Source organism: Nyctereutes procyonoides, unplaced genomic scaffold, assembly GCF_905146905.1.
Source record: "Nyctereutes procyonoides isolate TBG_1078 unplaced genomic scaffold, NYPRO_anot_genome, whole genome shotgun sequence".
Lineage (NCBI taxonomy): Eukaryota > Metazoa > Chordata > Mammalia > Carnivora > Canidae > Nyctereutes > Nyctereutes procyonoides.
In genome coordinates, this window is record NW_026575049.1 from 65139716 (window position 1) to 65428073 (window position 288358).

A 288358-nucleotide genomic window follows, 5' to 3' on the forward strand; every position below is an offset into this window, starting at 1 on the left:
AGCACCCAGCTGGGGAGCACCCGGCCCGGCGCGCAGCTCCCGCGGCAGGCGGGCTGCGGAAAGACGTCTGTCCCCGCAACGCCTCGCGAGGAAGTAGAGGAGAAGGGCAGCTTGCCCACACCCAAAATGGCGGCCGGCACGCCACGCGACCGCGCCTGCGCAGGGGTAAGCGTTCTGTGACACTAATTCCCCCTGGAGTGTCCTCCCCCGCCCCCCCCCAGCAGCCCCCGCCCCCCTGCACCCACCAGCGCCCGGCCCCGACCTAGCCACCTGCGCCCGGAAGTGACGTGTCGGCGGCAGCGGTTCCCCCGCTGCATGATGGGAGAGTGTGTGGAGTGGGCGGGGGGTCTCGGCGGAGGAGGAGGTGGAGGCGGCGGCGGCGGCGGCGGAAGAGGGCGGAGGGTAATGGGATGGGGGTCCCGCGGCAGCGCTGAAACTCCGGGTGGGCGTCCATGGCGCTGCTTCGCTGACAGGGCTGGGAGCAGCCTGCCTTCCGCTCTCTCCAGCTCCGCGTCGGACTAGCCGGTCCTTCCCCCGGGGAGCCAGTTACTCCCCGGGCCCCTGAGCCATGCCCATCGCGGCCGCCCCGAGCGAGCCAGGTAAGCGCCGCCGCTCCGCGTCCCCGGCCGCGCGGGGGCCCCAGGGGGCGGGCGCCGGGCCCGGCCCACCGGCGGGACCGTCGCCCGGGCCGGGAGGACCTGCCTGCCGCGGAGCCTGGGACTGCGGGGCCGGGGACGGTGCCGGCTCTGCGGGCCTGCGGGCTCCGGACCGGGGCTCTGCCCTCTTCCGCGGCGGGTGCGGGGACGCCCGCGGCGGCCGCGAAGCGCTCAGGCTCCGTCCCCGCCATCCCGGGCACCGGCCGGGGCAGCGTGAGCCCTTCCCACATCCGCGGCCGCCGCCGGCTCGCCCTGCCCCTCCGCTTCCACCTGCCCGCAGCTCCGGCCGGCCGCTCCCTGCCTCCCTCCCCGGCGCTGGAGAGAAGTTTGGGGCTTTGCTCCAGCTTCCTCTTTTTTTTTTTTTTTTCCCTCCCCCTTCCTCGTGACAGGTGTAAACACTGCCTGCTTCTCCCAGGCCCGAGGCCGGCTGCGACCAGAGTGTGGCTGCTTCCGAGGGTCTCTGAAGCAAGCGGGTTTTGAGACCTCCCAGCAGGCAGAGCTCATGCATCCCTTCCCGAAAGGGACCTTTTCTGCCCCTTTCTTGCACTTCTCAAGAAATATTCCGTGTCTGCTCCCCAGATTGCGTTCGCAAAGTTGGACCATTAATTCTTCACGCGCCCAGTCTGGCAGGTGCAGTGTCTTGCTCGGGCAGAGGACAGGAGTATAGGGTGAACGGTCCGAGGGTCTTTTCTCCCGTTAAGAAAGTACCGAGTGGCTAGTTTTTTTGTTGTTGTTTTGTTTTGTTTTCTCCTAGAGGTTAATGCAAGTTTTAGCTCGGTTTCCCACCGAGCCTTCTCTTTGGGGGCCGAGGAAGGGACTAACTCACACTTGTAAGTGTTTCATTGGGGGCGTCAGAAGGGGGACAAGTGAGACAAAAGCAGTGGTTCCGGTTCCAAAGTTCTCACTTTAGGGGAAGAAAAGTAAAACTTTGGTTTTGAGCTTTGATCTTCCCTCTTCACTGGCTTTCACGGAGGGCTTTCTTCTCCTCCCAGCTGGGGTTTTGTTTTTGTTTTTGTTTTTGTTTTTCTTTTGAGGGTGGGAGAGGGACACAGTTTGACCCCTGGTGTTACATTTAATTGTTATTCTCAGGTAGCCTTTGAGACATTGAAATGTATGCCAGACTCCAGGGGAAACAAATGTTTCAACACTATTCCGTTGATCTAATTTGCAGTTTATCTGCATTTGATATACTTTGCCGGCTTAAATGTTGACTTTCGTAGTAGTCATTCTTAACTCTTTGCGGAAGTATCTGTGTCTGTACAGAGTACCTATGGCAGCCTTGTACATTTTGTCCGTGAAGATATTGCAGATGGATTTAAAGATCTCGTATAAAAATATTCAGCCCAGTAAATGACACCTAGTAAATTCTCATTAGATCGAATTCCTTTATATATCAGTTAGATATATTAATTGACCTTCAAAGCATAGGTATATTTTAAAGCCTTTAAAAAGCTCTTGTAAGAAATTCACTAGAATTCCCATAATATGTAGGGCATCTGTTTTTCTGTTTTCTGATTTTTGACCTAGAGACTATTATGAAAATAATTCTGTATCGGATGTCTCCCTTATTGGATGCTGAGTCCATAATTGCATTGATAAATTTTGCAGAATCCAGTTGTCTTTATCAAAGTTTTGTGATCTAGATGAATCCTCTTATGAAACATCATTTAAAATTGTAGTTTGTTTTACTTGCAGTTAGTTAAAAGTTACTCCAGAAAACAAGTGAAATTTGAGTACCAAATTTTCATTTTTGTGTGAGATCCAAAGTGCTTCCCTTAACAGTCTAAAAAAAGTCTTTGAATAGCTTCTCTTTGAGGAATTACCCCTTCTCTCCTAACCCTACTTCCCAAAACTCATAAAAGGAGGCCATTAAGTATTTAGGTATTTTTAAACTGTCATAAATTATTTAAATCGAATGTTTATATTGTTTTTTTTATTATTATTATTATTTTTTTTATTTTTTTTATAAATTAATTTTTATTGGTGTTCAATTTACCAACATACAGAATAACACCCAGTGCTCATCCCATCAAGTGTCCCCCTCCGTGCCCGTCACCCATTCACCCCCACCCCCCGCCCTCCTCCCCTTCCACCACCCCTAGTTCATTTCCCAGAGTTAGAAGTCTTTATGTTCTGTGTCCCTTTCTGATATCTCCCACACATTTCTTCTCCCTTCCCTTATATTCCCCTTCACTATTATTCATATTCCCCAAATGAGTGAGAACATACATTGTTTGTCCTTCTCCGATTGACTTACTTCACTCAGCATAATACCGAATGTTTATATTGTAATTAACCTACAATTCCCAAGTTAAAAAATAAGTACTTTATTCTCTCTTAGCACTTTCAGTTCCTCTTTAACTAGGCTAGTGAACCTTTCCAGCCTGACTTAATAAGTATTTATAATTTTTACACAATTTGTAAAATGTCTGGCATTATATGGGATGTGTGTATATATCTATATATGTATCTCAATTCAATAATTAGTCTTTTCTCAGAGTGTGTGTTTGTAATACAGTCACAGGTCCTTTTGCAACTTTATGATAATTGCTAGCACTAATATACACTACTTACTATGAGTGTGAGATACTTATCTAAGCGATTTATATAGAGTATATTAACTCATTTAATCCTCATAGCAACCCTATAAACTCGTAGGTGGTATTATCCCCATTTTTCAGTGAAAAAACTGAGGTACAGATGTTAAGCAACTTGCCCAGGGTGAAACAGCTGGTAACAGAACCAGAATATAGTATAGTTTTGCTTATCGTATTTATGCAGTTTTAATACAGTTTTTAAAACATGCAAAACTATACAATATATTTTCTGGGAATCTTGGAATAGGTAGCAAAAGTATAAAAACATTCATGGGAATGATAAATACCAAATGAGAATAAAAGTTACCGTTGAAGAACTGAAGAAGAATAAAGGATCTAGGAAGGGCCTTTGTTTTTGAACCATAGCTTTGCTGTTTTAAAAATAAATCTAGCAGATTTAGTAAAAGGGTACTTGATCATTCATTAATTTTTTTTTCTGAACTTGTGTGCTTGAAATCATAATAAAATAAAAGATCGGGTTTATCATTTTAAAAATAAAGTATCACTTGTCTTTCAGCATTGTATATTTTAAAACAGGACAGGGAAGTAGCTAAGTGTTATTTTGTATTGACTTCCTTTTAAAATATATGAAGTTCCTCTGCAGTAACCTCCCTTGCCTGCCTGGGCTCTCCTCTTACTCCTGCCAACCATCTCCAAAGCCCTGTATCACACTCTTAGTTTCTATTTCTGGCCTTAACCTGGGGATAAGGCTTATAGGTCTGGATTAGACCTATTCCCTAGGAAAAGGAAGAAGTCAGAAACTGTACACTGGGGAGGAAGCAGAGAGGTGGGGAGTCCGTGTTCATTAGTTTGGGGGAAATGAAAGAAGAAGGCAAGTAGATTTAATACTCCCTCCTTTCTTCCTCAATCACCACCATCCCTGTTTCAAATACTAACTTAAGTAAACCTTGCAGAGATAAATTGCTAGTAAATTAAAGGTTGTCTGTATGCTCAAAGCTTAATTTATAAGCACTGTTTTGGTGAATAGTTCTCAGAGGAAAATATAGTAGTGAATTAGAATAAATTCACTGTAGGTTCTATTTATGTAAATACTTACAATATGCTGTAAGCCATTTCAACTAAATCTCTAACACCGTGGTAGTCTCTTCCTTTGCTTCTTACTGCAATACGCGAGGCTTTATTCTAGATGCTGGGGATACTGAAATGAACAAAAAAGGAAAAAAAATAGCCCTCATTGAGCTTTTCTTGCATTTGTATGTGTGTATGGGGAAAAGAAAAAATAAAATATAGAGATGGCATATGATGTGAAGTGTCACAGAGAACAGTCCATTTGGAGGGATACAGGAGTACAGACTTTTTGTCTGAGACAGGAGTGGGAGGTGGTTGTTGTTGGGGTTTGCTGTTGTATGTTGGATGGAGTCAGAGAAAGCTTAAGACCTGAAGTTGGTGAGGAGAATATGGGCGAGAGCGGTAGGAGCAGAAGTATGCCTGGAATATGCAAAGCATTGCAAGGGGAAGAGTAGTATATGTGATCACAGAGTTAGAGGGTGAGAGGGCAGTGTGCAGGGCTTTGTAGAAATTCTAATGACTTTGGCTTTTTACTGTGTGAAATGGGAGGCCATTGCAGGACTTTTGAGTAGAGATGTGACATAATCTATGTTTTAAAAGGATCCGGCTGGGGAAGAAAAAAAGGATCTGGCTGGCTGCTGTACGAAAAATAGACTATAGGAGTGCAGGAGTGGAAGCAGGAAGATTCCATTAGGAGGTGGTTACAGCGATATGGACAGTTTCTTGAATTGGAACCTCTAGTAATTTCCCCATCGCTAAATTCAAAAAATTTCCCTTCTGAAAATTCAAGGCCCTCATAGCCTACTTTTTGAGCATACTGCCTACTTCCTTCATATATCCCGCATTCTAACCAAACTCTATTAATGTGACTTACTGTTCTTTGACACTTGCCCCATACTTTATTTTTAGTGTCTGCTGTTACTTGTATCAGTTAAAAGCCTTTTCATTTCAAATTCTATCTCCATGAAGCTTTTTCTCATTTTTGCCATTCTTCCTCTTTCTAATCAAGTAAGGTCTTTTTCTTAGAATCCTTATAACTGCATTTTACTTCATTTGATGTTTATATTCTGGTTTGTGTTAATTACTTTTATTTTTCTTTTATGTGTTGTTCCCCTTAAATAATCATAGTTTACTTTAAGATTGTGACTCCTTTTACTCATTTCTGCCTCTTATAGAACCTAGCACAGTTTTGTATGTAGTAGATGCTCAGAAATAGTGGGTATATATACTTTAATTTTTAAAAGTAGTCTTTTATTACAGGAGCATTGTAGAAAATTGGCAAGCAAAAAAAATTTAAAAAAACAAGAGGAAAAGAAAATCACATTCCTGCTGCTCAGAAATCCCCCCGTTAACAGTTTTGTAGATTGTTTTGTGTTAGTCAACTAATCTCCTCTTACCATTTTAGAAAATTTTCACCTAAACTAATATTCAGGGCTATATTCAAATTCTTCCCCAGGTAACCCAGAAATATCCCTTTATAGCTGATATGCCCAAATCAGCATCCCCTGCACGTTGTATTTTATTTTTCTGGTTATTAAAATTATGAAAGGATAATGTGTTTTTTAGAGAATATTTGGAAAATGTGGAAAAGTGTAAAGAAAACTGGTATGTCCCTTGATGGCAGGGACCCATCTGTTTTAATGCCTAGCAGAGAGTAGCACTTAATAAATACATGTTAAAAGGAATAATATGTGTTAAAAGGAATATTAGTCATCACACTACAAAGAGATAACTAAACATTTTGGATTGCATTCCATTTTTTCCCCCTGTGGGTATATGAGTGTCATATACACATGTATGTATGAATCGTGTTGTATCTTGGTCAACAAGTTTGTGATCTTTGACTTTGTTTTTGGTTCTTTCTGTAGGACTGAGTCTTAGATGCGGCGTTACTAAAAGAAAGGGAAAACCGGTTGCTTTCCAAGCGGTTGTAATAAAATCACTTACCTACAAGGAGTGTTTGAGAGTACCTGTCTTCCTTTAATCTCCTCAGGTGATGAGTAAAAATGCAGTTTTTAAACTGTTTACCTGAATTTTTATTTCGGATTTAGGCTTTTCAGCAGTATGGAATATTTGCATAATTTAAACATTTTTTGAAAAGTTTAAATACAAGATGTGTTCTTATTTGTTATGCAGTTAAAATTGCTTAATGCAGTCTTGTTTTAAAAATAACTGATTATGTTAGTAAGCTATTTAAGTACAGGAAATACAGTATTATTTTCTGGAACTATATTGTGCAGTACAATAACTTCTAGCACATGTGGCACTTTTAACAAAGCTAGTCCAAAGTAGATGTGTTCTACATGTAAAAAACACACCGACACTAATGTTAAGATACATGTTTTAGGTTGGTTACATGTTAAAATAATATTTTAGATGCTTTGGGTTAAGCAAAATATAATTTAATCTGCTTTTTAAATTGATTGTTAGAGAAGTTAAAATTGTATATGTGGCTCATAGCGTATTTCAGTTGGACTGTCGTGCTCTAGAGCCTGACACTGACTTGTTTTTACGTATGGAAAAGAAATGTAAGATTAACTTCACTATTCTGAAAAGCAGTAAGTTTTTAAAAACCAACTTCTTACATTTCGATATGTCAGTATATTTTTCATAGGATATACAGTTTGCAGTCATCTTTCAAATTATAAATGTTTGATTATAGACTATAACTTACTGCAGGTCTTATGCTGTCAAAGAAATATATACAGGAAGACTTGGGGAAGGGTGTTAGGAATTTACCTGAGAAATTGATCCCTCATCTAAGAATTGAAGAACATGTAGGAATGTTTTAGGCATTGTGACTGCAGGTACAAAGGCCCTGTGGCACAAAAGAATGCATGCTTTCAGTAAATGAAAGAGGGCCTAGTTTAGAGTATTGGAAACAATAGAGGAAGGGAAGAGGAGGTGCCTGAAGAGGTGGTAATAGCTTATATAGACTTTATTAAAGATTTAAAAAAAAAATCTTTAGGGCAGCCCCGGTGGCGCAGCGGTTTAGTGCCGCCTGCAGCCTGGGGTGTGATCCTGGAGACCCGGGATCAAGTCCCGTGTCGGGCTCCCTGCATGGAGCCTGCTTCTCCCTCTGCCTGTGTCTCTGCCTCTCTCTCTCTCTGTCTCTCTCTCTCTCTCTCTCTCTCTCTGAATAAATAAATAAGTAAATCTTAAAAAAAAAATTATCACAAGCAGGGAATCAGTGTGATCAGATTGACTTTTTAAAAGATTACTTAGGTTGTGCATGATTGCATACCAGTCAGGAAGAGGCTGTTTAAGTGATAATGGCAGCTTAGACTGGAACAAGTCACAGAAGGTGAAAGGAAGTACAGATATTCTAGAATTGAGGGATTTATGAGATACAAATCATTCTTTAGAAGATAGGGGAAGGTGAGGAGCTTTGTCAAGGGTGGTTCTTATGTTTCTGATTTAGTAACTAGGTGGGTGGAGGGGCCATTCCCTGAGTTAGAGCACCCTGGAAAAGGACTAGATTTGAGGAAGAAAAGCTTTGAGTTTTCATCCTGTTAAGCTCGGTTTGAGTTGAAGAATTCAAGTGCAGAGAACTAGTAGAGAGTTGGCCTGGCAGGTCTGGAGCTCTGGTTTGAGAGCAGGGTTGTAGGAATAAATCTGGGAGGCCTAGAACGTGGTTAATTAAAGCCTTAGGTGGATGAGGTTGTTTAGGGGGGACGTTGAATAAGAAGAGAGCCTGCATGAAACCTGGAAGAACCTACACTAATAATTTGGATATGTTTCATACTTAACAAGAAAATGTAAATTTGTTTTGAGACCTACTTGTAAAGTGAAAGTAAAGAGTAAATTAGATCAAGTAAGTTAAATATTTCTGTTTGAAGTATGTAATCGAGCAAATAATCTAACACAATGCTTATTTGATTATTTGGAAACATACCTTTTTCCTTCATCAGAAAACAAACTGGGCTTCCCTTCTGAACACGCTGAAAACAATTATGAATAACTATTGGTTCTTTTTGTTAACATTAGCAGAACTAAGGAAAAATTATGTAATTGTCTCCATAAATTTTGAAACTCACTTTTAATTTTTATTAACAAAACAACTTAAAAAATTATTGGATAATTCTGCAATATGATAAAATGTATATACCTCAAACCAAAAATCATTATTTTAATTTAGGGGGAATAGTAATGCCCGCTGTCACCATTACTAGTAGCTTTGATATTGGAGGCATTAGCCAGCACAGTCAATAAGGAAAAAGACATAAGAATTGGAAAGGAAATGGTGAGACTACTCCAGTTTGCTTATGATGTGATGGTATACTTTACAAGTAATAGGAGCTTTCAATTTTATAAGTAGCACTTAGCAGTTAGAAAATAGAAGAGGAGACCCCATTTTACATGAGCAGCAAAAAAAAAAAAAAAAAAAAAAAAAACACCTAACAAGTTTAACAACAAATGTAAAAATCCTACATTGCTAACATTGAATTTTTCTGTTGCATAAAATAACAATTTTGTGTTTAGATAATAGAGGATATCAGTCCTAGTTCACATCTTCTTATTCTTTAAATGTTAATTTTAAATGATATTTTCCAAAGCAAGACTTCTAGGAGTAGGATCTTTAATATTTGCATATTTCTTAATGAGACCAAAGAAATACAATGAATACTGTTTCTGCCTCACGTACCCTCCCAGGTGGGTATTTTTTTTGTTTGTTTGTTTTCTTCTTAGTCATTGCTTATGTTTTGTAGTATTTTCTATTTTGCTATAGTTAATCATCTCTCATCTCAATTGTTCATTATTTGGATGCAGAAATGTTGACCTGGAGTATTTTCAGGTAAAACACTTCTGCTATAGTGACACTCAGAATCTGAAGCATTGATTTATTTTCTTAAGACTTTTTTTTTAGTAGCTATTTATAAAATTAATGAACCTACATTAAGAAATAAATTAACTCTTTTTGCACCAAATATTTTTTTTTAAGATTTTATTTATTTATTCATGAGAGACACAGAGAGAGAGAGGGACAGAGACACAGACCAAGGAGAAGCAGGCTCCATCCAGGAAGCCTAACGTGTGGGACTCAATCCCGGGACTCCAGGATCACGCCCTGGGCTGAAGGCAGGTGCCAAACCGCTGCTGAGCCACCCAGGGATCCCCTGAATATTTTTAATAGTATCTTTGCTTCTTAAAAAAAAAAAAAAAAATCATACCAAGAGTTTCAGGTATAACATTCATATTTTCTCTTCCCAAAACCCAAACTGGAATGTTGGAATATTCATTACTTCTTAAAAAAAATATTCATTACTTTTTACCTATAGTTAAGTCCTCATTACTTCATCCTCCTTTCGTATTTCAGACTTATCCCTCTATATCATAACGAGCTAGCACATGATAGCTTTCTGTCTCATTAGGTTTCAGAAGTTTACTTGCAACACAGTGCAAGCGTCACACCTAAATAGTACAGATTTTAATCAGATTATCAGTGACCTTGGTTTCTGGAGGTAGAGAAGAGTTTCTCTTGTTGCTGTTCACATTCATTTCTTAATATTCAATAGCAAGTGGAACCGATTAAATTTTTAAACATGGTTTTATTTTTACCAAGAATTCTATTAACATTTAAATTATGTACATAATTGTGTCTGTTTCCAGGATTATTACAGTAATTCAAATTTGATCCTTTAAGAAAATTTTCCAAGTTTTATTTTTAAGAAAAGTATCAAAAATTTTGTTGTGAACTCTTTTAAAAAATTTTTTTAAGATTTTATTTATTTATTTGACAGAGAGCAAGCACAAGCAGGGGGAGTGGCAGGGAGAGGGAGAAGCAGGCTTCCCACTGAGCAGGGAATTCAACGTGGGCCCCATCCCAGGACTCTGGGATCATGACCTGAGCCAAAGGCAGGTGCTTAACCAACTGAGCCAACCGGGCACCCCTTTCTTTTATAAATCTTGAGTGTGAAATTTCTTTGTGATATTCTCAGGTAAATTTTAGAAATGTTTGTACAATCAAATCATTGTAAGTTAAAGGAAAATGTTTTATAAGAAAAATGACAATTTCATTGATTTATCTCCATCAGTGTGTTCAGCAGTGAAGTTTGCAGGCATTTATGTCAACCCCAAAGTTATAAAGTCCAGTAACATTCTTATCTTCTGGAAACTTAACTCAGTGTTTCTCCAGCTTTACTGACAATCAGCATCATCTTTGAAACTTTAAAAAAAAAAATACAGATCTTTAGGTCCACCTGTTCTATTAAAAAGGAAAAACTTAATACAAAGCTAAGATTGAGTAACATTGGTTTATAGGCTACTAGAGGAGAAAAACATGGAAACAAATTTGATTTACTATGTCAAATGTAATAAAAGAGGTAGATATAAAGAAGGATTAATTGATTTAGAAAGGCAAACTAACATAATGAAAAGAACAGTGGTTGTAATGTTAAGGCCCTCCTTTCTGTACTTACTCTTTGTGAGACCTTGAACAGATTATTTGACCTCTCTGAGCATGTTTTTTTCCTCTACAAAAATAGATGGTTGAGATTAAGTTGGATCTTGTATGAATAGTACCTAGCATAGTACCTATGACTTGATAAGTATCGGTGGATCTCACTTCACAGAAAACTTCATGCCTGAATAGGTTTGAAAGTGTAGTAAGTGGGCTCTCTGAATAGGTAACAATAGGAAGTTAGAAAAAATGATGTATGACAACCTAGAGGTAACAGAGCCAGTGGAGGAACCAGGGGTTAGTTTTGTCTGATTGGTGCAAAGAGAGAGTATCTTAGCCATGTTGGATAAGATAGGTGTTTCAAATAGACTGTAGTAATCCCAGCCAGAAATAATGAGGCCCTGACATAAGCTATTGGCTGTGGGATGTTAAAATAAATACAGTAAGAAATATAAAAGACCTCATTGATGGTTGATTTAATTTGTGGGATGGGGGCAGAGGGAAAACAGGGCTAACCCTCAGATTTCTGGGCTTTGAATTTAGAATGTTATATAGGGGGGCACCTGGGTGGCTCAGTGTTTGAGTGTCCATCTTTTGTTCGCGTCTTGGTCCTGGAGTCTGCCTCTCTGTGTCTCTCTCATGAATAAATAAAACAGGAAGGGAGGGAGGGAGGGAGGGAGGGAGGGAGGGAGGAGAGGAGAGGAAAGAAGAAAAAGAAAGAAAGAAGAGAGAAAGAAAAGAAAGAGAGAAGAGAAAAAAAGAAAAAGAAAGAAAGAAAGAAAGAAAGAAAGAAAGAAAAGGAAGAGTGTTGTATAAGAACAAGTGGTTTCTGTTCTTTTTTGGGGGGGAGGTCCAGTTTCTGTTGTTTTGAGTAGAGGTTGATTGACTTCAGTTTTGGAATTGGAACATATGAAATATCTTTAGGACATCCAAGTGGTGATATTCAGAAAGGCATTTAGGTAGACAGATCTGGAGGTTGGGGAGCCTGTAAGTAGATAGTGGTTTTAGCATTCTGAACATATAAAAAGAAAAGGTGGTTGAGAACCCTCCGGGATAAGAATATGGGAAGACCAAGGCCTGAGGAACACTGAAATTTAAGAGGCAAGCAAAAGAAGCAGACTCATTGAAGGAGGAGAAAGGCTATGATAAGAGGAGAATCAAGAGAGACTGCCTTTCAGAAAATGCTTTTTTTTTTTAATGCTTTTTTTTTTTTAACTTAAAAATGTGTTTTAGGGGCACCTGTGTGGCTCAGTCGGTTAAGCATCTGCCTTCACCTCAGGTCATGATCTTGGGGTCCTGGTATCCAGCACCTTGTCGAGCTCCCTGCTCAGCAGTGAGTCTGTTTCTCCCTCTCCCTATGCTGCTCCCCCTGTTCATGTTCTCTCTTGCTCGATCTCAAGTAAAAAAATCTTTATTAAAAGTGTTTTAGACACATTTCCCAATTAATATTGTAGTTTTATCTTTTTTTTTAGTGGCCATAGTTTTTATTTACCCTATTCCTTATTTTCTTTTAATAATTTATTTATTTATTTATTTACTTACTTGACAGAGAGAGAGCACACAAAGATAGGGAGTGGCAGGCAGAGGGAGGAGAAGCAGACTCCCTGCCTAGCAGGGAGCCCTATGCCAGGCTGGATCCTGGGACCTTAGGATCATGACCTGAGCCAAAGACAGTCATTTAATTGACTGAGCGCCCCTACCCTATTTCTTATTGATAAATATTTCAGTTATTTTCAGTTAACTTTTTAAACAAACAATGCAGGAATTAACATTTATGTGGAATGATCTTTGGATGCTTGTATGATTGTTTCTATAGGATACATTCTTGTGGATGAAATTGTTTAGTCCAAAAACTGTGCATTAAAATTTTTTGTATATTGCAGAATTACCTGGAGTATGAACCAACATGTAGTCCCACCAATAGTATCTTTATTTTTATCCTTAAAGTGGCTTGCTTTGTAGATTGAGGGTAGTATGAATTTGAAAAAATAATAGTATTTGTTATTACTTTATGTAAAATTCTGTGAAGAGAAAAGGAACACTTTCACTTTATCAAATTACTTGGCTCATTCAAATAATGTAATTTAAGAATGCATTTTGTCCTTGTAAGCACCAGATCAAGGAGGAGTTCTTTGTTTTGAAAGAAGCTCTGTTCCCTCCTCTTATATGCTGGAAGCAGTAATTGGATTTAGAGGAAGTGGATCAGAAGGAAAGGGAGTATTATTGTGAGGGAGATTAAACCTTGAACAAAATTGATGCATGCAAACAATTCTTGTTGTGGTAGACATACATTACTAATACAAATTCTGTGTTAAGATTTTGTACAGAGATATTTTGAGATTTTTTTTCTTGTCGTAGCAAACTTTAAGCAATGACTACAAGACTAAAATGATTCCTATAAAAGTGATCATAGGAGAATTGATGTCTTAGAAAATACCCAGAATAGGAACACTGCAGGAGTTTTAAGTCGCCTTAAATTGTGCCACTTACGTACTTTAAAGGTGAAAAACTATGGACAAATTTCAAATTTTTTTATTGACATTATTCATAACATCTATATAGAAGGACCTGTGTTTCCCTAACCTCAGTGATACTAATAATATTTAGGGGAAATTGACTCTTAGTTAGTTTTGTTCATTTTCTTTAAATTCTTCAGTGTCCTTTTTGTCTTTTTTTTATTATTATTATTATTTACTTTGGGTTATGACCTATTTCTGGTTTATAAAATTTAGGTTTATAAAATCAATTTAGGGGATCCTGACCAACTTTTAAGAAAAAGTGAAATAGAACTAAAAATATCAAGAGTACCCAGAGAGTAAGGGTAAGTACTAGTTGGTGAAATTCTGTTTGCCCTTTACCCTTTCTACCTCTCAGGGGAAAGTAAAACTTTAAACCAAGGAACAACACAATTAAAAGGTCAACCACCTAGAATTTGTTTGCTATGGGAATTCCTTCCATAATTTCCATGAAGGTTATCAGTACTGTGGGACCTACTTGTGGCATTACCTGGGTATATCACAACATACCCTCTTGAGCACTGTTTTGGAATGTGTTTACGTTTGATTTTTCACATATACAAAGCTTTTGTTTTATAATCACCCCAAGAATGTCCTTATATGTTATTATTTGTGGATGATGTATGATTATCTTTAAGCCTGGTTCATTATATGGTTTCCTTCTCCCATGTTTCTAGGTTATCTTTTTCTCAATTGATTGGTGGTCAGAGAAGAAATTAACAGATATCACTTAGCAAAGATAATTTGTGAGGTAAATCTGCTGTTGCCTAGGACATATTTAAAGGCCAAATTTGTGAGTTGTAGATTATGTAGAACACTGCCTGCATCCCTTTTTCATTAGCTCAGGTGATTGAATTCTAACTGCATTTGGTTGCAGTTTTAGAACCTTTACTAGATGTTTTTTTCTCTAAAAGGTGAGTTCTCCTGGTGGGATTTATAATATATAGAGTAGCAGTGTCAGGAAGGGTAGCTGCCAAAGGCCTGAACAATTTTAGTTACAGACTAGAGTGGGGTCTTTCGTTTTGAAAGTCCATAAAGTAGGTCTTGTAGTTTTGGTTTTTATTTTTTTCAGAATACCATGGGATCTTGAGGTTTAACTCATCAGTCTTGACCAGAATTTAAATCTAAAGCTTTACAGCTAGAAATTTCTTTCAAAACATGTCAGCTATTCATGCTGGCTGATTGCAAATCTGTGGGAAATTTTACATGGAGTATTAAAGTTTCTGGGAACAGAGAACAAGAGCAGGGGAAATTAGTTGGGCCATCCAGAGTCATATCACGCTCTGGTGACACCAGCTGACACCTCCACTTATGGTGAGAAACTGCCTCAAATCAAAGCAGAAAGTCATACTGGCTGGTCTGTTAAAACATATACATGAACAAAAATTTGTCCTTTAGCTGTTTGGTTTTTTCCCCCTAGTTTGCATATAAGCACTACCCTGCTCAACATATTCTCTTTTTCAGACAGGTGCAGCACAAATGATTGGATTTGCTTTCTTTTGCACATGTTACATCTCAGACCAGCCTCCCAGATCATATTTACTTACCTTGACTGAACTTCGATGTTTTCTAACTTACTTGGTGGAGCACCAGAGCGAGGGTTATAGAAATCTAGTGGGAGGTGGAGAAGGAGACAGTTCACGAGTGGTCAGTGGGGTAATGCCCCAGCAAGAACAGTAATAGGGTATTCAGTTCCTACCGTGCACCAGGCCCTGAGCTGCAGTGGTCAGCAGCAGAGGCCTGTTCCTGCACAGCATTTCCAGTCTTTTGAGCTCAAGTAAAGTATCTCTTGCAAGTGTAGTTTCAGTGGAGTGGTAGGATGGAAGCCAGATTGTACTGGGTTGAGGAGTGAGTGGGAGGCTAGGAAGTAGAGATAGCCAATAGACAGAGCCCTTTGAAGAAGCTTGGTGGTGAGGAGGAGGAGAGCTAGAAGGGCACATAAGGGAGGAGTTTGTTTTGTTTTGCTCTGATTTGTTTAAGGTTGGAAGACTCTGGAACATTTACAGACTGGTGAGAAAGCATCAGTAGTAATGGAGAAATTCAAAGGGTCCCCTGAGCAAGCAATTGAGAAAGAAAACAGAAAGTCCAGAGGTTATCTGTAGACAATATGGTAGATATAAGCAAGATTTTAGTGAAAGGACTTGAAACTGAAGTAGTTCTGCTTTTAGATTCTGTTTTTGTCGTAAAGTTTCAGGGATGTTAAGGAGGAAATTAGAGTGGCTAATTTATTCTGTAACTGTGTAATAAGAGCAGAGAGTACTAGGGAAAAAAACTGTTTCCCAGGGCTAATGCATCCATTCTCACCACTGCTTCTGTTTTGTTGTCTTTGTTAGCAACAGTTATCCAATATCATTTATCCAATTTCAAGTTGAAGTACCTTTTGGGGAATAAAAGCTAGTAATCTCTCAAATATGGTCAGTTGATATGATGAATTAAAGATAAAACAATTTCAAAAGTTTTTATTTATCTTGTTTAATTTTTACTGTGCAGCTAGAAAAACACAAAATGCCTTATGGATTTACATAAAAGAAAAGCTCTTTCTTAGGAATTTTTGAAAACTACCTTCTGTAAAATGATAACTTTTATTGCTACTTAGCAACATTCATTGAAGAGTGTGAGTTGCTGCTCACATTGTCATTTAGGTTATAGGTATGATATTTGTACTTTTGTGAATCATTGTTATTGACATCAAAATCAGGAAGATAGAAAATTTGGTTGTCACTTTTTGTCAATCTGGCCTTTTGAGGGTGATCAACTGAGTTATAAAGATATTTTGCTGCTTATTTCTTTACATTTTTACCATTGTATACATTAATACTAAAAAGAAGACATTCACCTCTTGGCATTTTTGTTGGTTATTAGCTTGTAAGCATCTTTTTTCCTCTTTCAAACTATCGTGAAAGTTTCAGAAACCTTTTTCTTAACTCAGAAACCTTTAAGGGATGATTCTTGTAATTATAGTATTTGCTCTCAATTATTTCTGCAGTAAGACATTTTTCAAGTATTTTATTAGCTTGTGACTGATTCACCGCTTAGTAGTTACACTACCATGAGGGATTATTTAACCTGTGTAAGCGTTTATCTGTAAAATGAAGATAATCCCTACCGCATAGCATAGTATGAGAAGTAAATGAGATAATTCACAAATGCTTTTCATACAGTATCAGCACATAGTAAGTGTTGAATAAATGTTAACTTGATATTGGTGTAAGCAGAAGAAAGTGCTTGGACTCTACTGTTTGTTCAACAAATATTTTAAATAATACTGCATGTTATGCAGTTGATGACATGTTGACATATTGATATAGCTGATATCTATAATGTCTTGCGTTTTTGTTCTTAAGTCAGCAAGTTCAAATCATATCTCTTAAAAATATTCATCTTTAGAATTATGGAAGTTTGATTAAAGAGCCTTGAAGTTTGCAGCCTATGTTGAAGGGAATCTTAGAAACAAATCACAATAACATAACGCTTCTCAATTTTTTACTAAAAAGCATCTATTTCTAGGGGCTTTCCTTGTTTTGTTAGCCACCATAGAGCTAATACAATATGCTGAGGAGAAATCACTCAAAAAGAGAAAATTAAAATTATCATTTTTGTAGACTTTCAATTTTAGAAGCATGAAAACTTTCGTGACATCATGCATGGTCCAGTTGTCTGTAGATGGTTTGGAAAACCAGAAAGTTAACTAAAATCCCTATCTTCATATCACTCAGAATAAGGGCTCTTTCTGAGACAAGATGACCTAAACTGAATGTAGGCTGGGCAGATTCATTGGCAGTATATTTTTATAGTATCTTAAAACTCCTGTGAAGATATTACAGTAAAGATTTGAATAATTTGAACTACTGCAATAGCAGGCAACATTTGTAATGCAAATCGATGTTGTTAATTGCTTGTGTAACATTTTCATTCATTTTTCTAAAGAAAATACACATTTTTTCCCATCACTCACCCAAATGATTTGACAAGTCACTCATTAAAAACCTCAGACATCATGATAAAAAGGTAGCAGGGTTCTTTTGCGTGTGATCCATTAACTAAACCTTGCTAGTCTGGTTTGTGCTATTTAGAGCTTGTAGCACAGTTTACATGGTTGTTTGTCTTTTTTCTTTTTTCTTTTCTTACCACCATCCTTCTGCTTGTTTGTGTTCTCCTTTACTTACCCCCACCTCCATTCCAGTCCTATAAAAATAAGTTTGGAGTGAAAGGTTCTCAGTAAAGCTGGGGATTATATAATCTAGATATGCTTATCTGGCCTTCAGAGTTGATGTACACATAGATGCAGCTTGATCAGTGCCCTGTAAAACGTGAGAGTTTCTCTCTCTGGTGAGTTTTTAGCTTATCTGGAAGGTTCTCTCAGTGTTTGGGAAATTTCTAAAGGGCTGCTTAGAGACCCCACCACTACCACCAAATGTGAGCCCAGAGACCCTTAGGACAGTTAATACTTTGTATGGATGATGGAGGATAGAGGGGTGATCACGAATTAACTCTATCCTAGAGGAGTATGTAAAATCCTTTGCATCCCAACTAGGTACTTTTTTAGAAGCCTTTATTCTTGTGGTCTTTTCTCTAAATGGATAATATCTATAGCTGCTTTACTTCAAGTTGCTTGTGAGAACTCTGGGTTGTATTGTCCTCATCAAAACCTCCATCTTTTAATAAGCTACTACTAGTCCCTTGAGTTGGTTCAGAGGCTGTGGTCTCAGTCCTTCAACCTTGGGCATTGTTTCATATTTTCCAGAGGTGGGTTAGAGAAATTGGCAATAAAATCAATGTCTTGTATCTTTAGTGCAGCTAGGAATATTTTTCTTAAGTGACTTATTCTTTCAGTGACCTTTTAAAGTATATGCAGAGTCATGTGAGTGTTTTTGGCAACTAAGCAAACATTGGCTTAGATTTTTGTTAAGGGTAGATTATGGTTTGAACCACAAACTTGGTGAAAGTTAAAATGTAATGATAGTTGATAACTTGCTGAGGTACAGAATGTGCCAGGTACTGAAGGTCTGTTATCTGTAATCCTCACAACAGCATTAAAAGGGAGGAACTGCTAGCCCCTTTTTATAGATAGGACACCGAAGCTCAAGGAGGGCAAACTCGCATAATTAGTAAATGAGGAAACTGGAATCTGAACCTAGGATCTCTTTGACTTCAAGTCCAAGATCTTTCTCCTGTACCATGCTGCCTTTTGAGACAAACGCATATTACCTTAAATCCCAGAATTAGGAAAAGTATAAATAAGCAAAACTTTTTTTTTGATAAATGGTATGCTTATTATTATGATCCCATATGCATTCACTTTAATGTAGTTGTTAAATGTGTTGATTTTCTGAGAAACACGTTTTGTTTTTTATTGTTACATATACAGAACAAATGTATGAGTCTTAGTACATTGTTCATATATGTAAAATATATATGTATCTGTGTAACTAGTATTCTCATCAAGAGATAATAACATTATTAGCACCCTGGGGCTCTTTTATGCCCCCTTCCAGTCAGTACTGTACCTGCTATAGGTACCCCTGTTCTGAATTATCGCCGTAGATTCGTTTTGCCTATTTTGAACTTCCCAGAAATGGAATCGCAATATGTATTTTGTGTGTATATCTGGCTTCTTTCACACATCATGTCTGTGATAGTCATCCATGTTGTTGCATGTAATAATAATTCATAATGTACTCCATTGTATGTGTATACCATGGTTCGTTTTAACCAGTCTGCTGATGGACACTTGGGTTATTTTTAATGAAGAATAAAGTTATCCTGGGGGCGCCTGGGTGGCTCAGTCGGTTGGGCATCTGCCTTCACCTCAGGTCCTGATCTCAGGGTCCCGGGATTGAGCCCCGCACTGGACTCTATGCTCTGCCTCTGCCTGCTGCTTCCCCTGCCTGTGCACGCATGCCTACTCACTCTTTCTCTCTCTGTCAAATAGTCTTTAAAAAAAAAAAAGTTATTATGAACAGTCTTGTACATGCCTTTCAATGCACATATGTACTCACTTCTGTGGAGTATAGACCTGGTACAGTTTTAGTAAGTACTGCCAAACAGTTTTCCAAATAGGTATACCAGTTTCCAGTTTACACTCCAACCATTAAAATAAGAGAATACCAGTTGTTCCATATTGTTGCCATTGGTAGCTGTGGTTAATATTGTTTTGTTCTAATTTTATCTGTTCTGGTGGGTGTATAATAGTGTCTTCTTGGGGCTTTAATGTGCATTTTTCCCTGACGACTTTTCAGATAGTTATTGCCTATTTGTGTAATCTCTTTTGTGATTTACCTGTTCAAAATATTTTGGTCATTTTTCTGTTGAGTTGTCTCACCTTGATTTGTAGGAATTCTTTATATATACTGGATCTGAGTTCTTTTACAGTTACATGTAGCACAGATTTCTTCTCCCAGTCAGTGGCTTGCCTTTTCACTCTCGTAATGTTGTTCTTTAGGTAACAGGAATTTTAAATCTTAATGAAGTCCAATTTACCATTTTCTCTTTTATGATTACTGCCTTCTGTGTCTTATTTAAAACACCTTGCCTTCCCTAAGATCTCGAAAATAATCTCTTAAGTTATCTTCTAGAAGGTTGATTATTTTTACCTTTCACATTTAGGCCTACAATCTGTCTGGAGCTGATTTTTGTATAAGGTACTAGGTAGAATCAAAGATTGAGTCCACCTGTATAAACATTCACTTAATCTAGCACCATTTGTTGAAAAAAAAGGCTTGTCCTTTCCCCCTCCACACCGCAGTGGCATCTTTGTTATCACATGTAGCTTTAAACAAGTCTTGATATCTGGTAATTTAAGTGCTTCAGCTTTGTTCCTTTAGGGAAACTATTTTTAAATTGCCAGATAGTCTTAGATGATAGTGAGCCCCATTCCTCCTTTCATTCCTCTGCGTTCCCAACCATTCCTTTCCACTTGACCCCAGAGCTTTCAAACTATAGACCTACCAACTCTTCTTTTCCATGACCATTTCAGACTTGAGGCTAGAACTCCTTAAGCAGGTACAACTTCTTTTCTTATGAGAGATTAGTATTGAATCACTTTCATCCATTGTGTGCCTTGTTACCCTGGCTGCTAATCTGGCACAGGACTCAGGGTTCCACAGCTGATTGCTACTAGGCTTCTGGATTCTTCCCCCGGTTTCTCTCTAGTGGACTCCTATAAAAGAATTACCAAACCCAAGATCCTTTGATTTTCATAGTCTGTAGCCCTGAAGGTCTTCTTTGGCTTGCATTTTTATTTTACTATTTTTCACTTATATTGCCCCCTAGTCTCTGTTCTAAGGGTGTGATTTCCCATGGACAGACTCTGAAGTGCAGGTAGTCTGCCAAATTCTCTATCTGCATGCTCTAACTTTAGGATACCCCATTTATTACCCATGAAAGCCCCTGTCTACTTTTTGTGTATAATATGTTTTGAATCTTTTCTAGATACCCTCATTACTTGTTTACTCCACTTTAAGAGGTCTTGGAATAAGCAGGCATAAAACTGGGAAGTTGAACACACCCTTTTACACACGCACATGTGTGCATGTACTTGTTTTGATTATAAAGAAATTAGACAACTGATTAGAACTCCTTGTGGTATGGAGTAAGAGTCCATTAAGACAGCTGAAGAGACATTAAAGTTGCTGTGTGCCAGGCACAATATTAAAGTAGCTCATCTATCTCTTATTCCGGTCAAGTAGGAATAGCTATTTAAAGTCCATATTTTCTGTGTTAAAAAAAAAAAAGAAGTATATTTGTCTTAAGTCAAACTTAGTATGCTAATTCATCAAATACTTCAATTAACAAATAATACTTCAACTAACAAATTTTACTGAGTGCTGGACACTGAAGAATTTTCTGAAAAGTTCCAAGCCTCCTCCACACTGGCTGGTTGGCATTCTTGACTGAAACTTGAGAGTGGCATTCTCTTAAATCGTTGAAGGATGAATTGGACCAAAGCCAAGACCTGCGGGAAGGGAATCTGTAGCCCAAGTTCTTCCCATCACTATGTGACACAGTTTAGAGAAATAAGGAAATGTTCATAGTCAGGGAGGCTGACAGAGCCTATTGTATCTAGAAGGAGAAAGAGAATACTTTGTCAAGATGTGGCAGGAGGGACTATTTTTTGTATTGTTGGTGTGATTACAAAGTTGCTGATTCAGAAATACAAAAACCTGTACATAAACGTTGTTAGCATCTTTAATATGTATACTATTTAAATATACTATTGGTACATATATTAAGGTTATGTTTATGTAAAGTTTAGGTACTACTTAAAATAATAAAGTATAGGAAATAACCCATATGTCATTCAGTTGATGAGTGAGAGAACAAACTGGTATATCTGTACTATAGAATACTAGTTAGCCATAAAAATAATTGACCTATTGATACATGCAATAACCAGGATGGACCTTAAGGGCATTATATTTAGTGAAAAAAGTTAACTTCAAGAAGTTGCATACTGTATAATTTCATTTACATAACACTTTTGAAATGACAGAACTATGCAGACAGAAAATAGATCAGTGGTTGGCCAGGGATAGGGTGGGGGAGAAGGAGCAATTCTGTATCTTGATAATTGTAGTTACAAAGATTTGTACATGGGATCAAATTAAACAGAACTACACACAAAAGCTTTTTTTTTTTTTTTTTTAAAGGTGAAGACTGAATAAGGTCTGCAGTCTAGGTAATAGTAATGTTTCAACATGGTCAGTTTCCAAGTTTGCTATTGTCCTAGAGCTATATAAGATTCACCATTAGGGGGAGCTAGATGAAGGCTATACATATGGTGTCTGTCTGTTATTTTTGCAACTTTATGCTAATCTATTGTTTCAAAACAAAGAGTCAAAAAGAATAAGGTATATTGTACACCTGTGTTCAACAACGTTATTCACAACGGCCAAAAGGTAGAAGTAACCCAACTGTCTACCAACAGATGATAGTATATACATACAATGGAATAATATTCGACCTTGAAAAGGATGAAATTCTGACACATGCTACACAAAATATATGAACCTTGAGGACATTATGCTAAGTGAAATAAGCCAGTCACAAAAGGATATCTATTGTGTAATTCCACTTATATGAGGTACCTAGAGCGGTCCAATTCGTGGAGAAAAAACAATGCTGGTTGCAGGATCTGGGAGGTGGGAGAATGGGGAGTTATGGGGAGTTATTGTTTAATGAGTACAGAAAACAGGTACCTGGGCGGCTTAGTTGGTTTAGTGTCTGATCTTGGTTTTGACTCAGGTCATGATCTCATGGTTGTGGGATCAAGCCACGTGTCGGGCTCCATGCTCAATGCAAAGTATGCTTCAGGTTCTTTCTCCCTTTTGTTCTCTCTCTCTCTCTCTCTCTCTCTCTCTCTGTCTGTCTCATCAATCAATCAGTCTTTTAAAAACATGAGTACAGAAAATATTTTAATATTTTGGAAGACAAAGATTTCTAAAGATGGATGGTGGTGATGGTTGTACAACAATGTGAATGTACTCAATGCCACTGAACTGTACACTAAAAAATGGTTAGAATAGTACATTTTTAAATTTTTTAAATAGGAATTTTTATGTATACTTTGCCAAAAAATTTAAAAAGAAGATACGTTATAAGTAACATGTATTTATTATACAACGTGCATATTTAAATGCAAACATAAATCTCCTGAATACTTTTAATTTTTTAATTTTCATTTTGAGATGATCATAAACATAGAAAAGTTGCAAGTTCAGTACAAATAAGTGTTTTTCCAGAATAATTTGAGACTGTTACCAACCTGATGTCTCATCTTTCCCAAGTATTTTAGTGTGCATTTCTGACAACCAAAGACATTCTCTTACGTGACCACAATACTACCCTCAAAATCAAGAAATTAGCATCAACACGTTGCTCCTTGGACTCTATTCAGATTTCACAGTCGTCCCAATAATGACCTGTACAGAAAGGGAAGCCAGTTGAAAATCATGTGTTGAACTTACTTGTCATGTCTCTAGTCATCTTCAATTTGGGAGAGTTTTTAAGTCTTTCCTTAATTTTCATGACATTGATACTTTTGAAGATTACAGGCCAGTTGTTTTGTAGACTGTGTTTCAATTTGAATTTGTCTGAAGTTTCCTCATGAATAAATTCAGGTTGTGTATTTTGGGCAGGAATATTCCAGGAGTGATCCTGTGTTCTTGTTACATCTTGTCAGGTGATACATGATTTCAGTATTCCCATTACTAATCATGTTCACTTTGATCATTTGATGAAGTGTCAGCCTTCACCACTGTAAAGTTACACTTTGTTCCTTTGTAATTGAGTATGTTGTGGGGAGGTATTTTGAAACTGCAGTATCTTACATGTTTGTATCTGAGGACTGATAGTTGATTCTTTTATTCGATGGATTATAATTCAATATTATCTTTATTTTGATGCTCAAATTGTCACCGATTTTACCACTAGGAATCCCTTCAAGCTGGCTTTTGTGTCCTTTTGACATGTTGGTATCATTATGAATGCTTTTAAATTTAAAAAAGAGTAATCATGATATTAATGGCTACATGGCATCCTATTGGGAGGACAAAGCGTAATTTGATTAAATAATCCCTTTGGAACATTTTTGTTTTACTTTTAAGAAAAAAACCAAAAAACAGGGACGCCTGGGTGGCAGTGGTTGAGCATCTGCCTTCGGCTCAGGGTGTGATTCCAGGGTCCTGGGATCGAGTCCTGCATTGGGTTCCCTGCTCAACAGGGAGTCTGCTTCTCCCTCTGCGTGTGTCTCTGCCTCTCTCTCTGTCTCTCATGAATAAATAAATAAAATCTTAAAAAACAAAAAACAAAAAACACAGTTTGTATAATATAGCCAGATTGCCTTCTGGAAGCCTTCTAACAATTTACACATCCACAGCAGTATGTGTGTGCAAATGTCCTTTTCTCCACACTCTCATTAACAATCAGTATCTTTAAATAATAGGAACTTCATAATCACAGGGAAACTTTTAGAGGCCAAATTACCTTGTATAAGCATTGTAAGGGGTTATCAGGACTCTGGACAAAGGAGGAAAGTAGGGTTTATATGTATCTTTTACTATTTTTTTCCTTTTCTCTTTAAATCAGAAAAGGTATCTCAGAAGTAAAGCCATTATTTTCTTATTTATGATGCTGGTTTTGTAAGGAAGACAGTTTAAAATAGATATATTACAATGGAGTCTTTTTCTTTTCTTGTGATTTATTCAATTTCTTTCAAATAACTCTCAGTGACTGACCAGTCATTGACCTCAAAGATCCTTTTCAAAATTCTGAAGTCATTTTCTACTAACCAGCTGTATGACCTTTGGGAAAGTTGCTTATCAGTAGGCTTCGTTTTCCTCATATCTAATTAAGTTAAGTGGTTTCTAAGGTATCTTCTCCCTAAAGCTGGAAGATCTTATGAAATTTTGTTCTGAGAGTTAGAAAGTGGTTGTTTTGTTTTGTTGAGCTTACAAAACTGGTTGAATTTTGTAGTAAAATATTTTCCTCGTGTATCTAATTTTATAAATGTGAATTGCAGGAAATATTCATTGGGCTTCAGTTCATTGGAACTATCAATTTATGGGCTGGTTTTGTCCTAAGATTTCTGTTGTTTGTTCTCCTTTGCTTCTAATGTAAATCTGTCTTGTGGCCCTTTTGACTATTTAGTACAAAGAAACAGGATAGCCCAGACACAGATTCCAGTTAAGAGTTAAGTGTATATAGAAAGCAGATATCATAGACTAATGGGTATGGAAAGGATTACTCAGTAAATGGGATTATGACAATTGCTTGGCCATTTAAAAGAAAAAATTGCTTAGACCTTTGCATCATATATCAAAATAAATTATTAAAAAAAACTAAATGCAAACAAACCACCTGAGGTAGAAAAAAATAAAATTGTATATTTATTAAATCTCAAGTTTATATGAAAGCAAAATAATGAAAATTACTAATGGAAAGTTGATTTGACCTCTTACAAATTAACTTTAGAAAATAGTTTGAAAAAAAAAAGAATAAAAAAAAAAGAAAATAGTTTGGCAGTTTCTTATAAAGTTAAACTTACACTTAGGTGTAACTGAGCATTTGCACCCCGGGGAATTTATCTTAGAGAAATAAAACCTCATGGTCAGATAACAATCTGTATACAAATATTGATAGCAGCTATATTTGTAATTATTTGTAATTAGAAACAATCCAAATGCCCTACATTTAGTGAACAGAGAAACTGTGAGCCCTTTTATAACAGAGTACTCCTTGGCAACAAAAAAGAAAACTCTTGACATGTAACAACATGGACGGATCTCAAGGGCATTAAGTCGAGTGAAGAAAAACCAACTTCAAAGAATTACGTATTACATAATTCCATTTACATAATACTTGTGAAGTAGCAAAATTATAATAATGGATAATAGATCAGTGGCTGGCAGGAGTTAGGGCTTAGAGGAGGGTGTGAATATTGAGAGGTAACAACAGAGTTTCTTTATATTGATGAATATTACTGAACTATTTTTGCAGGCAGTGCTTATTTCAATTATAGTCTTGGTTATTTGAATCTAATCTGCACATGTGATAAAATTTCATAGAATTACACACAAAACTGGTGAAATCTAAATAAGGTCTGTAGCGGAGTTAATAGTGTTGTACTGATGTCAGTTTTCTGGGTTGGTTATGTACTATCGTTATTTACCATATTATCGTTGTGGGAAACTGGATGGAATATACATGAGAACTCTCTACTGTTTTTGCAACTTCAAGTCAGAAATGGTTTCAATATTGAAAATTATTTTAAAAAATTAAATAAACTGGGGTACATCCAGACAACGGAATATTATTCAGTGCTAGAAAGAAATGAGCTATCAACCATGAAAAGACATGGAGGAAGCTTGGATACATGTTACTAAGTGAAAGAACCAATCATATAGTATGTACAGGCTACATACTATGTGACAGACTATATGATTCCAATTATATGATATCCCCAAAAAAGGCAAAACTATGGAGACAGTAAAAAGATCAGTGGTTGCCGGGGGCAGGGGAGAGAGAAGAATATAATGGGTGGAACAGAAGGTTTTTAGGGCATTGAAATTACTCTGTGTGATAATGTAATTAATGGTGGATACATAGGATGCGTTTGCCCTTACCCATAGAATGTACAACGCCAAGAGCAAACCCTAACATAAACTATGGACTTTGGGTGATAATGATGTGTGTCAGTGTAGGTTCATCACTTGTAACAAAAACACCACTCTGGTGTAGGATGTCCATAATAGAGGAGGCTGTGCATGAATAGGGGTAGGGAAGATATAAGAATTCACTGTACCTTCTGCTCAATTTTTAGTGAACCTAAAACTGCTCTAAAAAGTCTATTTAAAAAAATGGGTCAGAAACACTGAACAGCAAGGTGAGGAATATATTTGTAGCAATTATTAGAGATAAAATTTATTTTCATGTCTTATTTATAAAGAACTCATACAAATCCATAAGATAGACCCTGAATCCTCTGTGGACTGGAAAGAGAACTCAAGAGAACAAGCAAGTGCCCCAAGAGAGAATTTTGTAGATACACTTTTGTGTTTACTCAAAAATTTTTGGAAACCTCAAATTCAGTAATGTAATACCACTGTTCTTGGAAACATGCACTGGAAGAGAGATTTTTTTTTTTTTTGCCATTATAACTGTGTAATCTCACCTAAGAGGAAAAATAATTTAAAGGATACAAACAGAGCACTGTAATTTGCATTTTTTTGCATTGTTTTGAAATAGCTTTGAGACAATTTTGAAAGACCTTACTGTGTGTAATCTGTTCCCTCCAAAAAAAAAAAAAAAATCTGTTTTTTTTTCCAGGTGTAAATTAATCATTTGAAAGCAATTGAACAATGGAGCCAGACATCATTCGAATGTACTCTTCATCCCCACCACCACTAGACAATGGAGCCGAGGATGACGATGATGATGAATTTGGGGAATTTGGTGGGTTTTCAGAAGTGAGCCCTTCTGGTGTAGGGTTTGTTGATTTTGATACACCAGATTATACTCGTCCCAAGGAAGAGTTTGTACCTTCGAACCATTTTATGCCAATTCATGATTTCTCAGAAAATGTAGATAGCCTTACTAGCTTTAAGTCCATTAAAAATGGTAATGATAAAGACATCAGAGCTGAACTTTCTCCTCCTGTGAAAGGACAGTCTGATGTTTTACTTTCTACCACCAGCAAAGAAATAATTTCATCTAAAACTTTAGATACTTCCATTGATGGCATAGAAAGTCCAGAAGATTTAAATACTATAGTGAAGCAGAGACAGAATGTTGGAACGCCTGAAAGTTTCTCTCCAGGAGATTTTAGAACTGATATGGACATTGTTCATCAAAACAAGCAGTTAGAGAGCTGCAATGGTGAAAAGCCTCCTTGTCTGGAGATTCTGACAAATGGATTTGCAGTACTGGAAACTGTAAATCCTCAGGGAACAGATGATCTGGACATTGTAGCTGATTCAAAAGGAAGAAAACCTCTTAGCACTCATAGTACTGAGTATAATTTAGACTGTGTACCTAGTCCTGCTGAGGAATTTGCAGATTTTGCCACATTTTCCAAAAAGGAAAGGATACAACTAGAAGAAATAGGATGTGAAATTTTGAATGATAAAGAAGCATTAACCATTCAGGAAAACAATAAAATTAATAGAGTCAGTGAACTTAATTCTGTAAAAGCAGTGTCTTTGGGTAGAAGTTTTGATGAAAAAGGAGACATTGATGGAGAGGATCAGGTTTGTGTCTCAGAAATAAACAGAATGAGTACCAGAGGTTTCAGTACTGAAAAACAACTCCTTCCAACATTGCAACAGGATGAATTTTTAAAATCAAGTGTTCAGTCAAAGCCTTGGAGTTTGGCAGACTCAGCTGGTAATTTAGAAGCCAGCATAAGAGAAGACGAGTATAAAACTGAGGAAAAACTTGATTTATTTACTTCAAAGTGTGCTGACCTGTGTATGGATTCTATTAAAACTTCTGATGCCGATGATGAAGTTGGTTCTTCCAAAGAAGAAAGTAAAAAGTTTACTTATTCCCAAAGCCCCAGCATTGATCCCACAGAAGAAAGTGTTCTGGATGATTCTATAAGTGTAAAAAATGGTGACAGTAGTAATGATTTTGTGACTTGCAATGATACTAACGAGGATGAGTTTGGGGACTTTGGCACAGCCAGTGGCGCAACTCCACCTTTCATTACTGGTACTCAAGATTCAATGAGCGATATCACTTTTGAAGAGTCCTCAGAGCACTTTCCACATTTTAGTGAACCAGGTGATGACTTTGGAGAATTTGGGGATACAAATGCTGTTTCTTGCCAAGATGAAATTATATTTACTGAATCCGACCTAAAACAGACTTCTGATAGTTTATCAGAGGAATGTAAATTGAGAGGAAAGTCTACTGGAACAGGCACTGATCCTATTTCAAAACTGGAAATTGGGCAAGAAGGTGAATTTGGAGATTTTGATTCTGTGCCAAATATTCAAGATGACTGCAGTGCTTTTCAAGACTCTGATGATTTTGCAGACTTCAGTTCAGCTGGGCCTAGCCAGGTTGTAGATTGGAATGCTTTTGAGGATGGACAAAAAGATAGTTGTTCTTGGGCTGCTTTTGGAGACCAGGCTACTGAATCACACCATCGAAAGGAAGCTTGGCAGTCACATAGGACAGATGAAAAGATTGATACTCCAGGAACCCCCAAAATGCACAGTGTCCCTTCAGCAGCTTCCAAAGGAGCAGTTGCTGGTGGCCATTTACAGGAAACAGCCACTTCAGTTCAGGTATTTACTGATTTACTCTATTTTGTATGACATATTAATTGCTGTAGAGGCTTTTCAGAAAGTATTTTTAGATTGGGTGGGTACCTATTGAAGGAGTCTCATAATGCTTGATTTGTAGATTATATTTTTCATAACCCTTTGGTAAACTTTCGATAGACAATCCTATAGTAAGTAATGCTTGGTAAGGTTTTTCTTTATCTCAGTGAATTTAGTACTTACAGAAATCCATCAGCTTGCTTTTTGATTAACATAAATACCACTTATGTAAAAAATTCATTCATTAGCTAATTATTCCAATGAATCCTTCAGTTTTTACCTTTACAGTCATTTAAGAAGAAGATTAAAGTGAGATGTAGATTTTTTTTTAAGTTTCAGAAATAATGTCTCTTAATTTTGCCCACCAAGAGACCTAGGAAATTAGAATCAAGTTTGCATTTTTTGAAGATTGATTGATTTATTTGAGAGAATGAGAGAGAGAGAGAGAGAGAGAGCCGACATGCACCAGCTGGGGAGGAGTAGGGGAAGAGGGAGAGAGGGAAAGAATCCTCAACAGACTCCCTTCCCTGCAGAGCCTGACCAAAGAGGGGCTCTGCTGACTCAGCTACCCAGGTGCCCCTAAAGTACAGTTTTGAGTGCAGGACAGAACAAGCAGAATTTTAAACCTCAGCCTGTGCTGAAGGCTGTAGGGAATTGAAGGACAGAAAGAGAATTTGAGCAAAGCAGATTTGGATTTCATAATTTGACAATGACTAAAGACCTGGGATGAGAGTTTGAGAAGGATCAAGGGTTAGACCTAGAACAAGAAACAGTCATGGGGGATCCCTGGGTGGCGCAGCGGTTTGGCACCTGCCTTTGGCCCAGGGCGCGATCCTGGAGACCCTGGATCAAATCCCACATCAGGCTCCCGGTGCATGGAGCCTGCTTCTCCCTCTGCCTATGTCTCTGCCTCCCTCTCTCTCTCTTTCTGTGACTATCATAAATAAATAAAAAATTAAAAAAAAAAACAATCATAGGTTGACTTACTGTGACTGTATTTATTTGCTTATAGTTTCTTACAAACGTACATTTTTGTTCACACTTTTTGGGGAGTAGGTATGTCAGGGAGAATATTTTTATCCTCCAGCACCTGTACTTTATCCTTTTCTGTTCCAGACTCTTTCAGAGACGATTCACCAAGATTTATTCTGACCTAAAGTAGCCCCTAGAGATACATTTTGATATCCAGGCTGTTCCACAGTCATGAATTGTACCCTGTGCTAAACCTAACGTTTCCTCAACCCCAGAGGTGTTAAAAAGAGCACTCCCTAGAACATCACTGCTTTGCATTGACAATTGATAGAAGGAACACTTGTCTCACCAGCTTTTTTTAAAGATCCTGAGAACAAAATCAGAGTCTGCAAATTCTTCCAGTTATCTTTTGCTAAGCAAACCATTTTCAGTCGGAAGTATTTCCAAAGTCTGGATGTTAATTGAAATGGTTATACATCGTTGATTTGATACATGAAGATATTATTATGATATTATCAGGTGGTGTATACAGCTAATCACTTTTCATTTGACTTTGAGTGTCTGAACAGCTTAATTTGCTAATTCACTTATTATATGGTTTGGCTAATGTGTATTATTCCTGTTGATTAATTAATTATTGAAGGAGAAGCTTTCAGTTTTAAACAAGGAGTAAACTAATTATATAATGCAAAGGCAAGACTGTTGATAGTTGATTTTGACCTAATCCTTTCCCTATTTAGTTTCATCTTACTGTAGGGTGACACTGGTATTGAATGATCTTTAATTTATAGCCCTAGAACTTGTAACATCATGAGATAATAAATTTTTAAAAGTATGACCACTTCAAAAAGGACTTTTTTGCATTACACAAGATGATTAAAGTTATTTATAATTTGATAACTGGGTATAAGAGGTAATGAAGTATATAAGCTTTGTATAACCTTACAAATCTGAGTTCAAATCTTGACTCAGCCTCTTATAAGCTTTATGATTTTGTAAGTTACTTCTGAGCTCAGGTGTTTGTAAAAAAATTAAAAAAAAACAGAGAGAGAGAGAGATAATATCCACTTCAAGGGACTTTTGTGAAGACAAAATGACAGGGAATTTTAAAGTGAATGAAAAAATCCACTGAAAAATAAGAATTTTGTAGTATGATTCTATTTTGTAAAGATAGAGCAAAAATTGTGTGGATGTGGCAAGATACATTAAAACTTCCCAAGATTTGTTTGGCTCAGTCCTCAGACTTATTTTTGCTGAATAGATTTGGAAAATGAGCAGAACTTAGAGATGGATTTTGGAAAGGAGAAATTGTTAGAAGGGTCTGGAATATAAGTTTAGAAGGAAGTTGAGGTAGGGAAATGGGTAAGCCCCTACTCGGTAAATGACGAGTTGGAAGTGATATTCGTTCTTATTCTGCTGTTGTGAAGGAGGCTTGTTGCCTGCAGTTTCTTCCTTTTCCCAAACATGCTGGAAAAATACATTAATCTAAGTCCCCTAGGAGAGGATTAGATTTACTAGTATTTTTCCTGAAATGTTTCATCTGCTTGCTACAGTGTTGGGGACAGAACAGAAATCCTCTTTTTTTTTTCTTTTTTTTTTTAAGATTTATTTATTGTAGAGAGCATGCACAAGCATGGTGAGGGGCAGAGGCAGGGTGGCAGAGAGGGAGAGAGAGAGAAGCAGACCCCCCACTGAGTACAGAGCCCGACACAGAGCTCGATCTGAGGACCCTGAGATCAAGACCTGAGCTGAAATCAAGAGTTGGACACTTAACCAACTGAGCCACCGAGGCGCCCCTAATGACAGTGAACATTAAGTTTTTAATGGTAGAATTTAAAATGATTTTTTCCTTTTAAATTTTACCTGAATGTAACAATTCTGTCCTGAACAGAGTATCTTCAAGTCCTTTTGTCCAAATTCGGCTTTGGCAGAATGTTGTGAGTCTTTCAGAATTCATAGCTTAATTAATTCATTTAACAAACATGGGAAACAATTCTGTTTCAAGAAATGAGTGCAGTTGTCATTTCAGATTTCTATTTCTCACTATAACGTTGTCTGGGTCTCTGTTTTTTAGTACTTTCTTTTTTTCTGGCTACCAAAAGGATATCTTAATATTTTAATAAAATATGTCTTCCTTGGATCAAGAGACAGTTTTATTGCAGCTTTATTGTAATAACTTATTACTTAGTGAGAAGTCAACCAAAAAGAAATCTTCCAAACTTGTAAAATGTTCTTAGTCAAACTATTTCTTAAATGTGGGTCTAGCAAAGCCTCAGAGAGTTCAAGCCTTGATATAAAACCATACATGACCATGTACTGAGAAATCTTCTTCCCTTTCAGTGAATATTTTTTTCTGAGAACACAGAGATCAATCTATTTCATTTTCTTGTTAACGTTCTCATAAATTGTAGAGGAAAACAGGTAGTGGTATCTCTGTTGAACAAATTGGAAAAGAGGTCCAAGCTGTTCTTCGGTTTTTAGGCTAAGATTCAAAACAAAAAGATGATTAAAAAAAAAAATCCTCCTTAATTTCGAAGCAGTCCTCTTTTCCAAAAGACCATTATGTGTGTAGTTTTAACGATTTCTTCCTTCCTTCCTTTCCTTTCTTCCTTTCTTTTCTTCCTTCCTTTCTTTCTTTTCTTTCCTTCTTTCCTCCCTCCTGCTCTCCCTCCCTTCCTTCTACCTGTTAATATTCCAGAAAGGAAATCTGATTGAAATAACTAAGATTACTTGTTCATACATGTATGGTAAAGGAAGTTAATATTGCACGTACTACATTTAACTCTGAGCTTTTGTAAAATTTTTAAAATATTGCTGTGGATGTTATTTGAGAATGTAGGTAATTGGTAAGTAATCTCTTTATATTACTCGACTATAGAAAAGGAACCAAGCCAAGAGTAGTTTTTTTCTTATTAGCTATCTACTTGATAATGCTACTGAGAGGTGCTACTAGATGAAGATTTTTTTGAGAGCCTTAAAAATTAAGAGTATCACAAAAAGAAAAAGGAAGAGAATTATTAATACTTATTTTACTTTTAAATTAAATTTTTGGTTCACCAGAAAGTCAGTCAGCATTCTCAAACTGACTCTTAACTCCACATTTTTACCTTTGTTTATTTTATCATCTGCCTAAGATACGTGCAAGGTTTCCCTTCTGTGGATGAACACCTGAACTTATTACTGAAAAAAGAAGTAAGCAACCAAATAAAGAAATTAAGTGGTCAAAAGATACAAACTTCCAGTTATAAAATAAACGAGGGGATGTAATGTATAGCATGGTGCTATAGTTAATAACACTATATTGTTTAACTGAAAATCTCTAAGAAAATAGATCTTAAAAGTTCTTTGACAAGAAAAGAAAAATTTGTAACTATGTGTGATGATGGCTGTTAAGTAGGTGTATTGTGATCATTTTGCAGTATATACATATCAAATCGTTACGTTGTACACCTAAAACTAATATATGTCAATTATATCTCAATTTTTAAAAAGAAAGAAATTGAGATTTTGGCCTTAGAGCTCTTTGCTTACTTGAAGTATCTGGATGGCAATTTCTTTTGTTATTTTTCCCCTCAGGAAATTAGAAATTCTGGTCTCTAGTTCCAAAATAGGTAAAAATACTTCACTAGACTTACCCACAACTTGCACAGAAGGGGCAAACCATCTTTTTAGAACATGGTGAATATTACAGTTGGTCACTCTTGATAAAGTATACAATTGTAGATTGTATTTGATATCTTACTAAATATTTAATGGTGGCAAGGCATAAGGTAACCTATTAAATGGAAGGTTAAATTACGCAGTGGATTTTGTGTTTCTTCTTAACTTCCACTTAAGAGCAAAATCTAATGCTATCAGTGTTAAAATTATTAACATTAATCAACTTTTGTTCTGAAGGAAAAAAACTAACGAGATACATGTTGAAGGAACTTTAGGAATTGCCGTAAATACAAGCTACTTTAAAGGAGATCTGAATTGAGTGGCATAAGAACCAGAGTCTTGAATCCTAGGTGCTAGTCTTACACACCCCTTTGGAAAACTTAATGAGATTTTCAATATACTTTTTATACTCCAGTATAATTATTTATAAAGTAGAGGTATATTAGGGTTCTCCAGAGAAACAGAACCAGAGAGACTTATTAAAAGGGATGGCTCAAGTCTTTTGGAGGTAAAGAAGTCCCAAATACAGTCCTAAAGCTGTCTTCAGTTGATCAGATGAGGACCACCCATATTAGAGAAGACAATCAGCTTTACCCAGTCTGCCAGTTCAAATGATAATCTCATCCAGAAACACTTCCACACACATACATCTAGAATAATGTTTGACCAGTCATCTGGGCAGGGGCACTTCATGTCCTAGTCAAGTTGACACAGAAAATTAACCACCAGAAGAGGGAGTGCTATCTGTCTCTGTACAGCTTTCAGGGTTTCGGGAGATTTGCAACCTGTTTGTGGCTGGGACCTACCAACTGGGAAGCTCTGCACTCGATAATATGACTTGTTTACATCAGTGGGTAAAATGAAATGATTGCTTATATACCTCCTACTCTAAACATCGAGATATGAGAGAACTGAGAATGAGTGTAAGTGAATGCATACTTGATGCTTTGCCCCCGTTGATGAATTTAACCATTGGGTAGTAGATCATTTGTGCTTTCCCAGAAATCACATCTGGTTTGAAAAAGTAGTAACTGTTATTATAGAGACATTCAAGGTAACAAAGGACCCTGATAGGAGAACAAATTTATGACAAATGAGAAAATTGGGAAAGATAAAAAAGCCAGTGTACCCTTGAGAGTAACATAGCTAGGGCCACATGTGACTTTAATGTGACTTACCTCTAAAAGATATTTAAAATTCTATTTTGTGACTTGGTATAAAGATGAGGATGTTAATACTTATTTTTAAAACATTTTCATAGGGACGGCTGGGTGACTCAACGGTTGAGCATCTGCCTTCAGCTCAGGGCATGATCCCAGGTCTGGGGATCGAGTCTTGCATCGGGCTCCCTGTGGGGAGCCTGCTTCTCCCTCTATCTCTCTCTCTCTGTCTCTCATGAATAAATAAATAACATCATTAAAAACCATTTTCATAAATCCCTAAAGTTATGTGGGCCTTGGACCCTGGCAATAGTATAGTGCTTAAAAGCAACACTCTAGAGTCATACTGCTAAGACTGAGGTCCAGGTTTCAGCAATAAATTGTATTAGTCACTTCCCTGAACCTTAGATTTAGAGAATAATAGTACTTATTAAAATCTCTTATTCTGAAGGTAAAATGAAAGTGTGCATGTAAAGGTGCTTACCACATTGTCTCGCACCATAATAAGTGCTCAACAAATGTTAGTTACTGGATCCTCTCAGAAATGAACTTCTTGGAAAATGGTCTTTAAAGGTGCAAAGAAATAGTGTTGCCAACTGAAGTTTATGGTGAATGGCAGAAAGTAATAGTGGGCAAATAAGAATTTGAGTGAGAATGCCTCTATTTCTGGCTATATACTCATCTGTCAAACTATTTTGAGAATAAAGCTACTGCTTTGGGCTAGTTTCCATTCTCAGAATAGTTTTGGCAGATTAGGAACTCTTCTGAATACTAGTGCCCTCCTTCTTTGTCCTAGCACTGGATGTGAATAGGGAAAATAAAATGGACTCTGGCATCTGCCTTGAATGGTATTTGACTTTCAACTCTACATGTATCAGCTCCCAGTTCTTACAATGTGTACTGGCCAGATGTGCTGCTGTTTGCCGTAGGCTGAGAATTTGATGCACGTGTGAACTGAAGAACAAGACTGAGTTTACATAACTGATATTCAGCTAAACCAGTCACTAGTTGTCTAAGTCCAAATTCAAGGGAGAACTAATGACTGCTTTTCCTCTATGACTTTGGAGTTAAAAGCATTTAAAAGTCAAGTAATTAATGTGAATATTATTTCATTTAGTTTGCTATTCAGTTACGGTTGTAACCGTAAATAGCTAACTATTTAGTATGCTAAGTGTGTGGGCACTTGGCAACTTCTCATTAATTTACAGTGCAGCACTCTTTAGTAAAATGTACATTTTGCTTTGTTGAAAACTATGAATTGTAGTGTTAGATAAAATCATTGCTTTCTTAGGTATAGTCATCACCTCAGCAGTTAACAGTTGAATCTCTTATCTCATGGCTACAAATGTTTGAAAGACCACCAAAAGTGGGTAAAAGAATGATTTGGTGAAAATAGTAGGCTTTGGAGTTCAGACTTGGGATCAAATCCTTGCTGTGCACCGGACCAGCATGAGACTGTGGTTAATTAGTCTCCCTGAGCTTTAGTTTGATTTGTTATACTAGAAACAATAGTATTTATCTTTGAGGTTTTTTATTTTAAAAAGATTCATAAAGTAGTATATATATAATATCAAGCATAGTACCTAGTACATAAGGGATTCAAATATTTATATTTGTTACAATTATATAAATATATCCAACAATGGTTAGATGGCTTATAATAAGATATACTTTCATAAGTGGAACAAATATGCCCCCTGCAGTCTTAAATAAAAGTGAAGTGCTTTTTTCTTTCTTTCTTTCTTTTTCTTAATCTAGTGCACACTGATTTAGCTAACATTTCTGTATCAACTATGTACAGGAACCTAAGTACTAGAGATTCAAAATGAGACATAGTCCCTGCCCTCAAAACTCCTATAATTTTTAGAAATTGAACCTAGAACTGCTTTGATGACAGCATAATACAGTGTTTAAGAACACAGACTCTGGAACTATACTTCCTAGGTTAGGATTCAGCATATAATATTCATCTGACTGGGAGCAAGTTAACCTCTTAGTGCTCCATTTTTCTCATCTAAAAAAGGGATGATAATATAGACTGTTACTTCCCTCCTGTGGTTTGTCTGTGTTCTTCTATGAGCTAATATTTGTAAAGCATTTAGAATAATGCCTGGCATGTGGTGAGCATTGTGTAAGCATTAAATAAAAAATATAATGCGCCATATCAGGCTTTTGCAGTTTCTAACTATGTTTCAGAGAACATCTTTTGATCTTTTACTGAATTTAGGCTCTCACTTTCCTGAACTGATTCGGGTTATACTTACATGGTTTGCTTTACATGTTCTGCCTTATCTGCCTAGGGAAACTCATGTAGCCACTCTAACTTTACCATTAATTCCAAATATTAAATACAGTCTTTTAGAACTTTGCATCTAATGCAAGTCCACATGTACTGTAACATGTTAATAAACATTATTATTTAATTCACATCTTTTTCTGAATCAGCTATAAGGAGTTTAAAAATGTGTAGTGTTCCTATTTAATCAAAACCAGGAGTGGGAAAAAAAAAAAACAGGAGTAGATTGCCTCTTATGGCTAGATATACCCTATATATAAATAAGAATTCTTATAAGCAGGGTAATATTAAGTTCCGTTTCATTCATACACAGAATAAGTCCAAGTTTAAATAATATTTCACTTTGTTAAACCTAGTATTTTTTTTTAATTTTTTTTTTATTTATTTATGATAGTCACAGAGAGAGGCAGAGACACAGGCAGAGGGAGAAGCAGGCTCCATGCACCGGAAGCCCGATGTGGGATTCGATCCCGGGTCTCCAGGATTGCGCCCTGGGCCAAAGGCAGGCGCCAAACCACTGCGCCACCCAGGGATCCCTGTTAAACCTAGTATTGATGTAATATTAATTTTATTACTGATTTGGTTTTAAATTGTTGTATGTATTAAACTGTGGCTGATAGTGTTGAGGGAAAAATTATATATATTATACAACAGTTAAAATTATTTAATAATTAAAACAAGAGCTTTTACCAGTAGCATGGTTTTGATATATAACTTATATCTCATGCTTAAATTTTTTGCTCAGAATAACAGTAATTTTTTTTTTTTAATTTAGCGTGTGATTACTATCTGTTTTAGAAAATCTGTTTCTTGGGATCCCTGGGTGGCGCAGCGTTTTGGCGCCTGCCTTTGGCCCGGGGCGCGATCCTGGAGACCCGGGATCGAGTCCCACGTTGGGCTCCCGGTGCATGGAGCCTGCTTCTCCCTCTGCCTGTGTCTCTGCCTCTCTCTCTGTGTGTGTGACTATCATAAATAAATAAAAATTAAAAAAAAAAAAGAAAGAAAATCTGTTTCTTGAAAGAAACCTGTCTGCTTGGTCACAAGAAAAACTGTTCTTATAGTGGGTTAATTTTTCTTCTGAGCATTATGTTATGTTCTTATACCTGTTCTATTTACCAAGTTATTTGGACTGTATTCCATCATATTTTTTGAACTTGCAATTTTATTGCACTTCTTGGGAAGTAAAGCACTCTTAAACCCAATGCTGTTTACACACTTTGTATTTTATTTTATTTATTTATTTTACACTTTGTATTTTATATGTGATCACAATTTAAGTCATGAATGCCAAAGCGTCAACCAGAATGTTTACCAATCTACAAAGAGGGGCGCCTGGGTGGCCAGTTAAGCGTCCAACTCTTGATTTCGGCTCAGGTTATGATCTCAGGGTCGTGAGGGTGAGCCCCATTTCAGGCTCCAGACTGGGCCTGAAGCCAGCTTATGATTCTCCCTCTCCCTCTGCCCCACCCCCCCTTTTTCTCAAAAAACAAATTTTTTTAATAAAAAATAAAATCCACAAGGAGTAGCAGGAAGAGGTTCTGTTTATACAAGTGGCCCTTAATGATAGACATTTTTAAATTGGTTATTTTCCAATTCAAGAGGATCTTCAGGTGGGTGCAAAAATTTGGATTATTTCATTTCTTCTTATACTGTGGTAGAAATCGATAGATTGAAACAAGTATTTTCATGATGATTTAGAATGTTAAATAGTGAGGATCCCTGGGTGGCTCAGCGGTTTAGCACCTGCCTTCAGCCCAGGACGTGATCCTGGAGTCCCGGGATCGAGTCCCACATCGGGCTCCCTGCATGGAGCCTGCTTCTCCCTCTGCCTATGTCTCTACCTCTCTGTGTATGTCTCATGAATGAATAAATAAATAAATAATCTTAAAAAAAAAGAATGTTAAATAGTGGTAGATAAACATCTCTAGTGAGATTTGAACCTAGATTTGACATTTATTTTATTCCTTGGTAGGCCACTGTGTTTCTATGTACCACCTGTATAATAACAATAGTAGTGAAAAAAGTTACCACTTCCTCGGCACACACTGGGTACCAAGTATTTAATCCTGTGGTTGGTCACCCACCCTATGAGATTGCCCCTGATATTTTCAGTTTATAAATCCAGAAACTGTCTCACCCTGGGTCCACAGTCCTCTATTGAAGTATTATATTACATCATACGTTTACTTCCTGGAATTAACTAGTAGCAAATGAAATTTGGCATGTATAACCATGAACAACATATTAGTAAGAAATTCTTTGTAGAAGATTCCCTTTTACCATCAGACTAGTTGTATGGGTAGCTGGAAATTATACTTTTAAAGCAAAATGTCAGGAAATTTATTTTTCATCACAATCTTTGTTAATTCTGTTGGCTGCTTTCTTGTTGAATTGTTAAGAGTTCCTCCTTATGGTGGGTGGTCCTGTTCAGTTAGTAGGTTCTGATTATTTAAATCTTTGTTATTTATTGCTCTACCTCAGGGGTCAGCAAACTGGCCTATGAAACAAATCTATCCTGCTGGCTGTTTTAGTAAATAAAATTTCATTGGAACACACGACGCATATGTTTATAGATGGTGCAAAGCCGAAAATATTTACTGTCTAGCCCTGTATAGAAAAAATTTGCTGACCCCTGGTTTACTTCATTAAAGAAAATATATGAAGCAATTGAGTGTAATATCTAACCACAAAGATAAATGGAACTTTCTTTTAAATTTTCCATGTAACTTACATTCTCCATGAGAAAAAGTTAGGTAATAAGTAAAGACTTGAGGTGAATGTGATATTCTGTTTGTTCATGTACATTCCACTGATTTGAGAATTTGCTTACTGGTATACCTAAGACCTGGTAGTTAGGTATAATATTGCCCAAATAACTGGATGTGTTTTGGGGTCATTTCTTTCTTCCTTTGATAAATATTTTTTCTTTCCCATTAGAAGGATAACAAAGAGGATACAAGAGAGATTCAGTTTTAATTTACAGAGAAGTAAAATTTGGTCATATGTGAGTTTTTGTTTACCTTCCCTGCCCAGAAGGAGCCAGCGCTCATCATGTTTCCAATTAGATGGTTATCTGATCCCTTTAAAAGTAATGTCTGTCCATTCCCTCTGTTGAAGCAAGTAAGTATGGGTCCCCTTGACGCACTCAAGTTTCACAAGCCTTGGGATCTTGAGTCTACTCTTTACTGTAGGTTTCATAATTGATACTGAGAACCTTTTCCCATATCACACACATGAATATAATGAAGGTGTTAGAGTAACTTTTGTAGAGATAACAGAAGAGCACCATGAGACTAATTATTCAGTGTTAAGTTTTTGCTCTGATACTGCTTCCAAAAGAGGGGTTTTAGTTTGGAAAACATGTTTGTGAAGATTTTTCCTTTTGTTTTGCATTTTCCTGTTTGCTGATTATACTAAACAACAGAAATCAAGCGTTAACTTGTTTTGGTTACTTGGCAGGAAATACTACCATGATGTGGCATTTCCTTGTACACTTGGTATCATTTCAGTAGTACACTTCCAACAGTCTTTAACTTCACAGTGTATATTCCTATTTGGTATTTAAGTAATAAATTGGAAAAAATAGTAAATTGAGCTAAATTGAAAATATTTCACATGTATCTGACATACAGTAAGGAAAGTAGGAATAAATGTTATTGTAGGCTGTACATGTAGAATAACCTAGTAGTACCCCCAAAAAATGTCAGTCTAAATTCAACAAGTTTTAATTAATGAAAATACTCCAAAATGCCAGCGTTCTCAGTGAAAGTACTCCAGGGAATATCCAGTCTTTGCGTGGAGGAAAGGCAGTGTTCTATTAAAAAATACATATATACACACCATATATAGAAGAGAAGAAAAAATGGAATTTTTAAAAGATAACACAGATCAAAATGATAAGCGAGCTATTGAATTTCTTAGTAAAAATTGAGACATTCTTTCATACTTTGGTTCTTTTAGCGGCAGAGATATTTTGAAAAGGCTTTTAAAGTTCAAATGTTTATATTCAAGAAAAAGGTTTTGTCAACTATGACTGTATAATATTTTTCATAAACATCCAGTTTAAGTATTCTTAAATCTGGAGTACATGGGTGATCATAGGGAGCATCTCAGTGATGTAAATAATATGAATGCTGCCTGTTTGTTTTTCTGAATGTTTCTCTTTGGTTTTTTGTTTTTTTTTGTTTTGTTTTTTTTTTGTTTTGTTTTGTTTTTTTTGCTTTGGGTAGATTATTCACACTTTGAGAATGATTTCTCACTGTACAATTGAATACTAATTTTTTCTTTGTGAATTCTGTAATAGATTAAATAAGGTAATGTTTGTGAAGTACCAGATATGTTGCTTGGCATACAACTACATTTGTCACCACTGTATCACCATGATTACTTAATGTGATCATTTAGAACAATTGTTTTATGAGTAGTTATGCCCCTGTGTTTTCCTGTACCCTGACTGGTAGTTAACCTCCCTCTCTCTTATAGTGGTAAACAGGGTGCAGAGTTAGAGGCGCGTGCTCGCATGTGTGTATTGATGATAAAACTGACATCATTAAAATTAGAGAAATGAAAATAAACTTTTGGGGGGTGTTTTGATGCAGACAGCTTTATTAAACCGCCTGGAGCGAATTTTCGAAGCATGTTTTCCTTCAATACTTATCCCCGATACTGAAGAGGAAGTTACTTCCCTGAAGCACTTGCTGGAAACAAGCACCTTCCCATTAAAAACAAGAGAGGCCTTAGCTGAAAGTGGGTAAGTAGTAGATAGTTTTTAGATAGCATGCATATTTGTTAGTTTCAAATATTCCAACTTACAAAGTTCTCTTAAAGCATCAAGGTTCTAAAATGTTCTTGTAACATTGTGTTGAAGTTTAAAAAATCATATTGTCCTACAAAAAACTCCCTGCTCCATTTTTGAACACTTTTAAAAATATTTCTAAATGGATATTCTCATCATTTTATATATTATCTTTTGACTTCTAGTATGATAGATGAGAATTTAGACTTTACATCTGCTATCCTCCATCATCTCTATATACTTATACTTTTTGTTGAGTTGATATTTGGTATTTGCATTATTGTATCATGTAAATAATGCTCACTGTCCATTATTAGAGCTTCTCTCCGGATGTATAATTGCCTCTCTTTTTCATTTACTAAGTCTTTTCCTACCCTTCAACAGCCTATTAGTACAGTTTTACTTAGGATCAAACCATTCCATTTTTTGGAGTCCTATTCTAATCTGGAATGGATTCAATCTAGGCTTGTCTACATGTTGTCTTGGTAGTTCCCTTCACGAAGAGCCCATTTTGGTGAAGCATATCCTCTAATGCCTCCTGAGAAATAAATGGGTACATGGGTGGTAAAATTTTATTTTATTCTATTCTCCCATTAAATTTATAATTTAGGATTGTTTGTTGTTGGTATTCTGAAGATTCACAATTGAAGTGTCTTGATAGAAATCTTTTCGGTCATTGGACTAAGTACTAGGTGTACGATGTTTCAGTATCGGGCAGTTCTCTTGTACTGACAGTTACCTGCCCTCCATTGTCTTTCTGGATCTCCCATTAATTATTAGATGTTACATGGTCTAGGTTGTTTTTCTCATTTCAAAGTTACTCTTATTCCTGTACTCTCTTGCATTTCATTACTATCCATGTCTGGACACATTCTCTCCCTCTTTACAAGTCTCTCCATCCCTCTTTGTTGACTTCAGTGCTTGCAGTGCAGGGTTTTAAGTACCCCTTAATTTCTTTAAAGATAGAGATTATGATTTGCTTCTTGGTTTTTGGGGGATGATTTCTGAGAAGAAAAGGAGACAAAGGTTTATGCTTTACCATCTTAAAACCTTTTAGATGTGTTATTTTAAAATATGCTAGTTGTCCAAATAGACCCAGGAATCTCCCCAAGAGATTCATTTTGGGGATATAGCAACTCCACAACAAAACATACCATAAAATACAGGAAAATATTTTTTGCCTTACTAACAATAAGATCTAAACAGTAAAAACAACTTATTTAAACTGTAGAATTGTGGTCAATTAAATAATGATGCATTCTGTCTAATTGAACGTTACACAGCCATTGAAAAGGTATACATGTAGATGAAGAAATGGTTAAAATCTGAAAAAAAAATTTTCTATATGCTATAATTGCAGCTGCGTTATTGGGCCAAGACTTAAAGAGAAAGCACAAATATTAAATGACTAGTAATATGGTAGAAGGATGAGTGATTTCTTTTCTCCTTTTAAATATTTTTGTTTTACAACTTAAAAAAACAGACTAAATTTTGGTTGGTTATTGGCAAATTGTTTCAAATAAGTTCAAATAAGCTATTTGAAACAAGCAAATTGTTTCAAATAAGTTCAAATAAGCTATTTTAATAACTAAGTGGTAGTTGATTTTATTCAGATTTGTAATAATTGTATACTCATGTTAAATGCAAGATTTATTGGAATATATAACATTTCACCATCACATTAAAACTAGAATTTGTGGTGAAAGCTATTGCATAACCTGTTGTTGGTGGCTTCATCATCAGGGAACTGCTGGATGTGTGGACCGAGCTACAGGACATCCATGATGCACATGGCTTGAGATATCAGTGGGGCGGCTCCCATAGCAACAAGAAGCTTTTGTGCTCCTTGGGAATAGACACCCGAAACATTGTGAGTTTTGTTAGTACCTTGGAAAATCCTTTAGTGGATCTATAAGTGTTTTTAAATTCTGTTACACTTCTAATCAAGCTATGATAAGCTAGTTCCTCAGAAAAATAATTATTAGTTGTCTTAAAAGCTAATTTATTTTGAATATGACAACTTTTTTTCTTAATGTTTATTGTTTTTTTTTTTTCTTTTTAAGATTTTATTTATTTCATGAGAGAGAGAAAGGCAGAGACACAGGCAGAGGGAGAAGCAGGCTCCCAGAAGGGAGCCTGATGTGGGATTTGATCCCAGGATTCCAGGATCACGCCCTGAGGTGAAGGCAGATGCTCAACCACTGAGCCACCCAGGAGTCCCTGAATATGCCAACTTTTAAACATAAATCTGTCTAAATTTTTCTCTAGTCAATATATCTTATTTTAAGAAAAAGTGGTTTTAGTGTTTTTTGTTAACTATAAAAAGAAAGGATTGGACTAAGATATCAAAAACAGAAGCCCATATGAGCAGTTTAATAATTTGTTCTATTTATGTTTCACAGTGTATATAATAAAACATTGCAAGCATATTTTGTTAACTGTTTCATTGTATAACATGTCATTTTCTAAATAAATGTTCTTTTTCTATAACACATGTATGTAGCTCTTCACGGGTAATAAGAAGCAGCCTGTTATAGTGCCCATGTATGCAGCAGGATTGGTAAGTACAAAAATGTCTGTGTGCAAACTTATTATTGCTGCATTCTGTAAAATTTATCTTATGTGGCATGACACGGAAAGTGTTTTTTAGGGGGCATTTAGTGTGGAAACATTAAATGAATAACTATTAATTTCCTTTTAGATCTCATAAGTCTTTTCAAGTCTTGATTTAAGGACATTTTTCTATATTGTATTTATTAAAAACACTCTTTTGTTTTGAATTGAAGATTCAGTAACATAGTGCTCCTAATTCTCTCTAAAATGTACCTTTGGAGGTCTTGTTCTTTCTGCCTTTTTTTTCTCTTTTCTAAATTTGCTTTTAAAAAGTGGAAGCTAAAGTATCTGAAGGCTGAGATATCATGTATTTTAATCCACTTCTGATCAATTTTAAATGATATAGTAGTGAAGCTGTGGATGTATATAAAAGCTTGGGAATACCAAATGCTAGTAATTGAAAATGAGCCACAATCCATAATTGGTCCTCAGTTTTTCTATTAATTTTTTAAAATATGTTCAATTTTGTTTTTTCAGATATGCCAGGTAGCCCAGGATAACTGAGGAATTTTCTTTCTGTACCTTATCAAGACTCAGTCACACTTTAAAGTTTGATGTGTTTGTGTTTTTTGGTGTGTCTTTAAGTTATTGGTGGACAAAAATGTTCTTTTAAACTAAAAATATTTTTAAATTCTTACACCAATAACTACAAAATAAGGTAAAATACAATATTTAAGAAAAAATAACTTGATACGGAATTTTAATTATACAACCCTTTATGTGCATGGGAAAGTGAATTTGCGGTGAAACTTGACCTTCTTTAATCTTACAGACATTTTCATGAATAAACTTTAATTACTGGTAATGAATTGGAATGTTTTACTTTGTTTCATTTTTGTAGTTTTGTTTGTTTTATGGAATTAGGCAAAAAGTTTTCTGTGCTTCACCTTTTAATCCGTTTCTTCTCCTTTATAAGTCTAAATAGAATTTATCTTGTATTTTCAAAACACCTTGATTATCCCTATACTTTTTTCTGTTGTGATAAAAATAATGGAGAACATTCTTTAACTTTTGGTTATTTGTATTTCTTTTTTCCTCGAGGAGTAGCATTTTAAAGATTGTTGGTGTTAACTGTCACATTCTGAGTAGAAAGTATGAATTTAATTTGTAGGAGTTTTGATTCGGCACATTCGGAGCAGTAACCTACTTAATCCTTATGTGTAAGCCCAGCATATTAGCCAGTTCTTTAAATTTTGTGAGAAGTTAGAGACCAATGTTTTTGCTTTATTTTCCTACCTTAATTACTATCTTTCTTGGTAATAATTTTACCCTTTTTATAAGCTTTTAATACCAAAGTTGATTTAGTGAATATATATTTCTCCTTTTCCATCTTTATGATGCTTTTACATTTAGAGATTTATTTTTTTTCATATCTGGTTTCCAATTTTAATTATACCTGAATTCTTCCCATGGTGCTTCAACCAATGAGATGTTTAGTATCTTTTGGTCTCATTTGGAGGAATAGGAGCTGAAATGATCATTTAAGTCACTGGTTCTCAGACCTTAATATGCATCAGAAATGTTTGGAAGACATGTTAAAACACAGAATGCTGGGCACCACCTCCAGAGATTCTTACTCAGTAAGGGTGAGGCTGCACATCTGACAAGTTACCAGGTGGTGCAAAAACTACTTGGGAACCACTTTGAGAACCACTGATTTGTGGGATAGTTCACTTTGGAAAAGTTGGCTAAAACTGGGAATTGTTGGCTGCGTGCACTGTCGCTTTAGATAAGGGTGCACTAGAAAGCCTGTATAATGTATAAGCTATTGAGTTAGACCATGAATTTATTTTCAGTCAAGTTGCTGGCATAAAGCCTTTCACAAATAGCATTGTTAAGAATTGAATCTATAAATTGCTTTAGTTAGCCTATGCCCTCTTTTATAAGAAGGGGGATTGTCCTGAAAACTTGTTTTTAGAAATGTATAGTTACCTTACTGTCTTAGCTGCTTTGATATTTTTCCCCCAGTAAAGGAAGATTTTGTGTGGTCTGTTGAATAAATACATGAGTTTATCAAGTATTATTTTAAAATGTGTTAAAGCTTGGTTTTTTTTTTTTTAGGCCATTAACTGATGATTACCCATTATTATTAGTGTTTGGTAGAGTATTGATACACATTGCTGTTTTTTTTTCCTTCTTTATTTCTACCTCCACCCTGAATGCATTCCTTTCTTACTCAAAAAGTGCATTACATTTGTAACACATCTAGTGGAACATGTAAGATGTTTTCCCCTCTGAAATAGCTGTGTCTCTGCTTTGTTAGCCCAAAGATCTAAGTATTAAGGTTCCCACCCTTTAGTGGAGATAGGATCAAATACTAAATTTACATTGAAGCAGGTAGACATCATCATCATGGATGGCATGTTTTAGAATGCTCACTTCTCCAATCACCACCGTGGTGTAATGGGTACAAAGGGTGCCCTTTCCTGCAGTTTCAGTCTCTGAAATATCATAATATTGTTGGATTCTTAGGGCCTATTCTGTGTACTTGCCTCTTCCCTGCCCCTGCCATCCCAAATTGCTTATGCCTTTGTGTAGCAGTGATAACTAGGCACTTTAAAACCAATTGAATCTAAAATACAAGGTCTTGCTTCAAAAAGTTTGGATTCCAAAGGTACTATTGTAAAACATTTTCCATTATAGTGCTAGAAGATTGTCTCCAAACAAAATATAAGCATAGTTCCTTTTTGTCTTTAGTGCTTTCCAAATGACTCTTTTTTTTTTTTTACTTTCTGCTAGATTGACATTCTCATAAAGTTGAAGTTGATTTCTCCCCCCTCTTCCACTAATAGCTAATATGCCTTTTTCAGGGTATGTTAGAACCCACCAAGGAACCATTGAAACCACTATCTGCTGCAGAAAAAATTGCTTCCATTGGTCAGACAAACACCATGTCACCAGAAATGAACACATGTACATCTGACCAATTCCAGGTAAAAATATCTGTATGTGTATTGATATACTTATGCATGTATACACACATATGTCCAGACACAGTGTTTCCCATAATATGTAACTTTTAGTTTAAAATATTTTAAAAATTGGTTTAATGATGGACATGATTTTGATTACATATTAATATCCCTTGGAATACAATAAGCAAACGATCTTTAATTTTCAAAAAAAGGCACAATTTGAGAACTGGCTGGTTATGGGTAAGTCCTTTAAACCTATCTAGGCCCCTATTTCTTTACCTATAAAATGAAGACTTTGAAGCAGGCATGTCTAAAAATCCTTTACAGCTTGAACATTGTATGATCATAATTACTGACACACCAATCTGGTAAGTACTGATTTTCAGAATAATTGGGAAACACTGCATTTACACAAACCCTTCAAATTTGCTAATGTGTGTTTTTACTGAAGCCTACACATTTTATAAAGTAATAAAATTAGGTGTGTTTATTACATCAAAAACTGTTGTTTTGAGAGTTTGAATAAAAGTGTTACTTAAGTTGAAAATGATGTGGCCTTTACCAAACATTATTTGGATTAAGAAAAAAGAAAACTGTCTTACCTTTCTTATCCTTCACCTCCTTGGCTCTGTTAAGCACAAATTTTTTTCAGTCTAATATGTTTATTTTCAAAGCTGCTCCCCTCGCTTTTTTATCTGGAAAAAAATTTGCTTACTCTTCCCACATCAAATTAGAAACTGACTCAGTGCTGGTTAAGCATTCTTTTTCAAAGATTAATATTTTTAAGTGAACATTACCATTTGTAAAACATCTGCTTTGTCATTTCTTACCTTCAATATCATCTTTAGTTATATCTAACACACAAATATGGACAGCCTTTCCCAAAATGTGTGTTCCATTGAATGCTAATCCCCAGAGATGTTCCATTAAAGAAGGGTTCCGAGGGAAGTAAGTTTGGAAATGTTTTCATATCATACCCTGTAACCACCCTCGGAGATTCTCAACACACATTAAGCACTCTAGAGAATCCTGCAGTTAATAACCCTATTTAATTTTATTTCTTAAATTTAGTTGGCCACAGGATCCTTCTCTCCAGAGACCAGGGAAAAGGGCCATAACACCTGTAGAAGTAGTATTTTGAAGAATATACTTTAGAAAATAATGATATAAAGCAAAGTCCTACCCTTTCACGTGTGTTTCAAGGAACATCTAACATTACTGCTGTGTACCACTGTGGTTCATACTTGAGCATAACTTAAACATCCCTTTGAAGCCAATTCATTACTAGCACTGAAATAGTGGGCAAGGAAGCCTGAAGCATAAAATGCCTGGCCTTGTTGATGGTTGGGCAACAGGCAGGGTGGTTTGGCAAATTTGTCTCCATAGGTAGAATCTGTCCTTAGTTATTCTCCGTTAATTGCCCTTGTATTATTGTTCTCTGGCTCTCTGCTTCCCTCCCAGGCCTGCCCTACATAAGCAGATTCCAAAATTACTTCTCCCGCAGCACATTCCCACTTCTGCCTTATGCAGCATTTTTATTCCAACAGTGCTAGATGTTAGGAAAGTAATTTGAACTACCTGGTTCAAACTACCTGGTATGTTTACTGAAAATGAAGCCATTCTTTATTTGAGGCCACTTGTTGCTAGTCTTGCTTGCTGCCACCACCTCCTCCTCCTCCTCTCCTCCATCCAAGCACTTCTCTGTGTTACAGCCCCATAAGCTATTGCTTATTTTGTCAGTTAGCTGTCACCTGTCATTTTTGCCCCTAGTTGGTTTAATTGACTTCTTATATTTCATTCTAGTCACACTTCATATCTATCGTCTTCCTTACAGAATTTAATTGTAAATATCTAAAAGTCTAGATGATCTAATAAAAAAAAGTGTGTCAATTTAATGGAACTTTTAATGGAAATTAATGTGTATTAATTAAATGGAGGTTAGTCATAGCTCCATGATACGTGTTTAGCTGCTGCTGTCTCTATATTTATGGTCAAAGGACTACTGTCCCTGTATTGATAGACAAGTATAGATATTTTCAGCAGCATTGAAGCATATCTAACTTTTTTGAAGATGGAACTTGGTCTCTTGCTAATTATATTTTAAAAACTTTGTAATCACATCTGTTTAGTACACACACCTCTCTTTTTAAAAAATACACAAAGTACTGAATTAACAAGTTTCATTCTGTACTTTTTTGGTGGTAGTTTGTGATCCTCATTAGCTTTCCCTTTTAGACTTTTTTTGGGAACCAAAATAATATTTCCCAGTGGGAGTTGTTGTTCAGACTTCTTTCTGAATCAGCTTGAGCCCCTCTAGGTCTTCATTCTAACATACACACAATTACACTGGATATTTCATTATACATGTCGGGATTTTGTGCTGAGGTACCTCATCTTCTTCACCAGACTGTATGATCTTTGCTTGGCTCTATACCCCTGAATCAAGTTAAAATATTTTAAAAACATCTAAAATGCATTGTAAGATTCTCTTTCTATAAAGCGATGTTTCTTACCACTATTCTTCGGCAGGCTTGTATATATTATTGTTACTTTCTATTTTAGCCATGCAGTAATACACTACATCTTCCCATTAGTCATAATACCCCAAGGAAACAGCCATAGCCTTCAGTGCTGGCAGTTCAGCAAAATATGTCAGGAAGGATCTGTTTAATACCTAATTATTTAGTTATTTATTTATTTTTGGTCAATCATACACTAAATCTTGCTTTTATGTTTTTATAGCGCCATCACTAACAGTGACTTTCAAACTTCACATTATTGTTTAATTCTCATTATGATATCTGCTTTCTCTTCTGTCTGTCCTGTTTCAATTTTGGTATCCATTGAATTTTTACTGTGGGTTGTTTTTTTTTTTTTTCCAATTAGTTTGTACTTATTACTCTTGTAACCATTGCATCTCTTGTTTAGGAGCTGGATGACTTACTAACAACGGTTCCTGGTGTTTTTTCCAGGATACTTTTACCTGAAAAGATAGCTTTATGGGCAAAAAGCAGTAGTGATACTTTTGTTGTTTTGTTTTTAAATCTTCATTCACTGAATTTCATGGTCACATCATTCACGGTGCTGCTACTGATTCCCCTCTTAGTAAGATCAGTACGTCAACCACATCTTATCCACTGCTGAGTAGAGTCAGCTCTCTGACCAGCAGTTATTTATCTAGCTAGTCACTACTTAGCAAATATCCTCTTAGGCCATTTGATGTGGCTGTTCCATTTGTGAATCAGAATTTTAAAGTTAGAAGAAAGGAAAAATGATTATATGGCATTGTTCTCTCTTTTTACATTAAGAGAACATATTTGGAAAGGCTAAATGATGTATGCCTCTGATCTGTAGCCTCCATTGGTTTGGGGGAGTGGGGTGGGTTCTGCTCATTTCTTTTTTTAATAGGCATTCTTTGTCTTTCACACAAGTCATTCACAAATGACATGATCATCTACATAGAAAATCCCAGTGAATTTACCAGAAAACCATGGTAATGCCAATAGGTGAATTTGGCAAGATTTTGGGATATCAGATCACTATATAAAAATAAGCTATATTTTTATATATCCTAAAAACAAGTGATTGGAAATTGAAATAAAAAGCATGTTACTTGCCAAAGCAACAAAACCATGAAATATTTAGGGATAAATGTAAATGTACTTAATTTTCTTCTTTCATTTTTTATTTCAAGTTTTTATTTAGATGCCAGTTAGTTAACTGATAGTGTTTTTGCTCTCTTTATTATGACCTTTTCTTCCTTTGTGCTTTTAGTTGCTGCAGTAATCACTTTTACCACATTGCTTGAGGTTGTTTTAGTGCTTCATTCAGTGCTTTCTCTTTAAGTAGCCCTCCTCACCAGTGCCATTAGTTAGCTTATAATTGCTAACGTCTCCTGTTTTACTTCTGTCTTATTTCCACTAAATATTGACTCGTGTTTTAGTACCTCGTTATTATAATATTGGCTATGTTTTCAAAATGCCACATACCTGTATGAGAATCTAAAATTCCAGCAAATCATTGAAATATTTCTAAGCAACCAGCTAATTGACATCGTTTAGATGAAACATGTTAATGAAAGAGCTTTGCTTTCTTTAACCAGAAATTTTGTTAGTGCATCAACCTGGTTGTTGTCCATCCTGGGTGTTGTCTAACCAGTAAAGGTTTCTTTCACTGGTCTCTGAGTAGAATAATAGAAGTTGAATCTGTTGGGATACTTAGAGCTTTTCATTTGTTTGTTTTTGAGATCAGCTAACAAAGATCTTTTCTAAATGTTTATTAATCGTGCAGATAAGTTATAAATCACATTTTCGCCAACATTATTTTTTATTTTATTTGGAATAATTATAGGTTCACAGGAAGTTGCAGAGATAGTACAGAGGAGATGCTTTGTACCTTTCACCAGTTTCTCCCCCTAATTACATCTTTCTTAATTATAGCCCAATATCAAAACCAGAGATATGACTTGATTACAGTATGTGTGTATAGCTCTATGTCATTTTGTCATGTGGGTAGATTCGTAAAACCACCACCACAATGAAGATACATGAACTCTTCCATCACCATAAAGAACTCTCTTAATAGACCTCCCCACCCCCAGCTATCCCCAACCCTCTGGCAACCACTAATGTGAGGATTTTGCTTTGTTTATACCTCCCTCCTCAACCTCCAGTCCTAACCTGATATAGGGAAGACTAAATGCGTATAGTAACATGCCTGTCATTTGTATCCCAATTATCAAGACAATTGTATTATAATATCATGGGATTAGACTTTCAAAAATAACCAATTCATGCTCCTTTCCTATAGGGAACAAGCAATTATCTATACACTAATATAATATAATGTTTTAATAGTACCTACCTTACAATAAAGCATAGTGGTAAGCAATAACCAAAAAAAAAAAAAGCAACGTTTTGGTATTAAGAGTCTATCAGAACACAGGTTGTTTCAGTAAATGTTGTCAACACCATCCCCAAAATAAAAAAAGAAAATCAGGATTTTCTTGTTAAGATTTTTTTCTTGTTAAGATTTTTTCTTGTTAAGATTGTTCTTAAAATAAGTCAGTGATCATTTTTTAAATGTTTTGTATTACCTTCCATCTTGTATCATTTGCTCAATTTATCTTTATGTGTTTGGCAGTCAACAAAATTTAAAAACCCAAAATAGTCAAATGGAACTCTGATTATGCTTTTAAGTATGTTAAAAATTAAATTCTGATGCTGACTATAAGTAATTTCTAAACTGGAGAAGTTGATTTTAAAAATTCTTTTAATTTTAAATGTAGTTTCTATCCTGTAATTTTCTTTATAATTTGGGGAATTGTAAAGAACCGGAGACCTTAGACTAAACCTTCTTATTTTATATGCAAAGAGACTAAGTTAAGCCAGATATGGTCATATAACTAGTTATTTAGTAGTTACTTAGTCTTGAAAAATGCCGATCTCCTTATTTTCATATAGTACCTTCTCTATTGCATTAGACCGTCCTCAGAAATTTTAAGTGGCTAGTCATTTAATATAAAGTAGATCACTCGTTAGTGAAAAAAGTTAGTGATTTTTTTAAATATCTGTATTATAATCTAGCCAATAGTTTAGATCATAACTTGAGAATAGATTGAAATCTTGACATAGAATCAGTCCATAAAAATCTGTTTGAATCAGTCCATAAAAATCTGTTTGAAAATGTAAAGTGAATTCCTTTTCTCAGAGTTTTTTTTAAATTACCAATAAGCTGTACTTTGTCAATTTTTCAGTTTCAGTTTGTGTTCATATTTTTAAGTAACCTTCTGAAATTGTAAATTATCCCAATTTTGTCTTTAGGTACTTTATTGCCTAATGATCTTGCTATAATAGTTTTTGTTTTTTGGGGTTTTTTTGTTTTTTGTTTTTGGTTTTTTAAGGATTCTTTATGTTGCTATAGCCTGTACTGATTAATTTTGATTTTTTGGTTTTCAACTCTAGGAGTCTCTACCACCCGTCCAGTTTGACTGGAGTAGCAGTGGCCTTACTAACCCTTTAGATGGTACGTCTCTCCGTAGAGCCTCTAGCACCAGAGCTAGAGTTAAGAAAGCTACAAAGTTCAGACAAACTTCTCTCTGCTGATTTCCTTTTTTGTTTGAACATAACTTCTTATCTTTGGAAATTCAGGCTTTCTTTCTGAATAGTAATTGCTCAAAAAAAAAAAAAACAGCTGTTACTATTATTAAACAGTATTAAGTACATAAGTAGGTAGCAGTAGCTAGGTAAAATTTTAATTTCTTTATCTTAAGTCAAAAACAAGCTTCTTTATTTTTTACAAGTATCTAAGTAGTTGAAATGATATTTTAGGTAGAACCAGTTTACTTGAAATTTATTCCTGTAGTTTTAATTTATGGAATTTTCTTGGATGCAAAGTCTTGTGGCTAGAGGCTGCTTAAAAAAAGCACAAAGCACAATTATATAACCAAAAACAGTGTGCAAATAGATCATATTTATTGACTCAAAGTAGTTTTCAGATTTAATAATATTTTATAGAGCACTTATGCAAATGGAAAATGAATGATTTTCATGATCCTTTTCTAAAACTTATCTCAAAATACTAGTAGGTAGTTCTAGAAATAATTGGTTTCTCTCATGTCTTCAAGAGAAAATCCTGGAAAAGGAATAACTTATCCTAGTAATGTGGGTCTTTAAAATAAATGACACAAAATGCTCGTTTTCCAGTGTGCTGACACCACAAATTTTGATTGGACCCTAAGATACAATTATCCTTATTCCTTATGCTTCATAAGTTATTTGAGCCATTGTCTAAAACACCCGTCATTCCATCAGCTTTGCCTTAGACTGGGGGTCCTAGATCTGGAAAGCATCCAATTGAATAACAGTGCTGAAGGAAAGCCTGGATGCACCTTTTGCTGTTGTCTGGTGTCTTGAATATTCAGTCAAATCATCATGCTTTTTATTAACAACTTCTTTAAAAATGTATACTATTTCTGATTACTGTTTCAGAGTTAAAGGGGAACAGTACAGCTTGAGGTTGCACATCAGGGTAGGGCAGTAATGATAGTCCTTATTAATGTTATTTAATTTAAACCAAGTTAATGTATTGGTGCGTGTCCTGAAACTGACAACTTTGTCACTTTTTAAAAATCATTAATTTGAAACCAACATTACTAACATGGAAGGTTGATTTGGGCATGTACAGTGATTTACTGTTGGGTTGAGATTAAAGTATTGTTTCCCTTTAACGGGTACACTTTCCCCTTGGTCTTTCTGGTATGGCTTTGAGTTTTGATTGAAAGAACTGAACTCCTTACTAAAACCTTACTAAGTGTTAAATTTTTTACTTTGTACATGAGAAAATGTACATTGAATTATTAAATTGTTACTTTAGAAATGTCCTTAGTAATGAAAAACTAATACTGTACACATTGTTTTAATGTTGATTTTAAAATATGTAATGACTACTAATTATAACCTGCATGTTCAAGTGTGTGTCTTACCCCTTTTTACACATAACCCCTCCTCCCTTGGCTTACCTTCTGTGTGGCTGCCTACCAACACGGTCACTGAATTTCAAGCTAGTGGAGGTTCCACTCTTCTGAACCTTGATTTCTTTGGGCCCGTGGATGACAGTAGCTCTAGCAGCAGCACCACAATCCCAGGTCAGCAGAGTGTTAAAACCACAATTCTAGTTTAATTACTAAAAGCATGACCACATCACTTGACTTTCCTATAAACAAGGAAACAAGTAGTTGTATTCTCTATAATATCTTTCTAATACTTTTCTTTTATCTATTGTTATTTTCTAGTATCTGACTATAACAAATGACTTCTGTAAAACATGTTTTAAAGAAAGCTTTCTCAGTGTACTATTCAGAGCTGAAAGTAGTTTCTAGGAATAAAGTAGCCCTAATATCTTTAGCCAGTTAAAGGCAAGGTTTGTTTGTGGGTTTTTTTTTCTTTTTCCTGTAAGTGGAAAATGTGATATTTTATATGCTTATTTTTAAAAGCATATTCTGTAAAGTCATTTAAAAAAAATACGGGTTTAGAAATATAAGGATATTTTAGTATACAAAGATGACTTTACATTGTAGTGCCTGTAATAATAGAACCTCTACAAATTCTAGCAGTTAGTTGTTTATTAATGCTAAATGTATAATTAGGTTCCAAAATGTTAGAGTCTAGCACTAAGTTATATATAGGTCCCACATAGAACTTATGTAGCCCTTAAATAGAAAGTATTCTGTTAGTTTTTCATGGAGAAAAAAAAAAAAACTGTTACAGAAGTCATAGTAGAAAATAATTGCTATGAGAAATTAAAAACTAGAAATTAAAACTTAATGGAGTGCCTGTTAAATTAATGTTCAGCCCTGCGAAGTTCAGTTTATTGACCAAAGGACTAATGTACTTTGTCATTTTTAACTGAATAAAAGATTAAAATATAATGGCATTTTTATGTTTACATTTTATTCAATATGATTTTAATGAGTCCCTGTCATCCCACCTTGTGATCTGGTAATCATGCCCATTGATCACCGGATAGCTGTTGGGGTGCTATATAGATGCTGATGCCCAGAATGCGTAGCAAGGATCCCTGTCTGTGCCCTCTAGCAGCCAGTTACACAGCCAGCCTGGTTCCTGAGAATTTGCTGGTTTTGTTCTATTCCACTTGATATCCTGTCACCCACTTCAGGAGCCATGGTGGGAAATGGGGAAAACCATAAAAGTCAGATAAGGGTGGGCCTGGAACCCTGAACATCTTTCTCCAGAATATGGTTATTGAAATCTGATCCTGCTATGAGGAAGTTCCAAGGCCATTTGATAGAATGACTGGATTTCTCAAATCTAAGCCCCTGGTTATCATTTTCATTATTTCCAAGATTTTGCAAGCAGATAAAAAACCAATCTGTCTGGTTTTGACTTCAAAATGATATTTTACTATTTACTCAAATTACTTCTAAAATACATTTGAGCTATGGAATGACCGGAGTGAGCCTAATTAGCTGTTTTTAATACTTAATTGGGGGAAAAAAAGACAACAAAAACTTGTGTATCAGTTTCCTTATTACCATATTCCCAAGAATGAATTACCAAACTCCCATTTTTAATTTGCTCTCAGATTTGTTTTGTCATGAACTGTACTATAATTTACATGAGGTCACTATTTTTGGACACCTAAAACCTGGTTTAAATTCAATTTTTGGTTACATTTCAAACTCCGTTAAGAACACAAATAAGTATACAGAATTTACGTGATAACCAGGCTCAAAATACACACAGAAGAGCAAGTGGTTTCAGAGGCTTAGAGCTGTAATGGAAGTGAAATTAGCATGCTCAAATGCAGTCCTCATTATTTTGGAACCTTTTAAATATTTTTGTTCCATATTTTCATTAGTATGCTCTAGCCGCTATATAAACTTGATTACTATAAATTTGCTTTGGCTTCTTTTTATTGCTATTGGGTTTTGTTAAAACTTACCATCAGGCTACAGGTATCAGCACTTTTCTCAGTATTCCATTTCACCACTTGCTTGCACTTTTTCTGACTTGTTTCTGGGAAAGTCATTTTGTCTTAGCTTGCGGTTATTTAATTATTTTGTGTGTGAGACTTAGGAGGTTGGCATAGAACTTGGTTGGCTAGCTTTAGTTATGTAACTAAACTATGCCTCATTAAGGTTCTGAGAAAAAAAAAACAAGCAAACTCTTCCATTAAAAAAATTACTCTCCAATAATTAGTGTAGAGTAAGTTATCTTGTTTTTGAAAAATATAAAATAGTCACGGTATCATGTACCTTCCTTTATTTTTTTTTTAATTTTATTTTTTATTTCTTTGGTGATGGTGGTTGTTTTGTTTTGGGCTAGGGAGTTTGGGTTTTTTGTTGTCTTTTTTTTTTTTATCTCCCACTTTATTCTTTGACAGCCAAGTGGCCAGTATTTTTCAAACTCAACCAAATTTTTACTACCACTTTTCTGTTGCCAGTCAGAATACAGTTGTTTATTCTGCATTTTATATTAGACATCAGCTTAAATTTTGTGGTTACTTGAAATCTAACCTTTCATAAAGTGGAGGAAGGAGGTACTTTTGGTTCATTTCGTTCCTTATAGGCATCTACAATTTTTTAGATTTTAATTGAAACCTATATACTTACAGAGATACAAATAAAGGACCTCATTAAGTATATTTTGAAATTGTACCTTAATGAAATATTAAGAACTTGGGAGAGTCAACAAACATTTTCTATAGCCTTCCTCCCTTGTTGGACATGATAACTGTGGAAGCTGCTTTTGCTTGTTTGATTTCTGTAAACATCTGAGATCTGTGTTTACATCTGCTAGTTATCTGCAAAGTTGGTTAATAGAAGGCAGTTCCTGACTTTCTTAGCCTTAAAATATCTTAAAAAGAAGCTTGTAAATAACATTAATATTTACATTTATATATGATTTTCTCCTATCTTCAGAGAAATAATAAGTAAGGATTGATGAAAGTATAAGACATTGTTCCTTATAGTCTGCTTTTCTGCTATATTCTGAAACTACTAAACTTTTTATCTCAAGTAATTTGCTGGTACCACAGAGAGTAGAGGATTGATTGATTTTTTTAATCGGAGTCTCTATTAACTAAAGTTGAGCTTGAGTCAAAAATGTTTAATTGTTCGTTTCAGTGTTTTTGTAGTCATTATTATTTAATATAAATCTATATCCAAGGGAAATATAAAAATATATATATGTATATTTAGTGAAGTCCAATCAAAGCTAACAAATCAGCTTCATTTTGATTTCCTTAAAACCAGACTGGATATGAGACCATAGAAATATAAGTAATCCTTGAGACAATTTTCATTTTGTCTAACATTAGTGCTCTTATTAGTTTTTCTGGGAATATTTTACCCTCCCTACTTCGGACCTGAAGAAAGAACATGTGGTATATAATTTATCTTTAGCACTAATTTGATGCTTTGAGTAATAGTTCGTGTCCTCAGGGCATCAGAATATATTTAACCAAGTCATTTACCATATTTGAGACTTTAGATTAGCTTCTGAATCTTTTGGTGTGGAAGAAAGTGTAATGGAGGTAAAATGGTTACAAACGTGTAGAGGGAGAGAAAACTTCAAAAATGAGGTTTATCAGTCCATTTAAACATTGAAGTATCATATAACAAACAAATCATGTGTGCTCTCTATGCAACAATGATAACTTTCATATTGCTAACTAACCCAAAATTGAGTTTTCTATAGCAGATAGAAATTTTAGAAGTATTTGCATATCTACTACATAAATGTTAGATGAATTAAGGCTGCATTTATACCAAAGTGAGATCCTAAAAGTATTTTCCTACTTTATAAAAATTCTGAAATGTGAAATCTATAATTTTAAAAACAAATGCAATACTACAGCAGTCTAAAGACCTATTGTGCTCATAAAAGACTCAGATGTTTACAGAATGAGTGCCTTTTGCATCTTGGATCATGGCTGATTGAGTAACGCACTGCAACTTGCCCTCACTGACTGTCGTTTTATACTATAAGGTGTGGATCCAGAGTTGTATGAGTTAACAACTTCTAAGCTGGAAATCTCCACCTCAAGCCTAAAAGTGACGGATGCATTTGCAAGACTCATGTCCACAGTAGAGAAGACAAGCACATCTACCAGGTAAACAGCTAGTGTTCATTACACCTTGCTTTGAATTCTGTGTTAAACAAAACAGCTCTAATGGGAAAGCAAGTAAGTTGACAGTATTTCAATATATTGTATTAAAATTCACTTCGTATTTATAAAAATCAATAAATGATGCCTCATTCCAGAAAACAGTTATCAAATTATGTTTAATTGTGAACTCTATTAGAATAGAGCTATTTCATGAGAGGCTGGGAAGGGCTGACAGATGTGGTTTTCTTTTTACCCCACCCCCGTAAACTTTGTGGAGAAGAATTCTGATTAAGTATTGAGATCATAAGCCATTGTAGAAACAGTCCCTCTCCCTTCATAACCACTGAGGATCATCTGTGGGAACCCACTTTCATACTCCCAGAGTCACTTAAGCTAATCTTGCTACTCCTGACCTAAGATGGAGTAGGCGATGGCTACTATTTTATTTTCTGCATTATTGCTAATGTGCAGCACCTCTGACTTGGGATGTGAAGCCTTGCTTTGCCAAGCTTTCTGGGAGGCCTTTTAGGAGCATGACTTTTATAGAAAAGCAGTGTTGGAACCAGACAGAAAGAATGTCACTTGGGCCCCTGTGCTCAGGATTCAGGAAACCTTTAGTTTTACATAATTTAGCACTGGAACAGTAAGCCATGCTTACTGCTTTGACACGTTAGCCATAAGAATAGGCCAGTTCCTAATAAGAGGTAGTCATTGTGAACCAGGAAATCACTACTGCAATAGCAAATACTGGTTGATAGGGGTACCATCTTTGTTGTTTCAAATCCATTATTCATCAGCATTTTCAAGTGGAAATATATACCTGCTAGTTGCTCGCTTTGGCAAAAGTATTATAGGCCTTACTCCTAAATAAATCCATTCTGCCTCCAGGTCAGATTCAGATTTATCTTTTGAATCACTTCTTCTGTAGAAAAACATCCATTTAAAAAGCCCTTTTTTCTGGGGATCCCTGGTGGCGCAGCAGTTTGGCGCCTGCCTTTGGCCCAGGGCGCAATCCTGGAGACCCGGGATCAAATCCCATGTCGGGCTCCTGGTGCATGGAGCCTGCTTCTCCCTCTGCCTGTGTCTCTGCCTCTCTCTCTCTCTCTGTGTGACTATCATAAAAAAAAAAAAAAATTAAAAAGCCCTTTTTTCTTATGAATAATAAATGCTTACTGGCCTTAAAACTTTGATTTGAATTATCACATTGCCTTTCAAACTGTATTCTTAAATATCCATTCATTAAACAGATATGTATTATTATTTATAATTATGAAAAGGCATTTTTACTTATTTCATAATTATGAGTCTCCTTAACTTTTCCCTAGAATAATTTATGGCATGCACACACCACAGATTGTCATTCTCCTTGCTCCTGTTTCTTTGTGGTAACGCCTCCTGGCACTAGGAAAGCTTCCTATTCAGTGAACCTATTTGCAAATGAATCCTCTGTGGATTATTTTTGCTTGTTTCCTAATTTTTTTCTGTCTCCAAATCATATTTTCAAATCGAAAATCTTCTCATACAAATTTCTCATCCATTTTTTCTATAAATGCATCAATAGCCAAAGCTACTGCACATTTGACTTTTTAAAAAAGTACTGATGCTTTTATTGTTTGAGCTTTCCCCTGCCATTTTTAGGACAACCTTTTCTAAAGACGGTTGTACCATTTTGTTACTTTTTTACCTCTGCTATCTGACTGAATGAATTGTGGTAGTTTCCAGTCCCATGATGAAAATTAGTCTTTGTGCCATTAGGAGGAGCTGTACACCACATTGTCAGCTTGCTTGCTCTCCTAATTGTTGTTTTACTCATTCTTGAAACATCCCCTGTACACCAGGCAACCTGAACAACTCCTATCACTTTAAGAAATTATCTTCATCATTTCCCTTACTCTGTACTGTTACAGAGTGTACTAGAATCATTGTGTGTATCCTAAGGTTAGTGTTGTAACGGCATTGAATTGCTCTCTAGTATCTGTCTAGCTTTGCGTTTAAAACACAACCAATTAGGGGCACCTAGGTGGCTCAGTGGTTGAGCATCTACCTTTGGCTCAGGATATGATCCTGGGGTCCTGGGATTGAGTCCCACATCGGGCTCCCCACAGGGAGCCTGCTTCTCCCTCTGCCTGTGTCTCTGCCTCTCTGTGTCTCTCATGAATAAATAAAATTTAAAAAAAAAAGCCATTTTAAAAAAATAAAACACAACAAATTGAAAAGAAAATGAGTTGCCAACTCTGTATTTTGTTTTGAGGAATTGTTTGAAAATGGTAAGAAATGCAGATATTCACAAGTCTTAAAGTTAGAAGGTAATACTGTAAAATGTCTCCATGAATGATTCTCAGTTGTACAGGGAAGAAAAAGGTGGATGGCATGCATCACTTCAGGAGATTTTGGTGTCTTTGTTACTTTTACATTTTGTTCTGTTTTTCTTTTTGTTTTTGAATAAAACTACAGAAAGCAAAGCTCAGCAAACTTGACTGTTGACAACACACAGAAGGTAGGGTGACTGTAGGGCGCACCACAAGGTTAAGAAGCTGCGCTGTAGGCAGAGGAAGGTGGCGTGTAACAAAAGGACATACTCTTTTCTAAGTGCCTTTGATGCATATGCAAGAAGTACATGTGCTCATCTCCTTCCAGACACAAGCTGTTACAAGTGACTTCTTAAAAGAGATGCAAGTTCTTAGTTTTAAAATAACTTAGTTTTAAAATAACCTGGGTGGCTCACTCAGTTGGGTGTCTGCCTTCGACTGCAGTCATGATCCTGGAGTCCCGGGATCAAGTCTCGGCGGGCTCCCTGCTCCGAATTGAGTCTGCTTCTCCCTCTGCCCCTCCCCCTGCTCCTTCCCTTTCTCATGCACTCCCTCTCTCAAATAAATAAATAAGATCTTTTAAAAAATAAAATAGTTCCTTCTTCTTGCTTTACCTTTTCTAATATAGAGAAAAATTACCTCCTGATCCTAATCAGTGGGGCCACCCAGTTAGTAGTGGCAAACCTCCAAGTCAGGTTTATTCAAGCTGAACGACTCATTGCCAAAAGTGATACGTACATCTTTCTTTTTTTGAGCTTTTAGTTGAGATATATTCCACATACCATGAAATCTACCCTTCTCAAGTATACAGTTCATTGGCTTTTAGTATGTTGACAACATTGCACAACCATGACCACTATGTAATTCTAGAACACTTTTATCACCCCAGAGAGAAACTCCATACTCATTAGCAGTTACTCCCTCTCTGTCACTTTTCCCAGCCTCTGACATCCACTAATCTGCCTTCTGTCTCCAGTAATTTGCCTATTCTTGTTATTTCGTATAAGTGGAATCATACAGTATTTGACCTTTTGTTCCTGGCTTCTTTCTCTTAGTGTGTTTTCAGTTTCAAGTTTGGCCATGCTATTCAGTGTATCAGTATTTTCCATTCCTTTTTATGACTACATTATATTCCTTTGTGTGATTACACCACATTTTGCTTACCCATTAATTGGTTGATGGATATTTGGGCTGTTTTTACTTTATGATTGTTCTGACTAATGCTGTGAACATTCATATACAGGTTCTTGTGTAGACAAATGTTTTTCATTTTCTTGGGAGTGAAACACTGGGTCATACAATATCGATATGTTTAACTTTTTGAGGAGCTGAACTGTTTTCCAAAGTAGTGCCACCATTTTACATTCTTCCAATAATATGTAAGGATACAAGTTTTTCCACATTCTCTCCAAGGCTTGTTATTGTCTGACTTTTGGTTACAGCCATCCCAGAAACCATTGTCTACATCAAGGTCAGGAAGATTTACACCTAGGTTTTTTCCTGAGAGTTTTATAGCTTCAGCTCTTACATTTAGGTCTTTGGTCCATTTTGATTTAATATTTGAATGTGGTGTGAGATAGGGGTCCAACTTCATTCTTCTACATGTGGATATCCCACATTGTTTGATGAAAAGACTCTTTTTCTTCCCCATCGATGGTCTTGGCACCCTTGTTGAAAATCAGTTTTCCATAAATAATGGGTTTGTTTCTGGATTCTGAGTTGTATTCCACCGACAAAAAGGATAAATCTTAGCTAATGAGAATGTAAATCAAAATTAGGTCACTGCTTTTGGATTTGAGAAAAGTTCATGATACAACTTTTTATTTTTAAATTCTCCTCAATTTTCTTCTTATAGTCCAAGAAAACTAGATCACATCAGTGCACAGTGACTACAGATAAATACACAAACTATCAACTCTGTAAACTTTTTTTTCAATTTCCTGTTGCCTCTAAATAGCGCTTCTAAAGTAAGGCCATTAGTAGAACATCTAGAGTAATCTTTACTAACCATTTCTTGGGTATAAGCTTCTACCTTGCTCTCCTTTCCCACACCCCAACTGCATTCCACAAATGAGAAAGTCCATTTAGGTCCAATTTTATTTGTTGCTGTGTTTTGTTTTGTTCTGTTAAGATTTTGTTTATTTGAGAGAGAGCAAGCACATACAACTGGGCTGGAGAGGGACAAGCAGACTCTCCTCTGAGCAGGGGCCCAACACAGGGCTCCATCCCAGGACCCCAGGATCATAACCTGAGTGGAAGTCAGACACTTAACCAACTGCACCACCCAGGCACCCCTGTTTGTTACTGTTTTTTAATAACTTTTATCATTATAGGAGCGATAAGATATAGAAACTTAGAAAATACAAAAAATTAAAACTCAGTTTCACATTCTTACCACTCAGATCTGTATAACTCCTTTCAGATCATTTGCTATGCAAATATATCCATATGTGTGGTTTTTAGCCAAAAATGAGGTTTTATAGTCCATACCGAAATGAACTTACCTTTGCAGTCTGTAATCTCCATCTGTCAACTTCAGTGCATTTTTATTCCATCTAATACCAAAGCTATATTCAGATGTCCCCTCAATACCAGTTCTCAAAGCAGGGAACTGTTGTACCTGGCTGTTTCAGCCTCTAAGCCTCCTTTAACCTGGCTTATCTACCTCCCACCCTTTTGTTTGTGTTCAGTTTTAACAGTAGCTTATTAAAGATGTCCAGGTGTCCTGCAGAACGTCCCAATCTCTGGATTTATCTGTTGGCTTTCTTCAAGTAGTATTTAATATGTTTCTCTATTCCCCCCATTTCCTGTAAGCTAGAAACTATATCCACAAATTAGATGAATTCGAAAGAAAGGTTTTGGCTGGAATACAGCACAGGTGTTGTACCGCATCAGAAGTTGCATAGTGACCTGGTGACTCCTCAGTAGTGATGCGAAGATTGACCGTTGGTGAGAGTCTTGATCTCTTTCCATTATACAGACACTCCCAGTCTTTCACTTTGAGACTAAAAATGAACTCTCTGGTTTTTCTTCATCAAACATCCACCTAATAATTTTGCCACCATTTAAATGCAATTAAAATTGTAGATTTTAAGCAGAAAATACTGGATTGCTCTCCCATTCTTCTGAGAAACCTTAGAACTGAGTATTGGTTGATCTGATGGTTTCAGTGTGCCTAAAGCCCACCCCTCATTGAAGAACTTCGGTCTTAAAATTGTGATGTTTGATTTTTCCATCATTCTATTAAATCTTTTTATTTCAGCCTGAATTTAAAAGTGATAACAGAAAAGCCTAGATATGAAATAAAAGCCTGTTATCTATCCTTCCCTTCTCGCTTCATCTCCTGACTTCCTGTTCCCCATTCCAACGACAAAGAATTCAGGTGGAAGAAGTAACTTGTGTCACACCTAATATAGGACCAACTATTTTACCATAAAAGAGAATTGGGCTTTTTAGAATCAACAATTTTAAACAGAATTTGGTCTAAAATTAATATCTCAATGACTACAACTATTCTTTCAATATATTTAACATCCTGGCAAAAAGGTTGGCTTACAGTCATGTGCTCAACTTGAGCCACATTTGAGGCTCACTTGACATTTCCGCAGCTCACCATCTGGGAAGCCCTGGGTAAAAGGGGTTCTTCCTGAAGTGCTCACCTCTAATATCAGGGGCCAGCAAGTAAAATCTACTTCGTCTACAGAAGCCCAAGGATTTTGAGCTTTCCCCTCTCCCTGAGCACTTCCTGCCTAAGTCCATTCTCAGCACCTGTGACCAGCTCCTGTGCTGCTCCTTTCGGACCTGCTGTCAGTGTCCCAGCAGGGCTGAGACTGGGCGTTTCTGAGCCAAGGGCTTCCTCTCCTGGAATTCCCCAGGAGGGGATGAAGAACGCCTGAGGTTAAAATGATTTACAAGACCTTGTGCCAGACATACTTATGTTGAAGTAATTTTGGTAGTTTAGTGGGGTTCAGGGGGAAATCCAGTTGGGTGAAGTTTTATTAGGGCTCCAGCATGATATTTCTGTTTAGCAACATTTTAAAAGTGTGCCCGGGTAAATGCTTCTAGCCTTAAGCAGATCTGTGAGCTGTACCTAGGTGCATGCGAGTGTATGTGTGCACACGCCCAGCTGTAATGCACATACACAAATGGGGATGCATCTTCGGAAGAGTGGTACCTGGCGCAAGAAGCACACACAGTTCCTTACGGGGTCAGGAACTGGCAGAGAAGTCCCCACAGGCCGCTGTCTACCTTGAGAGTGGATTTTCTCCCTGCTGTCTTACAGCAGAGTCCCGTCAACACACTTCTCTTTTTCATTTGTCCTTAGGAAACCGAAAAGAGAAGAGCACCTGAGTGAAGAAGCCATCAAGGTGATCGCTAGCCTTCCGGACTTAACGTTCATGCATGCTAAGGTGTTGATGTTCCCAGCCACGTTAACACCTTCCACAAGGTCCCAGGAGAAAGCGGATGGATAACTGATGTGGATTGGACAATTTCAGTTGCTTTTCCTTCCCTCCAGCCCTTCCTTACCTACCATCAAAAGCATACCTGCTCTAATTAAAAAAAAAAAAAAAAAAAAGTTCAGCTGATTTGTTGGTAAGCCGCACTAGAAAGGTATACATAGTAATGTATATTTATTTACATACTGAAGTCCTAAATTTATATTAGAAAAAAAATGTAAATAATCGGGGGTGAACATTTTTGAAGATTTATTCTTTTTGTGTTGCTGGGGTGTATACATTTATGTCTTTGTGAAATACACTGGTGGTGTCCTTCTTACAAAACTTTTGAAATAAAAAAAAGAAAATTAAAAACTCAAATCTCCACTGTCTGTGAAATCCCCTTCAGTCTTTTCAGATTGCATTGAATGTTCTATTAATTTTTCATATCATATGTTGAATTACTTTTGCTATCATAAATAAGCTCCAAAGTCCCTGTTTAGCTTTTTTTTTTTTTCTTCCCAATTTTATGTGTGGTGGGTTTGTTTCAGATCTGGCTTTTTGTTAACATTTTTGCACTCTTTTTTAATCTTTTCAATCTGGCATATTGCTGTTTGACCTTTTGCAAGGTACTTTATCGATTGCTCTTTTGTTATAGGGTGTGTGGATCATTGTCAGAACTTGATTGGAGGGGTTTAAAGAGATTGTGTCTGTTTTAAATCAGTTTGGTTTGGAGAAGGACCAAATTATATGAATGTCTTACAATGAAATTTACTTGTTAATGATTTTTTGTTTTAGCGTACCACTATTTTTTGAGGATTTTGCACAGTGTAAAATGACATAATCATAGATTGCTATGGTTTAGGCTGTATATACAGAAAAAAACTATGGGTTTTAAATGTTTGGGGAAATTCCTATGGAAAAAAGAAAGACACGTAGAAGAACCTCTGACAAGGTTAATGTGCATGCCCAAGGTCTTTTGAGATTTCAGTGTGTAAATTTCCTTTTAGCTTACACAAAAATAAAATAATTTAAAAGAAATTGAGCCTGGTGTCTTTATACTTTGGTATCTGAGGGAAAATATGAGTTTGGATGCAAAGATTTATTCCATTTTAATGTATTTCAATCCAGAGGAAATCATTTAGCAGGGCTTCCACTTTTTTGAAAGCAGAAGGAATTAGGATCTGGCCCATTGGAACTGGGTCAGTACTAAAGGGGAACCGTTTTTATGTAAAACATGAGATTATAAAAGAAATTTCCATGATTCACTATAAATGTATCTTCATCAGAATTGGCGAGATTAAATAAGGGTTTACAGGGAATTTCTGTCTTTTCCAGAAAATACTACATGCATGATATCAAGGTGAGCAGGAAATTTCTACAAGGTAATCTTTAAATATTGTTATTAGCCGGGTGCCCAGGTGGCTCAGTGGTTGAGCGTCTGCCTTCGGCTCAGGCCGTGATCCCAGGATCCTGGGGTCGAGTCCCACATCAGCTCCCTGCTCGGCGGGGAGCCTGCTTCTCCCTCTCCTCGCTGCTTGTGTCTCTCTCACTTTATCTCTCGCTCACTCTCAAGATCTTTAAAAATATATAAATATTGTTACTAGCTGTTGTGTCAGCCGAGTCACATGACCTATTTCATCAGAGAGTGGCAGCCCGCCCTAGGCCCTCAGCCTGTGGGGAGGCTCTGGTGGAAGCCTCAGCCCCTCCCTCGCCGACCGTCCTGTGCTGCCGGGTTCACCCGGGCTGCGGGACCGCCGGTGCAAGCACTGCCTGGATGACGGCACCTCTCCATCCTCCACCCGCCATCTCCCCAACTTTTTTGGGGGGTTCTCTCCGAATAGTCCCAAGTCCTCAGTGTCCGGTGACCCTTCCGAGTGGAAGGATAGAAGCACTCCTCAGCAGAACTTCCCCAGTTGCAGTAACTAGAGCCCAAAGGGCTGCTTCTGCCCTGAGACCAAACCATAATGGCAGCCTCTCCCAGCGGCACCTCCCAGCCGTGGATTAGCTGCGTTCCTGTGAGAAAGGTCATCAACCCCTCTGAGCCTTAAAAGTGGGCACGGTACTACCCTTCTGTGGGGCTGCTGTGTTCTAATAAATGTAGAACGCTTGTCACGTGAGGAAAGAGCCAACGTAGCCAGAACCTAGAGGCAGCGAAACCTGTGATGCTCCCCACAATCCCCCCATCCCAGTAGATTCAAGAAGCCGTCGGAGGAGAAGGAAGGATCATGGCAAGTAACAAGGGATGGCGTCGTTATTCAGAAGTGGTCCAGGGAGTCTTCGTCCTCGAAGCGGCCCTGCCTCAGTGACACCCACAATGGATATGTCTTCTTAGAACCACATTCTAAAAAAATAAATACAAATAAATGAACAAATAAAAATTACAAAATAAATCTGACAAGCCAGATTCCCTGCTTGTCTGTCCTATGGGCCTTCCATGTTTTCGTCACAACAGGCACGTCAGCCTCGCATTCTCACAGGTCAAGGCCGGACTCGCCTTGACCGGAAGTGCCCCCACCAAGCCAGGGCTCGGGCCGCGCCAGAAGGCCGCGGCAGTGCGGGAAGAGCCTCCAGCGTCTCTCGGGGTCTCTCGGCCCAGGGAGAGCCCGTGGCTGCAAACAGCAGCTGACCACTTGTCTTTCTCGTCAACCGAGCGGGCCCTGCAGAGCCGGGGAGAAGAAACCAAAGAGCAGAGACCCTGAAAGCCGGCCACGCACAGTGGACACCGGTGTAGCCGTCAGCTTTGTGTCCTCGACGCCTTCAAGCCAGCTCCCCTCATCCCCCAGACTCGCATCTCCCCTTGCTGGTCAAACCCCAGCAGCCATACTTAGGTCCCCATTTAATCCAGACTGGGAAATATGGGAGAAATGTCCCTAAATTGAGTCATGTGTCACTACTATTTTTGTGAGTCATGCTTTTATATAGAAGCTTGTTCTTCCCTCTACATGATTATCATGTTCTCTATTTAGAACCTGCCACTTCGTTCCCTCGCGTTTCTTGAATCCGTTAGGATTAGGTTTGGCTGTGAGTAACAAAAACCCAAAATACTGCATTCCGTGTAATAAGATTCATACTTCTGTCATACTTCGGAGCTGCTCCGAGATTGGAATGTGCCCTACAGTTGGAGGGGCACCCATTTCACCAGCAGGGGTCTTTCGGTTAGTGACACACCAGCTCATGCTGTCTACGGTCAAGGGCCAGGGTTGATGAGACCTGGTAATGGTGGCTTAAACCATTGAGGTTCGTTTGTCTTGCAGGCTGGGGCTGGCGACGGGGCTCCGTGAGATCACCAGTGACTGACGCTCTTGACTATCTCGTTCCGCCACCAGCCCACACATGGTGTCTACCTCATGGTCCAAGGCGGCTGCAGATGGTTCGGCCACTAGCCCTATGTTCCAGCCATCAGTGAGGGAAGAGCGAAGAAGAGAGCATTCTCCCTCTCAAGAGCACTTGCCATAAGGTCTACAAAATAACTCTAATTACTACCTTGTGGCCAGAACGTGGTGGCAGCGCCGTATCTGGCTACAAAAGAGACTGGGGAGGACCTGTGTTCTGGGCAGCCTCTAAATGGGAGTCTGGTAGGAAGAAGGAGAGAACAGACCCTAGGACAACTGCAGAGCTGGGCCTCATTTTTCACTGCCTGCAGTGTTTCACTGAGTTACATTAATACCTAGGGAAGTGGATCCAGGGTCACTGTCTCAGGACGGGATCTGTTGACTTCCTGGTGTTCTAAGAGGGGAAGGAATCGGGGTACCTGGGTGGCTCAGTGGTTGAGCATCTGCCTTCGGCTCAGGACGTGATCCCGGGGTCCTGGGATCGAGTCCCACATCGGGCTACCTGCTTCTCCCTCTGCCTGTGTCTCTGCCCTTCTCTGTGTGTCTTATATGAGTTAAAAAAAAAAATATTTAAGAGGGGGACGGAATCTATAGTGAGCAGCAACACAAGTTTACTGGGACCTGGGAGGAACAGATGCTAGGACACAATCCTGGATGGTAGAGGGGAGCACCTGGGGAGGTAGAAGGGACACGGGATGGGGCTGGGGGTCGTGTGTTCTAAAGAGAGTTCTCCACTAACCAGCTGTAGCATGTGGAACAAATCCCTTTTCCAAGTCTCAGGTAGTTCAGAGTCTATGGAATTGAAAACTAAGGTAGGAAGAAACCTCAGAAAAACCACAGAATTCTCGGGCTGGGAGATGAACGAGACCGATGCCCAGAAACCAGCCCCAGGGGCCCTGCAGTGGGGGAGGGGAGGGCTGGCCCCTGCAGTGACTCACAGGGCCTCTATGTCGGGGGACGGGGGTGTTGCAGATTGCAAATTTCAAAAAGCCAAGGATGATTCAATTCTCCAAGCTGAGGAAATGGGAAGTCTACACAGGAAATCGACTTGCCCAACATTACGCATCTATAACCAGAGGCAGGACCTGAAAACAATTTTCCCGACTCCTGGTCTTTTCATCTGCAGCCTCCCGCATCTCCCCGCCTTGGAGGGGTGGCTAGGCCAGCCTGTGCCTGAGCCTCATTCGTAGGGACCTCAAGGGAGCTCCGAGTCCCAGAAGGGGGGGGGGCACCACCAAGCTTGCTCTGATGGCTGGCAGGACTGGTAAGACTTCTCAGTGGAGACCCAGGGTCCCCACAGCCTCCGGGAGTGCTGTTCCTGACAGTAAGTCAGCCTGACCTCCGGAGTCTTATATGTCAGTTATCCGTTGTTTCAGCTTATCCTTCCGGCCCGGGCTCTAGCTCAGAGGAGCATTTCATTTTTTTTTTTAAGATTGTATTTATTTATTCATGAGAGACACAGAGAGAGAGAGAGAGAGAGAGGCAGAGACACAGGCAGAGGGAGAAGCAGGCTCCATGCAGGGAGCCCGACGTGGGACCGGATCCCAGGATCTGGGATCACGACCTGAGCCAAAGGCAGATGCTCCACCTCGAGCCCCTACCCCCACCCCCGGCGCCCCTGAGAAGAGCATTTCTCAGATGACTTCACATATGACCTGTGACCGTGTGACCGTGTGACCGCGGCGCGGCACCTGCGATTTCACCCTGTGCCCCGGGGCCCCGCTGCGGGATGCGCTCACCTGCCGGCCCCTCCCGGGAGCCCTTCCGGCGCCCCCACCGGGCCCCCTCACCCCCGCGGCAGCTCCCCAGCCCCCAGGGCTCAGCAAGCCTCACCAGCCCACCTGAGGGCCAGACGCAGGCGGCGCTCCCGTTCCGTCCCCCGCCTCCCCAGCCCTGAGAGGCACCCAGCTATCCTCGCCCCAGTTTCCTGGTGAGGCAACCGAGGCCTAGAACGTGGACTGGCCCAAGGTCACTCAGCCAGAGGAGGAGCGTCTAGAACCCCAGCCGTCTGGTCCGAAGGCTGAACGCTTCCCCAGGGCGCCAGCGGCCCACCGCGGAGGGCGGACGGCACCTCTGGGCGCTTCGGGGCGGCCCTTGGCTCTCCTCAGGCTGCGAGGCCCGAGGGCACTTAGGGACAGTGTCTGCCCCTGTCGGCCCCGGGCCCCCGCTCGGCGCCGCCACCTGGGCAAACCCTCACCTCGTCCGCTTCCTAAACCAGTCCATGCATCAGCCCCTCGGTCAGATGCACGGGGATCCTTCCAGAATCTGTGCTTTGCCTTCGCCTGCAAATACCGCAAGCCCCCCGCAAGCCCCATGTGGTTTTCCCCACAGCATATCGGTCCTGTGGCTCGGGGCCTCGGCCTCCAAGCTCTGGAGCAGCCGAGGGACCGTGCCCGCCCCAGGGGCTTCCATTTGGCCGAAACCATCTGTCTGGGTCTGGTTTTGCCTCAGCCCCTGCCCTGCAAGCAGCAAGTAGGAGCCGGCCGAGTGGGGATCGGGGCCACTCCGGGCCGACCCTGTGGTCTACACCGCCAGTGGCCCCTGGCTGAAAGTGCATGGCTCGCCAGGAGACCCCCAAACCTAGAATCACCCCCTTCCCGGGGATGCCCCCCAGGTGGTTGTCTGGGAATCGGGGGGGGGGGGGGGATCAGCAAGGACAACCCTCCGAGCAAGGCCCCACGTGACCCCCGGGTTGGTCCTCAGACAAGCTGGGTACCCCCAAGGGAAGGCATGGTGACAGTCACTCCCCCGGTGACCACGAGGACCCTGAAGGCACCGCTGGGCCATGATGACGGCGGCCACCCGCTTTACCCCCACCCCCACCCCCACCCCCCCGTCCCATCAGCGCCCCAGGCCCCGACGGTAGGATCCACACCCCGCTCGCCTTCCGCTAGATTCAACCCCCCCAAACCCCTCTGCTGCGGTGCCTGGGGCGGGTGGGGGGAGCAGGGCGCCCCGGACCGTCCCAGCCCTCGGGCTCCGCTCCTCCGAAGCCGCAGTTTGACGGGCTTAGGGTTTGTTTCACTTTATATCTGCGGAGTTGTCCTGGGAGCCGGACCTGTGACCCGGTGGGAGCCGCTAATTCATGGGCTCAAGACGGCGGCACAGACCAGCCCTCCGCCTCCTGCCTCCGTGGGAAGACGCCGCGCCCCGCCAGGCCGAGGAGAGGCCAGAACTCGGCGGGCAGCCCCTCGGGCTCGTGGCCTCCATTCGGGCCCGATCCCGGCCAAACGCCTGCTCGGATCCCAGTCCCGATCCTGCCCGGATCCCGGCCCTGATCCCAGCCCTGATTCCGGCCTCAATCCCGACTCGTTCCCTGCCCCGATCCCACCAGATCCCAGCCCCGATCCTGCCCCCGATCTCGGCCTGGATCCCAGTCACGATCCCAGCCCGATTCCGGCTCGATCCCGCCCAGATCTCGGCCCCCTATCCCACCGGGATCCCGGCCCGATCCCAGCCCCTGGAATCCCCCCAATCCCCCCCCCCCCGCCCGGCCCGCGAAGGGGAGGTGGCGTTTCCCTTCGGCTACTACCTTGTAGCTCCCTCCTAATTTACAATCTGTTTGCTGTTTCAGATGTTTGGAAAGAAAACGCCTGAGTCAGCAGCTCTGGAAAGCTTCATTTGCAGTGAAATCTGGACTCTTCTTTCCCATCCCAGATTTTGTTTTGTTTTGTTTTGTGGCTGGAACCTCACATCTGTGAGGCAGGCGGGACCTCACGGGCCGGGTCACCAAACACCTATTGAAAGGATGCATTCAAGGGTGGCAAATCTGGGCAGGGCCCACGGGTGACAACTGGTATTTACCTAATGTCGGCCTCAGCCGAGCGGACGGAGAGGAGCAGGATGACAGCCAGTGGTGGGTCCCGGCTCCCGGGGTGGGGGACCCCCTCAGGAACAGCGGCCCCAAGGGCAGACCAGAGAGCAGAGAACAGAGGCAGTTTTCCCAAGCGAGGGGGCATCACCCAGGGGTAGTGTCCCCACCGCCCACCTCTGCGGAGACCGTCCTCCCGGCCACTTGCACAGCAGGTGACACTGGTCCATCTGGCTGTCTAGGGTGGCGGCGAAGGGGCGCGCGCTTGGGAGGGGCAACAAACGGACCTGGAGCCGCAGCTTTCCCGGCTAGCTGTCCCCAGCTGTCACCAGCCCCCGCCACGGGGCTCCTGAGGTGGCCTGAACATCCCTCCCGGGACAGCAGCAGCAAGGAGGCAGCAGGCTTCGAGGCCTGGCACTGCCGCTCCCTGACGGCGACACCAGACCCAGCCTGTAAGGTGCAGGTGGGAATCAGGGGGCAGAAGACCAAAGCAGGCTTCTTAGGAGAATTCAGGACACACGTCCTGTTAAACACTGAGCAGGACATGCGGCGACGCTAACTGCTCAATAAATGCTGGGCGCTCGGATTATTAGGATGCCGCGTTCCCCTGGGCGCCTGCAGCATGCCCTGCCCGCCCTGGGAGCCTCTGGACCTCAGGCCTAAGTTAGGGTGCAGTCCCCCAGTCCAAGAAGTAATTGGGGAGCAGCAGGCCGGCCGTTCACCGCCTTTCCACCTGAACGGTGAGGCCCAGACCTGCTGAGGCCCGCGAGCAGGCCCCGGGTCGCTGTGGGGGCCCCGGGCCACAAAGGGGTGCCCAGACCCTCCAGAGGGAACGCACAGGGCGTCTCCATAAAACGTGACCTGTGCAAGTCCTGTCTGGTGGTGGGCTTTTTTTTTTTTTTTTTTTTTGAGAGAGAGGAGAGAGAAAGAGCATAAGCAATGAGGAAGAGGGAGAGGGAGAAGCAGACTCCCTGCTGAGGAGGGCGCCTGACTCCGGGCTCGAACCCAGGGCCCTGCGATCATGACCAGAGCAGAAGGCAGATGCCTGACGCACCGAGCCCCCCAGGCGCCCCTCAGGGTGGCCTTGCGACGACGGTAGCTGGGAGGTAGACGTTAGGGGAGGAGAGCTCAGTCCCAGAGAGGCTGCCGCTCACTCCTCATCTTCCATGAAGCAAGTGAACACCCTGCGCTGGCGCGCGGCCCTCCTGGACACGCAGGGGGTGCAGGGGCTCGGGCGTGTGGAGCACAGGGGCCCAGAGGGCGCGAGCCCTGGCCCTCGGGGCACCTCGTTCTCCCTCCTTGAGCCGTCCTAGACCTTAGGTAGCTTAGATTTTATTTACTTATTTACTTTGCTGAACAATTTCTGAATAAAGGGTGGTTATCCTCCCATGTCCCCCCCAACACACCAGCGTCACATCAAAACACAGGGGTCTTCTCACTAACCCCAGTGCTAGTGGCACCCCCGCGAAAATGAACGATAATATCTGATCGCCGTTTGAAAACCAGTCTCCTTGGACTCCCCAAGGCGTCCCTAAAAAGTCAGAGCTTGCCTGTTCAAACCGGGCTCCACTCAAGGAGGGAGCGTCCCACTTGACCACATGTCCCTTTCAGTCTAGAACAGTTCTCTCGACCTTTTATTTTTTATGACGTTGCTGTTGTTGTTGTTTGTAAGAGACCAGGCCAATTGTGTGGCAGAATGTCCCGGATTCTGGATGTGCCTGTTTCCTCCCGGTGCCGCGTGGCTTGTTTGTTTTCCATCCCCTGTATTTCCTCCAACGGTGTCTGAGTCCCTTCAGGCTGCTTAAAAGAAAGTACCATAGACAAGGGCGGTTTGTAACATCAGGAATTTATTTCTCACGATTCTGAAGGCTGGGAAGTCAAAGGTCAAGACAGCAGCTTGGCCAGGTTCCGGCGAGAACCCGAGTCCTGGTCCTTTCACCACATCCTCACATGGCAGAAGGGGTGAGGGAGCCCTCTGGGGCATCTTCGAGGGCCACGAGTACCATCCCAAAGGCCTTGATCACCTCCTAAAGGCCCCACCTCCAAATACCCTCACACTGGGGCTTAGGATTTCAAATAGCAATTTTTTTAAAAAGATTTTATTTATTTATTTATGAGAGACACACAGAGGCAAAGACAGAGGCAGAGGCCCCATGGAAGGTCCCCGCAGAAGGCCGGGGACATCAGACAGCTGGCCACCCGGGATCCCCCAGCTGTGGGAAGTGGCCGCGTGGGTCCTCAGTCATGTTGGGCTACCGCAACCCAAGCAGCACTGGCCACCTGGTGGGCGGCCTTCCCTCCTCCCGGGACCTCCCCAGGCCTCTGCATGGCTCAGAGCTCCAAGAAGCCTTTCCTGAGCGCTAGCTACGAGCGGACGCGCCACACTCGGGGCTGGGCTTTTCTTCTCAGTGCACATTCCCCTCCCACATATATTTACTGTTTATGTGGTTTATCTGTCTCTCCCGCCAACACTCTAAACGGCATTAGGACAGGGAGCTTTGGGGCAGCCCGGGTGGCTCAGCGGTTTAGCGCCGCCTTCAGCCCGGGCCGTGACCCTGGAGCCCCGGGATCGAGTCCCACGTCAGGCTCCCTGCATGGAGCCTGCTTCTCTCTCTGCCTGTGTCTCTGCCTCTCTCTCTCTCTCTCTGTGTGTGTGTCTCATGAATAAACAAATAAATCTTTAAAGTAATAATAATAATAAAGGACAGGGAGCTTTGCTGCTTTGTGCGCTGCTCTATCTCCAGTGCCTAGAACGGCTTGTCATGGGTAAGGAAGGCACCTAATAAATCTTGAATGAATGAATGAATGAATGAATGAATGAATGGGCCCCACAGCAGACAGCCTCATTCCAAGCCTACAATTGACCTTAACAGATACTGTTTGAGGTTATCATCTTCCCAGAAACAGGTACGAAAATTCCGAAAGGACACTTGACATGAAGTAGATTTAAAAAAAAAAAAAAATCACACCAATGGTGAGCAATAAACTCTCCCCTGCATGTTGTCTGACCTCCCCAGCCCCGGGGCCCCCCTCCCTGCTGCCAGAGTTTGGGCAACTCCCGAATGGCTCAACTCGGGCTGAGTCCAGGGCCTGTTGGTCATAAATACCATTTCGTCCCACTCAGCGAATAAAAAGGCCGCTCACTGCTCACTTACGGCGTTTGGCGCGGAGGCTGATTCCCTCTCTGATTTTTTTAATCTGAGGTTGAGTCTTCTCTCTCGCCCTCTTGTTTGCCCTCGCCCGCTGAAGGGTGCCCCTGTTCACTCCCAGCGCGGGTTGAGGCCTGGCGCAGGCCCCAGTGAGCCCGGGGCCTGGGAGAGGGAGTGGGGGGCGGGGAGCCCCGAGCCGAGGGCCTCCCACCCATGAGCCAAGCAAGGGGGCAGCCTTTGTTCTGCTGCAGTAACACCAACAACCAGCCCCGGGGGGGGGGGGTTGGGGGGGGGCTCTGGAGCCCGCCATCCCCGACCCCCCGCAAGGCACCGTGCACTGGGGAGAGGCCGGTGCGCCTGTTCCCAGCAGCTTGGTGACAGCGCCCCACCCCCTCCCACAAGCCTCCCCTGGGGAAGAAAAACACAAGACGGCATCTGGCAGCTTTCTGGAAGGCTCCAGGGCAGGCCCCCTCCCTCCAGGAGCGCGAGGCACTGGGGAGACGCGGCCCAAGGGAGGGGCGGGGCGGGGCATGCGGGGTCACTTCCCGCGGGTCTCCGGCAGGTGCCGGCGCCCCCCCCCCCCCGGAGTCCCCCACGGTAGCTCCTCCCAGCAGCCCTGGGCACAGGCGCCCCGCTTGTCGCCTCACCCTGCGCCCACGAAGCTCCCGCAACGTGCAACCTGCGCAGACTGGCCTGCGGGTTGCGGTCCGAGCGCCCCGCTCCCCCTCGGGTTCCCCCCCCAGGAGCTGCGAGGGCGATCTCGGGGGCTCCCGGCGCCCTTGCAGCCCCCCTTACAGACCGCCTGCCGTGCGGACTGGGAGCCAAAAGAAAGAGGAATTTCAAGGGGCAAGAGGTCCCCCTGGAGCAGGGCGGCCGGGGGGAGGGGGGGCTGCGCACGGGGCCTGGGGCAGTGGGAGGGGCGGCTGCCTAACCCTAACCCTAACCCTAACCCTAACGACAGCTCCCGGGGCCTGGGCCGGCCGCCCGGGGGAGCCCCCCACCCCACCCCGTCGAGGTTAACACCCCTCGCTCCCTCTCCTGCAGGGTCTGGGAGATGCGCCTTCCGTGGGGAGACCCAGGGATGAGCAAGGCCGCGGCCCCACCTCAACCCGCCCCGCCTGCTGCGCCACCCGGGTCTACTCACAGTTCGCAGGGAGGCCTGGGTGAGGCCGTCGGGCCTCTGCAGCCCCTTCCCGAATGTTCTGTGTGGTCTGCTACCCATTCCCTTGCTCTAGACGTTTGGAGAAGAGCCCCGGACACCGGGAGTCGGCGAGCTGGGGGCTGCCTGCAGGGTCCCGCTGCTTTCAAGACCGGATCACTTCCCTGCCCCTCCTGCTAGTGTTTGACCTTTATCTGGATTCTCTGAGGCAAAAATACCTACAATATAGCCCACCTATGGGCAGCCCGGGGCGGGGGGGGGGGGGGCGCAGCGGTTTAGCGCCGCCTTCAGCCGAGGGTGTGATGCTGGAGGCCTGGATCGAGGCCCGCGTCGGGCTCCCTGCGTGGAGCCTGCTTCTCCCTCTGCCTGCGTCTCTGCCTCTCTCTCTCTCTCTGTGTCTCATGAATAAATAAATAAAATCTTTAAAAAAATAGTACACATATTTATATATTCTATACAGATGAATATCTTTCAGCCACTCGCGAGGGCATTTTTGCCACTTGCCACCAGACTGTGTTCTATACTTCCCTGAGCCATCTGGACATTTTGTAGGAGCTTCCCTTCTTGCAGAAGGGGGGCGGGGTGGGCTGGGGAGGACACAAAGCCCTCTGGGTTAATGTGCTGGAAGCCGCTGCCAAGCTTATAAATTAAGAACTATTGTCTATTTTTTTTTAAAGATTTCGTTTATTTATTCATGAGACACGGCGGGGGCGGGGGGTGCAGAGACACAGGGAGAGGGAGAAGCAGGCTCCATGCAGGGAGCCCGACGTGGGACTCAATCCCGGGTCTCCAGGATGACGCCCTGGGCTGAAGGCAGGCCCTAAACCGCTGAGCCACCCCGGCTGCCCCAAGAACTACTGTCTTTAAACTCGTTCGGCAAACCTACAGAAAAATGGATTTAAGTTGAAAGTAATGTCATTTCCACACAACCTGGGGAGCACGTGCAAAGCCCCAAAGCTAAAAGCTACTACTGCACACTGCTCAGGAGCTCCCCGCCCCCTGGGCGGATATCCCAAGAGCTTTAGTGAAAACCAACATAACACCAACTTGTTTGACCAAGCTTTTAGAATAAATGAGCTATTAGATTCTTAAAGCAGGACTAGAACATGAATGAGCTCTAGACCCCAGTGCAGTTATAAACCAACAAATTAGGCATGGTTTTGCTTAACAGTTTTAGCTTAATGTAAATATATATTATTACTTAGAACATTAGCATCTGAACTACCTAATGACTTTATCATTTTATTTTAATTAAAATCAGATTTTTTTTTTTAAACCAGAATTAAACCCCATGGGGCTCCCCGGCCACGCGGGGGCCAGTGCACGGGGGCGGGGCTTGTTGCTCGGGGGCGGGGCCAGAGGCGGGGGCGGGGCCAGCGGCGCGGGGGCGGGCTTCAGCCTCGGGGAGGTACAGCTGGGAGCTGTCTCCTGTCCAGCTGGATTTTCCAGTCAAGTCTGCACGTTCCTTCCTGTTCCTTCCCTCATCCTCCGGCAAACACGTGACTTGAGCCGGGCGCCCAGAGAGTGAGGGGATTCCCACAGAGAAGGGTGCCTTGGAGGCCCGGGCGCCTGCCTCCCGCCTCACCCTCCTTACCCACCCACCCCGCCCTGCGCAGCTCCCTGTAGGCCCCGGCCCCGCCCCCGCCCGGGACAGCCACAGCCCGAGAGCGGGACGGGCCTCGCAGACCGTAACCCCTGTGCCCAGCCGCCCTCCGCACCAGGCACGGGATGGGGGGGCGCCCGGGGGCGGGGGGCCCGGTGCCCCTGAGCCTCGGGCTCGTCCTGGGCGCCAGGAGGCGGCCCCGCGCGCCGGCCACACGGTCAGCGGCGAAGCCTCGGTCCCGCCACGTCGGGCTCCGGTCCCTGTCCCGGCCCCAGGCCGCTGCGCCACCCCCGCCGCCTCGCCCCTGCACATACCCCCCTTCCCTGCCAGGCCGCCCTGAGCCGCCCCTCCCGGGATGGGAGACGCGCAGGCTCTCAGGCCTCCCGGAGGACCCCCTCCACCGCCCAGACCTCCCCACCACCGCCCTGACCCCCCTCCACAGCCCGGACCCCCCCCCCACCGCCCGGACCCCCCTCCCCCTCCACCGCCCAGATCCCCCTCCATGGCCCGGACCCTCCTCACAACCGCCCGGACCCCCCTCCACAGCCCGGACCCCCCTCCTCCCCCACCGCCCGGACCCCCCTCCATGGCCCGGACCCTCCTCACAACCGCCCGGACCCCCCTCCACCGCCCGGACCCCCCCCACCGCCCAGATCTCCCCCCACCGCCCGGACCCCCGCTCCACCGCCCGGACCTCGCCCTCCACCGCCCGGACCCCCCTCCACCGCCCGGACCTCCCCCCCACCGCCCGGACCCCCCTCCACCGCCCGGACCTCCCCCCCGCCCCCCCCCGCACTGGAGTGCCCCCCCCCCCGGCCCCCTGCGCTCCGCAGGCCCCAGGGCACAGTCACGTTGGCGGGAGTTAGAGCAGCGAGTCCACGGGGCGCGGCCTCGGGAGGACCCGATCCTGCCTTCGTTCCCTGTTAGCCTGTTAGCCGTGGGCCGGCCCTTCACCTCGGCCTCCGGGGACCGCGGACAGGCGAGCCCGGCTTCCCCCATAGACATGGTCTTTCCTGGGTGACGGCCACGAGGGACTCGGAAATGGACCCCGGTTTCCTCAAAGACTTGATGCACTTAGCGCCTCCGCAGCCTAACCCGGGGCTGGGGCCGGTGGGGCTGGAACAGGTTAGCCGGGCCTCGGGGTGAGTCCTGGGTCCTCCGCGCCTCCTGCGGGGACCGCGGGCCCTGCTTCCTGGAGGTCCTTTATAGGCTCAGTGACAATCCACCCAGAAGGTTCTGGGTCGCTTCGGAGACACCGATGTGAAAGCTCGCTTCACTAACCTAGAGCAAGAGATGCTCATAGTTCATCCTTTTCCCCAGAGTCATCTTCAATACCTTTATATAAGGTTTTCTTTTTTTTTTAATATAATGTTTTCAATAACATTGTAAACACGCCTAAGTCTGTAATGTGTCCCAATCCCCCAGGCCCAGGTCTTACCCTAGTGACAGAGAAGGGGAGCCTGGTAGCCACGACTTGGTGGGAATGCCCCCCACCCCCGACGTTTTACAGCCAGCACCCTTCGGGCCACACTGCCCTTAACCCAAGCAATAACTCTGAGGATGGGATCTGGATCAGAGAGGGGGAGATTTGGGCATGGGGTGGCCACGTTCCTCCAGTCGCCTCTCCCAGGTGACCCTCCCAACCTGCCTCTGAGCATTTGAATGTTCACAGGGGTTAAGGAGTGAGAGGAGCGCCTGGAGAATTGGGCCCCTGGCTGGTCGGCGGGTGCCCCCGGGTAGGTGAGACCAGAGAAGGCCGGAGAGAGCAGGGCTTTGTTCAGAGCCAACTGTGATATGTCAAGAGCCTGCAAATATCCTCTTTGTCCCAACAAGTCCACTGCAGGTATTTCTCTTATGGGAATAATCAGAGAAACCGTAAATGAGCCACAACGATAGGGGAGCGGTTGAAACAGGAGGGGCGCTGTCACATGAAACCACGGTCTTCAGCCATCAAAAATCCCTTTTCCAAATAATTTCTAATGATCTGGGAGTTTCTCATGATATAAGGTTGAAAAGCAGCATAAAAATAGTATTGTAGGGGCGCCTGGCTGGCTCCGCAGGTGAAGTGCATGACTCTTAATCTCAGGGTTGTGGGTTCGAGCCCCACGTTGGATGTAGAGATTACTTGGAAAGACAATCTTTTTTTAAAAAATGGTGTTGCATGTTGTTGAACTTATCCAGAAATACATCTTACTTATCTAAAAATACATATTATTGTAATATAGATAATAGATATAAATAAAACAAAGGACTAGAAGGAAATTCACCGATTCACAAAGGTTTTCTGTGGGTGGTGGGATCACGGGGGATAGGTGTTTTCTGCTTCGCTGTTTCCCATCTGTGTTTCTAGAATGAGCACTTTTTTACTTTAGCATTCGAGAAAAATAGTTTAAGAACCTACAATGTTCTCAGCATTGTACCAGACTCAAAGATGAATAAGATAACAAAAGCCTATTTTCTGTCCCGGAGGAACTGAGGTCCAAGGAGACAAGAGGTACCCCCAAAAATACCAACCCAAGGCAGGGTAGGAGACATCCTGAAGAGGCGAGCAGCATGCAGTGGGAGCACCGGAATGTAAGCTCCTTGGGGCCAGGCCTGGGGTAACGTGGCGACAGGCTGGGGCACAGGGCAGGGTGGCCTGAGAGTTCAGCTGTGCTCCCAGTGCCCTGCGACTGTGGGCAACCTGGGCAGAAGGAGCCTAACTTTCCTCATCTGTGAAATGGGGTAACAAGAATGTTCCCATGAACAGTTAAGGTGATGGAGATGAAGCATGGTGCCTGGCACCCGGGAAGCTCAATACAAATGAGATTTATGGTAAAAATTTGAGTCAAGTCTGGGTGAGAAAACCCAAGGGCTGTAGGGAAAGGTGGGGGAGTGGGGGATTGGGGGGAGGGGATGAGGCAGGGGGCTAAGCGCAGGCAGCAGGGTGCAGCTTCTGGGGTAGGAGAGGCTCAGTGCAGGAAGGGGGGGTTCGGGGTGCCTCCTCCAACCCAGAGCAAAGGAGTAAGTGGGGGACACAGGGATGAAAGAGAGGGTGCGGACCCAGCTGGACTGGGAGCCTTCAGCTCCGGGGAGGGCAGGGAAAGGGCGTGGAGGGGCGCACAGGGTGGGGGTGCTCACAAGCCACAGGGTGCCAGCGGCCTGGGCCTGGGCGTACTGCCCCCGGGTGACAGGTGACGAAGCGGAGGCTCGGGGGCTTTCCGGGGAACCTCCTGCGTGCTCCCCGAGACCCCTCACCCTGCCTGTCCCCCAGGTGGGGCCTGCACGGGCTGGAGCAGGGGGGCTGCGGGGCAGATCCCGGGGTTCGCAGAATTCGAGTACGGTTGCTTGGACAACGTCCTAAACCCCTTGAGAGGCCCAGACGTGGGGGAGGTGATCTCCCCCCCGCGGGACCCCTCCGGGCGGGCTGGCGCCAGGGCCCGGACCCCTGGACCACCTGGCTCGCTGGGCCTGCGCTCCTCTGTCGCGCTGACAACTGGAAAGAGATGCAGTGCCTCAGAGGAGGCTTCCCTTCCGAACCTTAGGGACCCGGAGGGGCAAGATTGCTGTGCATCTGAGGGGGGACAATGGAGAAGCAAACGTGTCCCATAGAAAGCCAACTTTTACACCCCCCACCCCCCACCCGCACCCCCACTCCCGCAGCCCCACTCAGGCTGTCTTCAGGGAAAGCCTTATTGCCTGAGCGAGCATTTTTAATTTTTTCCAATCCACCTGGCAGAGAGCCTGACCACAGCATCTGCCTCACCCTTTCTCCTGAAACCCTGGCCTCCTTGATGGGATTTATAGAATTTAGGGGAGGAGGGGGGCGGGGGCTGTGTTGTTTCCCAGTTCTGCCGCCCATTTTTCACAAGAGAAAACTGGGTGTCAAAGAGAGGAGAATAGATTCTGCAATAAAAGCATTTGGAGCCAGGAGGGGGAAATCTAATTTATAACAAGGGTTCTCGACCGTAGCTGCAAATTAGAAGCACGAGGACACTTTAAAACATACCGATAACCGGGCTCCGTCAAATATTTGCTCTGGGATGAGGCCTCTCCCTGTCTCTCTCCCTCCCTTTCTTCCTTCCACCCTCCCTCTCTTCCTTTCTTTAAAAAGTCAGCCAGGTGAGTCTCATCTGCCAGGGGCGAGAACTGCCCACAGTAGGTGAAACAACTGTGTTAGAAAGAAGAGGATTCGACAGAAAAATGGACCCAGGAGGTGAAGGGCTAACTCGGAGAAGAAATAAAAATGGCTAATGGGCACATGAAAAACAGTTGACCCCAATTAATAATTAAAGAAATGCTAAATAAAACAATAATGAGATAGCATTTCATGTATCAAATTGTCAACCTTTCTTTTTTCTTAAATGAAAGAATATTCCTAGGAATGGCAACAGTAGTGCCATGTGAGTGTGAGTGTGAGTGTGAGTGGTGGGGGGGCTCCGGCATCGTTTATGAGGATAGAGGGCTACAGTCTTCCCTGGGGGCACCTGGGGCCAGGCCTGCGCTTTTAACCCGTCAGTGTCACCTCAAGATTCTAGATCAGGATGTCCTGAGATTGTAACTAGAGTTGTTAATCATTGCAAGAAGAAAAAAAAAAAAAAAGGAAATTCCTAAATATTTCACATTAGAAAATTAGCTCGATGAATTACAGTGTAACCATAGAACAGAATGCCACCCAGCCACGGAATATGATATAGTAGATGAATAAATATGTCCCTGCTTGGGGAAAATGTTCAGATAAATTATTGAGTGCAAAAAAGTTTCCAAATAATAATGGTAACCGTTTTTGTTTTGTTAGAAAAATAAAGAGTATGGAAAAGTGTGTGTGTGTGTAGGCGTCTGCACTTAGGAACTTACAAAAACGTATGTAAGGTTTTAATAGTCATCACCTCTAAGACAAAAGTGAGGATTTTACATTTTTATTTTTGCTTCTCTGTATTTTCCAGCTTTGCCCTACAAAAGGACATACTTGTTTTGGTCAAAACAAAAAAAAATCTTTTTAATTGTAAAACTTACATTGCAGAGCAAAATTGCTAATCTGTTTTCTTCTGGGAGGGGCAGTCAATATCTTGGAGCAATGAAATCTCCAGATAATCCCCTCCACTCTTCCTCTAGCATCTCATCTTTGACCAAGAAGCCAAAATAGAGCCTCAATTTGGATCTCTCCTCTCCTTCCAGGCCTTTCCCACACTGCCGAGCTGTGGGAACTGGCTAGGAGTTGGCGCTGGGGGAAGAAGAGGATCCAGAGGTCTGAGAAATCCCATCAGCGTGGAGAAGAACCCAGGCTTTGAAGTCCTGGATCTGCCCCTATTTAGCTCTATGTGACCTTGGGTCAAGCCCTTACCTTCTCCAAGCCTCAGTTGTGCACAGCTATAAGGTGGGAATAATAATAGTGCTGAGCTCATTGGTGATTGCTCACAAGGCTTTCCTGAGATAAGGCGACGTAAAGCATTTAGCACGTCGCATGGCACAAAGCACTCGACAAATGGCACTTCTGATCATTTCTGATTTGGGATGCCAGACTCTTCTTCCCTGCCCGGGAGGTGGGGGAGCCACACCAGGAGCCTCTGACCTTCCTGACATTCACCGAGGCCCTTCTGACCATCTTGGGAAGGAAACGAGAGAGAAGCCAAACCGCTGACCCACAGACTCCAGAAGGGCCTTCTAGACTCTCTGCTAGACTTATCACCTAGGTGGGGGCTCTTACCTGCAGCCCCTTCCCCACATGCCCTGTTCCTCCTTCCTGTAAATGTCTGTGGACTCTGGTTCTGCATCTTGACCTTTCCTCCATGGTACCTCTGTTCATTGCAGTCTACTTGGGGATGCCTCAGAGCCACCCGAGGCCTGTGAGCTCCTGTTGCCACTGTTCACCACCCCCGCCCTTGCAACCTGGGACTAGGGGATGAAAATAAACTCACCCACCCATCCTCTCAGCCCCATGACCATCTCCATGCTGGTCATGCTGAGTCCCTTACTACCAACCCAAAGGCAGTTCCCACTGGGGTGACCCAGCTCCTCATTGCAGAGTGAGGTTCAGAGGTCCCAGCCGGTGCAGCAGCTGGGACTTGTCACCCAGGCTCAGGGAGCTTCCTTGACAGCAGTGCAGGTGCCTTCTGACAAAATTGGGAACAGAGTGGCTCTGTGGTCTCCTAGAAGGCTCCATCTGGGAGATAGAGAAGCTGTGCCCACTCCTTGACCCAGAGGAGGCCAGAGTCCCTGGAGGCAGCAACTGGCCCACCTGTTCTCCACCCCTCTCCAGAGCAGGGCTGCCCGGGACCAGGGCCTTGGAAACAGTGTTGCGAGGACTGAGCCTTTACAGCAGCACCCTGAGCACCTGTGACATCCTCTTCCCTGAAGACCAGGAACAATTGGGGTTGCCAGTACAAAGGACCTGGAGGGCCAGTCTGACCTCACCTCTCCTGAATGAATGAGGGGATGGATAAATGAATGATTTGGCTCCGTTTTTTTTTTTATTTCTTGAGTTAATTAACATAGGATAAAATGTTCATGGAAAGAAGATGTAGTACACACACGCACACACACACACACACACACGGAGGAATATGACTCAGCCACCAAAAAGCATGAGGCATTGCCATTTACAACATGCATGGACCTGGAGGGGATTATGTTCAGGGAAGTAAGTCGGACAGAGAAAGACAAATACCATATGTGGAATCTAAACCCTATAAATACAGAGAACAAACTGATGGTTGCCAGAGGGAAGCGGGTTGGGGGACGGGCAAGCTGGGGGAAGGGGCGTGGGAGACACAGGCTTCCAGTAATGAAACAAGTCATGGGAACAAAAGGGACAGCATAAGGAATATAGTCAGTGATACTGTACCGCACTGTGCGGTGACAGATGTGAGCAGGGCGCGACACAGAGAGAGGTTGAGGCACTTCGTCGTACACCTGAAACTGATACACCCTTGTGTGCCAACTGTAGTCAAGTAAAAGCTGTTCTTAAAAACTCTGTAAGGGTGCCAACCTGGAGACGATAGCTAAAGATGGGTGCCCAAGGGGCCCACCCTTGACTGCAGCTCGGGTCGCGATCTCAGGGCGGTGGGGTCGAGCCCCCAATCGGGCTCCTCGCTCAGCAGGGAGTCTGCTTGAGATTTTCTCTCTCCCTCTCCCTCTGCCCCTCCCCCTGCTCATGCTTCTCTCTCTCAAATAAGTAAAATCTTAAAAAAAAAAAAAAGAGGTAAATAAACTCAGAAGCTTAACTGAGCACACAAGTGTCGGTAGGGAGTCACATTTTGCATCTGCTGCTTTGGCTTAGCAGCTAAACCCGAACTGGGCCTGCAGGGCACTAATAGTTCCACCAAGTCCTGACTGGGTGAATGAATGATTTGACCAGACATCTCAGATAAGGCAGGACCAGGGGAGGAAGCTCCGGGCGTGCCTCCACACCACATAGAGTTAAAGCCACTTACACTTCTCCGGGTGACCTGAGAAGGGGTGAGCATTTGGAGTCAGGCACCCCCAGATGGGAGGCTCAATTAAAAATGCAAAATTCGCAGAGCAGGAGGGCCAAGGGCAGACTGGGGGGCTTCCATTCACACTGTTCACACCGCAGGCTGCGCTCCCCGCTGGCGTAACTAGACCAGAGCATCTGCCTAGTAGGACAATCCAGGGACACCTGCCCGGGCTCTAGGTCTTCCCCCACAGAGTCGCAGACGCTCTAAGAGCCACCTCTTCTCCACATGCACTCTGACCCTGTCCTGGGCTATCCTGGGTGTTGGATGCCTGAGCCACAGTTAGGGTTTGTGTGGACCGGATTCCCTGGAGGATGAGCTCCTGGCTGGGACCAGGTGCCCAAGAACTTCTGGGGAGAAACCAACTCAGTCTCCGGGGCCTCCGGCCTTACTGCTCTGTTGTTGACTCAGGTGGGGGGTGGGGTGGGCGTTGAGGCTCTCCCCATCTGGACTTGCCCCAGGGGCTCTGGCCTTCTGCCCGGGCCCTGGGTCCCATCTCCCACCCTTGGACTCCCCTAAACAATGGGCTGCTCCAGCCTGAAAGGGGCAGTACCAGGGGGCAGTGCCCAGGCCCGGTCCAGCTGAACCCCGGCGCCAGGCAGCATCTGGAGTGCAAGGCAGGCCCACGAAGCTGGTGTTTTTCTCTTGGGGAGTGGCCCCTTTCTGTGACTCAGACCCTGGGAATCTGGGAGCCTCGCTAGCCTAGGCTCTTGCTGGCTCCCAGGAGCCCCCACCAGGCTGAGAGTGAATGCAGTTGGGTTTCTTAGCTCCCCTGGCCCCCTCCCACTCCCCTCAGTGGGTTCCTTTTGTTGTCACTAAATCCCCTCCAATCTCCCTTTCCAAAAGCCGGCAGATCCAAGTGGAATTCAACACCCAAACACTCACACAAAAGCTAGGATTAATAGCTGGCTTTGTCTGGGCACAGATGTGCAGCAGCTTGGAAGGGGGGTGGCTTTCCTGCCACTTGAGTCAACCCGGCTCCACACTGGGGGAGGGAGGGGGAAGGAAGGAGGCACCGGGAGGGTGGGGGGACCCATGCCCCACCCCTCTGAGCTGGTGTGTTCTTGGGGTCTGGCCCCACCAAGGAGGAGACAAAGGTCCCCCCTCGCTGGGAGGTGCTGGGAGGCCCCTCGGTCTCTCCTCCTTCCCCTCCTAGCAAGTCACACTCCCGGTGGCAGCGGGCAGGCGCTCAGTCTCTGGACTCAGTCCCTGCTCTTCTGGAGCCTGAGCCCTGAAACAGGCCCCGGCAATCCTCAAAGAAACCCTGTGAGCCCAGAGATAACAGGTCGCTGCCGGGAAGGCAGGCAGGGAGGGCTCCAGGGGGCAGCAGGGCTGACACTGAGCTCCAGAGGCCCGGGGCAGGGTCTGGGGGGGCTCCAGGGGAGGAAGGACTTCAGAAGGGTCTGGCAATGAGGAACCTCCGAAAGTTATAGGCCAGGAGGTACACGGTGGGGTGTGAGGAGGACAGGCTGGTAGGCAGGTGGTAGCCGCTGGGGCAGAGCCGGTTCTCACCCAGTGCCCTCTGCCTCCAGTAGGAAACCTTTTTAGAACAATCCATGCTACTGTTCAACCACAAGATCCGGGAGATTCTGAATTTGGTCCTCAACACTTATGGGAAAGATATCATATTTCCCTATTGTTCTATGTCAGGTAAACCAGCTCCATTCCCAGCAGGATCGCTGGTTGGAAATATGACATCAGTCAAGTTTTGGAGTAGCTGGAGGCTCCCCCCACCACCCAGAATGGTGGAAATATCTAGGGTCCCCGGCCTGGCCTCTGAAGAATTTATCAGCCAAGATAAGGTCCCTTACTGTCAGGAGGTTTATATGCTACAGGAAATAAATGAGTAACAAACAAGGAAACAAATAAATGAATGAGATGATGTCACATGGCAATAAATGTTATGAAGAAAATAAAACAGAGCGGTGTCCCTGCCTGAGGATGGTGTAGGATGGATGCTCAGGGATGGCCACTGTCTGAAGAGGTGGCATTTGAGCTGAATTTTGGAGGATGAGAAACATGGGATATATTAGGTAGAAGTTCATGTCATCATGGATATTTAACTTTTTTGGGGGGCGGGTCTACAAAAATACTAATTTCATAGGGTTCAATGAAATATAAAGACAGAGAGGAAAGGAACAGCAAATGCAAAGGTCCTGAGGCAAAACCAAGCTGGAAGTGGTGGTCCAACCTCAGAATGGTTAGTGGAGTTGCATGGTGCCAAGCAAGGAAAAAACACTTAGGAAAAATGAGGTTGGAGGGGAAGACTGGTCAGGGAAGGAGTTGGGAATTTAAGTTCAGCGGTAAGTTGTTGGAGGGCCAGGATGTAGCCTGATTCTTATTTGGAATGTTGAGATATCAAGCGTTTTTAGAATTCGAAATTAAAAACTTAACACCGGTTATATTAACACTTTTTATACTTAGGTATAAATCTCACAAAATCTATGGGCAAAATAGATATAGATAGGGAAGGAATATGAAATGCTGACGAAGGGAATCAAAGATCTAAATAAATGTTCATCGCAGTCTACTTGGGGATGCCTCAGAGCCACCCGAGGCCTGTGAGCTCCTGCTGCCACTGTTCACCACCCCCGCCCTTGCAACCTGGGACTAGGGGATGAAAATAAACTCCATGTTCATGGAGAGAGGAGACTCAGTATTGTTCAGATGCCTAGTCTTCCAAACTCGACCTACAGATTCAATACAATCCCAATCAGAATTCCAACTGATTCTAAAGTTTGCATGGGAAGGGCAAACCCCAGAACAGCCAACACAATATCGAAGGAGAAAACAAAGTTTAAGGTCTGACCACCTGACCTCATGACTTACAATAAAGTCACGGATCAAGACTGCACGGTATGGAAAGAAGAAACACGGATGAGTGGAAGAGAACAGAGGAACCCGGAAACAGACCCACACAAATATAGCGTCTAATCTTTGATAGAAGAGCAAAGGCAATTAAATGTAGAAATGATAGTCATTTCAACAAAACGTGCTGAAAAACTGAGTATTCACAACACACCAAATGAATCTAAACACAGACCTTGTACTCTTCATGAAAATCAACCCAGAACACGTCATAGACTTAAATGTAAAATGCTGAGCTACTTGAAACTTCTACAAGATAACATTCGAGAAAATCTAGGTGACCTTGGGTTTGGCATTTATTTTTTATTTATTTATTTTTCCTTAAAGATTTATTTATTTAGCCATGGGAGACACACAGAGAGAGAGAGAGGCAGAGACATAGGCAGAGGGAGAAGTGGGCTCTCCACAGGATCCCAGATCCCAGGATCACGACCTGAGCCGAAGGCAGACGCCCAACCGCTGAGCCATTCAGGCGTCCCTGGCATTTATTTTTTAGATAAAATGCCAGATGTGTGATCCACGAAAGAACAAATTGAAAAGTTGGACTTCGTTAAGATTTAGCATTTCTGCTCTGCAAAAGACACTCCTAAGACAATGAAAGGAAGTCATGGAGTGGGAGAAAGTCTTAGCAAAACACATATCTGATCGTGAACTGGGATCCCAAATATACAATGAATTTTTCAACAATAAGGAAAGAAACAACCCAATTAAAAATGGGCAAAAGACCTGAATAGACACTGTATCAGCTGACAGATAAGCATGTGAAAAGATCATCAACATCGTATATCATTACCACAAATTAAAACAATTAGCATCGCTACACCTATTAGAAAGGCTAAGGTCAAAAAAAAATAAAATATAAAATAAAATAAATTAAAATAAAAAGGAAAGGCTAAGGTCCAAAACACTGACAACACCAAATGCTGACGAGGATGTGGAGCAACAGGGACTCTCACTCATTGCTGGTGGAGTGGCCACTTGGGAAGATGGATTTGGCAGTGTCTTACGAAGAATACCCCTGGGGCGCCTGGGTGGCTCAGTCGGTGAGGTGTCTGACTTTGGCTCCGATCATGACCTCAGGGTCCCGGAATCAAGCCCTGCGCTGGGCTCCCCACTCAGCGGGGAGTCTGCTTCTCCCCCTCCCTCTGCCCTCCCTCCCCACCCCACACTGTACTCCCTCCCTCTTTCTCTCAAATAAATAAATATTTGTAAAAAGTACTCTTACCATATGATCCAGCAATCGTGCATACAGCTATTTATCCAAGGGAATCAAAATCTTACGTCCACACAAACACCTGCACACGAATGTTTAGAGCGGCTTTATGCATAACTGCCAAAACTTGCAAGCAGCCTTCAATAGGTAAATGGATAACCGAATAGTGGTGCGTCCAGACTGTGGAATATTATCCAACAGTAAAAAGAAGCGAGCGATCCAGCCATGAAAGGACACGGAGAACCTGAAATGTGTATTGCCAAGCAAAAGAATCCAGTCTGAGAAGACGGCATAGGATAGCATCCTAATTACACGGCGTTCTGGAACAGGCCACATGACGGAGACAGGAAAAGGATTAGGAGGGGACAGCGGGTCCGGGGGAGAGAGGAGGGAATGAACAGGTGGAGCACGGGAGATTTTAGGGTGGAGGAACCATTCCATGTGACACTGGAATTGAGGACATGACATCATGCATTTGTCAAAATCCGTCGAACCGTCCAGCCCAGGAAGTGAACCGTCCAGCCCTACTCTAAAAGATAATATTAATGCGTTGAGATTGGCTCATCAGTTGTAACAAAGGTTAACATTCGAATACAAAATGATATAATGGGGGAAGCGAAAGGGGGGTAGGGAGGGGGATAGATGGGAACTCTGTACTTTTTTCCTGAGGGGGCAGGGGGCCGAGGGAGAGAGAGAAGCTCAAGCAGGCGTCCCTACAGGGCGAGCAGAAGGCTGCCCTGAAACCCGAGGGAGGTGGCAGTGACGGTGCCAACCTTACTGGGCTGTCGTGGTGTAATGAGCTACCTCTCGGACGACACGTCGCCGAGGGCAGGCCCGAGAAGAGACTGACCACACTGGTTGGTCGCTGCCCCCCGTGCCTGTCCTCCTGCCAGGGTCAGGGTGTGCCTCGCAGCAGGGCAGGTGCCACCCGCGTCGCTCGGGCCTGGAGCCAGGGCGCCTGGCGGGAGCTAGTCCGTCCTTCCACCAGCAAGTCGTTCCTGAGAGTCGGTCCCCACGGCCAGGGCCACACAGATGCCAGCCCCCGTGGGCTCCGCGATGCAGTGGGGGATGCTGGCATCAGGAAGGGAAGGTGCCCCCGCCGGGCGCTGGGCCCAGGTGCGTGTGAGGCAGGTGCACGGCCCCCTCGCGTACCCGCTGGGTTAGAAGCCACCCTTGCGCGGGATCCCGGGGGGTTCATGCGCACATTGTGGGGGGCACAGTAATGACTTCTATTTCCAAAGGAGCATTCTCTGCTCTGTGGAAGACAGACGACCCCCACGGGGTGGGAGCGGGGACACCAGCCGGCGGCTGCAGGACCCCCCCCGGAGAAGGGTGACAGCGCCAGAGCCTGCATCCATCGGCTGGGAGGCAGAGCACAAGGTGAGCGGGCTGCGGGGGCAGGACCGACTCCAAGGACTCACCTCATCCGCCAGGTGAGCGGTGCCACCGTCTACTGCACCTGCACCGGGGACTCGACAAAGGCTACTTGAACAAATGGGCCAGGAGGGCCCCCAGACCTGAGGTGCCCCTGACAAGCCCCGGGGGTCAGCCTTGCTGGGTGGGAGCCCTCCTGGCCTCCGAAGTTTCTCTCCTGCCCGTCCTGTTCTTCCTTGCAGCCCAGCTGACGAGGTTGGCAGGCCGGGGATGCAAACTGCTAGGGTTTGGGGACCGGAACCTACGCCTGGCCCCTATTTTCCTGGGCCCGCCCCGAGGCTACAGACAGGGTCCAAGCATCGCAGGGAAGCTTCTCCACAATGGCCCAAGTGCGGCCCGGGTCCCCTGGACGGAGGGGGCTGTGCACCCCGCCGGGTGCGGAACAGAGTCCCACAGGCACACACAGCACCCCTGCCCCGAGACCCCAGGTACCAGCTATACTGCCTTGGACAACTCGCCTGACTTTTCTGGGCCTCAGTTTCCCTTATGGATTAGTGACAGGGTGGCCAGAGAGGCCCAGCCCAGTGTCCACAGAACGAAGCGCCTTGAAGGAGGTCGTCTGCCCGCGCTCATCCCCCTGAGGACCCAGGCCCTCAGCCCGACCCCTTGGACCTCCCTCGCCCCTGCCCACACCGTGCGCTCTCGGCCACTGAGAACAATGACCCACACTCGTCCGATGTCCATTCCCTGCGAGTGCCACCGGGCCCTGTCCTCTGCCGGGCAGAGAGCTGCCCACAGAGCCCCCTCAGCCAGGCTGATGCCCCCAGCGGCTGGGCCCCCCTCACCCAGGGGTGCTCAGGCCCACGGGCTGGCGACACTCAGTCCCGTCAGAGCTGCTCAGGCCACCCTGGGACGCAGAGCGAGTCCTGCGTCCTGCCACGGACCCCGCAGCCGGTGGCCTCACGTGGGGGGCTGAGGACTCAGGGGCAGCACCCAGGCCCCGAGGGCAGGGATCCCCCACCCATTGCCACCGGGTCACTCGGGCTGTGCCCAGTCCCCGGATCCCAGGGCAGAGACTCCGGGCAGCGCAGCCCACGTTCAGGCCCTGATGTAGGAGCCGGAGCGGCTAAGAGTCAGAGACCTGGAGAGACGGAGAGACAGAGAGACAGAGAGACCCGGAGAGGCGCAGGGCAGCCCCGGGCCGGTGGCCACAGAAGCTCAGGGCCGCCCAGGCCGAGGGGGCGCTTTGGTTTGGGGGCGTCCTGGGGTGTGCTCAGCACTAGGCCGACTCCGCGAGCGCCTGACTTTCAGCTGAGCGTCTGGGGGGCCCGCCTGGCTGGGGAAGGCCGAGGGCTCAGCTGAGCTGCGTCTGCCCCCCGCAGCCCTGGGGGGGAGCACCCTGGATGCGAGCTCCCAAGGCCTTCAGCCCCTGCTCAGAGCCCCGGTGCTCCTGGGGCTCCTGGAACCACGGTCCTGACTTCTGTGGGTGCTGAAGGCAGGACCCCAGGGCTGCAGGCAGCCTCCTCCGTGCTCACCCCACACACACCCCGCGCCCGCTGCCTGGGCACCTCGGTCTCCCCAGGGGTGCCCCGCCGCCCCCACCGCCGCCCCCTTCAGAAGAGGCGTGAGAAATCCAGCGACTGAGCCACAGCCCCGAGCTGCACCTGTGCGCAGGTGTCTGGCCGACCCCCCCCCCCGCCCTCGGGCCCCTCCCGAGCGCTGGGCACCGGGCGCTTGCTGGGGCACCTGGCGGGCAGGTGAGTGACCCCCACCGCCTTCCTAGCGCCTTCGGTCCCCAGGACAGTGGCGCAGGCTGGAAGCCGGTCGCAGCGGGAAGACGGTGAAGCCGGCGGCCGGGGAGGGGCGTCTGTGCTGGGCACCCGGGGAGGTGCGGTGGGGAGACGGGTCCCCAGCTCCTCCTCCTCCCAGCCTCGGGCCTGTGCTCCCTCAGCGCCCCGGCTCGTGCCTGTTTCACGGAGGCCCTGTGGCAGCGGCGGCTGCTCGCGGGCCAGGCTGCCGGCCTGGGGGGCTCCCCAGCTCCGGGGACCCCCGGCCCACGCACCCCCAGCCATCCCAGAAGACCCAAAGGCTGGCCCTGGTGCTCCCGGGCAGTGGGAGCCTCCCCGCCAGCGTTTGTGGCAAATCCCGGAGGCCCCGAGGTGCTGGTGGAGCCCCCGGGATTCTAAGTGTCCGGGCTTCCGCGTCTGTCCCCCTCCATTGCCACCGAGCCCTGGAGTCTCCGAGGGGGCGGGTGCTGGCCCGGGGTCACGGAGGGCCAGGGCGACAGAGCCTGGTGGGTGTCTGGCCCTGCGGGGGGCCCTAACTTGGGGGTCACCACGGGCCTCCCTGGGCGGGGGGATGCATAGCCCAGGGAAGGAGCAGCGGGTGAGGGGACAGGTGATGGAGCTAAAGCACAGAGTGGGGCGAGGTCTCCTGGCCCCCACCTGCCTGGCCTCTGACCTTGGCCTTTCCCCACCTCCTGACGCCAGCAGGAGGGCCACAGGAGGGGCTGCCGAAGGGGTCAGGACAAGGGGCACAGTCCTGGCGGTGCCACCTGCCCGCTGCGTGAGCCTGGAGAAGCTCGGCACCCCCTGAGCCCGGGCTCCCCCTGGGGCGGTGAGGCCGCAGCAGGCCTCCCCGCGGCCTCCCGCCGAGCGCTGCCCGGTCCCTTTCCCGGAGGATGGGGGCGGGGGAAGCACAGAGGAAAGAGGCAGCAGGCCCCGGGCGCCGGCAAGCAACAGCTGACGCCACGACAGGTACGACCAGGACGGCGTCGGGAATCGGCCGGGTCCCTGCAGAAGGTGCCTTCTGTGGCCACCGCAGTGGGCGGCTGCCCTCAGCGTCCTCGACCAAGTGCTGTTAATCCCCAGCGTTGCGGGGAACAAGCCCAGGCGTGACCTTGTGACCCTCGTCCTAGCGATGAGAGCTGAGGGCACCGAGACGCGGGAACCTGCCCAAGGGGACGGGCCGCGAGCGGTGGCGCAGGGCCTCCGGCAGGCCGCCCCCTCGCAGAGCCCTCCCCGACCCCCTGCGGGACACTGCGGCTCGCACTGGACGCTAATCGCGCGCCGGCTTTTATGTCTGTAAAATGGGCCCTTTTCACCGCAAGGATGTGTCCAAGCCCCCTCCCACGCCCTCGGCTCTCAGACGTCCACCCTGGTGTGACTCTGCCGCCGGCTCTGCCCTGGGCCGCACTCGGCACCCGGAGCCTCCTGCCCCCTGCGCTCAGGCTGCTTTCGGCCCGCCCCAAGCACAGGCCCTGCCTGCCCCGCTCTGGGGCCCCCCCTGCCCTCAGACACCGTCCTAAGCCTTACGTGGTTTGCACAGACCGGGGTTGGGGCAAATTCTGGTAAGGGCCAAATATCTCAGATACAGGGAGACTTCTGGTCTCCGCGCCACGTGGAGTACCACAGGCAGCCACAGGCAGTACCCCAAAGAACCAGGGCGGCGGTGGGTTGGTTCTGACTCGGGGGATGCCCAGAAAGCCTGACGTGCAGCCACTTGAACGTGGCCTTGGAGCGATGGGTAGAATTTCTACAAGCAGGAGTAGGGACACGAGCAAGAACATGGAGCGCGTCGGGAATGGGGCACCCCGGCGGTTGGGCTAGGAGCGGGCCTGGGACCCAGGCAAGAAGGACCCAGCTGCTTCTGGGCTTCTCCCACATGGTAGAGAAGAGAGAACTATGGGTTTTTTTTTCTTTTCTTCTTCTAATTCAACAGATACGCCGAGTGCCTACTATGTGCTAGGCATGGCTGTGGGCAGGAGGACGGACACTACCCGTACCTTGCGTTTTCATTGCACTGTGAACATTTTCAAAAAGATTTAGGACCTGTGACTTTATCTCGCCCTCACAAGCACAGAGAGCGTGAACGATCTGCCAAAGTTAGACCTCTAATTAATAGCAGATGCTCATACTGCAGGGACCAGCCACTCCACCGAGCAGCACGCTCTTATTTCCAGCTGCCTAAGGAGAATCTTCCACCGGAATGTCTGGAGAGAGCTCATCCTGCCCGTTCTCCCCTGTGTGGGTTTGCTAGGGCTGCCATCGCAAAGTACCACAGACCAAGTGGCTTCAACAACAGAAAAGTATTGTTCTGGGGGCTGGAAGTCAGAGGTCCAGGTGTCGGTGGAGTTGGTTCCTCCTGAGGGCTGGGAGGGTCTGCTCCACACCTGTCCCCTAGCTTCTCGTGGTTTGCTTGCAGTCTCTGGTGTTCGCTGGCCTGCAGACGTATGGGCCGCTCTCTGCCTTCATCTTCACACGGTGCTGTCCCTGTGTGCTCCTCTGTGTCAAGACCTCCCCGTCTTATAAGGACATTAGTCATATTGGATTAGTCATTTTAATCCGGTGATCTCTGTGAAGACCCTACTTCCAGATGTAAGGTCACATTCTGAGGTCCTGGGGGTGAGGACGTCAGCACATTTTTTTGGAGCACACAATTCAGCCTGTAACACCTCCCCGGCACCAACCCCCCACATATTCCACTGCTGGCTGAATGGAATCTTCATTACACAGGCCCCTCAGGTCCAGCTCCATTCCCTACCAGCTGCTATGGTGGGCCAGGAAGGCCTGGACCAGGCAAGGCTGGACCCCGTGACTCCCATCAAAGGTTGCCCAGCATCTCCTCCGCGAACCTCTGGAAGATGATGGTGAGTAAGGCAGGCAGGAAGGGGACCTGCTGGAAGATGAGGAACACGGCAAACCACTGGTACTTGGTAACATCAAGTCCAGCCTCAAGGATGTTAGAGAAACCCCGGGGGCACTCACAGCAGATAGGAAGCAGCTGCGGCAATGGGAGGCAAGGAGCGGCAGGCCCGGGGTAGGGAAGCTGTGGTCGGGATGGAAAGGAGGCAGCCCGGGAGCGCGGATGTGGTGGCGCGGGGTGGCCGGGACTGCAGGGAGGCCCGGAGGGGCAACAGGGTGAGTGTGAGATGGCAAGGCTGGCAGACGCTTCACACCAGGGCCTGAGAGAGAGGGGCAGGAGCTGGACACCAGTTTTCATAGTCCCAAGTGGGTCAGATCCCGCTGGGAAAGAGAAGTGAGAACGAGGAGGTCGAGAAGGGTCAAGGGTGGGGGAGGGGGGGAGCCAGGAGGCCAAGAGTTTGAGAAGTTCAACAGCACCAACCCCAGCACAGGCCGTTCCTTCGCACAAGCAAACTGTGACACCCCAGCTGGTAGTGCTCCAGTCAGAAGCAAACTGCAAACACGCCTCTCTTCATCTTTTAACTGTTTATTGTATAATATAAAACTACAAAAGTAAGACTGCTCATTTCCATGTACATTTAATCTGTCCAATTGTTTAGATTACAGCCCGAACCTACGTGTGAATACAGCTATCTGGGTTCCGATGTAACGTCTGTAATATTGCATAGAAAAGGCACAGCTCTCAGGTCTGTGGGGGAAAGGTTACACCTCCTTTCTGACAAAAGCCTTCCTCAAAAACCATGCACCAAACATGTCACTATGTACATCTCTTCCAAAATCTTGTTTGCTTGTCTGGACTGCACTTCTCTTCCAAACTTGTTACCCCCAAAACACGTCCGAAATTTTTATTGGCTTTGTCTGCAATAGCATTTGATCCTGGCTAATTTTCAAGAACCATTTAGACTCATTCTTAGAAGCACTGAGAACAACTGTACACAAGCAGGACGCACACACCTGGCTGCCTTCGGCAGTTACAGGAAGTTAACCATTCACAGCCAGAACAGGTTAGGTATGCTCTTTTCGGTATTTTCGGAAAATGTATAAAGGTCCAATTTGTAACAGCAAGGTTTTGAAATTAAGACAATTCACACAGAGGGTAACAATCGCTGCACAAAGTAGAGTCTTTGTGTGTGTGTGTGTGTGTGTTTTTTTTACATCTGTCATTTAAGAAGGCTGCCCTGTGGTATTCATAATTCATTGTTTACCACAAAGGTGGTTAATAAATTTAAGCTTTAAAAACGATCTGTAAGATGATACTTTGGCTCTTTGGAGCTTATTTATTTAAGAAATTTTCCTTGATTGACCTCAGGGCAGTTGGGATACTCCACGGGGATATGGCAATAAAAAGCTCAATTGATAAAGACACTCGAGGTGTAGTGGAGGCTCTGGCTAGTTCTCACCCTTGGGGGTGAACGAGGGTCTCAGTGTGGTTGCCCCTTCTGTCATCAAGAGAAAGTGTTACTAAAAAAAGTTTAAAAATATCAACCCTTTGATGCTTGATTTTCTTAAAAATTTGGAGGTATTAAAACATTCCTCATCCATACCTTTTGCATATTTCAAATAGACCTATACAGAGAAGAGGATAAAACTGAACGTGGACGGTGCATACAATGAGAAGATCCAGGGGTCTGGCTCGGACCCCCTTTGAACACAGACTGACATTCCTACAAGAGAATGAATACATTCCTACCATACATTCTGCACATGGTACGATCCAGATGTTGTTAGAGCTCCACAGTAAAATAAATATATTTACACAGAAAAAAAAAGGAATAAATAACTTATGAAAAAAATCACTTCAAATTCAAAGCTCTTATTATTCTGCTCTCATCTTGTCATTTCATTGCACATCACTGTCAATAATTTTCCTCTCCCAGCCCCACCCAGCACGTCTTTCTCATAAAGGCACCTCAAACCGCCTGCCTGACTCTAAATGCCACACCATGTCCTTTAGAAAGGGGGAAGGCACTACAGCCAGGTGGCGTCTGGAAGCGCATCCCAACACTCAAACTGGGGCTTGGAGATCACACCCAGGCCCGCATTCTTCCCCATTGGGACATCGCTTTGAAAAAAATAAGACAAAGATAACTTGGACGCTTGATGTTTTTGTTCTTCGTAAGATGGGCCACTAATTTCCCATGTCTTCCTCAACAGACCTGGAATATCGAGCATCTATGACAAGGGTGTCCAGCACTTGCCTGCTGTTGTTGGGGGGTTTTGTTTTGATTTTGAAGCCCAGCCTTACAAATATGAGAGAGTCAGAGAACCATGTTTGGGCAACACTTTGCTGTGCTTATTTGAACTGTTGCCCAACATATGGGATTTGTTTAAACACACGATTTGCTAATCCAACCAAAGTACAGTTGTTCTAAGTTACTGTAAATCAGTTTTTAACAATGGCAAATCAACCGCCTTGCCCTGTTATTGTTCAGAATAATCAACACTATTGTGTCTGTGTACGTACGTATGTGTGTGCGGCATGTGGGGACTTTGCCGGGTTATCAGAAGGATGGTGTCTGGGCGGACTTGTTCTCCACAGGAAAAGGAAGCTCTTAAAATGGACAGGCACAGTGACACGGAAGCATCTCAACCACCCTCACCCTAACTGTATGGTCCCTGGTCCTGTCAAAGGAAATGACACATCTGCAGCAGTGAGAGGTGCCCAGGTGGAGGCTGCTTGTAGGAGAACAAGTGCAATTTGATCTGTTTCTCACTGCTCTGAGTTGACAGCCTTTAAAAACACATTCAAATGGGGGGGGGGGAGTAAATTTGATTATAGAAAAATTTAATCCTATCACACGCAAATCTTTTGCTTAAGTGAACAGTTCCTTCATCACAAATGTATTTGCTTTGCCATGTGCATTATAAAAATAAAACTATCTATGGCTTGTTTAAAGTGCCATTTTATAAAGCTGTCTTATTTTAATTGGCCAGAAAGACTCGATTTTATCCATGGCAAGAAGTGAGCAGAATTGGTGACTGAATATTGACAAATGACCAACAACAAAGACAACAACAACACAAATCCCATAATTTAAAAATTCTTAAATAAATATAAAAGTTATTCCTAAAGAAGCCATCTGCATTTCAACAATATAAGGTTGTAACCAGCTAAAGTACCATTGGAAGAAAGAAAAAAAAAAAACTGAAACGAAAAGGCCATCAACAATTTCGGCAACAAGCATGATACATTGCAAATGTTTTAAAATTAAATGTACACCGCTAGGAATAAAAAGCTACTTCTCAAGTGTCCTGGGGGTGGGGGTGGGGGTGGAGGGTGGGGTGGAGGGGAGGAGGGGAGGCAGGGGGAAGGAGGAGGAACATGCATAGAAAGTCCTGTCTGTGTATTTGGGTAAAACAGCCTTGTAAAGTGTAGTTGAAGCGGTTGATTCAAGGAAGCAACCAGACTGGAAGCTGTGACATAATGGTACCAACTCCAGGTTCAAGAGCCAACGGATGTTACAAGACAGCATCCCTGGCCGGGCTGAGGTGAGCTGAGCTCACTGTGGTGATCATCAGGATGCCATTTTCAGCACTTAGCAACAGAGGGAACAAAAAGCTCTAGGGAAGGGAAGCTGGAAAAGACAATTGAGCAACACAGTGGATGGATGCCTTCTGGGGTAGTTTCTTCCTTGCGAGCCCTAAGCATTGCAAACAGGGTTTAGTTCCACAAAGAGGTCGGTTTCTTTTCAGAAAATTTTGTTCTCATGTAAAATTTCAGGTCATTGTAAAAATTATGCCAAAAGGGAAAGATCTGGGTTTCTGTCTAAAAAAATAAGAACAATTAAAAGCACAAACTTGGCATAAATACGGTGAGTATTCGGTAGCCTTCCCCTGGAGAGAGGGAGCTAAAGAGAACCATCACTTCAACCCCCCTCTCTCCTGAGCTCCAAGGCCATCTCCCGCCAACTGCTTAATGCAAGTTTGATGAGCGGATATGGCTCTGGCTTTGGAAGTCACAGTGCTGGCGGGTGTTCATGCCAGGGGGTCGGTCCGCCTGTGGGATTTGGGTGTGATGCATCGCCTGGCCCTTTCTTAAAGCAGTGTGTGTGTGTGTGTGTGTGTGTGTGTGTGTGTGTGTGTGTGTTTGCATTTGGGGACATTGACTGCGGATTAATTTGATCCAATTTTCTTTGCACCAAACACATATAAAACATTACAACTCTATAAAAGTACAAGTGCAACTTGTACATCTGAAGTTTTGCAGGAACTATGTGAGCAAATCCTATCAAAATAGCTATCTCATATGTATAAACAGCATTTGTTTTTAGAAAAACAATATCATAAACTGCAGAATCTGTACAAAAATATAAAATAAATTTGGGCAGCAGTTTCTAAACAGCCATGTAAATGCAACACTTAGGAGGAGTAGTTAATGCCTCTAAAAAGGCTGAATTGCCAAGTCAACCTATACAGGGCGAAAAATGCCAGAAAAGGTACTGAGATTATCTAAATAATATATATATATATTTTTTCTCTTTTTACCTCTTGCAATAAAACTTATAGAAAAAATAGACAAATATGCACATGCAATTTACAGCTTTTCCAACTTCTTCCTTGTGCTTCACTTGAACTGTTTATTTTTTGTCATTCGGCATAGCCACGTGGTCTTCAAAGGTGTTCCTTCCTATTCCAGGGCAGGTAGGTCTCTGGGAACCACTCGAAACGGCGTATTGAAAGTGGTCCTACGTGGATGAAGGCACTCCAACTCTGCTCAAAGCAAAAAAAAAAAAAAAAAGAAAGAAAGAAAAAGAAAAAGAAAGAAAGAAAGAAAAGAAAAAGAAACAAACAAACAAAAAAATACCCCAAAAACAAACTAGTGTGATCCTCGTGTAAAACGATCTTCTCTGGAAAAGGCAAGCAAGGGCGCATGCGCAGTGCGGAGAGCTGAGGGTGCACGCCGCCGCCGCCGCCGCCGCCGGGCGGGCGGGCGGGGCGCGGGGACGCCGGTCCGCGGGGCCCTCAGGAGCCGACCAGCACCTCCATGATGTGGTCCAGCTCCGTGAGGTCCATCTTGAAAGGCTGACTCGGGGCGACCGGCTGGCTGCTGTACGGGGCCAGCGTCTTGAGGAGGTCGTCCGCCGACACCGACACCGGCGCCATCTTGGAGGCCGTCCCCGCCGCCGACGTGCAGGGGTCGAAGTCGTACATGGACGTGTCGATGTCGGCGAACAGGATGTCGTCCAGGGTCAGGTCCGTCAGGAAGCCCGTGGACGTCGTGATCTCAAAGTTCCCGGGCAGAGGGTCCATGAGCTTCGGGTCGTCGGGCTTGGCGGCCGCGCCGCCCCTGGAGCCGTCGGGCCCCGCCGCCGCCGCGGCCCCGGGGGAGGTAGGTGTGGGGCACAGCTCCTCGATCTCGTCCAGCGCGGAGGCGAAGCTGTCCTTCTCGGGCGGCGGCGGCGGGGGCGGGGGCGGGGGCGGCGGCGGCGCGGGGGCCGGCAGTCTGAGGGGAGCCGCGGGCGGCGCGGCCGGGGAAGTGCAAAACGTGCCGTCGTCGTCGTCCTCGAGCAGCGAGGCGGGCGTGAGGCAGGCGTCCAGGGGCGTAGTGCTTCCGGGGTCGCCGCCGGCCGGCGGGGGCGGGGCCGCGGCCGGGGCCGGGGGCGGGGCCGGGGCGCTGAGCGCGGGCGGCGCCTCCCGGTAGCTGTCGCTCAGCGGGCCGGGCGGGGGCGGGGGCGGGGGCGCGGGCGCGGCGGCGGCGGCGGCGGCGGCGAGCGCGGGCCGCAGGCTGCCCTCCTGCTTGAGCTCCTCCTGGATGCGCCGCAGCATGTTGTTGATGAGAACGGTCTTTTGCAGGCTGGGCTCCGTGAGGGGCCTGTGGTTGTAGAGCTTCATAAGGGAAATGTTGAAGATAGTCTGGCGCTGTAAGGTGTAGGACACCTTGGACGGACCGTCGGAGGGAGCCAGGATTTTGCCTTCCAGCCCATCTTCATGCTCGTCAAACTTCCGTTTTTCCCCTTTCCCCAACATATATCTGCAGAGGAGAAAGGAAAGGGAGCGGCATCAACCACACGGAAACTCATTTTCTGCCCTAAAAGGGACGCCGATTTCGGGGTTCAGGGCTTGGACTTCAGGTGCTTGCCCCAGGTTGGTGAGAAGACACGAACTGGCGGGTCAGGGCCGGGGTGTGTGTGTTGGAATGCCAGAGCATTGGGAAATCTACCTTTGTATGCTGGTGGAGCAATTTTTATCACTAGGTAGTCTGGTGAATGTATTTCTTGAGAAATGTGTACGACACGGACAAGTTAAACGTTACCATGGAAACCATGATTTCGACTTTCTCCACTCGTGCGCGTGCGTTCGCCTGCCTAACATTACCATGCAGGTTCAGCTTCCCTCCCCCAAACAGATTTATTTTTAACGCCCAAGAAAACACCTACAATGCTATGACCTAACAGATAAAGGTGTCCCAGATTACAGCTTGAACACATCTCGAAGGATTAAAAGGACCAAGGTGGAGAAGGGGGTGGGGGGAGAGGAGGGCGCACACAATTTTGCTAGAACCCTGTGTGCTTTGCAAAACGTCTTTTCCTTCCTCAGGGTGCACAGAGCTTTTCTGCCTGTTGGGTGACATGTGGCGTAGCACCCGGCCTGTGTTAAGTGACCACAGTGATGGAGCGGCCACCGCTTCTCAGCCCAGAATAAAGTGGAGGAATGTGGCTGTCCCAGCCCAAGCGCCAGTGGCTCAATTTGATTGCGTACAGTTAACGTCTGACTGCCACCGCACGAATTTAAAAGTAATTTGTTCTGATTATAAGACCTGCTGTTTGAGTACGTGAGACATTTCATAACGAAATACCTACTGTGATTCCACAGATACACACGTGCTTCGGAAAAGAGCCAACCACCTCGTATCTCAGACCTTGACATTTGGGAATGGCGTGAGTTTTAACACCTGCCCTGCCTCACCTGCCGCGCCGCCTCCTTGCCTGCTCTGGCCTTACTGAGGACTCCCTCGGCCGGCTGCACCTTCTGGAGGGTGTTCCTTCCTTTCAGAACTTCTACCGTCTAAACAGAACAACTACTGTTCTGTTTAGTTCTGTTTCAGTACAACTGCAAGCTCACTGGCCTTTGCCTCACAGACCTCACTTTCTGACCATTTAATCAGGAAAGTTGTTCTCCTGCTGTCCAGACCAGAAGACGTGGTTCTCATTAAGCCGGGCCTGTGCTTGCTCCCCCAGCCCGTCTGCAGCACTTACCCACAGGCGAGTGTTAATCCTCTCCTGGGTGCCACTCACTGATATCTTCATATACAAGTAGTTTGTACTTATCCAATTTTTCTTCTAAAAGCGACTTGCCTTTTACTGAATTGCTTCAGCTGATTTTGATGGAGCCTCATTCAGTCTTTATATTTGTTTACTCATTCTGCATCTACGCTGTCGTGGGCACTCTGCCAGAAAGTGGGTAGTCCTGCCAATGAATAAAGCCTGGTCTTCAAGGGGCTGAATATCATCTCCTACACCTCATTAGCATTTTGAGTTGAGTCTCATCCTAAAGGAATAAAGCTAACCATAATAAAACCTCACAGATCTTCCTTGCAACACTTTGTTAAGGAAGACCATGCCACACCCCCCCATCCCTCCAAGGCGGACAAACATGCAAGTGGGTCACAGGACACACGAGTTCCACTTGCAGTAGTCACTGCCTTCACGTGCCTCAGTCCCCGGGAGAGAGAGACAGCCGCAACCCATCAACGTCAGAATCAGCTTGCGAATTTGTTAACGTTCATAAAGAATGACAGTTACTTGTATGAAACACTCTGCCTTATGTAAACATTAAGAAAATGGATGTCAATCACAAGGACCAAAGACCTGTCCCATACTGTTCTCTGAGGCAAGGAGGATACGCTAGTAATAATCTGCTCCACATGACAAAAACATTTCCTACTGTTTAGTGCTAAAAAGTCTCATTTGTATATATACTTTGCATAGAACATTTCCTATCTAAAGTATCTCTGCTCATTTAAACTTGATTGTGAATCAGAGAGGAGGTGATTCCATTTCACGTTACAAAACACTTTTTCCTTTATGCCTTAGAAGTGTTACTGGACGACTGTGTTTTGAAAGTTATACTATTTGTATCTGCTTAAAATTTAACCTTTAAAATACTCACTTCTAGGAAAATTCCGTTTTTGCCAAAGAGCTCACTGAGCATGTGTAATTCTCATTATAAGGCTATTAAATGGTCTATGTTACTGGTTATAGGTAATCGCACCTGATACATGTAAACCTGTGCAACAGTACACATATGCATACAAATACACTCTAAAACAGTGTTTCTCAAAGTGTGGTCTGTGGAAGGTGCCAGTCTGGGAACTGTTGCCCCTGACGAGTTAAACAGAGATACTGTGTTATTTAGAAACTTTTACAGCAAATTTACAGAATAATTGTATATCTGTATATCTAATTTCTAAAATGGGGCTTCTGTTTTTGTCTTTGTACTTTGATTTCACTTCTCTAATAAGTATTTTTATGTTTTACTAAAGTATTCATCTATATGAAGGAGGAAAAAACAAGATGATCCTTTATCACAGAAAGTTTGAGAAGCACTGTCCCCAAATGTAAACCAAAAACAAATAACAAACAACTAACAACAAATTACAGCAAAGACTTTCCTTTTAGTCATCGATACAGGATTGTCTTTTTTGAAGAATTGGTGCCAGGATAAACAATACTTTCTTAATAACTTTCTCAGCAAGGATTACTTACTTCTCTAGAAATAATTACTGAATCAATAAAACTCGAATATTTACCAAGCATACAGTACTATGGGCATTTAGCAGAACTCCCACAGCTGAAGGAGACGGGTGGCAATATTTTGGACGAGATTTCAAAGTGAGAAGCACTTAATTTCCAAGTAGAATGATCCAGCTGGTCATAGCTGTGATAATCCTAATGATTTAGGAACAGCCTGGTAAGATGTTGTAATGCTGGAAGGGGAAGGTGGAGGACCCTCGTAAGCAGGATAGACAAATCGAACCTTGGATGCTTTTCAAGTGTGTAAATAAGAACCCATGATACAGTGTGTCTCAAAGCAGGTTTGCCTTCATTTCTCTATAGCATTTTATGAGGCAAAACTGGCTCCACACACCCAGTGAGATTGCAAAACACACACGATCCTGATTCCTATTCCTGATTCTATCTACATTGTTATCAAAAGGAAGAAAATGCAACAATGTAATAAAATCAGCCCCACGTTTTCCCTTAAAGACTTTAAATTAAAAAGAAATTTTGTTAAAGGTCAAAGTTTTTTCAGAGTTTGCTTTAGCACATCGTCTGAGTCCCGTCTTCCCACTGACCACGTTCAGAGGAGGCCTCCAGCTCCTGGAGTGGGAGGTTTTGAGAACTCTCACTCGCAGCGCAGTAAGGGTGTTAATGGCCACCTTCTGGAGCAGGGCACGCTTCAAAGAAGACGAGACAAGCCACTCAAGAACCTGAGGGCAAAGCCAAATGGTGTCTCTGGGCCTGGAACTGGGCTGGCCAAAGCCAGGGTCAGCAGCTCCTCAGAAGCCTCTTTCCCCAGGCACGCTAAGAAAATAACAATAGCTCTTGAAAGCACGCCTAGTGGAGACGCACGTGACCTTTTAAAAGGCCTCACTAGGCTGCAGCTTGAAGATGAAGCAGTAGCTGGGGCTCATTTAAGGGAACCCTGGGGCAGGGGGTGTTCTGCTGTTCCTGCCTCAGAGGCTCCGGCTGGGGACAAGGGGCCTGCCAAGGGGCCTGCCGTCCACTGAAAGGAGGGGCTTGTGACAAGTGTGGCTTCTAGGCCATCCAGAGCCCTGACCCCCCTCTTTGTCTCCTCTCTTGGCTTGTGAGGACTTAAGCCCAAAGCGCATGTCTTCTACCCAAGTTTTCAAAGATCCAAGACCAACCCTAGAACTTGAGGGCTTGTTAGATAGAGGCCTCCTCACATGGAGGAAGGAGGTGGCTGCTTCCTCCCTTTTCTGCCCCTCCAAAGGAGCCGAAAGCCAACCACAGGCACTCTTCTCTTGGATATCCGGTGGTTCTTAATATAAGCTTCTTGAGATAAAACACCCTTCTTTCCAATAAACCTGTTAGAAACAAACTTCTAGCGTACTGATTCTCTTAACGTAAATTTTAGCAAGTATTCACTACAGCAAACTAAGTTTTGAAAATAAAGAGTGAAATTCTTGAGTACCAACATAAATGAAAATGTCTCTTTGGGGTTTTCTAGGAAGTTTAATACTGAATACAATTCTGTACACCAAACCTGGCTTTCAGTTGCACAGCTTTCACCAGAAAGGACCCTGCCCTCAAAAGCTACAATCTGCCTGGGCAGAAGATCAAAAGTAACAAAGGGTCACTAGGGCAGTCTTCGGAAGAAGGAGGACCAGAAACACAGGGGCTGATTTTACCTCACTCTGGTTTGCACTTCCAGATTTTATTTATTTACTTATTTGAGAGAGAGAGAGAGAGAGAGAGAGAGAGGATAACGTTATTATTCAGCCCTTAACTCTGTAACTCAACAGTATCAAACTACTTTCACCTTTTTAAAAGTTAAAGTTTTTTTTTTAAATTTTTTTTTAATTTATTTATGATAGTCACAGAGAGAGAGAGAGAGAGAGCGACACAGGCAGAGGGAGAAGCAGGCTCCATGCACCGGAAGCCCGACATGGGATTCGATCCCGGGTCTCCAGGATCGCGCCCTGGGCCAAAGGCAGGCGCCAAACCGCTTGCGCCACCCAGGGATCCCAAAAGTTAAAGTTCTTAAAAAAAATTCAAAGTTCTATATTTACTATGGTATATATTTATTAAGAATTTAAACTCTTTTGAACTATGAGAAAGAGAGAGAGAGAAGCGGGAGGGAGAGAATCTTCAGACTCCCACTGACCCTGGAGTGAGGTGGGGCTGATCCCAGGACCCTGAGATCACAACTGGAGGAGCCCTGGAATCAGCAATCAAAAGTAGCCTCCTTACCTGAGACTGAGCTACCCAGGTACCCCTGCACTTCCAGATTCTGAGTGACATCCATAGCAAGGTTATTATGGGCTGGGGTGATAGGAAAGACTTTTGGAGATAGGATTTGAGATTTAAATTTAAGGCGGGACTGCCTCATAATGCCTGTTTCCTACTCCAGATGGTAAGCTCTATGAGGGCAGACTCCGTTGCATTCATCTCTGGATTCTCAGGACAGGGCAGTCCCCAACACACACAGAAGACGCCCCATAAATAAATCCTGACCAGGGACACCTGGGTGGCTCAGTGGTTGAGCATCTGCCTTCAGCTCAGGGCATGACCCCGGGGTCCCGGGATCGAGGCCCACGTCGGGCTCCCTCATGGAGCCTGCTTCTCCCTCTGCCTGTGTCTCTGCCTCTCTGTGTGTCTCTCATGAATAAATAAAATCTTAAAAAAAAACAATCCCTGGCTAAATGAATGGTAAATGGAAAGAATGAGGAAAGCCTCTGAAGGACAGCCAGAGAACTGTAAGGCAGAGACAGAGATGTGTGTGTCTTTCCCTGAGTGTGAACTGTGCATGGGAGGGAGGGTCTGAGGAGGAGGAGAACTGAACAGACCTCCCAGGTGACAGCTGTACGGGGTGGGACCTCGTAAGGCAACTTGGCTGGACTGAGGCACGTCGGGTGGGCAGGGAAACCTTAGCTCTCAGAAGGCTGTCTCGTGAATGAATGCCTGTCACACTTCTCGGACATGGGGAGCATCTGACCCACCCGAAGGGCTTGTAACACAGAATGCTGGCCCCCTTGCCGCTAAGATTCTCATCTAGCACATCTAGTGTGGGACCCAAGAATCTGTATTTCCAGGTTTACAAGTAATGCTGGTCTGGGGACCCTATTTTGAGAACCACAACCACCTCTTTTCCCCATCTGGCCATTTCATGTTTAAGCCTGTGGATATTTTTACCCAATTAATCTTGAGTCCAAAGGTCTTCCCTATTTGTGTCTAAGCAAGTAAGGAAAAAAAAAGAAATGAACAGTGCCTTTGCAATGGCAACTGACATTAAAAAAAAAAAAGCCTATGCAGAATTAAAGGGTCTTCAGCTTAACTTTAATGGTAAAGCCCAGCTTCTCAGCCTAATGCATCAGATCCCACTGGCTCAGTGGGACCCAGATTCTTCTTGCTGTGATCTCAGAGTATAAGCCAGTGAGGCCTTAACCCCAGTGTCCAAAACGGAACTGAAACAGTACCTCTGTGTTACCCATGTGTTAAAAGGCTGACGTTTCATAGCTTTTGAATTGTTAAGGCATTAAGGAAAAAATGCAAACTCGAAAGAAAGAAAGAAAGAAAGAAAGAAAGAAAGAAAGAAAGAAAGAAAGAAAGAAAAGAAAGAAAGTTCTCTTTAACTCCATGTTTTTCAACTTTTTAAAAGCTGTGCCTTAAAATTAAAAAAAAAAAAAAACCCTCTCCTTTAATGCTATTTGAACTGTCAAACATAAGTATTATATTTAAATCAAGACTATTAAATCTAGGGACGCCTGGGTGGCTCAGCAGTTTAGTGCCTGCCTTGGGTCCAGGGCGTGATCCTGGAGTCCCAGGATCAAGTTCCACATCAGGTTCCATGCATGGAGCCTGCTTCTCCCTCTGCCTGTGTCTCTGCCTCTCTCTGTGGATCTCACATGAATAAATAAAATCTTAAAAAAAAAAATTAAATCTACTTTTGCAAACTATCGCCTCTGTCACCCACCCACATCCCCACCCTCCCAACAACCCGTTGCTTTAACCTGCAGGCTTTCCACAGCACTCCTAGGGACAGGCCCCAGCCCCCAGCCCCCCCCCCCCCCCCCCGCAGCATCCCTGGTCCTGTCCTGTGTGGCCCTGAATGGGAAGTCTCCTCAGCCCACCAGGAGGGCTGACTTTCTGACTATGTGCTGGTCCAAAAGGGATGTAGATCATTTCTTCAAAACACCTCAAGGCCGAACTGGTTCATACCTTGTGTGCGTTTTCAAGAGCCTGTTCCAATTTCTTTTTGACTAGTAAATAAAAACTAGAAATCCAGTGTTTTCCCTTCTCAGGAGTGTTAGCAGGCTTCACGATTGACATGTTGTTTTAAAAGTCAGTTAAGGAGGCAGAGCTAAGCCATGATGTCTGCAGTCAGGGAAGGGTAGGTGGGGCGGGGGGGCATTGCTCCTGGGGGGCCGGTCACCAGCCTGCACACTTGGGGTCTGTGCGTGTGTTCGTGTGCATGCTATACTTTCAAAAAACATGTTTTAGGGATCCCTGTGTGGCGCAGCGGTTTGGCACCTGCCTTTGGCCCAGGGCACGATCCTGGAGACCCGGGATCAAATCCCACATCGGGCTCCCGGTGCATGGAGCCTGCTTCTCCCTCTGCCTCTCTCTCTTTCTCTGTGAGTGACTACCATAAATAAAAAAACAAAAAAACATGTTTTAAAAATACGAGTTAATAGCTCTCGAGAAAAAGGCTCCCAGTTCAAAGGGGAGCTTTGGAAGCCATATCCCTAATCTCTTCAACTGTACCCTGCAATGTGACCGCTGGTTGCTGAAGGGTACAGAGGTACCAAAGCTGACGCTAAAAATCATAAAAACGAGACATTTACAGTGATGCCAACAATTCAGAACCATGGTTTGATCTCATAGATCAACTTCATCTGAAGAAAACAAGAACCTAAAACAAAATGTGTGACAAGTGTCTTCGGAAAGGCTAGCAGGGGCTATTTCCTCATCTGACATCCTGTGCTGCCAAAACCCACAGACAGCCCTTTAAGTGGAAACACACACATTCTTTCAGTTTCTTTTGGGGGTAGTAGTAGAAGGAAGGAGTGCCCTTGGCAAAAATCATTGTGCGTGCGTGTGACAGTCGACCAAGACCCAAAGAGAGGCTCGCCAGAGAAATGGCTCAGAGACAACTTCTGAGCACGGAATATTCTCATTTCTCTTCTCCTCCCCCCATATACTTGCCTTAAGATGCATTCTGGGTCCTGTGTTTGAGGTGGTCCAAACAGAGAACTTCTGTGCCTAAGAAAGGACACCTCCCACCGGCCACAGGGCACAACTCTGAGAAATGGTTCTCCTGTCAGACTGTCACACAGCAACTCCCAGGATGGAAAAGCCGGATCCAACGGGGGGGGGGGGGGGTGCCCACACTTGCTTAGACAACTTTTTACACTGGCAAAATAGTACACCTTAAAAAACACACAGGACTCAGAAACCTGATAATGTCTACACTTTTTAACACCCTCCCTCCCCCAAGTAACAACAGAACACACCCAGAAACAAAAAGCAAAAAGGCCACCCTATAAAGGACGCGATAGGTTGAGGGGTGGCGGGGGCAGGCGGACAGGATCACGGAAACCAGGAACAGGCCCAGTCCTCCAAGGGCTGCCACCCACGGCTGTGCCGAGCGCCTCGCTGCTCCTGGAGGTGGTAACAGAACCCCCAGCTCGGGGTGGGTGGTGGCGTGGGTGGGGGAGACTGGGCGGAACCAGCCCTCCCAAAGGCGGCCTTCAGACCCCAAAGTGACTGCCTCTGGCCTCGGGGAGTGGCGGAAACAGGGGCAAAATTCCAAAGGGGAGCAAGCCTCTCTGATTATTACAGGCAGGGCCAGAACTCCCAGAGGACAGGGGACAGTGTCAGTAACAGAACCCCTAAAGCTGCCCGCACTGGGAAGGGGTTTTGCTTTGTCTGTGTGTGTGTCTGTGTGTGTGTGTGTGTGTGTGTGTGTGTGTTTTAAACAGAGCAAAAAAAAAAAAAAATCCAACCGAAGCTCATCCAGGATGAGGTCCCTGCAGTAACATCCATGCTAATTGGTAAGTAAGACAAAGCCTTCCCTAACAAATCAGCAATGTAATTATGAAGCCAGTCACTAGATGAAGCCAGTTAGGCGCGCTCGGGCGCTATTCTGAAGCTGTAACCCGACACCACTGTTTGCCGCGGCGCCTCCTCCGGCTCTGCCCGCTGCGCTGGGGTCTGGGGGGGGGGGGGGTCTGGGGGGACACCGCCCCCCCCACTGCACTGCCTTGGGGACCCAGGCAACAGATCTCTCTGCTTTCTCGACAGCACCTTAAAGCCTAGAGATAAAACCCAGACCCGGCCAGGGAGTCCGCCTGTAACTAAATTGAAAAACATAAAAACAAAAAACTTTTACTGTCTGCGAATGAATGTCTTCTGAAGTCCACATTTTAAGAAACTCCAGCTTTCCCTCTCAGGAGTTTTACTTCCAAACTTCCGTGAAACGGGGGACAGTTTCAGACACAGTTGGTTTGTCAAATATAATCTTTTCTCTTGGGAAAAAAAAAAAAAAAGGCAGAAATTTAAACCTGGACAACTAACTGCGTTTAGCAGGCAAAACAGACTCAAATTCTGGGAGAGAATGTTTCAAGTAAATATTTCTTTGGAATATATTATGGCCTTGCTAATAAACATCTGGAAAGAAAAATGGTCTTTTCAGAATGTAACTGTTCAGTAGTATAAAGGGTTTCTAATAGCCTCCTTATTGGTTCCTCTACCAGCTGGGCATTTTAGGTTCTAAGCTAGCCCTGAAGAAGCTGGGGACACCGGTCACCTTCTTCCAAAGACAGGGGAAATGCTAACTATTTAGTTTATTTTACCTGGGGATTCTGGCTAAAAGCACCGCACCCTTAAAATAAAAGACTAAGCAGAAATATACAGATTCCTAAGTTGAACAAAAACATAACCAATACATGATGCCTGGACTTGCTTTAAAATGCTCTAGAAACAAACAAACAAACAAACAAAAAACCGGCCATGGAGATGAAATAAAATCGACAAAAACGTCGACAACTACTGAAACCGGGTAATAAGTACAAGGGGATGCGTTACACTCGACTTTTCGAGTGTTTGGAATTTTCCATAATAAAAAGTTAAAAACACCCTCCCAACGCCACGCGTCCATACAGACGTTTAAAATCCCACGAGTGTGAAAAATCAAGTAAGCGCAAATACATCATTTGACAACTCTTCCACGACTCGATGGGTGAGCTTCCCCAGAAGAAGGCGGTGTCAGGCCGGGTAAGCAAGCAAGCCCGGGGCACGTCCACTCCTCTCCAGCTCCGAGAAGAGGCGCAGGCACAGCCGCGAGGGGGCGCGCCCGGCAGCGACCTGGGGATCTCCCCGGGCCCGCACAGGCCAGGAGGGGTCCCAGGGTCCAGGCCACGCGGGGCCCTGCGAAGCAAGCCAACAGCCCTGCCAAGACCCGACTAAGTCATGTTAGGCTACGGGTCAGGCTCTGAAAATGCTGTCCTGAGAGAAAGGCCGTTGCCTGTACCCAAGTGACACTTGCCGTTTCAAAAACCACAGGTCGAAACCCCTGGAGGACTCCTGAAGTGAGAACGCACAACAGCAGCAACAAACATACAAACATACAAACCCAAGTCAGGACTTGGGAGAAGCCAACAGTTCAGAATTTCCAGGGGAGGGGGTGGATCCTAAAGTGGGCTCCCAACCACACCAGGAGTCAGTCTTGGTGTCAACAGTAAGAAGTGTACTAGTATTGAAAAGCCTTCGATAATCCTGTTGCTTCTTCAGAACAGGATATTGCTTCCACGCTAAACAGACAGCTGCTTCAGGCAGTTATTTGGGAAAACTTCATAAAGGATACGGGGAGGAGCCATTTAATTGTAAAATGTAACAAAGTTAACCTTAGATAATGAAACCAGTTACTGTGTAACTAGCTTGCTGAAGTTTTTTTTCTACTCAAATTACAAGTTGTGGTTCTATGATGTTGGGTGCTCCACAATAATGTCCATAAGCCATGAACTATTATCACCAATCTCTACATTTGAAACTTCATAAACATATTATTTTTATGATGATTTATTACAATTGTTAAAATTACGATGCTAATTCATACTAATTGGGTGTCAGGAACATCTTTTAACATGCTGAATCTAAAGACTCATAATCAATTAAGGGAAAAAATTCTTAGACTTCAATTTCTTTCTTTCCCTTGAGATAATGTGTCCGTATAGGCGAGGCGGCCTTGCCCCACCCCCATTCCCGCGCATAATGAAAATATTTTTTTCTCCTGTATTTATAATTGCTTGGATGGGATTCTGGTTTCAACTCTCCTGTAGCGTCTTTTCCCCAAAGATACCTTGTTTTTCCCCTCACATTAGAGACCCTTAATAAACAACGTTAAGGGGAATAAAAAGGCTTAGGGTAGAAACCAGATGCTTTGCCAAAAGTTAAGGGACAGTTTTTTTGTATGTTTTCTTTTAAAGAGAGCCATCGGATATATTAAACAGTCACCCTAAAACAGGCCAATGTAATTTGTTAGAATGAATCTGTATATTTAAAAAAAATTGCATCTTTAGTTAAAACAAAAGGTTGTCTTCCAGGCTTTGTTAGCCAACTACTTGCCACTGAAACTAACAAAAACTAAGTATGTTACTTACATCAGGAAGCATTTCTATGCAAGTGTTTCTTATAGACTATGAAGGGTTTTTGGTTTTTTATTTTATTTATTTATTTATTTTAAAAAGATTTTTTTTTTTATTTATTCATGAGAGACTCAGATAGAGAGAGGGAGAGACACAAGCAGAGGGAGAAGCAGGCTCCATGCAGGGAGCCCGATGCGGGACTCGATCCCTGGTCTCCAGAATCACGCCCTGGGCTGAAGGCAGGTGCCAAACCGCTGAGCCACCCGGGAATCCCTATGAGGGTTTTTTTTAACTCAAATTCAGAATGCTTTATTACTGTAAAAAAAATCATTTTAAAGAAGACAGGTTATGAATATGCCTCACAAATATCGAACAAATTTTGTCTTTTAACTTCCACATGCAGTCTAGTTATTTTTTTAAATTCACTTAATGAGTAAAACTGAACCCTGTACCATAATGGTCCAAATCTGGTTTCCTTAAAAGAAATTTCTACAACATGACATACATGAGAGGATAAAAACTAACTGAAGGTATAGGATAACAGAAATATACTTAAGAGACACATGAAAGGGAGTAAACTATGGAGGGTGCAGTCCCATATGAGTGACATCCATACTTGGCATGTTTATTTTAGTTACTCCTAAGAATTAGGCAGGCTAGTGCTAAGGTTTTACAAAGACAATTTAAACGTTATATCATATACTTGAATAATTTCACAAAGTAGAAAAAAACAAACAAACTAAACCAGAGAGCAGTAGATGATAGTTTGTAAATATGGCCAGCATTCATTTTTAAAAGTAATTTTGGGGCTACCTTGAGATAAAACCTATTTCTTTATGAGGACTTCTGCATATTGATAATTAAAGACCCATGGAATGGAAAGTCACTTGGTGGAAGACAGTAGGAATAGCCAGAGTACCACACTGAACGTGGTAGGTATAGTTTTCTAAGGAACCGACCTCCTAACACTTCAAAGACCTTCAGTGACCCCTAAGCACAGCCTTCCTCCAGCCTACCGCACTTGCTACCCCTAACACGCCGTTCGCCCTGCCTATCTTCAGGAGTTTCAGAAGCAAGAAGGCAGGTGCCACTGGAAGAATCCACGCTTTGAGTCTGTAAACCGTTCGAGCTAACGATCGTCACCAGGTGAAATCGATTTTATTTTACGTTTCCGGATGCGGTAAAACATATTTTTAAAAAATCAGCCTGTTTTAAAAAGTACTCGGAAAAGAACATCACCAAACTCATGCCACGCAGAGAGGCAGCACAAACATTTCTTCTTCAGCTGCAGACCACAGAGTTCAAATGCACATGGAGGCTCCCTCCAAGGAGAGAAATCTGAAAAGCAAATCTGTCGCATGCGTTATTTTAAAATGGGCTAACCACTCAGGGAGGATCAGTTTAAAACAGTTGCCACCTTGTTATCTCAGTTAGTGTGGCTAGAGTTTTATGCAAACCTGTTTTGGGGTAGAGATGACCTTGGGACTTTGAGATTCCCTGAGTTCAACTCCGGTAACACTTCTAAACACCAGGGTGGGGTGCTCCAAGCCCCAGGAGCTGCGGCGTGGCGTGGAATGATAAGCAGCCACCAGGAGAGGAGAGCAAGGAGCTAAAGGTTGATCTGCAGCAAGCAAGTGGCATATCCGCATGTTACTCTGTGACCGTGGCACATTCAAGTAGTTCTTTTTTTCTTTTGTTCCACGGATTCACACAGCCCTCTCTAACCATGAGTGTGCCTACAGAAAATGCCCTTAAGAGCCGGAATCCCTTCCCTTCACTATTCCACACGGAACACCCTAGAACCACAGAACAGATGCCTGGTGTAGGGGGCTTCTTGGCAGTTAACCGTCTATGAAGCTTATTACAGCAAAAACCTTAGAACCGCTTGGTAACTCTGCAAAGTTACAGGTTCTTGCAGGGAGACAGAAAGATAGTAATTCAGACATGAATCAGTTTTAAGAATTTAGGTTTGCTGCTACCTGGAGTCACCAGAGAAACAAAGCTGCCTTTGGGCACCTAAAACTAGTCAGACCTGCTGTAGCGGTTGCACGGTGGCTCGAGCTGCCCTCCGCTCTCCTCCCTCCAGCCCCCGCCCCGCGCATCCGCATAGCTCGCTTCCCCCAGGGCGGTGCCGGGCCGGGCACACTCACCCCTCGTCCCGCCGTCCCCGTCCCAGGCCTGCCTGTCCCTGGCCGGCCAGGCCTGCTCGGAGGCGGGCCCAGCGCTGCACGCCCGGGCGAGTGTGAGGGGAGGCCACACGGGCCAGCAGATGCCCGGCTCCTTTCTGAACCCAGGGCGGCCAGGGGGACAGAAGACAGCTTGTGCGATCCTGGGTTCCTAAAATACATAAATCAAATAAATGGTGGTGTCCGTGTCAGTGAATCCTGGCACGTATTTCCAGTTGAGTTCAGACGAGGGACAGAAGACCTTGACTGGAGACCAATGAGCCTTTCCAGGTTTTGGAACCCTCAGAACCACAAAGAGAGCCGAATTTCCAAAAGGGAATTTGCACTGTCTCAAGTGCTGAGGGGAAGTGAGAGGCATTGGTTTTGTTCTAGTAAAAGTCATATGTTTTCAAAGATACTGTGATTTTTTATTTTGAAATTTTTATTTGTGTTTCAATGAAAATTTTTTTAGACTGCCAAGCATGTTTTTGTTTGTCTCATGATCTTCAGGGAAAAAAAAGAAAAAGAAAAAGAAAAAGAAAAAAAAAAAAGCACAAGGCATCTATTTATTACCCAGAATAGGAATGTCGTCTTATTGGCCTGACATATGCCATTCACAGATTCATACAAAGAATGAACTGCCACACAGTGCTCATGGAGAAAGACACTGCTCCACACAATGAGTGATGGGCGCTCCAGGGGACAGTTCTGTTCACAGGGTTTCCCAGCATCTGCACAGAGGGCAGAAGTTTGCTTTTCATACCAATTGCACTGGCCATTGGAGACAATTTTTTTTTTTTTTAAAGACACGCCAACTTTGGTGAGTAGCTGTTTCCTTCAAGAATATTAAAACCTAAATATTCACATACTTCTTAAGCAGGAGTACTAGCTTATGGGTTTCTATCACCTGTTTAAGTAATAAGTATTAACAGTAGGTAGAAAATTATGGTTTATGTATATGCAAGTGTCTGCAGAATTTTTATGTTCTGTTGCTCAGTATTAATGGAAAGATCTATGAAGGTAGGTGCTACCCTTACTGTAAGGCCACTTTTCGCTTAAAACTGAAGCTTGCCCTCTGGTGCCTTTAGCATATATGTGATCTTTGGACTCCGTAATCAAAGATACCTCTCTCTTTCTCTTTCTGTCCTGTGCCAAGAAACTACTGTGACTAGAACCATCTCCTACAGGATATGCCATAACAATAAATATGAAATTTCTGTAGCAACAAGAGTTTTAAAAAAATTCTACAAGTGAATTAAAGTTCACACTCCTCAATATCACATTTATCTCTACACGTTTGTAATCTACATACAATACTGACAGTGGTCTTGATTTTTCTGGTATAAATGGAATACGAAATAAAGCTTCGTGCTTTTACTAGTAATCTTTAACAAGAAACCACAGCAAAAAAAAAAAAAAAAACTCAAAAAGTTCTTGTTGTAGATTTTACCTTTTTTAGTTCATTAAAGTGTAAAATGTTTTGACAGAGAATAACTTGATACCAATAGTTTGTAGTATGCTACTTTATTTGAGCAAAAAAACCTCCTCTTTATGCATTTGTCTGTATTTTTGACCTTCTCCATACCTGTTTTATGTTTTGTGTCTGTGTCTCTCTAAAGTACTGTTGTACTTTTATTCGGCCATTGGAGCGTTATTTAAAATAGTGGATACCAAAAATATCAGTTGCTACATACATTTGAGTGAGTTTTAAAATAGCAACATTTTTACTATTTTCTATGCTCATTATTAATAATACAGTGCATGGCAACTGAGTAAAATTTATATTTCAGGTTCTTGCTAAAAAAGCTTCCAAGAGGGACAATTCAGTAAACGGGAGCCTAAAGAATTTCAAAATCTGAATTAATATCCTTCTCTTAGTTCTTAAAGGGAAACAAGCCTGAGCAGCTGTTACCTAAGAAGCTGTGACACTTGCCTGACAATAACACTGTTCCTTAGGACACCTCTTGTTGTATATACTTGGTTGGTTTTATAAATTGTGAGTCCGCTCTCCTACCTGTTGTAATAAAGCAAGGAACAGACTGTTAAAAAGGGGGAGAAAAAAAAGACTATCAAATCCATTTCGTAGGATTTGTCACCTGACAGCAACATGGTTCTGTACGTTTTAATGGGGGAGGGGGGTATTTCCAAGGGTTCCAAACTTGATGAGCAACATAAACAACTTCACATTAACATATAATTTCTCTAAATCAGTCAGTGAGGCTAAAGGAAAACTTTCCAACACTTGTCTTTCTTTTTTTCCACAAAGAAACTGATAAAATTAACAGGAAAAGCAGAGATCCATGTAGAAGCTATTCTTGCTCAGGCCAGAAGCTGGGTCTTCCGATGGGTATTTTCACCCTCACAGCACACCCTCGCTCACTCAAATCAGAATAGACTGCTATAAAAAGTGGGAGCAATGGGAGGAGCTCTTGGAGTGAGGCATGCCTTCTGGTTAGCTGAGCAACTATCCCCTTCACCCCCCCTCAGCAAAACAATGGAGAGGCTCTCAGGTGGACTGTCCTCCAGGGGTTGAGTGGAGCCAAGAGCCCACTTCAATCTTGTCAGAGACTAGTCCTTAATTATAAAATGCTACTTTGAGCACTTAAGGCCTCGGGGATCCTATTGGCTGCGACAACTTCTAGGTTCTTTACACACATTATGGACATTTCTTAACATACATTGGGAAATCAAAAAGCTTATTTCGCGAACAAAGCTCGAAAACACGTTCTGTCCTCCTTAAGACTAAGCGGGGCTGCCCAATTCAGTTCGAATAAAAACTGCTATGGTGTGAGGCTGTATGTCTCGCCCTGCTGATTGCCCTTCCTCATTCAGAGCCTGTAAAAACTTACTTTCTACCACCCGAAACATTCTGAAACTGCCCATTTTGAAAGCAAAAAGTTATCCTAAGACAGGCTACGTACACCTAATCTTTTTGTGAAATTTAAGACTAAACGCAAAAGACTCCTCCTATCTCTACGGCTACTACTTCTGCTAAAGGTAAGCTAACTAACTGAGGGCCAAGAATAAAAACAAGAACAACTTGGGATTTTCTCTGGATGCGCTGGCCCTCTGACGGCACCCTCGGTCTTAGTGGTACAAAGTCCAGGGCCAGGGCCAGGGCCAGCTGGCTCCCCTCGGCCCCCTCCCTCTCAGCAGAGGCGGTTGCCACCAAGATGACTTGTAGGTTTCTAACTTAAAAGCCAGCGTCACGTTCGTTTAATGCACACATATATTCAAAATCCATTCACTTGTCACGAGCGGAAGGAGGGTAGAGAGGGGGAGGTTTTCGAGCTAAAAGCACAGGCAAACTCACAGAAACACACCATAGCAAGTTAGGTGAAGACCCGGTCAAGGAACCCCAAAGTGAAGCAGCCTTCACTCCAGCAATCCGAGCCTTAAAAAAAAAAAAAAAAAAAAAAAAAAGTCTCGTGCGTTCACAACAACACAACGGCCACAACACGCACACACATCCCAGCTGTAAGAGCGACAGCTCAGGCTGCCTCGGCCCCAGCGCTGGGCTCCGGGCAGCGCCGACCCCTCCTGACCCGGGCCCGTGACTGCCCGTCCCCTGCCCTTCCCCCAGCAGATCAGCCCGCGCAGGCTGGGGGGGCCCGGCGCCCGCCCCCGCCCCCGCCCCCACCCCGGGGGTCTCAGGGTGCGCGGCCGGGCAGCAGGGGGAGGGCGCGCTCCTCCGGGTACCTGCACCGGGCCAGGTCCCCCCGGCCCCGGCGCCCCCTCCGCCCTCCGGGCTCTCCGGCCCCGGCCCCGGCCCGGCCCCAACGCCGCCCCCCACCCGCCGGGAGCCCGGCGCATCCGAGGATCCCCTCCAGCCTGGCGCCGGGAGAACTTACCACATGCAGCTCCACCTGGGAACTAACGCATCAGGAGGGGTTTCCGCCCACTCCTCAAGCTACTCCCTGTCCATGCGGAGTCCCCGCTCCGGGGGCCCGAGGGTGGCGCCGGGGAGCGGGCGGCCGGCGAGACCGAAGCTAAGACTCCGCAGTCCTCCGCCGGCGCGCTCGGAGCATTATACAATGGTGGCGGCGGCGGCGGCGGCGGCGGCGGCGGAGGAGGAGGAGGAGGAGGAAGCGGGAGGCGGGCGGAGGGGGCGCCCTGCCCGAGCGAGCGGCAGCTCGTGCTCCAGCACCCGCCGTGCAGGAGTGACGTGCGGCCAGCGAGCCTCCCGCGAGCTCCGGCCCCGGCGCCGCAAGCCCCGCCCCCGCCCGGCCCCGCCCTCCCCAGGCCCCGCCCCTCCGGGCCCCGCCCCCTCCCTTCCCCCGGCGGTCCCGGGAGGCGCGATAAAGGCCGAGCCGGGCCCGGCCGCCGCAGGCCCCGCCCCTCCGGCCCCGCCCCCTCCAGGCCCCGCCCCCTCCCCCGGCGGTCCCGGGAGGCGCGATAAATGCCGAGCCGGGCCCGGCCGCCGCAGGAGCAGGAAGGGGCAGGCGGAGCACGGGAGACGTCGGGTGGCAGCGCCGCCCCCGCTCCCTCTCGGGCCGGCGCGCCCTTTATTTTCTCTTAAGCAAAGACTTACGGAGATGGCGAGAGGGACAAGAGGCAGTCCGGCCAGGGGACCTCCGCTAACCGCCCGCAATCCCCTCGCACTCCAGAAAACACTCATGCAAACGACCGAGCGGCTGGTGACAAAGGCGGCGGCGAGTGCAGCGCGCGCGCAGCCCGCTGAGTCGCGCGACCGCAAATATGACAAGCATCCGAGCTATTCGGCAACTCGGGGCCGGTCAGCGGGGCGGGCAGGGTCCCGCGGGGGAGGGGGGCCGCGGAGGTGAGGGGCCGGCGTTCGACCCCGGGGTCACCGGGTCCTCGCGGTCCCCGGAGGGCGGCGGGGGGGGGGGGCGGCGGGAGCCTCTGCAGCCGGGACCCTCGCCTCCGGGCGCACGCGTGGCCCGCAGCGCTGCACCGGGGCTGCACCGGCGCTGCACCGGGGCTGCGGGGGTCGCCGAGCCAGCCGCTCCCCGGGAGGAGGACGGAGCCCCGCCGCTCCTCCGGGCGGAGCGCTCGCAGGTAGGGAAGCCAGGCTCGGGGTCGGAGGCCGAACTTCCCAGGGCACCACCTTCCCCACCCACACCCCCACCCCCACCCCTTAAGAAAGCACCTACTTCCACGTAGCAGGGGCATTTCTACCAATTGCGAGAGCTGTGCCAATTTACAAACACCAGGAAAAGAGAGACAGGCTCCCCCTGGAAAATGAATGCTCCGTTTAAAAATTGCACGCGCATCCAGCGTAAAGATGCTACAGAAAAGTGATTCAGGCACCTTCAGATTTTGGCTGCCACTCCAGTCACTACCATCTCAGATCCCTGGCGTTTGGTGGTTCACTACACTAGTTATAGTTAAGGATAATAAAGTGTTAAGGCCTAGCTAACCTAAAGGTGATGAGAAGTCGTTGCCATCAAGACGGGTTGAGACCTATTCAAGTCTTCTGGAATAATTTTGTTATCAACTGAATTGATGATCTTATTGAAATTAAACCTGGGTTAAAATGCTGGTAGGGACGGCGTTGTTTTCTTGTTTTATCTCTAAGGAGAATAAAAAAGGTTCTTACTTGACCCTCACTATAATTAAAATCTCACGGGTTTTTCTTTTAAGTGTAACCAATGCCCAAGCCTAATTATTTGTGGATATCTCTGGAAAGTTTCGTTCTAGTGGCGCTCCATATTACACATCATGGAAGTAGTGCTCGGGGCCCTCTGCAGGTCCTGCTCAGTCTCTGCCTGGGTGGCGGAGCATTCAAACATTTGGCTGCGAAAGCCCAGATATTTTTCATTTCCAGAGTTCTGCCTTTTAGAGACAACAGTAACTACTAACAGTTTCCTAACCACCCACTCACTTATACTTTCAAGCGCTCACTTTAAGGAAAAGCCATCGAAATAGAAGCTGCAGTAATCTCTTCCTGTGATATCTTTGCAGCAGGGGCCAGAGGCTCTGTTGAATTTAAAATTTAAATTGTTATTCATGAATGGAAGTTAGCAGCAAGTTAGACTTGCAGAATTTTTACACTTGGGTACTCTCTACCAAATGGATTACCAAACGCAGCGTTCCTGTACGGAAGAACTGAGGTCAGAAAAAAGAAGAACTGAGGTCAAAGTGACGACTGTTGTGTGTCTCCAAGTTCTGACTTCCTGGGAGAGCAACCTGAGTCTTTGGGGGATAAGGTTTTCACCTTTCCACACTTTTAAAGGAAGTAGCCTCTTAAGAGTGTGCCCATTATATATACGGGTTCCACTTCCCCCACTTTTAGATTCTGGTATCTTTCACCAAAGCATGAAGTGGCAGCTAGGACAGCTGCTACTGTGGTGCGACACAAGGTGGTTAACCGCCCCTCCCCCAGGCCGAGCCCCACCCCCACCCCCACCCCCAAACCCGCACCGCAATCCCTGCCTGGCTCTGGGAGCCCAACTCCACAATGATAGGAAGGGCCCTCCCCTGGGCTTTTGAAGTCAACTCCCTTCAGTACGCAGTGGTCTGACTTTCAAGAAAGCCTCGCTTATTCCCAGCCAATGAACAAGAAATGTTTCGTGAACATGTAAGTGTGGTTTTTCACTCTCACTCTTTGGAACATTTAAGAAGCCCATTTAAAATAATCCTACCCCCAGGATTTAGAGTTTAGAGTTTCTCCTTCTCACTTTCGCGTCTAAGAAATGAGGCCAGCCATCCACACTGAACTATCAGGAACATATCCTTTCGGGGAGAAAACAAACATGGCTCTTGTAAGCACAGAACGGTGATGGCAATTTGCAAAAATACTCATTAGTTTAGTTTCAGAGAGGTGCTTCTCAAGCGTGCTTTGTATTCTGGGTACTAGTTTGCACTTCACTGCTTCTCTTTGAAAGTTTCTGTGCCTTCAGGTCTTGCAAACTACTAGACTACTTCACTAACCGAAGGCCACTTTTAGCACTTCATTAGCATGCACCCAAGAAATGACACCAGGACAAGCCGGCTGCATAAACCAGAGAAACAAAGACTTTAAAACGGTTCTAAACTTTAATTTTTTCTTTCTCCTTTACTGTAACTTATCTGTCAGGTTCCACTTAAAATACTAGTAGTAATCATCTCCACCTATATACCTGGGAAATGTTGGCCTTATGGAGAAAAAATAAGATAAACATGTCAGTTACCGAAACACATTGTATGCGGCCAGCTGGGCTAAATCATCTTTTCATGGAAAATACAGACATCTCACTGAACCTGGACTTCCCATTCACTGATAACTTAAAACCGTTAACTTCAAAATCAAGTTCTGGAAGTCACATCACCCAACTGAAATACCAAGGAGTTGATACTGGACACAGTGATCCGGAAAACTCTACACTCTCACAAAGATGGCACAGACAGGTTCAGTACTTTGCAGCCACTAGCAATTTAAAGCTTCATGGTAGCAACCGAGCACCTTAACACGTCCACTTCTGCAGACCCCTCTCCGCCTACTTTTGTCAGGTTTTTTCCCTCCTTCTCCCTGAAGTCATGGCTCACACAAGCAGAACTTCAACTCCAGAGAAGGGCTGCTTTTGCAAAGCTTCCCTAATTCTTACTGGCCTGTTTTGCATTGACAGTCCTTCCCTCATGTTCTGAGAGAGGGTTATTCTTCTGTTAGCGATATGCCTTCTTCTCTTTTAAAAATCTGACAGTAAAAAAAAAAAAAATCTGACAGTAAAAAAAAAATCTGACAGTATTGAAATCCTAATTTGGGACAAAATCTTGATGATAATATTTGAAGAAAATGCTTTTAAAACCTTTTTTTATTTTCCTAACATTGTTGATTAATCCCTTCTAACCATTACCAGAAAAGATAGCTTCTGTTGGGCATTAGCTTCCTTCCTATTCCATTTGCCACTACTTGACGTTAAAATCTTCAGATAAACTTTGAGGTCCAATTGGGAGCAGCCCTTCTTAGAGACTCCAGCCTTTGCTCTCGCTCTTTTCTCAGCTAGAAAGCCAAGGCCCTTCCTGGTAACAACTCCAGTGTTTCCTTCCTGCTGGATGCTGCTCCACTAAAGACTGGTGGTGGCTTCTTAAAAGCATCTTTCCTTGTCCCCAGTTCCCTGTACAGCACCACCCTCTCAGTGGCCTCTGCATGCTGACTCTGTACTACTTGTCTGTAAACCATCCTCCCTTCTTGAGAAGTTCATAGTCTTCTCATGATACTTGGCACTACTGGCATCCACAGAAAACATCAAATAAATGTTAGAAATCGTGTGGCCTCCAGGCCTGCCTTGTCCTTGGGAACCAGCTTGATGAGATGATGAGTCCTGGAGTAGGAGTTGGAAGATTTTGTACAAATACATCACTTAACTGTGATTAATTGTTGACTTTTTAGTTTCTTAATCCATATGTCACAGATTTAGGGGCAGCACAGGTTCTGGGGAAAAGAGCACAGGTTGTTGGTCAGGAGATTTCAGGTCTAGTTCCTCAGCCACAGCCAGCAGGGCGGCTGAATCAGACCCTTGGCATCACAGGGCCTGCTTTCACAGCCTTCAAAAGGAGGTGCTCAGGCTCAAAGACTTCTGTAGCCCCTTCCCAGAGTTAGGAGTCTATAAAAAAGTGATTACAATGGAGACTACCCCCATGGGGGAGTTTTAGGCTCCAATGAGATCATCTGCTCAAACTGGAGGAATATAAGGCTAACTTCACATTCACACATTTCAAAAAGAAAAGTACAAATAATGACAATATATTCTATTCAATAGGATATGTTCTTGGAATTACTTTCATATCTAGAAGACAGATTTGAGCAATCTATCCACATTCTCCTGGATCTGTTGCCCATTTTGGTTCAGGTCATTTAGCAGGGAAATCTGTATTCCCGCCGGCCCCCCTGCCCGGATGCTCCTCCCCACCCCCTCCCCAACGTTTGGATAGTAGTGGGATGGTTTACAAGGTACTTTCATGTGGATTTACATGTTCACACTTCATAACACCTTCCCCATGCCATAGGCAGGACAGGTACTCCTTCCCACATCTTAACAGAGGAGTAAACAGAGGTTTGGGGATGGACTTGCCAGTTGAACTCCTTTATCAAGCTGACTCCCAAGGACAAAGAAAGTCAGGAGGCTGTGAGATTTCTAACATTCACTGAAATTATTTGTGGGAGCCAGTAAAGACCCAGCTGAGGGTCCTGAGAAGAGAAGAACATGAAGTCCTCAAGAAAGGAGGGTGGTTTCTAAGCAGGAAGTACAAAGTTGACATGCAGAGGCCACCAGGAGCATAGTGCCATGCCATGACCTGGAAACCACTTTGCTTTGACCCTACACTAGAGTCATAAAATAACAATTCTACTTCTTACCCAAAGAACTCCAACCCCGCAACCCTCCCTGTCCTTGGCTTTGTTAGCATCCTATTTTAGTCCACAGAATTAATAACCCATAAACACTACAACAAAAAAAGAAAGAAATTTCATCACACCCTTCAGTCCCCTCACTCATTTCTACTACGGTTCGCAAAACTGGCATTCTTGTTTACCACTTTGTCTCTAGCCTCTGGAACAGTACCTGACACAGCAGGTATTGTAAGTTTTCACTGAACGAATAATTCAAAGAATGCCAAAGAGTTTATACCAGCTTCATAAACTCAAAGGGTTAATCTTTCCTGCTAATGTTTTCTTCTCACTGCCTTTTCACTAAGCGCTGTGTGTGTGTAAATAACACGGACAAATAACCATATACCATGAATTTTTAAGTGGTATTCGAGGACCTTCAAAATTAGAAGAATCACTGTGAGTAATATAATATTGTCCTTGTAACTGCTTTTCAGCAATTCTAAAATATACCAGTTGGGTTTAACATAGTTACAAGGACTAATGGGCACTCCCATAGTACTGTTTGTCTATACAGTCTCACTATGCAGGGAATAACCTTGCAGATAAATTATGCCCTAACTCTACCATTCTGTACTTCTTTATAAGGATTTTCTCTTCCTACTTTAGAATTAAGTCTTGGGGCACTTGGGTGGCTCAGTCAGTTAAGTGTCTGTCTTTGACTTGGGTTATGATCCTAGGGTCCTGGGATGGAGCTGGAGTCAGGCTCCTTGCTCAGCAGGGAGCCTGCTTCTCCCTTTCCCTCTCCCTGCTGCTCCCCCTATTGCTCCGTGTGTGTGTGTGTGTGTGTGTGTGTGTGTCTCTGTTGAATAAATAAATAAAATCTTTAAAAAAAAAGAATTAAAGGTCTCAATCAAACGATATTTAAAACCACAGCAGCATTTGATAATTACAGAGGGAGTGTGTGCAAAGACTCACCTATCCAAATTTTCAGTGATTATCTGAATGGTTCAAATGCCCACTCATAACTGACACCTTTATGCATTCATGGTCATGAAATATAAAAATATGCCAATAGTCAAATACATTATGAATAGCATCAACCAATATTAACTTCCAGGAAAACTTGGCAAAATGATGACAGGAAAAATAATTTTTTTGAAAGTATTACTCTAATGCCAGCTGTCTTTTATGTTTTAAAATCAAGCATTTATATGACTGGCTAGGCTAAATTCTATTTTTGGCTAAACAGAGTCTCATATCTCTTGTAGAAACTATCTAGGATGTGTACCTTTAAATCACCAATGAGTACAGAAGTCACTTAAGAGAACTCTGGTAATTTGGGAAATGTAAATAAAATATTTAAGTCATTTTTGAAGTCCCAGCTGTAAAAATTCTACTTTGAGAAGTTAAAAAAAATGCAAAGCTTTAATGTGTATAGATGCCCAGGAAATGCCTCTAACTTGAGGCTATGAGGTATCATTAGAAAATAAACATGTGGCCAGAGAACTCAGTTTAAATGTAAGCATAGTATACAACTAAAAATGAATCAGCTTGTTTGCCACTTTGAATTTTTACTGGGTTTTCTGGAAGATAGGTAACACTTGGGTAAAATGGTATAGACTTTTCTTAGTCACCAGTGTAGAACTATTTTTTTTAAAAGACTTGTTGCCAGAATAAACAAGAATACACAATTTTTTCAAAACTATCCAACCGTCCAATCATACTGGCCCCTTGCTTTAAATTGAAAAAAGGTTATATTTTTAAGTTAAAGTTTTTTTTTTTTATTTAAAATTTCAGAAATGCACAAAGTGAAGTCAAGTAGGAAAAACCAAAGCAAGCATCCCAGATAAACAGTGACACATCAGATACACTTGTGTGGCCAGTCAGCTGTTTTTCTAAACATGCTTTAAATATTGAACAAAAAATTTAAGCGTGCTAAGTAACACTTGTTTCAAAACTGTTTTCTTAGAGAAGTCTTGTTTGAGTTATATGAAACTCCTTAAATGGGCAATTATCAGAGAAACTGGCTTTTAAGGAGAAAATAATAGTGTGAATGAGCTATATGTAACTTCCCTTTTTAAAAACAGAAGTTGAATCTGAGACACCAAATTTAGAAAGGAGAGCGCGAGAATATCATGTTATAGCATAGACGCCCACTGGTGTGCTGTTCTGTTACAAATCAATGTACACGCTATGAATTTGAGTTTGCTCACACAATATATGTAGTTAATCATTCCTAAAGATGATTCTTTTAGGAGAAAACATAAATGTGAAAGAGTCGCATCATCAAAACACAAAAAACCCACACTTTTTAAAGGGCCAGATTCCCTGATTTTGCAGTGACTCATTTGGCCTTATTATACAGAGTAGTACTGTCCACACTGGGGATGCAGGTAACTAGCTTTTGTGGGAATAATACTTGTAATTTCAAGAGCATTTATACTTCCTTTTAACAATATTTAAGAAATTAAGGCCCAAATTACAAAAAGGTTGGCAAAAATTGTAATGAATCAGATGTTCATTTTCAATCCATTCTCATTTGTTACCACTTTAGAACTGTTAGACATCATACTTTTAGTTTGGGTGATAATAACAGCTATAAAGATAAAGACTCCAGAATTACAATATTCACATTTGGCTAAAAATGAAAAGTGAGAAAGCAGAAACCTTTCTGAAAGTTCTTCAGATGAAAAGAACAGAATTTATGGAAAGCTATACCATTTGTGGACAGAAATACTTAATACTTTATAAATATCACTTCTCTCGCCCCTCAACTCATCAATAAATTAAATGCAATTCCAATTTAAATTCCAATTTTTTTTATGGGACTAGGTAAGGAAATCCAGAAATCCTCTGGGATAGCAAAGGGTGAAAGATTGCTATAGTAAGCTTAAAGAACAAAATGGGGGATATGTCCTGTCAGATATCAAGGCTTATTATAAATTTCTAGTAAAGGAGAGCGTTGTGTCATAGGGATAGATAAATAAATCAACAGAACAGAACTGACAGTGCAGAAATAGCCCCAAGCATATATGGAAGCGTAAAATATGACACAGGTCATATTACAGATCAGTGAGAAAGAACAGATTATTCAATAAATGGCTAAGGGTCACCTGGGTAACTTCACGAAGAATAAAATAAAATGAGGTTCCTAATATTTTCCCAAAAAATACATTTCAGGTGGACTAAGTCTAAATATGTAAAACAAAATTTTAACAGGTTTAAGGAGAGAATATAGAAGAATATGTTTATGGCTTCAGGATAAGGAATGTGAAACTACTGTTCGATTCCTAAGATTGACTCTCTACTTGCCTTTGCCTTGCACCGTGCCTTGAAACATTGACCCCCTAGGAACTAAGCTCTTTTGCCAACTAGTTGGCAGCTGGATTCAGTGAAAGCAAGGCAACAGAAGGAGACCAGTGGGCCAGAGGGGAAAGAGGCTGGGGTATTTCTCTCCTGATCCTTCCTTCTTCGAGCCTCTGTCATGGCACTATCCATCCCTCCACACCCACAGCTCCTGTGGGTGGCCCCTTCTCCAGGGTGTCAACTCTAACAAATTCAAGCAACACCATTCCCCCACCCCCTTTCCCCTTTAGACTTAAGGATAGGAACAGCTTCCTAGAGTTGTTGGTCTTCCATGCCTCAAATTTTGTCACATCTCTGTAAAAAAATCCCTTTACTAAAGTCTCAGGAGTTGTATCATTTGAATGGAATTCTGTTTCCTGACGGGACCTTTTGACTGTTCAGAAACAAGACACCCGGTACAGAAACCATAAAGAAAAAGATAGATAATTTGATGACATTAAAATTAAACATCTATTAAACCAAATAAAGGCAAGCTAAAGGCTGTGGAATGATGTATGTGATTCATATGATCAACACAAGATTCGAATTCAGAATAAAGAACCTTTCTGAATCAAGTTTTTAAAAGGCATATACATCCAACAGAAAAAGGGGATAAAGAGGAAATTTAAAGGTCCAATAAACATGTGAAAAGACACTCAAACTCATCAGTAATTAGAAAAATGCAAATTATAAAAAGATAGTTCACAACTACCAGACTGACCATCTTGGGGTTGGAGATGATTTGGCATGATCTGGTAACTCTGGAGACACATACGCCCTACCCACAGACACGCAATCTTTCTTACTGGGGTTCCATGAAAAAGTAAGCCCTACAGAAAATGATTAAAGTGACTATTTCCTCAATTCTCCCACAGATGGTATAAGGCTAAAAACCAGTCGTGTGCTGGTAAATGTTTAGCTAGGTGGATGAGGAAAGGAGCTTTTATTTGTAGCATTTGTTGATTTCTGTGGTGTGAATACCCCCATCACGGCTGATTTCAAGCTTCCCAAAAGGACTCAAGACTCAGAAAGAGATTCACACAACCGCTCTCAGAAGCAGGTATCACTCTCTGGCTCCAGCCCAACACTGGAACCATTCTAGACTTACAGGAGCACAGTTGTTAACTCATTACATATGATGGATGCCTCAGGGTACTGGAGCTTAATTCTCTGGAGGAATTCTGGATGAGAAGAGCTAAATCTAGAATCCAGAGAAACTCTAGCTTTTATCCCCCATGGAGACACAGAAGAATGTTCGTAGCAGCTTTGCTTGTAATAGCTAAACACTGGAAACAACCTTAATGTTCATCAAGATGAGAACCAACTGGTACACTTGAAAACTATAGTGGTTAAGAAGTACTAAAAGTACCATGTATCGACATGGTTAAATCCTAAAAACATAAATGTTGAAGAAAACAAAGAAAGCTGTTAAATATGTACAGTATACTACCATTATACAAAATCTTTTAAAAAGTGCAAAATTTTGCTATACATTTGTTTACAAATACACAGGTTTGCAATTACAGAATACGAACATCAGAGATAAAAATATTTAGGAAAGTGGTTACCTCTGGTAAACAGAGGAAGGTAATGGAATCAAGGAGAGACACACAGGTGCTTTCTCTTTTATCTATAATGTTTAATTTCTTTTTTAAAAACATGAAAGCAAGGAAGTATGTTGGACTAAACAATTTGAATTTCTTGATTTAGATTTCATCACATTAAAAAAATACCTTTCTTTTCTTTCTTTCTTCCTTTTTTTTTTCTTTCTTCCCTACGGTTCCTGTGAAGTAGAACTTCCTAAGTTTTTTCCTACAATTTCCAATATCTATTAATAAAGCACTGGGCAGTATTTATATTTAATGTATCTATTTATCCCCCATTATTTCAGTAATAACTTATTCTTTTCATTCATTTTGATATATTGTCCTTCTCTCTCTCTTAATAACAGACTATAAAATCCAATGATAACACTATAGTAATCTAAAGTTCTTAATAGGAAGCCCAGCTGACAGGTCAAGTATAAGAGAATAATTGGTATAAAGCCCGGGTTTGGGGTGTATTTCTCACCTGCCAGGCTAACTTCTATCATGCTAGAAAGGATAAAGGCTTCCTCACAAAATATGGAAGGCTTGTTACTTCTTTAATATGCCAAATAACGCATTTAGCACTAAAAAGTGAGGTGTGTGTGTGTGTGTGTGTGAGTGTGTGTGTGTTCAAACAACGGAAACACATCTACCCATGAAATAAATATCTTTCACTTGTTGAGGTGACCACTGGCTGCTATACCAAATGCATTTTGATTCTTTCTTATTCTATGTCTCTTGATAGAGGGATAGAAATAAAGCCCACATGCTCTCTTGACCTCGGGGAACATGATGTTGTCTCAGTGCAACAGTGTGACTTTTTTTCAGAGATTGTCTTGAAATAAGCCTATGTTTTAAATACACACTTTTCTGCGTGCTAGCAGGCATTCTGAAGCTAGGTGGTTCTAAATAAAGAACTCTAGTCAACAACAGGAAATAACTCCCACAGAAAAAAGGGGCAGAAGACAAACTCTCACCAACTCTTGTACACAGTTCACAACGGCCTTTTGTTCCATGCACATTAAGCCTGAAATCTTTACTTTTCAGAGCATGTCTGGGCCTTTGCAGAGCAATTAAACCTTTCTTTTCCCTTTGCCGGTGTCCTTGCCTTCTTCTCTCTTCTCTCCGAAGAAGTTAACCTTACAACTGACTTCTTACTATGAGGTAGCAGATCAGAAAACGGGACAGTTTCTATTCTGAAACATAAAGTTTTTGGTTTTTCTAATGGAGCTTCTTACGGAGGAAAAAAAAATCAATTCTCAGTTCATTCAAAACTCATTTTTCCTTCTACGACATACAACGCCACATAAACACACATGTATGTTTTAAAGGAATCTGTTCATCTGCAGTACGTTTCTATGTTTCTATGGGCTAATGTTGACGAGGATACATCACATCAACCTCTAAGTCTACACTGATGGGATATTAACACTTTGCTAGTGCCTTTTCAGCAAATCAGTACAACTGGAAGATAAATTTACATTCTATTCAAAGGTTCCCATCTTGAGTCTTTTATGAAAAACTGGGAGAAAAATCCAGATCCCAAGCTAACCAAATAAAAAGACATCTGAACGATAGTTTTCAAAGTCAAAGTGACTCCTACTGGAAAGGGCTGGTGGCATTCAACTAGAGGACAGCACGGGTACTCCTGACAAGAAAATGGGGCCAAGGAAAACAGCCTGAGTATGAGTGCAAACTGCTATTTCTTCCCTCTCCTCTACACTCAGCCTTGCCCTCACTACTGGCTCCTTCCTGAAGTCAATAAATTATAGACTCAACACTCTCTATCTTCAATTTTAAAACAAGAAACAATCTTCCTGTTCTTCAGTGCTGCAGGAATGCCTGTGGCTGCTCCTGTCTCTACCTTTCACAGCTCTAGTCCCACCTCCTTCCTCTGGCTTCTGCAGGACAACACTGTGGCCACCCCTTGACCACCTTGAGAAAAGAGCACCAGTGCCCTCCAAGCGCCAAGGCCAATGGACACTTCCCAGGTCCTCATGTTACTGAGCCTCTCTGCAGCACTTGACATTACTGGCAGCTTCCAACCATCTCTTTCAGTGACTTTGTTTAAACTGTGGTCTGCTGGTTCTTATCTCTCTGGGCACTTATAGTTTCCTTTGCTGGCTCCTCTTCCTCTGACCCCCCCTATAAACCAATAGTTCTTGACTTAAAAAAAAAAAATCACCTCCAGTTGCAATTGGGACCAGAGAATGTCAAGGAGGTGAGTGGGAGATAGAGATGATTGGAATCTTCACTGGAGACATGAGTGTTTTGAAAAAATTTTGCCAGTTGATAATCACTATCTAAATGTTTGTATTCTCTATGGTTTTCTTTTTGCTCCTTCTTCTCTTCTCTCCTATAAACTCTCCCCAGGCAACCTCACCCACTCTCAGGGCATCTATATGCTAATGATTCACAAAACATTAACCACATTCCAGACCTTTCTCTTTGAGCTTCATATCTGACCTTTATATAGAGAGAGACCACATATCCCAGTTTGTCAGGGTCATTCCTAGTTTATGTTTGTCCTGGCATAATTATTAATAGCACCCTGTTTCAATCTCAAAACGGTCCTGGTTTGAACAATAAAAGTATATAATTAGCCTCTTTGTATCCCATTGCCTATTAGGCATCTCCACTGGGTATCATAAAGGCGCCTCCAACTCACAGCACATCTAAAATCGGCCTAATCGTATCCTCCTTAAATCTGCACCTCCTCCTGAATGCCTCAAGACGGTTAAGGTACTGACGAGGTACCCCTGGTGTCTAGGCTGGAAATCTAAGATTCAAAGTATCTTCCTGCTCCCTTTCCCTCACATTTAACCAGACATACAGTCCTGTCAATTTTAACCAGACGTACAGTCCTGCCCTCTTAAATATTTTTCACATATGCCCCCTCCTCGCCATTTTTCCCATCACTGCCCTAGTCAGGACCCTAATCATCTTTCATCTTGATTACTGCAACAATACATCTCCCTACTTCCGGTCTTGAATGCTCTCCCTCTACTCCATCTACACCTCCTACTGCGTGACTGGTAGCATGCTCCGTACTAAAAATGCAAAACGAACAAGAGAGGCTCCCACCAAATCCACAGGGAAGACTAACTCATCAATGAAATGCAATCAGTTACGTGGTGATAGAGACATGCGCAGGGTGACAATGGACACTTATGAGTGGCCACAGAGCCTGGCCAGTGTGAAAGCCATGGTGACGGCTTTAGGGTAAATGGGGATTAGTCAAGGTCATTAAAGGCAGATGGAGCAGCAGAGATGGGGAGGTGAGAAATACCATAGTATATGGGTGCAGATCTGAAGTGTAAATTGTAAACAAGGAACAACAACATACAAGAGTAAGGAGTTTGGCCACACAGGTCTAGGAAGGCCTTGGATGCCACATTAAAGGGTCCGGACAGCATTTTTTTTATAAAGATTTTATTTATTCATGAGAGACACACACACACAGAGAGAGAGAGAGAGAGAGAGAAGCAGAGACACAGGTAGAGGGAGAAGCAGGCTCCATGCTGGGAGCCCAATGCCAGACTTGATCCCTGGACCCAGGATCACGCCCCGAGCCGAAGGCAGGCACTCAACCACTGAGCCACCCAAGGATCCCCTGGACATCATATTCTGAAGGCAGTGAGGAGTCATTAAAAGGTTTTCCAGGGGATCCCTGGGTGGTGCAGCGGTTTGGCGCCTGCCTTTGGCCCAGGGCGCGATCCTGGAGACCCGGGATCGAATCCCACGTCGGGCTCCCGGTGCATGGAGCCTGCTTCTCCCTCTGCCTATGTCTCTGCCTTGTCTCTGCCTCTCTCTCTCTCTCTCTCTGTATGACTATCATAAATAAATAATTTAAAAAATTTAAAAAAAAAATAAAAGGTTTTCCATGGGGGAGTGGCATGATATGATTTTTTTTTCATGATATGATTTTTTATTTTCAGACATTAATTCAACATCTATACCTGAACTTGACAGAACAATCTTAAAAGTTATTTAGAATAACCAACAAATGGAGAAAAGTAAATTTTACTGAAGATGTTAAAAAGCTATAATAATTAATAGAGTTGGGTTCTGGCAAAAGAAAAATACAAATGGATCTGCATTGAAAAACTTGAAACGGATCTTAGTATAAAGATCTAACATAGTCAAAGATGGCATTCTTGTTAGGGTGAGAGGAATGTGTGTACAGGAGTTTACTATTTAAGTGGAAAGAATGGATGTTAGATTTTTGCCTCAAACAATGTGATAAAACACTTGAGAGGAACTAAAGAATAAAATATATTTTTAAAAAGCACGAGAACTAAAAGAAATTACAGAGGAATAACTGATCATAAAAAGGTAGATGAGACCTTTCCGAACATAAAGCAAAAGAACCATAAAGTTAAAATGGATTACACTACAAAACTATACACCAAAAACACCATAAGCAAAAGTATTATTATTATTATTTTTTTTTAAGATTTTATCCATTCATTCATGAGACACACAGAGAGAGAGGCAGAGGCACAGGCAGAGGGAGGAGAAGCAGGCTCAAGGCAGGGAGCCCGATGCGGGAATCGATCCTGGGACTCCAGGATCACGCCCCGGGTCAAAGGCAGGCGCTAAAAGGCTGAGCCACCCAGGGATCCCCATAAGCAAAATTAAAAGGACAAACTAGGAAAAAATATTTGTAACACAGTTGACGAAGAGTAAGTAACCTTATTTCCTAACAAGGTCTCAGGAATCAATTAGAAAAACGCCAATACTAAATTAGAAACACATTGACACTGAATTGGAAAAATGAACAAAGGATACAAGCTAATGATCACCCAAAGAAAAAAAATGCATGAAACAACAAACACCAATTTACCCAATCAAAGCAATACAAATTAAAATAGAAATATGATTGCCACACACCACGCTGGCTACAGATGTGTTAACACGGATAACCATGTGAGGGCACAGTGGGCTGGGCTGTCAGATGAAAGTGTAACTGGATTCAACCTTGAGAAGACAGGGTTTGTATTAAGAACCTTTTAAAATATCCGTATCCTGTAATATGGACCTTTTGCTTCTAGGAGAAGCATTAGTTTCTCCATAGAACTAATCAGAGCTATGCGTAAAAATTATATTTGTTCAACAACTACTTATTGAATGTCTATCGTGTCCTAGGTTCTGGGAGCTGGAATGTGGCAGCAAACAAAAAACCCCAGAAGGATCCCTGTTCTCATGGCCCTCCCATGCTAGTGAGGGGAAAGAGAAAGCACAGAATAAATGAGGATATCATATGGCGTATCAGAAGTTAAGCGTTATCCAGAAGAGTAAAACAGGAAAGGAGGTTGCGGAATGTGTGCTTGGGTGTGTATGTGTGGAGTGGGGGTGTGATTTTGAAGAGGTGGTTAACAAAGCCTCACAAAAAAAAAGAAAAAAAGAAAAAAAAAAAAAAAAGAAAGCCTCACTGAGAAGATGGCAGTAAGTAAAGACCTGAGGGAGGTCAGAACTGATGCCAAACACAGGAGCTTTCCTGGCAGAGGGAACAGAAAAGGCACGCATGCCTGAGGGCTCCATGTCCAAAGGGAGAGGGAGAATGGAAGGAGAGGAGGTACACAGAGGGGGCAAGTGGTGGAGGGCCCTATAAGCCAATGCAATGACTTTGGTTGGCTTTTACCTCGAGTCAGAAGGGAACCGATGACTCCTGACCCCTAACGATGTACTCTCTAGACAGTGGCCAGTGATGCTTTTAAAACAAAAGTCAGGTCGTGACGCTCCTACTCAAAACCCTCCAATGATGGTGATTGTGTTGTAATGACCGATGTGCTTGGCGTTGCTTTGAGTTTTGAATCTCTTCAAGTGTGCCAAAAATTCTAGTATTTGAGAATGTGCCACGGACATTAAACAACTGAGAACCAGTTGTGTAACCAGTGGGCGTAACGGTTAAGAGCTTGAGCTTTACAATTAAGGCAGACCTGCCACTTAGGAGCTTTCCGCCACTGAACCCTGGGCATGTTAATCAATCTCTGATTCTTAACTATAAAAAAAAAGAGGAGGGGGAAATATTATCGACCCCGGAGTGTTACGGAGATTAAATTAGATAATGTATTTGTTTTTCAAAGTGAAGGGTGCCACTGATGGTACATGAGGTGATTTAAAAGGTACAAGGAGCTGGCACTAAAGGATCGTCTTGGAAGAGAGAGGTAACAGCTTGGTGAGAGGTGGGTGTTGTTTGAGGGGATGCAATGGTTTCCCAGGAGGAGGAGGGGAGGACTCAAGGTTTCTTGCTGCCCCCCTCCCATGCTGCTGGAGGTGGCCAGGTGATGCAGTTTGGGCTGGCGGGATGTAAGGGGAAGTCAGTTTGCCGGGAGCCCTGGGGAAGAATTTTACCACTCTGATTAATAAGTGAGGGGCACACAAGCTTACAAGGAGAGCCCTCTCCCCTGTTCCTGGCTGTGTGTGAGGATGCGGTGCTTTCTTGTGTGCACGATGTAAAAAGGCTAAGCACAAAAGTCCAACACACTGAGGCTGGTGGGGCAGAGGTCGAGGTGGAGCCTGGGTCCTTGACGACATCACTGAGCTAGGGAGCACCACTGGCGCCAGGAATGCCCACTCTGAACTTCTGAGAGAAACAATAAATGGCTTATGGGTAGTTTAGAACGCTGTAGGTGAGGTCCAAGGGCCATGGGCCTGTGAATCACCTAGGGACTAGTTTAACCCCATCCTTGGACCCCGCCCAGCTCTGCTAAAAACATTATCTCTGCGGGAGAGGCTTGAGAGGCCTAAGAATCTATCTGCCTTTTATATTTTTCCTTTGTACTGGTTTCCTATTGCCCCCGTAACAAATTACCATAGACCTAGTGGCCTAAAGTGATGCAAATTTATTCTCTTACAGTTTTGGAGGTCAGAAGACTAAAACTGCAGTGTTGACAGGGCTGCATTCCTTCTGGAGGCTTCGAGGGAAATCTGTCTCCTCCTTGTCTTTTCCAGCTTAGAGAGGTCACCTGCACTCCTTGGGTCATGGCCCCTTCTTCAAAACGCATCATTCCAATCTCTGCTCTGTTGCCACATCCCCTTCTTCTGCCCTAGACCTTCTTGCCTCCCTCTTATAAGGACTCTTGTGATTACATGGAACCCACCCACACAATCCGGGATAACCTCTCCATTTCAAGAGCCTTAATTTAACCGCATCTACAAAGTCTCTTTTATCAAGTAAAGTAACAGAAGGGCCTGGGGCGGGGCGGGGAGGATGAAGGGCGCTCTTCAGCTGATTATGAGACCATTACAAATCACAGGTTTAAGCCACTGTTGGTTGGCTTTTCTGTAACCTGCACATGAAAGCATCCTAGTAAATCAGTTACTGGTCATAAAAACTTAACCTAGTGGTCCTCAATGAGAGCAGAGATGAGGGGTAGAGGATGGATAAAAGGGTCTGGGAAAGTGAAGAAGCATTAGAATTGTTTGTTTTGTTTTGTTTTTCCAAAATATATGTGTGTGGGTCCTGCCCCAGACCTATGGAATTGAACTATCAGGTATAGACACCAGGCACGTGTGGGTAGACAAGCCTCCCTGGGAGATTCAGCTGGAACCCCTGGCTAAATCCACTGATAATCTCCAACCTTTGTTTTCTTATCTGTAAAATATGAAAATAATGTATGTCCTGCCTATCTCTCATGATCATGCAAAGATCAAGCAAGGCAATGTACATGGGGCATTTTATAATTGGTAAAGAGCTATAGAAGTATCACTGATGATTAGAGGAAACTGATGCAGAATGATGGTATTGGGAGGTATGATTCATCCAAAGAGACTCCAGGTATGTGGAACTAACAAAGCAAGCAAAAAAAAAAATCTTTGAGAAAAAAGAAGAAATCACAAAGCCCATGCACCAAATTCCATGCATTATCATGTATTTCCTGAGTGTCTATTTAATCTTAAAGACAATTTTAATTTTTTCCCCTCCAAACCATAGATTGTAAATCGAAGTCAGAAGAGAGAATGGATTGTACATGATACTAGCCAAAAGAGGGTGTTGGAGGCAGCTAGCAGTTTGAAAGAGGAGAAGGGTTTCAAATGTTGATATAAGAATTCCAAAAATTTGGTGATGTGGGATTATTTAAGGTAGTGGTAAATAACACCATGCCCCTCCCTTGCTACTAGCCCTGCCCTAAGGTATTCCAATAGAATACTTTAGCAATCTGAATGATCCTGAATTATGAAGAAAAGGTAGGATTATGCTCAATGCTCTCTGTGGGGAAAAAAGTAATAACAACAAGAACAATAATGGTATAGGGAAAGATTTTTATCAAACTAGCTCACATTTAACAAATTTGGGTGCTTTTTTTTTTTTTTAAAGATTTTATTTATTTATTCATGAGAGACACACAGAGAGAGGTAGAGATACAGGCAGAGGAAGAAGCAGGTTTCCTGCAGGGAGCCTGATGCAGGATCCCAGGACCTGAGCTGAAGGCATTTGCTCAACCAGTGAGCCACCTAGGCGTCCCAAAAATTTTTGTGCTTAAAGGGAAATTTTAAATATCTATAAAATGCATGTGTATAGAATGCCTGTATGCTATATAAATAGTCATTATATGAACTATAGCTATTATAAATCTATACATAAGTCTGCTGATGTGAAGAAGTCCTCATGCATCATAAGAGCTCAATAAATCTGTGTTGTTTGAGAGACCAAAATTGCCACTGTCAGCTTCATGAATGAGGGATGGTATTAGATCGGTCCATCTGCTGGCTGTAAAGTATATGGTAACGATTCCACACCTTAAGGGCTGCTTGGGTGGCTCAGTCAGTTAAGTGTCTGATTCTTGGTTTCAGGTCAGGCCATGATCTAATGGGTTGTGGGATCCAGCCCTGCACTGGGATCTATGCTCGGTGGGGAATCTGCTTGAAGATTCTCTCCCTGTGCCCGTCCCCCATGTGGAATGCACACATTCTTTCTCTCAAATAAATTAATTTTAAAAAACGATACCACGTCTTTAAATCTATATAATTACTTATTTACACATTAGAAAGCATGTTGACATCATTTTCTTATTTGGTCTTCTCTCCCTAAAGCCCCAAGAGCCAGCTACTATTATACTGTTTTTCTTTGAGGAACTGAGGTTCAGAGAGAACTTTCTCAAGATGCCACAATGACCACGCAGCAAAGCCCAGACTGGAATCTAGATCTGATTCAAAATCCACTTTTCATTTCCAAATTTACATTATGGTAAATAGCACTTCACTTAACCATGTAATAAAGACTCTTGTCAAGGCACATTTCTTTATTTTAAAAAAGATTTTATTTATTTATTCATGAGAGACAGAGAGAGAGAGAGAGAGAGAGGCAGAAAGAGAGGCAGAGGGAGAAGCAGGCTCCATGCAGGGAGCCCAATGCGGGACCCGATCCCAGGACTCCAGGATCAGGCCCTGAGCAGAAGGCAGGTGCCAAACTGCTGAGCCACCCAGGGATCCCCTCAAAACACATTTCTAAAAACAAATTCAGATGGGCACTTTAAGTGTGGGGATCTATCTCTCTACTTACCTACCCATCTATTTATTTACAAAGCACAATGAATCAGAAAAATTTCAATAGATCTTTTAATATACATATATTATCTCTTTCTTTTTAATATGCCCACACACCTGCTAAACTTCTATAAACAGCTTTAGCTCCAACTGAAATTTTATGACTGAATCTCAAACACTTAAATAAATAGAAAATGCTGCGTTGGTCTAAGCTAGTAAACAAAATCATTAGCTCTAAAAACAAAAAGCTCAAAATGTGCAGGTTTCACAAGTATTTGGTTGCTGTAGGAAATGCTGCCGTTATTCCAATGGTATATTTTACTCTTATTTATATTTCTAGTGGACTACTATGCTTCCATGCAATTTCAGCCCACATACGTTGATGACACAAGCAGAGCTTAAAATGCCATGATTCATCAAGGCTGCCACAGTCGTGCAGCCCAGTGATATACCCATCGGATGTGAAGCTGCAACTCTGCTTAACGTAATTCATGCTCTTTTGCTCCTACCACACATTGTGTGTAACTCCAGCAGAGCATATTTATCCACCTCTGACCCACCCTCCCACTTGCAGGAGAGACAAACTGTTAAACTAAAGTAAATAAAAAAGGATTCCATAAAGAAATCATCTTTTCTACATTAACAATAGAAAAGTCTTCACTCTGACTTAGGCCACTCATATCCATTACCTTTTGATTCTTTGCAGAAAAACCAAAGTACAAAATACAGAGTGGTCAGAGATTATTTAACATGTAGCTAAGCAAACTATAGTCAACATTTTCTGACATGCCTAACAACACTAACTTTGGAGTCAAAAGGTCCTGAGACAGACAGAGTTTCAAGTTCCAGTTTGACCATATGTTGGCTATCAGACCTTAGGCAACTTGCTTACACCTCAATTTTCTCAGCTGTAGATAGGGGACAGAACCAGGACCTGAGGCTGGTGTTATTGTGAAGGTTAAGTGAGATGATGCATGCAAAGAGTTAGCCATCTCAAATGTAAGAGTGTCCAAATAGCAAGTATTTCAACTTAGCACAGTTACCCCAAATAAAATCTCTTAAGTATTCTCTTAACACCAAACGAATGGGAGAGGATTCTGGGAAGATGGGCAGAGTGGAAAGCACCAGGAATCTGTCACTCCAACTAGGCAACAAGCTGCACTAGCAGAATCTGTCTGATGTAACTATTTTGGAACTCTGGAGTCTGCTGAAGGCATACAACTTCCTGGGAAGACTTACACAGTAAATTACAGTGAATTTTGGTTAATTTCAGACAAGTTCAGCTCTTAGCACATTAGCAGCTACTCATCCCCCACCCCCAGTTGTATGTATGCTCCTGGAGAAGCTCACAAACAGCTTATGTGAGCCAGGAGGGCAAAAAAGATCCTCCCCCCCTCCAAATACTGGGGATCTATGCCTTCATTGCTTTTTCCTAAAGTAAGTTCTCTACCCAACACAGGGCTTGAACTCACAACCCCAAGATTAAGAGTCACACATTGTACCAACTGAACCACCCAGGTGCCCCATACGCCCTGTTTGTTGATTGTTGTTTCCAGTCATAGAGGGGCAACGAGGTAGGCAGACATTTTTGTGGCTGCCCAGTACTGCTGCAAGCCTTTCCCTCTTCCCCTGAATTGACTTCCAGGTGACTTAAAGGGCCAACACCCTTTGCCTCCACTTTCTTTTTTATTTTTTCTTTTCTAACCTTTTGGTGAGCTGGACATTAAAGGTTAGGACATTTAATAAAAAACTACAATATACAGGGAAAATAAGAAAGTGACGAAGCACGCCCAGAGAAAAGCTCAGGAAAAAAAACCTGAGGAGACTTTAAATTTATACCTCAGGGGCAGCCCCGGTGGCTCAGCGGTTTAGCGCCGCCTTCAGCCCAGGGCGTGATCCTGGAGACCTGGGATCCTATGGAGTCCCACGTCGGGCTCACTGCATGGAGCCTGCTTCTCCCTCTGTGTCTCTGCCTCTCTTTCTCTCCTCTCTGTGTTTCTCATGAATAAATAAATAAAATCTTTAAACAAATAAAATAAAAAATTTATACCTCAGGCTGATCCTTGACACAGAGACAGCCTATAGCAAAAAAAAAAAAAAACCAAAACAATAAATAAAAACAATACAAAAAAACAGCAAACGCTGAGGAAGGGGGAGAGTCTGATTTCCAAGGTTGCCACACTATTCGATTCCAATGTCCAGTGTTCAACAACAACAACAACAAAATCACAAGGCATTAACAAAACAAAACAAAACAAGAATATATGGCCTATTCAAAGGAAAAAAGAAAAATCACTAGCACATATCCTTAAAAAAAGACCTAGTGGAGATATAAAGACACCCAAAGAACTAAAGGAAAATGTGGAGAAAGTCAAGAAAATTACATGTGAACAAAATGAAAATACCAATAGAGAGATAATCTTAAAAAAAAAAAAAGCGAAAAAGAAGTTTTGGAGCTGAAAAGCATAACTGAAATGAAAAGTTCATTAGAATTATTCAAAAGTAGATTTGAGCAGAAGAATCATCTGAAGATAGGACACTATTGAGTCTGAGGAGCAGAAAGAAAAAAATTGAAGAAAAGCAAGCAGAGCTCAGAGGATCTGTGGGACAAGTGGAGCAAAAACATCCACCGTGGGACTCTCAGAAGAGGGTGAGGAAGGAGTAGAGAGAATATTTGAAGAAATAATGGCCGAAAACTTCCCAAATTTGATGAAAGACATGAATATAAACATCTAAGAAGCTCACCAAACTTCAAGTAAGATGAACTCAAAGAGATCTGCACTGAGACATATTATAATAAAATTTTCAAAAAACAAATAATTTTGAAGGCGGCAAGAGAGAAGTCAATCATCACATCCAAGAGCTCCTTAATAAGATTATCAGGACATTTCTCATCAGAAACTTTGGAGGCCACGAGATAGTTAGCTGATATATTCAAGGTGCTAAAAGAATGAAACCATTAACCAAGAATCTTATATCTGGCAAAATTGTCCTTCAAAAGTGAGGAAATATTCAGACATTTCCAAATAAATAAAAGCTGAGGGAGTTCATGACAAGTAAGCCCATTCTGTAAGAAATGTTCTAGGGAATCCAGCAAGGTTAAATGAAAGGGCTCTGGACAGAATCTCAACGACATATAAGGAAATAAAAATCTCAAAAAAGGTAAATAATACATGGACAATTATAAAATCTAGTATTATTACAAAACTAGTTTTTAGCTGCAATTTTTGTTTTCTACGTGATTTAAGACACAAATAGATTTAAAGAAAAAGGAAAAGCTGACAATAGGACAATTATTGTAACTTTGGTTTGTACTCCAAATTTTGTTTTTTCTACAATTTAAGAGATGAATACATATCAACAACCAAAAGGAGTTGGGATGGAGCTATAAAGGAGCAGTTTCTATATGTTATTGAAGTTGGGTTGGTATAAATTCAAATTAGAGTGTTACAACTTCAGGATGTTAAATGTAATCCCTATGGTAACTACAAAGAAAGTAGCTATAAAATATACAAAAAGAAATGAGAAGGAAATTTAAACATTCACTACAAAAAAATCAGGTCAGCACAAAAAAGAAGACAGTAATACAGGACATGAGGGACAAAAAAAAAAAAAGCTATTAAGTCATATAGAAAACTAATACCACAATGGCAGAAGTCCCTCCTTATCAGTAATCACATTAAATCAGTTGCATTTCTATACATGGACAATGAACAATCTGAAAAAGAAATTACAAAAACAACAAAAAATTACTAAAGAAATTAAGGGGGAAAATAAATAAATGGAAATACATCTCATGCTCATAGACTTAATATTGTTAAAATGTCAATACTACCCAAATGACCTACAGATTCAATGCAATCCCTATCAAAATTCCAGTGTTGTTGCTTTTTTGTAGAAATAGAAAAACTATCCTAAAATTCATACAGAATCTCAAGGGACTCTGAATACCCAAAACAATCTTGAAAAAGGACAACAAAATTAGGACTTATACTTCCTAATTTCAAAATTTACTACAAAACAACAGTAATCAAAATTGTGGTATTGGCACAAAAACGGATGTATAGGTTAGTGGAAAAGAACAGAGAGCCCAAATACAAACCATATATCACATATAAGGGTAAATGACTTTTGACAAGGATGCCAAGACCCTTCAATATGGAAAGGACAGTGTTTTCAACAAATGGTGCTGGGAAAACCAGTATCCACATGCAAAAGAATGAAGCTAGATCCTTACCTGATACCATATGCAAAAATTAGCTCAAAATGGATTAAGTCCCTAAATATAAGACCTGAAACAATAACTCTTAAAATGAAAACATAGGACTAAAAAAGCTCTACAACATTGAATTTGGCATTGGTTTCATAGCAAAGGCACCAGTAACAAAAGAAAACAGACAAACTGGACTTCATGAAAAATTTAAAATTTTGTGCAACTAAAAACACTGTCTACAGGGGCACCTGGGTGGCTCAGTTGGTTAAGCATCTACCTTTGGCTCAGGTCATGATCTCAGGATCCTGAAATCAAGCCCCGCATCAGGCTTCCTGCTCAGCAGAGAGTCTGCTTCTCACCCTCTGCTCTTCTCTGCTTGTGCTCTCTCTCATATACTTTCTCTCTCTCAAATAAATATATATAATCTTAAAAAAATAAAAATAAAAACACTGCCAACAGAGTAAAAAGGCAACCCACAGGATGGGAGAAAATATTTGCAAATCATACACTTAATAAGGGTCAATCCCTTATCTTTATCTTTATCTTTAATGTCCAGAATATAGGGAGAACTCCTAGAAGTCAACAACAAAAACAAATAACCTGATACAAAACATGGGCAAAGGATTTGAAGACATTACTCCAAAGAAGATATATGAAATGACCGACAAGCCCATGAAAAGATGCTCAACATCACTAATCATTAGGGTAATCCAAATGAAGACCGCAATGAAATATCATCTCACATCCATTAGGAGGGCTAGTATCAAAAAAACAGAAAACAACAAGTACCGACAAGGATGTGGAGAAACTGGAAACCCTGTGCATCAATGGTGGGAATGTAAAAATGGGTGCAGCCATTGAAAACAGTAAGGCAGTTCTTCAAAAAATTAAAAACAGAATTACCATACGATCCAACAATTTCCTCACTTCTGGGTGAAGAATCAAAAGCAGGGTCACAGAAAGATATCTGTACACCCACGCTCACAGCAGCATTATTCACAATAGCTAAAATGTGGAAGTAACCCAAGTGCCTATCAATAGATGAATGGATAAGTGAGACGCGGTATACACGTACAATGGATATTATTCAGCCTTCAAAAGGCTGAGTTTCCTGAAGGAAATTCTGCAGGATGCTACAACATGGATGCACTTCATGCATGGATGAGGACATTATGCTAAGTGAAAAAAGCCTATCACAAAAAGACAAACACTGTATGATTCCACTTTTATGAGTAAGTACCGAGGGTCAAAATCAAAGACAGAAAGTACAGTGGTGGCTGCCAGGACTGAAGGTAGGGGAGAATGGGGAGTTACTGTTGATGGGTATGGAGTTTCAGTTTTACAAGATGAAAAGAGTGATGGGATGGATGGTGGTGATGACTACACAACAGTGTGAATGTATTTAAACACCCCTGAACTATACACACTTGAAAACGGTTCCTATGTTAAATGCTATGCTACGTGTCTTTTAACACCAAAAACAAAAATGAAAACAAACAAACAAACAAAAAACGGAATGAAGTAACCGGGGGAGTAGCTATAACATGGATAATTAACAAAACTGGCCGTAAGTAGTAAAAGACTGGGCTTAAATTTATGATTTCATTGTGGGGGAAAAAAATGAATGAAGATATCAAATGATTATTAACAACTGAAATGGCTTTGTATTGGTCAGTAATGACCACAACAGCATCCTGGCTTACTCCTATAACCCTTTTCTCTGAGGAACTCCGTATGTTTTCTACATATATTAACTTTTCTCACGAGGTCAAATGAGAAATTTTCCAGAGGATATCTGCATAAGGTAAAGGAAAGAAATACAGGATTCTAGAACCACCAAATGAACCGTTGTGCCAAGTACTATGCTAAATGTGTTACATATGTGCCTCATTTTCTCCTCCCAGGGACCCCGTGAGGGATTCGGAAAGGTTAGGTGAGCTTTTAAAGACTATTCAAGAGAAATGCAAACTGAGTCTCATTAGATTCACGAAAGCTGAGTGTGCTGAACCGAACAGCCTCTTCATTAACCCAGTATTCGCCCTGATCAAAGAGGTCTGCAAGGCGAGCCCCTGTGAGTGGTACGTCCAGTGAAACAAACAAAAAGGTCGCAATATTGAGGTCAACATAGTCAAGTCGTCGGCGCTAGACCCGCAGAAGACGGGAAGAGAAAAGGAGGAAGAGAAAGGGGGGCGGAGCTTTGATCACTGAAACAACTCCCAAACACTTGCACGAATTAAAACCACGTCACCTCGGGTACTCTTCCCTTTAATTCAAATGTAAGCTCACAGATGGGTGGCTTTGACATAAGGAAATTAGACCCTAAAGAACATGTATGCAACATATTCAAGTCCAGAATATATTCAAACTGGGCAGGGTGTCATATAGCCACTAATTAACATTAGGATTTGGTCCTGAACATAGTTTCTAACTCAATCAGAGCTTATTTCTAAGTCTGTAATCATTCTCTGGACTTCCCCCTCCCCCAAAAAAGTAGTATTACAACATTATTACTAAGAAAATACTAAAAATACTAAAACACAATGGAAGCTATTCTTCTCTGAGCACATATACAACTCCCATTGTTATTAAGAGAGCTGAGCACACACTCGTTTGGAGGAAAAAAAAAAAAGAAATACCGTGTAAATGCCTCAGAGCTATTATAAGTGATGCATTAGCTTCCTACGATTAAACAGAAAAAGCAGAGACTGGTTAGATTTACAGTTTTCAAATATGTACATGTCCCACCAATTACTTACTTTGTGTTAATTTTAATTTAAGGAATTGTCCCACATGAAGTGGTTGCATCACTGATAGATTAGATCATGACACTCTTTTCAGAAAAGCAAAGATAAGTTTAGTAAGTTCAAAAAATAGACTAAATAAAGGTTCCCTTCTTCATCTGAGAAAACATGTGAGTTGAAGTCAAGTATGGGGACTTCTGGAGTCAGTTTCATAATTACTTACAACCCCACAAGCAGTTAGAGCAAAACTTCTTTATAGGAAAAAACTGTTTTAATTCACAATTATGTGGTTGCATGTATACTCACCACTAGCTGTGCAGAATCATAAGGTCTCAAAAGCAAGTAAGTACACTCTTTGGGTTTTGAGACCTTGGTCTTTCTTTGAAGAACGGGTGTGGTGGTGGTGATGGGGAGGTGGGGAACCCTTATAGCCAGAAGAAGCCTGGAAAGCTCACCCAAGACCTGCATATGAAAAAGATAGATAAGCCAACACTGGGCCCACTGAAGATTAACTGCCTGGCTGCAATATCACGGATGTATTTCTTTTACTGCCGTGTATGTGTTGAGGAGGTTGACATGATTTTTAATTGGATGTTACCAAAATGAGTTCATGACACTTTTTATTTTTAAACTAACAAACATTTTTTTAACTACAACATTTATTCCCCCCAGTGGACAACCACTTGGCGCCCCTAATGGCTTCATAGGAGTTGGTTTTTAAAACCTGGAAACTGATTGGGTGATATTTAATCTCCAAGATTAAAATCACTTAGTGAATATTGTATTGTTCCACTGTTCTCACTGTCATTTTGGCATTTGGGGCCTCGCTCTGCTGCTTCTGCTGGCGCACTTACCAGCTAATGAAACCTAGCCCAGGAGCAGCTGCCTGAATCTATGTCAAACTGCATCTGGCACCCATCTATCTTCCAGCCATCTAAATTCACCTCTGAAATCATACAAAAGCAGCGCAGAGCTCCCTGCAGCCACACCAACACACCAGTCTTTGTTTCATCGAGACTGTAAAGCAATTTTAGACCTCTTTTTTTTTTTTTTTAATTTGCTACATATTTTAGAGTGGCAGCTTTTGAAAGGAATGATGGAAAGTTTTTGTTTTGGATTTTTTTTTTTTAATCATGAGACTATCAAGTCTTAAAAATATCCTGTTAAAATTTGGTAGACCATCATTAGCACAGTTTTGGCTGAAATAGTACATTTAGGGGCTTGCCAGTAGAGACACACTGGTGCCGACAGATCCCAGACAAGGAGGCGAGTCTGCTTAAAATTCTTGAGTTGTCACGGTTATTAAATATGCTGTGCCACAAAACCTTCCAGTACTCAAGGTTTTCTCCATATCAGCTCTGCTAAATTATCAAAAATGCTAGTTTTAGTAGGAAAATATTTACATGTGAATTCAAAGAACATTATTTTCAAGGACCATTGTGTGAGAAAGGTTTTCCTGGTGAGGAATCTATACTTAATACACATATATATTTAATATGTATGTATTTAATTTACATAATATATCTTTTAAAGATGAATCCTGGGATCCCTGGGTGGCGCAGCGGTTTGGCGCTTGCCTTTGGCCCAGGGCGCGATCCTGGAGACCCGGGATCGAATCCCACGTCAGGCTCCCGGTGCATGGAACCTGCTTCTCCCTCTGCCTGTGTCTCTGCCTCTCTCTCTCTATCTCTCTGTGACTATCATAAATAAATAAAAATTAAAAAAATTAAAAAAAAAATAAAGATGAATCCTTTTCCCAAAAATAGTAATTAATTGGATCATTCTGTAACAAGTGACTCTTCTGTCATCCTGAGGACAATGACTTTAAAAAAGGAATACTATTTTCTTTAATTGCAATGGCTAAGGCTTGAGCCAGTAACAAGGAGTGTAATAAGAGAAAGAGAGAGAGAGAGAGAGAGAAAGAAAAGAGTGAAACAAATATGTGCAAAAGGATCTACAAAGAAAGCCAAATCTTAGATAATGCCTCAAGCAAACTTAGTTCTTAGATCAGAAATAAGTGAAAAACAGCTTTTCTTTTTTTGCTCATTCATTGATTTTATTCTAACATAATGTTAGAATTAAACATATATAATCAATTTCTCTTTTAGACATATGTACCCACATCCTATACTTTCTATTATGCATTTGCCATCCAAACTTTTTGAGGTGCACAGTTCAGTGGCATGAAGCACACTTGTATTGTTGTACAACCGTCACCACTATCTATTTTCAGAACTTTTTTTTAATCATCCCAAACAGAAAGTCTATACGTTTTAAGATTTTATTTATTTATTTATTCATGAGAAACACAGAGAGAGGCAGAGACACAGGCAGAGGGAGAAGCAGGCTCCATGCAGGGAGCCCGATGTGGGACTCGATCCCGGGTCTCCAGGATCACACCCTGGGCTGAAGGCAGACGCTCAACCGCTGAGCCACCCGGGCGTCCCAAGTCTATACGTTTTAAACAATGACTCTCCATTCTCTCCTGCCCCTCAGCCAGCCTCTGACAACCTCTATTCTACATTTGTCTTTTTTTTTTTTTTTAAATTTTTATTTATTTATGATAGGCACACAGTGAGAGAGAGAGAGAGAGGCAGAGACACAGGCAGAGGGAGAAGCAGGCTCCATGCACCGGGAGCCCGACGTGGGATTCGATCCCGGGTCTCCAGGATCGCGCCCTGGGCCAAAGGCAGGCGCCAAACCGCTGCACCACCCAGGGATCCCTACATTTGTCTTTATGAATGTGACATTTTAGGTACCTTACATAAGTGGAATTGTGCAATATTTGTTCTTTTGTGTCTGGCTTATGTCACTTAGTATGTTTTCCAGGTTCACCTATGTTGTCACATGTATTAGAATTTCATTTTCTTTTTAGGGTGAATAATATTCCGTTCTATGTAGATACCACATTTTGTTTAGCCAGTCAGTCATCTGTCGATGGACATTTTCGGTCATTTCTACCTTTTGGCTACTGTGAGTAATACTGCTCTCAACACTGGCCTACAAGCGTCTGTTTGAGTTCCTGCTTTGAGTTCTTTTGGGGATGCCCTAGAAATGGAATTGCTGGATCATATGGTAATGCTATAGTTTTTTGAGAAACCGAAAAGTAGCTTTTTAAAACAGCTTCTAAAACTTAAATTTGTCCTTGTAATGACTCAGTTTCATGACTGAAATTCTTCCTCTCTGATGTGTGGAGGTTACCAGTTCCCTACACATTGCTAAACCCAATGGTCATTCTCGGTCCTTGTCCTACTGGACCCACACGGTTGATTGGCTGATCACTCCCTCCTCCTTCAGGAAATCACCTCGTTCACTTGGCTTCCAGGATCCTGCACTCTTGGTCTTGGGTCTCCCTCTCTCGGGGGCCATAGCTTCTCAGCCTCTCTCAGCTCGTTCCTCTCCCTCTCCCTGACCTCTATAGGGGCTCAGTCTTTGGACTTCTTAATTACATTCCTTCCTTGGAGATTTCATCCAGTTTCATGGCTTTAAATATCATACAAATGCTGGCAACCTGCAAACTTAAATATCTGGTCTGTGTACCTCTCCTCTGAGCTCCGAACTGGAATATCCAACTGCCCATTCAACATCTCCTCTTAGGTGTCACAAATTCAACATGCACTCACCTTCCTCCCAAAGCTGTCCCTTTGGACACCACACACACCAAGCCCTGCAGTTTCCCCCATCTCAATGGCAACACCATTTGTGCAAGTCCTCAGCAGAAAAACCCTGGAGTCACCACTGGTTCCTCTTTCCTTTGTACCTAACATCCAATCTGACTGCAAATCCTGTTGGCTCTGTCTTCAAAATCTAAATACAAACGAATCATTTCTCATACCTCTACTGCTATCACCCCTGTCCAAACCACCATCACTTCTTGCCTAAAATACTGAAATAGCTTCTGAAGTACTCTTTCGTGCTGTTACCCTGTTCCTCTACTATCTATTCTCAACACAGCAGCCAGAAAGATGACCCTTTTGAAAATGTTAAGTCAGGTCATGTCACTGCTTCATTCAAAATCATCCAATATCTCACATTTTACTCAAAGTAGGACCCAAAGATGACAACATCTTAAAGGGCTCTCTTTATGCTCTGCATTTTTGTTGTCTAACTTTATCAGTAAACTACTCTCCCTCACTCATTCTGGTTCCTCCCACACCAGCTTCACTTCCTTGCCAGTTCTTGAACATACTAGAATTTTTTTTCTTTTTTCTTTCTTTTTTTTTTTTTCTAAGATTTTATTTATTTATTAATGAGAGGCAGAGACACAGGCAGAGGGAGAAGCAGGCTCCATGCAGGGAGCCTGATAGAGGATCAGGTCCTGGGCTGAAGGCAGTGCTAAACCGCTGAGCCACCCGTGCTGCCCAATACTAGAACTTTTCTACCTCAAAGCCTTCACACTGGCTGACCCTTCTGCCTGGAACTCTCTTTTTCCCCATACCTGCTTGGTCTTTCCCTTACTTCCTTTAAGACTGCTCAAAAGAACTGTCCTTTGGGGATACCTGGGTGGCTCAGCAGTTGGGCGCCTGCCTTCAGCTCAGGTCCTGATCCCAGGATCCTGGATGAGTCCTGCATTAGGCTCCCTGCAAGAAACCTGCTTCTCCATCTGCCTGTGTCTCTGCCTCTCCTTCTCAGTCTGTGTCTCTCATGAATAAGTAAATAAATCTTAAAAAAAACCAAAAAACTGTCCTTTGTTTCTAAATCCTCTTTAAAATCGCAAATTGCAGCTCTCTCACTCCTGCCATCTTTTCTGTATCAAACCCCTAACCCTAAAGAACCCCTTAAAACTTTTTTTCATAGCACTTCACATCTCCTAACATATTGCATAATTTATGTATTATGCTTGGTTTTTGCCCCAGTTAAACTGTAAGCTCCATGAAAGCTGGGGCTCCCTTCCCACTGATTTTGTGTATTTCTGGCATTTAGAAGAATGCCTACCATGAGGTAGATGCTCAATAGTTGTTAAATGAATGGGTCAGCAGACAAACACCCTTCATTTTGGGATGTGCTTAATATGGCCACCTTCAAATATTCTGCAGCTCTCACTCTTCAGGAAACCCACAAACGTTTTAAAGCATCTTCTATGAGTCCAGCACTGTCCTAGCTGCTGGGGGAATAGAGATAACCCTTTCCTTTACAAAGGTCACAGTCTAATGGAGTTGTAAGAAGTTCATAATTTTTAACTTTGAGATAAGTATATTTTCACATGCAGTTGTAAAAAACAATACCAAGAGATAATACCATGTATCCTTTACTCAGTTTCCCCCAAGGGCAGCATCTTACAAAACCACAGCACAGGATATTAGCTTTGATGTAGTCAGGATACAGAACTTTTCTGTTACCACACTGATCCTTGCCCTTTTTTAGCCATATCAACTTCCCTCTCTCTCACCCTCTACCTTCCTCAACCCTTGGGAATCACTAATCTATTTTCCACTTGTGTACTTTTATCACTTCAACATCGTTATGTGCATGGAATCATAAAGTGTGCAACCTTTTGGGACTGGCTCTTTTCATTCAGCACAATTCATGCAAGTTGTGGCGTATAATCATTAGTTGGTTCCTTTTCGTTGCTGAGTAGTGCTGCATACTAGTTAGTTTAATCATTCCCTCCTTGAAGGATCTGAGTTGTCTCCAGTGTGGGGCTATATGAATAAAGCTGCTCTAAACATTCACATACAGGTGTGTGAATGAACCTGAGTTTCTGTTTTTCTGAGTTAACTGTATGGGTATGCAGCTGCTGCGTCATGTGGTTGTGGCATGTTTAGCTTGCAAACTGTTTACCAAAGGGCCTGTGACATTTTACATTCCTACCAGCAATGTATTTGTAATCTACTTTTTCTCAGCAGCCTCACCAGTATTTAGTGTCATCGCTATTTTTTATTTTAGCCATTCCAATAGATCTGTATGTATCTCCTTGTGGCATCAATTCACATTTCCCCAGTCTGATGTCCAACATCTTTTTGCCATCTATCCCATTTTATCCCTTTTGGTGAAATGTCTCTTCATGTCTTTTGCCCATTTTTTAATTGGATTTTTTTAACTGTTGAGTTTTGAGAGTTCTTTATATATTCTAGATACTAGTTCTTTGTCAGATATTTTCTCCAAGTCTGCAGCTTGTCTTTTCATCTTTTTAACATAGTCTTTCATAAAGCAAACTTTATCTTTGATGGCTTAACTTGCCAATTCTTCCTCTCACAGATCATGCTATGTGCAATGCAATTTATTTTGTAATGGATCTGGGTCTTTACTAAGTAAGAGTTTGCCAGATTGAGAAATGAGGAAGAACATTCAGGGCTAACGTGTCAGAATGGTAATACCAGCTATGATTCCAGTTGGCTTAAAAAATATGAGAACTGCAGAACTCTGATAATCCTTTCCTTACAATAATACTCTATGTGTAATCAGAAAGTTCTATACTCTTTACAAGATGGTGAGGATGGGAAGTAATAGCTGTATGTTTATAATATGCAATATCTGGGACTTGGCTAAAACGGAGAATTTCTTTAAAAACAATTTACTAATGCCAACCACTCTGAGATAATATATAATTCTAGATACTAGAAATGGAACTCAGAAAGAATTTTTCTATACAAATAACGTGGAGGTAATTAGATAAAGAATATTATAAGTAGAGGGGCCGCTCCTTTATTTGACAGGATCATGTTCATAGAATGCTCTACATAAATAAATTTTCTAAATAATTAATGAAACTTACTTCTTTGGGAGTGCCAAAATGTTTTCTCTTTTCACCACAACGGAATACTCTGGATCACTGTTACTGAATCTAAGTATTTTACTAAGTGGTAATGTTGTTAAATGAGCAAAGCTTTGGGGCTACCAGAAAACTGTATGCCCTATATCAAATTTCTCTGAACTGCCAGCTTAGTTTTAGCCTCGGCCTTTTGTACGTCCATATTTGTTACTGGACATTCTGCTCTCAATTTTCAGAGTTGTCAAGATGCCTACTTCTCACTGTCCAGGTGAGACACTTCCTCCTAATCTGCAGTGGTTTGGGAAGCCTTGTAACTATGCTAATAAGAATTCTGTCTAAATTAAAAGTAATAGGCTCTGAATAAAGACATGATTTTACTCACCTCTGAGTAAAATTCATTAATGCATGGCCATGTGATATCCATTTTAATGCTGTTGAAAGCTTTGCTCAGAGGCTTCTAGCTTGCCCCAATATATATTCTTCCTTTCTTCAATAACAATGTAATTTTTAGTTAAGGCCATGACTGCCCAACCAAAGACTAAATTCCCTAGCCTCTTTTGCAGTGGTGGGGGGTGGGGAAAGAGGTGGCCAGTTGACTAAGTTCTGGAAAATGGGATTTGGGCTGAAATGACAGCTTATGTGACATATGTGTGTGCCCATCCCCCCCCACCCCACCCCAGCCTGTTTTCCCTTTCCAGTGGCTGTTTTAGTGGATGTTGCACCATCCTGGACAAAGGTAATGCTCCAGGGTAGTGAAGCAAAAAGATAGAAGGTGATATGATAACAGTTCTTGTGTACTGTTCCCTGGTCCCTTATCTATGACATCTTTTGAGTATCACTAATATTTTCAAGAAATGCTGTAACATTCTTAGTAAAAAAATGAATTCTAAGTTAAAATACATATTACGTAGACCTTTCTGAGAGGAATGTTGTAGGAGGCAGCCTCTTACATGGTCCCCATCGACTCCTGCCTCCTGGTATTCAGGTCCTTGTGAAATTCTCTCCGCTTGACTATAGGCTGACCTGTGACGCATTTCTAACAGAGAGACGAAGCAACTGTGAAGGGATTTCACCTTCAAGATTAGATGTACAAAATGATTGTGGCCTCCATCTTACTCACCCATTCTTGCTCAACTGCTCTGATCGAAGCCAGATGCCATGTTGTGATCTACTCTAGACAGAAACCCACAAATTAAGAAATTTCTTCCAATAGCCCATGAGGGATGGGGGTCTTCATTCCAACTGCCTGTGAGGAGCTAAATCCTGTCCTCAACCATGTGAGTGAGATTTAGGAGATCCTCTTTCAGTCAAGCCTTCATATGAGACCACAGCCCGGCTTGGCAATGAGAGATCCTAAGGCACTCAACCAGGCTGCACCCAGATTCTTCACTCACAAAAACTTAAAAGATAAATGCTTATTGTTTGAAGCTAAGTTTTGGGGTAATTTGTTATACAGTAACAGATAATATAGCTGTCCCAAAATATAAATATCGATGATAAGAGATTGCAATTTCAAAAAGTTATATATATATGTGCTGTCAAAGTGAGCAAAAAAAATCATATATAGATTTCCTTTCATGGTTTTGCTGCTTTTATACATACTAGAAATTTGTAGGTAGTGCTTATGTGAAAAAGAAAGGAATATATTACCTAGAGTATGAAAATAACTTTGTTTACAATTACACAATTTGGACACTAGCAAATCAGATTTTGAAAATGACCAAATAATTAATTTTTCTAAATATTTTAGGACTAACGTTTTCACATCAAAGTAATGCTCTATGTTACATAGTCATACAGATATCTTATTCTTTTCCACCAAAATAAAATAGAATCTTGATTATAATACAATTTAGGCTCAAACTCTAATTGTGACATTTATAAAATGTTATAAAATCCATGAGATAGCAAGAATACTAAGCAAATTTCTATATGTTCAGATTTGGAAATGTTTAATTATTAGTAATTTAACTATTTATATCTTGGTAATCCCAACCCCCTAAGTAGACTCTAGTACAGAAAGCAGCCAACTTTTTTTTCCTTCAGATTCATTTTTTTAAAACGCAAATACAGCAGAGAAAAAATTTTAACAACTTTATTAAGATATCACATACCATATGACCCATCCATACAAAGCATCTAATTTAATGGCTTTTAGTGTAGTCACAGAGTCATACAACAAACTAATTTTGCACTTGATGTTTTGAGAGTCCCATCTTCCAAAGCTAAACTGCAGGCATTTTTTCAAAGTTTACTCTTCTTCAGACAACTGGCTAAAATTCCTAGATTCTGGGGCGCCTGGATGGCTCAGTTGGTTAAGCATCTGCCTTTGGCTCAGGTCGTGATCCCAGCCCTGGGATCAAGCCCTGAATCTGGGCTCACTTCTCAGTGAGGGGCCGGCTTTTCCTTCTCCCTCTGCCACTCCCCCTGCTTGTGCTATCTGGTGCTCTCTCTGTGTCAAATAAATAAATAAAATCTTTTAAAAAATAAAATAAAATTCCTAGATTCCTTTTCAGTCTTTAGTTTAATGATGCTGTCCTCCATCCCTCTAGTCTTACAGTTGTTCCTGGCCACTGCTCTTTCCCCTTCCTCCTAGCTGCCGATCCAGAGGCCTTCCAAAGCACATGATACTCTCTAGTGCAGAGCTTCTGTACAGTGTGCAAAACGTCACAGGTGGGTGGCAGGTATGATGAGATGCTGATCCCTCAGTCTGTAAAGCAGCCCAAAGCAATGGAAACTCTTCAGCCAGTGCAGAGGCAAGGCTCACCCTCTTCAGCATTTTCTATGCATCACAGCAGGAAAAAGATTGTGAAGCATTATTCTAATTTGACTTATTTGGTGAACAAACATCAACACCAATCTCGTTCCATCATGCTGCTGCAGACTGGGGCAACAAACCAAAAGACAGTCAGTCCCTTATGGTATGGCAAAGGGGACGTATAAGTATTTCTAATACACTGTGATATGAGCTCCAAAGTAATGATGTCACAGAATGTAACATAGAAAGCTCCTAGAACTGGTTTGAGAAAAGAGAAGAGAGAAGAAAAAACAGATGAGAAAAGGCTGCCTCTAAGCCAAGGAACTGCCTTCTCAGGGAACCTGGAAGCGAAGTGCCACCTTCTTCACCTCATCACCACATCCCAACACCAGCACAGTGCCTGGCTTATTCCAGGTAGTAAATAACTAGGCTGTAAGAACAGAGTTCAGTCCTCTTCTTATGCAACGTGACCCAATAACCAAGGGTTCCCTTTTGTCAGACTCTGAAGAATTACAAAACCGTTGGAATGAGTGATCTTTGTCTTTTGTCTCCTGGGATTAATTGATCCTTTTGGGGGACTCCTATGATCTGGTATTTCTCAATCCTTCATTAAATGTAAGCATAAGAATTCATTTAATTTAATTCAACAAACAATTAATGAGTGCCTACTATGATAGAAAGAAAGCCTTTTACTGGAAAGTTTACAGATTTCACAATATTCTTTTTTTTTTTTAAATACTATCTGCCAAATAAACTTGGTAAGTAAAACTAGGTTCTAAGAAAGCTATGCCCTTTCTTTTTCTTCTTTTTCTTTTTAACGTAAGGAAGAAGCTCTGAGAAGAAATAAACAAGAACCACCTTGCCCAAGAGGAGACACCTGGGAACATTAAGAAAGAGGGAAGGCATAGTAAAGAACTTGAACTCAGAACAGGGAAACAGTGCAATGGTCACGTTCATTTTGTATCTCCCTGGCAATTTATGAAGGCTTTAGACTTCATCCTCTGCAACAATGCATCTCAGAATTCAAGTTTGCTTGGTGTTTATTTCCCTTTATTTTTTAAATACAGCTCCAGACAAAGAAAAACAACCCCTCCTATTAGAGAGTGAAACAGAAAATCACGGAAAGTACAAAGTGACAGCCAGAACACCTTCTATTTACTTTGAACTATAAAAATATCACTGATGCACAGCTGTCAAATATAGCAAACTCAAAAAATGTAGAAGGAGGATGTGAATACAGGAAATAAAGGCGTGTAACTATTACTCTGTCACACTCAGTCCCTGGGATGCACAGCACTTAAGGAATTCCTGGTGGCTGAATCTACACATAGGAAGAATGATACTCGGTCCTTAAAACTGACTTTTCTCTGGGCCAAAGATCATCTAACTCTGAGCACTGCACTCGATCTAATCAAACCATCCAAACTCCCCCAGAAAAAGAATCCTAATAAAGTGTTCCTTGAGTCTGCCCTCACAGTCCATTACTTCTCAACCTTTTGTCTGGGGTAAAGATTCACACTTCAGAAGGAAGATTATCAAAACCAGAAAGAAACTGTTCTTGAGAAGCAGGTGGACAAACATATTACAATAGCTTTGAGACGAATAAATGAAGTTAAAAATTAGAATCTGGAATTGAATTCCACCTATAATCCTGAAATCCTAATTTTGGTTGTTTTATCTTTGTGCATCCTTCCTTCCCCCACTCCTACCCCCTACACGAAGAAACGTTTTAAAAACACTATTAGAATGTAGCAGAACTGACTGGTTTGGTTTTAAGTACTCCTTCCTGTATCTGGGAGGCTCATAATCAGTGAAGTGTTTCAAAAGATGAAGAGCAAAAGGAAACTGAATGAGGGGGCTGGATTATGTAATTTGATTCTAACAGAAACAGAAAACTGTATAATCCCTGAACGGAATAATCAGATAATGAATCATCAAGAAAGGATATACATTTACCAAATATCCTAGAGATTAAGTGAATTTTCCCTGATTTTATTTTTCCCTGGACTAGTATTCATTTTTTTGCTGAACACTATAAGTAACTAGCTTATTATCTTACAATTCAGATAAAATTGAATCTTTAAGATCACTTTAATTAAGGACAACATGATTCCTTACACATTTTTACCTCACTTCATCTTTTGCTTCAACAAAACACCACAAATTGTAGCACAGATTATTTATCAGTAGGCTTGATAACTGAAAAGATCAACTATTACACTTGTACATCATCATTTGGCACATTAACGGTTTGGTCTCTGTACAGTTTTATTTCTTTTGTCAGGTATTTGTTTATAATCTATGGTGCTGTACAACACCCTGTAGTAAATGTATATTATGAAAACATGTTTCTTGCAAATGAAATCTATAAATGCTCACTATGTGTTTTTCAGCATCTTTAACTGGATTTTCCTGGAACTTATATTATTGTTCTTGATCTCAAACTTTTTATTGCCTGTTTTATATACATTTCTTGTTCAAAACTGAAAACAAAAAACAGAACATAGAAATTGTGAAGCGTTCTTTTTTTTTAAACAAATACTATTTCTCCATAAGTATAACTAATCTTTCCAAGGAATCTGTCTGAAATAAATTAATCATAACTAAATTTGCAACTAAGACTTGTTTAAGGGGATCCTGGGTGGCTCAGCGGTTTAGTGCCTGCCTTCGGGTGTGATCCTGGGGTCCCGGGATCGATGTCCGCATCGGGCTCCCTGCATGGAGCCTGCTTCTCCCTCTGCCTGTGTCTCTGCTTCTCTCTCTGTGTGTCTCTCATGAATAAATAAATAAAATCTTTTTTAAAAAAGACTTGTTTAAATAACTTGTATTATATCTCAATAACCAGATCTCAAAACAAGGCTATGTATCTTAAATAAAAAACAATTAAGTAATGTTTTAGTTTTCAAAATTTCATTTTAAAAAGGTACTGTGTCATATTTTAACGATGCAAACAGGAATCAGACTCATAATACATTCAATTTTATTGTTCTTTGCAAAGAACCAGTTTTTGTTTCATCATTTAAAAAATATTCTTTGGTCTTTTTCCTATTTTGTTTATTGATTTCTCTTTATTATTTTCTTCTTTCTATTTACTTTAGGTTTAATTTGCTTTTCTTTTCCTAGTTTATCCAGGCAGAAACAAGTCTTTGATTTTGGATCTTTTTTCTTCACTAATATAAGCGTATACATACAGATGTATAGTATATACACTTCCCTCAGCACTGCTTTAACTGCATCTCACAAATTTTAATACATTGCAATTTCATTTTCTTTCAGTTCAAAATATTTTCTATTTTCCCTTACAATTTCTTTAAACCATGTGTTATTTTAAAAATGTAAAGTTTAATTTCCAAATATTTGGTAAATTTCCCAGGTGTATTTCTGTTGTAGATTTCTAGTTTGATTCCATCACGGTCAGAGAATATAGTCTCCATGATTTCAATCTTTAAACATTTACTGAGGCTTTCTCTATAGACAGTAATATAGTCTATCTTGGTGAATGTTGTAGTACACTTAAAATAATGTACTTTCTGCTACTGTGCTCAGATCACAACCTGAGCCAAAATCAAGTGTCAGATGCCCAAGTGACTGAGCCATCCACATGCTCCCTCAGCACAATTTATTACTCTGAAATCTATTTTGCCTAATAAAGAATAATAAAGCTTTCTTTTGATAAGTGTTTGTACAGTTTATTTTTCCCTATTCTTTTACTTTTAACCTTTCTGTGTCTTACATTTTAAGTGTATAAATAATATATGATTATAGATGGTATTATATAGTTGGGCCCTTCTTATAGTTGAATCTTATTTTTTTATCCAGTCTGACTCCTTTTAATTGTATTGTTTACACCATTTACACTTAATGTAATTATTAAACTAGGTTGGCTCTAAGTCTAGCATCTCATCTGTTCTTTGTTCCATTTTCCCTCTTGTCCTCCCTTCTTTTGGGCTGAGTATATTTTACTATTTTATTTCATTTCTTTATTAGTATTTGCAATATTCCTTTTAAACCTAACACAATATACCTCCATATAATATACAACTTCACATATTGTAAGAACCATTCGTGGTACTACTGATGTCATTCACCTTTCTTCTACACTATGCAATAAGACTTACAATACAATCTATTTGTTTGCTTTATAGTCAATTGTCAAAGAGTTTTGTTTTGTTTAATATTAGATGGAGAAAACTCTTTTCATTTATTCACATATTCCCCACATCGAGTCTCTTTATTCTCTTGTGCACATCAAAGTTTTCATCAGGGATCCCTTTCCTTCAGCCTGAAAATTTTCCTATTATATTACTGGGTGTGCAGGTCTGCTGGCCATAAGTTCTTTCACTTTTGTTGTTTTGTTGTCTCAGACATTTATTTTGTCCTCATTTTTGAAGGATGTTTGCACCTGGTATGCAATTTTATATTGGCTGTGTTTTTCTTCAGCATCTATAAGATGTCATTCCACTGTCTTCTGCTTGTATAGCTTCTGATAAGTAGTTTATGATACTTTTCAAAAAAATTCTCTATATGTAAAAGTCTCTCTAAATAACTTTTTTCCTCCTAGCTTCTTTTAGCATCTTTATCTTCATATTGGTTTTCATCAATTTGGTTATTATGTAGCTTGGCATGGTTTTGTGTTTGTTCTGCTTCAGATTCATTTAGCTTCTTGAGTCTGTAGGCTTAGTTTTCAGAAAATTTGGCTGTGTCCTTTATTTTGTCCAATATTTTTTCCCTCCATCCTTAGAACTTCAATAGATATATCAGACCACATATACTGTCCCACAGGTTATTGAAGCTTTGTTCATTTTTTTTCTTCTTTTTGGCAGTCATTTCTCTCCATGCTTCATATTGAATAGTTTCTGTTGCTATGTCTTCTAGCTCACTGACTCTTTTACTCTCCATTTCTAATCTGCTGTGAATACTATCCAGTAAATTTTTCATTTCAGACATTCTACTTTTTAGCTCTAGAAGTTTCTGTTTTTAAGTATTTTCCATTTCAGTCCTTATTTATGATTATGTTTCAAATCCTTGGTCATACTGATAATAACTGTCTGCTAACTCATCATCTTAGTCATTTCTAGTCCTCCTTATACTAAGTTTTTTTTGTTTTTTTTTTTGTTTTTTTTCCTGGTAAGGAATCATATTCTCTACTTCACATGCCTATTAATTTTTTATTGGATGCTGGACATTATAAATGTTGTATTTTTAAGTGTCTGGATTTTGCTGTCTTCCTTTAAAAACTGTTACTTTGTTTTGACCAGCATTCAAGTTACTTGCAGATCAACTTGATCCTTTCTAGGCTTGTTTAAAGTTCTGTTAGGATAGCAGGGTTTCTCAACCTTGGTACTGATATTTTGAGCCATATAATTCTTGGTCAGGGGCCTGCTCTCTGGATTACAGGTTGTTTAGCAGCATTCCTGGCCTCTACTCATTAGATATCAGTAGTACCTCCCAGTTGTGATGACACAAACTGTCTCTAGCTATTGCTAAATGTCTTCTGATGGGGAAAAAATTATTCCTGGTTGAGAACCACTAGTCCAGGGTAGCTTTTACTCTAGGTCTGGTTCAGACCTATTTCCAAGGTGTGACCTTTCTGGTACCTCTACCAAATGACCCCCTGGCTACTCAGGACTCAAATAGCATAATGCTGTAGGTGAGGTCTGGGAATCATTAGCTTACAGGTTCTCCCAGTTCTTTGTCTGGTGTACAGAAAACAGTTAACATAGCAAGCCAGATTGCTATCTTTTGAAAGGCCTCCTAGGAACTTGGACTTCAGAAGTGTTCCCAACATACTAACTGATAAGAGTGGCTCACTGGACCTAAACTGTTTGTACAAACAATATGGTTTATGCTGAACATCTGCTTTCTTTGTGAAAGTCTGGAATTTTGGTATGTGTCAGGTAGAACAAGCCTACGTGACCAGCTCCTAATAAAAACCTTGGTACTAAGCCTCTAATGAGCTTCCCTGGTAGACAACATTCCACACGTGTTGCCACAGGTGATTTCTGGGGAAATTGTGTCCTGTGTGATTCCACTGGAAGCATTCTCTTGGAAGCTCACACCTAGTTTCTTCCAGACTTCAATCCATGAACCTTTTCCCTCTGCTGACTTTTGCTTTATATCCTTTCATTGTAATAGATCTGAGCCAGGAGTATGACTATATGCCAAGTCCTGTGAGTCCTCCTAGAATATCAAACTGATGGTGATCCTGGGATCACCAACATACCCAGCTTTGTGGAGTTTAACCACAGACATGCATTGCTTAGTATTCAGCAACAGACTTCAGGGATGCCTATGTAGATGTCTGCATAGCTCTCCCTCTCTAGTGCATGGCCTCGCAAATTCTAGTCTCTTCAGCCTCACTGAACTCTAATCTGTCTCTCCTCAGTTCAGCTACAATGTGGACAAACAATGCTCCAGGCAGAAAGGCAGAAACCTGTAATGATCTCAGGGCTTACTCCATTTCCCTCTCTGAGAGATCACAATCCTGTACTGCCTGTTGAGCAGTTATGCATCTGCAAAGGGCCAGGCAGCCACCCATTGTCACTGATAGTGATTATATCCTCTGTTACTACTATTTTATCAATGTTTTTCTTTTATTCACTTAGCATACCTCTTGATAATTTTTTTGCTTCTTATCTACATCTCATTGAATAAGACTATCTCCTATCACTCTGTCCTACAAGCCTGTTTATCTGAATCACATTCATTTATCTGTTCCAATAGATATTTATTATGCACCTAGTATAGGGGAACCTAGTAGGTTAGTTAAGAGCAAGAATCTATAACCAGGACGCCTGGGTTCAAATTCTGTTTCCTCCCTTTAATAGCTTTGTAGTCTTGGACAAAGCTCTTCTCTGTGCCTCAGTTTCCCCATTAGTTAAATGGATACAACAGTATCTCCCACATAGGGTTGTTATCAGGGCATGTGACCCTCTCAACAACCCTATATGAGAGAGATTGTTAACAAAGTTCTTAGAATAGTGCCTGACACATAGGAAGATCTACAAAGGGGTGCCTGGCTGGTCAGTCAGTTAAGCATCTGCCTTCATCGAGGTGGTCATCTCCAAGGCCTGGGGTTAAGCCCTGCGTCCGGCTTTCTGGTCAGCAGGGAATCTGCTTCTCTCTCTCCCCTGTCCCTCACTACCATTCTCTCTCTCTGTCTCTCTCGCTCAAATAAATAAATAAAAACTTTTTAAAAATAATTTAAAAAAGGAAGATCTACAGAGCACTTGCTGCTGCTGCTGCTACTACTACTATTAATGCCAAGCATTATCATAGATGTGAGTAAGAAACTTAGGACTCATTAGAGGGTACACAAAAGGAACAATGTAATAATATTTCAGTAGTTTATATAATTACAGTAAGATAATATTTACTGAGCACTAAATAGTTTTATCTGCCACTTAATCTTTATAGCAACTCCACAAGTTAGAGACTATTATGACATCCATTTTACAAAGAAGGAAACTGAGTACTTAAAGGTTTACAACCAAGGTCATATAGCCACTATGCTGCTGGGATTTGTACAGCATGATACACTTAAAATATTGCTAAATGACCACACTGGTGACTGGGGCTGTTCAGGGCCACCACTAGCCCCCCTTCCCCACAGAAGAGCTGAGAAGATTGGAGCTGGAGTGTGAGGAAGAGAGCTGGGCTTCCAGTTGAGATGACAAAAGGTTGGAGAGAGATGTAATAACAGGAGATAGAGCATTTAGGAGCGTAAACTAGAGTCTGGGTTGAGGTAACAAATGTAACTCCAGATATGCTGAGTCAGGGGAATGTAGGACATTTAGAAAGATCCTTTGTAATACCTTACTGGAGATCAGATGGAAGGTCTTACCCATTATCTCCTTTTCTTACCTTAATTAATTATTACCTTTAGTGTTGCTTTCAACCCACATGTCCAAAAGTCTTCTGGATGTATGAAAAAGAGCACTGCTGAATATGTTTGGAGAAATATGTCTATGAGTTTGAGGGGGGGGGAGTGGAAGGGTTAGAAGACAGTGGTGGATGAAAATTATCAAATTTTTAGAAAAGTGACAAATATAGCTTCTGGTGTATCCTTACAATACGAGCACAGTCAACAAACAGTTCTTAAAAGTAAATAGGAGGTAGCCAAACAATCGGATTTACTAGGTATTAGGGAAGGTAGAATTCAATTGTGCAACACTGGAATTTGCCCAAACCATTAGGGGCAAGTAGTTAAATGTAAAGGGTGCTTCTGATCACCTGGATGATAAAAATGTCTGCCATCCTTTGCATTAAAACAAAACTTCTAATCATACTGGCTCTTCAGTTTTTTTCCTTAATTTTGAAAGTAATCTACCACACTTAGATGTACAACCAAAGGATAGAAAAGATAATACCCAAAAAGATACATGTAACAAAAAATCTAATTAGTGATTTTTGAAAGAGTTTAATCTGTGTATTAACAACAGTAGGTCTGTAAAAAGAAACAATGTGGAGAATATACCAACATTTAGTTTATGTTTTCACAAGTATATGCTGACTGTCTTATAATTAAGTACACAGAGCTCAGAACAGCCAATGCTACAGAGAGCTTACCCTGACTGCTAACCATTACAGAAGAGGTTGAAAGATATTTGCTAATGACTACCATAAAAGGAACGGATGACTAAGAACGGAGAGGATGTGTGACTAAAATGTCCCACTACAGTTCTTTGAAAATTCCCTGAATAACTAGGCATGCCAAATGTGGTCTGTCATAAAATTATTTGATGCTAAACTCTGTAGTTAGACAACAAATACATGCTTTGCCCAAAGGATAAAGCCTTTGTATAAATCACTCAATTGCAGAGTGCCAAAGCAACAAGATCATTAATAAGTGAAAGTGTTCATCAAATTAAAGTGTGGCCCCAAGTTTTAATGCCACTAGGCTAGACTAGGCCAACTCCACAGATAATTCATTTCCATTCCATTCCAAGGGTGTTGGGCTACACATAGGGCTACTGCTGTTCTTTCCTATACCGGAAAATGTACAGAAAGTTTCTCACAGATCCTCAAACATGAGAATAATTCAAGTCAGCACATTATAGTCTTATCTTTGGTAAATCAACTTTTGCACCCCAAAGGCTCACCACAGCTACACTCAAACTGCAGATATCAAAAGAAAGTCCCACTACACAGTTGGGAATGCATCTTATTTCTTTCATTATACATGCTGTCTCTGCCATATGCTGACACAGTTGATTTTCCAAAGGAATGTTATTTTCTCCCAAATAGTAATTCCAGATTGTAATGATAATTAATAGTTACTATACAAATAATGTCATTTTGTCCTTAAACTCGTGAGGCAGATATTACATCATTTTTCAGATGGGGCTGCATGCTCATGGTCACATCATTTAACATCAGATTGAAACTCAAGTTTGCCTGACTCTAAAACTCATGTTTGTTTCACTATACTTCACTGTTTCTTGATATTTTTCTGTTTGTTACCAGCACTCATGGTAGAAAACACATTGAGCAAGTACTGACTCAAATGGGGAAACAGTTTTGAATAACAACAGAAATATCTTGTAACACACGACAGTGACTTTTCATGCCATGTAACTGAGAGTATAAGTATTTATCTTTTCAGTTTTATATTTCTGGCTTTCCTAAACATGTTTATAGCGTGCTATCATATTTTAATAAAATACGGGTTTTTGGTAAAATGTCCATTTTCAGCATGTATGAATCTTCAAGAACCCATGTTCTTATGTATACAATGAAAAAGAAAAAGTTCTTCATTCCTCTACACAGCTGTCTTTCATTCAATATAATTGATTCAAAATGAAGGATGAAACTTACTTTCTTTATTGGGTTTTTAATATTTCCTCTACCTAGTGACTGATGTACAGGGAAAAAGAACTTATTTAATAAAAAAACATTTTAATTTTCTGAAACAATAAATTACAAAGTGGCATTTTGCTCTACTGAAAGAATGCAGAATCCAGTATTATTAAAAATGTCAAGTACCATCATTACAGAGGACATCTGTTGCTTTTGTTGCATCTATTATTATTCTTCCATAACAGCGCCGTACTTTTCTTTGTGAGCCACCCCTCCCTTTTTTTTCAGTCCAGCTGATTCTACTCTCAATACAGGGATGGGCATATGACATAGGCCTGGCCAATCAAAGCAGTCCATCTCCCTTGCCACGGTGATCAGTTCATACTGATCAGATGCATACATGTCCCAAGACAGACCAATGAGATCCAATGCCAAGATCTTTGCACAAACGACTGGGAAAGAACTGCCCTCTTTCTGTTAAGGATACCAAAAAAGGTAAGACCATTGCCTCTGGCTGTCCCCACTATCACACAGGGACGATATACCTAAGACTGAAGACACACAAGAGAAAACAATGAAGAAAAGTAAGGAAAAATTACATACATATTCTTGATGCTATTATTTGAACAGTAGCAGGTTCAGAATGGGAAGGCTGGTGTTAAGAGCCTATCCCTGTCATGTGGCTACAGACGACTCAGCTTCTCTCGACCCCTTGTTTCTAGCCTTCCAGGCAATTCGTGGTCCATTTATGGCTTAAGTAGAAGAACAAAGTTAGTTTCTGTTTTTGCAACCAGGAACCCTAGCTGGTGTGATAGGCAAAGGATTTTATGATCTTAGGCTGGAGAAGGCCTGCCAAAAAAGATAGATCTGACTACATAACAATCTAAAAAATAGTAATAAAATAAACAAAGAAAAATAAATATGTGAATATGCAATTCACAAAAGAATACTAGTCAACATATAGTTAAAAAAAATTTCAAGTCAATGAAACTTGACTAGTCTCCCAAAACCACAAATCCTGGGAAGGCAAAAACCAGTTTTGTGTTGTTTATCATTGAAACCCTAGCATACCCTGGCACATAGTAGGCACCCAGGTATTTATTAAATAAACAAGTGAATCAGTTTAGGAAATAAGCACATGGATATGATATAATATATAACGGATTTTGTTAAGTACTATTAGGAGGAGCACACACTATACAGACAGTGGAAAAGAAATCGGCAGTATTAGAAGTGTTTTATTTTATTTTTTTTTAAGATTTTATTTATTTATTCATAGAGACACACACAGAGAGAGAGGCAGAGACACAGGCAGAGGGAGAAGCAGGCTCCATGCAGGGAGCCCGACGTGGGACTCGATCCAGAGTCTCCGGGATCATGCCCTGGACTGAAGGCGGCGCTAAACTGCTGAGCCACCCGGGCTGCCCTTAAGTGTTTTAATGTACATTCTACTAAACTCAGCAAACCTATAGCAAATTTATCTTACTAAGAAAAATGGAAAAGTGTGCAAAGATGTAAGTGTAAGTGATATTCCCAGCAGTACATTGCTTCCACGAAAACAAATGAAAAACAATGCAAATGTCTGGCAATAATGGTTCAGTGAGTAAATTATTATACATCCATTCACATTGGAATACAATGCTGCTATTTAAAAAGATAATCTATATTGACATGGAAAGGATTCCCTGCCTGAAAACAACAGAAAGCAAAACGGCTTCTATAGTATGACTTTATTTAATGAAGTTATTAATTTCTACATATCCCCTAGGGGAGGGTCCAGAAGTTTATTCATCAGAATTATGCCAGCGGATTCTGAGTGGACGATTTAGGGGGATTTATACTTCTATGGTTTGGATTTCTGCAATAAACAAATATTATCTTTGTAAACATACAAAATAATAAAATGACGCACACATGCCTATGCATGTAGAATTAGTACAATATCTAAAGGAAATAAATTTAGTATGTCGTCAGATAAGATATGAGAGACTCTTAATCATTATGGTATTGTAAGCCTAAAACTGACCAAACTGGCTTACCCAGGAATAAAATCCCCCCCCAACACACCTTCATTCTAGTGGTGTAAGACCCAAGACAGATGCTAGAGAAGCTACCCAGGTAATGCATTCTGAGAAAAGAACTAGTTTTATCTTGTAAATGCTGCTTTATGAATTAACACAAAAAACAAGTAAACTGAGGAACTGAGGGAGCAAACCAAGGCTGTCAGTTGTTCAGATGGTCACTGTATCAGTTCTGATCACTCAGAAAACCCACACTAGAAAACCCATCCGGGACGCCCCAGTGGCTTAGCAGTTGAGTGTCTGCCTTTGGCTCACGGCCTGATCCTGGAGACCTGGGATGGAGTCCCACATCGGGCTCCCTGCGTGGAGCCTGCTTCCCCCTTTGCCTGTGTCTCTGCCTCTCTCTGTGAGTTCTCTCATGAATAAATAAAAATAAAATCTTAAAAAAGAAAGAAAGAAAGAAAGAAAGAAAGAAAGAAAGAAAGAAAGAAAGAAAACAAACACATCCAAAATGCAGTGGAATTCTTTTGTCCAACACCGTCAGAATGTCTCTCATTTTGCTGCAAACTAAAACATATTCACCCACCACTGACTCCAAAATCCTCAAACATATTATCAATTTAAAAAGTAGTAAGCAGGGGCCCCTGGGTGGCTCAGTGGGTTAAGCATCTGACTCTTGATCTCGGCTCAGGTGAGGATCTCAGGGTGATGGAATCCAGCCTCTCGTCGAGCTCTGGGCTCATTGCAGAGTCTACCTGAGATTTTCTCCCTCTCCCTTTGCCCCTCCTCCACACCCACACTCTCTAAATAAATAAATAAATCTTTAGAAAAAGTAAGTAAATTGTTTGGCATGTAATATAGAAAGCAAGATAGATACAGGAAGAGGTAATGTAATACAAGTTGTCAGTCTAATAACAGTAAATGGCACAACCAGTGCATCTAAAAGTCTTGTTTCAATGGCCTGTAATATCCTGAAGTACTCAAAATCTCAAGAATTCTGCCTTTGGAAAAAAAAAAAAGAATTCTGCCTTTGAAACTGAAAACTCTCTGCGGGGTATCATAACTTGTACAATCCATCCAAGTTAGTATCGTGAGTTTTTTCTCTTTCTTCTTTCTTTCTTTCTTTCTTTCTTTCTTTCTTTCTTTCTTTCTTTCTTCCTTTTCTTTCTTTTTCTTTCTTTCTTTTTTTAGAAACAGCACAGTGGGGGACTGGGGCAAAGGGGAGATGCACATAGAGAGAGGGAGAGAGAGAATCCCAAGCAGGCTCATGTCCAGCACAGACCCCAATGTGGGGCTCAATCTCACAACCCTGAGATCATGACCTGAGCTGAAATCAAGAGTCGATGTTCAACCTACATCGGAGCCACGCAGGCGCCCCGAACTCTCTCCATTTCTTTAAGAAATAAGATATATGGCAAATGCAAGAATGTTAAACTCCATCTCAGAACTTACATATTCAAGTACAGGCAGTGTAGCATAATGGTTAAGACTTTGGGGGCAGATGGCATGAGTACAAGTCTTGGCTCTGTCACATACTAGTTATGAAATCCTGGACAAAATAAGACCTGCTTCAGAGCTATAATGATTAACTGAGTTAATACACATAAAACACTCAGAACAGTTCCTTATACAGAGAATGCTCAATAAATGTATTAGCTATTATATGATTATGGGGCATAAATGACTCTAGTACTCTAATGCAGTGGGATAGCCATGGAACTAGCCAGGCTAAGTTTAAGTTTTAAGGCATTTATAATTCAACTCATTATGGTTCTGACTTTTTAAAAAAGTAGTGAATAATTAATTTTACGTCTTTGAGATGTTTTAAAACTCTGCATTAACTAAATGTTACTCATAAGCTTACACAGTACAATTGTTTCAAAGAGTTCAGAGGCTTAATCTAATTAATTTTCTGAGCCAAAATGTGGTAATTTTTTTTTTCAAATAGGCAATTTGTAAAAGTGAGTATGTTTATCAGTTGCAGGTTTTATTCTGAAAAGAAAAAAATCTTTGCAAACATGACACACATACTTCAAAGAACTGGTAATGAGTTGTTTACAATAGTAATTACTACAAATTTGAAAGGGACCATTACAAAATCCAGCTATATAAAAAGCCTCGTACTAAGAAATGCTCTAATCTTAGACGTACCTTTCCCCACTTCATTATATTAAAATGAAGCTTGCTTCTTTTTGCTTCTTTCTCACTCCTTTTGCTTCTCTCACTCTTTCATCCCTTCATTTCACTAACAGATCACTAGACTTCATTTCATCGTCCCTTTTCAGTAGGGATGCTCTTTTAAAATAAATGTCTCTCTATTTTTGCGAAAAATCATGAGACCTAAAATCTGGCCAACTCACGGTATCACTTAATCTACAAGAGTGCCTTCAACACATAGCAGAGTTGGTTTTGGTGAAGATGATCTGTAAAACACACATTACTAGAAATCCACAATATCCCAGCATATTTACCATTTATCTTAGTGTAAAGGTCTCTGGTGTGATGACTGGTGATTCTGTTCTGTTGTGAGATTTGAGGAAGTCCCCTTTGCAGCAGGTTCAATTATTTAAATGTCATAAATATGGCCCCTGTTTTTGGTTAGTAAAACATCTTAACCACTGTATTCTACTCTCTCAAAATAATTTGGGACAAGCAAGAAAAAACACAGTAGTGTGAGGGGCATATGAGTAGCTCAGTCAGTTTAGTGTCTACCTTCAGCTCAGGTCATGATCTTGAGGTCCTGGTCTTGGGGTCCCTGTCCTCGTCCGGCTCTCTGCTCAGTGGGGAGTCTGCTTCTCCCTCTCCTTCTGCCCCTCCTGTACCCACCCCTCTCTCTCTCTCTCAAATACATACATAAATTTAAAAAAATACAGTAGTGTAAGCTGCATTAGCATGCATTTAATTTACTCAAATTCAACTATTTGTGCTCAGTTAAAAAAAGGAAGCTGGAGGGGACGCCTGGGTGGCTCAGCGGTTAAGTGTCTGCCTTCGGCTCAGGGCGTGATCCTGGAGTCCCGGGATCAAGTCCCATGTCAGGCTCCCTGCATGGAGCCTGCTTCTCCCTCTGCCTCTCTCTTTGTGTGTCTCTCATAAATAAATATAATCTTAAAAAAAAAAAAAGAAAGAAACTGGAAAATAACAATTTAGGTAGCAAAGGCAACTCCCTCTGTTTTACTTATTTTATCATGCTCAAAAGGACAGGAGAGGGGAAACGAATTTTGCACCTTTAGTCCATTTCAGTATTTAAGTATCCCTCCTTAATGACTCCAGAGAGTATTTAATTAAGCGGAGTGTGGTTTTAGTATTAAGAGACCTTTTTCATATAACATTAGTTATATGCAAGTCAACTACTTCATCCGGGCCCAAGTAAAGAAACCATGATTAGTCCACTGCTGCTAGGGAAAACTGGCTCTCTGGGGAGACGGAATGTCAGTTCGCTGCGCACCTTCCTGGGGATTTACAAGGGCAAGTTTGACCAAATGCAATTTCTGCCTTACATGCAAAACTTCATGTAAACTTATCTTCAAAACTTATCTCCTGCCGTAGATGCAACTCCACCATATGCATGAGCGCTGTACGTGCTACTTCAATAACAGTGAGTAACAGAGGCCAGATAATTACAGAATGCAATTCATGCTCATCTAGGCCATTACTGCGGCTTTACAGTCTCTTACAACCCCTCACAGCATCTGTTCAGTTTATCCCCCCACTGTCCACAAAGTCTCAAATAGATCCGCACCCCATTTACAGTTAGTGGCTGACAACAACACCTACTTTATAAGATGATGGGGGCCATGGAGTATCAGTTCCTTCCATTTACTTCACTTTCACCACACAACTCCCTGTCTTGAGGAGCCAGCCCCTCCTCCCACGGACTGGAATCTGGTCTCACTGCGTTCATTACTGAAATGACTCTTTGAAAGCCACTGATGACTTGGTTGCCAAGTCCAAGCACGACTTGGGCTTCATCATTCTCTCCCTACAGCAGTGAGTCTCAACCTTGCTACCAACGAGAAGTACAGTACAAAATAAACGCTGATGCCAGGGCCCCACTTGCAGACTCCAAGTTGGAGTTGGCAGAGGGCTGGGTCCTTGCTTAAAGCTCCCCAAGTGATTCTAATGTGCAGTCAGGGTCAGGAACCACAGCTTTGGATGCCTGGGTGGCTCAGTCAATTAAGCGCCTGACTCTTGACTTTTGGCTCAGGCCACGATCTCAGGGTCCTGAGATTGAGCCCCTCATAGGGCTCTGTGTTCATCAGGGAGTCTGGGGAGATTCTCTCTCTCTCTCTCTCTCTCTCCCTCTGTCCCCCACCCCCTCGCTTGTGTTCTCTATATAAATAAATAAATAAAATCTTAAAAAACAAAAACAAAAACCATGGCTCTACACTGCCTCTGTTCATCAACTCACCCCTTCCACTTGAAACTACTGGTCACCATGATACCCTACTCCTCGGGTATTTCTATTTCTATTGTTCCTCTTCAATACCCTTGTCTGGAGTATCTTCCTCTGACCCATTTACTACGCCAATTGATCATTTTCCTCTCAACGCTTAATTTAAGGTTCTTAATGATCTGAAAGCCTACATCTAATCTTGAACTCAAGCCTCAGCTCCAGACCCTCCCCTCACATAGATATTGTCCCTCTGAATTTAAACTCCACATAGCCAAAGCATCATATTGTGCTAGTTGCCACTCTCCGTTCTACTAATGGCTATTTCAATCTTTCTGCATTTTTCTCAAACCCCTACCACATCTCTCTTTGTTCACAGCAGAAACCTTGCTCCTACTTCACAGAGAAAACAGAAGCCTTCACACTCTCTTAGCACCACAACCTGACGTGCACCCTGTCTCTGCCTCCCAATCCCGCTGGGGTTTTTGCTGTCAGCCACCATAGAGACCAGGACCTGTGGATTATTTCCTTTCCCTTTTCTGGATCCTTCCCATCAGCATCTACGTATACTGAAACCTTCTTCATTTTCAAAAAAGAAACTTGGAAGATTGTTCAACTCTACACTGTCTCTTAGGCATCACCATCTCTCTTCTCTTTGCAGTCAAAATTCTTAACAAGTGCCTATATTGACTTTTTCCCCTTCCCGTTCACTGCTCATGCTCAACTCACTACAAGTTTCCACGCCAGCACTCCATCTAGATGGAGTTAGATGTTCTTGTCACAGTCAGCAAGGGCCTCCTTGTTACTAAGTCCATAGAAACCTTTCTAGAGCTTAGCTTTCCTGAGCTCTGGACAGGACTGTAAACTACTGTACCATATTCTATTGTTTTTAAACATCCTCTTCCCCTGCCTTCCAAAACACTTCACCTTCATTTCTCTCCACTTCTCTGGTGAGGCTCAAGTATTTCGGAGGATGCTTTCCTCACCTGCTCACTTACGTCCTCTCCCTGTACACCCTCATCTACTTCCACACACCAACTGTGGGCGGTATCTGCTGATGCCTCCTAAGTATTTCTTCACCCAGATCTTTAATGAGATTTGCACTTACACGCTCAAATGCCTAACTCTACTTCTCCTCTGAGAATTCTGTCTTCTTGGTATTTCGAATTCAACATGTCCAAAACCAAACTCATTCTCTTCTCAAGCCTCCCCTCAGATCAACCGCTCTTCCTCTTTCTCAGTGGGAGGCATTAGCCTCATCCATTCAGTTTCCCATGTCAAAAACCTGAGCACCATTCTCACCCCCTCCTCTTTCTAAATGCACAGCGTTCAAGCAAGCACCAAGTTTTGCCCATTCCACTCCAACTGCTCCAGTATATTTCCAGCTGAAATTGTCCTGCTTTGAATTTTACTGGGACAGAATCCTAACTGGTCAGTGTGATCTCTGGTGTAGATCTCATCATGTCACTCTGCTGCTTAAGACTACCCAAGGTGATGCATTTTATATAGAAATGGGAATACACAGACAGGTTTATCAGATGGAACAGAGTTCAGAAACAAACCCAGAAAAATAATTTTGTATTGATGATGCTTAAAGCAGCATTTAAAATCAGAGGGAGAAGATTCAATTAATGCAGTTGGGATAATTGGCTATTATTTTAGTCAGGAAAAATGAAAGTCGTATCCTTATCTCATGTAATGAACAGAAATAAATTCCAGATAAATTCAAGATCTAAATGTAATAAAAGAAATCATAAAAGAAACGTGCAAGAAAATATATGAGAATATTTTTACTAATCTGAGGATGATTAAGACACTTGAATAAAAGACCCACACTCGAAAAGGCTGTATAAGGACCCCGGCTCACCTCCTTAATGTCATATCTCTCACTGCTCCTACTCCTCCTCTCCAGTCATGAGAACATCATCTTGTTCCAAGGGAAGCACCATACACTCTCTCTCATTTCAAGGGTTTTGCAACATTCTCTTTATCCCTTCTTTCTATTTATTGAACAGCCCATTCTCTTCCCTCTGATTACAAAAGCTGTATTTATCATATCTTAAGTTTGGTTCTATGTCTTTTTTTTCCTTCTGGATTCTATTCTGTTCCATTGATCTGTTAGTTTCTTCCTGTGCCAATGGCATTTTTTTTTTATCAATGGCATCAGTTTTTAATGTACTAATTATGCTAGACTTAAGGTAGAACTATACCCATTAGGATTATTTCTTTCACTATTTCTTTCTTTCTTATTCCTTTTCACTATTCTTCTTATTCAAATTTTGAGAAACAGTAGAATCAGCTTATCAAATTCTATTTAAAAATTCCATTAGGACTTTTGGTTGTAATTGCACTGAATCTATAGACCACTTTGGGGAAGACTGGCATCTTCTCATCTAGGAATATGCTTCTCTATATATTCAGTCCTTCAGCAAAATTTTATTATATGTCTTACAGAATTACCATTAAAATCTTTCCTGAATATTACATAGTTCTAATTGCAATGGTGACTGGGGCTTTATTTCACTACATTTTCAAAGTGATCACTGATGATGTACCGGGAAGTTATTGAATTCTGTATATTTTCTTTGCATCTGGCCACCTTACTGTTTTTTTCTCACTAGCTCTAATGGTATTTATTTCTACTAATAGTTATTCTAGGACAGTGAAAGAGTAGTAGATTCCACAGGAAAGAAAAATGACAGGTAGTTGAAGCAGGTCTGTATGCAAGATAATGAGGTCCATATCAGAGGCTGAGTTTAAAGTGATAATGTTATACTTAACTGGAGATATCCTAAAAGTATACAGAACTGGAACAGAGAGGAGATGTGAGGGCTGAATAAGAAGTAGGAGTCATGCGCATACAGGTTAAGAGCTGAAAACAGCAATGTTGATGCTAAAGTTTGCTACAAAAAATAAAATGAAAAAGACAGTGTTTTTCATTGGTGGTAGTTTCATATAACAATTACTGAGTACAGACCGATAAAATGTATTTTTCCAAAAAGAATTTCAGAAGACCAAGGGTGGGGTCTCCCAATAGTGGGTCTGACTATTACATTACTACTGTGGGATTCATGTGAAAAAAAATCCTGACGATCAAAAGTAAAGGCAGGAAACGGGTGGCGGGAAAGGGAAATGCTGAACTACAAGGTCATGGTCAGGAAACCAATTTGGCGAGGTATGTGGAAAACCAGCACATATAGAATCAAGTGCCACATACAGTAGTGCACAGTCCAAAGGCAGCTTTGTTTCCCTAACAGGACTCGAGTGGCAAGGGGAAGGCCAGTGCCTGTGATCCATAGAGGGAACCACCTTGAAATTCCCTGTCAAGCTTGTTTTCTTTTAGTCACTCTTACTACTGAGACAGACTTTCAAATGGAGCTCAGACAAAAGGCTGCCCAGGTCCTAAGAAACGAATTAGTAATAAATGCCTGATGTTTGTCAGCAATGTATACAAAGTCCCCTTTTAATTCATTTCCACTATTTTTTCAAACAAGTCAATGGATAATACTTATAAATCACACAATGAAAGAAAATTAAGATCTACTATGTGCAGCCAAATGGTAATTTTATGGAAGAAAGGTCACTGTGTGTGTGTATACACTCTATGTGTGTGTTCGTGTGTGTGTGTGTATTCATTGAAAAAACAGCGGAAGAGCATTTGTCAAACTGTTAAAAGTAAGTATTGCTAAATACCACAATTCAGCATAATTTTTATTTTTTAACTTAATCTTTTCTGCATTTTTACATAGTTTTCTATGATGAATATATGTTGATTTGATAATATAAAAATACAATACCAGGTGTTATAAAAAATCAAAGATCCAGATAAAATTTTAATATCAAAGAAAAAAATCACAACTGTAATACAGAATTTCAGATTACTCAGGAAGATAGGAATTCTGATTAAATCTCCAGATTTTCAGAATATAAGTAAAAAAGGAAGATGTACATCTAAATTTCTGCTCTGGAGAAAGCTAAAATAAAAGGGTCTTTTAAGGGGTAAGTGTGAAATCCATAAAGTCAGGGTAGCAGCATGAAAAGAGAACGTAACTGATGCTCTCATTACATTGTAGACTGGGAAAGAGGTCAGAGAAGATAATCACCTCCAAACTGACCCCTTTAAAAACAGCAAGTCAAGATGGGGTCATACTTTTCGGAAAATGAATGCAACATCTCTCTGAACCCAATGAGGTGTACAGGGTTAACTGTAGGAGGAAGCTGCTTCTTGGCACAGTCATGGGGGAAGGGCAAAATGGGTGGCAGCTAACCCTGCGTTCCCCTGAGACAGCTATTTCCTAGTCTGGACTCTCACCTTCCAGCATCCCCAACCAGGCTGCCTTCCAGGTGCCCGGGCCTTCTGGAGAGTCCCTACCAAATCCTATAACCCAGACTCCCACCCTCCCTTCCTCAGGACACAGACTTTTATTTTTTTTTAATTTTTATTTATTTTATGATAGTCACACAGAGAGAGAGAGAGAGAGAAAGAGGCAGAGACATAGGCAGAGGGAGAAGCAGGCTCCATGCACCAGGAGCCCGACGTGGGATTCGATCCCGGGTCTCCAGGATCGCGCCCTGGGCCAAAGGCAGGCGCCAAACCGCTGCGCCACCCAGGGATCCCAGGACACAGACTTTTAAAGCTCAAAAGGAAGAGGCTAGGAAAAAGCAGCTAAGTGCACAAATTAAGAGTCCTCTAATTTGAAGCTAGAAGACAGTCTGCCAGAAGATAGCTGCCTAAAGCCAAAAGTAGTTTACTTATGATCAGATGTGAAAAATGGGTATGTTGATTATGCTCAGTTGAACACATACTGGTTTAGTGTCTTCTACAGATGAGGTACTTGCTAGGGGCTGCAAGGGGATATAAAGAACAATTACCCTCCTAAGGGAGCTAGTGCTGACAGAGGTGTGTGTGGGGCGGGAATAAAGTCGGTCAATAATAATGCAATACAATAATGAGAAGGAACACTGCACAGGGGGTGAGAATGGGCTCTGGAGTGAGAGAACTGAGTCGAAACACATGGTTTCCTACCTGTGTGACCTTGAGCAAGTCACTTAACTTCTCTGTGTCTTAGTTTCTTCATCTGTAGAATAATGATAGCAGTGGTATCAACCCACAGGGTTCATGGGAAGGGTAATTAAAACACAAGAGCTAAGAACAGTCCCTGGCACATAATTTTGTGTCCCTATGTAGCAACATGCTAATATTCTCTATCTTGTACCTTATATTTAAAAAGGGGGGTATCATTAGCCCTGTTTGTAGGTGAGGAGACTGAGGGCCAGAGAACCATGTTATTTAGATACAATCGGGAAGGAAGAACTGAGTTATACAAGCCCATTTCTGCTCGAATGCAAAGCTTAGGACTTTTATGACTACTTACTATTACTATGAAACAGTAGCAGTCAATATTTGCTTAGTTCTTACCCTGTACCAATTACTGGATGCAGAATTGCAGCGATTCCCACAAGATACTATTTGACCCCATTTTATGGAGAGAAGAAAGCCTACACTTCGCCCTGCACCCATGCTGGAAATCATTAAGCTGGGAAGCAGCAAAGCCAGGATGGAAGCCTGTGTCTGCCCTCTCCCAGGGTAAGTCAGCCCTGGCCAGCGGTGCTCTACCGGGGGAGCTTTAAAAGCGAGGGACTTCAGAGGGTCCTACCCCTAGAGGTTTCTGGGGTGGGGGGCCGTGGCAGCAAGTGTCCTCACCGGGGGTTCTCAGGAGCCTGCACAAGCATGTTTTGTCGTCGGTCTTAAATGCCAAGGTGAAAAGTTTACACTCAATTCATCTAGAAATGGGGAGTCAATTAAGGTTTTTTCAGTGAGGTTTTTCAGTAAGCGGTGTTTTAGGAAAATTAATCTGGAGGTAATGAATAGGATGGACCAGAGGGGAAAGAAAAGTGTGGCAGAAACCAACTGGCAAGGAGACTATTCTCAGCCACAAAGCTTATTTTAGTCTTAACATAGCTATATATCAGACACACAGAAAATAAGCCCTTGGAAAAAGACCCACCTAAACACAAAATGACTTGCAACTGCAGAAAAATGTATTTTAATATACCAGATCAATATATAATAGCTCAAATAAGAATGAGGTTTGTCCTTTTTAAAATTAACAAAAGAAAAATATACAAGCGTATGTACAAAACACCGAATTTTTAAAGGAAACTCTGAGACACAGTAGGTATGTAAATAAGGTTGAATTGACCTAGTATATTATGAAGAAAGGAAAAAGTGGGATTTTAAAGGAATTTATAGTTTAAAAAAACTAGTGAGATGAACTTTCTGGAAATATTAAAGAAAAGAGAAGATCATGTGTGGGATTTATATTACATAATAAAGGATATTGGTTATTCAGATAATAAATTCATGAACTTAAGTTATTTTTAATTTATAGTACAGCTATAAATGTATTTATGAGATCCTAATTTTAAGGAAATAGTATTTGTTGTCAATCTGAGATTAAAAAACTAAAATCAGGGGGATTCCTAGGTGGTTCAGTGGTTGAGCGTCTGCCTTCGGTCCAGGGCGGGATCCTGGAGACCCGGGATCAAGTCCCACATCCGGCTCCCTGCATGAAGCCTGCTTCTTCCTCTGCCTGTGTCTCTGCCTCTCTCTCTTTCTCTGTGTCTCTCATGAATAAATAAATACAATCTTAAAAAAAAAAAAAAAACAAAACACTAAAATCAAGGCAGCTCAGTCAGTTAAGCGACCGACTCTTGGTTTCTGCTCAGCTCATGATCTCAGGGTTGTGAGATCAAGACCCACATTAGACTCTGCACTCAGTAGAGAGTCTGCTTGAGGATTCCCTTCCTCTGCCCCTCACTCACAAATTCTCTCTCTCTATCTCTCAAACAAATAAGTCCTTTTTAAAAACCCTAACATCAAAATTGCAGCAAAATAAGAAAGTTTTATAGTTTCTAGGTTTATTATCATTAGAGCATTGAGCAGATACAGAAAGTACTCATTTTTAGAAAGGAACTGACACAAGCACCATAAAGATATTATTATACCCTCTGACTAAATAAATCTACTCCCAGGAATCTGTTCGAGGAAAGTAACTGAATAAAAGCAAAATGGCATATGTAGAAGATACACAAGCAGCGTTTTTCTCGTACCTAAAAACAAGGAATAATCTAACGATCCAGAATTAAAGAATGCTTGATGAATTATGATTTATAAATCTAACAAAACTTGTATAATGCTAAATTTCTATAATAAAAATGACATAGAGATACAGGAAAATGATTGTTATATTTTAAGTGCATATTGCAGACAACATCATGGCATGAATTTTACTTATCCTTATATAAATAGTATACTTGGAATAAGGCAAATGTCAAAAATAAAAACAGTAGTTCAATGGCTTTGATTAGGTGTCTTTCCTAAAATAAAAACTTTAAATATTGTTATATTGTTTTTATACCAATTTTTAAATTTCTTTAAGGTGGAAGAAACTTCCTAAGGCAAGGCCACCTCCCATCCTCATCCCATATCATAACCTCTCTCATGGATGGTTTTTGCCTAATTAGTCTCATTTGTAAGACAGCAGTAACAACAGCCTTTCTTCTCATTCTTAATATCTATATTAACTGGAAATAACATAAATCACGATCCCTTCTCAAGATTCTGAGTCCAGGGCAAATCCACGCAAATCCAGGAAAGGTGTCCCCACACCCACATGCCTTCCTGAATTTTTGGATAGCAGAGCTCAGCAGCCACACGGGTTGGCTTGCAACAAAACCCTTCCTATTTCTAAATAAAGTATTTCTCTGTGCTCATAAGTGGAAATGCACTCAGATTCTCCCAGAGTTCATTTTATCTGGGCCATTAGATAAAGAATGCCTGACAAAGGGAGAATGAGATTCAGGGAAGTGAGAGCTGCAGATGGTTTTCCAGAGAAGTCTGTCTACTGCCAGGTTTTTAGAAATAATTTGGGGGTGGTTGGGGGGAATCAGCAGTTATAAGCAGGTTGCAATAGGAACACCTTATCTTAAACAATTTTTCTAATGTTCTACGCTCAATTTCAGGGAAAAAAGTCTCGGGGAAAAAGAGGTAGTTTTCAAAAAAATTTTTTCCAGCTTTTTTTCCTGCACCCTTGCATTGTGAGAAATAACCCAAATCGTGGTTTGAAATGGGCCAACACAGATCTTGCAGAATAACATGTAGACATCGGGCAACCACAGGTCGAACAAAAGAATTGAATTTCCTCTCCCCTGATCCAGTCGCCTCCCCTCCCGTTTCCTGTTCTCTCCAGTCACCCCACCACCACTGTCCACTGCCCATGTACTGTTCCCTCACTCCTTCACGCAGCCTCTACGTCTTCAGAAAAGACAGTACATCCATGAAAATGCACCTGCTTCCAGTCCTCTATCCTGAGAACCCTCAGGAAGATTCGCCTTCTTTAAAAGGCAGCTCTCTCCACATTAGCCTCTGCTTCAAAACACCCGTTAACTGGCCAGATACCTCAGCGTAAACTTCAACTCTCTCCCTAGCTGGCCCATCCAGTGTTCCTATGTACACCTCGGGCTTTTCCATCTCTGCATCTCTGCTGACAACATTCCCTCTCTCTGGAATGCCTTTCCTTCTCCATCCTCATGATCCAGAACTCTACCCATCCTTTAAGATTCAAGTCAAAACGCACTTCCTCTAAAAAGCCTTCCATGCTAGCACGTATGAGTGCTTCCTTCCGCTGAATTGTCATCCTAATCTCTGCCTCTATTATGGCATTCATGACATCTCAGAAATGTTATGGTTATTTGTAAATAAACTTATTTCTCCACCATAAAAGCGGTGACAAAAGCCTCTTCTATGCCCCTCATGACCATAGACTCAGCAAAGGGCTAAGTTTTGGTGAAGTTAAGAGTGTATGTCCATACTCACATGTGCATGAGTGCATGCCCATGCACATGTGTACGTAAGAAGCCCTCACTTGTTTAGGACTTGGAATGGGCAGGCGTCCAGGCTAACCTCCACAAGTATACTTAACCCACACACAGCTCGAGTGCCTCCAAGCCCTGGCTGCACATCATTTCCCTGAGGTGCTATTGGGTCTCACCCCTGAAGAGATTCGGATTTGAGGGACTGGGGAAAGACCCAAGCATGGGTACTTTGCAGACGGCTCTGTGCCTGAATGTGCAGCGGGAGGGCAGAAAAGGTCTTAACAACCTCAACCTGAGTGTGGGGTCCTGGCAACGACAAGTATGTGGTTCAATAGGGAGGAAGAAAATGAAGAAGATTTCTCCCCCTTTTCTGGGGGAAGAAGGCACCCAATCCCATTTCTTAGTCTTCCTCTCCCCATTGCACAGAACCTCATGATGCTCTAAATCCCCTGCATTTCCCACCTTCACGGGCCCCTTTCCCTAGAGTCTCTCTGCCAAAAGTTCCCTCCTATCCTACCACTCCTGAAATGTCAGTTCCTCTAGGGAGCAGAGTTCAATTAGATATTTGCAATAAAACATGGTCATAAAGAAAATGTATGCTAGAGGGATCATTAATGAACCTTTCAATTTTTTGCATTACATGGTAAGAGCTACTATCTCCCGAGAGCTTACTACATCCTAAGCATAGGCCCGTGTCCGGTGTACGTACACAAGTCTTAATTTAATCCTAGAGTGACCTTGAGAGGGAGTTATAATTATCCTCATTCACAGAAGACAAAATAGACTTGGCAGGTGAAGGAGAGCCACTTGCCCAAAGATTCCACAGCTGGGACGTGATTTCAAGTCTGAAGCATCAGACTCCAAACTCATGCTCTTATCTTCCCTGCTACATGTTAAAGAAGACTCTTGCTCCCCCCACCCACACACACACACTTGTTAACTGTGTTCAGTGGCACTTGACGAGGATGAGTAAGAACTCTGGTAGCAAGGCAAGAAGGCAGGAAACTGCCACAGTGTGACCAGACTGGTTCTGTTCCTGGCCTCCACTCCCCTGGCCACTGTTTCCATAATCTTCCCTCCTTCCTCTACTCTGACCCTCAGATTCTATGAGCACAGATAATGCCTCCCGTGGCAGCAGCATCTGGGTCTGGTTAAAAGGGGAAAACTGGGGCAAGAGCAACAGCCATTTGTGTATAGGGTTGCTTATAATTAGACTGCCCTATTTGAAATGCATCAGTAAAAGTGCAATTAGTAGTTTCATTTCTTAGATTTCTGTTATATCTCACTTTGTGAAAGACTTGGGTTAAGACCTAAATCTTAGAAATAATATCCTGGGAGGAGTTAAGGAGAAAAAATATGTACTGAATGTGGGTCCTGGTTGTGAATACAACAAGGCCTATATTATCCAAAAATGTTTTTATTTATCTAGGGACACTAACCCTTAGCAAAGGTAAATGTCACTTCATAAGAAAAAAAAAAAAAAGATTAGCCCGGACAAACTATAAAAAGAGCCTTAATTTATTTTCTAACATCCTCCACTCTGTTGGCAGAGATTCTCAGCCACTTTCGTGAAGACTTCACATGTCCACTTAAATCAGAGCTTGTTCTACGGGCATATCCTCCAGGGTCCAGCAATCTTTGCCTAATGTGTTGCAACCAAGCTGGGATAATGCTCTCCTCTCAGGGCACACACTCTTGCACACACAAACCCAGAGTGTGTGAACCTCTGCCAAGGAACGAGAGGAAAGTCCTGTTGGAAGACCAGGCACATCTGCAGCCCAGCTCCACCGCTCTGCAGTCATCCTGACAACTGAGAACCGGAGAATAAACACTCCTCTTGGCTTATGGCGCGGGGATGGAGGTTGAAGGCCATGATTAGTAGCCGAGAATTCACACCTCCACGGACTCGGTTCCTAACAGACAAAACTGAAATGATTTAGGTCTTTGTGGTTTTCTAAATGTCCTCATTCCAAGTCTCAGAACATAAGGAAGCACAGTAGATGGTGCTCATGTACATACAGAACACTGACCGATGGTCCTGATCAAAAGTGGGAGAGCCTGAGCTCGGCTTGCAGCAAGAGGGCCAAAGAGGTAAACACAAAAGAGTCCGCAGCTTGGTAACTGTCTCGAATTCCTTACAATTCATCTAGCTTCATGGGAAAAGCAAATCCTAGGAGTCACGCAATCTAGACTAGTCTTTGCTTTGGTACAGTTAGTTACTGATCTTTTCTGTGCCTCGGTTTTCTTACCTATGAAATACAAATCTTAGGACCTCGGGGGGCTTAGTTCAGTGTCACAGAGATAAAATTTGGCCACTTATAACACACGACCATAAGTAAGAAAATCCAGTAATGCTGAAATCTCATTACTATTTCTTCTTTCATTTGTAGTCACCAGAGTTTTATGATTTAATAACAGCAGAAAGAATCAGAAATGGTTTTAGTCTCCATTTAAGTCCTCACTCAAGTCACTTTTCACTCTGTTCCCCTTCCAGAAAATAAGGATATAGGAACAGCTTCTACAGAAAGGTTCCTAAGTCTCAAATAACTAAGTACTACATCAAGTTTTGAATTTAAAACGTTTCCTGGTCATAATTTTTACTGCCTTCGCCACGTCAGTAATGAGGGAGGAAAACGCACCTCAAGTATTTGAATTCCTACCTCAACGTGTGATAGAACCAAAGGAACCACAGCCCAAAAAGCAGAAGAGGTTGGACAAATACATCCCGCATCCAGTATAAAGAGGGGAACGCTGGAGGGTGGCTCCTCCCTTCTCAACACCCCGTCTTGCTAAACCAGAGACTAGCAATACTAGCAAAAGTCAGAGAACTGGACTTGTAACTAACAAACACAGAGAAAAGTGCATAAATACAGATGGACCGAGTTGCATATTATAGAGCGACATCCCCACCCAGGTCAAGAAATAGAATATCGCCAGCATCCCAGAGGCACCCTCCCCACTAGACACCCCCACTAACATGTATGGGTCCTGGTGTATCCTGGTGCACAAGAGCTGCGCCTTCTCTAGGGCAGCAGTCGTCAAGCATAGTCCAATGAACACCTGGAGTGGAGAAGGGGTCCCAGGATCCCAGACCCCTTCACTACTGAAAAACTGGAAAACTGAGGGGGCGCCTGGGTGGCTCAATCGGTTAAGCCTTGCACTCAGGTCATGATCTGAGAATCCTGGGATCAAGCCCCATGTCAGGCTCCCTGTTCAGCGGGGGAGGGGGGGTCTGCTTCTCCCTCTCCCCCCAGCCCCTCCCCCCAGGCTCGTGCCTGCCCCCCCCACCCCCCCCCACTCCCAGCCCTTTCAAATAAATAAATAAAATCTTAAAAAAAAAAAAAAACACTGGAAAACTGGGATGGGTTCAAATGACATGAACAAAGGCAGGAGTACCAAACTGCACAAGCAATCACTGTGTTCCTCACCTCCGCACACTAAGGAAAACATGCCAGTTTCGCATTAAAACGGAGCAGTAAAAATATTAATTTTGTTCCATCTCTACCCTTGAGAACATGTCTTTTTAATATTCTGTGACAAAACGGGAGAGTACACATAAAGCACTTTTGCTGCATACCAAGGTTCGAAGGTTGCCTGGAGAAAGACACTTGGGCAATTGTTTGCCTTTGAGCTGACGGTGGCTGCTTTTTTCCCGGGACACCATTTTTACTGAAGGAATGACAGCCAGACGAACTCTGGTTATTGAGACTTGAGTATCTGGCAGACAAGGAAGCCTATCACCTCAGAAAAACAACTGACAGTTTTGGTGCCAGTGATAAAATTCGGGCTTTCAAGTGAAAATCGGAATTTTGGAAAACTTGTATCTGCCACTAGGGTGCTTGACAGCTTCCCAATACTTAAACACTCTTCTGATGAGATCAGTAGTGGAGTTAAAGAATGTGACATCTTAATGTTGTATAATGAAACGTGTCAACAATGAAAAGATCCGCATAATTCAATAAACTAGTATTTTCCAAATAATTGGATGTTTGGTGTTACAAAATCATGCATGACTAAAAACCTATGCAACGTGCAAGATGAACTAAGATATTTTAATTAATAAATAAATACAAACTCATTGACATGGTTTCAGGTTTCATACTGCTACCGAGTTTTAAGAAACTACCATTTGTGAGGCACCTGGGTGGCTCAGTGGTTGAGCGGCTGCCTTCGGCTCAGGTCATGATCCTGGGGTCCTGGAGTCAAGTCTCACATCAGGCTCCCCAGAGGGACCCTGCTTCTCTCTCTGCCTGTGTCTCTGCCCCTCTCTCTGTGTCTCTCATGAATAAATATTTTAAATATAAAAAATATTATAAATTATAATATTTATATATAAATTATAAAAATATTATAAAAAATATAAAATATTTTTTTAAAAAAAGAAAGAAAAACTACCATTTGTGGTTTTAGTTGGACATCAAAGAAGAATATCTATAATTGTTCGAAAAATTTATTAAAATACTCCTCCTTTTTCAACTACATACCTGTGCAAGGCCACATTTTCTTCATCACTTCAACCAAAACAACATACCACAACAGATGAATGCAAAGGTGCAGATATAAGGACCCAGTTGTCTTCTATTAAGCTAGACATTAAGTAGATTTGCACAACTATAAAACGATGCCACTCTTCTCACTAATTTTTGGTTTGTTTTGGTAAAATTTAGTTATCTTTCATATAAAACGTTACTATGTCAACACATAATGGGTTTTCAATGAGTAAACAAATATTTTTTAAATTTCTCTGTTTTCTAATAAGGCAGATGATACCATTAGCTATAATCCACATAAACAAAGGTTCTTTGAGGTCCTCCATAATTCGTAAAAGTATTAAGTGAGATCAAAAGGTTTGAAGAACTGCTGCTTGAAGGTATAATCTGGGAGTGAAACTGCTAGGTCACAGGATATCTTATCTTCAGCTTCGCTAGATACCACCAGACTTATTCCTAACACAGTTGTACCAGTTTACACTCCCACGACAGTTCTTTGTATTCTGAATACGAGTCCTTCGTTGTTGATGTCCTAAATGCTTTTCCCAACCTGTTTGTCCCATCTTTGTAGTGAACGGAAGTTAATCAATCGTAGTCAAATTTATCACTCTTTCCCTTTATGGTCAGTACATTTTGTGTATTGTTTATGAAATCTCTCCATATTCCTGACTCTATATTCTCCAATATGCTCTTCTAAACGTCTCACCGCTTTGCATTTAGCAAGTGAGATTCATGGCACTGCATGCTTATCGGTTAGGACCTCTGTGAGCTCTACTAGTCCTCTCTGCATTTCCGTATCTCATTCAGGAGTTATTCCATACCTTGGCTTTTCAACTGGCTCTTGGGTAAGTAAATATATCCTCCGTCTCTTTATAATGTTACAGTGATCAGCAAAGCTGCCCTTCACGCTGCCACAACGAGGTTTTCATGAAAGTCGTGTTGATGTTTTAAGAGAGAATTGAAAGCACTTTGGGAGATTTTCTAGGTCTACAGATTTCAGTATTTCTCAGCAAAAGGTAAATCTAAAACAGAGTGAAGTGCATGCTTGCATACAGTGCTGGTTTCGTTCACTTTAATTGACAGAGGTCTGGGTAGTGGCTCCAGGATTCTTTAGTAGGAAAAGCACCATCATATTCACCATGGGAATTGGGAAGGGCTTTCATGTCACATATTTGTCACCCTGAGACTCCAGCATCTTTTTAAAATGTAAGTTATTTCTTCAACAAGACTCAATAAATATTCATGCCCAAGTATCTGTTTTCATATGAACTGTCTGCTACTTTTAACGTCTAGCATAGTATTTTTTCAAACTAGAGATCATTATCCACTAATGAGTCATGAAATCAATTAGGTGAATTAAAATCAGTATTTGTTTAATGAACTACAATAGAATGTAATAGGAAATATCAAAATGCCTTAAATCATAGCGAAGGTGAATACTGCTTCATGAAAAATAAATATTTAACGTGTGTCTAATGTGTGTCTCGATGTAAAATGTATTTTTTACCATGAGTTTCTGTCAAAATCCTCGAAAGGCATTAGCCTGGCATGTTGTAGTGAGCACACATGCCACAGAATTTTCTTCCCAATGATCATCTCTTATCCAGGGAAATACCCATCCACCCACCCACTTCTAGTTGTGTGGGTAAACACATGCGTCGCCATGTTCCTACATGACCCCCACCCCTGATCCTTGCTGAGTGTTCCAGGAATGGACACATGACCTATATTGATCTGATGAGTTCCCCGACTATGATTTTTTTTTTTTTTAAGTTGGCCTCCAGAGAACTTTTTGGTGACAGAAGCTAAAAAATAAACTGCTGGTGGCCATGCTTCCAACTCTGTGGGGAAATGGTCTGCCAGGAGAAGGAATGAAACAAATGTGCAGAAAGAGGTGAAAGGAGAACTCTGACCACGTTCAGGCCAACTGCAATCCTACACGTCACATGCGTACCACAGTTGGGTGACCCAAGCCTTTCTTAGATTCTGTAAGTCAAGTCTCTGTTTTCAAAGTTACTTTGATAGGTTTCTGACACTTTCAATCAAGCAGGCAGACGTGCAGTGCCTGTTTTTCTCAAGTCTTGGGGCCTGAAGTGATGAATTGAAAATTTAATCCCAATGAATGACGACTTGGGTTCTTGCCCTAAAAATCTCTGGAACTCCCCTTCCCCCCACTCCACCATTTATCATCTAAGAGGGAAAACTAGCACAACTCAGAAGGAGGCTACAAATATGAAAAAGGCTGTTATTGAAGATCAACTTTGGTCTTCACTACCAAAATGAAATAAAGAACACTTTGGGAGAGACATGGTAAATGGAGGTAGGACCCTCAAAGCCTCTTAAGCAAAGTTCACATCTGCACCATTTATAATATTTTGCCTCTGTCTTGGGCTTGATTTGAAGCCAGTAGCATTACAGTAGAAAGGTACTGCACAGGCCTCAGTCAATGGGATATCTGTTTATTTTTTAAAAGCCAATCCAAAAATCATTCCATCAAGTTCTGAGGCCCTGGAGACTTGAGGGAGGGCAGCACTGCCTGATTACAACCAAGTACTGCTGAGTGTGATTCAAGGACTTGGAGGCAGAAACGTGAGAGAATGGAGAGAGACTGGCTGAAGAGCAAAACCTGGAGCTCACAGAGGTGAGTACGAGCCAAGTCAAGAGACGGGGAAATTGAACACAGCTTTTAAATTAAAGAGAAACGCCTCTTCCTCTAAGAATGTAACATAGCTTCCTCCTGTATGTGCTTTACTGGAGGCTAGTTTGCCCTCGAAATTTATAATCCAGCTGCCTTTGTGTGTGTACCTGAACATTTCATGCACAATACTGCACAAACTGACCCACTTACACAATGCAGTTTGTTCAGCTTTGGAAACAGCTACTGAGAAAGACAAGTTTAATTCTGGTGCTAGGAAGGTCTATAAAGGCATTCCATGAGTGTTTTTGTTGGCAAAGTAATCTCTTATATAATGGGACTTGTAATTATTCTGATCATTTTCTGCATTCCCTATCAATTCAGCTCGACTTGGAGACTGCCCAAATCATGAGAGGCTTCAAAAAGGTTCTCCAGGTTTTCAGCTGAAGAGCACTCATGGAGGGCTAGCAAGTGTGTGACATGCTTGCCATCAGCTCCTTGAAAATGTATGCCAAGGAATTAAAAGTAATCAGCAGAGCTTTTATAACAAGGTACAATAATATATGATGTTCTCAGTCAACAACTTGTAGGGACAACACCCAAAGAAAAATCTGATGCTAACAATTTCATTTGCCTTTTTTTTTTTTTTGGTCCAGATTTTTTTATTTACTCACTTGAGAGAGGGAGAGTGTACACAAGCGAGAACAAGAGCAGGGGGGGAGCGGGAGAGAAAGAAGCAGACTCTCTGCTGAGCAGGGAAGCAGGGAGCCCAATGCAGGGCTCGATCCCAGGACCCCGGGATCGTGGCGTGAGCTGAAGGCAGACACTTAACTGACTGAGCCACCCAGGTGCCTCTCATTTGCTTTCAATTTACTTTTATTTTTTTTAAGATGTTATTTATTTATTCATGGGAGACACAGAGACACAAGCAGAGGGAGAAGCAAGGTCCCTTTGGGGAGCCCGATGCAGGACTCGATCCCAGGATCCCAGGATCACGTCCTGAGCCGAAGGCAGATGCTCAACCACTGAGCCACCCAGGCGTCCCTTCAATTTACTTTTAATCTTTATACCTCAGTTTCTCAGGGAGGAGCAGCATTTTTCTGAAATGTTCCAAAGTGGTCGCAATTGTCATTTCTTCATACAGATAGAAGGTTATATAACAAAGAGCTTCTTCATAAATGTTTCCAGAAGGCCGAGGCCAAATCTGAGTTATCCATGAATTGATCTATGACAGTTCTGGTCTTTCAAATGTCTGAACACTGAGCACTGGGTGTGCCTTAGCTTGAATGAAGTCTCCCCCGTTGTTTCCCACACTCCTGTGGCTCTGGGTCCAGCACCGGGATCTGCACAGGGCAGGCACTCAGAAATGTCTGCTGGAAGCTCCTGTCAAATTAGCTCCTGGGATGGCGATTGTAGCCTCTGTGTAGGGACGTAGACTTTTATTTATTCATTCATTTTTGGGAGAGAGAAGGGAAAAGGGGAGGGGGGCAGAAGGAGAGGGAGAGAGTGAATCTTAAGCAGGCTCCACGCCCAGTGCAGAGCCCAACATAGGGCTTGATCTCACAATCTTGAGATCCTGACCTGAGCCAAAATCAAGAGTTGGTGCTTAACTGACTAAGCCACCTAGGCACTCCTGGGAGATACACTTTTTAAAAGAAAGAGCACACTCATCTGGGTCTGGGGAATGAGCCCTAAGTCTTATTTCTTTGCAATTAAATGAAGTTTCACTCTTCTAATGGAAGAGCTTTACTGTAGATTAAAAAAAAAAAAAGTATATTAAAACTGAATGGTCCCTAAGGTTCATTCTGCACTACCATTCTGCTTCTAAGTAAGAAATAACAAGACTGCTCTTTTTTTTTTTTTTAGATTGGAGTATTAACTTCAAAGTCAATCAAGAAGCTGCCCTTTGATAATATATGTGCTCTTACCCTGAACATGACCTGGTCAGCAGTCTGGATTTGCTGGCTGGGGTTTTCTGGGGAGATACAAGCGTGAGAGGTGGGGAAGACTGCGAAGCTGGATGTCATCAAAAGTGCTTTGCTCCTGGGATGCCTGGGTGGCTCAGCAGTTGGGTGTCTGCCTTCAGCCCAGGGCGTGATCCTGGAGTCCCTGGATTGAGTCCCACATCGGGCTCCCTGCATGCACCCTGCTTCTCCCTCTGCCTATGTCTCTGCGTCTCTCTCTCTCTGTCTCTCATGAATAAATAAAATCTTTTAAAGAAAAAAAGATTAACTCTACAAAAGTGCTTGCTCCTGGCTTGGCAGAGGGAACACTGGGGCAGGAGGTCAAAAGCCAGAGATTCCAGTCCGTGCTCTCCTGCTTACTCCTAGGTACCCTGGACAAGCCGTAAACATCCAAAATTCTCCTTATGCATAAGACCCCACGAGGTGGCAGTGGCCGTGGCTATGGGAGAGGGTAATGCCCCTGGAGCGCCTCCAAACCATGATGCACCATGCACCTCGACGTGGTGTCATGATTTGTAAGACGTCAGCCAAAATACAGTTTTTCAGCAAACTCTGAACAGTTAAAAATAAAAAGCTAATGCTTCTATGAAGGGTTAAAAGTAAAATTCCCCCTTTGTTTCCCGCTCACATTAGACCCCACCCCCCCTAGTGGAACAGAAGCCAAGACCCTTACCCAGGAGTCCCGGCCCAAGGCCCACCGGCTGAGCTCCTCACGCCCGCCCCTGCCCCCGCTTATCTATCTCTACCGGCGGCGTCTAGCCCATGAGGACCCCCACCTGGGTTGCAGGAGAGGCTGAGAGCCTGGGGCACGACTCCCTAACCTGCAGGGTGGCAGAGCCGGCCCGTCCTGCAGGCCGGGGGCTTCGCCAGGCTCCCTGCTGCCCGGTCACTGGGGGCAGCGGTGACTCCAGGTGTCCCACGTCGCTGCCCAGCAGGATTGAGGGGCTCCGACTGGAGGCCAGGACTGACCCCTTATTCCTGGTCACCCACAGGTGGAAGGGAAGGACAGTGAAAGCGTAGTCACCTGCTTTCTCTCTTTTATGTACTTGGTCTCTATTTCTCCGGCCCGCTGGGACTGTAAAAGCCGGCAGTATCATCTTTTAAAGGCAAAAACGATTTTTTCCCCACTCAATGAAATAATAAATAAAATGCAAAATAAATAGCTCTTTTGGTTCATGTTAAGTCATGCAATAAAATACATTTCTTTTCACCCCAAATGCACTTTTTTTTCCCTTGGGTATATATTTCAGTGAGCTCCTGTATAGATGCTAGCTTATCGAGGTTGCCAACATAGTTGACTTCTGATTATCATAGCTTCATTTAAAATTCATTTTTGAGTGCCTACTGTGTTCCAAAGCGCAGCGCTAGATAGCAGCCTTTTAAAAAATTGTATTTGCCTTTTGGATACATGGAGTTTTAACTGTTTTTCTGTCAAGGTTAAGGTAAAATCAACATCAGTTTGCATTCCCTAAACATACACCTCAAAATCAGGGTGGCTGGCTCAGGTTAGGGCAGTCAGCAGAGAAGTTAAAGTACAAGTAATTTCTTTTGGATAATCTACATATATTTAAAACCCTCCCTGCCTAGTCCTAATGTCACAGTGAAAAACCATCTCAGAGTCACAAACAGAAAACCAAGGGTTATCTACAAACCTAAAGTAGTCCAGGGACGCCTGGGTGGCTGAGGGGTTGAGCATCTGCCTTTGGCTCAGGTCATGACCCCGAGGGGTCCTGGGATCGAGTCCTGCATCGGGCTTCCCGCAGGGAGCCTGCTTCTTCCTCTGCCTGGGTCCCTGCCTCTCTCACTGTCTCTTATGAATAAATAAATAAAATCTTAAAAAAAATAGTCCAAAGCCATATATGCAACTAACTATAAATCATGGAAGGCAAAAGTCTTCTTTTTCACTTTTTGCAGCTGCCTGAAAATATACTAGAAGTGGCCAAGTGAGAAAGACAACTATTTTACATAACAAATAAATTATATTCTTACCAGTGGCTCAACTCTCCTCTCCTTCCCAATAAAAATCTGACTTCTAACTAATAGAATGGCTCTTTCATGTTGGTTTTGTCTCTTCCAGTTAACAACACAAAAGAACTGTAATCATTCATTCTCTCAATTTTATGTTGCTTTCAGAAACCAAATGAAAAACAGGATCATCTTGTTAATAAATCTTTCCAATTACGCTGGGGAGTGTAGACTTACACTAGATTTTCCAAAAGGCTCTGAGACAAGGGAGTGGGTTGCCTTACTGTCAAAGGGTTCCCAAATGCATCAAGACTATCTGATTTTAATGCGCAGATGTCTTAACAGGAAAAAAAAAAATCTCATAAATCATCATCTCCACACATTTTCAGAAGGGAGAGGAAGTAACAGAATAGAACAGTTAACAATTACTAAAGAAGTTACTTAAAACAGTGGGAAGAGAGACAAAACCGTGTTTAGGAGGCCTGAATCTCAGTAATACCACCATTGGCACACTTTTTAATGCTCTGGACTTGAGTTAGCTCATTTCTAAAACGGGGAAAAAGTCCAGTTCTCCCGCTCATCACACAAGTTTCTTGTTAGGATTCTATGTGCAAATTCAAGGATAAAGACTTTAGAGACAGCTTGCAAGGCCTACCCCGGATTCCTGACATTAACAAATTTCCCTGCATGACGTTTACTCAAGTGAGGCTGAAGGTGACCAAAGCCCGTGACAGGCCTTCAACTGCGCTGCCAACGGAGAATCTCTAAAGTGGGTCTGCTATCACCGCTGCACGGGGTGACGTCAGGCTGTTGTTTACAGGAGAAGAAAGGCTGCCAATTCCCAGTGAGCAGAAGACCGCAGTGGCCAGCCTCCTTCAGCTGCTCGTGAGCAAGAATGGACTCTTTATGTGTGGCATGTGTATACATGCGACAGTTCATGGGAGCCGGGGAGGGGGGGCCAGAACACGAAAACTGCTTTGTATGTGTGCACCAGCACACACTTTGGGTCTTACGTTTTCACTAAGATGCCTGATCAAAATTGATCAAAATGCAACTTTCACTTTTGTCATTCTGAAGAAAAAAAAAATGCCACTCCCTGAAACTTCATTGTTTGATTTTTTTTTTTTTAAAGTATTTTTAAAGCAGAACAGTCAATTCTTCTGGTGTTAACAGACTGCTCAAGTTCCACAAACATCCACTAACACAAAGAATTACGGAAGATCTATTTCAAAGCACAAAATAGATTCATCAGAGTGCAGTAACCAAGTTTTATAAGGAACGACTTCATTTTCAGAGTGGCTGGAGCTGCTTCCTCCTAGAAGTTCAGGAAGTACTCACTCAAGTATTAACACACACCAACTGAATCCACTTTGGGGAGATATTTTGTTAAGTTTATTACTGTAAAGAGGGGGGGAAAAAGGTCTGGCTTATTAACATATGCCCATTCATGAAATTTCCTGGCAGAAAGCAACCTTATATTAAATCAAATTTAGAAGGGCAAAAGAAAATAGGGACTGTATTCATTATATTCTTTCTTCAATGATCCATCACCTTCTGGGATAGCAGTCAAATCAGGAATAATATGGCAACAGATCATGTTAATAACTGGCACAGAAACTTTACTTCAGACAATAAATCTAGTGTATATCTTAACATTTGAACACTGAAGAAGAGACGTGGGAAATAGTTTTGGTACCTGAAAATGTATTTTCTTTGGTCCTGCTATAAGTATAGCTGAAAAGAGGAGAAACTACAGCTCGGTAACAAATGAGAATGAATTCTGAGTTCTGCTTTTGGCTTTGCAGCTGATTATCATATAATGCTAGACCAAACACTTAGCCAAGGCAAGCCTTAGTCTCTGTATCTGAGAAATGGGGACGATAACAACAAATATTAGTCTCCAATTTTTAGGAAAATGTAAGAAAAAAGAAGCTAACTAGTGAAAGTCTTATGTAACATTACAATACACTACAGGAACTAGAAAATAATGGAAACATGGTCTGGGAATCCAGCCTGATATTGGCCAACTCCTTTGAGAGTTGGGGAGGAAAACGTGTTAAACAAGTAGGAAGTGTTATTAGCACTTCTTTCATTTTATAGTTAGACATAACAGTAGCATGAAAAATATGGCACCAGTTCAACTTTTTTACGGCCAGTTCCAGCAAATAACATAGGCGACATATTCTTAAAACACACCAAGAAACCTGAAAGGCCATCTCTGGGCTCCTCCTTAACGTGGAATGACCAAAAAATAAATAAATAAATAAAATAATAAAATAAAATAAAATAAAGGATGCCAGAAAACCCTGTAGAAAAATATGGAAGTAGGTATAAATTATACCTGAAAACGGCTGTCATCAGCGTCATTCCTTCACATGGTGAAGAATACCTGAACACACAAGTCCATGATGATACAGAACAATGGTAAAATGGTGGCACACAGGAACATTAATAGTCTGACAGTCACAGATGTTTTACAATCACAAGTATTTTATTGACTGAACAGAGCAGTGATTACAGCAGAGCTTCCCACATCCTGAACCAGTACAGAGTTCATGAACTTTTTTTTTTAAAGAAATAAAACTGCATATAAAGTAAAGCAGTCAACTGATAAAGCAACCAGCAAGAGGAATAGTAAGAGAAACCAAACTGATGGTAATCCTCATACTTAGTATTTTTCCCTATCCACCTTACTTAAAACTCTAAAATCAACAATTTGGGATTGATTTTTGTTGCCCGGCTGCCAAATTGACAGGATCACTATAGAGCGCACTGAGAAAAATGAAGGTGTATGAAGAGGAGACAGTTTTAACTGGATGGACCAAGTGCCCAAGTTTCCACTTGACACATCACGCTGTAACTGCTACATTCCCGTCCACTAAAACATCATCCACCGTGTGGTACACTATTTAGAAAAGTCATAACACACGTGCTTGCTATACATCTGCTTCACATACTGCCTCGGTGAGAGTACAAAGGGTTCCAAGAACTCAATACACTAATGCTCACAGGCGACTACTGAATCATTTCAACTTCAAAGACACACCTAATAAAAGAAAACTCAGTTCCATCTCAGTCACTGACTGAACAGGACAGAACTCCCCTTTGCCAAGAATTTCTCGCTAGTCATAAACATGTCTCTTTTCTTCTCATCGCATAATGGTGTACTGAGCGTGTACTAATACCTGCATCCAGTATTCAAAAATTAAAGAATAAATATTCCAAAGTGCATCTCAATGCACTTTATATTCCTCAAGGAAGAAGTAGGGATACTGCTAGCTGGAATGTCAACCCCTTGGACAAAAACCAAATGGAAAGCTCTGAAAAGGCTAACTCTCACACCAACCATGCCTACCAGGGTACAAATGGTAATGGAAGATGAAGCAGAATAAGCAAACAAAAGGCTTCCACTTTATTTTAGGAAATGGCAAATCCATTTTTTAAAAAAACACCTTCTTGTTCATACAATTATTCAAAAATAAAAGTCACAGTTTCTGCAAAGGAAGTGAAACTGAGGCCACCAGAGCAGTTGCCAGAGGCCATATGAAATGATCACACAGATGAACAAAAAGTGGTGGCAACAAGCACCTCTCCTCCATCACCCCCAATATAGATTCGTTGCCCATCTCCCCATCTAGTCATCACACAAGAGCAAAACATTTAAAAAAAAAAAAAAGAAGAAGAAGAGTGGTCAAATGCCTTGGTGATCCTAAATTAGTCCAAATAGAAAATGTGTCGGTTGTCATCATATTGTTCTCAGGGCGCATAAGTACTGCAAAGAACAAAACCAAAACTTCATAACCCACATCAGTGTAGCACACTCACCACTCGGTAGTCTCTATGTTAGCGGTAACATGTGAGAGGAGCCTCAGTGTAACTTGACAATGCTGAGAAGACAGGGGCATCCCTGTACTACCAGGTTTTCATGCTCAGTTGGGAGAAAGACGGGCTGTACCACCAACAGGGTCCATGACTTGGTTTACAATAAATCTAAATGTATTGGCTAATTACAGACAAATTTTCTGACATTCAACTTTTTACTTAAGATTTTATTTATTCATGAGAGATACATAGAGAGAGGCAGAGACATAGGCAGAGTCCCCACTGGGAGCCTGCTGCAGGACTCGATCCCAGGACCCCGGGATCACGACATGAGCCAAAGGCAGACGCTCAACCACTGAGCCACCCAGGCGTCCCTCAAGTTTTTTAATAGCACAATTCCAATACTCTCAAATGACCCTTTGCTTTTGTCCAGCTACATATTTTTTAAAAATCACTTCTCAAAACTCAAGATGGCCAGTAAGTACCCCCAAATGCTTCATGACTCAGTCACACAGCATACAGTTGAAGATTTATAAATTGGATGGCACAATGCTCGAAGTGGCAAAATGTATTCATGGCCCTAAAATCTTCCATGGTACTGGGTCTTCTGCAAATAATAACAAAAATGATTCTCCAAGTATAATTTCTTTCCCACATAATTTTTAAAAGCCACTGTAAATGTATTTTTCTTAGCTGGTCAAGAATTTTTCATTGATCATGCTGTGATTTTCAGTCAAAATAAGAACTCCGTATGAAAAGTGAAAATAAATGACCCGAGATGAAAGCAGTTTGCCCTTAGAATCTATTCCATACAACTTAGACCCAACACAGAAGAAGCTCCAAGACAGAATACAGAAATGAAAGAATCAAGGAAGATACAGAGACAAAGCTCTGGCAATTACTCTATCGTTAAAGTCCTGGGTAAAAAGAGGCGATTAATGCACTGCTCTCCAACCCACTATCACTTAGATTTTTGTTCCATTCTCTCAAGAAGCACAGTAGAAACATTTCTCAGTAGGGAGTTATAAAAGTTGAGTCAATCTCAACCTCTAAGCCTTGATTGGTTTTTACGTGCCTGATGGAGTGTCTGAAGACAGGGATACATGCCGATCCAACTACTAATCCCAGCAATTAGTATGGCCAACTGTATAACTATGAACAAATGTTTCCTACGTATGACTCTTCACATCATGGCAAAACTCAGGCGTATTCTAGTTAGGAAATTAAATTTTAGTTTGAGCTTTTGGATCTTGATCTTTGCTTTCTTTTCATTTCTTTTTTTAACACTGCATAGTGGAAATAAAAATAAAATCTGGTATTAGATGGGAAACAACAGCCATTTCACTTTTCATTTTAGCCTCTGAGCCACTGGTAGCAAACCTTAACTAAACAGTAAAAGCATTTGTTAGACAGCAAAGGGAATCTTGTCCACAAAACTTTCCGGCAAGGCACTAAAATTAAAAATCTGCCCAGACAAAATCAGGTTTCATAAGTTATAATCACGTCACCATTTTTTTAAAATTTATTTATTTATGATAGTCACAGAGATTGAGAGAGAGGCAGAGACACAGGCAGAGGGAGAAGCAGGCTCCATGCACCGGGAGCCCGACGTGGGATTCAATCCCGGGTCTCCAGGATCGCGCCCTGGGCCAAAGGCAGGCGCCAAACCGCTGCGCCACTCAGGGATCCCAACGTCACCATTTTTTAAAGTAACCAATAGCAGTTTGAGGAAATGCAATACAAATTTCAAACTTCTTTTTCTAAAACTCTAGCACTTTTAACTAAAGTTATAGCCACGGGGATCCCTGGGTGGCACAGAGGTTTGGTGCCTGCCTTTGGCCCAGGGCACGATCCTGGAGACCCGGGATCGAGTCCCACATCGGGCTCCCGGTGCATGGAGCCTGTTTCTCCCTCTGCCTATGTCTCTGCCCCCCCCTCTCTCTCTCTCTGTGACTATCATAAATAAATAAAAAAAAATTAAAAAAAAAGTTATAGCCACAGCATCCCTTAGCTGGCTTCTTAAATAAAATTATAACTTATTTCAGAGTTCTGCTTTGATTGTCCTGCTTCATAACTAAATGTTCAGAGAACATTTAGTATAGCATTCTTATACATTGAGATGTATAAGAAACATCAACACACACTTAAAAAGTCCCTTTAAGAAATATCTCTTTGGGAACACCTGGGTGGCACAGTCATTTGAGCTTCCAACTCTTGGTTTCTGCTCAGTTCTTGATCTAGGGTCATGGGATTGACCCCCGCGTTGGGCGCCACACTCAGCACGGGGTCTACTTGGGGTTCTGTCTCCCTCTGCCCCTCCTGCCTGTGCACGCATGCTTTCTCACTCTCTCTGAAATAAATACATCAATCAATCAATCAATCAATCAAAATAAGAAATATCCCTCTGGCTAAAATGATTCATGCCAGCAGAAGGTTTGACTTATAAATGGAACCACTCAAAATCTGACCATTTTCAGTATTCACAGAGCTTACTAGATTAATAGATACCTCAACAACAAAATTAAAGACAAAGAAAAAAAACTGTAACGGAAAAAAGATGAGCCAGGGTTCAGCATCTTCTAAGTCGGGAGAGATACTGGGTTTGTCATTGTTCTTTTATTTTCTCGTCATGGAGGTTAACAGGAATTCAATATTCTACTTGAGAGGTCAAGAAGGAGCAATAGCTTCCTTTTAAGAGTGATCTGATTATTTAGGAAGAGAAGTCAAAAACAGGGTGATGATCTTCCCATGTGATTGGCTTGTAATAATTCTGCAGAACTTCATAGGTGCTTCAGAAGTGCTTTAAAAATTCCATAGGGAGAAAAATATGACAATCCTCTACATATTTTGAAAAGGGCACGTCTGAACATAGACCCTCCAGTGTTCACACATATTGGAAAACACAACTTTGGAAGATGACTTTCTCACGGTAGGTGAAAGAAGGCCAAAACCAAACAATCAAAAAAAAAAAAATAATAACCGCTGGTAAACAAGACACAATTCTTTTTAGAAAGTAGGTTCTGAAGAAGTCAGAGTAGCTAAACTATGATGATAAGCCTAGGTTTTCCCAAGATATCAAAGATCTGGGTTATACTGGGCAAATAAGATACTATATTTCAAATATAGCAATTTATTTTGCTGACTTTTTCACAGGTCATGGTGCACTTATTTTATTTTAATAAAAGGGGAAAAAATCTATCTCAACTTTGTTGTTTTTACAGATAGTGACATTAAAGAGATTTCTGCTCACATTTGATCTGGATCTTGATAAATACATACCCACTGTTGACAGTTTCACTTCCCTGGCTCTGCATTAATATAAAGTGAAGCTGAAATATATAAGAAAACATAAGATGGGCCAAAACAGGTTAATGGAGGGTATCTGACCAATCTACAAAGCTCACATAAAATGTTTTGCCTTACATACTGAGGTGAGAGAATGCACAAGAGACCAGGTAAGGAAGAGTCACTTATTATGTGCTCACTAGTATGTAGTGTGACAGTGTCAAAGAAAGACAGAATTTTTTATAAAATGAAAAGGAGAGATATAAAATAGGAATTGGCGTTATTAAGCATCAGTTTTGTGTTTGTTGCTTTACCTCTTTTATGTCAGTTGATAGTCATAGAAGTAGTAGACATCACTCTTCCTATTTTACAGCAAAGAAAACAGAGGCTTGGAGGAGTGATGAACACTGTTAGTGGTATACCCAACGTCCATTCCTCCCTTCTTCTCCCTAAGAAAACCCCATTCCCGGTCGCTGGTCCGTAAGTAGGCAGAGATGTCCAATTAGACAGAAAGACTGACAGATCACACCTGTGGGGAGGTTTCTGACTTCCTCTGAATGGCATAAAGTATGGATGTGAACCAGCTTGAGGGAGGAGCCCAAAACTAGTTGGAGCCAGTAAGGAGTCTGGCATGGCGGGGCTATGCTAAGAACCCAAACGACAGAACTGACCAACCCCAGAGCCTGCCCTACCTCTGGATTTCTTGTAAAATAATAAATTTCCTGATCACTCCAGTGAGCTTGAAGGCAGTTTCTGACAGCATCCTAACTAATATAGAATTTTGTATCTACAAGGTCACCTGCAGTAAGTGGCAGAGCAAGTGTTTGAACCAATATCATTCTAACTCGAAACTGTGGCATGAACTTTGCATGAACCACTGTGGCATGAACTCTGGTAAGTGACATTTTTTCTCATTACATGATCATGCGATGTGAGAGCTAGGAAGGTTCTTACCTCGCCATACATAAGAAAATGCATTTATCTCAATAAAACGTTTTAAGCAAACAGAGAGGAAAAACAAATCATTAGCAAGAACTCCCAGAATTTCATGTTCTGAAGAATTTATTTCATATGCACTTAATTTTTAGTAGAATATGAATTCATATGCCTTTAATAAATGGAATTGAGGTCTTAAAGAGCATTCTAAGCTATTATTAATTTTCTTATGTGTCATAATGGTATTGTGGTTATGTAGGAGAATGTCCTTATTCCCAGGAGATGCGTCCTGAAGTATTTAATAGTAAAGAGTCACAATGTCTGACACCTATTTTCATATGGTACAATAAAGTATATATGTAGAGAAAAGAGAATGTGAGCCATAAAGCAAATGCTGCAAAAGGTTAATAATTACTGAGTCTAGGTAGAGAGAATACAGGTATTTGCTGAATTATTCTTCCCAGCTCTCTACATGTTTGAAAGTTTTACAATAGAAAGTTTGAGTGTGGGGGAATAAAGTTTGCGAGGAAATAGTGTGTATACACATTGAATAACCTGGCGGCATTAAAAAAAATTCTTAAATGAGGGCTTCACCCTGGGATTGTGCCCTGGGCACGGGTAATCCTAATGTGTATGGTTGGTATGGTAGAAAGAGCCTCAACTTTCAAGTCACAACTCTGATAGTCCCAATCCTGTAAAGATAACTCTGAAAATTTTTCTAGACTATTTGTTATTCATAAAAAATTGCCAGGGTTTTAAACTTAAGCATTATTCCAACAATAAAGAAATTTCCCTGAAACATACATTGGGTGACATAAGGAATACTCAATTAATAGCAAATCATCATTTTAACAGAACATATATTAAGCCTTCTGTGCTGTGCTCAAGACCATGGGGCATGAAGAGTGGAGCAGATTTAGTTCTTCCTAAACAAATCTATTCATAGAGTCTATAGTTCAGCATGCCAAAATTTAGTTTATAAAATGGAAAAAAAAGGGGGGGGGACAATATTTAAGAGGAAGCATTAAGCCATTTAACCTCTTTTAAGAAAAAGAAGGTCTTACTAAAATCATGTTCTTTACTCCATGCCAAAGATGAGTCATAATCTGTTAAACTACAAGGAAAGGAGGATTTCTTGAAAAATATACAACTCTAATTCTCTAAATTCAAATGTGTACAATTTACTTAAAGATACTCCAGTGAGCCTTACATATGGAAAAAAGCTCTCTAAGGTCCCATATCTAAATTTCAGCTGACGCATAGGCCTCCTCAGTTCTATTTGTCTTTCTTAAAATATATGTGTCTGGGGTATAGGACGGAGGTGAATAAATGACAGATAAAATAAAAGCGAGAAATAAAAAACAAATTACAAACTTTAAAAATATAATTCTTATAATGGAGATTTTATCTTGAAAATATACCTTAAGACCTAAGTGGCTTTTTAAAAGTTTAATTGATATACACAGATTTAAAGTACATAATTTCGTAGGTTTTGACATATGTGTATATCCCTGAAACCACCATAGCAATCAAGATGATGAACATAACTACCCTAGATGGCCTTTCAAATCAAATAGATGTGAGATGGTTCTTGCCCAGATAGTTTTCAGGAAAAGAAATAATTTTCTTGATAGAAATTGTTTTTTAAAACAATAACAACACCAATAAAGAAATCTATACACAAGTGTCCAAATACCTTCAACAGATAAAACATTTTATCAACAGATAAAATACACATTAAGGCTTTGGATTTTTTTTTCCTTCTAATTTAAAACTAAGAGACAAGCATGTGATGTGTTATTCTATCGTAGACGAGGTCCAAATAAACAAACAGATGTACTCTAAAAACAAAGAGATGCTTATTAATACCTTCAAATATCTAGGGAAATGAAAACAAAAGCCATAGGCACACAGATCTTTGTTTGAGAATTTAAATACACACATATCAGGAATTTTGGCCAATTCTGAAGCAAAACAATTTAGAAGGATGGTATCTACGTATTATAGCATTACATACAGACTTGCTAAATTTGGCACATCAGGCCCAGAGCATGCCTATCTCCCAGGCAGGGCTGCTCCAGGCAAAACTAAGGAAGAAAGAGTGACGGCCAAAAGCCTCAGCAGTCTACACTTCTTTTCCTCGCCTCTGAGTGCTGCTTCTGCTTTTCAGGAAACTCCCCTTGTTTAAAGGGCCTCCATTAATATATCAGTCTTCCCAAACCTATGGAATAATTTTTTGGCCTCAAGAACCTGAACCATATCCATGGTGTCTATATACACATTCCATTCACAGGCGAAGTTTCTGCCTCTGACACGCTTTGCTAGTGAATGTTAAGAAATGGCTAGGATGTGGGCTCCATTCCCTTTCCTTTCCCTTCCTTGCTGAGCATTTGCAGTGGCTAGAAAGGGGACTGCACTGCCCTTAGGTGCCTAAGGCACCAAGAAAGCCTCTCTTAAGGCTTTGCCCAAACTGAACAGGATAGATGGAGTCCCATGAAGGCTAGCCAGGGCCTCCAGGAGGCAAGTCCATTTGACCAAGGGCTCAGCTTACTGGAGTGGCCTGCAGGAGACTTCCCATCAAGCTAAATCCCATACTGCCTAACAGAAGAGATTTGATTTCCGTGTGGGGATATTTTGTCTCCCGAACAGGGCTGTGAATACAATTATGAACAGGTGCCATGTCTTATTAGTCTCTGATACCCCCAAGCACTTGGGACATTTATCAAATATTTATGAATAAAAATTTAAAAATAAAAATCATTATATTATATCGTATCATATTAATGCTGTCTGTACAGCAAAAACACTTAGATATATCTAGTATCTGGGGTGAAAATGTACACTAAGGGTTTTATTTGTTTGTTTAAGGAATTACATGGTTTTGACAATCATGGAGACAAAAATTAGTTGTTGTTTTTTTTTTAATTTTTATTTATTCATGTGAGAGACACAGAGAGAGAGAGGCAGAGACACAGGCAGAGGGAGAGGCAGTCTCTCTGTGGTTAGCCTGATGAGGAACTTGATCCCAGGACCCTGGGATCATGACCTGAGCCAAAGGCAGACTCTCAACCACTGAGCCACTCAGGCGTCCCCCCAAAATTAGTTCTTTACGTACACTAGACAAAGCAAACTTAAGATTTTCTTGTTAATTGTGCAATATAGCTGAGATGACCACATTTCCATTGTGCAATTTTCAACATTACACATTTTTTTTCAGGCTCTGTCACAAAGAAAACAAAGCAAAAGGAGAAAACAACTTTAAAAGTGTAAAGAAGGACCACCTGTGTGTTAAGCATCTGCCTTCAGCTCGGGTCATGATCTCGGGGTCCTGGGATCCAGCCTTGCATAGGGCTTCCTGCTCAACGGGGAATCTGCTTGTCCCTCTCCCTCTGCCCTTACCCCCCACTCATGTGGGCCCTCTTTCCCTCTCTCTCTTTGAAATAAATAAGTAAATAATCAAATAAATTAAAAAATGTATAAATGTATAAAGAAAACCAAGAAGAAATTTCAAACTGTATCTACTGGTAGGTTACCCAGGGTTCATAAATGAGGCTGATTGCAGGATTTCTGGTGGAAACATCCAGCAACATTATAGGCATTTAACACTTCAGCTCAAACTCAAATGATAATCGTCCATTCAAATTGAGTTTTGTTTCAGGAGTTAGGATTCCTTTTATGCCAAATTGAAGGACATAAAATCCATATGAAGAAATCTTACTTTTTTCCAGGCCATTATTACACAATGTTTAGTTATGACTATTGCATATGGTAAATAACAAGCATTATACACACCAGAATGGATTGGAATGTAATTTCTACAAGGACAGGAATATTTGACTCTTTTCCCCAGTAAGAATAGCTGGTACACAGTAAATGTTCAATAAATATCTGTTGAATGAACTGAATAAATGAATGAATGGAAGTGAGGAAAGGGATACAGGTGTGCCTAAAAAAAAAAAAAAAAAAAAAGATCAAGTTTTTCTATGAGGCATAGGTTTCACAAAGTACAATTCTGGAAAAATCTCTTCCTTAACACTAAAATACAGCTTATCTAATCTTATATTTGTTGAAGTTAAAAAAAAAAGTAGCAATGGACTGTTTATTATCTAAATCAAAAGGAGGAGTAATTTTGTTTAATAAAACTGAAAGGTTTTCTACTATTGATGTCTGAATAATGTCAGATATTTAGGGAAACTATTAAACATTCTCTCCAAATCAATGGATGTGGGTCCTTAGGAAACTTTCTACCCAAAGGATTTTTATGTAAATCTTTTTTGTTTAAAAATACATATTCATTTTCATACCCTTTGATTTTCTGGGTGAAAAGAACCCTTAAAATCAAAACAAAAGTTAACTCAAAGGGATACATTTCATTTGAGTTGAAGCCATGGAAGACAATAAAGCTGATGGTTACTTCACCAGGAACCATTAATCATCCAACAATGGTGAACCCTGGAAAACCTCACAGTGGACATGGTCTGACATTCTGTCTGGTTTTAAGGAGTTAACGACAAAACAAAACAAAACAAAACAAAACAAAGGAGCTGCTCTTTCCGGCTAACGTGATGTTCTCAGGCCAGCCGCCCCCAACATGGTCAGGTGGCAATGGTCACTGCTGAGACAGCTCCAGAGCTTGCCAGCACGCTGGACACGGAGCAAAAGGTGCACCAGAAAGCCTGGATGTTTGAGATGTCTCAAGGTAACATGGATGGGGAAAATGCTGTGGGTATTCCCCAATAAGAGAGGCGAACAGAAAAGCAGTAAATAATAAGCATGTCACAGTTTTGCCTTTTTAGTACCTCACATAAGCCAAGACCTAGTTGTAGGTTTACAAAATGGTCCCCTGAAGTCTTTCTTGTGTTGGTAAGATGATCCGAGAGTTCATCTGTTGAGATAAGGCCAAGCAAATTTTCTATACAGAAAATTTTATATGTTGCCACAGTCTCATAAAAGCAGACTGAACTAAATGAAAACCCCTCCTCTATACCTTACACAGAGGCAAAGGCAAAAGAGAGCTAAGGAGAAAACCTGCAGTGATAGAGGGGAAAGAAACCAATGCGAAAAGGAGATGGAGCAAATTAGAAAGATGCTGCATTAAAAGAAAGAAACTCATGGAAACACCAAGAAAACTGAAAACAATGTAGTACAAGGGGTAGAGGGTTGTGAAAAACAGATCAAATTTAGATAAAGGATGAACTGTCTTGATCATTTTATTTAATAGCTTAAAAGTAAACATACAGTACTATAGAGTTATACATATCACCCCACAAAATTATAAACATCAACGTAGACTTTAAATTCAAAAGTGGAGAAGAAATCTGACCACTCCCCAAGTTTCCATCAGTTGGAAACTGAACAATAAGGACAAAAGGACAATATATTTTTAAAAGTTGCTTTCTGCTTAGCAACCTTGCATTTGAGGATCATTGTTCCCTATACCTAATATTAAATGGAATAAATAATACTTCTCATATGTCCCACTTGTCTTAATAGGTATTACTCTGAGTACACTAGAATTTCATTTCAACTTTAAAAAGTGAGTAATGTCATGAGGTTGTGACAATGCTTCTCTACTAACCAAGAGAGAGGAAAAGCTAAATTCAAAGAAACTTACATAATGTGCCAACTCTAGGCTTTTTACTTTTAAAGACTGCTAACTTCACTTTTAGAGACAGAAAAAAAAACAAAAACTAGTTGCCTAACATACAGCCTTTCCACATGTGTCTTCACTCACCTTCCCAAATAAAAGATTAGCTATAATAAGTGAAATCTTCCGAGTCACTATGCATATTCTGAAATGTGCATATTTCAGTGCATTCAAGGTACAAAATAAATGAGCATAGGGAAAGCTCTTACAGCCAAGTAATCCTTTTAAAATTTAAAAGTAAATAATATGATTAATTTTTCTCTTCGAATATACGTCTAATGGAATCTGATCTATTTCAACATTTCTTTCCTACAAAGTATGTGCAGGTTTTACAAGCTTTAACTGAATGAAATGAGTTATCTCCTTGATACACACTTTGTTCTTCAACATCAACATCTGCTCTAACTCAGGATATACCAAAATTCGGTGGCAACATTAAAATCCCATTCAATTAAACCAGAGTTCCTTGTCTTCTTAAAAGGTAGCTTACACATTCTTGTGAACACATCAATAAGAAGTCTCTTCAAACACAAAGTTAAAAGGAAAAATGTCCTTCAGACAAAAGATCTAAAAGGTTACAATTTTTAAATAATGATAAACAAACATCCATTTCTAAATGCTAATGTTTATTTTGTGTTTGCTTGCATTTTGCCCTTCTCCAGTGCTTTTAAAAAGCACTTACAACCCCTACAAAGTCCTCTCTGAGTGAGGGCAGGGCAATGCCTTCCCTCTTCCCACTGAAAGGGTAAGAACATGGAGAGTAGAAGTGAAGCGCACCTGCTCAAGGTCACGTGCCAATCAGTAGCACTGCTCAGTCTAGAACTTCATGGACCTTACTTCTAAGTTGGTCAACAGATAATGCACATATTATTTCCTCTCTTTTCGATCACTAACAGAGTGCACAGTTACTCGTTTTCTCAATGTTAAAAGACAGGGATAGAAATCACAAGTCCTGAAAGTTGTTTCTATCCCTCTCCTCTACTTTCCAAGCAATTCTTCATCAGAAACATTGCTTTTTTAAAAGTTGGACCCATCATATACATCTGCAAAATGCTAATAAATACTTTACAAAAATGGTAAAGAGATATGAACGACAGCAACAATGTCATGCTAAAATGTGTCAAGCAAAAAATAAGCAACTTTCCATCAAACAGGCCAGACGCTGAAGTGTAGTTTCTAAGTGTCCATAAGTTAACGTTTTTAAGTTTCATTTGAGATTGGCTGCTTTAAAAGTATATGGATAAAAAAGGGCAATTTTATTAAATTAATTGTTTTAGCCAATAAAAATGCAATACATTCAGCTAAATTGGGTAACCGATGATTCAGTTAAACAAAGGATTATGTATACCACGGTGTAGTAGATAGCGCACATACTTGAAAAGTTTTAATAATGTTATGAAACACTGTACACTCCTGAGTAGATTAGTATTCAGGTTTCTTTGCTGAGGATCTCTCTTTCATGAAAGTCATTTCTTGCATTTTATAATTTCAGAGGGCACAGTAATTAAACTGCATTTTATTGACAAGTAAAACAGAATGATTCTATAAATGAAGCAGTTGGTAGGCCCCATCAATTTTGCTTATTTAAAAATATATATATTCCCCAATTGTGTAATGCCTATTAAGTGTGCAGGGAAGTTTAAAGTTTAAGTGTTTTACTTACTAATTACATATACCTCCTTTATTATTCCTATTACACTACTTACTACAGCTATTTCAAAAGTTAATTATTTATTAAGAGTGCTCAAGAAAAAGAGTTTTTAGTCTTGAGTGGAAAGAGAAATGAAGATTTGGTCCTTAAGGAAATGATGTTTGCTTTATTTTCACAGTGTGAGTATGATAAATTCTCTTTATTATTATTAATTCTGAAGCCAATAACAACATCATATCATCATTTGGGAGACTCAAAATAGAATTTGTATAATTCATATTAATTATAGGAACACCCAACTTAGTGACAGAAAGTTTGGGTGTCAGAAAGTCTCACAATAAAAAATGGACATGTCAGATAACAAAAGAAAGTATTCAACACGCACTTTTCAGACTATTTTAAGTTTAATTTTCAAAATGAAAAATATGTTCTTAATGAAATGTAAGTAATACAGCAATTCCCCTTGTTTACTCTCTATTTACAAAAATAATAATTGAAAATGTAAAAATTCAATTCAGCAATATTAATAATATTCTCCACAGTTCCACAGTATCACTTAAAATGTCATTCAACTAGTCATAAACAACTTGAGAATAACAGTATTTAAAATTTATTATTTGGCATTCATTAAGCGTCTTTATGTACCCAACACTCTCCTAGGCACCAGAGATTAAATTTTGAATGAAAAATGAGTCTTACCCTCAAGGGGCTTTCTGTTTAGTATAAGAGAAAATTGAAGATAACAGCAAATGTGTGATAGGTACCATTATAATAAAGATATATACGTTCTGTGATGCAGATTTAAATGAAAGAGGGACCAACTCATCTAATAACTAAATATCATGAAGACTCATATAAACTCCAGCTTAAAAGTATAAATCCAACAAAACATCATGCATATTGATAAGAATTCTGCTTATTTCATTGATGGCAATATATCTTTATCTTTACCAAAAATGTACTTCTAAAAAATACAGCCATTGGTGTTTCAAAACATACACGAAACACTACAGAGAATTAAGTTCAAAAAGACCTACCAAACACTAGTCAAGATCTTTGCATATATCAACTCATTCTAAACTCACACTAACCCTATGAAGCAAATGCTACCATTATTCCCACTTTACAGATGAGGAATCTTGAGTTAACTTGACCAAGGTCACAAAGATAACAAGAGGAAATTCTGGGACTTGAACCTAAAGGGTCTGGTTCTAAAGGCCACACTTTGAAGCGCTACACTAGACATCCCCTCAGCAGATGGTGATGGTGATGGGACAGCGAACACCCCATGTTCTGTGACACGCACTCTCTTATTTATCTTTATATCAACCTTTTGAAGAGAAGTCATCCTTTCCAATTGCAGGAGAAAACCAGCACTGGCCAGGTTTGAAACTTGCCCAAGGTCAGACAGCCATTAAGGGTAGGTGGCAAGATTCAAACTCAGGCAGCAGGGCTCCACTATGCTATAAAGGCCTCTCAATGATTCAGTCTCAGACTCATGAAAAAGGCCAAAAGAAAAAAAAAATTTATTAAACAATTCCAAAAGGCTTTGTATAAGTCTTCCTGAAACACTTTGCAAGGTTTGGGGGCTTATGACAAGCATTTCCTTACGATAGCATTTACATTTGAGTCAACATTACTACTTTGGGTTGATCATAAACACATTTCTGCTCTTTAAAAAGAAATCTTTCTGCAGAAACTTGGCAGATTTCAGTACAGGAACAGTCTATTCTTTAAAATTAAATTTAGTAACAACTTATTCTGGTTAGTCTGAAAGAAAAGGAGAGAATGAACTACTAAGAGGCCTTTCCTGTACTTTAATATTTCAAAACATGTTTGGTTTGGCCTAATTTGAATCTTGTGGACAACTAGACCAGAACTTGATTCAAAAAGAGTACTACCATTTTTAAATAGGCTGAATTCTCAAAAGTGACCTCAGAAGCCGATTCAAAGTAACTGTTTCTCATAATTTTTACTTTTATCTCAAATTAAATATGAAAGATGCCTAAGGCAAGATTCTCATAAAGGATATAGGGGCAGCAGGTATCTGTACCTCTGAGTCACCCACAATCAAGAAACCAAATTAAATCCTACAAAATTCTGTAGCATGACATTTCTTAAGAGCAGCGAAGTATACAAAAAATGGATATCAAGAGGAAAAAAAAATCCATATTTATCCTTAACACATCCCACTGTGCCTAGGGACTGAGAAAAAAAAATTCTGTGCGGTAATGCCTCGCTTGAATAGAAGTGAGATAGAGATGAAGTGTCAAGCTGGATTTCCATCTTACCTTGCTTTCTTCCAACAGGTTCAAAGACTTCATGGTCTTTAATACGGAATGCATATTCTTCCCCCCAAAAGGGAACCCATAAAACTATTTTAAAATAAAAATACCTAAGCCGTGCCCCTAGGCAACCTGTCTTCCCTCGCTCTATCCCCACACATTCAAACCAGAAATATCTTTTGCTTCGCCTTTATTAAATAAAAGTTGAACTGTGATTTAGAGTAAAATGCACTCATTAGGGGGTTTACACTTTTTGCAGGTCAGTGAGATCTAGGGGATCCCATCGCTGACTATTTATCGCTCACTAAGCATCCTAAAGACAGAAAGAAAAAAAAAAAAACATATGCCATTACCGCTCATTTTATAAGCGTGATAATGCCCCGATGGTGGAAGTCTGGCAATACCTAGAAATACAGCAAAGCTGGTGAATAAGGAGTCGAGGGGCGGGGGAAGAGGGAGCGAGGGAGGCAGTCGCCACCTCGAATCCACGCCGGACCAGGAACCTCCAGCCTACAACGTGATCCCTGCCCTCCCCGGAGTGGACAGGCTGCATTTTTCCAGATCCACACCGCCTCCCCCCAACCCCAACCCCAACCCCAACCCCAACCCCAACCCCAACACGGTACTCACCCTTCTGCGAGGAAGTCTGCAGCGGGTCCAGCTCCGAGACCGGCCGGGGTGGCAGCGAGGGAGGGGACGTCTGGGCTGTGGGCGGGGGGGTGGGGGGTGTCGGTGCGTCACTCGAGTGCAGGACGGTGAGTTCGAGGGGTGGGAGCGGAGAGGAGCGGGGCAATCAAGTCACCGCCGGAGGAGGAGGAGGAGAGACGGGGGTGGGGGGGTGGGAGGGAGGGGTGGGGGGTGCAGAGCCCCTTCCCTAAAATAAACCCACCGGCCCCTGCGACCCCCCCGGCCCCGGGGAGGGAGAATAAATCGGGGGAGATAATAGACGAATAAATCTCTAAAAGGACGAGAGGCGAGGAACAGACTTTAATTTAAAGGGGGCGGGGGGGAGGGATTGAGCGAGGGCTGGAGGGGAGATGGAAGTGGCTCTGGAGCTATCCCATGCCTTTGCAGTCCCCAAGCAGAGGAGGCTGGCACAGGGGAAGTTGCAGCGGCTCCCGAGGAGAGGGAGGAGGAGGACGAGGAGGAGGAGAGGAGGAGGAGGAGGAGGAGGAGGAGGAGGAGGTTACACCGTAGCAAGTACAGACAGACAGCCATGGATCAGAGGGGCGCTGCGAGCAGGGGCGGCCGCGGCGGGGCGAGCGGCGGCGGCGGCGGCGGCGGCGGCACCCCCTGCTCGGCTCGCTCAAGACATTTAATTGGATTGATGGGTTGTGCAGTGACTCACAGACTTTACAGAGTCGTACAGCAGTCCCCGCCCAGCTGGACAGGGGAGCTGCGGCGGGGCCGGGCGGGGAAAGGGGGCCGAGGCAGCGCCGGCAGGGGAGGGGGCGACCGGGAGGGCGAGGCGGTGGGGGGGCGGGCAGCGCCGCGCAGCGAGTGGCCAATGGCGAGCCCCGCCGCTCCGACGGGCGTGGGCGTCGGCCAATCACGGCGCGGCTCCATAGGCGGCTGGCTTCGCCCCTGGCCCAATGAGTCTTCTAAGGACACTGCCGCGAGCGGGGCGGGGGAAGCAGGGGTGGGGGGTGGGGAGCGGTGGGTGGACGTTGAGGTGGGGGGTGGAGGGAGAGATGAGGCGCCGGGGACCGGCGGAGTCACTCGGCCCTGCTAGCGCCCGGAGTGCGCCGTCCGCCAATCGGGAGGCTGCGCGGGGGTGATGGACGCAGGCGTGCGGCCAATGAGGAGGAAGGAGGTGCCGCCCCGAGCCCGAGGGGAAGGAGTGGGCGGGCCAACGCCTTCCCCTCCCTCCCGCCCGCCCGCCCGGCTCGGGTCAGTCACGCAAATAACAGCGTGAGGGCTGGGGCCGCGCGGGGGAAGGAGGGGAGGGGAGCGGAGGGGAGGGGAGGGAGGGGAGGGGAGGGGGAAGGGGGCGGCGGAGGGGCCGCGCTGCTGGCGGCGTGACAGCCGCAGGCACTGGCGGTGCTGCGGGCCCCGCACCGGCTGGAGGAGGCGGCGGCGGGGGCTGGCTCCGTGCTCGGCTCGCAGGCGGCCGCTGCTACCGCTGCTGCTGCCGCCGCTGCTGCTGCTGCCGCGGGGCGCCCCTGCGGCCAAACCCCACTCCCCACGGGCGACCGAATTAGGAGTGGATCGGATCCAAACTTTGCCCCGGGTCCCCGCAGTGCCCACACCGAGAGGCAACTCCTGTGACGTCCTGCGGGGCGGGGCTCGGGCATCTGGGGAAGCTGGAAGCCCGGGAGCCGGGGCTGGGCAATGGCACGAGCCTCCTTTGCTTGCAGGTCTTCTGGGGAAGTCGGGGTAGGGCGTGGACAGGTTGAAACAGCTCCCGAACACATACCATTTCTTTACCGAGCTCCCGGAAAAGGCACTTTGCTAACCTGGCAGGAGCGAAGCCGTATGGGTTTTGCTTTTTTTAAAAAAAAAAAATACATGTGTGTGCCTCGGCCTCCCTCCCGCTGGTGTGCCCACCCTCCACCTGGTACCCCGAGGGCAGTGCTGGGGAGCGAGCGTCGCTGCTGGGTCTTCTCACTGCTCATTCCCAGCAGCTCTGGCTTTTTCTCCATTTCTTGCCTGCGGTCCAGTGATCATCTTACAGACCTTAACACTCTCCACGCGCTTCTACTTAGAAGTCACTTTAATTACCCATCTGACCAGAGATGCTCACAAAAGCGAAGACAGTGGCAAAAACCCACTTTCTTTCCCACAAGGTGCCTTTCCGCGCGTTACTTGAAACTTAACAATTGCTTCCTCCCAGGAAACCAAGGAAAAGACAAATTATATACTGCGTGCCTACAAGAAGATTTTCAACTCCGCTTAGAATGCCTGCTATTCATTTTTCATGGACAAGTCAACTGGAGAGACCTAAGGGTTGACTTGAGGTCTTTTTTTTTTTTTTTAAGATTTTTATTTATTTATTTGCAGAGAGAGGGCGAGCAGGGAGAGTGGCAGGCAGAGGGGGAAGCAGGCTTCCCACTGAGCAGAGAACCTGAGGTGGGGCTCCATCCCAGACTCTGGCATCATGAGCTGCATGAAAGGCAGTTGCTTAACCAACTGAGACACTCAGGTGCCCCTGATTTAGGGTCTTGAAGTGAGCGAGATAATTTTTTTCATAATTATGAGATTAAAACCTACAGTGGTCTGAAATTCAGAGGACAGATAATAAGCCTAGCACAACGGCTTACTCTAGCCATATTGAGACTTTCCTAGATTATTGTCATTTTAAAGTACTGATCCTTCCCCTGAGCCCTAACTGTGGGCTGACTCTGATTTTAGCCCTACTCCGTGGTATCAACCTGTAGTCTTGAGTCCTGGTGAACGTGTTATCTTAGATACTGTATTAGTAACACAGAAGAAGATTTTGAATCTAGACATACACTAGGATCTTTCAGAAGATCTCCAAATACCCAGGTTTAGCATCCTGTGGCAGAAAATGCCCCCAATAAGGGTAAACCCTTATTGGCATGCTTTTAATCTCTACCATGTGTCATTTTCTAATTCTGTGCCCTCTCAATTCCAGTATTTCTTAAATGGTTGTCGAAGGCCCACCCAGATTCCTAGGCCTGCGTTCAGATCTTTTGAATCATCATTTCCCTAGGCAGGACCTGGGCATCTGCTTTTGTAACAAATACCCCAGGTGACTTGAATAAATATTAAAATCAGCATTTGATTTGAGAACCCCTATTTATTTCTTCCTTTTGAAAATTTGAGCACCCGTATTATTTTTCTTCTTTCTTATTTTCCTTTCTCACACAGTACCTATTTCCTGAATTTTCCTGTATATTTCCGAGCTCTTATTTTGATGATCACTTCCCTTTCTACATTTCTTGCACACTAGTCTATGTTATACACTGGCAGGGTAATCCCCCAAAAAAGAGATTGAAGCTGGCAAATTGTCCTTCATAAATATCATAGGCATACCTCATAACTATGACACTTAAAGCTACAGGGAAGTCATAATTTTATAAGCTTAAAAATATCACTGTAATTGATATTATATATGAACCTCCGATATGTTGAGACTTAGTAGTTTATAGTTTCAAAGTGCACAGATATAGAATTTTCATATGTAGGGGTCACATTTCAAAACTCAAATTTCACCATGCAAAAAAACATATTTATATTGTTATCATAATTTTTCGAACCAGTGGAATGAAACTAATGATATACCAAGAAGTGTGATGATTACCAAAAAAAAGGAATATATGAGATTTTTGTTGCACCAGACCTAGCTGAGAGGCTCCAAAGTACACACATGCAACAGTTAAATAGGAATCTGAGAAAAAGTCTAGGAAGACTTTAAGTGTGTTTAATCACAGATGAGGATTTAGTTAATTTTTATCTAATTTTCCTTTTGCTTACTTATTTTACTCTGTTATGATTTAGAGCCATATGTTTTAAAATCTAAAATAAAAAGTATACAAGCAGTATGCGATTATAAACTATTTTGCTTTTACTGCTATTTAGATATTTATATGATTGTAGCTGACCTCAATTAGATTATAAGCTAGTTATAAATTAGTTTGAATATATACTACCCACATGGATCAGGAAGTAAAAGCACATCCTTTATTGAGAATAGAGAATAGGTCTCATAGAATTCCCACAGATAGAGACTAGACAAGCATGAGCTCACAATCCAAATTACAAAACAAATGAAGTAAAAAAGCCATCGTGATTGAAAGGAAACAGAAACAAGAAAAAGGAAACTAGCAGAATTAGATTCTAAATGCAAAAAAGGACAGTTTAAGAAAAATACTGGCCCATTTCACTTATGAATGTAAATGCAAAAATTCTAAATAGAATATTAACTCACCAAATCCAACATGCCTACTCCAGTGAACTCAGAAAAACCTTGAGCCTCATTTTCCTATCTTTATACGTCTCTCTAGCTTCCTATCCAGCCATTTATCATGAATATAATAGATCAAGTAGGGTTTATTCCAGAAACTCAAGCATGATTTAGTATCAGAAAACCTACGGTAATTCATCTCAAAAAGACTAAGAGAGAAAAAACATTTGAGAAAGTGCATCACTCTTAATAATAAGAACTTTGAGAAAATTAGGAATAGGAAGAAATTGAACTTTATGAAGGACCAAACCGTACAACAAACTATTAATAGATTTTACTTGAAACACATTCCATTTAAGTATAGGATGAAGATAAAGTTGCCATTGCTGTTTAGCATGATACTAAAAGTCCTGGCTAACAGGATAAGATTTGTAAAAGGAAGAAGAAATTAAATAGAAGAATCCAAAGGAAAGAGATAAAACTGGAATTGTTTGTAGTAACTTGATCAACCATATAAAACATCCAACAGAAACAAGCTATTAGAAATAATCAGAGAAATTGGCGAGGTGACAGAGATGCATTTCTCCCTTTCTTCCATAGTACTATACCTTTTTTTTTTTTTAACATGGCACAAGGCCAGCCAGAACACAGACAGCATTAGCCAGCATCCCTTATAGCTAAGTATTTCCATTTTCCAGGCAATAGGTTAAAAGTGGCATTGGAACATAAGTCCTAGAAAGGAGAAGATATGCCTCGTCCTTTTTCCACGATCTGAAATGAAGACATGGCTTGAAGCTTTAGCAGTTATCTTAGAGCATGAACTGACCTTGGGTATGGAAGCCACACACAGTGGAGCAGCAAGGCAGAAGGCATCTCCTTTACCAGCACCGGCCTTAGAATATCTACCTTGAGTCTTCTTGAACTTCCTGAATAAACCTCTATCTAATTCATGCTACCGTTATTTAGCTTATGCGTTTATGTGTGTTGTGATGTTGCCTATAGCCAAACCCCATCTAACTGATACAGCAAGATCCGCAAACACAAAATCAATTCATGAAAACCAGAAGTATTCCTACACAATAGTACTAACAAACTGGAAAGGAAGATAGTATTTACAATAGCAGCAAAGCTATAAAGTCTCTGGCAATTAACCTGAAAGAAGGCACAAACCTTTATGGAAAAAAAATGTTAATTCTGTTAATAGACTTCAAAGAAGACCTAAATAGGGTTATGTATAATGTCTGTGGATAGGATAATGACATTATTAAGCTATCAAAGATCTCAAAATGTATTCATAAACTCCATGCAAACTATTCAAACTTGTAGCAGGATTCAAGGAATTTAAACATTTTCAAATGCATATGGAAGACTAAATTCCATATAATCTGGTCATTTTTTAAAAAGAAAATCAGAGAGGGGAAATTTACCCTCCCATATAGTAAGATATATTCTAAGTGACAGTAACAGGCATGTAGAACTGTGGAACAGAAGAGAGATCTCAAAAACCCTTACCTCTAAGAACTCGGTATGTGATAATAATAAATAATAAAATAATCTGTGAGGAAATCACATTGACACAGTCAACTATTGCTGCAATAATAATACTACATAACAGACAACCCCAGAAAATCAGCGGCTCACAGCAGCTATTGTTTTTTCTCCCTCTTGGTTCTGTGTGTGAACTGAGATTTGCTGATCTCATCTGGATTCACCAAGACTTGATTGGGCTCCACTGAATTCACTGGGCTTAGCTCCAGGACACAGGTTAAGTTCAGGTGTTCATCACATGTCTCATTCTGGCAATTATAGAAGCTCAAGAGGTGAAGCCAAGTCATTCAAACACATTTAATACCTCTGCTCCCATCACATATTCCATTGGCTGAATAAGTCACACGACCAAGTCCAACATCGGTAGTAGAAGGTGCTACAAAATCACGTGGCAAAGGGCATGTGTGTATAATTCAATAGCAGGAAAGACATGAAGGATTGAGAACGACAATCCAATCTAATATAGAGGTTTTGTTTCATAGGTAATTTTGGGAAAATCGGTTCAGCATGGAGAAAAATAAAGTTGCATCCATATGCAAAGGTGAGCTCTTAATGAATTAAAAAAGCCTAAAAAGGAAAGAGAAACTGCTAGGTGTATAGAGGTTAAAAATAGAGTTGCTTTGGAGTCTTAAGATAGGAAAAGACTTCTTAAATAAGACTCTAAAAACATAAACTATAAAGCCAAAAGTATGCTAAACTTGACTGCATCAGAATTAAAGTTTTCTGTTCAACAACAATGCCATAGACAACTTAAGAGAGGGTTGATCGATTGAAGGATATTTCTAAAGGCTAAAACCAAGAAAAGATTAATATCTAGAATATACTAGGAATTCTTGCAAATCATCGAGGCGGGGGGGGGGTGGTGGTACAAACAGGAAATAGTAGAAAAATGGCCAAAGGATATGAACAGGCAAATTTACGAAAGGGAACCTTGAGAAAATAAAAAGTAGATGAAGAGATACACCACCTTGCTCATAATCAGATAGATGCATAGTAAAACAACGACATACTTCTTTACATCCATGAAAGAAACAAAAATGTGAAAGTTGGATAACACCAAGTGTTGGCTAGGATGGGCGGGAGCGTGAACCCTTGTACATTGCTGTTGGGGGTTACGCCCTGGTACGGCCGTTTTGGAGTTATCTGGCCATCCATCACGAAAGGTAGCATCTGTTTTCCTGATGGCCCAGCAGTTCCACTCCTGGGGATACACACATCCAAGAAACTCTTCATGGATCCCTAAGAGGGCACAGCTGAGACGCTCATCACAGCAGCACTTGAGGTAGCTGTATGTTGCAGGTAAACCTGAGTATCTAACACCTGTACTAGAGGTAAGTAAAATGTAGCAGGTGCTCTGGGAAAATACGAACTAATGTACTAAATGTACATCGTATAGCACGAATCAATCTTTAAAATGTTTCCTAAGTCTGAAAAGGTAAGAAACGGGACAAGAGCATGTAAGCCACTGGGCTCTGGCTGTTTTGCATTACAGGGATGTTTTTCATGTTTGCTCTTAGCTGGGGCACTTTGAGGGAAGGGTAAGGAAGGTGCTGTTACAGCTCCCTTCTTACTTGAATATGTCCTTCCTGTTTCCACGCGAAGCTGTGGCAGGTTTTCATGCAGGGCCTCCCCCAACACCCCAGGGCGATTCCCCCTGCAGGCTTCCCCAGTGTCTCCCAACGTGGCATTGCCTATCACGCCCCTGCGTCCACACACATATTTCATATTCGTGTATCTGGTTGTAGGCTTCCTTCGCAAGCTGGGGGGGGGGGGGGGAACGAGCAACGGCCCTTGAAGAGTGAGCCAGAGTCAGAGATAGGGAATCCTGCACAGCCTTGCTGCTCTTACCCCCTTCCAAGGGACAAACACCCAAACATGACTGGATTTTTCAAAAGCTTTATTTCAAGACTGACCTAAATATGCATTTGCTTGTGTATTTTTATGTACCTCTTAGCGTGCTGTCAGTGCTAATAATAACCATAAGGATGAAACAATAGCAGCTGATTGTAATATTAGCTTTGTGTCAATAAGCTGGAGACACACAGGCCTTTTAAAGTTGATTGGGAAGGAGGAGATGAAGAAAGATAATGAGCTGTAGAGATCTAGGTTAGAGATCAGAAATAGCTCCCTGAAATCAGGGTGGGTAAGCAAGGCAAGGAATTACCAGAGGGTTTGGGGATAGATGGGTAGTTTTCTGAAAGATTTGGGAGTTTTCTAACCTAAATACGGGGGGAATGGATGGGACGGCCCTTGAAGTTTCTCCCAGCCCTGTCTCATCATGAATTTCTTTTTTTTTTTTAAATTTATTTATTTATGATAGTCACACACAGAGAGAGAGAGAGGCAGAGACATAGGCAGAGGGAGAAGCAGGCTCCATGCACCAGGAGCCCGATATGGGATTCGATTCCGGGTCTCCAGGATCGCGCCCTGAGCCAAAGGCAGGCGCCAAACCGCTGCGCCACCCAGGGATCCCTCATCATGAATTTCCTCGGAGCCAGCATCGTTGGAAACACAATGGTTTCCCACAAAGATATACTGAGAATAGCCCCTGCTTGGGTTATACTGCCTTAAAAGCCTGTCTCTGCCTAAAGCTTTCCTAATGGCTCATTACTAGCATATGAAATTCTGACCCTTAGTAATGGCTATGATTTCATGGCCTTCAAAATCCCATATGCAGGAGCTTGCGTGAGCCCAGATAGGGAGCTTCGTGAAGCCCAGCAGCCCACACCCCTTCCCGGTGACCAAAGTGACAGCCCCACCAGGCTTCTCTCCAACTAGCTTTGGATCTCTGATTTTTGCAAAAGCCAGAATGAGATCCTGCAGAGATGACTCTTCCCAGCATCACTCATCTTATTATGTTTACCATTTGGGGGCTGCAACACTCAGTATTGGGGCATTAATGTTAGCTGACTTGTATTACATAAATCTCACCCTAAATGGTCTAATGATTTATCCATCGGTAGTTTTTGTAACTCCTAGAAGCCGTGTAATCCAATCACTTCGAATTATTTGTTCAACAATTACTTACCGAGTTGTAGGGAGTCTTAGGAGATGTATTTGGAAAAGCAGATGGAGCCCAGATTATAGAACCTTAAGTGCCTGGTTAAGAGTTTCAATTTATAGGATAAGGCAATAGGGAGCCTTTGAAGGTGTTTCAGGACTGGCATAGCATGATGAGAAGAGTGTTTTAAATTTAATTGAGCAAACACTGAGGGAAAGGACAAAGAGTTATTAAGTCCCTATTACAGGAAAGGGGGAGAGAGAGAAAGTCCTTGCCTTCAAGAAATTTATAGTTGCTGAGTGTAGTTCTGTTTTTGTTTTTTAATAGAGAGGGTACTATTTTGAGATATTAGCCGGTGTGCTTCCTCTGCATTTCCTATACCCTAGTCCCTTCCCTTGGGGTATGGATACTGCACAACAGAGACTCAGAAAGAAAGGAGAGTGAATTCTTGACTTCAAAGTCTGGAAATGGGCTTTAAGACCTCACAGCAGAGACAATTCGTTTTAGAGGAAAGCCACAAGGCAACGTACACCATAGACTTGCAAATACAGTTTGGGGGCGGGGGGTGGACAGCATAATTTGCAGAGTCCAGAAAGAAGCGCTTAAGTAAAAAGGTTTGCTCTTTCTTCCACAGTCTCTCAACCTATCATGTTTTTTAAACATATACGTGATGATATTCTAAGTAAATTAAAATTTTAAGACTTAAATTGTTACCTGAATTTTCTTGTTCATTTTTTTCTATTGCGAAATACCAATTTCAAATGCGAATATAAGAGCATTTAACTTACAAGCAGAATCCCGGAAGTGATCCAATTCATATGCTGCAGCTCGTATGTGCCTATGTATTTTATTCTTCCCAGAAGAGTGGACAAGCCAAAACTAATTCAACTGTTTTTATGTCGCTTCCTGATCCGTGCACATTTCTGCCAACACTCTACTTCAAGGAAGGATTGGGAGGAAAGGAACCATGGGGTGCCCTACATTTCTCTTTCCTTCTAGGTCTTCATTTTCAGCCTATGTGGTTGCCTAATAGAGACAGTATCAAAAGTAAGAAAGGATATGATAAGGTTCTTTGCCGGTTCATGTTTTTAGAATGCCATTGCCCTTTTTTTTTGCCTTCAGAACAAGTCCTGGTTTGAACAGAAAGCCTGACCTCTCAGGACTGTCAGTGCCCCCACTTACTCAATCAAAGATGAGACACACTTGCATCTTGCTGAACTCCAGAGGGACTGGGACAACTGGAATTCTGTGCTCATGGTTGGGTTTGGGATGTGTGTGGCAAGAACAGCAGATATACATGTGCCCTTGGCTCATGCTCCCTTGTCCAGGGTGGGGGAACTTAACACACAAAGGTTCAAAAGTAAAATCAAGATTGTAGATACAGAAGAGCCCATCCGAGGGTGTGACTGCGCCATTGATGGTACATCTGTGACACTGGCCCTGTCTGGAAGGACAGATGAAGGGCCAGGCTGTCCTGCCTCAGCTGAGAGAATGATGCTCTGGGCCGGTGGCGGGGGTGGGGGGGGCAATGAGAGCAAAAGCAGAGGCTGTAAGCATGCTATGTCCCTGAGAGAGGGGGCTCTGCATTCCACCCTTGAGCCCCACACTCCTAGTTTTCCACCAGTCACACCCCAGAAACCACTGGAAGGTGGAAAACTAAAAGCAGGGAAGGACCTGAATCTCACTTTCAAGGTTTCATAGTATTCGTTGAAAACATGAAAAATACAGAAAATCATCAGGAAGGAAATTAAAGTATCTAGAATCTGACTGTCCAGGAAAAAACACCATTAACGTTTTTGCCCAAATGTGATCTATAACATGTTTGTACGAAATCTGTCAACGTAATAAGCATTACTCACTGAATATGCCGCTAGGAAACAATTTCACATGTAATATTTAAAAAAATATTTAAGATTTATTTATTTATTTTAGAGACGGGAGGGGTGGGGGAGAGGCAGAGGAAGAGGGAAAGAGAGAGAAGCTCAAGCAGACTCCCCACTGAGCATGGAGCCCCGTGCAGGACTTGATCTCTGGACCCATCATGAGGTCATGACCTGAGCAGAAACCAAGAGTTGGACGCTCAACCGACTGAGCCACCCAGACACCCCTGTAACTCAACACTTTATTAGGGTGAATATTTGGCAACGGTTTGCCCAGTGAATTCTAGAGGGAAGAATCTGTCGACAGAGAGCCTGGACGGCAGATAAATGCGAGAATCACAGAGGGGATCTGGGTTGGGGGTCTGCAATGAGGAGAGAGAGGAAGAGGCTGGTTGAGGCTCACAAATAGAAGGCTGAGGGGGAAAAGCAAGTCATCAAAGAGTTCATCTGTTTATAGTTCAAAGGTGGATAAATCTAGACATGGATACCCAGACACTTGGATATCCACAGGTCTAATCACACGTGGCCGGGAACTGGAAAAGCTCTCTGCCCTGAGAGTGTCCACCTTGCAGCGTGAGTAGCAGGTGATTATCAGGTTTTCCAGCTTCCGGAGCAGCCACCTCAAACCAAACCGAGCATGTTGAAGGGGAGCAGTAGCTGCCAAGTGTGTCACAAGATGTTCTGCAGGTTATGACAAAATTGTCAAAAACAGACAGTTGGGTGGTGAGCTCTCCTTTTCTGCATCCCAACAGGGGAGATGCACTACCTGAGATGCTTCCAGCAGGTTCACAGACAGTTTTTATTCTATTGTTCTATACACAGTATATTTTGTCTAGTACTGTGTGCTGTATAATACACACACATAGACATATATATACCACGGACACCTAAAAGCCGTGATTATTGCTTAGAACAAAGCTAAGGGGGCAGTCCGGGTGGCTCAGCGGTTTAGGCCCAGGGCATGATCCTGAAGTCCTGGGATCGAGTCCCACATTGGGCTCCCTGCGTGGGGCCTGCTTCTCCCTCTGCCTGTGTCTCTGCCTCTCTCTCTCATTCTCTGTGTCTCTCATGAATAAATAAATTAAATCTTAAAAAAAAAGAAAAGCTAAGGTAGAGAACAGAGTTAGCCTGAATGATTTTTTTTTAACCTTTAGAAGTAATATTACAGCTGGTGCCTAGAGATAGTACGATAGTAGATAGTACGAATCACGAAAGTGGTTCACTTGGGTGGTACTTGAAGGTGGGAAACATCTCACGGGGACTTTGCAGTTCTTGAGAAAGTGGCATATGGTCTGTGAGCAGGCTTGTCCTATAACCTGAAACAGAACTTGTGACCCAGGAGACTATTGTAAACCTCTCCCCATTCGAATAATAATTCTATTTTGAGCCATTTTCAACTGCCAGACTCTGGCAAAGTGTTCTATGAACTTTAGATTGTATACACAAAAATTCGCAATATTTTCGTTTGTGCGAAGACACCCTTCCTCCTCCTTGTCTTCACCATCATCCCCATCACAGAGCATTGGTGCTGGGCCCTCTGACGGAAATCACCCTGGCAACACCAGTCCTACCCCGTTCCTGTTGCTATACTGAAGAGGAACAATATAAACTCAAGTAAGAAATACCTACAATATCACTTTGCAATATGTAAGTGTATCAGATCAACATATTGCATACCTGAAATGTGCTCAAGGTAATATGTCAGTAATATGTCGATAAAGCTGGAAAGAAAAAGTACCTACAATTAAACTGAAAATATACATGATTTGGCTGATCTCTGGTATAACCTCATAGTGCACCCCCCTTGTCTACACCAAGACCTCTTTTTTCTCTCTCTGTGATGGAGGCACATGCACTCTGTGCACGTTACCTCACTAGAATATCTTGAAATCTAACCAATCGATCTTTTTTAAAGAAAGATTTTTAAATAAAATCTTTTAAAAATAATAATAAATAAATAAAAAGGGGATCCCTGGGTGGCTCAATGGTTTGGCGCCTGCCTTCAGCCCAGGATGTGATCCTGGGGTCCCAGGATCAAGTCCCACATCGGGCTCCCTGCATGGAGCCTGCTTCTCCCTCTGCCTGTATCTCTGCCTCTCTCTCTCTCCCCCTCTCTCTGTGTGTCTCTCATGAATAAATAAATAAAATCTTAAATAAGTAATTTTTAAAAAGAAATATTTTATTCATTCATGAGAGACACAGGGAGAGAGAGGGAGGGGGGCAGAGACAGAGAAGAAGGCTCCCCGAGGTGCAGGAAGCCTGATGTAGGGACTCGATCCCAGGTCCCTGGGATCACAACCTAGCCAAAGGCAGATGCTTAACCAACTGAGCCACCCAGGTGCCCTCAGTTGATCTTAATTATAGAAAATCACTGGAGGAAGTATGAATTCTAGTAAATAAAACTTTGTTTTAAGCAACAGCCTGGTGTAAAATAAAATGGGTGAATCATAAATCTCTTTGAATAATTATTTTATAATAGATGCTAAATAGACCTTAAGTCTGCCTCTGCTCCCATTCATAACATGCCCCATTAATAGAGAAAAAAAATCAACAACAGAGTGCTTTCTTTACAAATGCTGGTAATAGAGTTCTAGCAACCTCTGGGCAAAGCATTTCTAAGATGATTCATAGTTCAGGTAGAGCCAGGTGAAAAGAGTCCTGAGGATAAAAGCTTAGCTTAGCTTTTTCTGGTTTTGCTTCAACACAGTAAACGTCTCTGAAATGATAATAACCCCAAATACAGAACTGCTACAAATTGAAGAGAGATCTATCATATATGGTTAAATTTATAAAGAACTTAAAGGTATTATTAATTAAAAAACTGTAATAGATGATGCATTCTCATGGAACAAAATTCAAGGATACAAAAGGATAGATAATAAAAAATATGTTTCTCCCCCATTTTGGCCTTCTGTTTCTTCCCAAGAGGTAAACACTGTTACCAGTTTCATAAATATTTCCATATATGGGGGCAGCCTAGGTGGCTCAGTGGTTTAGCGCCTGCCTTCTGCCCAGGGCATGATCCTGGAGTCCCGGGATCGAGTTCCACGTTGGGCTCCCTGCACGGAGCCTGCTTCTCCCTCTGCCTGTGTCTCTGCCTCTCTCTCTCTCTCTCTCTCTCTCATGAATAAATAAAATCTTTAAAAAAATATTTCCATATATGTACACATTTGATACATATAAAAGTTAATATGTGCACTTATATTTATTTTTGGAAAAAAATGATAGCATTTTATATCGTCTCTGCATCTTTCTTTCTTCACATAACAGCGCATCTTGGAGATACTTCCCTGTTGATATGAAAAGGGATTGCTTTAATTTTCTTCAAGGCTATGTAATAGTTCGTTACACACATGTGCCATTATTGCAGGACATTTATACGTGTCTAATCTTTGGTTGGTACAAACACTGCAAAGATCAACCCTTCACATGTATGTACTGCATCTGCAGCATAAACTCTCAAGAGTGGAATTGATGGGTCCAAGGGTATAAGCATTTTTTTTTAAGATTTCACTTATTTATTGGAGAGAGAGAATGCAGAGAGAGAGACAGAGTGAGAGAGAGAGAGAGAGTGCACAAGTAGGGTGGGGGAGGAACGGAGGGAGAGGGAGAGGCAGGTTCCCTGGGGAGCAGAGACCCTGATGCTGGACTTGATCCCAGGACCCCAGCATCAAGACCTGAGCCAAAGTCAGACACTTAATGGACTGAGCCACGGAGGTGCCCTGGGCATTGGCATTTAAAAACGTGATGGCCGCTCTCAAGTTGCCTCTCACCAGGGGCATTTTGAATGTACTGTAACAGTTGCTATTGAGGTCATACTTTAACTTCATCAAAAACTTACACAGTATTAGGATATAGGACCCTCCACAGCAAAATCATGTTATAAAACTGTTATAACAGACACCCGTCACTTTATAGACTGGGTGTTAGCGAGAATGACACATTGACTATTGTTTGGGTTGCATTTTGCTGTCTTAGAATTACCTTCATGGTAACAGATCTGTGGTTTAGCTATACTTTTTTAAAAATAGACCTACACAGAGCTCAGAAAATTTGGGGGGTGGTAAAAATACCTTATATGGTATTTTAAAGATGAACATATGTCATTACACGATTTGTTAAAACCCATAGAATATACAACAGCAGGAGTCAACCTGAAGGTAAAGTATGGGCTTTTGGTGATTATGATGTGTCAAGGTAGGCTCATTCTTGGTTACAAATGTCCCATTCTGGAGAGTGATGTTGAGCATGGGGGAGGCTGTGCATGTGTGGGGGCTGAGGGCATACAGAAAAATTTCTGTATATCCCCTCTCAATTCTGCTATGAACCTAAAATTGCTCTAAAAAATTGTCTTGGGCAGCCTGAGTGGCTCAGCGGTTTAGTGCCGCCTTCAGCCCAGGGTGTGATCCTGGAGACCCGGGATCGAGTCCCACCTCCGGATCCCTGCATGGAGCTGCTTCTCCCTCTGCCTGTGTCTCTGCCTCTGTGTGTGTGTGTCTCTCATGAATAAATAAATAAAATCTTTTTAAAAAATTGTCTTAAAATAGGCCTGTGTGTACATATGTATACCTTTTTCTTTAATAAATCTAAAAGCCAGTATTTTGTTAGTTGACACCAGAGTTTGGAAAGTGAAACTGAATAGAAACCGAGATGAGAGATAATCATCAGGCTTCCTCTTCATTTGACTGCCGCACAAACAACCAAATTATGAGAAATAAATTACGGTCTAAAAAAATTCCCTGTTTTAATTACTGCCAATGTTCATGTGACTAGGTAAGAATTATTTTTAATCACCTATCATCATATAGATAGTGCACATCTAAAAGCATAAAGTCAGTATCAGAAAGCCACAGTTTCAAAAAAAACAAAACAAAACAAAACAAAAAACCCTAAGACAAATCTGCTTTTGTTTGAAATGTGCAAGATTTTCCCTTTCTGGGCTTCCTCTCCCAAATAAACTGGCCCGCGGGAATCGCCGGCCTGGGGCAAGCAGGGGAGGCCAGCGGGAAGCATCTTCTCTCCGGATCCAACTGCGGTTGCGCCTTAACCGGTCGGAGCCAATTTTCGGGGCAGATCTCGCCAACTCCCGAGACACGCATTTATCTGACACGTTTAGGAGACGCGTGGAGTCGTGTGGGCTGTGAAGCTTCAGAACCGCGGCCTTCCCGGGCCTTCCCGGGCCTTCCCGGGCCAGAGCGCGCGCCCAGGCCGCCAGGACGCGGCGCCCCGAGGGCCGCGCAGAACCCAGGCGGGGGCGCCCGTCCTCCCGGGTCGGGGTCCCCGCCCTGCCCCCACCACGGGGGGGGAGCGCCTGCCCCCGCGGCCCCGCGGCCTCTGTAAATAGACGGTGCGTCCCTCCCCCGCCCCGCCGCCGCCCGAGCCCCCGCGCTGCACCCGACGGCCGCCCCGCTTCCTGCACTGGGGGGGGGGCGGGGAATGGGGGGCCCGGGAACGGGGGCCCCGGGAGCGGGGGCCCCGGGGGGCACGGCGGGGGTGCCCGGGGGCGCTCGGAGAACGGGGGGGCCCCGGAACGGGGGGGCGCCCCAGGGAAGGGGGTGCCGGGAACGGGGGGGTGCCCCGGGGAACGGGGGTGTCCCGGGAAATAGGGGGGCCTCGGGTAACGCGGGGGGGCCCCGGGGAGCGGGGGATGCCCGGGGAACGGGGGTGTGCCAGGGGAATGAGGGGGTGCCCCGGGAAATGGGGGGTCCTCGGGGAACGGGGGGTGCCAGGGGAATGAGGGGGTGCCCCGGGAAATGGGGGGTCCTCGGGGAACGGGGTGTGCCAGGGGAATGAGGGGGTGCCCCGGGACGGGGGCCTCTCCCGGGCGCGCGGTCCTCGGCGGAGAGGCGGGGGCCTCTGGGCCCGAGGGCCCCCCAGCGCGGGTGCCGTCGCGCGTCGCCTCGGGCCGCTGCCCCCCCCCCGTTCCACCCCCTCCCTCCTCCCCTCCCCCCCCGCCGGAGGCAGAACAATAACCGGAGCGCGCGGGGGAGCCGAGACCCCGGCGGAGGGCGGAGGCCAGGGGAGTTCCGCGGGGGGCAGCCCCCGGGCACCGCGCGCCCCTGGGGGGCCCGGCCCTGGGGGGCGCAGTGGAGGGGGTGGGGGGGCCAGGCGCGGGGAGGCCACGTGGAAGACGGGCTCGGTCTGCGGAAATCTAAGATCCGCAGGCGCCTGCTGGAGGCCGGGGATCTCCTCCAGCCCAGGGGGCAGGAGCACGCGCGGCGGTGAAAACACTCCCGGAGCGTGTGCACTTGGGTCCTGTTCTGTTTCGGATCTGAACCTCCGGAGTCACTAGTGGAATTTCCATGGGCCGGGCTTCTTGTAAACAGATGGGTCTGGGCTTCCCCACCCAGGCTCGAGGCTCACTCGGCTTGTTCTTCCAGCCCGACCCGCTCGAGGTCTCCAGATGGCAATCTCTCTCTCTCTCTCTCTCTCTCTCTCTCTCTCTCTCTTTCTCTCCTCTCTCCCTCTCTCCCTGCCTCCCTCCCTTCCACACACACAAACTACTTGGTCCCCTTCACACTTTTCCTTTCATTGTAGCGTGTGTGTGTGTGTGTGTGTGTGTGTGTGTGCACCCAAGTCCTACAGTTCTCCCTTCTGCTTGGCGCCTCCATCGGGTTCCCCTGCCCTCCTTTCCTGAGTTGATTTTATTTCAATCTTTCTTTCTTTTTTTTTTTTTTTAAAGAAACTTCCATATCCTTTTTTTTATTTTTTTTTTAATTTATGATAGTCACACACAGATAGAGAGAGAGAGGCAGAGACACAGGCAGAGGGAGAAGCAGGCTCCATGCACCGGGAGCCCGACGTGGGATTCGATCCCGGGTCTCCATGATTTGGCTCCCTTCCATTCCAACTTTCTTTTGTTTTTCTTTTACAGACAATAAATTTGCATGTTTGTTTGTTTGTTTGTTTGTTTTTTTCCCCACTGCCTGAAGTTCTGTCCTCTTAAGGACTCAAGGGTTCCTGGAAAAAAACAGGAAGGTTTCATGGCACTTTATGTCAGGGACGTGTGTTATACAGTTCCACTTTCAGAAAGTCTGCGCTAGCTGGGATTTTTATACTTATATATAGGTCAAGCCATCTTAGCTGAAGAAATCACAAACTGTAATGTCTTGGGTGCTGGGCTGCTTACTTATAATAAAAGGCATGCAGGAAAAGCAGGAAAAATGTGTTTTCAAATCGTCTCTGAATGTGGATTTTATATCCCCCCACTCCCCCCCCACATACACACTTAATACATTGTTTCATTTTTATTTTTGTTTCTTGTTTCAGAGAGAAGGCTCAAGCAGGAGGAGGGGCAGAGGGAGAAGCAGAAAGAGAATCCCCAAGCCAACTCCACACTGAGCAGGGAGCCCAAAGCTGGGCTTTATTCCAGAACCCTGAGATCATGACCTGACCCAAAGTCAAGAATCCCATGCTTAACCGATTGAGCCACGCGGGCACCCCCATACACACTTATTAAGCAAAATTTTGATCATACAGTATTTGAAAGTCATAGAGAGCCATCTCCTTGGTCATCATCTTGCACTTGTTCCCATCTGTGAAATGTCTGACTCTTGGCTCCTTCCTCTGAGTCTGGTATAGAGTATAAAATGCTAACATTTATCAAAACACAAATCGGAAATAGCTCCTACACTTGGGACCTGAAAAGAAAAAAAAAAAAAGCCAGGCAAAAGAATGGCTGAAGTTTTAACAAAAAGCATACCTTTTGTGGCTAACATGTTAGGAGGTGAGAAAGGATGTGAGTGGCGAGAGGAGAGGTAGGAGTAGGGGTTGTGCAATAATGCATTTCCAGGAGTCAGCAGGCTTCGCCAGGGCTGGCCCTCAGGTTAGGTGGAGACTGAACATAGCACAGAATCACCTACCTCTGCAGGTGGAAGGTAGCGGACAGATTGGTCTTTTCCAGCACCAGCTGTGGGTGAGGGGCCTTTCCACCATCTTGCCACCACTTCCGCCCACCTTTCTGAATTACCAAACCCGCATTTCTCCAGCCTGGACCTAAGTTGAAGGTGGATCAAGAGCAAACCATAGGTTAGGAGCCATCCTAGTCACATAAGCCACCTTCACAGCCTTCAAAAAATTATAAGGATGTGGGGGCCCCGCAGGTCAGGCCTAGCCCCCAGGAGTAAGGACTCAAAACTGGTAATGTCATCATTTATTGAGACTTATGCTAGGCATTCTCCTGTGAGTCTTTATGTTGTATCTCATTTAATTATCACAATATTTTGAGGTAGATATTACTACCCTCATTTTAGACTTAAGAAAACAACAGAGTAGTGGCTAAGGGTGTATCCGCCCAACGTCACAAGGCTAGGGAATGGTAGCTGGGCCCTTGACTCCTGCTCTAGCCCCAAAGCCTACTCTCTAATCCCCTCTCAACCAGGGCAGGAGATAAAGGCTGTCCCCAACTATGAGGTCATGGGGACTCCTCCTGAGGTGGGGGAGGGCAGCAGTATTCCTCCTGTGTGTCTCCAGGGGCCAGGTCTTTGTTTATGGGGGTGTGTGTAAGTCTGCACAGGGTCACTATGACGTTCACCTTTGCCCCTTTGGACCTTGATTCTGGTTTTTCGAAGGAAAACCTGTCCACCTAGAGAGCAAGACTTCCTTGAGAGGTCAAAAGTACTCCTCCCTAAACCATGCCGGCAAGGTTGGGGGGCGGGGGAGGGCAAGCTTCCATCCATTGTGGGCAGAAGAGTTGGCTCTTCACAGCAGCAAGACGGCAGATCCCTTACGGGGACCAGCCACAGCAGCAGCCCCTGCTAGCTGTGATGAGGCTGCCCGGGCAAGTCACAACAACTCAGCAGTGGTGAAAGAGAAGCAGGGTTACAGTGGGAGGGGCCTTGAGCAGAGACTGGCTGGCGATGGCCCCAGAGATGAACCAACTGTAGGTCAAGCAGGCATCCCAAGAGGCCCAGACACTAACAGGGCTTAGTGCAGGCAGCCCCAGGCTGGAGGTGTTTATCTAAGACGGAGGAAATTACCGGGTTTGAGAGCAGGGGCTTTGGAGCCAGACAGCTGGATTCAAATCCTGCCTCCTTCCCTTCCCAACTCTGACTTGACAAGCCAATTAACCTTCTGTGCCTCAATTTTCTTATCTGCAAAATGGGTATACCAATGCTGTGAATGGCTCTTTCCTAGGGCTGTTAGGAGGGTCAGATGAGAGAACGTACACAAAGCGCCGAGAACAGTCCCTGGTACGTTGTAAGTCCTCTCTCAGCTAAGTGCTCTGTGATAATCATCCAACTCGGGCCGAAGACAACAGGGGGATTCCCGCTTCTGGTGTACAATCCCCCAGTAAGAAAATGAAGCAAAACCAGACAACAGAAAGACTGCTGGAGTTAGAACTCCAGCAAAACACTGGAAAAAACGTCTCGGCGTAGCGTTAAGACCCTCAATTCCACTCCCCTCCACCCCACTCCCTACCTGCCCTGCTCCAAGAGCTTGAAACGAGGATTCCACAAAACGAGCAGCAGTGTGGGGGAGTGAGGCACGCATTTGACCAGGTGCCAGACGACCTGAGCTTAGTACAAGTTGTAATCTTGAGCGAGTCACTTAATTTCTCTGAGCCTGAATTTCCACATCTGTAAAATGAGTCAGTGGACTTTTTGTTGAAGGGGGGCAGTCTGCCCATCATCTTCCCCACTTCTTCTGGGAACTGTTTCTTTCCCACACCCCACCTGTTGTGATCTCCGTTTTCTTACATGCTACTTCCCTGGCCATAGTGATTGGTCCAGGAGGGGGCACCTGTCCGGAGCTGAGCCAATCAGAGCGCTTCCTTGAGGTTTTTGGTTTGGGTTTTGAACTGGAACTGGGAAAAGAGAATCAGCACTTCTGAGTCGAGTGTGCAGAATGGAGCTCAGGACCGCTTGGCAGTTGTTTCCACCACGTGAAGTCTAAGAAGCTAAAACATGCAGAGATAAGAGATCCTTCTGGTGGCATTTGGACCAGGTGTCTCTGGGACCGACACATACCCCTGCCTTGCCCACAGTTAAATGAGACACTCGGATTGATTCCAATTAATTCACCCTTTTGCTTAACCTGGTTCAAGTTTGTTTTCTGTCATTTGTACCCCATCCCCCAGATCCCTGACTAATGCAGACTAATTTATTTGTAGAATCCCTTTTTAAAAAAAGATTTTACTTATTTGAGAGAGAGAGAATGAGCAGGGCGGAGGAGCAGAGGGAGAGGGAGAAGCAGGCTCTCCACTGAGCAGGGAGCTGGATGTGGGGCTTGATCCCAGGACCCTGAGATCATGACCTGAGCCAAAGGCAGACACTTAACCAACTGACCACCCAGGTGCCCTAGGATCCCTTTAACTCTCAATGTCTGTGCTTTTATATAAACAATAGATGAACGGTGTTCAAATAGGGCCATGTGTCTGAACCTTGGATAGCTGTGTGAAATATCAAAGATTAAAAAAAAGAAAAAGAAAAAGAAAAGAAACCTCATTTAACTCACTTAAAAGTGGAGAAGAGGTTCAACACTCTTTATAGCCTTTTATTATATCTAAATGAAAGAAATAAATAGGTCAAGAGCTAGTGTTTTGGTGAACTGTGAGGAAATCAGCCATTAAATTATAAAAATTGATTTCAAGATTGTTGATGTAGTGACCTGATTTTGAAATTGAATCCACTTTTCCTATGCCTAGTGTAACACAAGAGGGAGAATAGTAACTCTGGCTTGGTGAAGACCAAAGATTTAGAAAGACTCGGTCACAAGGTGGCAATTTTGGCCCAAATTCCCTAGTTTGTCTACACTATCTAGTTAGTAATGAGTGAGTGAAATCTTTTCTTTGTTTTGGTTAAAAGAGATAGTGTAAATAGCTATGTAAGTCTCTCATTTCTGATTTCTATTCTAATCCATCTGTGTATTATTAAAAATAACTTACATTTTAGCTTTTAATAAATATTTTTTATTTTGGCTTCTTCAGCATTTATGGATTTCAATGTATAAAATATTGCAATTTTTCCCATCGTTAAGATAACTCGGGAAGAGCAGGTGACAATAGATCTTTCTATTTCTAATGATCTTTTCTCAGTGTTAAACTTGAGATATATGCATATGTGTCTCTGTTTATTATCTGTAACTGTACTTATTCTCCTATAGTTAATTCTTGATAGTTAATGGTATGAGGCATGGTATTTGCATATCATGTTGAAATCCACGGAAAATGAGGAGATCTCATTTTTTGGTATTATTGTCATTTAAACCTCCTCCCCGGAAAAATACCTTAAATCTGAGTTTACACATATAGTATGGTACATGTACAGTAGTAAGACCACTTCAAGTTTCACAGACTCCCTTAACTCACTTTTTATTTATTTATTTTTTTAGTTGAAGACTGTACAAGATGTAAAATCACAAGTAAGGAAGAAGTGAGAAGAGGGAGGGGAGGCTGGAGCTTGTATAAACCACTACTGAGATATTGATATATTAGAATAATAAAACCAAGGTGATGTGGGATGGATCCTGAACATCAGTGGTGCCTAATGACTGGCTCTGACTCCCCAGATCATCCTCTGGAGGCTGGCAGAAGCCTAGCTGTCAAGATCACCCCTCCTGAAAGGTAGGAGCCACGTATCTGGGAAGATTTTCACTGTATTCCCACTTGATAACCTCCTGCATAATCCTTCCTGTCAGGGAGCTCCTCACCAGCCACAGACAACTCAGCGATGTGGTGTGTGATCTAAGCCCGAATATACCCTCTTCTTTGGCCCTAGAACCTTCCCTGCTCTAACTCCCTGCCCAGGCATCTCCTCACCCTGCCTCATGGCCACTGTGACTTGACCACAGAATATCCTGCCCCCATTGGCTCTGTCGTGCCTTACCTCTGGGTCCCACCTCATTACAATTAGAGGGCCCTGGCCATGGGTTTCCTAGGAGACAGCAGGTGGGCGGAGACGCTCTGGGAGCTCACTCAGACCCTTGGCTGAGCTTGGGCCTTTAATCTTCTTTCATTCCGATTGTTGTGTGGCCACCGTGCCCAGTGGCTGTGCCTGATTTTGGAACAGTTCCTGCTTTGGCCCAGGCCAATCTGGCTTATCCTCAGTTTCCTTTTTCCACCCTTTTCAGCTTACACAGCCGGAGAGAAATAGCCAGTTTTGCCTGACAGCAGTACGCTCAAGAGAAGAGGCGAAACCACTGCATCTGCAGAGTTACATAGCTCCCCTTCCCAGGGACGCGTGGAACAGAGCAAGCAGGACCCCATATGCGTCAGTGGTGGCTCTCCTGCATCTGGTTCAAGCCACGGGTCAGAAGACTGACAGACAATAGACCAGCACACCGATGGACGAGCAATGGGCTGCAGAGCCCGCAGAGGTGGATGAGTTCAGAATAACGTGTGAAATGTACTTTGGGTACAACAGGACATGCAATTCCTACGACAATGTTAGTCAACAAATATTGCAGCTTGCTATAGACCTCTGTACAACTTGCTGGAAATGTGTTAAATGCTAGAGAAGTTACATCCAGTCAGCCGGGGGGGAGACTTCTGTGGGAACTGTAGATAATTTTATGGTTACTGGGAGACGTTGCTTTGCAATCACTCTTCACTTCTTTAGGCCCTCTTTGAATCTTTTCAACTTTTCAAGTGCACAACCAGATTTTCAGGAATTTGAGGAGTGCCTAGCTGGCTTAGTCAGTAGAGCCTGCAACTCTTGATCTTGGAGTTGTAAGTTTGAGCCCCACGTTGCATGTAGAGAGTTCTTAAAAATAAAAATCTTAAATAAATACATAAATAAATGTGGCTCAAAGTGGTGGTCTTGCCATACCAAGAGATAATAGGAAGGTCTACGGCTTGGATTCCTAAATCCTCAGGAATTTGAAAATGTGTCATGAGCATAAAAAAGACACATTTGAATTATTAGAACAACTGTGATTAATTGTATGGTATAGACTAAGAACACACACAAGAGAAATAGCATTGTTCGGGGAAGAGGAGCAGGAGAAAGAAGAGACTCTGGCATGTGTTTGGTGGACATCATCATCTATTTTCTGCAATGACAGTGGCCTGAGGACATGGTCCCAGACCCCTCAGAAGAGGCCCCCTTACCTATGATGAGAGGAAGGACTGCATCCGACAAATGATTTGCTCATTCATTCATTCCATTCATTTAAAAAATTCAGCTGGGGCACCTGGGTGGCTCAGTGTTAAGCGTCTGCCTTTGGCTTGGGTCATGATCCCAGGGTCCTGGGATCGAGTCCCACGTCGGGCTCCCTGCATGGAGCCTGCTTCTCTCTCTGCCTGTGTCTCTGCCTCTCTCTTTGTGTCTCTCATGAATAAATAAATAAAATCTTCGAAAAAACAAACAAACAAAAATTTGACCACTAAATATATACCAGGAACCTCGGATATACTACATAATGTGTCCTGGGGCATGAGATGATGCAGTGACAGGAGATCTACTGTCCCTGCCTTCCCTGAGTATGTTATCCTACTCCAGGAGGACAAAAACTAAGCAAACAGCAAACAGTGACAAGCACTGATGTGTTAGGAAGAAAATCAACAAAGGGATAAATTAGAGCACCGTGTGTTTGGGAGGAGAGACTCTTTTTAGAGAGAGCAATCTGGGAAGGCCTCTCTGAGGACAGGATCCCTTCTAATTTTTATTTCTCTCATCAGCGCTTAGCAGCCCGCAAAACAGCCTCTGAAGTTATACAGAGACTTCAGGGAAAGAAGCTCTGCATGCTGTCCTGAATGAAGTAAGCTCTTTATATTTTTCAAATGAATAAAGAATGGTATGGAATCACCACTCATAACTTAATGAGGAGAGCTCACAGGCTCTCAGAGATGAAAGAAGGGCAGTCTACCCCTTAGGAGGACTGGGAGTGGACAGTGTCAAAGAGGAAAAGGAGGGGATCTCAAAGACCATCACAAATGTGTTGAAGACCTGTATCCCCACAAAATCGTACACAGGAATGTGTCTAGCAGTCTTTTTTTTTAAGATTTTATTTTATTTATTCATGAAAGGCACAGAGAGAGAGAGAGAGAGAGAGGCAGAGACACAGGCAGAGGGAGAAGCAGGCTCCATGCAGGGAGCCTGATGTGGGACTTGATCCCGGGTCTCCAGGATCATGCCCCGGGCTGAAGGCGGTGCTAAACCGCTGGGCCACCGGGGCTGTCCTGTGTCTAGCAGTCTTAATCCAGAATCGCCCAAACTTGGAGGCAACCAAGACACCCTTCAGTAGGTCAATGAATTAAAAAAATTTTTTTGTGGTGCATGCAGACAGTGGAGTACTATCTGGTGCTGAAAAGACAGGGAGTGACCTTAGATGCATATTACTAACTAAAAGAAGCCAACCTGAGAAAGCAGGTATGGTAGGGTATGATTCTAGCTCTGTGACATTCTGGAAAAAGCAAAACCATGGACCCATTAAAATGATCAGTGGTGGCCAGGGGTCATGGGGAGGGAGGGATGAATAGGAGGAGCACAGAGGATGTTAAGGCAGTGAAACTACTCTGTGTGACCCTGTGATGGTGGACGCGTGTCATCATACATTTGTCAAAACCCATAGGACGTACAACATCAAGAGGAACCCTAAGGGAAATTTAGGACTTCAGGTGATCATCATGTGTTGATATAGGTTCCTAGAGGGTGACCCATGTATCACTCTGGTGCAGGATTTTGGTGTAGGGCAGGCAGTGTGTATGAGGAGGCAGGGCGTATAAGGGAAATCTCTGTCCATTTTGCCATGAATCTAAAAGTGCTTTAAAAAATACAGAATCTATTTTTTAGGGCAGCCCGGGTGGCTCAGCGGTTTAGTGCTGCCTTCAGCCCAGGCCGTGATCCCAGAGACCCAGGATCGAGTCCCGCATCGGACTCCCTGCATGGAGCCTGCTTCTCCCTCTGCCTGTCTCTCTCTCTCTCATGAAGAAAGAAAGAAAGAAAGAAAGAAAGAAAGAAAGAAAGAAAGAAAGAAAGAAAGAATCTATTTCTTAAAAATCCAGATTGAAGCGTTTACATCAGCCATTGTGAGTCTGGCTCATGTGAGTCCACTTCTGAGAGCTGGAACCCCCACAGTGCGCCAGGTCTGCCCGTCAGCCTGGACTGCAGTGAATGGACCCAGATTGTTCTTCCTGCCTCAAATGTTGTTCTTTTCTTTTCCACCAAAGACTTGTTCCTCACCGGTTATGGCCTGGATGTACTTAACGTCCTTCTGTCTCCCTCTTGGGCCTTGCCAAAGGACTCGTTCTGCACTCCTCTCGCCCTTGGCAGAGGTTGGCGCCCTCCTTTTTGGTGGCACACATCAGCTGGTGCTGCAGGTCATGGCTTCGGTATGTCACTCCTGTACTGTGGGCTCCTCAAGGGCCAGGATCATGTTCCCACCTCCCCAGCATCTGGCAGTCTGGCACGGTCGAAGCTGTCTAGAGAAGTGACATTATCCCACCTGTGTCTTAAAGCAACGGTGCTGGCAGCGAAGTGAAGAAGGCTTGGGGGGTGAGAGGCCAGGGGGATGGAGATCCTCCCAGGCTCCCAGCGATGGGGTTCATCGAGAAGTCGGCCAAGGGGCCAATGGGAAATGCGGGTTAGAATCATTAAACCTCAGTGATGGATTAGATAGATGGTGAGGAAGAGGCGAAGGAGAGCTGGAAACTCGGAGACTTCTGGAGACTTCTAACTGGTCTTTTGGTATCAGTCCTTGCTCTCCTAAGAACTGTGTAGACGGTTCTCAACGCAGTGGCCAGTGAGCTGATTAAAAAATTAGGATCATTTTCCCTTTGCACTCAAGACCTTTCATTGCCCGTTCTGGCCTCACCCTCTCTGGACTCGGTGCCTACCCCCCTCTCCTGTGCCTCCCCCTGTCCCACGTTGCTGTTTCCTTGGCCTGTCATCTCTTCCCTGACCTGATGGCCGCGCTCCCTTCAGATGTGTGCGTGGCAATCACCTCCAGGTGGTCCCTGTGCTCCTCCTCCCCTTACGCAGCCCTTTCCTGTCTTGTTGTCTATCGTGTATAGGTGTTAGGTATTCTTCTGCTTGTCCCCTCAGACTAGAGCTCCCTAAGGACAGGGACTTTGGTCTGTTTTGTTCGCAGCCCCAGCCCAGGGCCCAGGAGCTGCCTCGTCCAGCACGTCGTTGAACAGATGCTCTACAAACCCCGACTGGTTGATGCAGTGGCTTCTCATGACTCACCTCCAGAGCAGGTCGTGAGCATCCCCTTGTGTCCCATGCGGCGTCCGGCAGGCCTTGGACATGCGGCAGGTGACCAAGTGGACCCTGGGGGGTGGGCCCTTTCCAGGGTCCTGGCCCTGACCCCTCCCCTGCCAGGGCTCCTTTAATCTGCTTTGTTCACAACTTGCTGTCCCGACAGAAACAAAGTCAGGTGGGTGACAAGCCGGGTCCTGTGAAGAATGAGCCCAGAAGACACAGTTCAGCAAGGGCACCTCCCAGGTAGCTGTGCAGGCAACCCAGAGGACTGAAGTCCCCCGGGGAGGCCAGGATCAGGCTAGATCTCCCCCAGGTCAAATGAAGCAGGTAGAGCCCCCCCACAGGCTCCCCGTCGTGGGAATCAGGGCTGAATGTGGTGCAGGGGCGGGAAGGCCTGGACCAGGTGAGCCCAGCAAAGGAGGGCCTGCACCCCGCCTGCCACCCCCCACCCTGGGCGGGACGGCACTGATGGCCTCGGAGGTGTCCCTGTCGTCTTGCCCTCGGGCCCCTTGGCGGCCTTACCTGCCGTGGCCCAGCTGCACCTGCACCACCTGCCCGGCCCACCAGGCATTTCAGGTGGCGCGTTGCCTTCCTCGGTCCGCAGCAGCCTTGACCCTACGCATCAAACATTAGACAAACGCATCTGTGTCGTGCTTGCTTTATTTATTTATTTATTTATTTATTTTATTTATTTATTTTTATGATAGTCATACAGAGAGAGAGAGAGAGAGAGGCAGAGACATAGGCAGAGGGAGAAGCAGGCTCCATGCACCGGGAGCCCGACATGGGATTCGATCCCGGGTCTCCAGGATCACGCCCTGGGCCAAAGGCAGGCGCCAAACCGCTGCACCACCCAGGGATCCCTGTGTCGTGCTTTAAAACTGATTAGGACCGGGTCCAAAACTAATGTCAAGGAATTCCCCGTCGCCGGATAATGGGCCCTGCGGCTGGGCCAGCAGCACGGAGGAAGGAGGAAGGAGGGCTGCGGCCGCGCGGCCCTGCGGACGGGGAGGGCGCCACCTGCCCCTCCCCGCCCTCCATCAGCCCGGGGAGCCTCTGCACCTTTCTGCTTCCCGCCCCGCCCGCCTCACCCTGCTGCCTGCCACCCTCCCCCGCCGCCCGGCTCACCCCTGCCCACCCAGCCCTGCGGGGCTCACCCCTGGAGCCCCTCCCTACCCACCCGGCCTGCGGGCCTCACCCCTGCCCGCCCAGGCCTGCCCAGCAAGCTCTTCGGCTCCCTTGGCTCCCGGCTCCTCGGTTTAGTGGCCACAGGCCTGGGCAGGTGCAGCCCGGGGAGGCGCAGCGCATCCTTGCTCCCTTCCCGCCGCCACAGTGGCTCAGGAAGAAGCCGGTGCCCCGGCCCCACCTGCCCAGGAACAGGGCCGAGGGCCCGGGAGCGCAGCGGCCCTGGCGGCTCTGGATGACCCAGCGGCCTCCGGCCTCAGGCCTCAGGCCTCAGGTTTGAGAGCGGGGATCCTGCCACTCGCTCTCCCCCTGTGCCCCCCACAGCCCCATCCCCAGCGACCCCCAGTGCCCAACCGCTCCGACCCCTTGGCAGACCCGACGCACTCGCCGGAGTTGGACCTCGACCCCCTGCTTCTCAGTTGCCAACCAGCCAAGACAACACCTACTTCTCATTCTCTTCAGGGCAAGTGTGAATTTTCCCCTTGTGCTTGCGCTTGAACCCTTCTCCCTGTTTGCTTTTTTGACATCTTCTAACCTCACTCCCGAAGGTGTCCGAGTGAGCCCCAACATCTGCTCTTCACCGTCCAGGATGGCCCTTGAGTTCTTGCAGCCAGTCTGGGAGGGTCCGGAGCGGCCGACTTTGCCTCTTGGGTTTTGGGTTCCTTTGTCTACATTTGGCTGGCATAGACACTTCTAAAAAACGGTCTGCAGCTAATGCCTTTTAGTTTGGTTCCCTTTAACGAGGGGTTTATAAAACCACTCTTACTATGCAGAACACATGTTCTAAGTATACAGTTACTTGACGGATTGAAACAGTGCTGAGGGAAGCAGAACACATGTTTCAAAATATTCCTGAAATGCATAATTACCCCGTGGACCAATCGGGTACATAATATACATTTTAATACACCATTTAATTGCTGTTTACCTAGGAGACAGCAACCTTTCGGGTCTCTTGGGTTAAACTACAGATTTTTTTAGAAACTGTCTAAACACATATTTACTTGATTCATTTTGGTCTCCTGGGTGAAGAATCCTTTTGCAGAGAAGTGGCTGTACATGCAGAACAAGAGAATTAAATGCTCTGAGGTACTGGCTACCCATGGAAAAAACAAAAACAAAAACAAAAAACAAAGGCTTTATCGTTCATGATTCAGGGATAACAATCCTAAAGCGTGGGCTGAACCCAAGGGCCCTAAAAATAATCTGTCCCAGTAACTCCACATTCCTGAAACTCAACCCCTCCCAACACCTGAATATTTTTTTCAACGTAAGTCTTTCTGATAAAAATGTGTACGTCGCATCACAGGGGCTTTTTTTGAGAAAGAAGACCAAGGAGATACAGCTGGAGAGCTTCATCTCTCGAATCCAAGTGCAAGGGAGCACTCCTCCTCTCTCCTCCCCCTAAAACCTGCTTCTCCTCACATGTTGCCCATCCCAGCAAGTGGCACAAATACCCACTCGGTGTTCAGATCAGAAACTAAGTGTCACCTTTTACTCTTTCCTCCCTCCCTCCCTCCCTCCCTCTCTCCCAACATCCATCCAGTCAGAAACTCTTTGGCCATATTATTTAGCTTCTCTGGGCTTGGTTTCCTTGTCTGTAAAACAGGGATCACAGTAGTACAGACCTCATAAGGCTGTCCCTGTAGGCTTTACATGCCAACGCTCGGGACAGTTCTTAGCACACCGTAGGTATGACGGAGGTACATTCTCTTTTTTCCTTCTCCTCTCCACCTTTAATATTTCTAGAATCTGTCTACTTCCCACTACCCCCACAGCCAATGCCCTAATTCAAGCTGCCGTGCTCTCTCACCTGTGCTCCTCACTGGTTTTCCAGCTTTCACTCTTTCCGACCCTACCCGGCCCCACCCCAATCCAATTCTTCGCGAGGAAGCCAGAGCTGTCTCTCACATTCAAATCTGAGTGTGGCTTTCCTAAGCCTAAAAGCCAACCATGACTCCTCCATCATTCTTAGGGTGACCAACTTTTAGAAATGGCTTTCAAGGCCTTTCATGATCTGGCCCCTGCAGGATCCCGCTCCAGTCCCGAGTTCTAGAAGGTTGTGGTTATCAGAAGTCTGACTTCAGCCTAAGTGGCACGAGACTGTACATGTGAGGCATTACAAAGTCTGGTCCCCTTTCTCAACATGATGGTTTTAAGGAAACCTGTGCTGTCTCCCCTAACTCCTTCTCCTATCCAAAGCCTGAAGCTTCACTGTTAGTATCATTGACCTCATAGAACACCAGTACCCCCGAGAGGGGCAGTACGTGAAGCACCTTTCTTATCGTTCGTAGATACCTGACTTCTCCTAACAGAGCACAGAAAAGTTTGGCTCCCGGCCCAAGACAGATCTGGGCACGGGCTGACAAGGGTTGGCCACCTTGTCCGAAGTGACAAACCACAGCTACTCAGGGGAAAAAGAACCTTAGTCTTGTGAGGGAAGTGGACCTGTTACCTCTGGGGAAAGAGAGAATCCAGAAGATTCTCCATCAACAGGAGAATGGTTCTCAAACATGAGCCAGCCTCAGACTTACCTGGGAGGTTTGTTAAGACACCTTGTGGGTCCCATTGTGGAGATCTGAATTCGGCAGGTAGGAGGATCCACGGGCCTGTGAGAAACCACCCGAAACACCACCTGAGACCGTGGCCTCTGTGTGACCAATGTTGTGGCAACCCTTTTGCTCTCTTTGCTTCGTCGGCCCTCAGGTTGCTGAGGCCAGAGGCCACTAACTAGGCCAAAGAACTGAGCCCCCAAGCTGGCAGGCCAGGAGGCAGCTTCGGCAAGGACGTGAGCGTGAGCGGGGCTCCCCGCAAGTAGCACCCCAAGGGAGGCCTTGTATCCTGGCACCTCAGAGGAACTCATTCGGCCCTGGCAAGCCCTTAGCTTCCACAGGCCTCGGATCGGCCCACAAGCCTCAGATTCTCTGAAGCGATTGCCGCCCTGCCCCACCAGCAGCCGCCAGCGCCCGCGTCTATGTGCATCAGCGGGGACCGCTCGCTCACGCGGGGGTCCTGCTATCGTAGCGAAGACCCAGGGCCAAGGGCCCACCTTCTAGGCCATTTTCACTGCACGTGCACGAGACAGGTTTCAATGGTAGGAAGGTCGGTGGGGGAAACTGAGAGGGACTGAGCTCCCCAGAAGGTAAGCACCTAGGAAATGTGAACAGACGGGAAGGGGGGCGTAGTTCCTCTGTGGCATCTGTTTCCATGGTGATGGTCCAGAAGGGGAGCAGAGGTCTCACGGGCACCAGGCCCTCACCGCCAACGGGGAGACCAGAAGGAAAGGTTGACGATTACACAGACTTTCTACTGCCTGTAGCAGCAGAGAGGAGGAGATCCCGGTCGGAGCCCCAAGGAAGCCTCAAAAACTCATTCACCACCGTAGATTTTCCCTGCAGAAGGTGCCCCATGGCCAGCTTATCTGAGCAGGGGAGACAGATGCTGAGCCAAACCTACTAGGGCTTCAGAGAAATTTAGAGAGAGGAGAGAAAGTAGGGACCAAGGGCAGGTGCCAAGGGACTGGGACCAGGGCAGGTGCAACGGCTGGGATGGAACAGAGGGCCCCCTCCCCGCACAAACTGGGCCGCCGAAGCCATGTGCTCTACAAGACAGCCAGCCGTCCGGTACCCAGGGAGACCACTTCAGTTTCCAGGGACGTCTAAGAGGTCGTGAATGCAAAAGTTAAGCTTGTCTGGTGCAACAGCTGATTAGTTCCCGGTGCAAGAGCTGCCTGACAGCATTTCCGGGGATGTTTACGGGGTAGCAAAGGGTGCTAGCAAAGATTGAGGTCCAGGTAGTGGCCATCTGGCTTCAAACCCTAGCTCAGCCCCTCACCCGCTGTGTGACCTTGGGCCGGTCCCTTGAGCAACCTGTGAATGCTTGTCATCGCTCAGAGGGGAAAATAATAGTACCTACCTAATAAGGTGGTGTGAGAATGACATAACATAAGAAATGTGGGAAATGCTTGGCATCTTGCCCAGCACAGCGTGAGCGCTGAATTTATTATTATTACTGACAAGCAGTGATGTCTGTGATATATTATTAAGTGAATAAATAAAACACATTTTTGGCACAATCCAATTTACGTAAAAAGGAACCACTATATTTCCCTCTCTGTGTGTGTGTGTGTGTGTGTGTTTATAAACACAAAAAGAAAAATTGGGGAGAAAAAAAAGAAAAGGCAGGAAGGATCAAATTGTTAACAGTGGTTACTTCTGGGGAGTGACATTGGGGAAGTAGGTGAAAGGGGGTTTCGCCATTTCGCTAACGAGCATATGGACGTTTGGGCATTTTGGGGGTGAGGAGGGTAAGGGAGGCGGGGGTGAAAGGTATCTTTCTGTCTTAAGGGGCTGTGATCTGCAAACAGGGCTTCGCCAAGGCTTCAGTGCTGATTTACTGATGCAAGAACCTCAGGCGTGCCCTTAGGTAGCAGTCCCTGAGCTTTCTCGCTACGGTGGTTCTGTTTTCAAGGCACACGCTGCCCGGCCACCTGTGCCTTTGCGTAGTGGCCGTCTTTTCCCCATGGCCAGGGCTACCTGCCTGACTTGGCCCCAGCCAGGGCATAGCCCAGCTCAAGCTCCACACCAGGCTAGACAAGCCAGGAAAACCTGAAGAGCCAGAGACACATTCTTTGGTGCTCAGCACTGAATGAAGTTCCCTGCATTGACCAGTTCCCTGATTCTGATGCCTGAGTGATGCCGAGGCCATTTTCTCCTTCTTCCTCTTTGCATCGAGTACCCCTGTAACGCTCTGGGTAACAGCCCCCTCCTCAGCCCAAAGAGCAAGTTCTAATCCCTGGAGCCTCTAAGGGTTACCTTTCTTGGGGGAAAAAAAAAAAAAAAGATCTTTGCAGATGTGATTAAGGATCTCAATGACCTGCATGGGCCCTAAAAATGCAATTATATGTATCTTTATAAAAGAGAGATATAAAAAAATAAAATAAAATAAATAAAAATAAATAAATAAATAGAAAATAAAAGAGAGATAGAGGGGGATTTTTACCTGGGCAGAAGAGAAGGTAATCTGATTCCAGAAGTGGAATGGTGAATGGAATGGTGTGGGGAACAGAATGGTGTGGCCACACATCACGGAATGCTGGAGGCTGGCAGGCATCAGAGGTCACACGAGGTCGCAGGAAGCAAGGAAGGCATCTTTCCCCGGGAGCTTCCACAGGGAGACCTGCCCTCCCACCTTGATTCCAGTCCAGGGATACTGATGGTGGACATCTGGCCTCCAGAACTGTGAGAGGATAAGTTTCTGTTGTTCTAAATCACCAAGTTTTTGGTAATGTGTTACAGCAGCCACAAGAAACCACTACCAGCGCCCTCCTCCCTGGATTTGAGCTGGGCACGTGGCCGCCTTGCTGGGACTCCATCTCCCAGTCCCCCCGACACCTGGGAGTGGCCACGTGATGCCATTTGGCCTGTGAGTAGAAATGATGTGTGTAATTTCTGCTTCCTGGGTTTCACAATAAGGTTTGTCACCCGCCACGTTCTCCTTCCCCTCCCCACAGCCTGGAAGGCCATCACGGTGCCGGTCAGCATGCTGGGGCTGAGAGGAGACGACAGCTGGAGCGACCATCTCAGGCACAGAGGTGGCCGCAGTGAGCAGAGGAGGGTTCCTGGGGCCCCGCACAACCTCATGGAGCCGTGGTGTCCTCTCCGCTGTGCAGTTGCATGAGAGAGGAATGAGAATCTGTCTTATTTGAGGCGTGCTGTGTTGGGTGTCTTTGTTACGCAGCCTTACCCAGCTTATACTCCGACTAAAACATTGTGGTTCTGTCTTGTTCTGATAACCGGAGCCTCTACATGCCCGTAAGTCCCCTACAACCTATGCCTGCATCCTGGCTTCTACTGACCTACCTCCCCTGGGTAGACAACCATCTTCCCAGATTTCTGAATATCGTCAACGCCAGGTTTTCTGGCTGCCATACTTTGTTTGTCTTTTGGGGACACCTCCACTGCTCTGTGTGGGGCTGGCTAAGGCAGATCCCTTGCCGGCACTACCAAAGTTTGCCCACACCACACCTTCCAGATGTCAGCCTCTACCTTCACTGCCCCTTCAGCTGGCTGGGCCTCCCACTCTAGGAGGAAAATCTGCTTCTAGGTCTTGACTCCTTCTTGTCCCTCGTGTTCTCTAGGGACTGACTGTGTCCTAAGATATGTGGAGGAAGGGTGGCTGGCTACTGGCGGGAAACACATGTAACTACCAAGTCTTCCCTGACACCTTCCCTAGCCAACCTCGAAGCGGCCCAGAGTTTCTGCCTGCAGCGTAAACCAGCAAATGACTACGCTGGGCTTTCATAATAGATAGACATTTCATTGTTTGATGACTTACACTTGTATTTGTTTTCCTTCCACAACTTTACGGTTGAAAATGTACCACCAGGTACTACGTGGGCCTGAGGATGTATACTGTTTCAAGAACACACATTTTAAACTTGGAACGTGTCCGGGTCTAACTTCCGGTAAAGAATCACCTGGACACACGGTGAGAAATGCATTTGATTAACCCTGAGCTGCACAAGGAAATGCATCCAGTGTCCTGGATTAGACAGCTCCTGTTTATTTATGCAAAGAGTAAAAGAAAGTCATTAAAGCCCCCATTCCTGGTAATTGTCTCAGAAATTGCATTCCCTGGCCTAGCAATTAGTTTTATACAAAGCAAGAAGATATTTGGGTTAATAACCTTGAGTTTTTATGACTCAATCAATATTTTGGTTGCTGCAGGCTGCTTTGCTACTGTAAATTTTGAGTACAGTGCTTGTGGGGTGTATAAATATTTAGCTAGCCATTGAAGCATCAATTAATGAAATCATTTCTTCTGTTCTTTAATTTAGAAGATACCGTTGGCAGTGTAGTGGTATGAGGTGTTTATTTTAGCTACTGTCATAGATGGGGAAACCAAATTGCTGTTGTGCTTTATGTTTTATTACTGTGTCACTTTGCATATCCATGTTGCACCCGTCTCTTTTAGATTCATCTCCTTCCAACAGATCTCGAATAACCTAGTTACTTGCTTCATACGGTTTTGATCTGATTTTTAACTTTGCCGCCGTGCTTCTCTGTTTTAACGTTTGTAATATTTTGTATGCGTATGTGTATGTTGACGTGTGTGTGCATGTTTTAGTATCACAAGTGTAGTTGGAGTCAAAACCAGGATTGATTATTAAGTCCTTCCTTTTACAATGTGATGCCTTTAAAAACAAAGAACCTGGGGACACCTGGGTTGCTCAGTGGTTGAGCGTCTGCCTTTGGCTCAGGTCATGGGGGGGGGGCGTCGTGGGAATTCCACATCGGGCTCCCTGCAGGGAGCCTGCTTCTCCCTCTGCATGTGTCTCTGCCTCTCTCTGTGTGTCTCTGATGAATAAATAAAATCTTTAAAAATTTTTTAATTAAAAAAAACCCCATCTAGATAATCAGAGTCCAAAGCTATAGCTCTTCAATACCAAAAGGGCTAAGTCAAGTGAAGCCTTCTTTCAACTGGTTGTTCTATCTAAATCAAGCTTTCCCAAAATGCATTCCTCAGAATATGTGTTCCTGGGATGCTAAAAGGATTCTATTTTGTTGCCATTTGGAAAGCCAAGTGGAAAAATAAAAGGTGGCTCAATCCAGTTATTAGTATCTTTGCCAGCCAGGAGACATCTTGAGGGTAAAGGACTGAACACAATCTGCCCACTGTTTTTCAGGTTGAATTATTAAGAGGCCTTCAATTCTTTAATGGTGTTTTAGAAAAGAACTATCAATGATTGTATGTTTTTCAAACATGTGTTCTTTGGTACTGGCACTTGCTTATAAAGCTGAGTCAATATAATAATCGGAGAGTTCCAATCGTCTTCACTAGAAAAGGGGCCTTGTTTTTAGATAATCAGGAATATTGAATATGAACTGAATACAAAATATTAAGAGAACATTCTACTCTTATTAGGTGTGCTAATCACACTTTACATAAGAAAATCTCCCCCTTGTTTGGAGATGCACACTAAGGTAATTAAGGGTAGGATATCACGCTGTCTGGAATGTCCTTTAAAAGAGTTCAGCAAAAAAGGAAAGGGGGAAAAATGGTCAGAGACAGAACATGTACGACAGAAAAGCAATGGTTGCCCAAGCTGGATTATGAGAATATACATGATCTTTCCACTTTTATTTACATTCAACAATTTTTATGATGCAAAAAAAAGTTCTGTGGTCAAATAAGTTTGAGAAATCCAAGCTTTAATAAAATAAAATTAAGCATTTTTTTTTTACCATAGGCCTTCTTAGGACCTTTACACATCCTATAAGTGTGTGTATAAGTCTTTTTGTTTATTTGTATTTGTTACTTTCTCTGCAGAGCATCTTAAAAGATGAATGTCCTGCCAAATACACTACTATACTTTAGGAAATACTGGCCTCATCTCTACGTAACTACCGGTTTGGATTGAATTGCCCACACTGACCGTTACTGGTTCATGATGAGAGTGAGCACTTTTCTCCCTGCCCCTCCATCCATGTCAGTCACCACGCAGCTGAATCCTGGGGTTGAGCCTTAGGAACATCAGATGAGCTGAGGTTTGGACCTTGGCTCAGCCACTTACTAGCTCTCTAATCTTGGGCAGGTCACTTAACCACTTTGTCCCTCAGTTCCTTCATCTGTAAAATGGAATAATCCTAGTACCCTCCTCCCAGGGTCGTCACATAGAATAAATGAGATAATGCCTGTAAAGCATGTATACGCTGCCTGGCATGTGGTGAGTCTTCAATAAATCTGAGATATTGTTGCTGTAATCCATTCTGTAAAGCCCAGCTTAGATCACATCCTCTGTGTGAAGCCTTGTGGGTTTCCTTCACACAGAATCAATTCCCTTTTCTTCTGTCTTCTGTTTCATACCTTTAATGTGTAATTCATTATAAATGCCCCGAGGAGAGGGACCGTGCTTATTCATCTCTGCATTACGGCAGCCTTCTAACAGGCCATCAGACCCAAAGGATGAGAAATCCCAGCAGATTCAGCTTCTTTTAGGTCCTTGGAAGATCCATACAAAAATACCATCTACATATTATTGCTCAACCACAAGAGAAGCTGAGAAATGTAGTCATCATTCCAGACCTCTCCACCGCTCTATCTATCTATGTACCGTTTAGGTATCCATCTTCCATGTCTGTCTGTCTGTGTATCTGTCTATCTGTCTATCTGAAATGAAGCCAAAGGGTCAAGGCTAGTCCTGCAAAAAGCCCATTGCCTGCTCTCTGATGAGTGGAAAAGACTCTCACTGCTTTTAACATAGTGATTTCAGGATAAGAAAACAGCTTCCTGATGTTATTAGTATCACTGGGCCTTTGTCACACTAGAAAACATTTTTTGTATTGACACACTTGAATACTATTTAGAAAAAAGCCTTCAAGGAAAAAATATCATAAGTGCCTCTGTAGCCATAACGTCCCCACTGAGGCATAGTGAGCACACACACTGAGCATTTCGACAGGAAAACATGCAGATATTTACTTTGGCAATAGCCAGATTTCACAGTTAGTACTTCCCAGGTCCAAGCTTTATAGTCATACATCTTCCAAAAGAACATGCAGGCAGCAATAAGGAACCTTGGATTTAATCAACTTATACCTGTTTCTTTAGCATATGAACAAAGCTGTCTGCCAATTCATGAGCATCTTTGACTGTTAGATTTCACTTTCTCTTTTGGTGAGATTTCATCCAGTTGGCGAACAAATGATTACTTGTCCATTGCCCTTTGCTTCCTTTCCCTTATCACTGAGGACGTTTCTTCTCATTGAAATTAATTAAAAATATTAAGGAAGTCTTCACTGTTCAATGTAAGAAAGACAAACTGTATGAAAGCACTGTCCTCACCAAGTTTAGTTTACAATCCAGTTGGCTTTATTTGTGGTTTTTGTTCATTTTAACCAGATAGGAGCATATTATATAACTACTGTACACTTCGGGTTTTACTTATATATCGTAGGAAGGGTTCCATAATAGCATATATAAAAATATGGAATATACAGGGATATGGAATATTTCTACAAAGGGAATATGCAATAGTCCCAGGTAGGAATATGGAAGTCGAAAGAATTGAATTACCTCATTATTTTTTTTTAAGATTTTATTTATTTATTCATGAGAGACACACACAGAGAGAGAGAGAGAGAGAGAGAGAGAGAGAGGAGAGAAGCACAGATACAGGCAGAGGGAGAAGCAGGTTCCATGCAGGGAGCCTGACGTGGGACTTGATCCTGGGTCTCCAGGATCATGCCCTGGGCTGAAGGCAGGCGCTAAACCACTGAGCCACCCAGGGATCCCATCTCATTCTTTTTTAAAGCTACATATTGTTCCATTGCATAAAAATACCACAATTTACTTCACCTGTCCTCAAGTGATACACATTAAATCTTTTGCTATTACAAATAATGCTGCAATGAATAACTGCATGTTTTCTATTTCCCATCTGGGCAAATATATCTGTAGGATAAACACCTAAAAGTCGAAGTGCTAGGTTGAATCGCAGAGAACATGTGCTCTTGTGATTTTGTACTTATTAGAATCAAATAACTATTGTCAAACTGTCTCCCATGGAAGAAGACAATTTAAATACTCCATAAAAACTTATATATTTACTCTTATATATTTGGCTCTTTACTGTTGAGTGCCTTCATAAGAGGGGAAATTACCAAAATTTGTGAATTTTGCCAACTGGAAAGATAAAAAAAAGTCCCCTCATTTTTAATTTGCATTTATTTTATTATGAATGAGGGTGAGTGCTTTTCGTATGTGAAGCAGATATTTAGGTCTATTTCGGGATCCTCTGTTCTGTTTCATTGATCTGTCTGTTACTGTCTTTTTCAGAATTAAGAAGGATGATTCTCGATTGAAAAAGAAGGTAGAAGAACAACTGAGCTCTACCACTGACTGGCTAGCTTGAATGAATCCCTTCATCTCTTTGATCTTAGCTTCTCCAGCAGAAGTGTTGGATCGGATGAGTTCATGTACTCAGTGTGTTTTTTGGAGTGTCAGGCTCTGCTCTGGGGATGCAAAGGAGAGCCAAAGCAGGTGCTGTCTCTGCTCTCATGGAGTTTACAATCAGTGTGGGGAGGGGGTAGACACTAGTCAAACCCCACACAGATCATCTAGAGTCCCTAGCAACGGAGGAAACAGGAGAAGTGGGGGAGGAGGGTGGAGGGAGGGCCATGGAGATTTCCTTTGGAAGGAAGTGAAGGAAGTAAAACAGATCTGCTGGGAAAAGAGTTAGCCAGGTGAAGCGGGGGAGGAGGGTGGTGTGTGTGGAAAGGAAGAGTTTTCCAGATAAACTTTCTGGCACGTGAGGATTTGGCATGAATAAAAACCTCTCTACTGTAGCCGGAGATAGAAAAATGACAGGAAAGTGGTAGGAGATGAGAGAGGCTACAGAAGTAGACAGGAATCAATCCATGTAGAGTCTTGGATAAATATTTTGGTCTTTTTCCTAAACATTTGTCTTATCTGGGACCGCTAGGAAGTCAATTCTGAGTTAAAGACTAAAGTGGTGCGTTTGTGCCACACACAGAATTTCTCTAGAAAGCTTATAAGGAAAATCACATTTTCAGAGCCATTCTTATCAGGGAGAAAGGACAGAGTGATTCATCTGCCTAGTATTCTCCCATCTTCCATCGCCCATTGTTCTACAAAAGCTAATTCCCCTGTGCTTTCAGAGTGAACCACCCAGCCTCTTCAGTGGTCGGCCCAAGGTGAAAGGCGTTTCATCCAAACCTGGAGGTTGAGGCATACGGGGAACACCAACCTGGAGAAGTAAAAGGATACTGTTAAGGGAATCCGAGAAGCATACAGAGTTTGTGTCCTGTATCATTAAAAGAATCCATGCAAGAGAGTGCCACAGTCTGGCAACGTTGTGGAGAACCGCGTAACGAGCATTGAGAAAGGCTGTACGGAAACCAGCTGGGAAGCTATTGCAATGGTCCAGGCAAGAGCAGATGGTGTCCAAGGTTGGGGTGGTGGCTGTGGAAATGGAGAGAAGTGAATGAATATGAGAGATTTTAGGAGGTATAAACAGCAGGCCTAAGGGAATGGTCAGATTTGAGAACTAGGCAAAGTTACCAAGGATGTCAGGTTTATGAGACCTGAGCAACCAGTAGATGGTGGCATCATTTGCTGAGATAAGAATCTGAGGTAGAGACTCATGTTCGGGAGGAAAGATCGTGACTTGGGGTTTGGACTTGTGGCTTTGAGAAGCCGAGCTGGAGATTTTGAGTAGGTGACTGAATCTGTGAGCCTGATTATTGGAGCTGTAGCTGTTTAAGGTAGTGAAGGAATATAGTGGGAAGTGAAATGTAAAAAAAACTGAGACATTTAATGGCTCTGTGGAGAAGGATGGTATGGGAAAGAAGACAGAGAAAGAGCGGGGAAGAGGTAGGAGGAAAACAAGAAGAACCCAGGGAAGAGGGTCTCAGGAGGGAAGGTCCCAGAGTGGCCAGGAAGGTGAGGACTGAGTCCTTTGCTTTCCACCATGGTGGCCATTAACCGGTGGCCAAAGTGATGGGGCTGAGGAGTGAGGGAAAATGATGAAAAGGAAGATGTAGTATAAACCTATTCCAGAAGTTTCACTGGGAGAGAAGGACAAAATAATAGCAGGAAGGGGCTGTGGGTTGAGGGTGTTCTTGTTTTATCTTAAGAGGAATTTTATGATTCAGTGTAAAGAGGAAGGATTCAGTGTCAGGGAAGGGTGGAGTATACAGGGGAGAGGAGAGAACAGGAGGGGCTGGGATCCAGAACACAGGGCCTGACCTCAGGGTAGGAAGCCTCGGCCAGGATGGGAGGAAAGGAAGGGGGATGGCACCAGAGAAGGTGGGGCTGTAGCAGGAAGTTGAGGGTCTTGGTCTATGGCTTCAATTTTTGAAAAGTAGGAGGCAGGTGAAATGCAGAAATGTGTGGTGGGGGTGGAAAAGTGGGAAGAAGAGTGGAAAGGGTTTGAAATAGAAGAAACCCCCAGCTTAGTGATCTTGAGAGAACTTCCTTCATGGGCAGCATGGAGAAATGATTACTGGGTGGAGGGAAGAGGAGAGACGCAGACAGGAGACGGAGGGGAGTCCCAGCCAAAGCCCTACCTTTTGCCTCCCTACTTGCCCTCCAGCCGGTCTTAGCTCTGGCCTTCCAGCTAAGGAAGCAAACAAGGTGGGTCTGATACAGCAACTCAGAGTTTCTGGCTTCCGGATAACGAAGAGGATGTCATTTTTGTGATTCACAAATAATAGCTTAATGCAAGAATCGATCAGTTTTTGAAAATTCTTCTTTTATTGTGGCATCCTGATGATGCCTCCCAATGTTGACCCCGGAAAATAGAATATTGTGAGCATCCACTAGAATTTTCACACAGAAGTATGTTAAACGTCTTTTGTTCCTTGGGCTTTTCTTTTCGGCTAGAACAGGACCTAACTGTTTAACTTGCGGTTAAGGATTATTTGTGCAGGGCACCTTGGTAGGTGAAATGTAGTGGATTTGGCGTTTTGCCCGTGGAACACTGGGCAGGAGCTCCAGTTACAAATTGCAGCTGTATAAAATAACAGGAAACGTGGGGCTTTGAAAGATTCCACTGGAAAGATTAATTATTTGGGAAAGAGTTATGCCGCAGCTTCGTGTGTTTTTGGAGAAAAGGTGGCCAACGCCATTTTTAATAGTGCAAAAGAAAATTCTGCTACTAGGACTTAAAGAGGGGAAGGGAGGAGGAGCTCTCGTTTCCTGGAAGGGCTCACATTTACTTTAAAAACCATCTTTATTCTCTTTGTTAGGAGACAAGGAACTAGAAATGAAAGCCACATGGAATCCCACAAAGATCCGAGGCCTAGACAAGGAAAGCTCCAGATTTCCTAATTCTCTGAGATGACTTCCTTCCTTGTTTGTTTGTTTGTTTGTTTTAACTTTCCTCCCCAAGGCCCCCACCCTGCCCCTCAACATCTAACAATTTCCTCTATATCAATCCACCATGGACATTCATGTTTCTGTGGGCCTGAGAATGTCATTCAAACAAACCCACAACTTCTGTATGGACATTGACTTTGGATTTAGTGAGTCTGTGACGTCCAGAAGAATAAACCAGCATTTTACCGCACAAGTGGGACGGCCCCGATGATCACACGAGACCGCACTCAATAGGCTTGAGCACAGCTCTCCGAGAACACATTTGAAGGAAAATAATGCAGCCTCCCCGGCGTGCTCTGATTGTGAACTGCCAGGAAATTGGAGGGAAGTTGGTATTTCGGTGGAGGGGAAAGGTGTTTTCTTGAGTTCGAGAGAGATCTGTCTATAAACATGTGGAGAAAGGGATGTATGTTTCCATGTCGGCTCATCACTTTGTTTCACCTTGAACATCACTCGTCTGAAATCCGCCCTGGAGAGATTTACGTGGCATGAAGGCTTACCTGAGCGATGGAAGGAGCGAATTTTCCCTGTCCATGCTCCATCTCTCAGAGGTGAGCCTGACCCCCAAGAACGAGAAATGTTTGTTATGTGACATGCTCGGGCAGTGGGATGTTCAGGCTAACCAAGTGACAAAGAGCGACCATTGGAAGACTTCACGCGCGGTGTGTACCGCACACCCAGTTGTCGTGCTGCGGAACTCAGACTGTCTCGGCGGAGCAGGACTTCAGGACTTTGGAAACTTCCAGCGCGTTGCATCATCATTAGAGCAACAGTCAACCTCATGGAGGGTAGATGGGTAGTAAACTGGATATTTCCAATGAATAAAAGGTCAGAGGAAAAAAGCTTTTACCATAGGGCTGTTAAATTTCTAATTGAATTTTTTAAGTCAGGGAAGGGTGCTTTTGGAGAGATGACGGTGGCAGTGTATGATTTCTCCTTTTTCCTAAAATCTAATGGCGTAGTCCTTGGCTGTCCCAGAGATGAAGCGGGAGGATGTGCTCTGTGCGGCACCTCCATTTCCTGTCCACCCTCCCCCTCCTGCTCCCCCACCACCATCGTCGCATCCCTCTGTTCTGGGACCGAGGCCCTCTCATCCTCTTCAATAATACGCTTCTCGTGGCCTTGGTGCTGAGGGCTAGGACAAGGCCAGACACAGTCCCTGCCTTCAGGGGCATTCATTTTCGCTGGAGAGGCCTAAGCACAGTCCATCCGGGGAGGTGGAGGTTTTCCTGGCCGAGGACTAGAAGGGAAGAATCTAGAGAGGCGGAGGCCAGAGGCAACCCTGTCAAATACCAAGGACGGTAGGCTGGTGAATCAAGTGAGGCCCGTGGACTGGAGTCTGGAAACACCTGCTGTGTTGATCCCCCCACCTCTGGAGGATCTCAGAAGGCACATCCCACTGCTTTTCCAGGCTCAGCTCACATCTTGTTCAAGAGTCTCCAGCTAGCCCAGCCTCAAGCCCTTGCTTTCGCACTTACTTTTTTTATTTTTTTAGGATCTTATGTATTTGTTTGGGAGGGAGAGAGCATGAGAGAGAGAGAGAGAGAGAACATGAGCAGAGTAGAGGGGCAGAGGGACCCTGGGTTGGGGGCTCTGGGCATGCACTCTGTTCCTTGCAGGGGCTGTTCCCGTCCCACTACCCAAACTCCCCCTCAGTCCAGCCTCTGCTCCTGGGGCATCCACACCGCATGTGCTGTCCCCCACCCCCCACCCCCACCCCCGTGCTCCGCTGCCCTGGCAAATGGAGCCTAAAAGCCTTTTAAAGAAACTGGAAAATCATTCAAGCCAGTTCTTTTTCCATATGTCCGATCTGATCCCGTCCTGCTGGAGCGACGGAGGCTGATTGCTTTGCAGTGTCCCCGGCCCAGCGAGGAGCAAGGCAGCCGGCGCCTCTCTTTGGAACTTATCCTGCCTTCCTAACTGTCGGGAGCCCACACCAAGCCGATTGGGTCCCTTCAGGTAACCTAAGCGGAAGGGACATGCCTAGGAGGCCAGGGCAACTCTCTCCCCAGCGTCTTCATTACTAACACTTGGAACAAATCACTTAAAGCGGGTGACCGGTAGATTTTCTGTGTTTTGTTTTTCTATTTAACAAGTCCTGCCCAGAAGTTCCAGCGCCTTTGTTACCTATTTTATCATTTAGAGAGCCTCATTTGCACCTAACATGACAAGAGAAGTCCTGTGTTACCTCTGTTATTCTCGATAAAATCAATATTTAAAATCCGTAGAGTGCTTTCTCAGGGTGCCCTAGACATTGTGTTCTATGTGGACGGCACCCTGGAGTTGTGCAGTGCACAGCTTGTGCAGCTGAGCTGACAGCCTTGTGCTTTATGGTTTTAAGAGAAATAGGCCCTTTCGCATATATGGTAGTAGTAGCAATGATCAAAACAACCAGCAGTACCATTTTTTTTTAGCGTATAAGATGTACCAGGATATATTACACAGTATAAGACCATACAGTATATTTAATCTTCACAAGAAATCTCCTTTCATTTTTTTTAAGATTTTATTTATTTATTCATGAGAGACACAGAGAGAGGCAGAGACACAGGCAGAGGGAGAGGCAGGCTCCCTGCAGGGAGCCCAAAGCGGGACTCGATCCTGGGACCCCAGGATCACAACCTGAGCCAAAGGCAGATGCTCAACCACTGAGCCACCCAGGTGTCCCAAGAAGTCTCCTTTCAAATAAGGAAACCAAGGCTCAACTTCTTGCCCAGCAATAAGCCGTCGGGATTTGAATCCAGTCCTGCTGTCTCCCTAAGCCATGCTCTTTTTCCCTTTTCCCTTTGGATCCAACCATTGTTCTACACATGAGCAAACTGCAGCTCAGAGAGGTTGCACTGTTTGCTCTGAGTCATACAGGGTCTTCTACTCTATGTCACAGAACTTCTAGGAACTTGATAGATGTGTAAGAATGTGGCCTTAAAGGAAAGTCTCAGGGAGACCTAATAATGTCGAACACACAAAGCTCAAGCTCTTTGGGGCATCTCTGTCCCTTTACCTTTACTCACACCTCTCTTGGCGTCCTGGGGGAAGGTGGCATTGGGTGGTAGGCAGATCCCAACAGAGGGGAGCCCTGAATGTATTTACCATGGGCAAGTGTTTGGTTCTTTTGGGCCAGATTAATTGGAAAGAAAGAACTTAAATGTGAGGTGGGCTCCGGGCAATTCTGGGAAGTGAAATTGGAATTCTATAGCTGAATAGTTGCATGTTTCCAAAAATGAACGTTTCAGGGGCAGGTGAGTGGGTCAGTCGATTGAGCTTCTGACTTCTGATTTTGGCTCAGGTCCTGATCTCAGAGTGGTGAGGCCGAGCCCCAGGCCGGGCTCTGCGCTGAGCGGGGGGAGCCTGCTCAAGATTCTCTTTCTCCTGCTCCCCCCCCCCGCCCTTCTTCTTGCACGTGCACTCACTCTCTCGCTTTCCGTCTCTCTAAAAAAATAAAGAACATTTCAGATTTTGGGTTCTTATTAAAGAACATGCTCATGTAGAAAATGAACATGATACTGCAAAGTATCAAGAAAAACAGTAAAATCCTGTTACCCAGAGAGACGAATGGGGTTTGTTGGTTTATTATTTTAAAAATGACAAAGGGAACTTGCTCGTTGATTTGTTCCTTGCAGGCTGTCCTGCTGGGGCTGAGCTTACAGGCATTTGTCAAACCTCCCCAGGAAATAAGTGAGAGAACAGGGAAGATTAGAACTCAGGTTGCATACTAGGGAGAAGGGGCCCCCAGAACCCTAGAATCTAGAGCTGTTCGTAGACAAAGTATTCCTTTTTCCTTAATCTTCAGTTAAAAGTCAGGCTCTTCTCTCTTAATTCTGCACTAAATGTGATTCGAGGGTTTGAAGAACAAATCCTTCATGGTGGGGGGTGGTGCTTATAAATGCTCTGAGGTTAAATGGAATGACATAGATGGACAACAGGGCCAGGGACCAGTGTCTTAGATTTTATGAAGCTTGGCGTGACTGAAGAATTAAGGCAAACCCATCAGATCTGGCTCTGCCCTCCTAGTTGTGTGGCTTTGGGCAAAGATTCCGCGTGTGCCCAGACAGAAGCTGGCACCAAATACAAGGCAGCCCTAAACTTTCCAAAGGGGAAATCCTCCCACATTATTGGTCAACGTGAGCACAGAAAACATTTTGTGGCATAGACTTAACTGGGATACACTTGCTCGATGTATGAGTTTAGTTACACATACACATTTAAGATCATTCATGCAATGAATTAATTTATGCAAAATATTTCATCTGTAAGGACCACCTTGTTCTCACTCTCCTGTTTCGTGAACCAGATCTATCCCAACTGTTCACGCACCTCTTGGTCACCCATGTCCTCCTCGTCATGAGGGCCACTTATTAGGCGTCCTCACTTCCGCTGGGATTGCTGGGGATTCTCAGGGACCCTGTAGGGGAAGCTGTCACTGGAAATTTTATCCCAGACTACAAAGTGCCCATCTGCGTAGCATTGGTCAGCTCCTGTGTTCTCTGGTCTCTCCAACATAACTACTCACTGTTCTGCTTTTTACAGTGATCCTAAAAGGTTTGCTTGTGACAACTTCCAGCATCGCCAATGTGAAGTCGCATCCCCCGGAATAACTAACAAATCTGCGTTCCATTTCCTCGTCCCCCTTTTGTATCAAGTCGATGATCTCCAGAAGCTTCCAAAGCCAGCGTGGATGAAGGGTATTTTAGGCTAATGTCTTCCTCAAAACTGTAACATGGTTGTGAAATAAAAAGCAATTTAGAAAGCATTGGTGTAACATGGGAGCCGTTGCAGGGATCCTGTGATATTGTGATTTCTATTATGAAATGTGTATATTTGGTCTTTGTCCCCGTTCCCGGTACAGAGCTCCTAAAACCTCAAAATTTCCTAAGTGATAAGAGCCATAAAGGAGAAATGGGTGTCTTTTGTTATGCCTATAGCAAGCCCCTTCAACCATACCTGAGTTTATATCAATGAGGTGATTTTCGGAAAGTCCCAAGATGACCTTAGGATGGGGGCTGGTTGCTGGAGGAACCAATCAGTCCCACTCCTCTCCCCTGACCTGTCTGACTAGGGGCAGCGGAGAGGAGCTGGAGGGTGAATTGATTGCCAATAGCCAATGATTTAATCAATCGGGCCTGTATAACGAGGCCTCCATAAAAACCCAAAAAGGACATGGTTCAGAGATCGTCCTGGTTGGTCAACATGTGGAGGGGCCTTGAGAGGCTGTGGAAGCTCTTCACCCCCTCCCACGTAACTTGCCCTATGCCTGTTTTCCATCTCCCTGTTGCGAGTTACATCCTTTTCTTTTTCTCTTTAAGGTTTTTTTTGTTTTGTTTTTTGCTTTTTTTGAGTTACATCCTTTTATGATGAACTGGTCGTGTAGTAAGCAAAGTGCTTTCCTGGGTGTGGTGAGCCACTCTAACAAATCAACCAGAGGAGGGGTTTGTGGGAACCTCTGGATTTCCAGCCAGGTGGTCAGAAGCCCAGGTGACAAGCTGGACTTGTGCTTGGTGTCTGAACTGAGATGAGGGGGAAGGGGGACGGTCTCACGGGGCCGAGCCCCTAACCTGTGGGATCTATCTCCAGGGGGAGAGTGTCAGAATTGAGGTAAATTGTAGGACACCCAGCTAGTGTCACAATGGCTTGAAGTGTGGAAAATCCACACATCTGGTGACCACAAATGTCAGAAGTACCGACTAAGGGTAGTAAAGGGGACACTTTGTATTATTCCTTTATAGTGTATTTAGTATTTAGTATAGAATTTGTAGGCCACCAATGAAAAATAAATTTATTATTAAAAAAAATTTGTAGGCCCAAAGATGAAGTACTTTCGTCTTGCTAAATTTGGGGGACAACATGAAACGAGGACCCCTGCTCTTCCGCCATCTTGCCTCTCCTCCAAGTACTTCCCTCTTTTCTGAATGATAATTCCTGGGGAAAATACCTCGTCTAACTGACAGACACATATAGTGGTTAGATCTTTAGACTTTCCATGCCCACGTATAAAACGTAGATAATATAAAAATGTGGATAATAGTTGTAATTAACTGTGAACTCCTTGGGGTAGGAATCATCCAAATTATTCATCTTTGTGCTCTATGCCTAGCACAGTGACTGATTCATAGCAAGTACTTAATAAATATTTGTCTGACAAGTGAACGAATCCAAAAGCATTACTCTATTTAAAAGGCATGCATCCACTTCTGTCTGCAGACTGTCTTGACACCAGGCTCTTACGGGTTCTAGGGTAGGAAGTAGAGAATTTGGTGCAAATCGCATGATTATTTAGGCTAATGCTTCCCACCCGTGATCCCTAGTACTTCACACATATTGATCTCAAAACCTATGTAAATTTGAATGTATTCAGACAAGATGCTGGGTGGTTTTTCCCCCTTTCTTCTTTCTTTCTCTTTCTTTCTTTCTTTTCTTCTTTCTTTCTTTCTTTCTTTCTTTCTTTCTTTCTTTCTTTCTTTCTTTCTTTCTCTTTCCTTTATTAGAGACACACAAAGAGAGAGAGAGAGACAGGCAGAGGGAGAAGCAGGCTCCATGCCGGGAGCCCGACGTGGGACTTGATCCCGGATCTCCAGGATCACACCCTCGGCTGAAGGCAGCACTAAACCGCTAAGCCACCGGGGCTGCCCCCCCCTTTTCTTTTTTTAAATTAAGTAAACTCTGTGCCCAATATGGGGCTTGACCTCTGGACCCCGAGCTCAAGAGTCAATTGCTCTACGGACTAAACCAGCCAGGCAGCCCAACAAGATGCTGATTTTTAGATGTTGCGGCTCCCACTCCCTCTGGGCATCGCCCCATTGCCTTTGGTTCTGGGACCTGCACTGTGTGACATTCCAGCTTCGGCAGAGAAAGGTTTGCTCTGGGAGAGGACCCTGGGCTTGGGGTGGGGGTGGGAAGTGCCGGGGCCAGGGCACCACACCAGAGAGGGGAAGGGACCCACATATTAGTAAGACAACATCTGAGAATAGGGACTAGCAGACAGGAGTGAGTTGGAGTCAAAAAGTCAAGAGTATGGAAGTTGGGTGGCAGTTCCATGGTAGAGAGAAATCGCAAGAAAACTAATAACTAGTCAGAAGAGGGTTGGAAGGGACGCCTGGGTGGCTCAGTGGTTGAGCGTCTGCCTTTGGCTCAGGGCGCGATCCCGGGGTGCTGGGATGAAGTCCCACATCGGGTTCCCTGCAGGGAGCCTGCGTCTCCCTCTTCCTGTATCTCTGCCTCTCGCTCTGTCTCTCATGTATGAATAAATACAAAAATCTTAAAAAAAGAAGAGGGTTGGAAAATCAACATGAAATTTCTATTGACCTAAATAGTTACCACTCCACCACCCCGATTATTAAGAGGACTTTACCATAGCCCTCATGTGTGTGAGTGTATGTGTGAGAGATGAGTGTGTATCAGGAGCTACAGGACAGCTTCCTGCTCCTGAAAGCCTGAGAGAATGGGATCAACAGAGGAGAAAATACACATCTGCTGAGCCCCGGGAATGCCAGGCACGACAGTGCTCTGGTTCCCCGGCCCAACGGCCTAGATCGAAGGCCAGCTCTCCTGCTTACCAGCTGGCTCAGCTTAGCCCCGTAATTAACACCTCTGCTCTCAGTTTTCTCCTTTCCAATGTGGATAATTCTAGTACCCACCTTGTGGGGCTGCTCTGAGGATTGCGTGAGTCAATGCATGCTGCGGTGGTTAAAGAGAGCCACAGAAGCTGTGCTATTCCTCCCAGCAAATGGTCGAGTCTACGTCCCCTCCCCTCGAGTCTGGGACCGTCCCTGACACTAGTTTTGACCATGCGATCAGCAGAATAATGGCCCCCAAAGATGCCCACGTCCTAGTCCCCAGAACCTGTCAATATCTTATGTTACGTGGCACAGGAGGATTAAGGTTGCCAGTCCGCTGACCTTGAGGCCGGGACATCGTCCTGGACTGTCCGGCTGGCCTAACAAAATCAGGGTGCTTAGGAGTTAAGAGGGAAGCAGGAGAGTCAGAGTGATGTCTGGGCGGCCACTGTTGGCTTTGAAGATGGAAGGAGGCCACAAGCCAAATAATGCAGGCAGCCTCTAGAAAACAAGACAGGAAAGAAGACGGATTCTCCTCCAGAGCCTTCTGACTGGCTCGGGCCAAGGGATGCTAGCAGATGTGCCACATGCAGAGGCTTTCAAGGTGCTCTCACACGGGGTTTCCCCACTGGGGCTTCTGCACTGGCCTTAAGAAGGCCCGGAGGCCTGTAGTTCTTCTCAAAGAGCGAGGGATGTATGGAGCAGAGCGACCAGCCTCCCCACAGGCCCGTGAGCCTGGTGGTACAGGCTCAGTGCCTTGTGTCACCGAGGCTGGGGTACTTTTAATGCAGTCGGAGTTGACTAATAAGCCACCTGTAGGTGAGAAAACTGAGGCCCAGCGAGCTTTGTTTAAAAACAAGACAAAGCCCATGGAATGTTCATGAGCAAAGAAGCATCTTCTTTAGAGAGCCATGTGACAGTCCCTGGACCAGTGTCCTAGGGCTCCCAGAGCTAATCACCGCAGGTGACTTCAAACGACAGAGCTGTATTCTCTCACAGTCCTGGAGGCTGGAAGTACAAACTCAAGGTGTGGGCAGGTCATGCTTCCCCCGAAAGCTCTAGGGAGCATCCTCCCCCGCCTCTCCCAGTTCCTGGTGGTTGCTGGCCATCCGTGGTGTTCCCAGGCTGGGGGACGTGTCACTCCAGGCTCCGGCCTCCGGGCTCACCAGGGGCTCCGTGTGGTCCCCCCTCTCCTTTGTCTTAGCAGGACGCCAGGCAGGGGATTTCCTCTCGGGATGGAATTCCTTCGGGATGACCTCATTGTAGCCAATCACAGACCCAATTTCCAAGTAATGCGGCATTCTGAGGTTCTAGGGTAGACGTGAATTTTGTGGGAACACACTTCGATCCAGAGCAGACCCTCTATTTAATGCTAGGACACTAAGGATATCATTAGGCTATTGTTCAGATGAGAGCTGCAGGCAAAAGTCCAGAGGAAGAAGAGTCCAAACCTCAAGGGAAAAAGGGGTTGGAAAGACTTCGGGTGGAAGGTCAGACCGCGCCTCCACGGACGCGATCCCTAAACCTGAGGTTTGGGCCACGGGAAGGCTGTGAGCGCTGTTGCCCTCAGCTGACCCTGAAGGGGAGCACTGCTCGCTTTGAGGAAAATTCTCAAGCCCTTTAGGAGCTCGCGTGGAGCACCTTTTAGGAGCACCTTTCGCCAGCCACTGGTTTTCCCGTCCATACCTCTTGTGATGCGCGTCCGTCCCGAGGAGGTCCTCACGGGCGGTGGGGGCCCCTCGACACCACCTCTCTAACACCCACTATCTCCCGGGAGATTCATTCATGGAGGAAGGTATTTCAGAAGTTTGGGAAAACACTCGCGCCCACGTGAGTCTTGGCAAAGCTACTTCCAAATATGTACAATCTGGCTCTTTCGACATCAGATCTGTGTGTGGACAAGACAAAGCTTGTGGTCCTCAGCTAGTCCGGGGTGTGTGCCAAGTTCAAGAGTCGAGAACACCAGTTGTAGTTGAGCCAACTACAAAACAGAATGTGAAGCGTTACTACTACCAGAAGTCCTCCTGGACTCTGGGGTCAAGCAGGCCCGGGTTCAAGTCCCGGTTCTGCTACGTGAGCAGTGATGAAACCTTGATAGGGACCCGCTCCGAGCTGCAGCTTGAAAATCTAGAGGCTGCTTCCGACACCCCAGCAAGAGGGCTGCTGACACCCTGGCCGGAGGGCTGCGGTGGGGGTCAAACGGAAGAGTAAAACGTGAAATGCCTGGAACAGCCCGGCTCTGGAGCAGGCCCTCACGGACATCACTCGGTTCTGCCCGTGGAGAGGGTGTTAGCCATGGCTGGTCTCCGCAGTCCCCAGGGCTCAGGATGGCACCTCCTGCTCCCTCCCTCCAGACCGTCCTGGGGCACCTGAGGAGGTGGGGGTCAGGGAGACCCTGGAGCTGGGACTTTGGAAGGAGCCTGGACAGTGCAGAGACTAAGGGGCAAACGAGACACAAAAGCTCTGGAGGAAGAAGCCGGTGTATGTTCCTCGGTTCGCGGTGGGCTTTTTGCCCCCTCGCGGGAGGAGGGCCGGGCCGAGGGAGTGGGAGGAGTGAGGGCTTCCTGGTGGAGGCAGCAGGCATGCAGGGGGGTGGGGGCGGGAAAGGGGGAGCAGAGACCAGGACAGACCCACACAGCGAGGGGCTGGGCTGTGTGCTCAGCGGAGCCAGGAGAGAGGCCAGGCCCGGGAGGACAAAGGGAGCAGGGCCTGGGCTAAGGTGACGGGCACCGGGTCACCGCACCAGGGCCACCTGGAACAGCAGTCAGGGTCGCAGGCGTGCTTACGTGGCTGCACAGCAACTCAGCTCATCTCGATTACGCTCTGCAAGGCGGTCACGGTCACCACCCTCATGGAGGCTCGGGGAGGCCCGGTTGCCGGTTGCAGAGGTGAGCCAGTGATGCTTGCCTCCTGGTGTCGCACCCCGAGGACTTCCTCCTACACTGAATGAGGGCGCCCCCATCCCCAACTCTTGCCTGCGACCCCACCTTTGGAGGACATGCTTCCATAGCTCAGCCTTGCGCCCCTCTGCACAGAGCCCGTGGCATTTGCCTGGCTGTAGGTGACAGATATTGGGACCGTCCTGCCTCCCCGGAGGTCCTGGCCCAGCGAGGCCTACCCCTTCCTGCCTGTCCCCTGAGGGCCGGGAAAGCACAGGCCTGATTCTGGCGGCGGAGGAGGGAGGGGAGCAGACCGCCCCAACCCCACAAGTGTATCACTGCTCCTGCTGTCAGGGTGTCAAAAGGCCCTAAGGAGGCAAAGACTAGTGTGCTGTATATATGGTAGGGAAGAAATTTCGAGAGCAAATGCCAGCTGGAGAAAGAGGTAGGCACCCACGTGAAGTCACACCAAGTGTAAATGATTCTGAGAGCTGGGTTCAGGGCAGGGAGGGAGATGAGGGATGAAAAGACCCTCGGGGGGCACCTGGGTGGCTCAGCGGTTGAGAGTCTGACTTCAGCTCATCAGCTCATGTCGTGGTCCTGGAGACCCGGGATCGAGTCCTGCGTCGGGCTCCCTGCATGGAGCCTGCTTCTCCCTCTGCCTGTGTCTCTGCCTCTCTCTCTCTCCGCGTGTGTCTCTCATGAATAAATAAAATAAAATATTTAAAAAAAAGAAAAGACCCTTGGAAGGAGGAGGCAGGCAGGAAAGGAGGGCTCGGCTTAATCAGCGTGAACACAGTTCCTCCAACTGGTCCTGCCTGGAAGAGCTGGAGGCCTGTCTTCCAAAACCTCCAGCTCCCTGGGCCAGGACAGTGCTGGGGGAGCCAGGGCCTGAGAGAGGGGCGTGGGGGAAAGCAGTTGGACTCATTCACCGGATGCTGATTTGCCAGAAAGGGAAGTGGGGGGTCAGGGACATTATTTCCACTTCCTGGATACATACTCAAACACGGAACAACCGAGTCCTAACAGGACGAGGCAATAAAATAGGCGACCACCCCAGGTGGTACCACACCCAACACATTTCAGAACCGAGTAGGAACTGGTAGTAGTATTTTTCAGGCCTAGCTGCCACCTTAAATCTGAAGGACAACAAAGATACCTCAAGAATACTTTAAAAAAAAAAAAAAGCCAGCTCCAAAGCTCCAAAAAGATTGAACACAACCTCTTTGCCTTTTATGTATTTATTTTTAAAGATGTTATTTATTTATTTATTCATGGAGACACACAGAAAGAGAGGCAGAGACACGGACAGAGGGAGAAGCAGGCTCCCTGCAGGGAGCCCGAGGCGGGACTCAATCCCGGGACCCCAGGATCACGCCCTGGGCCAAAGGCAGGCGCCAAACCACTGAGCCACCCAGGGATCCCCCCCTCTTTGCCTTTTAATAAAATTAAATAATTGCGGTACATTTAGACAAAGGAATACTATGCAACCACTAAAGAGAGTAGCCGCTTTCCACATAGTGATACAGAACGATCACCAAGAAAAATGTGAAAAAAAGCCAGAGGCGGACCATTCAGGATAATACGCTATGTACCCTGCAAAATACATTTTTTACTACATTCGTGTAAAATAATAACATCCGTATTCTTGCATATGTGCAGATCGTCTCTAGAAGGACACACGTGAACGTATATGAGCTCTGAGACATCCTGAGGTTCTAAGTTGGGATAGCGACTAGGCCTGTGGGGGGCTGGGGGTGTGTTCCCCACCTGCGTGTGGGTTACCCCACGTGTTCGGCTTATGAACCCTCGTTTGCCAGGATTCCTGTACTATTCTATGCTATACTCTGATAACAATTTTCAAAAAAAAATGTTTTGGGTAATAAACTAGATGAATCCATGAAATAAATAATTTTGGATAATAATGGAAACAGGACTCTGACCTAGGCGGTCCGGGAGGCTCTCAGCTCCTTTCCCAGCAGATTAGTCCTGAGTGTTACCCACACACCCCATTCAGGACGGGGCGTGGAAGGTGGTGGGAAGAGGCTTAGGTTTCAACGTTCCCCAATCTGGCCTCATTTACTCTTCCTTCACACTGACCTCAGCCTCTCAGCCTCTTTATCAATTGCTTCAGGACTTTTTTTTTTCCTTTCCCCAAACAGATTAAGCCACAGTTGTTCATCTGTTCAACAAAGTCTGCCCGCTGTGCAATCTGTGGCTCTCCGGGGCTGGGGTGTTGAAGAAAACCTGCTGGCTGGGGAACAGAAGGGGAGTTGTTTTATTTCATGCCGGTACTTTTCAATGTGAGCAAGCATATTTCTTGCTAAAGAGAGAGAGAGAGAGAGAGAGAGAGAGAGAGGCGAAAACCTAATCTCTCAATCTCTTAAACTGAGAAGAAAAATTGTGTTTAAAACTTACAATTTTCCTCATACAACATGGTAATATTTTTCCTAAAGGCAGGAGATGGGGTGGGTGGGTGGAGGGGTGCAGATTGCCCCAGAAAGATAAAAATCAAGTTCTCTCCAGCCCCATTTTCAGATTCAATCCCAGGCATTCCCTTTGAGGGCAGTCGGGTGTTTGCCCAGGAGGTCCAGAGCGGCAGCCCATACTGACTCACACCCGGGCCGTAGGACCTCCTGGAGAAAGGGCGGGAAGGAGCCTGGCATGCATTGAAGACCTACTGTGTGCTGGCCACTGTGCTTGGCACTTGCACCATTTTCACATTCAGACCTCTGAAGTAGCCCCCGCTCTTTTGCCCATTTTTACAGAAGGAAACTACCCCTCTGAGTGGTGAGGTCCTACTCTGTACACACCCCCATACATGGGAGCCTGAAGACTTGGTTCTTAGGGTTCCCTGGAGGCGTCTGCAGGCGGATCTCATGGGGGCGGTGGGGAGTCCTGTGCATCTGCAGTTAGACGTTGCCTGGGGCTCTAGCTACGTGGAGGCTCCACTGAGCCGCATGTCCCAGCACAGCTTTGGTTGAACAAATAAAGCTGGAGCTGTCACTCAAGGTCTCTCAATCTCTACAAGGTGTCCCATGCAGTCTGACAGGGAATGTCCCGAGAGTGAGCATTCTGAGAGGCCAGGGCAGAAGCTGCAAGTCCCCTGTGGCACTAGCCTAGCTTAGCACTCCTTCTACCCCAGGCTCCGGGTCAAGGTGAACCACAGGCCCAGCCTAGAGAAGGAAGACGGGACGGGGAATGGAGGCCATCTTTTTTTTTTTTTTTTTACTTTATTTATTTATTTATTTATTTATTTATTTATTTATTTATTTATTTATGAGAGACACACACAGAGAGAGAGGCAGAGACACAGGCCGAGGGAGAAGCAGGCTCTCCGCAGGGAGCCCAATGTGGGCCTCGATTCCGGAGTCCCAGGGCCCTGAGCCAAGAGCAGATGCTCAAACCCTGAGCCACCCAGGCACCCCTGGACTCCATCTCTTAATGGGAGGAGAAGTGCAAAGAATTTGCAGCCACCCCAAATCTACCATACCTGGAAAGTGGTAAGGCCTGGATTTGAACCCAAGTCACCTGACTCCTTCCTTGATAGTCACCTTCAGGCTTGACTTGGAACCTGCTCAACTATTGGAAATGGCCCTTACTGATGCTGGTGTCGGAGAAGGCAGTTAGGTGGCAATACCAACACCACTGAGACGTGTCCGTTGTTAAGGACGCCAGCAGGCCGCACCCAGCTCTCTCAAGAGGGCCCCAGTCTTCCCGCCACCCACAGGACGCTGCTGTCTTTTCTAACAATAGGGGAGTGACTTCAGAACCGCTGAACCCATGCCTGCAAGGCCTCTGAGGCCGCTGATTCTTCCACCAGAAGATGATGAGCCCTTGTCGAACCCCTGACCCCGGATGCGTAGAGGAGGCATTTTCCAGAGGCTTTCTAGTAAGTGCCATTTGGAAGCCTGAGTAAAGGTTGGCGAGCTCCAAAAATAACTTTACTGTGGTTCCTTTTCGAAATGAGAGCCCCTGCCACCCACCTTGGCCCCTGTCCCAACAGGCACCTGCCCTCTCCAATACTCCAACTGGACGCTTACCTTGGTTTGCGCCTGTCGCGTCTTTTGCTTCTCCAGGTTCTTTGGCGGTGCTGTCTGGCACTATGAGGCCACGGTGTGATGGGCTTCACCGGGGTGTAAGAGAAGCCCCGTCATCCTGGGCGTGGAGATTTAGTCAACACAGTCAGTAAGGGAGCATCTATGGAAAATGGAGGCGTTGTCCCCAGAAGGACTAGGGGGGTGTTCTATCCCTTTTGCTCCCCTGCAGGGTCTGTTCCTCCCTCAGACCTTGCAGGCCCCATCTCCTCCCACGTTTCTAAGCACCTCTTCCCAGCTCCCCCACTCCCTGTGGGGCTCCCAGAACCCCCTTCCTTCTGCTCCCAGGATTCACTGAATTTTAGAAAGATTTCAAATCTGAGGGGAGGAGGCAGCTTAGAGCATCTCAATGCTGCAAATTGGAGAGTTTAAAACCTAATTACTGTCTGCACTCGGCCTCGAAAGGCCTCGGTCGATATTTATTGAATGACTGAGCCAACTTTACATTCACACTGTTGGTAAATAAAAGGATTTTCCTAATAAGCAAATCATTAGACGAGATTTGCAAGAAGGAGTTTAACTTAATTAAAGGGATTCTTCGCCAGCCTTTTGTCCCCCCCCTTCCGAATAATAGGCTTCCTACAATTTTCAAGTGCGCCTCAGGTATGTGTTAAAGGCAAGGCTGAGGCTCGTCTCCAGTGGATGAGATTTCGTATCAGTTCATCTGTGTCCGCACTTCAGGGTACTAAGGGCGAATGTCTTGGAAATGGCCCTTCTCCAAACTTTCCACCAATTCAAATCGGCAGTAACTTCCTCCATCCCCCAAACACCCAAAACGTATCCTGGCAAAGTAGATCTTAGGAATACAACGAAGTGTCTCGTGGGTGCAGTAGAGAGTCAGGGCGGCCGCCTCAGACACGGGCCTTTGAGAATTCAGTGAGATTGGGGCAGGAAAATATTTTGACAAATTTGCAATTTTTTTTTTTAACAGTGTATTTACTTCCTAGTGCCCCTTGGCCTCCTCCTGACCGTCTGTAGTGTTCCCTTATCGTGGCCCTGAAGTCAGCCGCTCTTGCTGCCTCAGGGGAGGAGCGATAAGGCCCAAAAGCCACAGGACTACTTAGCAGTGGTAAGGAGGAGCCCTCCGGCTCTGCAAAGTGTAACACATCACCTCTGTGGCATAAACACTGAACACAGAAAAGCAGAGGACAAGGCATACGAGGATTATCGAGGCTATGGAGGCAGGAGAGCCACCAAGCGGGCAGCAGGGTCCCTGAGAAAGGCCTGCCCCGGGGGAGGGCGCGGGGGTCTGTCAGGCAGAAGGTGGGAGCGTCAGGATCTCTCCAGCTGCCGGAACCTGTGGCTTGTTCTTGGTCAAGTGGGAGGTCGACGTGGAGTAGAAGCAGAGACAACCGTGGCTTTGAGGTGTGAGCGGAGCACCGACCCAGGCGGGGGCCTGACGGGATGTCAAGCCTGGCAGTTTGGACTGATGACGTTCATGTGCACATGGGGACCCACCCACTGGAGGCTCACGTCGCAGAGCTCAACCCAAGTCAGCCTGCGCTTGGGAAAACCATCCGTCAGGGAAAGCGAGCAGACGCCGTCACAGCCCTCAGTCCTCTGGCTCCCCCTGCGGCCCAGCCTCCCTGCGGCCCAGCCTCCCAGCCTCCCTGCCTCCCTGCCCCGTGGGTCGCGGCCGTTCCACGCTGCCTCTCCTAAGGCCCTGTGAAGCTCACTCTGGCCCAAACGCCCTCGGGAACAGCTCCACGGCTTGTGAGGCACCACTCCCCTGGCCCAGGGATTTTTTTTTTTTTTTGCCTTGAATAAATGACATTAAACTCAAATTGTTTTAGTTTTGTCACTTGACAGGATGTAATGGCAGATGCCACCATGGATTGATGGACACCAGAACATCGAATCCCAGCTACGGCCCATCCATCCCCTGGAAACTCAAGACAAAATCTGGTTATAGAGCAGAAGCCAAAAGCAACAGAAATGAACTTTCTGACACCTAGCAGAATGGGCGTTAAAAACAGAAGTCGAGGGATCCCTGGGTGGCGCAGCGGTTGAGCGCCTGCCTTTGGCCCAGGGCGCGATCCTGGAGACCCAGGATCGAATCCCATGTCGGGCTCCCGGTGCATGGAGCCTGCTTATCCCTCTGCCTATGTCTCTGCCTCTCTCTCTCTCTGTGTGTGACTATCATAAAAAAAAAAAAAAAAAAAAAAAACAGAAGTCGAAACCATTTATTCAATTCTACACATCTCATCCAGACCTAGGGTGAGATTTGTCCGCACTAAGGCGACGATGTAAGTGCTGGTTTATATAATATGTGCTCAATAAATGCTAGTTACTGTTATTTCCCTTGGTCCCAAGACAAGACACTGAGGAAAGTCCTATTACACCCAAAGAAAGGCCTATTACCAGATGTGAGGGGGATCTGGCTGAGACATGCGTCATCCCACTGATCACCAGGGTGGATTTGGCTGATCTGGCTTAGCTACATGGGTGTCCCCTTCTTCCCTCACGATTCGGTGTGTCCCTTGCTAAGCTGTACACTCAGCAGAAGAGGATGACCCTCCCCCATAGAGGACTATTCTTTAGTCAAGGGCCTAGGACCAGCTGCACTCCCCTGCTGGAAACTCTGAACAAGCTCTCAAGGTCCATTTGTAGGAGAACGTAGGATAGTCAAGCTTCCAAGACTCCAGACACATCTAAATGAGGCACTGCATGTGACATTCTACTTTTCTTTGAAAAAGAAAGATATAGAGGGGCATCTGGGTGGCTCAGTCATTAAGCATGTGATCCTTGATTTCGGCCCAGGTCATGATCTCAGGGTCATGGGATCCAGCCCCACATCAGGCTCTGAGCTTGGTGCAGAGTCTGCCTGAGGTTCTGTCTCCCTCTCCCTCTCCCTCTACCCTCCCCCTGCTCTCTCTCTCTCTCTGTCTTAGGTCAATAAATCTTTTAAAAAGAGAGAGAGAGAGAAAGAAAAAAGGGCCTATCACCCTTTCTTAGAGAACCAAGAAGGGAAAGGTGGGTCACATTATTCTTGCCAAAGGACACTCAGGTTAGTACTATGAGCAGTCATGGTGGGAAGGTGTGCTGTCGGCATCCCGGAGAGGACAGCAATTCAGAGCCTCCACGACTGGGAGGGTAAATTTCCTCCTTACTTGTCTTTTTAAAGATTGACTTGACTACTTGACCCTAACCTTCTATAGAAACCACTGTATAGTCATCAAAATCAGCTTCCTTTCGGGAACACGGTGAGACTACATTTCCCAGTCCTCCTGGGAAAGCGGGTGGGGATCATTTGACCAATTCTGACCAATGGAATGGGGTAGAAGTAAGATGCTACTTCTTGCTCCCTAAAAGCCTTTCAGGGGATCCTCTGCAACTGGAGCCAAAGTATTCTGAGGACCTAGGAAATAGGCAGAGCCTGAGTTCCTGAGAAGCCCCTTGGAGAAGAGCCATAGAAGTAGGACACTTGGGTTGGACTATTCCTAAGTGAGAAATAAACTTTCCTTGGGCTAAGCCATTGATACGTGCTGGCTGTTTGACGTAGCAGTCAACTCTAATACACACCGTGTGTGTTAGGGTAGGGGTACTGAGTTCCTTCCCAAAGTGATTGTGGCTCCCTACCTTGGACTTCCTTGATCGACCCTGCTACTGCATTCGGCCTTTTTAGCAACCTTCCCGAAGGTCGGAGAGTGGGTAAGTACAACAGTAGCTTGCTTGCCTTGTTCCTTGGAATTAAGGCACTTAAGGGAGTGAACATGAGAAAGTTTCATTGTAGGAACTTAAACATCCTAGATTGAGGGAATTTTAGTAAACGGAAGGTGCATTTGTAGTCGTCTGGTTCAATCATTAAAATAAGGGAGAAGGAAACTGTAGCCTTTGAGGCAAAATACTGACGTAGGGCCATAGGCTGGATTGTACTAGAACCAAAGTCAGCTCCCGCTTTTTTGGAGCTCCCTCCAAAGTGCCTATTGATGCATCTGGACATCCAGCATAGCATCGCATTCAGAACTCAAGCTTTAGAGTCGGACCAAACTGGGTCAAGGTTCTGGCTCCCCTTCTTACAGGGATACAATTTTACATCTCTAACCATCTCTGACCTGGTCTGTAAAATGGAGAAAATGATGGCAGTACCTTCCTCTCAGGGTCGTCACAGCCACTACACAAACTAAAGCTCGCGGAGTGCTTAGCACACATCTGACCCTAATAAAATTTTGTTAGGGTTCTGCCATTATTTAAAAGAATACTGAACTTGTATGAAAACAATGCCGCAGGCTTCACAGAACAGCATTCCACACAGCTTGAGGATTACTTATTTTGTGAACAGAACTCGGCATTTTCCACTCATGCTTTTGAAGGAGATCAAGAACATGCTGCTTGGCCCTATCGATTATTTTGAGCTGAAGGCACTTGAGAAACAGCAGAGGCAGGGAGGGGCTCTCTCTGAGCTGCCCTCATCTGCCTAAACACGGAGCCTCTGAAAGGGTCTCCATGGTCCTAAGTCCCCAACCCGGGAGATTCATCAACCATAGTGACTCCCACCCCAGGAGAGGAGACTACAAGTCCACACCACACCCTCACACCTCCCATCCGTTCTTCTGAGGGCCCGTTCATCCTTCCCAATCATTTAGCCTCCCCCACGTGACCTGCATCTCCCCCTCTTCTCCATTAAGATGGTATATAGGCTCTCAAATCTCATCTTTTTTTTTTTTTTTCCGGGTATTTGCTTTTTTTCCCTCTTGGATGCCCTTGTCCATGTAATATTAAAAATTAATAAATGTGTTTGTCTTTTCTCCAGCTAATCTGCCTCTTGTCGTTGATTTCATTGACCCCGCTATCGAATCTAGAGGGTAGAGGGAAAGAGTTTCCTTTCCTACACTATTTGGGGCATCGATTCCTTTCTTAATATGCCTGATTTTCTCCTCTACCAGATGGTAAATTTCTTGTTATCTTCTTTCTTTCTCTTCCCTTGGGGCAATGACTTGTACAAGATTGGTGCCCCCTTGAAGCTTGCTGGGGAACAGAGCCTAGCAAGGGAAAGAAGAACATAAAAAACTTGTGAGTCTCTAATACCCCATTCTTGGCCAGGGTTAACTAGGCCCCAGCCCTGCCTCCCTCGGTTGGGCTCCAGCTCCTGCTGCAATGAAGAGAAGGCAGTTACTGCTCACCAGCTGCCTGGCCCTTATTAGAAAAGACTTTGACCTTAATAAGCCCCCAAGAAGGTGGTGGCCCCAGAAATGCTTGACCCGTTCTGGCCACCAGCAGGCAGACCTAGTTTACTGGGCTCTTGCTGTCTCTCTGTTTCATCCTCAGGACAAGAACTGCTTTATGAAAAGCAGAAGGCTGGAAAGTCTTGATAAGCCTCGCTACTTGTTCCAAGGCACACAATCCACGTTTGTGTGCACCCTGCCTCTAGAGCCTGGCCTTGTGTCCAGAACCCTTTTTTACTCTACAACAGCACCCCCGGAGCAGGGACAGTCGGGGAAGGTGAAACTCAAATTAGGCTGACTGTAGTCCTGGGAAATGGGGAGATTTGAAGCTACTTCTCTAAGAATCAGCCCTACTATTTGTTGATTGGAATTTGAGGATTACCCAGGTGAATGAGAATTTTTCCAAGGCCCCAAGGGTACCCCCATTAGCAGTAAAAACTCAGATTTCCTTGGCTTCGGCCCCCACTTGCATAACCCAGAACTTCGGCTTCTTCTGGTGCCGATTTTAGGAGGAGCACGTGAGCTCACTGTCTTGGCCCTGGAAGCCGAGGCAAGCATTGGTGCTGCCACTCCTGCCAGAGAGGCTAAGGTCGCAGCCCAGAGCACTGACCCCAGGATCCCCAACTGCCAGCCCTGGAGATCCCAGCTTTACAGCCCTCACCCCCGAGGTCCCCACTCCCCAGTGTGCTGCACCAGGTACCCCTTGGGGTGGAGTGAAATGGACCTCTCCCAGCCCCCATGGCACAGCGGGCCCTGCAGACCAGGTAAACCGCACCCATGCTACCCTGTGCAGTGCAGGCCCGTGGCCAGATCTCCTCACCTGGCAGGCCTGTGACTACCGTGGGGTGCTTGGCTAAGCAAAGCTGATATCCTTTTAGCCCCTGAAACAACAATTTATGGGCTGCCAGCTGCTTCCGGGGTTTGATAGAGGCCGGAAATCATCTTGGAGCAGATTTTTTTTTGTTGCTCTAGGAAGATATTTGTAGTGGCCCCTCGTGGTCCTATTAGTGGAGTCTGCTGGGGCGGGGGAAAGTGCAACAGGATCTTTTGTGGAAGACAAGGTCTTCTCTACCACTCTTCATGTGCAGAGCTGATCTCAAGAGAAAAAGGAGAGCCAACTTGGAAAAAAGTCCAGGAACTTTCTGGGGCTCACGGATGCTGTGGTGGCTGGGTGGAGCAGGAGCCTGCCCACCTCCAAGGAGGCAGCACCGGCCGTGACCCGGGATCAATCAGAAGTCCCCATGGTACCAGGGCCTGCCTGGCGCCCCCACCTCCTGGCTTCTCCAACTGCCCTGTGGGGGGTCCCTCCGAGAAGAGGGACCATGCATGAGGAGCCTCCGGGCCAGAGATCCTGACCCTGCCGCACACTAGCGTCAGCAGAAGCGCATGGACAGGTGTGGACGCAGTAGGGTTCCTACAGCCAGCTGGGCCTCAGCCTCCCTAACCGCATGACCGGTGGGAACAGTCAGGGCCCCAGAAGAGCACAGGAGCAAAAGGTGGTATCTCCAAACAATGGACTATTATTTGGCCTTCAAAAGGGAGGACGTCGTGCAATCTGCAACAGCACGGCTGAACCTTAAGGACGTGGCATTAGTGGAATTCGGGAAAGGACAGACATCGTAGGATTCCACTGGCATGAGGCCCCCTAGGGAAGGCGAACTCTGGGGACAGAGGGAGGATGGTCAGAGGCCGGGGCGAGGGGTGTCACGCCTGGGTCGGTACCAAGGGTCCCTTTGGGACGCTGAAAAACTTCCAGATCAGGGGTGGGGTGATGGTTTGCACAACGATGTGAATGTAGTTAATGCCACTGAGCTGCAGACTTAATAATGGTTAAAATGGAAATTTTTATGTGATGTATATTTTACTCTACATACACAGAACAATAATATCAGAGAGGTCATCTGGGACTTTTAAAAGGTCGGTGACAGGGCACCTGGGTGACTCAGTGGTTGAGTGCCTGCCTTCGGCTCAGGGCATGATCCCAGGGTCCCGAGATCGAGTTCTGCATCGGGCTTCCCGCAGGGAGCCTGCTTCTCCCTCTGCCTGTGTCTCTGCCTCTCTCTCGGTGTCTCTCTTGAATAAATAAATAAAATCTTAAAAAATAAATAGTCGGTGACAAAAGCAGCTTTTTTAAGGAAAGGTGTTGAACTTTTTTGGCAGGAGGTTAGATAGGAAAAACAGAAACACTTGAGGCAGGGGCAGGCCTGAAGCTCTAAAGACAAAGAAATAAACAAGCAAAAGAAAAAAAAAAAAAAAACCCACCAGGCTTCCACTTTCCTGAAGGCATCAGGCACCTGTTCGAGTCACTCCTTCTGCACGTTAGTGGTGAAGGCCCTAGGGAGAGGGTTGCTCTGGAGTCCCGACCATTCCCCTTCCCCTCAAGCCTCGTGCAGGGACCAAGAGGTGGACCTAGAGCACTGGACAGGGGTCTCCGGGAAGGGGAGCAGAATAGGCCTCCCCGATATATGCCATTTGGGCCTGAGGACTATTTTGAGCTGAAGATAATTCTGAAGAAGCAGATACAGGAAAAGCTTTCTGTCCTCCCCCTGTGTGCCTAAAAAGGGAAGATATAGATTTGTATGGGTGTCCCCCCCTGCCTTCTCTGTCAGGAAGGACACAAGTCAGTCCCTGGAGGCTTCTCTAGACCCTCGGTAGCCCAGAGACAGCACCAGAGGAATCTGTATCACACACCTTGCTAATACTAGCCCGCATCTTCCTCCGTTTCCCTGGCTATTTGCCTTCCCACACTCTGCCCTTAGAAGTTCAAAGTCTTCTCCTTTGTCCTGTCTCTTTTTGAAAAATACATTGTGATTTGGTGCAGAGGGTTCCATGGCTATGCACGAGGTGTCTGTTTGTAAACCTCTGTTTTTCTCTCATTATTCTGTCTTCTGTGAGTCAGATTTACAGAGCTCCAGCCACTGAACTTGAGATGGATGGAGGGAAGAATTTTTTTTCCTCTCCTACTCCAGCAGTATGGGAAGACTAGAAAAGTTCAAGAGAGGTGCTGGCTGCACCTGATCCTGATCTGATGGGCTGTGTGATATTTGACATCTGCAGAAAGGAGCTTTTGGAGGGGCTAGAAGCTTTCACTTCTTGAATATTGATCTCAGTAGTAGTTGCCCAGGTGCAAAAATTCAGGAAGCTGTATCCTTCGAACTTGTGCACTTTGCTTTATTTAAATTATAGCTCAATTTTAAAAAATTAAAAAAAAACCAATGGCCAAGTTTAGCCCTCAGAAATTCTAGATTTAAATAATCTGGGGCAGGGCTCAGGCATCAATATTTCTAAAGCTCCCCAGTTAGTTCTAATATGTAGCCAGCATTGAGAAACACAAGCATATCCTTGTGTGGGCTGGCCGGTGACTGGTCTACGCCCGGCCTTCGGAAGCTAGACCAAAGGGATCAACTTTGCAAACCCACCCTGCAGGCCAGCGCCCACGGACCCCTCACCTCTGCCTGGATATCTGAACCCCCAATGACAACGGCCTCCCAGAGTAAAAGCCAGAATCCGAGGCTTCGGCCTCCAGTGCCTCTGGCCAGAGCATCACCTCCCAGTAAGCCAGAGAGTCAGAGGCTTATCGCTGCAGGAAATCAGGGCCCACTGCTTCCACCTGGCACTAGACACATGGCCTGCAAGGATAGGGGGTACACGGTGAGGCAGGTGGTGGGAGGACACAGACGATTCCAAGGACCCTGGAGAAGAATGAGAGAGATAATTTTGGCTGGGGAGCCCTGAGTAAATGCAGTGTAAAAGCTTTGTGACTATGGCCTGGGGAGTCGTTGGAATGAGTATTTATGGCTGTATTTTTCATTGAGCTTGGCTAGAAGTCTTCAGAAATGAGAGATTTTTTTGGCACCAGAAGCCTTGCACCAACCAGCATATCTCTAAATTAAGTAGTGAAGCAGACAGGCTCTGAGTTACTGGACACAAATTTCATGCCACGGCATGAACATTCAAGCTTCCTGAAATGAGCTCTTACAATTAGACATTTAAAAATATCTAATGAATACCAAAGAAGAAAGAAAAAATGAAGTGAAGTCTACTCCAGTAGCCATTTAATGGCAGAAAGAGAGTATAGAGTTCATCTGCAGGGCAGCCCACGGCAGGGACCACCCCCCTCCTTCCCTTTCTTGAAGGTCAGAGTCACCCTAAACCACTCACATTTTCCCTGAATAACTTCCCAGCCTCCGAAGCTGTCGGGATACATTTGAGACACCCCATCTTCCCCTCGACCCCAAACATAAAAGCCGGACCTCCTTCATGCCTCTAGGCCCTCCGCACTCACTGTACAGTCTGTGCTACCTCACCAGGGCTCCCGGGCCCCAGGCCCCAACCCCACCACCCCTACCACACACACCCCCCTCTGACCGCCCCCCCAACCTCCTTCCCCGCCCCTCCCCTCAGCAGTTTCACTTCTCTCCTTCCTACTGTTTTCTTTCTCTTTTCTTCTTTGTCTTCTTCCCTTTTCTTCTCTATTTCAGGCCAAAATTCCAGTCATTTTGTGCCGCCCTCGTGATTTTTGCATATACTCAATTTACTTAAATTTTTTTTGACATTGCTGTTTTTTTCCCCCCTCTTGACTCCCTCTTGAAAACCTGAATACAATTACTTTTAAAAGGAGGTTTCCGTCAGTGAGAAAAAATCAGTATTCCTTGCTATAAGCAGGAGGAAACGATAAAACAGGAAGAGATATACAACGAAAACAGAGCAATGGTATGAAACTCTGGCTGGATCCTGTCGGTTGGGGACTGGAGGCCCAGAGCTGGAGGCCGACCCACCTTGGTGATGGGGGGAGATGGGAAATGTTAAGAGACGTGTCGAAGACAGACTAGCCCCAAGCTGAGGCCTTCTCTTTCACAGCATCAGAAGTGACGAAGGGATAATCCCAGCACCCTTATTGATTTAACGCCCTGTCCTTGGATCCTGTTGTGTCACCCAGGGGACCGTGATGAGACATCTCTGAGCCCTGCTGCCCTTTCTTCCGTCTCTCACTGCTCCCTCATCTCCTCCCATCTCTTTCTCCCTCCCCCCCCCCTTTTTAGTAGAGTAAGCAAGTACTTCGTTATTCGATGTTCTAGCGACCCATGAGCAAGAAGACAGAGGAAAGAGTTTCAAACCCTGGACAGATGACCCGAAGAGGCCCCTAGCCAGGCTCTCTCCCCGGCCCTCCGCCTCTCCTCCAAGACGCCTTCGTGCCCCCAGAACTGGGTTCGCCTTCCTCTCTGACATAGGTTTTGGAAACAGCGAGTGGAGATGCGGGGCCCGGTCAACTCCTCTGTCCCCCCCCAGGCAAACCCGGAGAAGAGTGACTGAGGTTGGGGTCGTGTGGACAGACTCATCGGGCAGGGACTCCCCACAGCACACAGAGGGACGGCTGTGCCTGACCGAGGAGCTGTGACACCGTCTTAAGGTAAAATCGGGACTTCCGTAGAAATATTCAAAACATGAACCACGTGTTAAAGGATTTATTTTGCTCAAATGATAGGACAGAGCCAGGCAGGTAGATGTTATAACTGGTTCAAAGGAAAAGTCAAAACAGCACAAATTTACTTGGAGTAAGGGAATGTTGAGATGAATTGCAAATGAAGACTGGAGTGGGGTTTTTTTTCCTGCCAATGTGGTGGGGGTGGAAAGAAGTCAAATCTCTACCTATAGGACTGAATTTACCTGTCTATCAATTACCTACAATTTACTGAGTTGCAAACCAGCTCGAAGAGTGGGACTAGGGCTTGAATCTCACGACCCTGGAGGCTGTGCTGTAGACGAGGGGCACGGATGATCCAGTTTCCCACTGCGACATGAAACTGCCCACCACGACGCTCTTAACCCACGGGAGACCCCGTTCATTTGATTAATGCTTCCTTAATGCCAGCTCCCGGGGGTGTACCCCACACCGACCAGCCCCCCCACCAGCCCTCCACCCAGCAGGTAGGGCTGGGAGCAGATGCTCCTTTGACAACAGCTGTCAGGAGAGCTGGGGACTTGGGTTCCAGGGGTGACTCATCACTAACAGCAGGAACAGCACGGACCAGGCCAGGCCACCTAGCCCTCCAGGCCTCCTCATTAAAGTAAGGACTGACAACTATGGGTGCTCTGTCTGGTTTCTCTGGCTCCAAAGTTCCAGAATTCCAGTAGGTAAGAAGCTGATGCTCATAAATCTCAAAGTAGCCCAAGGACTTCTGGCAAGTACCCAAGAGGCAACCCGCAGCTGGGCCCCACCAAGCCAGCCACGCCTCGGGCTGCAGGGCAGGTAAGCCTCGTCTTTAGGGTTCTCCCTTTGTTCGGTATTCTCATCCGCCCCTTCCCACCAACTTTTAACAGCTTGGGGCTCCCGATCCATACCCTCTGCCTCCCCCAGACTCAGGTCTCCCTGCACGGTGGACAGGGAGACACCCCGGGAAGGCTCAGAGAGGCCTCCGCACACCAGAGCCAGCCCCACACCACCCGGCCTGAGCAGGGCCGGTGGCACCTCAGGACCCCCTCACCCCGCACCCCCCGGCCCCCTCCCGCCTCCTCACAGGGAACCGTGTGAGTCACGGCAAGGGGGGCTGCAGGAGGCCGGATGCCCGGAGGAGCCAGGACCGCGGCGGCCCTCCCGCAGGCCTGTGCCCGAGGCCCGGCCAGCAAGCCAAGCCCACAGCCTGTCCTCCGGGCCGGGGCAGCTGGTGGCCCCAGGGACAGGAGGGGGAGGCGGGGCAGGGGCAGGAGCATCTAGTTTCCAGTCACTTCAGCCCTAAATTCTCCCCGAGACTGCCAGAAAAGATGCTAATAAAAGACCACTTGTGTGGCCGGAGTGTTTTCTTCGGACCTCTGCCCGGGAACTGGATCGGCAGCGCAGAAGCAAGGTCACCAGTCCCATCCGGTGGCAACACCTTTTGCTCGCTACTGACCCCTTCTGGGGTGACAGGGACAGCTTGGGGAGGCCTGGGCGGCAGCAGAGACAAAGAACATCTACCTGGACACCACTGCCAGGTTTTTACACCCAACGTCTGCAGGAGGATGATCTTCCCTAGACCTCAGGCCCGGGACTCAGAGGCTCACATTTTGGCAATCGCCTTTCCAACGAGGGGCCCCAAAACCTTTCATACGGGAATTTCTCTTTTGCCTGAATCTCCCTGACATTTCGTCCTAGGGAAATTGGGGACCCTCAGGAGAATGAGCTGAACAGGGTTAGGTGTTAGCACTGTCACCCTAGGGGCAGGGCAAAGGGTGGACCTGGGGGCAAGGCTAAGACCAGCCAGGGATCCTTAGAGGTTATTTGATGACTCTCGTAGGTGCTGGCTCTAGCAGGGGGCTTTAGGAAGTGCCCCACTGAAAATGTGGAGGGGCTGCAGGAGGACAGAGGCAGTAGATGGAGAGATGCGGGAAGGGACCCCTGAAGGTTGGGTGGAGTAGCCCCAGGGAAGGAGCCAGCAGACTAGCTCCACACACCCTCCACACCCTTCTTCCCCGCCCCCAGTTGATTTTTGCTGACCGGGTAAATGCTACATCCTTCAGGCACAACAGGACTCTAAGCAGAAGGGCAAGCATGAGACACAGAAAAGAGAATGAATGTTGATTTGGGTACAAGAGACGCGGGTTCTTACAGTGGCTGAGAAGGAGGACTTCGGCATTAATCTGTTCAAAGCCGGGCTTGGCCTCTCTGCCAGCCAGTGACCTGACACAAGTTGCTTTGTCTGTCAGCCTCCGTTTTTTCACCTGTAGAGAGTCTATAACACCTACCCTACGGGGTTTCAAATTTTTTGTTTTTAATAATTGAATGATTTCAATCGCTTAGGGCCTAGTAGTTCAGGAAATACAAGCACACACACAAAAATAATGCTATAAAAATAAGTGCATTGATTGTTATTAGGAGCCAGACATTGTATTAAGCATTCTGCATAATCTCATTTAATCTTTTCAACAGCCCCACGAGGTAAGTATATTCTGATCTCTGGTTTACAACTGAGAGAACCGAAGCACGGAGAGTGTAAACGTCTGACCCAAGTCACACAGTAAATAAGTGGTAGAGCCAGGACTCAAACTTGGATCTGTCCGACTCCAAAATCACGGGCCTTGACCATCACACTGATGACTTCATAACACGTACAGGTCAGGGCAGAGAAGAAAAGTCTTGGCTGGAGCTACAGATTGAGGAGCTGTCAGGATCTGATAATCGCCGAAACCAGTCAGAGACGGAAATCATCCAGAAGAAGCCAGTACACTTGAGGAGGGAAGGAAAGACCGGTATTTACAGTGCAAAGGATGAGAAGTCCCTGAACAGACTGAACAGGAAAGGCCAGAGAGGTAGGAGGGGGTGATATCGATATCGAGGGAGGAGGGCAGGCAGGCTTCAAAGAGGAGGTGTCCACAGGAGCACCCTGAGCCGGCAGCTGTGGCTTCAGATGAGCCCAGGGATGGGTCCCCCAGGAGCCCAGGGATGGGTCCTGCAAGAGCAGGGGAAGGGCAGAAGCCAGGATGAAGGGATTGTGAGAAACAGGTGAGCCTTGGCAGGAGCGAGGGAGGGTGATCCTGACAGGTGGGGCGGGCGTGGCGGGGGTGGCCTCTGGATTCCTGAGGAGTAACGCACTGAGACAGAGAAAGGCTTCCTCCAGCAGCAGGAAAGGACAAGCATTCTGAGCGTGAGGGGTTTTACGGCCAACGGTCTCTCTTTCCTGTGAAATTAGAAGTCAGCTGCAAAGGGTGTGCGCTGGGAGCCGGGTAGGCAGTTGGAGCGAGAGCCATGGTGAGACGGGAGACCACTGCTGCGGAGAAGGGGGCTGGGGTGGCGGGGAGCCGGGCTGGGCCCAGGACTGCCCAGCAGGGGAGGCTGGCCGATGTTAGAGACGGTGCACCGGAACGGCCGGTGAGCTCATTGGGGGTGTTTTCACCAAGAGCTTCAAGAGGCCCCAACGGGGCTGCCCACAATCCCAGTTTACCCAGGGTGGTTCCAGTTTTAGCACTTGAGATCTGGGATCCCAGACTTCCGTTTAAAAAAAAAAAAAAAGAAGAAGAAGCAGGGGTGGCTGCGGAGGGCAACGGCGGCAGTGTCCATCAGAGAGGCGACAGTGGCCCAGTGGGGTGTGAACGCTATCATAAAAATTCATCTCGACTTTAGATTTTCACCTGCTCAATTCTCACCGTCTCTCTCCTGCCTGAGATGCGTTATGCATGTGCCCGTTAGCTCTAACCGATGCTGTAGTGAACCTTCTGACGTGTCTTCCTAAATCCTCCACCCAAGCACTCAGACCCCCTGACCCTGGAGGACACTCTGTACTTTCCTACTTCCAGCCCCCGAAATACAGCGTCCCCCCCCCGCCACCTCCTACCAGGTAGCCAGACCCCCCCATCCGTCACGGCCTGCCCCGAACCTAACCACTTAGTCTATAACCACATAATATCAGTGCCCTCAAGAACCTTTAAGACCATCCAGGCCAGTATCGTGTGTCTTCAGGGAGCTCCCTGTGTGGACATAGCTCCCGGAGAGTGGGTCCAATTTTACACTTCTCAGGGGTCCTCTTAGCCCCCAGCACAATGACTGATACACAGAACAGATGCTCACTAAGTACTTATCGACTGACGGATTAATCAATAAATGCTCACAGACGAGGACTGAGCGTAACTGCCCTGCTTTTGAATCTTGCAGCCCTCAGGAGAGACAGCTGGGGAAGGTGGGACCACAGGCTGGCGGAGGACCCAAGAGGTCCTGCTGGGCAGCCCCGGGACCCTGGGGTGGGGAATGAGCGATTACAAAGCTGAAAGCCACAGAGATCACCACCCCTCAAACGGACACGTTAAATGACAAATTATAACCCTGGACTGTCTGCGCGGTGCACGTGGGTATCGTGTCTGCTGGAGGGACTGCGCCCGCTGCCGCCCCGTCACTGGCCACTCTTACCACAGCCCTGGGGGCCGAGATGTTTGGTGGGGGGTGGCGAGCTGCAGAGTCCTCCGTAGGGAAACTGCCTTTCTGGGCCCTGGGAGGGGTGGGGGCACGGGGGGGCTTGGAGGGGCCTTTCTATCCTTGGGGGCAGCAGAGCAGCAGGAGGAGGTCTGGATCCACCCCACCCCACCCCCCACCCCCGGATGATTTTGGATTTCCAAGGAGCCCGGAAGATCCTGAGGATTCTGGATCCACTCTGGGCTTCATGGTGGGGTCTCTTTTTAGTGATCAGCGGCCCAGCGGGCTCATTGGTTTTAAGAATTGGTCCACCAGCAAGCACACCTTGACTGAGGGCTGCTTAGGGGCGTGGGGGGCGGGGGGCGGGAGGGCAGCAGCCCAAGCACAGGCCCCAGCCCCTGTGAGGGAGTCACAGTGCAGCTGACGTCTTGGCACCTGCAGCCTTAGACGGTGGGCGAGCAGGAGGTGGGTGAGCAGGATCCGAGCAGCTCGGGCCACCCGGCCTTCCTTGCACCGGCTGTGCCCATGTTCCCTTCAGACCTCACAGCCCCAGCCCTCAGGGCACATGCCGCGGAGTGCACGCCCTAGGGGTACAGCTACAGGGTACAGGCCGCGGGGTGCAGGCCGTGGGGTGCACACCCCCGGGGTACAGGCCATGGGGTGCAGGCCGCGGGGTACAGCTATGGGGTACAGGCCGCGGGGTGCAGGCCCAGGGGTACAGCTACGGGGTATAGGCCGCGGGGTGCAGGCCTCAGGGGTACAGCTATGGGGTACAGCTATGGGGTACAGGCCGCGGGATACAGGCTGCAGGGGTACAGCTACGGGGCACACACAGTGGGGTACATGCCCCTGGGGTACAGCTGCGGGGTACAGGCTGCGGGGTGCAGGCCGCAGGGGTACCCACCCCCCGGGGTACACTCTGCTGGGCGGCAGAGGAAGAGGCGGCCTCTCCTGGCTTTGAGGATGTAAGGGCAGGAGCCGGGTGGCAAGGCCATGTTCCGGCCTTAGGGGCGGCCAGCCTGCGAGGAGGAAAGGATCCCAAAGAGATAAAGGTACAGGGGAGCACCAGCGGGGACAGACAGACGCCGGGGTCTAAGTCTCTCGTTGGTCAGCCCCCCAGCCCCCACCGAGGCCACAGGCTCTAGCTCCCTGATGAGGTTCAAGGACACGCTGTGCCCAAAATATGGCATCTTGGCACCTTGAATATTTCAGGCTGAGGGTTTTGGAGAAAACAGCAGAAGCCAGAAGATGACTCTGAGCGCCCCCTTCTTCCCTGGAAGGAATCAGGGAACCCGCGGAACCCCGTGGGAGAGGCCGCCCTCGGCCCGAGGAAGGGAGCTTCGGATCTCTGCGGCCGAGGGCCAAAGGGCCCGAGAGGAACCCTACAAAGAGGCCTCGCTAGACCTCCCCCAGGTCGCCGCGGCCCTCAGGCCCCTTCCCTCCCTTGTCTGAACTCTTCCGCAGACCCAGCATAAGACACCCCGGTTTCTTCCCGCCTCATTTCCTCCTGAAGGCTCGTGGGGCACAAAACACTCGATGAAACGGGTCTGTCTGCTGCTGTCCCGCTCCCCTGTCTGTGGGCTGAACTTTCGGCCGCGGCCCGGGGCCGTGAGGCCTGAGGGAGACGTCTTTGCTCCCTCGGGTGAGCCGACACTTTCCCCCACCCCGTTCTACTTTTAGCGAGGGGAGGCCAGGCTCCCCCCACCACCCCAGTCAGAGGAGCCCCAGGAAGGAAGAGGGGACACAGACCTTGTTCGGGGGCGGTGAGGCCCCGGAGTCCTTCAGGAGGAGGACCTGGAGGGGTGGAGAGGAGAGAGAGCGCCCCCCTTCCCTGCACCCTAATCCCCTTCCCCTTTGAAGGCAGAGCCGGGACGCGCCAGCAGTCCGGCCTCGAGCTGGCTTTATTTCATCTTCTGATGTTGTCCACATCCCTCCAGCCATTCTCTTCTTTTCGACCCACTTCTAACCCTCAGCTTTACTTGGTAACCGTGTTTTGAAATGTCCAAAAGCCTGCTCATCCTGTGACCCTCGCTCTGGGGAGGGGGGCAGCTAAGGGACCCTAGATCCCTACTTCTCAGGATCTGCATGGGACGCCCTGGCCTGCTGCTTTGGAACTGCACACCAGACAAGGGCAGGGTTCTGGATGTTCTCATGGCAAACCTGATCTACATCCCAGAAGGAGCCTTCTGGATCACCAACTGGATGCGGGGCGGTGTTCATTGGGCAATGCTTGCACCAAAGGCCTGTTTGCCAGCCACATCAGGGTGCCGCTGGGGCCTGAGCCCACCTGTCTACCCCCCAACCTCTGACTCTTCCGACCATGCTCCTTCCTGCTGCACCAAGGTGGGGCTGGCCGCCCTCCCCCACTCAGTCCTCTGTGACTCAGTGGAAGCCGGTGGCCACTTCCCCCCACCCCACCCACACTCACATTCCAAAGGCCAGCTCACTGGCTTCCTGGCACTCGACCCACACCCACCAGGCCTCTGCCTGGAGTCAAGAGTCATCTCTTTACGGGATGATTTACCAGGGCCGCGGCCAGCCCTGTAGTGGAAGGGCTCACGTGTATTCGCCTCTGAGCGCGTGCCTGTCTTTCCACAGCCAGTAGCTGGCCTCCGTGAATCTTCCTTTTGACCCCTGGCTGACCTGGGGCACCTTGTTTAAGGGAACTGGAGACCTGTTCCTCGGTGTTGTACCTAGCACAGTCAGCGTGGAGGGTCATTAGGCCACCCCGCCCCTGCCGCCACCCCAAGGCTTCCCCAGCACCTGACACATCCGGCCACCTGCACATGGGCTCAGTGGGGCCAGGGTAAACGTGGAGCGGGTGACACCTGGACTGAAGCCCTAGCTCTTCCACTCCAAGGCCTCGAGGGCATCCTCATGTGACCCACCTAAGCCTCCGTCCCTCACCTGAATAGTGGGTGTGATAGCTTCTGCATCTCATCCATTCCAGGATGTACAGGTGTTTACCTTTTAATAAAACCCCTGAAACTGGGAGATGCAGGATATGTCTTCCAATCAATGCAGACGTCGGGAACTGTACGACCATTTGCTGCAATGCCCCTCCCTGCAGGAGCCCGCCTCCCCTCTGCGGAGCTCAGGGGTGGCCATGTGACTTGCTCCGGCCAGTGGAGTGTGCAGGGAAGTGACATGTATCACATCCTGGCTGTAGCTTTAAAAGGCAGCCAGTGCAGTTCCAGATAGAGGCTGTTCCGTGGGCCTGGGTCCCACGGTGGAGACCAGGTGGGGTCCCTGGGCATTTAAGGGGAGAGGAGCATAAACCTTTCTTCTTTAGCCATTGAACTTTGGGGTTCTGTTTTGACCACACAATCTCCCATATCCTGAGCAGTATCAGCTCTTCCAGTTAATCAAGGTTTTTTTTTTCTTTCTTAGCTTCTCGTAATGGTGCAACTCACCATCGATGGTGATGTCAATTCGGTGAAACACAGTGGTCCCTCTCACGGACCCTATGAGCCCGTCACTTAGCACAGTGTCTTGCCTGCAGTGAGTGTTTGATTCGCCTTTGCCATTGTCATATTTCTAGCCCTCTGCGCACAGCCAGCGTGCATTGTAAGTTTAGAATAATGATCTGATGACACGGAGACTTTGCAGCCCCCTCAGATCCCTTGTGGAACGAGAAAGGGTATAAATAAGTTCAAGTAAGGGAAAATGTGGCTTTGGCACTTGCTACTGGTGGTTCTTTGGGGGTGTAGGTGTTTTAGATGGCCTTCCCGAAAGCCAGCCATTAAAAATAGCCACTTGTTTAGGTAGGTAAACTAAGAATGCTGATTAAATCCTTCCCCCCCCCCCCCGAAAAAAAAGAAGCAAGCAAAGCCATTAAGGAACACTCAGAATCTCAGCCACGGATGGGAAGGAAATATAGGACATCTTTGGGATGTCTTTAAGTTGTCTTTTTCTGTAAGAAAGGTGTGCCACTTTGGAAATTTAAAAAAAATAACTAAAAGAACCACTTTGGGGGGGAAAAAAACGGAAAAACTCTGAAAAAGAAAGATCAGTGTTTCACCAAGGAGTAGTTTGTAGAGGTGGAAGTTCAGGCATCGGAGAGAGAAGTGGGGCTATTTTAGAAGTGGGAGTAGAGACCTCGTCATGCCACGTGGGCATATGGAAGGCTTACGCAGATTGTGTGAGAGTTTTGTAGGCAAGGATGTCCCCTCCCTTCTATAGGCGAAGCCAGAATTGGTCCCCATGTGTGTCTGCCCTTCTCCCCTGCACAGTGCTGCTCCCGTGATGTAGAACTCCCAGTCCCCTCCTCCCCACAACCAGCCCCTGTTCAACTACCCGAGAGCTCCTCCCAGAACGCAAAGCAAGCCTGACCCTCTGCTGATTAAATCCTTCCCAGGCCTCCTGACCGAGGCAGGGAAACTCTCTCCCTGTGGAGCCCCTTCCTTATTTCCAGCCCTGCTTTCTGCCTCCACCCTTTCCCCACATCTAGCCTTCCTGAAGCTTCTCCCTGGGATGTCCCACCCCTCCTTTGCCTACTGAGCAGACTCCTACTTTGCCTCCAATCCCTTCCTCAAAGCCACTTCCTTTGCGCCGCCCTCCTTGATTGCTCCCCGGGCACGGCCCTTCGTGTACCCCCCTCTGCCTGGGTCCATCGGCAGGTCTGTCTTCTCCACCAGAGCACGAGCTCTTTCAGAGCAGGTGCTGGGCTTCGTTGTTGTCTGTGCCTTGCTGCCAGGCGCAAAGCCTAGCATCGACGGTGCCCAGGGTAAGGCCGCCGCAAAGCGGTAGAGCATAGTGGCAATGAGCCTAGACTGTGAGGTCAAAGCCAGGCTATGCTACTAGCTGTGACTTGGCATCTCCGTGCCTTGATGTCCCTTACCTATAAAAGGGGTAATGATACTTCCTATCCCACAAGTTTTTGGTGAAGTTTAAATGAGGAGACATACACAAAGCATTTGTCACTCATTACGTGCGAGTTGTTACTATTACCCTTGTTATTTCTGAATAAGGTGCAGGAAGGGCACGCCTAGCCCTCCTCTTCATCAGCTCAGCGATTTTGTTTAGGCAAGACTATCTCTCTGAGACACTCAGGGCTTAGGTACTTAGAAGTATTTTGTGCCGATGACACGCTGGCGTGTTGGCTTCCTAGAGAAACTCCGGCAAATTGCAAAACTCCATCTCTGTGCTTGAAGGCTCTTGCCTATTTCTTCGGCCCTTGTCCATTTGCGGGGAGCACATTTAATAACCCAGAGTGTTAGAAAAGTCTTGGCAGGAAAGGGTTAATCCCAGAGCCTTAGAAGGAATTGGGCTCTGGGGAAAGCAGGGCTTCCAGCCCATGGTGGAGAATGAGGCCTTTCTGCAACCATCTGAGGTGCTGGGAGGCATCGCCATGGTGATGCGGAGTGTGGGTCCACTTGCCATCCATGTGGGGCTTTTTATTTCTCCTGTTCTGAGGAGGTTCAGTTAAACCACATTATGATGAAATGAGGCACAAAGGGAAATGCTTTGCTCAGCCAGGGTGGCGTGAGAAGCTATGGGAAAGGCAGGGACTTGCTCCCCGATGCTTTCAATAACAAGTATCTATGAAGCCTGTTCCGTACCCGGCCCGATTCCAGGTATGGAGAACAAGTCAGACCTAATGGAGATGGCAAGCAATCATGAAAGAGGCAAACATATGCCATATTTCACTGATTCTAGGATGCCCTCCCCACCCCCAGCATTTTTAAATCCCTAAAATCAGAATAGATGCATCTTATCATTCTTGGTGGTCCTAAGAACATTTTTTCTTGTATAGTGATACATAAAATAATGCTGCACTTTACAATCGATGGCACCTGAGGTTTAATAAAATATAATAATATGTTTCAGGTGATGGCGTCCTAACCCTCCTTGATACTGATTTCTTTCCCTTCCAGGCACGTTGCAGTAGAAACTTAAAGCCTCAAACAGACCATGATCTCTCTGACTGATGGATCCCTGGGACTTCCTTAGAAATCCTCAGCTCTCTCAGTTATATTTCCTTTTTTTTTAAGATTTTATTTATTTATTCATGAGAGACATACACACACAGAGGCAGAGACACAGGCAGAGGGAGAAGCAGGCTCCATGCACCGGGAGCCCGACATGGGATTCGATCCCAGGTCTCCAGGATCGCGCCCTGGGCTGAAGGCAGGTGCTAAACCCCTGAGTCATCCAGGGATCCCGAACTTACTTCCCTTTGAAACCAAGAAGGATCCTGCCTGTATCTGCAAAGAATTTGTTTGGCTGCAAATAAGAAGAAAATCCAACTTATAGTGACTTACACTAACTTGCTTAATCCCAGGGCTGGTGCAGCTGCTCAAATAAGTTGTCAGATACTCAGGACTCTTCTATCATTTTGCCCTACCATCCTCAGCTCATGGCTTTTTTTTTTTCTTTCTTTCTTTCTTTCTTTCTTTCTTTCTTT

At 43.9% G+C, this 288358-nt stretch overlaps 2 protein-coding genes across 9 annotated transcripts; one reads left to right on the forward strand and one right to left on the reverse strand.

Annotated features, from left to right (window-relative positions):
• The first annotated feature begins 311 nt into the window (after positions 1-311).
• AFTPH (aftiphilin) lies at positions 312-66844 on the forward strand. Of its 4 annotated transcripts, none has more exons than XM_055328042.1 (10): positions 322-599; positions 27023-28986; positions 41709-41860; positions 43649-43775; positions 44409-44465; positions 47329-47451; positions 53397-53457; positions 54995-55078; positions 58944-59067; positions 65698-66844. In XM_055328042.1, the coding sequence occupies exons 2-10, from the start codon at positions 27055-27057 to the stop codon at positions 65843-65845; spliced, it is 2808 nt and encodes a 935-aa protein (XP_055184017.1). In that variant the 5' UTR covers positions 322-599; positions 27023-27054; the 3' UTR covers positions 65846-66844. The 4 variants fall into 4 exon arrangements, 3 of the variants coding, with proteins under 3 accessions (XP_055184017.1, XP_055184020.1, XP_055184019.1); XM_055328044.1 differs by lacking the exon at positions 322-599 and adding an exon at positions 6167-6275; XM_055328045.1 differs by lacking the exon at positions 54995-55078 and having other exon boundaries at positions 360-599.
• A 30144-nt stretch (positions 66845-96988) lies between these two features.
• On the reverse strand, positions 96989-210555 carry SERTAD2 (SERTA domain containing 2). 5 transcript variants are annotated; one of them, XM_055328549.1, is made up of 3 exons: positions 119824-120118; positions 119296-119366; positions 96989-102449 (listed from the first exon to the last, which is right to left on the reverse strand). In XM_055328549.1, exon 3 carries the CDS (start codon positions 102443-102445, stop codon positions 101441-101443), a length of 1005 nt encoding a protein of 334 aa, XP_055184524.1. In that variant the 5' UTR covers positions 102446-102449; positions 119296-119366; positions 119824-120118; the 3' UTR covers positions 96989-101440. The 5 variants fall into 5 exon arrangements, with proteins under 5 accessions (XP_055184524.1, XP_055184525.1, XP_055184527.1 ...); XM_055328550.1 differs by lacking the exons at positions 119296-119366; positions 119824-120118 and adding an exon at positions 210487-210555; XM_055328552.1 differs by lacking the exons at positions 119296-119366; positions 119824-120118 and adding an exon at positions 146927-147082.
• Between the last annotated feature and the right edge of the window lie 77803 nt (positions 210556-288358).

Coding starts and splice junctions, on each gene's coding strand:
- SERTAD2 (XM_055328550.1), bottom strand. CDS start 102,445: ATGTTGGGGAAAGGGGAAAAACGGAAGTTTGACGAGCATGAAGATGGG.
- AFTPH (XM_055328042.1), top strand. CDS start 27,055: ATGGAGCCAGACATCATTCGAATGTACTCTTCATCCCCACCACCACTA. Junction 43,776..44,408: donor GAATAGACACCCGAAACATT/GTGAGTTTTGTT, acceptor ACATGTATGTAG/CTCTTCACGGGTAATAAGAA. Junction 44,466..47,328: donor CCATGTATGCAGCAGGATTG/GTAAGTACAAAA, acceptor TGCCTTTTTCAG/GGTATGTTAGAACCCACCAA.